The 288,358-nt window shown below is 42.2% G+C and overlaps 1 protein-coding gene, 1 long non-coding RNA gene, 1 other non-coding gene and 2 pseudogenes across 4 annotated transcripts; 2 read left to right on the top strand and 3 right to left on the bottom strand.

The window, feature by feature from the left end:
- The first annotated feature begins 52,633 nt into the window (after window positions 1-52,633).
- Window positions 52,634-191,140, top strand: ANKRD55 (ankyrin repeat domain 55). 2 transcript variants are annotated; one of them, XR_012413670.1, is made up of 12 exons: window positions 52,634-52,715; window positions 53,006-53,096; window positions 96,841-96,963; window positions 105,056-105,186; window positions 110,614-110,723; window positions 121,987-122,047; window positions 137,646-137,774; window positions 162,045-162,229; window positions 173,035-173,202; window positions 178,187-178,846; window positions 188,279-188,371; window positions 190,503-191,140. XR_012413670.1 is itself a non-coding variant. In XM_045393726.2 (12 exons), exons 2-12 carry the CDS (start codon window positions 53,039-53,041, stop codon window positions 190,622-190,624), a joined length of 1,845 nt encoding a protein of 614 aa, XP_045249661.2. In that variant the 5' UTR covers window positions 52,634-52,715; window positions 53,006-53,038; the 3' UTR covers window positions 190,625-191,140. The 2 variants fall into 2 exon arrangements, 1 of the variants encoding a protein (XP_045249661.2); XM_045393726.2 differs by having other exon boundaries at window positions 178,182-178,846.
- LOC107129988 (glycoprotein-N-acetylgalactosamine 3-beta-galactosyltransferase 1 pseudogene) lies at window positions 86,457-88,087 on the bottom strand (annotated as a pseudogene).
- On the bottom strand, window positions 163,377-163,481 carry LOC123574222 (U6 spliceosomal RNA). The gene has a single exon (XR_006699113.2). It is a non-coding gene; the product is annotated as a U6 spliceosomal RNA (small nuclear RNA).
- On the bottom strand, window positions 168,820-171,039 carry LOC123573958 (small ribosomal subunit protein uS5 pseudogene; annotated as a pseudogene).
- Window positions 191,141-214,860: 23,720 nt separating the features above from the next.
- Window positions 214,861-223,465, top strand: LOC141406997 (uncharacterized). Its single transcript, XR_012413669.1, has 2 exons — window positions 214,861-215,103; window positions 221,807-223,465. It is a non-coding gene; the product is annotated as an uncharacterized lncRNA (long non-coding RNA).
- Window positions 223,466-288,358: the final 64,893 nt, after the last annotated feature.

Here is a 288,358-nt window from a genome sequence, read left to right as displayed (position 1 = left end):
TAAGTAATTTTTTTTTTTTCTTTTTGAGACAGGGTCTTGCTCTGTCACTCAGGCTGGAGTGCAGTGGCGCAATCATGGCTCACTGCAACCTTAAGGGCTCAAGTGATCTTCTTGCCTCAGCCTCCCAAGCAGCCGGTGTGTGCCACCACACCCAGCCAATTTTTTTTTATTTTTTTGTAGAGACGGGGTCCCATTATGTTGCCCAGACTAGTCTCAAACTCCTGGGCTCAAGAGATCCTCCCGCCTCACCCTTCCAAACTGTTGGGATTACAGGCATGAGCTACCAGGCCTGATCAGCTATTTATACCTTCTCTGACTCTTAAACCTGCCCTGGGGCCACTGGTGTACTCACTGTATTTAACAACCAGCTTTCTGGAGTGCTGCGGGGAGAAGGGTAGTCCTGATTTGCAGTAAATGGCCATTTTTGTAGCATAAATACTCCCACAGTGGCCAGCGTCAAGCTTCCAACACGACATCACTTCACTGGGGGCGAGGAAGAGATTACACAACTGGCTCTCATGAGCTTGTGTGAGCCACCTCCAGCCGTGTGTACCTATAAACCAACCAGACCCACCCACCCACTTAAGCATTGTCTCCAAACTGCCAGTGACTTAAAAAAAAGTTCTGTACACTAGAGAGATAAGGGTTCAGGAAACAGGCCATAGTCCTTGATTTCAGGTGCTCACATGCTTAATTCAGAGAGATGGCTGTCCTGTATCCATGATCAACAGAGAGGTTCTTGCTGGGAACAAGAGAAACGGGAAGAGAATAAGTGAAAGAAAAAATAAAATCAGCAAACTGTCTTGAAGTCAAAACTGAGCTTGCGGTAAAGCATATGGGATCAACCACCTCCTATGTTTTCACAGTTCTGCTCTGCCTGGAGGGAAGTGCCAGCTCCAAAGGAGGTCCAGCTGGTCTCCTGTGAGCAGGATTTGCAGGCTGAGGGTTAAAGGCACCCTAAGCCATGGAGCACCTCTGACCCCCACTGGCTGCTGTGATGCATTGCATCTCAGGGATGGCCAAGGCCCCTCAGTACATTGCCCTTTCCTAACCACAGGTGACCAGTTTCTCCTTCGATGTATTGTCAGGACTTTCCACCAAATGCCATCCATTTATCATCCATCTCCTTTGAGATATTTTCACTCTTTATCTACTTCTCCTCTGGGCTGGTAGATATTTCTAAGTCACTGTATAGTGCATGGATTTTATTTTCATTTTTGTTTGATCAGAAAATGAGTCAAGAGAAGATATGACGTTGTTGCATATGTAGTTGATTTTCATTTCTCTTTTTCTTGTCCTTTTGGTGACAAACACCAGGAACTGCTTCTTTTTGTAGAAGAAGTCCTTCCCCACCTATTCTGTGTCATCATCTGAAGTGCATGCTGTCTTGTGGTCCCTTTGGTAGAGCAGGAGCACCACCCACAGCAACAAAACATGCCCTGAGTCTCTGGAGGGAGCCTGGGCAGTTAATGAAACCCAGGGCCAATGGACCACGAAGCCCAGTCCATAATTAGAGAGCTGCATCCGTTGCTCACACGCAAGTGTCTGATTCCATCGGTTCACTTTGGTATCTGTATGGCGTCTCTCTATTTGTATGATACCTTGGTAATCTGACTCATGAATTAGACCAGACCAAAGCAAGCTGAGGGAAAGGCAGAGTATGTGTGGGTAAGGAGCATGCCTTCCAATGGGTTTGCTCCAATCTCAGCAATCTCCACTGATTTCCAGCCTTGTTCTAAAAACAAAACATTAGTTGTACATTCCAGGTATTCCTCAAAGGAGTTATTTTTTTCCAGTACCCTGTATTAAATTAATTTTGATTTTGCGTCTAGTCTCACCACTTTAGATCATAACCTGAGTGTAACTTCCTTTTGCTGAGCAGGAATAGTCTTGCCTCTCTACGTATCACTTTCAAACATAAAATTCTGGGTTTCTTATTCTAAAGAATTGCTTTCTGCTCTTGTTTCTCATGGCCAGCAGAGGGACTCCAGAGTAACCCTCAGACAGAGTGTGAGGTTGGGCCACTTTGTGGTGGTGAAAGATCGCCCAGCTCTCTAGAGAAGAGACATTTAAACCTAGGGTTTCCCAGCACACATACAAAAGGCTTGAGAAATAAAGCCGGGTCTCTCAGGACCACAGGTAACAATAATCTTTCCCTGGGGCTAAGAAGAGCTTTGTAATCACATCCACCCCAGCAGAGAGAAAGAAAGCAGGTTAGTGCTTCTTTTAAGAATTGTGAAAACTGAAGGAGAAAACAACCAGAACCCTGGATGGGAGCCATTATTCCTCGTTGACATCACAGCCCTCCAGAGCCGCGGAGAGGGGATATTTGGGAGACTAGGGACCAACTCAAGCTTATTACGTTTTGTTGGCTGATAAACTTCACAAATGACCTAGTCATCACTGAAATTATTCAGTCACTTGTCACATTTTTCTCCTTTTTTTTCCCCCAGTCTTATAGACAATGAGCAAATTGTGTAGGAAATAAACTGTTTTGCAACAGATGCTGGAGAGCGTGAGGAGAAATAGGCACACTTTTACACAGTTGGTGGGAGTGTAAGTTGGTTCAACCATTGTGGAAGACAATATGGCGATTCCTCAAGGATCTAGAAACAGAAATACCATTTGACCCAGCAATCCCATTACTGGGTATACACCCAAAAGATTATAAATCATTCTACTATAAAGACACATGCACATGTATGTTTACTGCAGCACTGTTCACAATAGCAAAGACTTGGAACCAACCCAAATGCCCATCAATGATAGACTGGATAAAGAAAATGTGGCACATATATACCATGGAATACTATGCAGCCATTAAAAAGGATGCATTCATGTCCTTTGCAGGGACATGGATGAAGCAGGAAACCATCATTCTTAGCAAAGTAACACAAGAAGAGAAAACCAAACACCGCATGTTCTCACTCATAAGTGGGAGTTGAACAGTGAGAACACATGGACACAGGGAGGGGAACATCACATACCGGGGCCTGTCCGGGGGTAGGGGACTAGGGGAGGGATAGCATTAGGAGAAATACCTAATGTAGATGATGGGTTGATGGGTGCAGTAAACCACCATCACACGTGTATACCTATGTAACAAACCTGCACTTTCAGCATATGTATCCCAGAACTTAAAGTAAAAAAATGAAAATAGATTTTAAAAAGGAAATAAACTCTTTGTTTTAATAAAATGTATATTATAACCGGGCACAATGGCCAACATCCATAACCCTAGCCCTTTGGGGGGCTGAGGCAGGCAAATCACTTGAGCTCAGGAGTTTGAGACCAGCCTGGACAACATGGCAAAACCCCATCTCCAAAAAAAAAAAAAAAAAAATTACACAAATTAGCCGGGTGTGATGGGTGTGGTGGTGCATGCCTGTAGTCCCAGCTACGTGAGAGGCTGAGGTCCAAGAGTCATTTGAGCCCAGGAGGTCGAGGCTGCAGTTAGCCAAGATCACACCACTGCGCTCCAGCCTGGGCAACAGCAAGACCCTGTCACAAAAAATTAAATAAAATGTATATTACAGTCAGACGGGCTACTCTGTGAATTCTGAATGGGCCACTGTCTCTAATCAGAAAGCTTTGTAAGATCCTTGGCACATGGCAATGGCATCCTCAGTCAGTGTCTGTGTGGCTTTACTAAACATTAACTTGAAGATCGGTTTTATTTCTTAATACTAGACAAGACTGATCAAGCAATAAGAAGTTGTGGTGTACTTAAAATGTTCAGGGAGTGTATAAGGCAATGAATGCAAGGGTTGCAGCAAAGAAACATGGGACACGATCCCTAAATATAGAAGTTATCTACCTAGGAATATGAGGCACAATACAATACAAGCAATAAAGAAGTATCAAGTAATCTCTTTACTGATAATACTGATCAGGATAGTAATAGTGACAGTGTATTGAGTGTTTACTCTGTTCCAAACACTGTGCTAAATGCTTTATATAAACCATGTTGTTGAATCCTTAAAACAACTTTATTAAGTAGGTAATATTATTATTGCCACTTTAGGGATAAGGAAACCAACTCACATAAAGCTTAAATCATTTGCCAGGATTTGATTCCAGGCTGTCTGACACCAAAGACCATGCCTTTAAATATCCAGCGAGCTGTAATGCCTCATAAGGGCAAAGGGAGTTCAAAGTGGGGAGATCAGCATGGGCTGGATGAGATCTTCATGGAAGAGGGATCCTGGAGATGTGGATGTGGTTTGGGGTAAAGACAGGATGGAGAAGACATTCCAAGGAAGGAGGGAGAAGGAGAGGGAGAGCACACACAGGCGGAGAAGTGAAAATGCACAAAGCTCATTGGGGTTCCAAGAGTTACCCTGCTGCCACTGCACACCCTTTGTGCATGGATGTGAGTGGGTGGATAATGGTGGTCAGGTGACAAGAGCAGATGGAAGTTAGGTTTATGGAAGGGCCTCCTTGAAACAAGCCTTCAGAAATTAGAGGGAAATAAAAACAATTGAAACCAAAACAAAATTGACAAGTGGAATCTAATTAAACTAAAGAGCTTTTACACAGCAAAAGAAACTATCAACAGAGTAAACAGTAGAGAATGGGAGAAAATATTTGCAAACTATGCATCTGATAAAGGTCTAATATCCAGACTCTATAAGGAAATTAAACAAATCAACAAGCAAAAACCAAATAACCTCATAAAAAATGGGCAAAGGACCTAAACAGACACTTCTAAGAAGACATGCAAGTGGCCAACAAACATATGAAAAAATTGCTCATCTGGCTGGGTGTGATGGCTCATGCCTGTCATCCCAGCACTTTGAGAGGCCTGGGCAGGAGGATCACTTGAGGTCAGGAGTTAGAGACCAGCCTGGTCAACACGGTGGAACCCCATCTCTACAAAAAATATAAAAAAAAAAAAAAATTAGCAGGGTGTGGTGGCACACTTGTAATCCCAGCTACTTGGGCAGCTAAGGTGGGAGAATCGTTTGAACCCACCTACTTGGGAGGTGGAGGTTGCAGTGAGCTGAGATCACACCACTGCATTCCAGCCTAGGCAACAAAGCGAGACTCCATCTCAAAAACAAACAACAACAACAAAAATGTTCATCATCACTAATCATCAGAGAAATGGAAATCAAAACCACCATGAGACACCATCTCACACCATTCAGAATGACCATTATTAAAAAGTAAAAAAAAAAAAAATACGCTGGCAAGGCTGCAGAGAAAAGGGAATACCTACACACTGTTGGTGGGAATGTAAATTAGATCCCACTGTGGAAAGCAAGTTTGGCGACTTCTCAGAGAATTTAAAAGAGCTACCATTCAACGCAGCAATCCCATTATTAGGTATATGCCCAAAGGAAAATAAATTATTATACCAAAAAGACACATGCACTCATATGTTCATCACCATGCTACTCACAATAGCAAAACCATGAAATCGACTTAGGTGTCCATAAATGATGGACTGAATAAAGAAAATGTAGAACATATATACCATGAAATATTCCACAGACATAAACAAGAATGAATCATGTCCTTTGCAGCAACATGGATGGAGCTGGAGGCCATAATCCTAAGTGAATTAATGCAGGAACAGAAAATCAAATGCTGCATGTTCTCACTTAAAAGTGAGAATTAAACATTGAACATACATAGACATAAACATGGGAACAACAGACACTGCAGACTACTAGATGGGAGAGGGTGGGAGGGAACAAGCTGAGAAACTACCTATTGGGTACTACGTGCACGACCTGGGTACAGTCCATCCATGTCATAAGCCTGCAGATGTACCCCCTGTATCTAAAATAAAAGTTGAAAATTTAAAAAAATCTTTATAAATCTAGATAAGAAATTGTTAACTTTTTACCACTTAACAAATGTAAATGTCTTACAAGAAAAATGTTATAAAGGGGTTTATCTGTTGTCTAGAAGAAAGATGACAAAATTATGTTTAAAAAGAGAAAGAATGGGCCGGGTGTGGTGGCTCATGCCTGTAATCCCAGCACTTTGGGAGGTCGAGGCAGGAAGATCACTTAAGGCCAGGAGTTCGAGACAAGTCTGGCCAACATGGCATTTCTACTAAAAATACAAACACTCACCAGGTGTGGTGGTGGCACCTGTGGTCCCAGCTACTAGGGAGGCTGGGGCAGGAGAATCACTTGAACCCGGGAAGCAAAGGTTGCAGTGAGCTGAGATCATGCCACTGCACTCCAGCCTGGGCAACAGAAAGAGAATCTTTCTCAAAAAAAAAAAAAAAAAAAAAAAAAAAAAAAAAGAATGAAATTTGGAGTGAAGAAGGCAACATTGGAGCCAGGACAAGCAATAAGTAAATTACTTCAACAATTCTCCACGTGAAGTGACAAAGGTATGTTCTTTGAGCAGAGGGCAGGAAATTCCAACCAGAGATGAGATGTTACCAGTGGGGTCTGGCTAAATTCTAGCCCCAGACACTTTATATTATAATCCCAACCAGGAGGTTTCAAACACTAACATATTTTACAACTTTGGTCTGGTCACCTAAAAATAATAACCATCTCTGACAAGTACTATACCAAGTCCTTTTCATATGCCTTTCATTCCCACAACAAGTGAGCTTAGGAATTATCATCATGATTGATGTTACAGATGAGGAAACCGAGATTCAGAGAATATCTGACTTACTAAAAGCTTCCCAAACAGGAAATAACCAACTCAAAGCTCAAACCCAGATCATCATTGTTCACTAATGCATTCTACAAACATGAACTGAGAAGTCACACGCACCAAGCACTATGCTACATAAATAATTCATATGTACCACATTAGGAAGCTTATGGCGATTGTACAGACAAACATAATAGATGTGTTAACTGTAGGTGCCAATACATTCCCTATGTGCCTCAACATTTGTCATTGGGATAAGTGTGTATTAAATATTTGAGGGCACGTTTCATAAGTAAAATTCCAATTCAAATGCAATTTATTCCATCTCTCACTTCTTGCATGGGGGTAGCTGAAAAAAGCCAGCTGCCCATCCTTCAGAATGAGACCAGAAAGTGATGCATCTGATGTCTACAGTTTGCCAACAAAGTCATTCTCCCCACTTTAGTCTCTTGGCAAGGAGGAGGCAAGCACTGACTGAGTGTGAGCCAACATCCTGTCACTGTTCCCTCCCACCTCCATTCTTAACGGGTGCAGCCTGGTGAAATTGAACACAGAGGAAGCTCTCAGGAAAGGAAGGCATGAAGACTGCATGGAGTGAAGTCAGGCTGACCTAAGCACAGATCCCAGTGTGGCCACTTACCAGCTATATCACTGTGACCATGTGAGTCAACCTCTGTAAACCTCCATTTTATTGTCTGTAAAATGAGATTACTGGCAATCAAATATATGTTGAATGAATGAATGCGAAGAATGCACCAATACATTTTTGTTGGTAGGATTAGAAAAACATATATATGTAAAGCACCTACTGTAGTGCATGGCACAGTCAAAAAACATATGAGTATAAAGTCGTTTATTTAAATAATCCGAACTTTCCCTGCATTGAGCACCCTGCAGTCAGCTCAGCTCATATATGTGTAATGCAGAACGTTTTTGTGAGAAAAGCAAAACAAAACTTTGTCCCGAATCCCTTTCTCAGATTTATATAAGCCAGGACCAATCCAGCTTCAACTCATCCAAGACATGAGGTCAAAAAATAAAAGGTATTATCAATCTGTGATCTAAGGTATTATCAATAGAGGAGGAGATCTATAGAAGAGAGGCTATTCTGCCAATTTGACTATATAAACTTTGGTGGGATTTCCCATCCATTCCTACATATATGTATGTGGTACTCAAAGATTTCAAAAAGCAAGTTTTGGAGCAATTTTCCTTAATCAACTGCCTCTCGTGACACTATCCAGGAGCTTAATAGTAATGACAACTGTTAATAATAGCTAGCATCATGTACCGTATAGGCAGATACTATTCTTACTCCATGTTGCAGATAAGGAAAATGAGGTTCAGCAAACTTAAGTGTAGCAGACGTGAATGATTTTCTACCCAATACACTCCCTCCTCATTGACCAACCTCAAATTTTTTTCAAATGTCCACCCCTCCCCAAGTGGCACTGGCATGCATACAAATTAGGGAGGCCCATCACAGAAACCCACTTTCAATTGCTGGGGTTTGGCTTAGGTGGGAACAAGTGACCTAGTTAAGTTCAATAATTCATGAGATGAGGTCTGCTAGTGGAGGGGCGGGGGGCTTCTAGCAAAGGATTACTAGATAATAAAGAGACACATGGGAAGAAGAGTTCCTGTTTCTTCCAACAGATGTTGTGTCCAGATGTGACTCAGGGTACCAAGAAGAGTAGCTACAGATACTACTGGTATGTTGAAGATGGCAGAGTAATAAGATGGGTTCTTCCTTATTGGGCCATTGAATTAACCAACTCTAATGAAATTCTACCTCAGACTTCATGATATATGAGAAAATACATTGTTCTTCTTGTTTAAGGCTTTCAGGCTGGGTTTTTTTGTTTTGTTTGTTTGTTTGTTTGTTTTGGCTACTTCCAATAAAAAGCTTCTTTCTGGATTCACTAAGTAAATCAGTGAAGGTCACACACTCAGCAAATGGAAGATACTGCTCTTAACCTTCCCACCCTCTCACCCCATCCGCAGCCCCAGCCCAAGTCCCATGGTTCATGGCAGGCCTGAGATCACAGGAATGAAAAACCTCAGATAAAGAAAAAATCAGAAATATGAGTTTCTCTGTCACAAAGCAAAGAGCATCTAAGTAGAAGTGTACTTCCCAGCACGATTGAAAGCTGCAGGAAAAAATATGGAAGCAAATATATTTCCCCAGAAACGATTTTCACTAAACTACAAATTTTTTAACCATTAAGACTTTCTCTACTGGAAATAAGAATCAATAGTCATCTTTTCATGGATATTAAAAATCCCTTGTTTTTAAAAGAAAAGTAAATAAATAATTTTCACCAGAAAATTCTTGACTGGGTATTCTCAAAGTGTGGTTTGGAAACTCAAAGTCTCTTTCAGGTCAAAACTAGTTTTCATGATAACACTGAGGCATCCTTCGCCTTTTCCATCTCATTCTCTCAAGTGTGCATTAGTGCTCTCCAGAGGCTACATGATGTGTGATATCAAACAGACTAAGTGCAGAAACAGATATGAGAATCCAGCTGTCTTCTGATAGAAAGCATTTCTCAGAAAGAGATTTGCCAGGTATCAAAGAGATTCGCAAACGTTTTATAGAAACATACATCAGTGTCATTCTTTCCTAATTTTTTGTCTTGGCAAATAAGTCATTTTCATAAATGTGTGGTATTTATGTTAATTGGTATTGGGTTTATTATTGTAGTTTTTTTTTAATTAATATACTTTTTAAGTCCTCAGGTTTTATTTCAAGTATAGTAACTATAGGTTGATATAACTCACATATACCAAAGTTCCTTTTGGTCCTCGATCACTTGTAAGAGAATGAAGGAGTCTTGAGACCCAAACACTTGAGAATCTCTGTTCTAGACCAACATATGATGATGTTTCTTCTTCTCCCACTTAGACGCTACCTCTTGAGTGGCAGGGTTTACATGCTTGAAGCGTCTTTCTGCTTCCCTCTGATGAGGGATAGATTTAAGGTTTCACCCACAGACTTTGGGCCTGGAGCCTGTACTGTCTTCAAACTCTGCCACTTTAAACTTTGGTAGAAGTTGAGTTCCCCAAGGAGACGTTAAGACAGGCTCCAGCCTTGGGAAATTAGTTCGCCTCCCATCCATCCCTCCTCTCTTCCCACAGAACTCTAGAGCCCGTTTTCAATGCCAGTCTCTCAGAGACCCTCACCTCATTTTCTCTGCCCACACTTTTGTAGATAAGTCTAGCACTGGCTAGAACACAGATTGTAGAGGGTACAGCATAACGTTTTTATGTGGAAAGATAACAACAGAATATTCAGGACTTCCACATGAACACACAAGAACTCACCCTGGAATGCCACAGGCAGGAACATTCCAGAGCCCTTCACATCCATTTCCCAAAAGATCTCTATAAGCTGCAAAACAGGCACAAACCCTCCAGTTAGGGGAGGCCATCTGCTTTTATGCCTTGCCACCCTGAAACTTGCTCTAACCCACCCAACCCAATTCTCACCTCCATGGCAGCAGCTCTGTGACCTGAAGTTTCATCAATGCATGCCAGCAGGTGGTCAGTAATGGGCAATCCTCCTTCGGCTTTCATGGAGGGAGGAGAGTGGGAAGATACGGTTGCAGGTTCCTCTGAGGGAGTTGCCAGTGATAATCTCCAACCAGCAGAAAGATGGTGATGGGCCTCAATGGAGAGAGGCTGGGCACATTGTGTATTCATACAATAGAGCTCCTCACACCTTGCACCCAAACAAGGAATACTCTAGGAGGAGCAATTTTCTGAAAGGTTATCTCCTTCGGGAGCTCTGTCTGTGTTTACTGGGACATGGGACGGTGTTTGAGTGATAGGCTTCTTACCTAAAGGTAAGATAAAGGTAAGAAGATCTGCTTTGTAAGAATGGGAAGGAAGAAGGAGAGAAGAAAGAAAACGAGATTTTCTGAGGCTCTTCACAAAATCATTCAGAAAAGAATGGGAAGAGTAAGATCCCTTTCAGCTATATATAACATTCTATAATGTTATAATTTTACTCTTTATGTTACAGGAATCTATTGTTTAAATTTCACTGAGGCCAAACCCTCAACCCAAGAACACATCCCAAACCATCCCTACACTAAGTTCACTGATTTGAGGAATGCTGAAAGAACAGCCTTCCCCAAACTATTGCCACTGCTGGCTTCCCATGGGGCTGGAAGCTTCCCCCGTGACAGTCACACTGTTGGGACAAAGAAAGCATTACCTGGTGTAATCTGAAAGCCATTCATATGAATGATCCACATACTCCAGGTACTGTCCACAAGTCTGGGAAGATTAAAGTGAAAACATCTCCAGTCTCTATGTTGGACATAAACCTTGCCCTTTTTCAAGATTCTCTCCATTGCTGTCTTCTCTTAGTTGGTGCCTCATTCCCACTGTCACAGATGAAATGCTACACAGTGGGACATGGCACCTGTGCAGCTGAGAATGGGCTAGATGATGCCACCCAGAAATGTAAGGGGCCTTAGCTCTCCATGGAGTAAATCTTGACCACTGGGAAACAGGAAATGAAAGAGAATCAGAGTCTGGCTATACCAACCTGAACAAGCCCAATCTCACCTGCTCTCAGAGGCTAAGCAGGGTGGGGCCTGGTTAGTACTCAGGTGGGAGAAAGAGAATCAGGCAGACATATGTCCTTCCTTTCATCCATCCATACTGTGATTTCTCTTTAAAAGCTCTCCAAAAAAGGCAGGGCATGGTGGCTTATGTCTATAATCCAGCACTTTGGGAGGCTGAGGCTGGCGGATCACCTGAGGTCAGGCATTCCAGACCAGCCTGGCCAACATAGTGAAACCCTGTCTCTACTAAAAATACAAAAATTAGCCAGGTGTGGTGGCCCACACCTGTAATCCCAGCTACTTGGGAGGCTGAGGCACGAGAATTGCTTGAACCCAGGAGATGGAAGGTTGCAGTGAGCCGAGATCGCACCACTGCACTGGATGACAGAGTGAGACTCTGTCTCAAAAAGAAAAAATGAAATACACACAAATACACTCTCCAAAAAAGTCACATGTGCCAAATGAAGACAGATGCCCTATATCTCTTTACAGCTCATTGGGAAGTTGAAGCCAGCATCCTGCATCACACCCCATAGCTTCCTCTTTCCTTAATTAACTTCTATTTGTTTTCAACATTTTCACACCCCCGGCTTGCACCTCTTAAACCAACTGTCAGATCTTTCCCCTAGGTTTTGTTTTCCAGGAGATCAAGACTAAGACACCCTGTCCCAGTGTCAGATTCAAAGAGACTTTGCCACGTGGAAGGGGTCTACCCAAAATTGCCAGCCTTATTACTGACAATAAGTAAAAGGAAGGAGAATTCCTGTTTTCTGTGGGCAGTATGAGGACAGAGTTGAGCTAAACATACACCACTATTCTTCCCATATTTCTCAAACAAATGAGTCATTCCACCTCCCCAGAGACACAGTGAGTAAAGAAACAGAGAGAGACCCAGAGTTGTGATAAATGGGCTCCCTTTAAAGGAAGAAACATATGAGTAGGAAAGAAAAATTCTCACTAAATAGTTCTCATTCCATGTGCACTGGCAATGCACCAGCTCCCAGTAATCTGTGCATTTCTCCCAGGCGGTGCTTGCTTTGATTTTTTGCTTTTGTTGCATTTTTCTCCCCTCATATCTCATCTTCTATGACTGATCTCTTCTGTTCACCCTGTGCCAGCCTAAACATGAAACAGTCATTTTTCTTTTAATTCCCCACAGAAACTATGAAAAGGAAGCCATTAAGTTTAGAAGACTTACTGAAGATAACAGACAGCTCAACACAGAAAATACTTTAAGGCTAGATACTGAGAAGATTTAGGACTCCAGATATGATAAAATGCTTGCATCATCTAGCCCTTTCTTCAAAAATAACTATAAATGTTGCACAAAATACATAAAGCAATTGTCTGAAGGCATTGGAGACACCAAGTGCAAGCAAGATTTAAAGAAAACTCTATGGCATGAGGTCCACATACATTCCAGATATTCTCCTGAGGACATGTACACACTGCAGAATAGGGATATACAAATACAACGGTCTTAGTGGGCTGAGAAAGTAGAAGTAAGAATTTGCAGCTGCCAAAGCAACTAGAACTTGGGAAAGTCCTGAAGAAGAAAAAAAACAAAGGTGCCTACAATTCTGCAAACTTGTTTCCCTGATGTTGATGGATTGCTAAGCTGGCACACAAAATATGAAGCAAGAAATAAAGAAACAGAGAGAAAGAGAGAAAGAAAGAGAGGGGGGAGGAAGGGAGGGAGGAGGGAGAGAGGGAAAGAAGGAAGAAAGGAAGGGAGGGAGAGAGGGAGGGGAGAAGAGAGAGAAAAGAAAAAAAGAAGAAAGAAAGGAGAGAAAGAGAGAAGAAAGAAAGAAAGAGAAAGAGAGAGGGGGAAGGGAAGGAGGGAGAGAGAGAAGGAAGGGAAGGAGGGAGGGAAAGAAGGAGGGAAGGGAGGAGGGAGGATAGTTGAAGATCTGATCAGAGATTTCAACACTAGAGAGGCAGAGGTCATAATTAAAGCCTTTCCAAGATACGAAAATGTTGGCGAATGTTCCAGGCTTTGAACTGTCCAGGCTTTGAACCAAATTAATGAAATCCAAGTGGAAATTTATTTATAGTAAACAGAGTTATAGGTGATTCAGATGTTGACATTAACTGAGAGGGAGTTTTAAACAACTATGATTAATGTGTTCAAGAGAATGGAGAAAATGATAGACAAAATGGAAGAAAGTTTAGATAATTTTAATGGGGAAATGAATCTATTTTTAAAAAGAGACAAACAATTGGTAACATTTTTAAAGCACCAAAAACATCAATTATGTATAATAAATCTGATGGAAGATGTATAAGATCTCTATGATGAAAACTACAGATAGTTGCTGAGAGAAGTAAAAGATCTAAGTAAATGACTGTTAAAATCATGAATATGGAATTCAAAGATGCAACATTCTTAAGATATCAATTTTTTCCAAATGGATATATAAATTCAATGCAATCCCAATAAAAATCCTATCTTTTTTTGGTAGAAACTGATAAGCTATTTGTAAAATTTATATGGAAATAAAAAGAACTCTGAAAAACAAAGGCAATATTGAAGAAAAAAGACAAAACCTGGTATCAAAGCTAGAGGAATTAAAACAGTATGGTACTAGAACAAGAATAGATAACAGATAATGGAGAAAATTAGACTTCAGAAACAGACCCACATCCATAGGATTTATGATAAATCTGATTTATGATAAAGACATCGCAGAAACTCAGTGGAGAAAGAATTAACTTTTCAATAAATGGTGGTGGCTCAAGTGTATATTCATATGGGAAAAAAAGAATCTTGGTCCCTTACCTCACATTATACACAAAAATTAATTCAAGGTGGATCATATACCTAAAGGCAAAAAGTAAAACAATAAAAATTCTAGAAGAAAATGCAGTAAATTTCTTCAGGACCTCAGATTAGGCCACAGTTTCTTAAACAGAACACATGGATTTAATTAAAATAAAGAAATTCTGTTCAATGAATGACATGGTTAAGAGAATGGAAAAAGCAAACCTCAGACTGTCATGCAGACATTTGCATACATACACACATATGGCAAAGAATTTATATCTAGACTATATTATTGTATAAAAATTATATAAATTGATAAGAGAAAGATATACAACACAATTTTTAATGTTAAGCCAGAATCCTGAACAAGCACTCCACAAAAGAGGATATGAAAATGATCAATATGTGGACTATCCAAGACGGCTGAATAACAACAGCTCCAGTCTGCAGCTCCCGGTGTGATTGACACAGAAGATGGGTGATTTCTGCATTTCCAACTGAGGTACCTGGTTCTTCTCATTGGGACTGGTCGGAAAGTTGGTGCAGCCCACAGAGGGCAAGCCAAAGCAGGGCAGGGCATCACCTCACCTGGGAAGTGCAAAGGGTCAGGAGATTTCCCTTTCCTAGTCAAGGGAAGCCATGATAGACTGTACTGGGAAAATCAGGACACTGCCACCTAAACACTGTGCTTTTCCTACAGTCCTAGCAAATGGCATACCAGGAGATTATATCTGTGCCTGGCTCAGCGGGACCCATGCCCACAGAGCCTTGCTCACTGCTAGTCTGCGATTGAACTGCAAGGTGGCAAGCCTGGCTGGGGGAGGGGCATCCACCATTGCTGAGGCTTGAATAGGTAAACAAAGCTGCTGGAAGCTTGAACTGGGTGGAGGCCACCGCAGCTCAACTAGGCCTGCCTGCCTCTGTAGATTCCACCTATGGGGGCAGGGTATAGCTGAACCAAAGGCAGCACAAACTTCTGCAGACTTAAATGTCCCTGTCTGACAGCTCTGAAGAGAGAAGTGTTCTCCCAGCACAATGTCTGAGCTCTGAGAACGGGCAGACTGCCTCCTCAAGTGGGTCCCTGACCCCCGTGTAGCCTAATGTGGAGACATCTCCCAGTAGGGGCTGACTGACACCTCATACAGCTGGGTGCTCCTCTGAGACGAGGCTTCCAGAGGAAGGATCAGGCAGCAATATTTGCTGTTCTGCAATATTTGCTGTTCTGCAATATTTGCTGTTCTGCAGCCTCCACTGGTGATACCCAGGGAAACAAGGTCTGGAGTGGACCTCCAACAAACTCCAACCGACCTGCAGCTGAGGGACCTGACTGCTAGAAGGAAAACTAACAAACAGAAAGGAAAAGAATCAACATCAACAAAAAGGACATTCAAACCAAAACTCCATCTGTGGGTCACCATCATCAAAGACCAAAGGTAGATAAAAACCACAAACATGGGGAGAAACCAGAGCAGAAAAGCTGAAAATTCTAAAAAACAGAGCAACTCTTCTCCTCCAAAGGATTGCAGCTCCTTGCCAGCACTGGAACAATGCAGGATGGAGAATGACTTTGACGAGTTGACAAAAGTAGGCTTCAGAAAGCTGGTAATAACAAACTTCTCCAAGCTAAAGGAGGATGTTCAAAACCATCGCAAGGAAGCTAAAAACCTTGAAAAATGATTAGACAAGGGCTAACTAGAATAAACAGTATAGAGAAGACTTTAAATGACCTGATGGAGCTGTAAACCATGGCATGAGAACTACGTGACACATAAACAAGCTTCAGTAGCCAATTTTATCAAGTGGAAGAAAGGGTATCAGTGATTGAAGATCAAATTAATTAAATGAAGTGAGAAGAGAAGTTTAGAGAAAAGAGTAAAAAGAAATGAACAAAGCCTCCAAGAAATGTGGAACTATGTGAAAAGACCAAATCTATGTTTAATTGGTGTATCTGAAAGTGATGGGGAGAATGGAACCAAGCTGGAAAACACTCTTCAGGATATTATCCAGGAGAACTTCCCCAACCTAGCAAGGCAGGCCAACATTCAAATTCAAGAAATACAGAGAACACCACAAAGATACTCCTCGAGACAAGTAACCCCAAGACACATAATTGTCAGATTCACCAAGGTTGATATGAAGGGAAAAATGCTAAGGGCAGCCAGAGAGAAAGGTCGGGTTACCCACAAAGGGAAGCCCATCAGACTAACAGTGGATCTCTTGGCAGAAACTCTACAAGGCAGAAGAGATGGGGGCCAATATTTAATGTTCTTAAAGAAAACAATTTCAATCCAGAATTTCATATCTAACCAAACTAAGCTTCATAAGTGAAGGAGAAATAAAATCCTTTACAGACAAGCAAATGCTGAGAGATTTTATCACCACCAGGCCTGCCTTACAAGAGCTCCTGAAGGAAGCACTTTACAGACAAGCAAATGCTGAGAGATTTTATCACCACCAGGCCTGCCTTACAAGAGACCCTGAAGGAAGCACTAAACATGGAAAGGAACAACCAGTACCAGCCACTGCAAAAACATGCCAAGTTGTAAAGACCATTGATGCCAGGAAGAAATCGCATCAACTAATGAGCAAAATAACCAGCTAATATCATAATGACAGGATCAAATTCACACGTAACAATATTAACCTTAAATGTAAATGGGCTAAATGCCCCAATTAAAAGACGCAGACTGGCACATTGGATAAAGAGTCAAGACCCATCAGTGTGCTGTATTCAGGAGACCCATCTCAGGTGCAGAGACACACATAGGCTCAAAATAAAGGGATGGAGGAAGGTCTAACAAGCAAACGGAAAGCCAAAAAAAGCAGGGGTGGCAATCCTATTCTCTGATAAAACAGACTTTAAACCAACAAAGATCAAAAGAGACAAAGAAGGCCATTACATAATGGTAAAGGTATCAATTCAACAAGAGCTAACTATCCTAAATATATATGCACCCAATACAGGAGAATCCAGATTCATAAAGCAAGTCCTGAGGGACCTACAAAGAGACTTAGACTCCCATACAATAATAATGGGAGACTTTAACACCCCACTGTCACTATTAGATAGATCAACAAGACAGAAGGTTAACAAGGATATCCAGGACTTGAACTCAGCTCTGCACCAAGCAAACCTAATAGACATCTACAGAACTCTCAACCCCAAATCAACAGAATATATATTCTTCTCAGCACCACATTGCACTTATTCCAAAATTGACCACATAATTGGAAGTAAAGCACTCCTCAGCAAGTGTAAAAGAACAGAAATCACAACAAACTGTCTCTCAGACCATAGTGCAATCAAATTAGAACTCAGGATTAAGAAACTCACTCAAAACCGCACAACTACATGGAAACTGAAGAACTTGCTCCTGAATGACTACTGGGTAAATAACACAATAAAGGCAAAAATAAAGATGTTCTTTGAAACCAATGAGAACAAAGACACAATGTACAAGAATCTCTGGGGCACACATAAAGCAGTGTGTAGAGGGAAATTTATAGCACCAAATGCTCATAAGAGAAAGCAGGAAAGATCTAAAATCGACATCCTAACATCACAACTAAAAGAACTAGAGAAGCAAGAGCAAACAAATTCAAAAGCTAGCAGAAGGCAAGAAATAACTAAGATCAGAGCAGAACTGAAGGAGATAGAGACACAAAAAACACTTCAAAAAATCAATGAATCCAGGAGCTGTTTTTTTTTTTAAAGATCAACAAAATTGATAGACTGCTAGCAACACTAATAAAGAAGAAAAGAGAGGAGAATCAAATAGACACAATAAAAAATGATAAAGGGGATATCACCACTGATCCCACAGAAATACAAACTACCATCAGAGAATACTATAAACACCTCTATACATACAAACTAGAAAATCTAGAAGAAATGGATAAATTCCTGGACACATACATCCTCCCAAGACTAAACCAGAAAGAAGTTGAACCCCTGAATAGACCAATAACAGGCTCTGAAATTGAGGCAATAATTAATAGCCTACCAACCAAAACACGTCCAGGACCAGACGGATTCACAGCCGAATTCTACCAGAGGTACAAAGAGGAGCTGCTACCATTCCTTCTGAAAATATTCCAAACAATAGAAAAAGAGGGAATCCTCCCTACCTCATTTTATGAGGCCAGCATCATCCTGATACCAAAGCCTGGCAGAGACACAACAAAAAAAAGAGAATTTTAGACAAATATCCCTGATGAACATCAATGAGAAAATCCTCAATAAAATACTGGCAAACTGACTCCAGAAGCACATCAAAAAGCTTATCCACCAAGATTAAGTTGGCTTCATCCCTGGGATGCAAGGCTGGTTTAGCATACTCAAATCAATAAGTGTAATCCATCACATAAACAGAAGCAAAGACAAAAACCACATGATTATCTCAACAGATACAGAAAAGGCCTTCAAAAAATTCAACAGCCCTTCCTGCTAAAAATTCTCAATAAACTAGCTATTGACAGAACGTATCTCAAAATAATAATGGCTATTTATGACAAACCCACAGCCAGTATCATACTGAATGGGCAAAAACTGGAAGCATTCCCTTTGAAAACTGGCACAAGACAGGGATCCCCTCTCTCACCACTCCTATTCAACATAGTGTTGGAAGTTCTGGCCAGGGCAATCAGGCAAGAGAAAGAAATCAAGGGTATTCAATTAGGAAAAGAGGAAGTCAAATTGACCCTGTTTGCAGATGACATGATTGTATATTTAGAAAACCCCATCATTTCAGCCCAAAATCTCCTTAAGCTGATAAGCAACTTCAGTAAAGTCTCAGGATACAAAATCAATGTGCAAAAATCACAAGCATTCCTATACACCAATAACAGACAAACAGAGAGCCAAATCATGAGTGAATTCCCATTCACAATTGCTACAATGAGAATAAAATACCTAGGAATCCAACTTACAAGGATGTGAAAGACCTCTTCAAGGAGAACTACAACCACTGCTCAATGAAATAAAAGAGGACACAAACAAATGGAAGAGCATTCCATGCTCATGGATAGGAAGAATCAATGTCGTGAAAATGGCCATACTGCCCAAGGTAATTTATAGATTCAATGCCATCCCCATCGAGCTACCAATGACTTTCTTCACAGAATTGGAAAAAAACTACTTTAAAGTTCATATGGAACCAGAAAAGGGCCCGCATTGCCAAGACAATCCTAAGCCAAAAGAACAAAGCTGGAGGCATCACGCTACCTGACTTCAAACTGTACTACAAGGCTACAGTAACAAAAACAACATGCTACTGGCACCAAAACAGAGATATAGACCAATGGAACAGAACAGAGACCGCAAAAATAACACCACATATCTACAACCATCTGATCTTTGACAAACCTGACAAAAACAAGAAATGGGGAAAGGATTCCCTATTTAATAAATGGCACTGGGAAAACTGGCTAGCCATGTGTAGAAAGCTGAAACTGGATCCCTTCCTTATACCTTACGCAAAAATTAATTCAAAATGGATTAAAGACTTAAATGTTAGACCTAAAACCATAAAAACCCTGGAAGAAAACCTAGGCAACACCATTCAGAACATAGGCATGGGCAAGGACTTCATGACTAAAACACCAAAAGCAATGGCAACAAAAGCCAAAATAGACAAATGGGATCTAATTAAACTAAAGAGCTTCTGCACAGCAAAAGAAACTACCATCACAGTGAACAGGCAACCTACAGAATGGGAGAAAAATTTTCCAATCTACCCATCTGACAAAGGGCTCATATCCAGAATCCACAAAGAACTTAAACAAATTTACAAGAAAAAATCAAATGACCCCATTAAAAAGTGGGCAAAGTATATGAACAGACACTTTTCAAAAGAAGACATTTATGCAACCAACAGACACATGAAAAAATGCTCATCATCACTGGTCATCAGAGAAATGCAAATCAAAACCACAATGAGATACCATCTCACACCAGTTAGAATGGCGATTATTAAAAAGCCAGGAAACAACAGATGCTGGAGAGGATGTGGAGAAATCAGAAGGCTTTTACACTGTTGGTGGGAGTGCAAACTAGTTCAACCATTGTGGAAGACAGTGTGGCGATTCCTCAAGGATCTAGAACTAGAAATACCATTTGACCCAGCCATCCCATTACTGGGTATATACACAAAGGATTATAAATCATGCTACTACAATGATACATGCACATGTATGTTTATTGCAGCACTATTCACAAAAGCAAAGACTTGGAACCAACCCAAATGTCTATCAATGATAGACTGGATTAAGAAAATGTGGCACATATACACTGTGGAATACTATGCAGCCATCAAAAAGGATGAGTTCATGTCCTTTGAAGTGACATGGATGAAGTTGGAAACCATCATTCTGAGCAAACTATCACAAGGACAGAAAACCAAACACTGCATATTCTCACTTATAAATGGGAATTGAACAATGAGAACACTTGGACACAGGGCGGGGAACATCATACACTGGGGCCTGTCGTGGGGTTGGGGAATGGGGGAGGGATGGCATTAGGAGAAACACCTAATGTAAATAACAAGTTAATGGGTGCAGCAAACCAACACGACACATGTATACATATGTAACAACCCACACGTTGTGTACATGCACCCTAGAACTTAAACTATAATAAAAAAAAGAAAATGATCAATATGCAAATGAGAAAGGTGTTCGGCATCATTACTCATGACAGACACAAATTAAAGCCACATCTTGATACTGTATGCTGCTTTGTAGTCTAGAAATGTCAATATCTCTCCTTGAAAAACCAATTACAAAGCCACAGTTCTGAACACCAGAAAGTGAATTAGAATAGGTGTCAATTATTATAAACAGCCTCGTTTAATTTGGGGAATGGGGTTTCTGCTAAGGTTTTTCATCTTACAGTGAAATGGATTTTGATTCTCCGTTCCAGTTATTTAAGTCACTCTTGCCAGCCTAGTGCAAAAAGTGAAAAGTCGTAACAGAAACCTTACTCTTGGAATTAAACAGGGCTGCTCACAATTGTTGAAATCTGTCTGAATTCACATTCTTATATTCAAAGCTGTGGTTTTTCAATTGTTTTCTTCCAAAGAAACTGGAAAAATAAGGCTGCAGGGGTTGAGAATTGTGACCATTTTTGCAATCTAGCAAAATGGCTACAAGCACAGGTGCGGGAGCCAGACAACCTGGGTTTTAATTCCTGTTCCGCCTCAGTAGCTGTGTCTTGGTTTCCTCACCAGATATTGAGGACAGTGATTGCACTTACCTTGTAAGTTGTGGTAGGCAGTAGGCTTACATTCTGTCTCATTTTGGTTTTAGCCTAATTTTCTCATTACATTCTGTCTCCTTTTGTTCTAAGCATGTTTTTTAAAATATCATGTATTTGTATTTTGCCTTTTAAAAATCATTCAGGGATTTTTATACTTAATAAGGGAATTGAATCCATTTACATTATTTGAGAACCTTATTATATTTATTTTTATACAGATATTCTGTTTTTGTTTTTATTTGTTTGATTTATAGTTGTTTCTTTTTGCTGTTTCTTATTTTTCCTGGATTTTCATTGTTTCTTTCTTATAATAATTTGGAAAACTTGCTTACCATTTCTATTTAGTGATTAGGTTTAATTTTTTGATTAGCTGACTTTGGGGATGCAGATATTGAAAATAATGCATTCTTTCATTTTAAAAAACACAAAAAAATAAAAATAATATGGAAAGGCATGAAATACAATACAAAGTAAAAGTCTTTTTATTCTCACTTCCTCCATGTCATTATTGTGAATAATTTATCATTTTAGTCTTTTTGATGGTTTTCATTATTACTTAGAATAATATATTTATTTATCAGTATACTTTCTAAATTATTCTTTAAATTTTTCTTTAACAGTATCTGATTGTACCAATTATCAATTTATTGCCTCTCTGATCTAAATTTATTTTTCAATATATGTTCTGAGATAAGAGAATTCCTTTAAGCATTTCTCCTTTAAAGAAGGCACTGCAAGGACATTGCAGGAGACAAGAGTCTCTCCTGAGGTTTCCACCTCCAGCATGAGAGCCAGTAGTGTGGGTGTGAGGACGTCTGCACCAACCTTAGGCCCAGACAACCCAAGAATCCTTGCAGCCTCAGACTGCCAATAACATTTCTGTGGCCCTCTTGACATGGAAAGAACATCTTGAAGGCCTTCTGAACATGCCAACATCTGGATTCCCTATGCAGGCCCCTGTGCTGCCCCCCTGCAGCCTAAAGCACTCTCCTACCCCTGCACATTCATACCACTGGTTGCTGATAACATTATTCCACCTGCACTCTGAAAGGTGGCTTCACAGTGACTGCTGACTAGCAACAGCCTGGACACACCAGCAATGAACTTCTCTGCTATCCAGTGGGCTGAACTAAACTTTCTCCACTGAGGTCTGAACCTCTTTCCAAGTTTATACTTCCCTGGGTGCTCTCCTCTAGTTTTAGGGCATCATAGAGAGTTTCCTTATCTCTTACAGGCTAGTTTGAGAAGCAAAATACAATTATTGTTTCAAATTTTAATGTTTTATTGCTACCAATATTGAACCATTTTTCTTTACTAATGAAGTTCTTCATCTATTCAGTAAATGTGTATTGAATAGCTACCATGTACTAGACTAAAAGATCACAGATCTTTTCATTTCGTTATTGATGACTTATTTTTCTTTCTCTATAAACTACTCACTTGTACCTTTTTTCTGTTATATTGATGTTTTTCTTATTGAAATATATTATCTTTAAATATGAAACATATTAATCCTTTGGCATATTTGTGGCAAATATTTTGCCAAGAGTATAGTTTACTTTTTATTTTATCTTACTGTTGGTGTAGAGATTTTTTTAATTAGCCACATATATTGAGAATTGGATTCTGCAAAATGAGTATACTATAGTCAGCTATTCTTGTCAGAAAAAAAGAGAAATTCTACATGTTTATCTTTGTTCCAGCCAAAAACAATTTTGGCACAGGGTTGGGGAACTGAGAGTGCATCAGATCTGAGCTGGGCTGCTCATTTATGAAGCATGTTGGAATAACAAGTAATGACACTCAGCATCAGGCCATGCACTTACTGAGTGTTCAATACCTACTTCTTAATCAATGGTTGATGAATGAGCTGTCATAGTACCCCATTCTAACTCAGCTGTTGGGTTTTTTACTAAAACAAAAATAAGAATTCTGATTTGGAATCCTATTTGTGCATGGTAGCCATGAAATTTCATACACAGGAGCCCGTTGTATGTAGACAGAACTACATGAACATTTCTTCAAGCATTTAAACAGGCTGATTTCCTGGTGTAGAGTTTATCATTGACAAAAGGGAATTCAGAGATCGCCATAACAACTTTTATTCCCATCAAATATTATTAATACCCTGATGTTGAAAATCACTTCTGACATATCTTAGTTTATCAAGCAACTAGCCAAAACCTTTCCCAGTATGTTATTTTTATCTTGAATTATAACAAAGAAAATATTATAACCAAAGAACAATTATGTATGTAGGTATGCCCATAGAATTTGTTTGTTTGTTTAACTGGATGAAGGAAAGCATAAACCTGTTTGATTAGAGATGTAGAGATTAAGTTAGATTTAGCTCTTGAAACTTGTTTTTTTGTCTCCCTAAGCCTAGTCATGCCAAAAATTTTTTGCTGCAAATTGAGATCTCATTTTTTTTCTCCATTTTTCAATTTGGATTTTAATAGAATTTCTTTCCCTAAAGGAGAAAGAGGGAAATGTCAGAATATAAACTCCTGGAAGCTTAAGTCCTACACATAGCTGAAATATTTCATCTAAACTTGCCTAAAGGCTGCCACATTGCTACATGTATAACTCAGATCTCTCACAGGCAAATAGGACATATTAGGCCAAAGAAAGATTCAGTCACCACTTCACCAAGAAACATATAGGCTGGGTCTATAAGATACCAAAAAAGTTGTCACTTTTAGGGGTCCAAAGTGAATCAAACCAATTGTTTAATATAATGCAGACCAAATAATATATACCATGGGTTTGCAAAAAATTTAATTTTCTGCTTCATAAGCTTAATGTAAATCTGCTTGCTCTATTTCCAGGGGGAAGGAAATAGATTTTTTTTTTAATTCTGTCTTACAAAAAGATTGTGAAGTCAAATAGAAAATGTGCTGGTGTCAATCAGCATTTCAAAACTGTTATCTGAAACAACCACATGTGAAAACATCCTTTGGGAGAGCTTGTAAAGGAAACCTCCTGTCTCTTGATGTCATTAAATTGTTGACACTGCATTCATGCAATGGGAGTGTCGCCTTAACCAGCCAAATGATAATTCAAACCTCCTTAATTTTCTTCCTACAAATAAAAGAAAATTATTTTCTCTGATGATTATTGGGTTAATTAGCAGCTCTCTGGGTCTGTGTGTAAACTGAAGATGATTAAGTTAACTTCTGGCTCTAATATAGTTTATGATTCTCTGAATATTGGGACTTTTTCTAAAGACATATAACAAGAGGAATTCAGAGGTTAAAATTCTCTTGAAATAAAAAAAGAAACTGGAGGCAGAACTAGATAGAGAAAAGCTAGATAGATGATACTAGAGAAATACCAAGCTGGCTTTAAGCATGAGAGGATTTTGCTTGAGCTCCATTTCTCTGTCTAAAGGGTCAGATCTGCGTCCAGCGGCCAACATCATCAATCCTACATCTCCCTGTCTCAATCTTTCTTGAGAGAGAAACTCCTTTCCAAGCCCGTGGGCTTACTAACTCTTGCCTGTGGACACCTGGGTTATGGGCCCAGATGCCTAACCTCCATTTAGGCTCTCTCAGTGTTGGACCTAACCTGGATAGCAGATGCATTAGCATAAAACTAAGTAGGTAAGAGTCGTGGGTGGTTTGCTGGGCAAATAATTATTTCAGTTAAATAAGTACTGATTGAGCATCTAACATGTGCCAAGAAGAATGAGAATTTGAGCCCAGTTCTTGTGACACCAAGTTCACAATTCTTCCCACCTTTCTATACCACCTAGGCTAAAGTGCCAAGGCCCCATTGCCACCCCCAAAATAACAGTGAATGCTTAGATATTGGGAACCCTGAGATTTGCATGATATATTATTTAAGTCTGTGTGTTTTTCATAGCAGGTGCTATCAATCAATTCCTCCAACCATTAAAAACTAAGTGTGGCCCTAGGTGAACTGGATCCTAACAGTTCCATCAGAACACTTATCCATCAGAGCATCTGCACAGTAGTACTTGCTCTCAGCAGCCAGGGAGCTAAAGCCAGATTACAATGGATCAAGTGGAGATTGGGTGGTCTGGAAAGGAAAGAGCAAATGTAGACTTTTTATTCCCAAAATCATGTCAGGAAAAGAAGAATAAATCTGTTTGAAGAAACATCACTTCACAGTTTTGTTTTATTTTGATTTTTTTAAGGCCTGAAGGATATATGTGTAGGCTAAGGAAGAGTTTCTTGAGGAGGGAAAAAGATGAAGTTGCAAAAGAGATGGAATAACTTGGCCAGGTGCAGTGGCTCATGCCTATAATCCCAGCACGTTGGGAGGCCAAGGCAGGTGGATCACCTGAGGTAAGGAGTTCGAGACCAGTCTGACCAATGTGGCATGGCAAAACCCTGTCTCTACTAAAAATACAAAAATTAGCCAGCTGTGGTGGTGGGTGCCTGTAATCCCAGCTACTCGGGGGGCTGAGGCAAGAGAATTGCTTGAACCCAGGAGACAGAGGTTGCAGTGAGCCAAGATCATGCCACTGCACTCCAGCCTGGGCAACAGAGCAAGACTTCATCTCGATAAAAACAAACAACAACAACAACAACAACAAAGAGATGGAATAACTGATGGAAATCATAAAGGTAAATGTCTATCAGAATTACGATGTAAGGCATTGCCCTAAGAACTTGACATATTTAAGTCAATTTACTTCACTCAAAAACCTTATGAAGAAGGCACTAAAATATTCTCATCTTACAGATGACGGAAATAAGGTATAACTGAGATAGCATCACGTTATGAAATTGGGATTAGAATTTAGCCAGTCAAGCCCCAGCGTCCATGCTCTTAATGGACTCTAAGTTGTAAATCTACCTCTCTGGGGAAAGTTTTTGTGTTAAAGGAGGCACACTAATTGTGGCCTAGCATTCTCAAAAAGAAAAGACACTTCTTTCTTTCCACCAGAAGGCATTGAGGAGAAGTCAGGGCAGGCAACAGAGACATGTAAAGGAATAGAAAAGAACAATTAGAGAAGAATGAAAGATCTAATCGTATTGGAATGGCTAGGCTGATTGTTAATGTCCCTTATGTTCAGAATAATAAACCCATGTTTTCAGCACAAATGCACCACAGGGAAATTATCCTCCTACTTGCTATGGGAGCTGCAATCTTCCAATTAATCTACCAGCTATGATTATTTAGAAAAATGTATGAAAGCTGTAACTGGGCCACAGGCTCATTTTATATTACTTACATATGTACTTTCTGTTCCTCCCCATGCTAATTTTGGCATATTCATTGTAGTACAAACTTTGGAGAAACAAAAATATCTTGGGATCTATCCTGAAACTTTATAGCTTGGAGTCCTGCTTTTTGTGATAGAGATCAAATCGGATGGAGCAATGAACTCCAAAAACTCTGAAATTATGCTCAGTGGTTTCCTTGGCAAGGTGAAAGAGCCAAGCATTGACCAATCATGGGATAATGACAGAATATGGTCACACCTCATGCAGAATCCAGCTTGAGAGACCCCAATTTACCATTTCTTGAGAATAATCCAAATATAAAATTTTTTGATAAGGAAGTTCTCTAGACAGTTCTAGACAGTGCTAGCACACCACTGCCTTTTTACCCCATTCTATCCTCACAACAACCTCTCAGGATGGGCGCCATGATTATCTCCAGTATACACATTGGAGAAATATTTAGAGAGATTTAGTAATTTGCCTCTGTGCACAGAGCTAGAATGGGGCGGAACTCTGAGGAAGCTCTAACCTGTATGGCCCTGATAACATCTAGCCATTAGCTGACTTCATTTTCACCTGAAAATAGACACGGAAATTCAAGGTGGTCATAGTTGCCAGTCATTAACCAGTCTCCACCTCTGACCAACCTCTGTTACAGATTGATTTTCTGAGGCTCTTTGGGAGCTTAGTTTATATTTCTGAGTTTTTACTGTTCAGTAGTGAACCTCTGTGGAAAAGCCCATAGGTGTATTATTTTTTATTTAGTAATTGAAAAATATTCTAGCCCCTTGCTGCACAAAGGATGGATCAACTGCCGACATAATCTGGGAACTTGCCAGATACCCAGAATCTCTGCCCCTACCCACACTAAATCAGAAAGTTCATCTTAGGTTGATCCCCAGATCACGTTTGTGCCCATTAAAATTTAAGAAGCATTACTTTAGCCTGCCAATGATCAAAGTGGGGCTCACATATACCAAGAGTGTCACATTGTAAGTTGCCTTTCTTGCAATTGGCAGGGATTGGCATTGATGCAACAACACAATCTTCTCCTGGACCTTTGTGGCTGGTAGGGGTACAGTCTGTGCTCCCAAAACAGAACGACTCTACAGAGTGAGACTTTTGCCTCATTAGCAACCATTTTAAGCAAACATTCAAACAGCCACAGACTTCTCTTCCATTAACCTTCTCGGTAACCTGTCATTTTGTTTTCCTAACTCTACAAGAAACTTTGGAGAGCCAAGTTCAATTAGATTCCTTGCAAAGACTTCCTCTCAGAAAAATTAATGCAAAGAACAATATTATTCTAAACCCTCCAGAGTCTGCCAGGAAGTAATAGAGGGGAGGAGTGAGATTGCTGGAGCCAGATCGCTATGATGTGCTAACTTAATTCAAACCACAGGGCTGCATCTAAACTTAGTCAATCATTCACGAGTTAAAAATAGAAGGAAAGAATATGTGGTCCAACTTAGAAGTTTTCAAAAACAATTTTGAGATGTTCAGCAAATTCACCATTCACACAGACATTTAAAAGCATCGTGGGTTGGGTTTTTATCACATTTTGTTTCTGTAATTTCCCAAATCCATTGGATTGCCATGGGAGAGGCCACAATCCAGATATGATTGAATGCAATCCCCAAGGTTTCCAGTTGAGATGGAAATCTAGTAAAGCAACAAATGCAGTTCAGAGGGAGAAAGAAGTTCAAAACTATCTATTTGAGAGTTTTAAAAGAAAAGCTAATATTATTCAGATCTTTGGCATTGTAATGGCAATGCCCACTAGCCAATATGAGCCTACATACGTCCAAGTGGTATAACAGGATGAGGAACCTCTTTACATCTTTCATCTGGGCAAGGTAGGCTAAGAAACTTGCCTGTAAGACAGCAGCAAGAGCAGCATTTGTCAGTGGGCTGGAGGGATAGGAGGAAGAGCCTTCTGTCTGCCCAGTTATAGGGAGGGCTATTGTGTCTTATAAAGGTAATCATTCAGCATCCAAGGACTCTGAGATGCCAGAAGACCACAGCAAGAGCCCACCTAAGTTACCTCTAAACTAAAAGCTTCTTGTGAATAAGGACCGCACGCCTATTCTAGTCACCACAATGTCCCTAGCACCAAGACCATTGCCTAGTACATAGTTAATTCTCATTAAATATTTATCATATGATTGAATGAATGACATCATAGTTCTAGATCAACCTAAGCATGCTAGATATGCCTGATAAGTATGATAAATACTCAAATAACTTTCTGTCATTATACACATAAAGATAAAGTTTCATAGAAGCCTAGAAACTAAAAACAAAAGGAAAAAATATAACAAAGTCGTAAAGGGGAAGGTCTGCACTAACTAGGACGGGATCACACACACTGGGAAGGAGCAGGGAAGAGGAGCATGCACTGTGGAGCCAGCAGGCTTCCATCACCTTCTTCACCATTTTTGCAGAAAACAATATGTATGTATGATTTTTCCATTCAGGCATTTAACGTTTAGCATTTAACAAACCACTATCTATTACTGGCTACTGACTCTATTATTGCTACTGGCATAGCATTGTTTTGGCACTGTGAGAGACAGAAGACCTGTCATTCAGCTCCTGCCTTCTGAGAACTTAGAAGTTCAGAATTCTGTTGTGGATATTAAGACTAACAAGACTAGCTGGGCACGGTGGCTCACACCTGTAATCCCAGCACTTTGGGAGGCCAAGGCAGGCGGATTGCTTGAGCCCAAGAGTTTGAGACCAGCCTGGGCAACACGACGAAACCCCATCTCTACAAAAAATACAAAAATTAGCCGGTTGCCAGGCACAGCGGCTCACGCCTGTAATCCCAGCACTGTGGGAGGCCGAAGCAGGCGAATCACCTGAGGTCGGGAGTTTGAGACCTGCCTGAACAACATGGAGAAACCTCATCTCTACTGCAAATACCAACTGGCTGGGCATGGTGGCACATGCCTGTAATCCCAGCTTCTCGGGAGGCTGAGGCAAGAGATTCGCTTGAACCCGGGAGGCGGAGGTTGCGGTGAGGCCGAGATTGCGCCATTGCATTCCAGACTGGGCAACAAAAGCAAAACTCTGTCTCGAAAAAAATTAGCCGGGAGTGGTGGTGTGGCAGAATTGATTGGGCCCAGGAGGTTGATGCTGCAGTGAGCTGTGATCATGTCACCACACTCCAGCCTGGGTGACAGAGCGAGACCCTGTCTTAACAACAACAACAACAGAAAGACTGACAACATTACAAAACAATGAGCAATATCAGTAGGAAAGGTGTCTAAATAAAATTTTTGATTAAGAGCCAAATAGGGCAACAAATGTTGAAATAGTCAAAAAATCTCCATAAAGGGCATATATTTTGAGCTATAAGAATCTCTAAGGCAGAGTAGGTGCCAAATGTTTGTTTGTTGAGTAAATAAGTGAATGAATATTAAAAGGTAGGAATTGTAAGACCAAAGCAATATGAAAGTTGTCTTATGGGTATAACAAATATATACATCAAGTATATGGCATATTTTATAGGGAAAGAGTTCATAGTGTTGCTTCATGAAATGAGGTATGGGTATAGTAAAAATAAACAGTTGGAAATTTGAAGTGACAGATGGCATCAATATTCAGTAGTGTTCTTCCAGAATTTTATACAAGAATATGGCTCTTAGTAAAACAGTGGAACTCTTAAGTATATGGGCTATCCTTAGAAAAAGTCCAAATTAGCTCGTGAAGAGTAGTCACAGATTTTTAAAGGAATGACCTTAAAAGCAGTTTAGAAACCCCTTGACTTCAAGGATAAAAGCAAGGACTCCTTTGTCATATTGTTTACAGTTCTGTTTTAAAATTGATAATATTCTTGAGCAGCCACTGCTTTTTCATCCCCAACTGTGATGGTCTCATAAGAAACATCCAATCAAGGATCAGGTGGGGAAGGAGTATGAAGGTGAGAAGTGGTATGGGATTGGAGGGGTAAGAGGTGAGCAGGAGGGGCTGAGAGTGGTGAGTAGAAATGCATGTGACCAAGCAGTGACTCAAATTCCACAGGGACACAGACACATAAAGCAACTTATATATTGATACACAAGGAAGGTGGGTGCTTGAATGATGGGTGATTGGCTTGAGTTATATAGCAAGGATAACAATAATGAAAATGATGATGATAATGATGACCTTCTAGTTTCCCTGGGCCCTTCAGTGTTTCTTTCTACATCAACCACTGCTGAGCCACTTCATCATGGTTCACACTTGATTGAAAGTCTCTTCTTCCTCACAAGTACCAGGAGATGGATGAATGTAGAATAATCCAGAATCTTCTTTAAACTCTGTTCTTCTGTTCTGCACATCATGACCTCATCTAAGCCTGTATATAAGTATGACACATTTGATTTACTAAAGGCTTGAGGCAACTAGATAGAGAGATAGATAGATAGATAGATAGATAGATAGATAGATAGATAGATAGATAGATAGATAGATAGACAGACAGACAAGCAGAGAGGGAGAAAGAGAGAGATACAATTAGATTTATTATAAAGAATTGACTTATAAAGCTATGGAGGCTGAGAAATCCCTCAATCTGCTGTCTGCAAGCTAAAGACCCAGAAAAGACAGTGATAGAAATCCTAGCCCAAGTCCAAATACCTAAGAATAAAGAGTTGCTGGTATAAGTCCCAGTCCAAGAACAGGAGAACACTTATGTCTTAGCTCAAGCAATCAGACACAGAGAGAGGCTTCAGCTTTCCTCTACCTTTTTGTTGTATTCAAGCTTTCAAGATTTTGTGTGATTTCGCCCAGCACTGGCGGGGGGCAATTTTTTTCTCAGTCTACTGATTCAAATATTAATCTTATCTAGAAATGCCCTCATGGACACACCCAGAATAATGTTTGGTCAAATTTGTTGGCATCCCATGGCCCAGTCAAGTTGACAGATAAAATTAATCATCACAATTCCACCCCTCATCAACTTAGCATCTATATACCTCTCTATAAACCATACTTAATCTCCAAATAGGACAATTACCACATCATATATGCACCTAACATGATATGGCCGTCCCACATACAACTGAAACACACTAACTCCTTCCACAGAAGAACATGTAAAGTCCTTAAGTGATGCTTACTCTTCTCTTTGATATCCTATAACTTAAATACTATGTATAAGTTAACAATATGTAAGTACTATCCTATAAAGTTAATACATCTTATGTTGAATAATAAATAAAAGCAGAAAGAAAACAAAACAAATATAACAAAATACTTGTTTTCTTTCCACACACACACACTTTTCTTTCTTCTTTATTTTATATATATAATATATATCTATATATATATAGATATATATCTCACTATGCTTGTATATTAGTCCATTTTCATACTGCCACAAAGAACTGTCCAAGGCTGAGTAATTTATAAAGGAAAGGAGTTTAATTGACTTGCAATTCAGCATGGCTGGGGAGGCCTCAGGAAACTTACAATTATGGCGGAAGGCAAAGGGGAAGCAAGGCACCTTCTTCACAAGGCAGCAGGAAGGAAAAGTGCTGAGCAAAAGGGAAATGGCCTCTTATAAAACCATCGGGGCCAGGCATGGTGGCTCACACCTGTAATCCAAGCACTTTGGGAGGCCGAGGTGGGTGGATCACGAGGTCAGGAGTTTGATAACAGCCTGACCAAGATGCTGAAACCCCGTCTCTACTAGAAATACAAAAAAGAAGATTGGCTGGGCGTGATGGTATGCACCTGTAATCCCAGCTACTCAGGAGGTTGAGGCAGGAGAATTGCTTGAACCCGGGAGGTGGAGGTTGCAGTGAGCAGAGATCGAGCCACTGCACTCCAGCCTGGATGACAGAGGGACACTCCATCTCAAAAAATAAAAAAAAAAATCAGATCTCATGAGAACTCACTATCATGAGAACAGCATGGGGAAAACTGTGCCCATGATTCAATTACCTTCCTTGACATGTGGGGATTATGGGGATTACAATTCAAGATGAGATTTGGGCAGGGACACAAAAGCTAACCACATCATTCTATCCTTGGCCCCTCCCAAGTCTGATGTCCCTTTCATGTTTCAAAACCAATCATGCCTTTCCAACAGTCCCCCAAAATCTTAATTCATTCCAGTATTAACCCGAAAGTCCAAGTCCAAAGTCTTACCTGAGACAAGGCAAGTCCCTTCTGCCTTCAAGCCTGTAAAATCAAAAGCAAGTTAGATAAAATGGGGGTACAGGCATTGGGTAAAGACACCCATTCCAAATAGGAGAAATTGGCTAAAACAAAGAGGTTACAGGCCCCATGCAAGTCTGAAATCCAACATGGCAGTAATTAAACCTTAAATTTCCAAAATGATCTCCTTTGACTTCATGTCTCACATCCAGGTCTTGCTGATGCAAGAGGTAGGCTCCCGTGGCTGTGGACAGCTCTGCCCCTGTGGCTTTACAGGACACAGTCCCCCTCCTGCCTGCCTTCATGGACTGGCATTGAGTGTTTATGGCTTTTCCAGGAACATGGTGCAAGCTGGCAGTGAATCTATCATTCTGGGGTCTGGAGGATGGTGGCCCTCTTCTCACTGCTCCACTAGTGCCCCAGTGGGTACTCGTGTGGGGGCCCTGACCCCACATTTCCCTTCCGCATTGCTCTAGCAGAGGTTCTCCATGAGAGCTCTGTCTCTACAGCCAACTTCTGCCTAAGCATCCAGATATTTCCATACATTCTTTGAAATCTAGGTGGTGGTTCCCAAACCTCAATCCTTGACTTCTGTGCACCTGCAGGCCCAATGCCACATGGACGATGCCAAGGCTTGCACCCTCTGAAGCAATAGCCTGAGCTGTACATTGGCTCCTTTTAGCCGTGGCTGGGACACAGGGCACAAAGCCCTAAGACTGCACAAAGCAGTAAGGCTCTGTCCTGGCCCCCAAAACCATTTTTTTCTCCTAGGTCTCCAGGCCTATGATAGGAGGGGCTGCTGTGAAGACCACTGACATGCCCTGTCTTGGTAAATAACATTTGGTTCCTCGTTACTTATGTAAATTTGGATCTTTTTTTTTTTTTTTTTTTTTTTGAGACAGACTCTCACTCTGTCCCCCAGGTTGTAGTGCAGTGGTGTGATCTCGGCTCACTGCAACCTCTGCCTTTATGGTTCAAGTGATTCTCCTGCCTCGGCCTCCCAAATAGCTGGCATTACAGGCATGTACCGCCACACCTGGCTAATTTTTGTATTTTTAGTAGAGACTGGGTTTCACCATGTTGGTTAGGCTGGTCTCAAACTCCTGACTTCAAGTGATTCACCTGCCTTGGCCTTTCAAAACTCTGGGATTACAGCCATGAGTCACCACATCTGGCTGGAAAATGGGTTTTTCTTTTCTAGTGCATCATCAGGTTGCAAATTTTCCTGACTTGTATGCTCTGCTTCCCTTTTAAACATAAGTTCCAATTCCAAACCATCTCTTCATGAATGCATAAAACTGAATGCTTTTAAAAGCACCCACATCATCTCTTGAATGCTTTGTTGCTGAAAAATTTCTTCCACCAGATACCCTAAATCATGTCTCTCAAATTTAAAGTTCCACAGATCTATAGGGCAAGGGCAAAATGTCATTAGTCTCTTCGCTAAAGCATAGCGAGAGTCACCTTTATTCCAGTTCCCAGCAAGTTCCTCATCTCCATCTAAGACACCTCAGCCTGAACTTCACTGCCCATATCACTATCAGCATTTTGGTCAAAGCTATTCAACAAGTCTCTAGGAAGTTCCAAGCTTTCCCACATTTTCCTGTTTTCTTCTGAGCCCTTCAAACTGTTCCAACCTCCACCTATTACCCAGTTCCAAAGTCACTTCCACATTTTTTGGTATCCTTATAGCAGCACTCCACTCTCTGAAGTACCAGTTTATTGTATTATAATGTCCATTTTCACACTGCTATAAAAACTGCCTGAGACTGGGTAATTTATAAAGGAAAGGAGTTTAATTGACTTGCAGTTCAGCACGGCTGGGGAGGCCTCAGGAAACTTACAATCATGGCAGAAGGCAAAGGGGAAGCAAGGCACCTTCTTCACAAGGTGGCAGGAAGGAAAAGTGCTGAGCAAAGGAGGAAGAGCCCCTTATAAAACCATCAGATCTCATGAGAACTCACTCTCTATCACAAGAACAGCATGGGGGAAACCACCCCCATTGTCCAATTACCTCCACCTAGTCTCTCCCTTGACATGTAAGGATTATGAGGATTACAGTTCAAGATGAGATTTGGGTGGGGACACAAAGCCTAACCGTATCAGTATGTTATTTGTACATCTACATATGAGGGGTCTTCAAATAGTTCATAGAAAATAGGTATGATGAAAAAACTATGCATGAATTTCAACTTTTTTACACAAAAATAAACTCATACTAACTTGTTATAACATGTCTGAACAAGATCTAGTTGAAGACACTAAGAAGCTTAAGATTTCAGTTTGAAAAGAGCCTCTATCAGAGCAACATGAATTCTGCTAAAAACAAGAACAAATGTTAAATTTATGGTGAAGTTTGAGTGGAAGAATGGTGAAATCATTGATCCTTTATGAAAAGTTTATGAGCTCAATCCTGCTAAAATTGAAACAAGAACAAACAGTAAATTTATGGTGAAGTTTGAGTGGAAGAATGGCAAAATCATTGATCCTTTATGAAAAGTTTATGAGCTCAGTGCTCCCAAAGTAATCAGTCGTTTATCAATGAATAACTCATTTTAAGAAAGGATGAGACCATTTTGGAAATGAAGCCTGAAACAGCAGATCATCCATTTCAATTTGCAAGGAAAAAATTCAGCTTGTTTATATCTTAATTGAAGAAAAATTATGATTAACAGCAGAAACAATAACTAATAGCATAGACATCTCAATTGGTTCAGCTTACACAATTCTGACTGAAAAATTAAAATTAAGGAAACTTTACACTTGATGGATGCCGAAGCTATTGCACCCAAGTCACCTGCAGACAAGAGCAGATATTTCAGTGGAAATTTTATTTTTAAATTTTTAAGCTGTGTTTTTTTTCCTCTCTGAGTACTCCTCCCAGATCTTGCTGATGAAAAGAGAACCCATCCCAGACCCAGTCTCCCTACCCATGGAGTGGTTCAGCTGGAAACCTTGCAGGCAGTCACAACTCTCAGCCTCCTTCCTCACAACACCCAGCACTGTCTCCACCAGCTCTGCACCTTCTGTGTAGACCCCTTGACCCAGTTCTTCCCAATGCTACTCTGACTGAAGACAAACTTGTCCAGTCTGAAGATCTGCCTAAAGGGCTCCAAGAGCTCAGAGTCTATAATACCATCAGTGGAAATTTCAAACAAGTGGGATCAAGATCCTGAAGCGTTTCCTGAAAGAATTGTAACAGAAAATGGAACACGGCTTTATCAATACAACCCTGAAGACAAAGCACTATCAATGCAATGGCTACCAAGAGGTGGAAGTGGCCCAGTCAAAAAGCAAAAGTAGACCAGTCGAGAGCAAAGGTCATGGCAACAGTTTTTTGGAATGCTCTAGGCATTTTACTTGTTGACTTTCTGGAGGGCCAAAGAAAAATAACATCTGCTTATTAAGAGTGTTGAGCCAAGGTTTCAGAAAGAAGCCCAGGAATGCTTCACCAGAGTCCTTCGCCACAACAATGCTTCTACTCTTTCCTCTCATCAAACAAGGGCAATTTTGTGACAGTTTCAATGGGAAATCAGTAGGCATCTCTACCTTACAGTGTCTTCTGAATTCTTTTTGTTGTTTATTAATCTTACAAAAATCTGTAAAAGGCAGCCATGTTTCTTCCGTTAATAATGTAAAAAAGACTCCACTGACATGGTTAAATTCTCAGGACCCCCAGTTCCTTAGGGATGCACTAAATGTCCGTTACCATCACTTACCAAAGTCTCTTGAGCTTGATGAAGTTTATGTTGAGAAATAAAGTTATTTATGTATTTTTAATTTTAGTTTCAAGGGTACATGTGTAGGCTTGTTATATTGGCAAATTGCATGTCATCAGGGTTTGGTGGACAGATTATTTCATTACCCAGGAAACGAGCATAGTACCCAATATGGAGTTTTTTGATCCTCACCCTTCTCCCACCCTCCCACCTCTAGTACACATAGTACACATCATTCTTTTCTTTGTGTCCATGTGTACTTGATGTTTAACTCCCATTTATAAATGAGAACATGTGGTATTTGGTTTTCCCTTTCTGCATTAGCTCTCTTAGGATAATGGCCTCCAGCTCCATCCATGTTGCTGCAGAGGACATTATCTCATTCCTTCTCATAACTGCATAGTATTCCATGGTGTATATGTACCACAATTTCTTTATCCAGTCTACCATTGATTGGCATTTGGGTTCATTCTCTGTCTTTTCTATTGTGAATAATATTGTGATGAACATACACATGTATGTATCTTTATGGTAGAACAATTTATATTCGTTTAGGTAAATACCCAATAATGAGATTGCTGGATCAAATAGTAGTTATATTTTAAGTTATTTGAGAAATCTCCAAACTACTTTCCACAGCGGCTGAATTAATTTACATTCCCACCAATAGTATATAAGTGTTCTCTTTTCTCCACAACCTCTCCAGCATCTGCTACTTTTTGACTTTTTAATAATAGCCACTCTGACTGATGTGAGATGAGTCTCATTGTGGTTTTTGATTTGCATTTCTCTAATGATTAGTGATGTTGAGCATTTTTTCATATGCTTGCTGGTTACCTGTATGTCTTTTTAAAAAGTGTATATTCATGTCCAAGCACATTATCTCACACCTGTAATCCTAACACTTTAGGAGGCTGAGGTGGGCAGATTGCTCAAGCTCAGAAGTTCGAGACCAGCCTGGCCAATGTGATGAAACTCCATCTCTACAAAACAGTACAAAAAGGTTAGCCAGACGTGATGGCATGCACCTGTAGTCCCAGCTACTTTTGGGGCTGAGGCAGAAGGATTGGTTAAACCTGGAAGGTGGAGGCTACTGTAAGCTGAGATCACACTACTGTACTCTAACCTGGGTGACAAAGTGTCTTAAAAAAAAATGTGTCTGTTTATGTCCTTTGCCCGTTTTTTAATGGGATTGTTTCTTGCTTATAAATGTGTTTAAGTTGCTTATAGATTCTGGATATTAGACCTCTGTCAGATGCATAATTTGAAAATATTTTCTCCCATTCTGTAGGTTGTCTGTTTACTCTGTTGATAGTTTCTTTTGCTGTGCAGGAGCTCTTTCATTTAATTGGGTACCATTTTTCAATTTTTGCTTTTGTTGTAATTGCTTTGGTGTCTTTCTCATGAAAGACATCATAGGCATAGGCATTTTTGTCAGGGCCTATGTCCAGAATGGTGTTTCCTAGGTTATCTTCCAGGGTTTTTATAGTTCTAGGTTTTATATTTAAGTCTTTAATCCATCTTGAATTGATTTTGTACATGGTGTAAGGAAGGGGGTCCAGTTCCAATCTTCTGCATGTCGCTAGCCAGTTATCCCAGCACCATTTGTTGAACAGGGAGTCCTTTCTCCATTGCTTGTTTGTGTCAACTTTATTGAAGATCAGATGGTTGTAAGTGTACAGCATTATTAGTGGGCTCTCTATTCTGTTCCATTGGTCTATATGTCTGTTTTGGTACCAGTACCATGCTGTTTTGGTTACTGTAACCTTGTTGTATAGTTTGAAGTTGGGTAATGTGACACAGCTTTGTTCTTTTTGCTTAGGATTGCTTTGGCCATTCAGGCTCTTTTGGTTTCATATAAATTTTAGAATAGTTTTTTTCTAATTCTAAAAATTCTTAAAAATTCTAAAAATTTTTCTAATTTTTCTCTGATTCTGTGAAAAATGTCATTGATAAATTGATAAGAATAGTATCCAATCTATAAATTGCTTTGGGCAGTATGCCCATTTTAAAATATTGATTCTTCCTATCCATAAGCATGGAACGTTTTTTCATTTGTTTTTCATTTGTGTCATCCCTGATTTCTTTCAGAAAAGAATAATAAAAGAATTTATTTGATAATTCTCATTGTAGAGATCTTTCACCTCCCTGGTTAGCTGTATTCCTAGGCATTGTGTATGTGTGTGTGTGTGTGTGTGTGTATGTATGTATGTGTGTATGTGTGTGGCTGTTGTGAATGGGACTGCATTCTTGTTTTGGCACTCAGCTTGGATGTTGTTGGTATATAGAAATGCTACTAATTTTTGTATATTGATTTTGTATCCTGAAACCTTGCTGAAGTTGTTTACCAGATCTAGGAGCTTTGGGGCAGGGAAAATATGAGGTTTTCTAGGTATAAAATCATATCATCTGCAAACAGAGATAGTTTGACTTCCTCTTTTCTGTTTGGATGCCTTTTATTTCTTTCTCTCGCCTGATTGCTCTGTCTAGGACTTCCAATACTACGTTGAATAGGAGCAGTGAGAGTAGGAATCTTTGTCTTGTTCCAGTTCTCAGAGGGAATGCTTCCAGAATTCAGTATAGTCCTGCCTATACTGGGTTGCCCATTCAGTAAGTTTTCGGCTGTGAGTTTGTCTTAGATGGCTCTTATTATTTTGAGGTATATTCCTTCAATGCCTACTTTGTTTAGGGTTTTAAACATGTAGGGATGTTGAATATTATTGAAATTATTTTCTGATCTAGTAAGATGATCATGTGGTTTTTGTTTTAGGTCCGTGTATGTGATGAATAACATTTATTGATTGGCATATGTTGAATCAGCCTTGCATGCTAGGGATAAAACCCTCTTGATCATGGTGGATTAACTTTTTAATGTGCTACTAGATTCGGTTTGCTAGTATTTTGTTGAGAATTTTCACATTTACATTCCTCAAGAATGTTGTGTTGTCACCTGAAAATAAACTGTTTCTGGTGGTCTTTACTAATAGGTATTGAGAGAAAAAAGCATTTTCCAGAGCAGTAACTGCATACTATGTATCAGAGTGTTTTAATTTGCTCAAGGAATAAAACCATATCTGAACAACAGCCTCAATTAGAGTTGCCACCTGTTTAAGCTTATGATCATCCACTGTTGTCTCGAAGATCCACCTGTCTTCTGCGAAATTGGAAAGCATATTGGAGAGTTGAATGAAGATGTGGTGGGAATCACCACCCCTGCATCCTTCAAGTCCTTTATGACCTCTACAGTTCCCCTAGAAATGTCGTATTGCTTTTGGTTTAGTATTTTCCTAGGTAGACACAGTTCTAGTGGCTTCCACTTGGCCTTTCCCACCATAACAGCCCTTACTTCACAGTTCAGGGAACCAATGTAGAGATTTTGTGAGCTGCTAAGTGTGTCTACTCTAATTGTGCATCCAGAACTGGGGAAATGACCACAGGATGGCATTGGGGCCCATTAGACTCACTGTGAGATGGATCTGAGCTGAAACCCCATTGACCACATGACCTCCAAAAGTCCCTCCTCTGACTGGCAGATCACAGTGATATTTTGAGTCTCCTGAAATTAGTGTCAGCTCAGAACCAACGTCCAGTAAACCCTGAGAGGTCTGATTATTTCTCTTTTCTCAATGCACAGTTACCCTAGTACAAAGGCCATGCATCTCTTTTGGGGAAAACTGAGAGAAAGATTAACAGTATAAATACTTAGTAGTGTACCAGGGCCTTTCCTCAAGGGATCCAGCTTCCCCCTCATTTAAGGGGTTCTAGGTTTTTAAACAGGCTCAATTCTGGGAATTAATTGAGGGATCATGATTCTCTGTTTTTATGATTCATTTTAGACTTTGTTCACTTAACCTAGAGCTTTTCTGCTTATGCAGATTAAGAATTTCATAGCCTTCCTAACTATTTTAATTTGAGAAATGCCATGATCACTAGCCATTGCCATAGGTTTCTATGACTCAGACAACTCTGATTGCTGCTTGGACCTCTGCTGTCCATTACAGCATAAACCAAAGAGTGACTGGGGTAGATCTCAATTGACTGCAAGTTTATTTTGCCAAGGTTGAGGATGCAACCAGGAAAAAGAAACACAGGTCACAGTGGGATCTGTGACCTGGGCTTTTTCCAAAGAGGATTTTAGGAACTTGAGTATTTAAAGAGGAAAGAGCAAGCAGAAGAAGAGGGGAAAAAAGGAGAGAGGATAGGCAATGAAGCAAGTGGTCACCTTTTTGTGAGGCTCTGATTAGCACTAAGTGAGTCTACATATTACATGTTAAAAGAGGGAATAGGGAAAAAAGCAATTACACATTTCTCTCATGCCTAGTAACTGTACATTTTACGTATGATAAAGTCAGCATGTGAAAATACAGCTATCTGGGGAGAAAGAAGACAGCTTTTTGCAAGACTCAGTTCTCAAGCTTAAATTTCCCTGTGGCATAGTGAGTTTGGGGCCCATGATTCTATTTTTTTTCACAACAGTAACTATGCCCACCTTGTCCTTGGCAGTTGAGTACCACCACTTGGCCCTGCCATCCTGGGATCCAATTATTCCCACTGCATTTAGGTTTCCCAATTCAATGACTGTAGTTTTCACTGTAAGATGTGGTCTGCAGAGAAGAGCAATCACAGAGTTCTTCAAAGATGCTGGGGTTCTCCTCACAGATTTATTCCTATTCCTCACAGTACTGCTGAAAATATGTCTTCTAGACCCTCCCAGTGTGAGTAGTTCTTAAATAACAAATCCACTCTGACATTCCAATCTCCCTAAGCCTTTGAATCTCTTCCACATTAAACCAAGGCAAGTCCACTATTTCAAATTTGCTCACCCTGGGCCACTTTTTGGTCCATGTTTCAACCAGCTAACCAGACTGTCAGAACCCTTTATAACTGCCTAAGCTGCAACTGTAAATGCAGAATTTCTGCTTAATGAGTTAATATCAATAAATTCAACCCGATCTAACTTTATGTTCCTTTCACTGTTATCTCACACTCCATTAGTATCCATTCCCATGTTTCCTGCATTTTTAGGAAGCTCAAGTAATTATTTTGGAATATAATGTACCTCTTCATGGGTCACACTCTGCACCTCACCTTTAGGGGCTGCTAGTGCTTGAGTCTAGTTATAGGTCTAGAAGCAGAGGAATAATGGGGGTGGCTCCTGAGGAGAATCAGCATTGACGTGCATGGCGACTGCCTCAAGGGAGGCCAATCAGTTTCCTCAGGCAATTCAGGGTCAATCTTCTCAGACTGAGGTAGAGAGGCTGCTACCACTGGAGATGGCTTCTACTAGGGATTGGGAGTCCACTTCCACTGGCAAATAAGACTGTTCAGAGTTTAGATGCTCAATGTCCCCCAGCTCCCCAGCTTCATCAGGGTCTTCTTACATGTCTCTATCCAATTTACAGTATCCTCTACTTTCCTAATCAATGTCCTCACTTTAACAGCAAACATCCTGTGAAGCTGGGAGTTTAACTTGCATTGTAATTCAGGAGTTCAATTTGCATTGTAATTCAGGCAGCTAGAGTCTGCATTTGATTTTCAGCATCCTCAGCCACGTGGCTACAAGAGGTAAGACTCTCCTTCAGGGTACACATACACACCTCCAGGTCATCTATATGGCACCTGAGCTGGGAATTAGAATCTCTGAGCTAGTCCTTTTCTTTTATCACTTTGTCCAGTGATATTAGGAGCAACCAGCCATATTCATTAAGTTTCCAAAAATGTTTGAGGGTATCATCTACACAGTCACCCAACTCCTTGCCTGTTGTGTCTAGTGATTAATTAGGAATATTCAGTGCAGATGTTTTGCATATCTCTATTACCACTTCACACCATGGACTATCAATGCTGTCTTTACTCCTAGAAATAGAGCTATTAGAATCCTTAAATTTAATCGGATTTGAGAGCTAATTCCAGAAATCCTAGAACCAATCCTCAAATATATGGTTGTTTAGACTAGAAAATTTCAAGGACTACAGAAGTTCTTGTCAGAAAGTTCTTACCCCATGAAGGATGGTTCATTGGGTTCCCATGTTACATTGTAAGTGAGTGAGTTGTCAGCTTGGGCAAGGAAAGTTCTTCAGTGAAGTTTCCCTCATGCACTGAAATGTATTGAGCACCTCCTTTGTGCCCCTCTCTGTGCTAGGCTGTAGGGACATGCAGTGGACAAAGGAGACAAAGAAAGAGTAGACAAAGACCCTGCCCTTGTGAAATTTACCCTCTTGTGGAGAAAAGTTTTAATTTGGGTTTCCCTAGAAGCAGACCCTGAGACAACGATTCCAATGCAAGTAACTTATTGAGGAGTTCAGGAAATATCAGTAGGAAAGTGAGAAAGTAATATAGAGAGGGAACAGCAGCCCACACAAAGAACATTACTAGATGTGTTCTCACAGGTGGCAATGGAATTTAACCCTGAAAGGGAAATGGCAAATGGAGTAAAACACCATGCCTCAGAATCATCCTATCCAAGGGCAAGGAAGCTGGTGTTTATAGACCAGCTCCTGCGAGTCACTGGTTGAGGATTGTTGTGGGCTGGGGAGGGGGTTAATTCCCTGGCACTTCTTGCCCATCCTCAGAGCTGGCAAAGTGACCTTCTGCATTCTGAAAAAATACTCTCAGACCAAAATGTACATGCTGGCCTTTGAAAGCCAGCTGAAGCACATTAATGGGTTTGGGGACTGACAGTATCTGCTACAGAAAGACAGACAATGAAGACACAATGAATTACAAGTTAAGTACAGATGGTGATAATTATAAGAAGGCAAAAATGAGGAGTTTTTTTTAACTATAATTGGAATTGAGAAGGAAGGCAGCTGACCCGTTTAGATAGAATAGGAAAGTCAGGGAAGGCTGTCTGAGTAGAGACCTGAATGGTAAGAAGCAGCCCACCATGGGAAAAGTCAAGGAAAGAGAGATTTCGACCAGCAGTACTCAAAGTGTGGGCTGTGGCTGCTGCCAGTCCAGGAGATGCTGGTTTATCACTCGTTTATGACAAGTTAAGTATACAAATTGAAAGTAAATTTTAACCACTTAGAGATGGTTACAGCAATTTGACATTGCCACAACCTTCAAGCCTGTGATGGCAGACTTGTCTCACTGTGGTGTAGACCAGCTGGGCATTGTCAAATGTGCATGAAAAGTCATGCACAGTAGGACGGTGTTACATATGTGACATTTTAGGGTTAGTTTGTCAACCATACTCTAAAACCATATAAATATATGAGAAAAGTAAGCATTTATTCATTTTTTAAATCTCCTAGTTCCAATTATTTTCATTTTTAACAAACAATTATTTTTAAATCTAGGTTAAGAAGATTCATATTGCTGATTCTTTCAGGTTTATTGAGGTATGATTTACATTTAGTAAAATGCACCCTTTTCAGATGTTTAGTTCTATGAGTTTGACAAATGAATACAGGATATGTAATCATCACCACAATCAAGATGTAGAATATTTCTGTCACTCCAAAAGTTCCATCCTGTTCCTTTGTGGTCCATTCCCTGGAAAGCACTCATCTGATATCTGTCTCCACTTTTTGCCAGAATGCCTTATATGTGAAATCATACAGTATGTAGCCTTTCGTGTCTGGGTTCTTTAACTCAGCATAATACACTAAAGATTCATCCATTAATTGAACATATCAGTAGCTCGTTCCTTTTTATTGCTAAGTAGTATTCCATCATATAAATGTACCATAGTTTGTTTATCCATTCACCAGTTAATGCATATTGAGGTCGTTTTTAGTTTTGGGTGGGAATGAAGCCACTATAAACATTCATAAACAAGTGTTTGTGTAAACATGTGTCTTCATTTCTCTAAATTAAATACCTGGGGATTGCATTGCTGGGCCATATTTATGTTTAACTTTATAAGAAACTACAAAACTGTTTTCCAAAATGGTTGCACCATTTCGTCCTCTTTCAGCAGCAATGTATGAGAGTTCCAACATCCTCACTAGCACATAGTGCAATCTTAGTTGCTTGTTTCTCTTTAAAGCTATTCCAATTGGTGCATAGTGGTATTTCATCGCAATTTTATTTTTTTATTTTATTTTTATTTATTTATTTATTTATTTATTTATTTATTTATTTTTTTTTTTTTTTGAGACGGAGTCTTGCTCTGTCGCCCAAGCTGGAGTGCAGTGGCGCAATCTGGGCTCACTGCAAGCTTCGCCTCCCGGGTTCACGCCATTCTCCTGCCTCAGCCTCCCGAGTAGCTGGGACTACAGGCGCCCGCCACTGCGCCCGGCTAATTTTTTCTATTTTTAGTAGAGACGGGGTTTCACCATGGTCTCGATCTCCTGACCTTGTGATCCACCCGCCTCGGCCTTCCAAAGTGCTGGGATTACAGGCGTGAGCCACCGCGCCCGGCCTCATCGCAATTTTAATTTACATTTTTCTAATGACAAATGATGCTAAGCATTTTTTCATGTGCTTATTTACCTTTGGTATTTATTCTTTGATGAACTATTGATTCAAATCTTAGAACTTTTTTAAAATTTGGCATTTTTTTTTACTATTAAGTTTTGAGGATTTTGTATATTCTGGGTGCAAGTCCTTTGTTGGATTTGTTGTTTTACAAATATTTTCTCCCTGTCTATAGCTTGTCTTCTCATGACTTACCAGCATTTCTCAAAGTGCAAAACTTCACAGCCGTAGGCCGAGTGTGGTGGTTCACACCTGTAATCCCAATAGTTTGGGAGGCTGAGGCAGGCAGGTCGTTGCGCTTAGGAGTTTGAGACCAGCATGGACAACATGGCAAGACTCCATCTCTACAAAAAAAAAAGAAAAGAAAAAATAGCTGGACATGGTGGTGCACACCTGTAGTTCCAGCTACTTGGGGAGCTGGTGGAGGAGGATCACTTGAGCCGGGGAGGTCAAGGCTGCAGTGAGCCATGTCTGCGCCGCTGTACAGCTGGGCACCCTATTGAGACCCTACCTCAAAAACAAAAAACAAAACAAAAAAAACTACTAAAGATTTGCAGCCATAAAAAAAGAATAAAATCATGTCCTTTGCAGCAGTATGCAGCTGGGGCTGTTATCCTAAGCAAATTAGCACAGGAAGAGAAAACCAAATACCATATTTTTGCTTTTAAGTGGGAACTAAACATTGGGTACTGATGGACATAATGCTGGGAACGACAGACGCTGGGGACTAACGGGGGGGATTGAGGGAGGGAGCAAGGGTTGAAAAACTATTGGGTACTATGTTCACTACCCGGGTGACAAGATCAGGTGTACCCGAAACCTCATCATCATACAATATTCCCATATAATAAACCTGCACATGTACCCCCTGAATCTAAAATAAAAGAGGAAAATATTTTAATCATGATAAAGTAAAATCACAGTGGCAATTGTGATTAAGGAGCTGAATTTTTAATTTTATTTCATTTTAATTAACTTAAATTTAAATAGCCACATGTAGCTAGTGACTACTGTATTGAACAGCACAGACTAATACTACTAAATTGCACGTTCAGTGAAAAATGTGCAGTTTTTTGTTTGTTTTAGACAGTCTCACTCTGCCGGCCAGGCTGGAGCACAACGGCACGATCTCGGCTCACTGCAACCTCCACCTCCCATGTTCAACCGATTCTCCTGCTTCAGCCTCCAGAGTAGCTGGGATTACAGGCCTGCTCCACCAAGCTTGGCTAATATTTGTATTTTTAGTAGAGACAGGGTTTTACCACGCTGGTCAGGCTGTTCTCGAACTCCTGACCTCATGATCTGCGTGCCTTGGCCTCCCAAAGTGCTGGGATTACAGGCACGAGCCACCACACCCGGCCCCAAAGTTTTTATCATTCTTTTTGTAGTATGTTTGTTCTGATTTTCTTTTCTTTTCTGACGGAATTTTACTCTATCACCGAGGCTGGAGTGCATTGGCATGATCATGGCTCACTCCAGCCTCCACCTCCCAAGTTCACGCAATCTTCACACCTCAACTTCCCCAGTAGCAGGGACTACAGGCACATGCCGCCATGCCCAGCGGATTTTTAAATTTTATTTTGTAGAGACAAGGTGTCACGATGTTGCCCAGGCTGGTCTCAAACTCCTGGGTTCAAGCAGTCCTCCTGCCTTGGCCTCCCAAAGTGCTCAGATTACAGGCATGAGCTACTGCTGTGTCCAGAATTGGTGGGTTCTTGGTCTCACTGACTTCAAGAATGAAGCTGCAGACACTTGCAGTGAGTGTTACAGTTCTCAAAGATGGTGCGTCTGGAGTTTGTCCCTTCTGATGTTTGGACATGTTCGGAGTTTCTTCCTTCTGGTGGGTTCCTGGTCTCCCTGATTTCAGGAGTAAAGCTGCAGACTTTCCCCGGGAGTGTTACAGCTCTTAAGGCAGTGCCTCTGGAGTTGTTCATTCCTCTCGTCCGGAGCTGTCCATTCCTCCCAGAGGGTTCATGGTCTTACTGGCCTCAGTAGTGAAGCTGCAGAAGTGAAACTGCACACCTTCACAGTGAGTGCTACAGCTCATAAAGGCAGTGCACACCCAAAGAGCAAGCAGCAACAAAATTTATAGCAAACAGTGAAAAAACAAAGCTTCCAGAATGTGGAAACTGACTGGACAGCGTTGCCTGTGCTAGTTTCCGTATCCTGCTTTTATTCCCTTATCCGGCCCCACCCACATCCCGCGGCTTGGTCCATTTTACAGAGAGCTGATTGGTCCATCTTACAGAGAGCTGATTGGTCCATTTGACAGAGTGCTGATTGGTGCATTTACAATCCTTGAGCTAGACACAGTGCTGATTGGTGCATTTACAATCCTCCAGCTAGACATAGAAGTTCTCCAAGTCCCCAGCAGATTAGCTAGATACAGAGTGCTGATTGGTGCATCCACAAACTCCGAGCTAGACACAGAGTGCTGATTGGTGCATATACAATCCTCCAGCTAGACATAAAAGTTCTCCAAGTCCCCACCTGACTCAGGAGCCTAGCTGGCTTTGCCTAGTGGGTACAGCCTGGGGCCAGGGCAGAGCTGCCTGTCAGTCCCAGCGCCCCACCCCCGCACTTCTCAGCCTTTGTACAGTAGATTGAACCGGGCACGCAGAGCAGGGGGTGGTGGCTGTCGCGGAGGCTCCTGGGGCCTGGGGCATGGCGGGCTACATATCCTGAGACCTGCCCGGCAGGGAGTCGGCTGAGGCCCGGGGTGAATTTGAGCAAGGCACGGGTGGGCTGGCAGTGCTGGGGGACCTGGCATACTCTCCGCAGCTGCTGGCCCGGGTGCTAAGCCCCTCACTGCCCAGGGCCTGCGGTGCTGGGCTGCTGGCAGCTCCAAGTGTGAGAACCGCCTGCCCAGCCCGGGCCCATCCGCCCAGCCCACGCTCATCGCTCGCGCTGGCCTGCAAGCACCACACGCAGCCCCGGTTCCCACCCCGCCTTTCCCTCCACACCTTCCAGCAGAGGGAGCCGGCTCCAGCCTCGGCCAGCCCAGAGAGGGGCTCGCACATTGCAGTGGGGGGCTGAAGGGCTCCTCAAACGTGGCCAGAGTGGACACCAAGGCCAAGGAGGCGCCAAGAGCCAGCAAGGGCTGCTAGCACGTTGTCACCTCTCACTGTGTCTGGCCCTAATATTCTTTATATATTTTAGAAACATGATCTCATTCTGTTGCTCAAGTTGAAGTGCAATGGTGCAGTCATAGATCCCGGCAGCGTTGAACACCTGGTCTCAAGTGATCCTCCTGCTTCAGTCTCCCAAAATGCTGGGATTACACATGCAAGTTGCAATACCCAGCCTGATTGTATTTATTGACATGTAATAGTATGCCTGTTGACTCTAATAATAAAAATTAGGGCTTGTATTCTCTAACTCCTACTTTTATGTTTCTATTAATTTTTATCATATTTTCAGAATGCGTGATGCATGATGGTTTGGAAATTCAAAAACCAGATTTTTCACTACAGCTAGGCTCAGAAGCATTGGGCTAGACAGTTGTCACAGTATGGGCAAAAGCCTTGTTTCCCTAACAGGGCTATTTCTCTTTGTAAATTCACAAAGCAGCGTTCTGAAAAAGGAAGTGCCTGGTGGGACATGAGAGTGGAGGACTATTTTGGATAATGTTGTCGGGGAGAGCTCGGTGGTGGCACTGAGTAGGGGAAGCAGCATTCCAAGGAGAGACAGAATAGCAGTCTGTAGGGCATGGAAAAGGGAACTGTGTGTTTAAAGACAGACCAGTGTGGCTGGATGTTGGGAAGGGAGGGAGAGTGGTGAGGAAAGAACTATTAGGAAGGAAACAGTCAGATTTTACATGACCACAGACCTTGTCCTCTCCTCATCTCCTGCATTGTAGATCAAAGTTAATGCACCACAGGCACCGGATAGGCATGAATAAGTGCTTTAATCAAAATGAATGTGAAGGCTCCATACGGTGGCTCACGCCTGTAATCCTAGCACCTTAGGGGGCCAAGGTGGGTGGATCGCTTGAGCTCAGTAGTTCAAGACTAGCCTGGGTAACAAGATGAAACCCCGTCTCTACAAAAAATACAAAACTTAGCCCAGTGTGGCACATGCCTGTAGTCCCAGCTACCCAGGAGGCTGAGGTGGGAGGATTGCCTGAGGCTGGGAGGTGGACATTGCAGTGAGCCCATATCACACCACTATACTCCAGTCTGGGTGACAGAGCCTGACCTTGTCTCCTGTCTCAAAAACAAAAGAAGAAACAACCATATCTTATTGTACACTGGCCTTGAAGAAAGAACCATATCTTATTGTATACTGGCCTTGAAGAAACAACCATATCTTATTGTACACTGGCCTTGAAGAAACAACCATATCTTATTGTACACTGGCCTTGGTTGTATGGAAAGAACTATCTTGGCCGGGCGCAGTGGCTCACACCTGTAATCCCAGCACTTTGGGAGGCCAAGGCAGGTGGATCACCTGAGGTCAGGAGTTTGAGACCAGCCTGACCAACATGGAGAAACCCCGTCTCTACTAAAAATACAAAAAAAAATTTGCTGGGCGTGGTGGCACATGCCTGTAATCCCAGCTACTCGGGAGGCTGAGGGAAGAGAATCGCTTGAATAAAGGAGGCAGAGGTTGCAGTGAGCTGAGATCGCACCATTGTACTCCAGCCTGGGTGACAAGAGCGAAACTCCATCTCGAAAGAAAGAAAGAAAGAAAGAAAAGAAAGAAAGAAAGAAAGAAAGAAAGAAAGAAAGAAAGAAAGAAAGAAAGAAAGAAAGAAAGAAAGAAAGAAAGAAAGAAAGAAAGAAGGGGAGGGGAGGGGAGGGGAGGGGAGGGGAGGGGAGGGGAGGGGAGGGGAGGGGAGGGGAGGGGAGGGGAGGGGAGGGGAGGGGAAACTCTTGTTTGCAGCCCAGGAAGTGGACTGAATAATAGCTCTCACAAGAAGTTAGAGAGTGGGATTCCCATGCCACAGGTTAAGACACTGAGGCTCAAAAAATTATGTTACTGTGAGGTAGATCAGCAGGACTTGTTTTCCAAACACTGGTCAAGATGCCTGTTTGCATCCCTGCTGCTCAGAGCAGGATCTGGTTGAAACAGGGTGCAGTGAAGAAGCCAGCCAAAACGAGAAGATGGTAAGGAGAGCAATCTCTAGCTGCCCTCACTGCTTAGTAGCATAAAGACACTCCCACTAACACACCATGACAGTTTACAAATGCTTACCTTACCCGGTTACAGAAACTCCCTGCTCCTTTTTTCAGAAAGTTCTGAGTAGCCCACCTCTTAATTAGCGTGTAATTAAAATGGGTCTAAATACATCTGCCAACATCCCATACACTGCTCCTCCGGGCACAGCGCCCGTGGGATAGCCCTTATCCACAAGGAGCAGTACGTCTGCTGCTGCTGTAGTGTACACTGCTGCTTCAGTAAAAGTTACTGTCTCCACCACGAGCTCCCCTTTGAATTCTTTCATGGGCAAAGCCAAGAATCCTTCAGGCTAAGTCCCAATTTGGGGGCTCACCTGCACTGCATCAACTTCTCCTAATCACACACCTAACAAAAGACAAACCCAAGTTCATACCCTTTCCATTCTCTTTGACTGCCTTTCTTCAAAATGAGCCCAAAGCAACCCTTTTCCAAACGTGAAAATGCCTGTATATTTTAATTTGGTTTTGTAATCATTTTAGAGACTTTGCATTTATTTTGATAGTTCCTCTTTTGTATTAGTTTCCTGAAGCCATTGTAACAAATCATCACCAGTTTGGTGGCTCAAAACAACAGAAATTTCTTCTCCCACAGTTCTGGGGACTAGAATTTTGAACTCAAGGTGTCAACAGGGCCTCCTCCCTCTGAAGGCTCTAAGGGACAGCCTGTTCCATACTTCTTCCAGCTTCTGGTGGCTGCAAGTGTTGCTTAGCTTGTGGCTGCATCATTCCCCTCTCTGCCACTAGGCCCACGTGGCTTCCTCCACCTCTCTCTGCGTGTCTCTTATAAGGGCGTTTGTGGCTGGATACAGGGCCCACCAGTATAATGCAGGATGATTTCAACTTAAGACCCTTAACTAAATTACATCTGCAAAGACTCCTTTTCCAAATAAGGTCATATTCATAGGTTCTGAGGACTAGAATGAGGACATTCCTTTCTGTGGGCCCTTCCACAAACCATTCAGCCCTCTATCCCCTCCATGTGCTGCAGCCTGGAAACTCTCCCCAGATAGCAAGCTGGGGATTCACACTGACCTCATTTGTTTATCTTCTCTCAAAGATCCGTGTCCTGTGCTTTCTGCTGTCCGAAAACTGACCTATTTTGCCCAATTTTCCAGTTGTTTAAGGAAGAAGGGTGAATCCAGTTCCTATTACTCCAGCATGGCCAGGAGCAGAAGTTGCACCCATGAGTGTAAGCTCATTTAATATGGGAACATTTCCTGCCTTGCCTTTCTAGTGCCTATAGAAATGATTGGAGCACAGGAGTCCTTCCTTAACAACTGATGAATTAATGAACAAATGAATGAAAGGGAAGCTCATCTAAACCCTTTGTTTTTCTCTTGTTGGGGACTGAATGGCAAAAACCCCTTTTACCTCTGTCAGCCAGATGAGCTGGAGCCATCTCTCCTTAGCTGAGGATCTGCTGGTGTAATTCTCAGTTTCCTCCTCAATCCACTCGCAGCCCCTAAGTCTGGCTCTCATGGTTAATGCAAGAAACTGGTGTTGGGAAATTTAAGAGATTTATCCAAGGAGCACATTTTGGGTAATTATTTGTAAGACATATGTTCTGCCTGTGTTTTTAAATAAAAAGAACGCAGGGCATGTTGAGGGGAGGGCCTGATGTGGGAAAGGAGAATGAATAGTATTTTTGAGTGAGTAGTCGTATTGTCACACAGAAGAGAGGCCCCCCAATATGTTGATGGAAAATTAATGATAGGCACTGAGAAAATATGAGGCAGGAGAGAAGTAAGGAGCCTGCCTATCAAAGAACACAAGTTATACACTAGATCAGTCCACATCAAAACAAAGGTGGCCATGTACGGAGAAAAATGGTTTCTGCTTTTATTTCCACAATCACACACTAATTAAGTTAAAAAGAAAACAGTTATTACCACTATTAATAGCATTTATAAAAGCATCTATTATATGGCTATTTGACTTATCCAAAAATCTGGTTGTGCCTAGAATGTAGATTTTTGTTTGAATTTATTATACCATATTTTTATTACAAATATAAGATAATAGATACTGGTTATTAACAAACCAAAAATACATAGATTGGTACAGAACAAGTTAGAAATCTACTCTAATTACACTGGCCTGAGGGAACCAATATTAGCAGTACGTATCTTTTTACATCTTTTTCAGTGTTCCCCTGAATATGTAAACATAATAATATATACAGTAAGTGGCTTCTGGTTTTATTAAAATGTGAACAAATGAAATATATAACTTGTTTCTTTCATTTAACAGTAGATTAGTGACATGTCACCAGATAAATACACATAGATTTATTTTGTCAGATTTTTAAATCTAGAGTACGAATTTACCACCATTTACTTAACCGCTTCCTGAATGAAGTATGTTCAGGTGGCTTTCCAGGTTTTACCACATATAATGCTACAATAAACTCCCTTGTGACTGCAGACTGTTTTAATTTTATCACCACAGACACTCGAGCCTTGAAATGTCACCTTTCAAATGACACCTTTCCCCATCCTCCCTGTCAGTTGGAGAACGGAGCTGAAAGGGGAGTGAAGAAGACTGCCAACATGGATAATTACTCCACACAGCACATGGCCAGCAGCCTCCTGCTACAATATTTACATCCTATTCCATTGAGATGGCACTCTCTGCTCACATGACCCAAATGCAGTTCTCGCTCCGCCAAGAGCACAGCCGAATGCGAACTGCGTTGGCAGCTTTGCACATGCTCTGTCTGGCCCTGTGAATCCTCACTCACCCATTCAGATTTCTGTTGGTGTAAAGCGACATTCCAGCTGCTGAAGCTCCGTGATCTGCTGTGTTTCCCCAGCCCAGATCCAAGGCAGGTGGCCCATACAATTACTATCTTTTTAGAGTTTGAGTAATTGTGTTTATTTATTTGGGGGTGGAGGGTGTATTATGCCCAAGTACAGCTGATGAATGAGGCCATAGAGTAACTCTTTTCTAGCAGGTATTTACAGGAATAGCATTTACTGATTTTCATCACTTGCCTGGACAACAACCTGCAGCTCTGGTGCACATTTAATTCTGAAACAGAGGTCTTGGCAAACGATGCTGCCTCTGACTGTCATGTTGACTGGAATGTTTGAGATGGTGTTTTCTCCTCTCTAGAGACCTGGATGCTTTTTGCCATTCTGATGGTAAATGATGAGACAGGCTACCATGGATTTCAGCACCCCTTCTGTGTTTGATCAGCAAAGAGGTAAAATGTTGCTTTAACACATTCTTTGGTGTTAGCATCCTTAGTCCCATGGTACGGATTTGCAGTTGTAAGGAGAGAAAGAGAAGTGTGCGTGTGTGTGTGCGTGCGTGCGTGTGCATGAGGATTTGCTATGTAGGATGTGGAAAGAGGATTTCACCTAGAAAACAAACCTGTTCAAAATGTTCGCTTCTTTGATAAGCATCTGAAACAGAAAAATAAGCTTATGATTTGGTGTATAAGCTTATGATCTTGTTGAAGTATTCCTACCTTCAAATTTTAAAAATTGAATTTCAAGCACGCTATTTCAATAGTGTTGTCTTTATTCTGTTCCTTCCGAATCTTTTTTAAAAATTAGAGTAAGCAGTGTAAGAACACATCACTTTTTTTTAATCATTCTATTAGCCCAGTATCTCATTGCTATATCTTCATAAGCATTTTTTTATTCTTTCAGGAATAGATGTTGCCTGTATTTATGTCGGGTTGATATGTTATCTCATCCAAGGTTGTGTAATGACATATCCCTATGCTATTATTTGCAGCGACAGGGTATATCTTCCTTACTTATAATTTCTGGAGTGGAGGTAATTTTCCACATCAAAATGTTGCTGTGAAATCAACTCATCCTTATAATACCATGTATTTGGCCATATGGTCTAGGTGTATACATTTTGCATATGCAGTGTGTTTATACACATCTTCACATAATACTTATGTGTAATTGTAAATTTTTTTTAGTATGAACGTGAAATTTCCATTTTATAAACATAATAAATATTTTTTAGAATCTTTTCTTAAATATCTAATATTTAAACCACTTTCTACAGTCTCTGAATATTCTTCAAGATCCTAAGTTCCTTTGGTGATTTTATCTGTTTGGGCTACAACACAAAATGGTGGTTTGAAAAAGCCTCATTAAGAAAATGTATTGCTTCATTCTTTTTTCCCTTTTCCTGCTCTAGGCGATAGCATGTTTAATACCCCTCAAGCTACATTTGGCTTTGTGGGTGAATTATTTTAGCCCAGTGGGTTTCTCCAAAAATAAATTTTTATTTAGATTCCTGAGTTAGCTAATGTATGTATGTATATAGTGTGTTCTCCAGGTCTTAGCTCATTTGGAATAGTGTTCGTGTGTGTGTGTGTGTGTGTGTGTGTGTGTGTGTGTGTGTGCCTTCAGAAAGTGCTGGCTCATACCGCGTTTGGATCTTAACACCATAGAGAAAGGGGTTGTCACAGCTGTGCCCACCACCATCCTCTCCTCCTGGTACATTTTATATCACTGATGGCAGTCAGTAAAAGTGAAAATCTGCTAAGAACCAAAGAGCTCACACTGGCTAAAAAATGACGTTGCTGAGCCACGAAACACACAATGGGTTTATTTTTGAAGAATAATTGGAGGGAGCTGGAACTGACTGAAGAAGAACTAGCTCTTCATAATAAATTTACATGTTCCAGTGTTATACCTTCTAACAGGATTGAGCCCCAAACATAGTTAAGATATAGAATTACAAGACTGATTTTCTTATAACACCTTTCATGTGAGCAATTCACAGCAATTCCTCCACCTGGGCGCGATTCTCTCCCATGGAAGTTAACCCTCTCCCTGCCATGTTTATCTCTATTTCTCAATCCTTTCTCTCTTTCTAGAGGTTTTATCATATGGTGGAAAGAGCATGGGATTTTAAATCTTATAGACATAGACCAGAATGGCAGATCAGCTACTTCTTAGCTGTGTGAACTTGGCAAGTTACCTAACCTCTCTGGGCCTTAGTTTCCCCAGCAATATAATGAAGGAAATGATGCTTACCTAGCAGGTTGCTGTGAGGATCTAAAATAACATATAAAATGCACCTGTCAGCAATGCCTGATATTCAATAAGTATTTTCCCATTTTGGCTGCGGCTGTTATTATTATTGCTGCTGTTATTATCACCTTGGACTGGGAGTTTCTGAAGTGCAAAAGACTACTCATCTCTCTACCTTCAGCTTGAATGTAGCAGTCCTAAATGAGGGCTTAGTACTGGGTGATTAAATTACATTAATTATTTTTTTCAGAACCCTAGGATACTCTTTATAGCAAGCCCTAGAATAATAATTAAGCGATTCCTGAATAGTTTTATTACCCCATTAATCCTTCCTCTTTCTTAAAAGCATGAAAGACCATGAGAGGTTGAGACCATTATACAGATTTTAAATATTATATTGTTGGACAAACCAAAGGGAAGTGACTTTCTCGGGAAAAGTTGAGCATGGGGCTTTAGTTGAGGGTTTTTCATGAGTTGTTACTATCTGGATAATTGAACCCTAGCAGCACTGGCTTTACATACAGATAGGGACAGAAGACATTGCATCTGGAAGAACCTTAGCAATCAGGCAACCCACTGGTTCTCATATTGGCTGTACTTAAGAATCATCTGGGCCGGGCACGAGGGCTCACCCCTGTAATCCCAGCACTTTGGGAGGCCAGGGTAGGCAGATCACATGGTCAAGAGATTGAGACCACCCTGGCCAACATGGTGAAACCCCGTCACTACTAAAAATACAAAAATTAGCTGGGCATGGTGGCACACGCCTGTAGTCCCAGCTACTCGGGAGGCTGAGGCAGGAGAATCACTTGAACCTGGGAGGTGGAGGTTGCAGTGAGCTGAGATCGGGCCACTGCACTCCAGCCTGGCAATAGAGCAAGACTCTGTCTCAAAAAAAAGAAAAAAGAATCATCTGAAGAAATTCTGAAAATGCTGATGCTTGAATCCCACCCAGGGAGATTCCAGTTTAACTGCAGTGAGATATGGCCCAACCAACACTCCCTGGGAAGTTCTCATGCACAGCAAAGATTGAGAACCAGTCATCCAACCTACCCCTCTTCCACATTTCAGATGCGGGAACTAAAGCACAGAGAGGTTCAAAGCTGGGTCCTTCCTAATAATAATAACAACACCCCACTAAATAGCAACAGAGGGGTCTGAGGCCCAGGTGTTCTCCATCCATACAACAGGGCAAAAGGAAGCTTCCTGTGCATGGCCAATCCCTGGGCTAGCACTGACTCTGGCTCATGGTTGCCCAGAGAATGGTGGAAGAATATGATGCAGAAGGACCTTCAGGGCTCCAACGAGGTGGGTTTGGCAAACTGAATCCCTCCACATGCATTTCTCAATATTTCTCTTTAGCTAGAGGCAACAAGGCATGCCAGGGTCTTGGTGACAGATGGCCATTTGCTCATGTCCTGTCTCTGCCCTCTTCCTAGTTACATGAACTTGCACAGACTAGTTGATCTCCACTGGCTTCTGCCTCCTTGACTGTAAATGTGGATAATACTATATTACATATTCACAGAGCTGCTGGGAGGCCTAAAGATCAGATTATTTGACTGGCCAGGGGCATGAGGCTGTGTCTCTGGCTGGCTTTGTAAAACTGTGAGGGAGGAAGCCTGGGTCTTCAGAACTCTCAACTCTCTTTTGTGCTTTTAGCTTTCACCATAGCAACATCTCTTCTGGTCCCACGTGTTCTTTCTGGCTGTGTTCCCTCTCAAAGCCCACACACGCAGGAAGCAACCTGTAGTAAAGCCATTTACTACAGAACACAGAGGTTCCTGCTAAAGTCTATGTATTATGTAACTAAATATACTTGCATTGTAAGCTTTGTCATGACTTTTGGAAAGAAAAGTTTTGCTGCGCCTGAAAGAATCCCAAGCCTCAGATAGAAAATGAAAAAAAAAAAAAAAAAAGGCGAGGGGGCGGGGGGGCGGGTAGCCTCAGGGCCTCACCCACTCCTCTGTGTTGTTGGGGGTGAGGAGGGCCTGGCCCTGCCAGGGTCTTTGAGGAAATGTGCCTGAAGATGCTGAGCGGTGTGTTTGCACGCACCTGTGTGGGCTGTGGACCACCCTCTTGCACAGATTGTTTCTCTGGTCGAGTTGCGGAAAAGCAGAGGAAGGACTTTGTCTTCCAGCCCAGATTACTACAGTATGTGAGTGTCTCTGGGCTGCTGTAACCAATTATCACAAGCTGGGTAGCTTAAAACAACAGAAATATATCCTCTCACAGTTCTGGTGGCCAAAAGTCTGAAATGAAGATGTCAGCAGCGGGCCGGGCACAGTGGCTCACGCCTGTAATCCCAGCACTTTGGGAGGCCGAGGCGGGCAGATCACCTGAAATCAAGAGTTTGAGACCCATCTGGCCAAAATGGTGAAACCCCATCTCTAGTAAAAATAAAATATTAGCCAGATGTGGTGTCACGCACCTGTAGTCCCAACTACTTGGGAGGCTGAGGGACAAGAATTGCTTGAACCTAGGAGGCGGAGGTTGCAGTGAGTCAAGATCATGCCACTGCAGTCCAGCCTGGGCGACAGAGTGAGGCGCCATCTCAAAAAAAAAAAAAAAATGTCAGCGGAGGGCCTACTTCTAGAGCCTTTAGGAAAGAATCTTCCCTGGTCCTTCCAGCCGTGGCTGCTGTGGCCTCATCACTCTGGTCTCTGCCACCATCCTCAGTTGGCCTCGTCTGTGTGCATCACTCCTCTGTGTACCTGTCTCAAAGTTCTTCTGCCTCTCCTTTAAGGATGCATGTGATTGCATTTAGGGACCACCCAGATAATCCAGGATAAACTCCTCCTCTCAAAGTCCTTGACTTACTCACATCCCTTCAGATAAAAGGTCATAGTCACTCTCTTGCCATATAAGGGAATAGCCACAGGTTCCAGCAATAGAGATGAGAACGTATCTTTAGGGCCACCATTCAACCTACTGCAGGGAGTGAGAAGAGGTCAGATCCCAGAAAGAACGCAACACTGTGACTCAGTTTTTGGTAAAATCCATTCTCCTTTAAGCTAGAAGAAAAACTGACAAATAAGAGGTGGGGGCAGATGGGGAGCATCTGTTTGGTGCAGACTCTGTGCAGGGCTTTACATGGATACATAACTGACAAGAAGGAATGTTTATGGAGCATTTAGCAGACCCAGGTTCTGTCCTAAGGACTGCACACAGACTAGCTCATATAATCCTCATATCAGCTTCAGAGTATGACCCCCTTTTATCGATGAGGAAATTTTAAAAGGTTATGACCTACCCAATGTTACCACAAAGTAAAACAGCAAAGCTAGGATTCCAGGCTAACCCTGTTTCACTTCAAAGCCCATGTACTTTCTACTGCAGAATGTCTTTTCCTTGGCCAGTGATAAGGTTTAATTAAAAAAAAGACATCTATGAAAAATCGAATTAATGAATCATTTATTTTCACAGTCAAGGTCTTATTCCACTGTGTTGTGGATTTTTAAAGTTCCCACACACAGATGTGCAGGTTTTAAATCCAACTGCTCATCTAAAATGGGAATGCTAGACCAGAAGATCTGTGCTTTGCTGAAAAAGCAAAAGTGAAAAATCTGGCGTGACAACCAGATACCTCCAAAGGAAGAATAAGCAAATTTTGAATGGTGTTTTGGGCAAAGGAGTCCTCCCAAAGGAGTTTTGAAAGGCAAGCATAGCAGATAGGAAAGGAAAGGGAATGATTTGGGCTCAGTTGCTCAGTTCAGGCTCAGAGATCTTGAATGGGAGCCTGGAATAAATCCAGGAACATTGAGGGGGAATTCTGTGATTGATTTTCAGATGGACAGTCCAGATAAATAAAGACTAGCTGGCAAACCAGCCCTGGTTTAGAAGCAGATTATATGTTGCCTTTGAGAAAATGCGTAGCCTTCTCCTTCTCTTGGTCAAGAAAGAGGAGCAGAGGGAAAGAGAGATGGGAGAAGAATCTTCTTTTCCTGTTCTTGACCACTCCTGAACAAGTCTAAGCAAGCATGTTTGTTTCAGTGTTTGTTTTGTTTTGTTTTGTTTTGTTTTTTGAGATGGAGTCTCACTCTGTCGCCCAGGCTGTAGTGCAATGGCACAATCTCGGCTCACTGCAACCTCCGTCTCCTGGGTTCAAGCAATGCTACTGCCTGAGCCTCCTGAGTAGCTGGGATTACAGGCACCCACCATCATGACCGACTAATTTTCGTTTTTTTTTTTTTTTTTTTTTTTTGAGACAGAGTCTTGCTCTGTTGCCCAGGCTGGAGTGCAGTGGCCGGATCTCAGCTCACTGCAAGCTCCGCCTCCTGGGTTTACGCCATTCTCCTGCCTCAGCCTCCCGAGTAGCTGGGACTACAGGTGCCCGTCACCTCGCCCGGCGAGTTTTTTGTATTTTTTAGTAGAGGTGGGGTTTCACCGTGTTAGCCAGGATGGTCTCGATCTCCTGACCTCGTGATCCGCCCGTCTCGGCCTCCCAAAGTGCTGGGATTACAGGCTTGAGCCACCGCACCCGGCCTAATTTTCTTATTTTTATAGAGACAGGGTTTCACCTTTTGACCAGGCTGGTCTTAAACTCCTGACCTCAGGTCATCCGCCCTCCTCGGCCTCCCAAAGTGCTGGGATTACAGGCGTGAGCCACTGCACCCGGCCTCTTTCAGTTTTCTTGATCCCTCCTGAATAAGTCTGGGCAAGTGTGTTTGACCCCCACCTTTCTCTGCCCTCTTCTTTGTGATGCTGCCTTCTTCCAACCAACCACCTCCTGAGAAAGTGTATAACAGTCCAATCCATTCTGGAGTGTGCTGTGGCCTCCATCTGTTTCCCCCTAGGACAGGCTGTGCCCCCAATAACCTGAGCATCCCTTTCCTTCCACCCTTCATGGCTCCTCTTAAGGACTCTATAGAAGGAAGCTCCTGGCCGAGCTTATCCAAACAATTACCCTTCACAGCCATCAATATTCTTCACCACAGGACCACCCAACTGTCCTGGGGGAGGGAGCCTCTTGCCAGAGTATGCATCCCAAGAGGGAGGACCCTGGAGTGGTATCTGGAGAGAATAGAGACTCACTTGGGCAACCACATCTGAATCAACCCTGATGCTTCCCATAACTCATTGGATCAGCTTCAAGAGGCTCTCCCTCAGCTCAGCCTCCACTGCAGCAGGCAGTTGAGCCACTACACTGAGCTCTTCCTGTCATCTCTACTCACTAACTCCACAGTTCCACAACTAAGTAACTGTGCTGAGTACCTGATATTCATGGATTTTCCCTTTGATACCACTATTTTGATTCAAGGATATTTTAACCAAAAAGGATATGGAGTCTAAAAGAAAATACAATAAACTTGTAGCTGTTTTTTTTATTATGAAACAAGTATGAGACAAACATCTTACTCATCACCAAATGTGGGACAAGGTGAGAAGGTGAGGGTATGGATGCACAGGTTGATTTTCAGATTGACAGTCCTAATAAATAAAGACTAGCTGGTAAAGGTGGCATATGGGTGGGGCTAAGACTACTAACCAGGAGTCACATGATTAATGCACTTGTAAATCTCTGTTGGTCATTTGCAGAATCTGCTGAATTGTGTTTGAGAATTCCCTTATATCATGAATTATCTACATGTAGATTTTCTGATTTATCTTTTAAAGTCATGATGGTTTTACCCTAATATTTACCTTCAATCAATATGTAGGTTTGTGTGCTTAATAAGGGCTCTTTGTTTTCTCTTTGTGAAACCTAAGAATGGCACTTGCTCATTAATGAGGCTTTTCTTATTTTATCAGCTATATTGAGGGAGGAAGAGAAGGGAAGTCATTCCAGTATACATGGAAAGTATTTCCATTTCTAAACGTGCTCTCAGAACTTAAGATATGTGCATGTAATATTCAATAGTATTCAATTATTTTAAATTTTTCTTTTTTTTTCTATCCCCCAGGCTGGAGTACAGTGGCGCAATCTAGGCTCACTGTAACCTCCACTTCCGGGGTTTAAGTGATTCTCCTGCCCCAGCCTCTTGAGTAGCTGGGATTACAGGCACATGCCACCATGCCAGGCTAATTTTTTGTATTTTTAGTAGAGATGGGGTTTCGCCATGTTGGCCAGGCTGGTCTCAAACTCCTGACCTCAGGTGATCTGCCTGTCTCGGCCTCCCAAAGTGCTGGGATTACAGGTGTGAGTCACTGCGCCTGGCCTAAATTTTTCAAAAATAATGTCAAATTTATAGAAATGTTGTAAAATTAAGAATCATATAAAAAAACACTTGTGTGCCTTTTACTCAGATTCATCTAATGTTAACATTTTGCCCCATTTGCTTTATCATTTGCTCTTTCTGTCTCTGTCTCCCTCGCTCCTTCCCTCCCTCTCTCTCTTTCTGTGTGTGTCTCTCTCTCTTCTTCTACATGTATGTGTGCTTTTTGTTAATCTAGCATCTGCATTCTAATTTTGTGTATTGACCTAATACAGATATACCTTGGGGATACGGTGGGTTTGTTTCCAGACCACTGCAATAAAGTGAATATTGCAAAAAGCAAGTTATACAAACTTTTGGTTTGTCAATGCATGTAAAAGTTAGGTTTGCACTGTACTGTAGTCTATTAAGTATGCAATAGCATTCTGTCTAAAAATGTGCATACCTTATTTTAAAAATACTTTATTGCTAAGGAAAAGCTAATGGTCATCTGAGCCTTCAGCCATCTTTTTGCTGGTAGAGGGTCTTGCTTCGATGTTGATGGCTGCTGACTGATCTCAGTGGTGGCCACTGAAGGTTGGGGTAACTGTAGCAAGTTCTTCAAATAAGACAAAAATAAAGTTTGCTGCGTCAATTGACCCCTTCTTTCATGAAAGATGTGATCTGTAACATGTGATACGGTTTGATAGCATTTTACCCACAGTAGATATTCTTTCAAAACTGGAGTCAATTCTCTCCAAACCTACCGCTGCTTTATCAACTAAATTTATGTAATATTCTAAATCCTTTGTTGTTATTTCAACAATATTCACAGCATCTTCACCAGGAGTAGATACGATCTCAAGAAATCACTTTCTTTACTCATCCATAAGAAGCAACTCTTCATCCATTCAAGGTTTATCATGAGATTGCAGCAATTTAATCACATCTTCAGGCTTCACTTCTAACTCTAGTTCTCTTGCTATTTTCACTACATCTGCAGTTACTTCCTCTATTGAAGTTCTGAACGCCTCTAAGACTTCTTCTAAACTCCTGTTTGGAGAGTTGAAATTACCTTCTTCCAAACCCCCGTTAGTGTTGAGATTTTTACCTCCTTCAATGAATCATGAATGTTTTTAATGGTATCTTGAAGAGTGAATTCTTTCCAGAGTTTTTCTTAGTTTTTTTTTTTTGTTTTTTTTGTTTTTTTTTTTCCTCTGGCAGAAACTAATAGAGCAAAGGTTCTCAATTTACTTTGCCCAGATCCATCAGAGGAATCACTATCTATGAAGGCTATAGCCTTGCAAAATTTGTATCATAAATAGCAAGACTTGAAAGTCAAAATTACTCCTTGATCCATGGGCTGCAGAATGGATGCTGTGTTACAGGCATTAAAACAACATTAATCTCCTTGTACATCTCTATCAGAGTTCTTGCTTAGAAAAAATGATTCATTTCAAAATATTACTGCTCATTGACAATGTATTGTCAGTATTTTTTTGAAAGGAATTTTTATTTCTGACCAGTAGGTCTCAATACTAGGCTTAAAATAATCAGTAAACCATGTTGTAAATAGATTTGCTATCATCCAGGCTTTGTTACTCCATTTATAGAGCAGAGGCAGAGTAGATTTAACATAATTGTTAAGAGCCTTCAGATTTTGGAATGGTAAATGAGCACTGGCTTCAACTCCAAGTCACCAGCTGCATTAGCCCCTAACAGGAGTCCTTTGAAGCATTTAAGTTGGCAGTGACATCCCTTCTCCAGCTCTGAAAGTCCTAGATGGCATCTTCTCCCAATAGAAGGCTGTTTTATCTACATTGAAAATCTGTTGTTTAGTGTGGCCACCTTCATCAATGACCTTAGCTAGAGCTGCTGGATAACTTGCTGCAGCTTCTCCAACAGCATTTGCTGCTTCACCTCACATTTTTATGTTATACAGATGGCTTCTCTCCTTAAACCTCATGAAACAACCTTCGCTAGCTTCAAAGTTTTATTTTGTCTCTCCCTCATCTCTCTCAGACTTCATAGACTTGAAGAAAGTTAGGGGTTTCCTCTGGATTAGGCTTTGGCTTAAGGAAATATGGTGACTAGATTGGTCTTTTATCCAGGCCACTAAAACTTTCTCCATATCTGCAATAAAGCTGTTTCTCTTTCTTATCATTCATGTGTTCACTGGAGTAGCACTTTTAATTTCCTTCAAGAACATTTCTTTGCATTCACAACTTGACTAACTGACACAAGAGGCCTCGTTTCTGGCCTGTTTTAGCTTTCAACATGCCTTTCTCACTGAGCTTAATCATTTCTAGCTTTTGATTTAAAGTGAGAGGCCTGTGACTCTTCCTTTCACTTGAATACTCAAAGACCATTGTACGGTTATTAATTGGCCTAATTTCAATATTGTTGTGTCTCAAGGTATAAGGAGGCCTGAAGAGAGGGAGAGAGATGGGGGACTGGTTGGTCAGTGGAGCAGTCAGAGAACACATTTATCCACTTAAGTTCACCATCTTCTGTGGGTGTGATCCATGGGACCCAAAACAATTGCAATAGTAACATCAAAGATGACTGATGACAGGTCACCACAACAGATATGATAATAATGAAAACACTTGAAATATTGCGGGAATTACCAAAACATGACACAGAGGCACAAAGTGAACATGTGCTGCTGGAGAAGTTGTGCCAATAGACTTGTTCAATGCAAGTTTGCCACAAAAATTCAGTCTGTACAGTATCTGCAAAATGCGATAAAGTGGGGTGCAATAAAAGAGGGTATACCTGCAATGTTGTTTATAGCATTCTCCCTCTGGTACAGAATTCAGTCTATATTTAGTTATCATGTCTCCTTAGTCTCCTTTAATCTGGAAAGTTTCTGCAGGCTTTTTTTGTCTTTTATGACATCGACATTTTAAAACAATTACAGTGTCTCTCTTTCGTTAAATACTAATTTGCTCATTTTGAGTTCATCTGAGGCTTCCTTGTGATTCAATTTAGATTACGCACTCCCAGCCAGAACACTGCATAGGTGATGTTGTTTGTCTCAAGTTAACATAGTATTGTTTAAATCCCTTATAATGATCATTTGGGGGTAGAGATGTTACAGTACTAGATGCTAATTGGTTCTAACAAAGTTTAAAATATTTTTTTAGCAAGGCACAGTGGCATGTGCCTGTAGTCCCAACTACTCAGGAGGCTGAAGCAGGAAGATGCCTTGAGCCCAGGAGTTCAAGTACAGCCTGGATGACATAGCAAGCAAGACTCCCGTCTCTAAACATATATATATATATTTTTTAAAAATATTCATATCTAGTTCCTTATACTTATTTCCTAATTATGAAATTAATACTACCTTTTTCAAAAAATTCAAGCAATACATAAATGAATACAGCATAGAAAGTGTTATACTCCTTTAACTAGCAAAGAGCTATGTTCTTCAGCATCTCTTAGCCCTGGCCTATTCCCAGCTTCTCAGCCACCAAGATGTATCCATGACAATTCACCCTCCATGCCAGGGTTGGGGAATCGCCTCCAAAGAGAAACAGGAGATCTGGCCAAGAATACTAGCCAGAACTCCTAACTAGAAGAAGAGCTAACACTCTGGGTTATTAAGCAGCTCCCATGTACCAGGCACTGTGCTAAACTCTTTCTTCCTATTATCTCACTTAATCCATGCCACAGCTTTTGAGACAGATGCCATTTTTAGTCCATCTGAGGTTATACAACTTGCCCAAGGACACACAGGACAAAGGACAAGGCTGTCGTGTTAACTCAGGCTTCTGACCCCCAAGCCCTCCCACACTCCTCTTCATACCAAGATATACTCTCTGGATTCTGACATCAACCCCTTTCTGACACCCAGCATGAGAAGGAAAAGATGATGGTGGCTAGAGTCCTCAGCAGAGTGCCCGACTCCCTCTGTGATTTGCCCAAGGTGGGCTGGCAGGGACAACAGCCACCACTGTGGCTCCACTGGGCTGGGCTTCCCTTTGGGATGAGCTCTGCTAAGAGGCCTCAGCTCAGTGTGACAGCCCCACCTCTTCCAGAGAGGATTCAGTCTCCATGGCAGTCTGCCCTTGGAGCAGAGAATGGCCCCAGCATCCCAGGAGGAGGAGAAGGAGGTTAAAAGGGTGAGATTACACTGGAATATAACCTGAGGAACTGATGTGACGGGAACTAGAGATTGCCAAGGCCACGGCTTGGCTTTTATCACAGAAGTTTCTGAAGGTGGGTTGTTTTTGTTTACCTACTCAGCCCATTTGTTCTATGCAGCAACAAGTAGACATTTCTCCAAGAGAGTTCAGAAATCTCCAACCCTGTAAACATGGTCACACAAAAACAACAGTTGATTTAAAAAAAAAAAAAAAACATTCTTTCAGCTTTGGCATCTGGCTCTTTGATTGTGGGCCCATGAGCTTTACCCTTGAGACCACTCCTTTGATCTTTAATTCACCACAGTAAATCAGCACACCGTCTGCTATTTTTAAAAACTGTAAGAGGTGCACCTACAATTCACCCAAATTGGCACTTTTATCCTTCTGATCACTTAATATTATTTTTAAAATGGTGTTCTAAAATTCTGGCCACAACTGGGCTGGCCCAGCAGGGACCGCTGAATATATAGTAGAGTTGAGATAGGTTTGCTGGTTTCAGGTAGTCACAGCAGGAACCAATTTAAGGATGGATCCTGGAAGTGTTTCATTTTAGAATAGCAATCCCTTTAGAATTAGAAGGAATCTTAGTGAATATATAACCCAGCTCCTTCGCTATTTTTATGTGAAGACTGAAACATAAAGGGATTAGCAGTGGTACAGTGGAGTAAACCCTGTGACTGGACACTCAGATCCCAGTGCTGCCACTTATTGTGTGCTCTGGCTGGTGACATCTTTATCCCTTGCCTTCCTTACCTTGTAAGTTGAGATGGTTTTACTACAAACGATTGTTTGAAATTGTGTGGGTTATAGGATCGTCATAAAGATGGTTACAACCATCCTCAGAGGACTGTTATAAAGATTTAATGAAGTAATGCATACAAAGTACCTGGCACCACGCCAGGCCCACAGAATCACTTCGTAAGTGCTGGTGATTATTATAAATGACTCACCTAAGATCACATGGATGACTGGTCTCCCCAGGTCAAGAGAACATCCCACGCTCCGAGCCTTCACTTCCTCTGTAATGAATTCGTGGCAGACCATCCTGGTATGGTTTGGTTGTGTCCCCACCCAAATCTCACTTTGAATTGTAATAATCCCCATGTATCAAGAGCAGGGCCAGGTGGAGATAACTGAATTATGGGGGTGGTTTCCCCCATACTATTTTTGTGGTAGTGAATAAGTCTCACAAGATCTGATGGTCTTATAAATGGGCTGCACAAGCTCTCTTGCCTGCCACCATGTAAGATGTGCCTCTGCTTCTCCTTTGCTTTTCACCATGATTGTGAGGCCTCCCCAGCCATGTGGATGAGTCCATTAAACTTATTTCCTTTATAAATTACCCAGTCTCAGATATGTCTTTATTAGTAGAATGAGAACAGACTAATACACACCCTTTTTTCATTTGGAAGTTGTAAGGGACAGAATTGCCTAAGCAGATAAACCACATCGGAAGGAAATTAATCCTTCAGGGACACTCATAGGCTTTGCAGTGCTTCTGCTTTTCCTGACCTCTGGGTCCTGGTGTTCTATCTTTTGAGTCTATGATGCTTTCTGGATAAAACTCTTCCCTTGCTCGTAAGCCAGCCTATTTGTTTACTTCCATGCTAGTCTCAGGCAAGTTTCTGGACTCTATGCTGCTCTAGTAATCTGTCTAGTTTTGAAGCAGAATCTCACTATTTTAATTATTACAGTTTTATATGTTGTACTGTTCAATAGAGGAAATCTCCCTCAATATTGGTTTTTTTTCAATATTATTGGGTATTCTTACCTACTTTTTGTTTGATGTTTTGTTTGTTTTTACTTTTAGAATGGTAATATATTCACACACTTTTAAGGTATTAAAAATGTCCAATGAGTAATCCACCCCTACTCCTACCTTCAGTGGTCCAGTTCCCTTCCCTGGAAGCAAAATAATGTAAGCAATGTCTTATGCATCCTTCCAGAGAGATTCAGTGTACTAATAAGCAAATACTTATATATATTCTTTTGTTTCCTTTAAAACATAATTATCTATTTATCTTTACAAATGAAAGTTAAAGTTTTCGTGATACCTCCTCCCAAACAATTGTTGGAACTTTGACTGAAATGAGATTAAACATATATTAATCTGGTAATAATTAAAATTGTATATACTCTTTAGTCCTCCTGTCTAGGACTATGGTATGCATTTCCACAAATTCAACTTTTCTGATATATCCCACAATAAAGTTTTTATCCAGAAGGCATCTTAGACTCAGAAGATAGAACACCAGGACCACAATATAGTTTTTCTCATTTAAATTATAATATTTTGGTGAGGCTTATTCCTGGGTATTTTATATTTTCATGTAATGAATTATTTTCCCCCTTATATTATTTAATATAGGATTATCTAATTTTATATTTATTTTTAAACCTGACTAACTTAATTGAATCTTATAAATTCTACTTGTTCTCTGGATAATTCTCATGTGCTGTCTGACAGATAATTAAATTATTCAAACCCTGATGGTCAGTGCCATATAGTGGTTGGGAACCCTGGCTTCGGGCCATATGGACTGCTTTCAAATCCTGTCATTCAATAGCTGTGCAGCTCTGGGAAAGCTGTTGAACCTTTCTGTGCTTCAATTTTCTCATCTTTAAATGGAGTGGAGGGGTTAAATACTACCTACTTCATAAAGTTGTTGGAACAAATAAATGGCCTAATTCCAATGAAACCGTTAGGACAGTGCCTGGAAGAGAATTCATCTGTAAAAGTTAGCTATTAACAAATTACTATTCAAAACAGAGATATAGACCAATGGAACAGAACAGAGTCCTCAGAAATAATACCACACATCTACAGCCATCTGATCTTTGACAAACCTGACAAAAACAAGAAATGGGGAAAGGATTCCCTATTTAATAAATGGTGCTGGGAAAATTGGCTAGCCATAAGTAGAAAGCTGAAACTGGATCCTTTCCTTACTCTTTATACAAAAATTAATTCAAGATGGATTAGAGACTTAAATGTTAGACCTAATACCATAAAAACCCTAGAAGAAAACCTAGGTAAAACCATTCAGGACATAGGCATGGGCAAGGACTTCATGTCTAAAACACCAAAAGCAACGGCAACAAAAGCCAAAATTGACAAATGGGATCTAATTAAACTAAAGAGCTTCTGCACAGCAAAAGAAATTACCATCAGAGTGAACAGGCAACCTACAGAATGGGAGAAAATTTTTGCAATCTACTCATCTGACAAAGGGCTAATATCCAGAACCTACAAAGAACTCAAACAAATTTACAAGAAAAAAACAAACAACCCCATCAAAAAGTGGGCAAAGGATATGAACAGACATTTCTCAAAAGAAGACATTCATACAGCCAACAGACACATAAAAAATGCTCATCATCACTGGCCATCAGAGAAATGCAAATCAAAACCACAATGAGATACCATCTCACACCAGTTAGAATGGCGATCATTAAAAAGTCAGGAAACAACAGGTGCTGGAGAGGATGTGGAGAAATAGGAACACTTTCACACTGTTGGTGGGATTGTAAACTAGTTCAACCATTATGGAAAACAGTATGGCGATTCCTCAAGGATCTAGAACTAGAAGTACCATATGACCCAGCCATCCCATTATTGGGTATATACCCAAAGGATTATAAATCATGCTGCTATAAAGACACATGCACATGTATGTTTATTGTGGCACTATTCACAAGAGCAAAGACTTGGAATCAACCCAAATGTCCATCAGTGACAGACTGGATTAAGAAAATGTGGCACATACACACCATGGAATACTATGCAGCCATCAAAAAGGATGAGTTTGTGTCCTTTGTAGGACATGGATGCAGCTGGAAACCATCATTCTCAGCAAACTATCGCAAGAACAGAAAACCAAACACCGCATGTTCTCACTCATAGGTGGGAACTGAACAATGAGATCACTTGGACTCGGGAAGGGAAACATCACACACCGGGGCCTATCATGGGGAGGGGGGAGGGGGGAGGGATTGCATTGGGAGTTATATCTGATGTAAATGATGAGTTGATGGGTGCTGACGAGTTGATGGGTGCAGCACAGCAACATGGCACAAGTATACATATGTAACAAACCTGCACGTTATGCACATGTACCCTAGAATTTAAAGTATAATAATAATATAAATAAATAAATAAATAAATAAATAATTATTGTTTTGCTCTTCCTTTATGATTATTACATTTCATTTCTTTCTGCTTCATATCTTACTGCATTTGTTAGGATTTGTCTTATTTCTTCCCTTCTCTATTGTTTCACTATTAGGTATAATGTCTGCAATTGGTTTGAAATAGGTAAGCACTTTTTGTCTGTTTATCTTATAGGGGTCAAATTTAATCAAATGCCTTTCTGGTGTTTGCTCATATCATCACTTATTTTTCCTTTGTTCTATTGGTACGACATATTTTATTTATAGATATCCTCCAACCAAAGTATCTTTATATTCTAGAATAAACTGTATTTGGCCATGATGCATTATTTTATGTCAATACCCAACTGAAATTGATCCAGTAGAATTTAATTTAAAACTTACAATTTTGTGTTCACAAACCGAATTGTTCTGTAGGTACGTGTGTGTGTGTCTCTACCAGTTTATGCTAAGCTAATCTTAGAAAATAAATTTTAAAATTTTTACTTTTTCTGTTTCAGTATGAAAACTATTTGTCCCTTGGCCATTTGACATTTGTCTTAATGTTTTAAAAGAACTCATTCAACCTCACTTTAGGATATTTGTGCTATTACCACTAGCCTTAATTCCCTCCCTGTTGTACAGCCAGCCAATTCTTCACAGGTGTGCTTCCAATTTTGGGTTAATATTTAAAGCTTATTTTTGCTGCAGTGAGTATAAACTCTAGCACACGATATGTCAGGCAAAACACCACACCACACAGCTTGTGCAACAGGGTGGAGAGAAGGGTACAAGCTGCCGTGAGTCAGTGAGAATGGAATGTGAAAATGTGGAATGTCCATCCAGCACCAAAAAAAGGTCACAAGTTCACTGGAATATATGAGGGCTTTGCCTCTGAGTGAAAGAGTGCTTCCAGACCACAGTGCCCAGGGGTCAGAGGGTGGGATCCAAGGCCTGACAGGCTGCAGCCTTACCTGGGTTTTACCACTTGCCACCTGTGCAAGTTTGGATAAGTCACTTTGTATCTACTCTGTACCTCGGTTTCCTCATCCATAAAATGGGAATAATTGTAGTACCTACCTCTACCTCATACAGTGAGAATTAAACAAGTTGATTTCTAGGAAGTGTTTACACAGTGCTGGGCATACAGTGAGATACAGTGAGCTCTATGTTAAGTGCTGGCCATCATTAAGACTGTTACTCAGGCATTGAAACGGTCCTGAAAAGATCACATGAGCAATGCAGTACCAGCGGGTGATTTTATAGAGACTCGGAAGTATTGTTGTTCTGTAGAAGTAATTGTGTGGCAGTCTTCAGTAACTTTAGGGTTATTCTGAGTATTTTAATTCCTTCAGATGTGCCACCAACAATTCTGGAAGCTAAGAACTTTGATGGGGGACTGACCACGAGGCTTATGGAGTGTGCTTGGAATGGTCTTTGTACCCCCAAATTCATGCACACCACTGCAGAGAGGATATATCTGGGGTCCCTGCTCCCCAAGCCACAGTTCCAGCGAACAGGCTATAGGAAGAGCGTCCTCTAAAGTGTCAATAATGATTGAGTATATATAAGGTTGCCATTACAATTAAGCAAGGAAAGGGAGAATTAACTAATAATTGACTATTTTGAAAAAAATTGATTGCAGAATACAAACAGAAAGTTTACAAATTTATATCAAGTACAATTCAATATAAAATAAGCACAAGGTTTCATAAAGTTATTTCTAATCATAAAAGCAATGAAATCAATTTAAAAATGCAGTATCCATAGATTTTGACTATATAAATGCTAAAAGATATTTTTTTAAAACCAACAAAACCAAACTGAGAACTTAATTGGCAAACAGGGAAAGGTAACCGTAGCATTATAACAGATGAAGTGTTAGTGTCTTTATGTAAAGCACTTTCAAATCAATTGGGTAGAGACAAATACTTTGAAATAATAAGATAGAAAGGATGCCAATAGATAATTCATAAAATGGACATAAACATAAAAATACTTCTTTCTCAGGAATAAAAGAAAAAAAATGGCCATTTCGGGGGTGGTGGAGCACACCTGTAGCCCCAGATACTCAGGAGGCTGAGGTGGGAAAATAGTTTGAAACCGGGAGGCAGAGGCTGCAGTGAGCTGAGATTGCGCCACTGCACTCTAGCCTGGGCAACAGAACGAGACTCCGTCTCCAATTTAAAAAAAAGAAAAAGTGACCATTGAAAATAATACACTATTCTCCTTTCACATCAGCATTAATTTTTTTTTTAATTATAAAGCACACTATCACTGATAATGGGGTGGTGTGTGTGCTCTCAAGCACTGCCTGGAAGGGTGTATTGGTCCAACTTTTCTGGAGGGCAGTTTCACCAAGAGTCAAATCCATTGACTTCCAAGTTCCCTTCTAGGAGTGTGTCTAAAGGAAATAATCACAAATGCACAAAAAGATATACATGTAAAAATGTTTTGGTATTATTCAGAATAGCAACAGAATTTATAATCACAAAAAGTAAGCTATTAAAATGCCCAGTAATGAGAAAATAATTATATTAGTAATGCTGAGTCCAGTCCATGGGATTTTATGTCACATTTTATAGATAACATTTTCAAATTTTATCTTATGATATAGGTAAATGTTTATAATCTGATATTAAGTGGCCAGCAGCAATGGCTTATGCCTGTAATCCCAGCCCTTTGGAAGGCTGAGGCAGGTGGATCACTTGAGGCCAAGAGTTTGAAACCAGCCTGCCCAACATGGCATAACCCTGTCTCTACTAAAAATACAAAAACCAGCCAGGTGTGGTAACGCACGCCTGTCATCCCAGCTACTCAGGAGGCTAAGGCAGGAGAATCGCTTGACCCAGGAGGTGGAGGCTGCAGTAAGCCAAGATCACACCACTGCATTCCAGCCTGGGTGACAAGAGCAAGACTGACTCAAAAAAAAAAAAAATTAAGTGAAAAAGAGCAAAAACCAAGACTATACAGTCATGTACCTCATAGTGACATTTCGGACAATAATGTACTACAAATATGATGGTGGTTCCATAAGATTATGATGGAACTGAACATTTTCTGAACTGAACATTTTCTATCACCTATTGATATCGTAGCCATCATAATGTCATGGCACAACACATTATCCAGGTGTCTGTGGTGATGCTGATATAAACAAACCTACTGCATTGCCAGTTGTTTAAAAAAAGCACACACAGGGCCAGGCACGGTGGCTCATGCCTGTAATCCAGCACTTTGGGAGGCCTAGCCAAGCGGATCACCTGAGGTCAGGAGTTCAGACCAGCGTGGCCAACACAGCCAAACCCCATCTCTTCTAAAAATACAAAAATTAGCTGGGCATGTTGGCGGGCACCTATAATCCCAGCTACTCTGGAGGCTAAGCCAGGAGAATCTCTTGAACCCGGGAGGCGGAGTTTGCAGTCAGCCCAGATGGTGCCACTGCACTCCAGCGTGGGTGACAGAGCGACTCTGTTTTACAAAAAAAAAAAAAAGGCCAGGTGCAGTGGCTCACACCTGTAATCCCCAGCACTTTGGGAGGCCCAGGCGGGCGGATCACAAGGTCAGGAGATCAAGACCAACCAGGCTAACATAGTGAAAACCCGTCTCTACTAAAAATACGAAAAATTAGCCTGGTGTGGTGGCGGGCGCCTGTAGTCCCAGGTACTCAGGAGTCTGAGGCAGGAGATGGTGTGAACCAGGAGGCGGAGTTTGCAGTGAGCAGAGATCGCGCCACCGCACTCCAGCCTGGGCGACAGAGTGAGACTCCGTCTCAAAAAAAAAAAAAAAAAAAAACCAGATACAGTTATGTACCGTATGCAATACTTGATAGTGATCTATGCCACTGGTTTATGTATTTACTATACTACAGTTTTATCATTATTTGTACTCCTTTTACTTTTTTGTTTGTTTTTTTTTAAGCTAACTGTAAAACAGCCTCAGGAAGGTCACTCAGGAGGTATTCCAGAAGAGGGCATTGTTCTCATAGGAGATGACAGTTTCATGCATGTTACTGTCCCTGAAGAGCTTCCAGTGGGACAAGATGTGAAGGTGGAAAATGAGTTATTGAAGATTCTGAGCTTGTGTAGGCCTAGGCTAATGTGTGTGTGTGTGTTTGTGTCTTAGTTTTTAACGAAAATATTTAGAAAATGAAAATAAATAAACCATTTTAAAAATAGAAAAAAGCTTAAAGGATAAAGATATAAAGAAAGAAAATATTTTTGTTCAACTGTACAATGTGTTTGTGTTTTAAGTGTTATTACAATAGAGCCAAAAAGTTGAAACAAATTTTAAGAGTTAATGCAGTAAAAATGTTGGAGTAAGCTAAGATTAATTTATTGTAGAAGAAAGAAAACATTTGTTTATAAATGTAGTGTAAGCTAAGTGTGCAGTGTTTATAAAGTCTACAGTAGTGCACAGTAATGTCCTAGGCCTTCACATTCAATCACCGCTCACTCACTGACTCACCCAGAGCAACATCCCGTCCTGCAAGCTCTATTTATGCTATGAGCCCTACACCAGTGTACCACATTTTATAGTCTATACCATATTTTTGCTCTACCTTTTCTATGTTTAGATACATAAATACTTACTGTGGTACAATTGCCTACAGTATTCAGTACAGTAAAATGCTGTACAGGATGGCAGCCTAGGAGTAATAGGCTATACCATATAGTCTGGGTTTGCAGTGGGCTATACCATCTAGGTTTGTGTAGGTACACTCTATGATGTTCTCATAATGACAAAAATCACCTACTGACACATTTCTCAGAACTATCCCTGGCAAGTGACTCGTGAATATACACAGTGTGACTAAAGTTTTGTAAATAAAAAATGCATGTAACTCCAGCACTCTGCTCAGAACAGTTGGTGGTGGTTACAATGTTAAAATCTTTCTATGCCCTCAGATCAACAGGGATTTCTCCATTCTCACTGCTCTAATCATTCCCCAGGAACACACACAAGACCAGCAAGTACAAAGTCATCTATCCTGCCCAGATATTAGGTGTGTTTCCATCCTGTTCCGGGCCCCTGACAAGGCAGTTGTTACACGCTCTTAATATCATCCTTGACCCAGTCCCTTCTCATGGAAGGGAATGTCCAAGTAGGGAAGGGGAGGAGAGGATAGAAGGGCGATTCACTTAGTAACTGAGCCACAAAATGGCCTCAGTGGTAGTCAAACTCGCACAGCATCTCTGAGACTTTCAGTCATTTCTTCAGATTCTGTCATTGTATCCCAGCCCATAGGAAGATCACACTGTGGGAGATTTAAGATTTGCACTGCTAGCCTGGTCCACCAGCCCTGCCACCCCGGCAGACACTACCTGCCACTGTCCTAATCCCTGAGGGCTGTACCCACTCAGGCAGAAGCACCTTCCAGAACTTCCTCCTCTTCTTTGTCTCCTGGCCTTGCAGCTGTGAGGACCTTTTAACCACTTTGCCTTCTCCTCAGGCACCTGCCTTGTCCTTTTTGTGGCCTTTGGGTTAGGTCACCACCCATTTTCAGCCATGCTCATTTGGAGTGCAGGATAGGGAACAAGAGACAGTTCAGATTCTGCTGGCGGGGGTTGGTGGGGTGATGGAAAGAGCAGAGGTACACAACTATGCACTATGAAACAACCAGACCCTTCAGGCTTCTGAGCTCGCCTACTGCTCACACTTCTCCCCACTCCTCCATTGCATGATGCAGGGGCTCTGTAAAGAAGGTGGGGTAGGATGCAAACCCATCCTGCAGCATAAGTCAAGTGTATGCAATACACCAACATTTTGGTGATCACTTTTGAGTTTATATTTTCTTCTTATCTGTGTTTTCATAATTTTTGTAATCCAGTCATTCGGGAACTACTGCCAATCTATGACTGTACAGAAAGCATACTCATACACTTTAAAGGGTCAGTAAAATTTTTAAGACAATTTAAAGAAGGAATGTGGAAATGCGTCGTTGAGGCCAGAAGCGGTGGCTTATGCTTGTAATCCCAGCACTTCAGGAGGCTGAGGTAGGGGAATCACTTGAGCCCAGGAGTTTGAGACCAGCCTGGCCAACATGGTGAAACCCCATGTCTACTAAAATCACAAAAAAGTAACCGGTCATGGTGGTGCACGCCTGTAGTCCCAGCTACTCGGGAGGCTGAGGTAGGAGGGTCATCTGAGCCCAGGAAGTTGAGGCTGCAGTGAACTGTGATTGCACCACTGAACTCCAGCCTGGGTGATGGGAGTGAGACTCTGTCTCCAGAAAAAAAAAAAAAAAAAAAAAAAAAAAAAAAAACAAGAAAGAAAAAAAAATGCATCATTGATAAAGAAAAAACAGAGTTCAGAAAAGGAAGGCACCCCTGGAAGACCAGCTGACAGAATGCAGCCACTACAGGGTGTCAGGGACAACTCAAAGCTCAGGGACTGCAGGGCAATAGATTTGTTCAATCTCTGACATTTGAGCCAGCCACCCAAATTACATTTGTTTTCTTAAACTATTTTTAGGAGACCAAGGCACTAGGGGCAGTTTTATAAGTGGGCACAGTAGAGGACCACAAGGAGGGTGCCTTTTAAAAGATCCAAGGAAGACCCCCTTCTCCAAATCTCCCCCAGCCCAACAGTCATTGTTCATGAATAATGGGTGATTCACTGTTTGGTTCTCCACAGATGCTAGCTAGACATGCAGAACATCAATCATGAAAGGAAACTTAGAGATCAACCTTCTACTCAATACAGGTGTCTCCTCAAGAACACTGCCAAGATGGGTTTGGTCAGAACCTGCTTAAACACAGATAGTGATAAGGAGTGCACTAGCTTGTGAGGTAATTGCTTCTGTATCTGAACAGCTCTAGTCATTCAAAAGTCTTATTAATTCCAACTTCTACCCACCAGAACTAGTTCTTCCCTGTGGGTTTACAGAAAACAAGTCTAGGCCAGGTGCAATGGCTCACACCTGTAATCCTAGCACTTTGGGAGGCTGAGGAAGGTGGATCCCTTGAGGTCAGGAGTTCGAGACCAGCCTAGCCAATATGGTGAAACCCCATCTCTACTAAAAATACAAAAATTAGCTGGGCATGGTGGCAGGCGCCTGTAATCCCAGCTACTTGGGAGGCTGAGGCAGAAGAATCGCTTGGACCTAGGAAGCAGAGCTTGCAGTGAGCCAAGGTCGTGCCAGTGCACTCCAGCCTGGGCAACAGAGTGAGACTCTGTCTCAAAAGAAAAAAAAGAAAAGAAAACAAGTCTAAACTCTCTTCCAGCTTTTTCAAAATTGAAAACAGCTATCATGTTCAACTGAACATGAACATTCTGCTCTGTTCCAGACTAAACAAACCAATTCCTCCTTTTCCAGAGCTGGCAGTTAAAATGGCAAATGCCTGACTCCAACACCTGCCATTCCTGGAAAGAGAGGTAGGTGGAGTCATGTATTTGATTCAGAAGAAAGTAAGGAAGATTGGAGGAAGGATGGTTTCATAACAACACTTAACTTACTTTTCAATTTCCAAAAGCCAGCAAGGCTAGCATAATCCTTCATAAAATTAAAGATTTCTATCTGCCTGTATTAGTCCATTCTCATGCTGCTACAAAAAAACTGCCCAAGACTGGGTAATTATAAACGAAAAATAAGACTCACAGTTCTGCAGGGTTGGGGAGGCCTCAGGAAACTTACAATCACGGCAGAAGAAACAGCAAATGCATCCTTCTTCACATGGCAGCAGGAAGGAGAAGTGCCAAGCAAAGGGGGAAAATCCCCTTATAAAACCATCAGCTCTCGTGAGAACTCACTATCGTGAGAACAGCAGCATGGGGGAACCACCCCCATGATCTAATTACCCTCCACGAGGTCTCCACCAACATGTGGAGATTACAATTCGGATTACAATTCAAGATGAGATTTGGGTGGGGACACACAGCCAGACCATATCACTGCCTAATTACCAAAGTACTTCCTGACATAATATTTTAACATCAGAAAAGTTTCCACAAAACCCCAGTGGGTGAGAAAGCTCATCTGAGCAGAACATGTATATTAAATTGATCAATAAATGTGTATATTGCCCCCATCGTAAAGGTCCTATACATAAATATTGAGATTTTTTAAGATTTAATATTATTAAAATAGGCCGGGTGCAGTGGCTCAAGCCTGTAATCCCAGCACTTTGGGAGGCCGAGACGAGCGGATCACAAGGTCAGGAGATCGAGACCATCCTGGCTAACACGGTGAAACCCCGTTTCTACTAAAAAATACAAAAAACTAGCCGGGCGAGGTGGCGGGCGCCTGTAGTCCCAGCTACTCGGGAGGCTGAGGCAGGAGAATGGCGTGAACCCGGGAGGCGGAGCTTGCAGTGAGCTGAGATCCGGCCACTGCACTCCAGCATGGGCAACAGAGCGAGACTCCGTCTCAAGAAAAAAAAGAAAAAAAAGAAAAAAAATTATTAAAATAAAGATGCATTCTATAAAAGTGCATTCTGAGAGGCATCTTTACTGAATTTCAACACAGACACCCTCCTTAAAACAGAAAATTCCATTCCCCAGGTCCTCTTCGTGCAGGAGAGACGCTCAACGTGAAATGCCCTTCACAGCTCAGAAAACCTACCCCCACAAGAGCACAGAGATGCTAACATTCAAAGAAACACAACATGTGCTGCATCACAAATTTGGTTACGGAAGAAAGATCTGATTGCAGCCAGATATTTACCCTTGAGATAATATTGTTGCAAGACTTCCTCCCCACAGAATGAAATCTCTTCTTTTCCACTCCCAGGGTATGAAGGTCACTTTGCATGTTTGTTCCCTCAGCTGGTACATGTGGAAAGCCTGGAGCGATTTTTCCCTTTAAAATGTTAGAAAGAAACTTTCTTCTTCTCATGTGACTGACACTTTCTAAAACACTCTTATCATCTCAGGCAGTACACCCTGAGGGACTGGAGAAGACGTGAGACCTGGTAAAAATGTTTCTGCTCACAAAATTCCTACAGCCTGCTGCGCAAGGCAAAGGGTCTCGTTTAAGGGCAAGAAGGCACAAGTGCCTATCTATGTCAAAGTAGTAATTTGAATAATAATAACAACAGACAGACTTTGTTTTTTTTTCTTTAACTTTTATTTTAAGTCCAGGGGTACATGTGTAGGATGTGCAGGTTTGTTACATAGGTAAATGTGTGCCATGGTTGTTTGCTGCACAGATCATCCCATCACCTAAATATTAAACCCAGCATCCATGACCTCTTCTTCCTGATGCTCCCCCTCTCCCCACACCACCGCCTCTGACTGGCTCCAGTGTGTGTTGTTCCCCTCCATGTGTCCATGTGTTCCCATCATTCAGCTCCCACTTATCAGTGAGAACAGGTGGTGTTTGGTTTTCTGTTCCTGCATTAGTTTGCTGAGGATAATGGCTTCCAACTCCATCCATGTCCCTGCAAAGGACATGACCTTGTTCTTTTTTATGGCTGCATAGTATTCCGTGGTGCATATGTATCACATTTTCTCTATCCAGTTTATCATTGACGGGGCATTTAGGTTGATTCCAAGTTTTTGCTAATAGTGAATAGTGCTGCTATTGTGATATGCATGCAAGTATCTTTATAATAGAATGATTTATATTCCTTGGGGTATATACCTAGTAATGGGATTGCTGGATCAAATGGTATTTCTGCCTCTTGGTCTTTGAGGAATCACCCCACTAATTAACACACTTTGAATATTTGCTCTGGGCCAGGCACTGCTTTAAGCACATCATATGAATTAATTCATTTAGCTCTCAGAACAGCCCTAACAGGGAGGCAGTATTCTTACTCGTTTGGCAAGTGAAGAATGGACATAGAGATGTTAAGCAACTCGCCTAAGGTCAGATAGCTAGCAGGTAAGTGGCAGTGCCAGAATCAAACTCTAGAGGTGAGGCCCCAGAGCCTGTGCTCTTACCATTTTTCTATATGTACGCTTTGCATCACCTGATATATTCGAAAAGAGTCACATGAGACTAATTTTGTTTCAATGCCAGTTGGCTGTATCAATGACCTTTAACTTGTTCTTGCATGGTCAAAGAGTTCCAGATTGACTCGGGACCCAGGTGAAGGTCCACAGAGACTCTTCATTACCAGTGGGTGGCAATGTTGTCCCATGGAGCCATCATGGTGCAGTGTTAAGGCCTGGCATGCTCCTTAAAGGCGGAAAGACTGGCCACTTTGTGGATAGGTCATTCTGGGTACCCCCAAGAATGCAATTTCTTCGAAGCATTCAGGATAATCCTGCATAAGGAGAGAGGAAATTAGGGGAATGCCCAGGAAACTGTTCATTGAAGTGATTCTTCCCCTGTCCTGCCATAATATCTCCAGTATGTCTCAATCATAAATAAGACATTCGTCTTCCCACTAGGACATGTCTTTCTTAGGGACAGAAACTCTACAGCCTTTGTAACTACAATTTTACTAGCCTGTGGTAGATGAGTAAATGAATGAATGAGTTCTTCGAGGCAATCAATTCTATTTCAAGGAACAATCTAAGAAAGATCTGCAGAGTCCTCTGTGGTTGTCCAAAATGAATCCAGACATCACTGGTGACCCTAGGATGTGTTTAGTCACCCAAGAATCCTCTGAATAGAATAAACCAAAGAAAGCCTCCCCAAATTACTCTGGTCTGAACTCTTGAAGTTGCAATGCAATTTTTGGTCCTTTTGCAAAAGGGTCACAGCTCAGGCAGAACAAGTGTCAAGCTAACTTCTGGTTAATTTCAACAAAATGGGCCCAGTAACCGATGCAGTCAAGGGCTTTCCCAAAGAACTCCATAATAACCCAAGGACAGATCCACCATGTGAAGCTCTAAAAAAGGAACCTTTTTGTAAAATCTGAGATACTCTAACGAAGGCCCTCTAATCTAAAACATTTTTAATAGCCTATTACATGTCTGACAGTATTAATGCTAAGCCCCTGACATTGGATAATTTATGATACATCCAGAAATCAGTTAGGTTTTGTGACCATGAAAAATGAAGGAAAGAAATGATCTTAAGACTGTCTATCCTTCCAATTTTTAGGTAAAAATTAATAAAAATTTAAATATATACCTTTGTTTTAAAAAAAAACCCTACTAGAGTATTTATAAAGGTCAGAATTCGCAAAATACATACTTTTTTCTTTTTTAGGATGTTATCAAACAGCAAGGACTTGTTTTCTTAGTTTTATAGACATGCTAGGCTCTGTGTACCCCCTTAGTATTAGTATTATTAAAGCTAGTACGCCTGACTTCTCTCTCACCATGTAAGGAAAAAAAACTTGGTTTATTTTGACAGGTATAAAAGAACATACATTCATTATAGAGAATTTGATAAATATAGAAAGTTCTGAAGAATATCCAAAAGATTATCTCTATTGACTTTTTGATGCACATTCTTCCAGGCTTTTACAGACTTTTACACATTTCATGTATATATATACTACAATTAAAACACAATTGTAGAGATGAGGTCTTGCTATGTTGTTCAGGCTGGTCTGCAACTACTGGTCTCAAGTAATCCTCTCACCTCGGCCTCTTTTTTTTTTTTTTTTTTTTTTTTTTGAGACGCTGTCGCACTCTGTCGCCCAGGTTGGAATGCAGTGGCGCGATCTCGGCTCACCGCAAGCTCCGCCTCCCCAGTTCACGCCATTCTCCTGCCTCCGCCTCCCGAGTAGCTGGGACTACAGGCGCCCCCCACCACGCCTGGCTAATTTTTTTGTATTTTTAGTAGAGGCGGGGTTTCACTGTGTTAGCCAGGATGGTCTTGTTCTCAACTGACCTTGTGATCCGCCTGCCTCGGCCTCCCAAAGTGCTGGGATTACAGGCGTGAGCTACCGCGCCCCGCCCACCTCCGCCTCCTGCTATGAGTCACCATACCAGGCCACACCTAAGGTTTTTCTGTTTTTTTTTTTTAACGTTGAACATGGCAATTTATTTTATGCATTATTTAAATCCACTGTTGAAAAATGTTCAAAAGCCACTTTAAGAAACATTTAAAAATATATTTTTCTGACTTAATGGTGATCACTTAAAATAAGCAAGTCACCAGACATTTTTAAACCATTCATAGCACCATTACCTTAAATAATTTTTAAATTCCAAAATACAAACATTCACTATGTAGTACAACACACTGCTTAGCAGTAAGATTAGTTTCCCTCTAATAAAATACTTCGTGTAGATTATTAATTTGCTGGGCCCTGCAAAGTTATTAAAACTTAACTAACATAAACTGAAAACTAGAGAGGTAAGGGAATTGAAATAGAGAACAATTCAACTCTAAAACTTTAGAGTTGGTTTCTCTAGAGAGAATTTGTAAAATTCTTTATTCCACCCTTTGTTAAAATTGTTATTTCAACTCTTACATATAAACACATGTTTAGGTTTTTGGGGGTTTTTTGTTTGTTTATTTTTGAGACGGAGTCTCACTCTGTCGCCCAGGCTGGAGTGCAGTGGCGTGATCTCGGCTCACGGCAAGCTCCGCCTTACCAGTTCAGGCCTTTCTCTTGCCTTAGCCTCCCAAGTAGCTGGGACTACAGGCACCCACCACCACGCCCGGCTAAATTTTTTGTATTTTTAGTAGAGGCGGGGTTTCACTGTGTTAGCCAGGATGGTCCCAATCTCTTGACCTCGTGATCCGCCAGCCTCAGCCTCCCAAAGTGCTGGGATTACAGGCGTGAGTCACCGCACCCGGCCCCTAGACACTGTTTTTAAATCAACAGAGGTAACATTAACATTTAGCATAGGATCTACCACAAGTTGTCTCCCAGATTGCTTCAGTATGTTTCTGTTAGGCCTACTATAAAGTAGAAAAATAAAGCAAATGGGTTTTGGGGTTTTTTGTTTTTGAAAAAAGGGTGAGTGGAAAAATCCAAATAACTTTACTTCCTTTAATAATTGTAGATGTGGCCGGGCCCGGTGGCTCACGCCTATAATCCCAGCACTTTGGGAGGCTGAGGCAGGCGGATCACCTGAGGTTGGGAGTTCAAGACCAGTCTGACCAAAATGGTGAAACCCCATCTCTACTAAAAATACAAAATAAGCTGGGCGTGGTGGTGCATGCCTGTAATCCCAGCTACTCGGGAGACTGAGGCAGGAGCATTGCTTGAACCAGGGAGGCGGAGGTTGCGGTGAGCCAGGATCATGCCATTGCACTCCAGCCTGGGTAACAAGAGTGAAACTCCGTCTCAAAAAAACAAAAAAAGTAATAATAATTGTAGATGTTGAATTAATTTAAAATTCTAGATTTTTAAGTAGGGCAACTATCTTGAGAGCCAGCAGGCATTATTCTTAGACTTTCACTTTCAATCTCATAGGGAAACCCAGTTCATAGATTTAAAATTATCAATTAAGTAATAAAAATTTTAATCACTATTAACAGCCAAATTAACCCTGTGAAAGCAGCATTTAAGAGTAACTAGAAAATGGGAATTAGTAATAAAGCAAATAAAGAAGGGCAATAAATACAAAGCAGAAACTGTCAAAGATAATAGTCTTATGAACTGAAAACAAATGGAGAATAAAATGCTAGATATACTTTAATCAATCAAGTGATTCTTTCAAGTACAATAGTGCATCAATCTGGTAATAACTATGGTTTGACAGTCTCAAAGAAGTGAAAAATTAATACTCAAGAAAACAATTGTGAAAATAACCAGTTAGCAAATTAATGCTCAAGTCCAATTCCATATTCAAATAATAATAAAAGTCAATCAGTGGTTTATTTTAATATATCATTACAGTAAGAAAAACTCCTCTGAAATGTATGATATTTGAAAACAAACTGGGACAAAAATCTGCTTTATCTATGAACTTTCCACTAGAAAATACAAGCATACCATCGTTAGAGAACATAAGACATCAAAAGCCTTATGTGTTAAAACCATACTAAAACAATTTATCTAAGTAACGAAGATCTTAATCTAAAAGATAGTGAATACATCATCATCATGAAATCTGGTTTTATGTGCTCTACAGAATACTTGGAGAACTGTTTTTGTTTTTGTTTTTGCTTTATTAGGTCACACAAACCAGAAAGAATTGGCAGAAAAATGCTCTCTATATTATAAAATAGCATTTACTACTTCAATTTAAATTCTTTTTACCAACAATTGTAGACCTTTTTGATGACACTTATTTTATGTATGTTTTAAATAAATTATGTACTTATTAGTACTTGATTAACCCTTCCTGCCTCAATATAAAATTACGAAACTTAGAGAATTACAGATTTTATCGTGGTCCCTGATATTAGCCACTTTGGAGAAGCTAAAAATTTGGCCATATGAATGATCCAATGACCCTTTAAATTATCTTTATATTTAATATTACGTGATCCTGCACTATACTGATTTAAAACATGCTCTTTGAAAAAATGTCTTAATAATGGAGCAGTAATCTTCAGTGTGTTTCAAACACTATTTGTACCAAAATCATGTAGGTGTTGGCAGTGGTTCTCAAACTAGGATGATAAAGACACCTGCAGTTTGCTTAAACACAACTGCTAGCCCCTGCCCCTGCTCCTAGAGTATCTGATTTAGTAGATCTGAGATGGGACCCTAAGAGAGGTTGCATTTCCAACATGTTCCCAGGTGATGTTGATGCTTTTTGTTGGGACCACACTTTTGACAATCACTGCCCTAGGGCATCTGGTAAGAATGCATACCTTTGGGCCCCATGCTTAAATTAGAATTTCTGAGATTGGGGTCTTCAGATCGGCATTTTGTCCTAGGCAAGTGTGCAAACCACAGTTTAAGAATCACTATGACAATTTGACTGGGTTAATTTGCCTATTACTGGCCAATGTATCAGTTGTCATATATCATATAAATAAAAATGGAAATAATGTTCGACTAACCCCAAGCCTGATACAGTTCAAATGAACACACAGGGTTTGAATATAAATCCTGCCTCTGTTACTTACTAGCTTTGTGACAGTGACAAAGTAACTTTAATTCTCCAAGCCTCAGTTTCCTTATCTATAACATGGGAATAACACCCAAATTTTGAGGATTAACACTATTATACACAGAGTAAGCACAATAGTTAGCACACAGTAGGCACTCGATAAATACTAGCTATTACTTATTAAGAAATGTATGAAATATTTCCTTCAGTATCTGGTCAAAGCAAATTTTTTATTCACTTAAATGCAATAGTTACACTCCAAGGTAATAGAATAATAATACAATCTTGTATTCATTGCTCCCTATTCTGGGACAGATAGTGTTCTAAGAACCTTACATTTATTTAATCCTCATAAAAATCCTGTGAGGTAGGTAGTACTATCATCCCTAATTGACAGATGAGAAAATTGAGACACAGAGAGATTAAATAAAATTGCTCAAGGTTACAAAAACAGTAAGTGTTGGAGCAAGAATTTAAACCTGAGTAAGTCTGACTCTAGAACCCAGGATTCATCACAACATTCATTTCTTGTGAGTAAATCTTAAGGTTTTTGGATATTTATAGTAAACCATTTATACTTCTAGTCAAGTAACACATATGAAAATTCATGTCCACACTATTGTGAAGAGTTGTTCAAAGAATAAAATGAATGCCTCAAAATTTTGGCAGATAATACTACCATGATAATAGGTAAAAATTGGTGCATGTTTTCACTATGTGGACAGAGTAATCAATGGTTAGCCAACGAGAACAATATCCTCTCAAATATACCATTCGAGGAGTCATGATTGTGACATGTTTTGGCACAATAAATAGAAATTATTTAGCTAGCCAGGTGCTGTGGCTCACACCTGTAATCCCAGCACTTTGGGAGGTGGAGGCAGGTAGATCACCTGAGGTCAGGAGTTCAAGACCAGCCTGGCTAACATGGCAAAACCCCATCTCTACTAAAAATACAAAAATTGGCCGGGCGTGGTGGCACACACCTGTAATCCCAGCTATTCGGGAGGCTGAGGCAGGAGAATCGCTTGAACCCGGGAGGCAGAGGTTGCAGTGAGCAGAGATCATGCCACTGCACTCCAGCCTCGGGGACAGTGAGACTGTCTCCAAAAAAAGAAATTATTTAGCTAGACAGCAGAGTCAGTGGCACGACAGTCATGTAAAATTGGCATAATGATAAACATAAGGAAAATGTAAATCTTTTGTGCCATTAAAAATAATCTCATAGAAAGTCTGTAAAATATTCTGTTATGACACACTCAGTCTTGCTAAAGATAATAAAAATACAAATTTTCTTTCAGAAACTCTTTAAACAGAGAGTCACTAAAAATAGAATGAAACATTTGTGAATGTTTTTGATGACAGCCTTGAATAGGTCGTTGTTAGAATTATCCACTGGCAAGACAATTATCCCAAAATAGTAAGTCAGCATCAACTTTCAGACTGTTATTTGTAAGTTAAGTATCTACTCTTTCAATATATAACGTTTTTGTTTAAGTACTCTGCGTTTTCTATTGTTTTTAATTAATTCTTTTCAAAACCTTGCATTCAAAATAATCTTGCCAGTGTAACTAATAGCCACCTTGGATCCTAAAAATGAATGTTATAACTCTGCTTTAAGCAAGTTATGAAAAGCACAAACACGTTCTCATCTCTCAACAGGATGAGAATGAAAGAAATCAAAACTATGTAGTTAGAAAGAGTTTAAAATAATCAATTTAAAATGTCACTTAGTAATCCCTGAGAGTGGCACTGATATAAGAAAAGCATCCTCAAATAGCATTAAATTTATTATTAGTTACCCATAATTAACAATGGGTAAATTTGGGAACAAATATTATAAAATACATGTTTACAGAATGCTATGAATGCTATGAGTAAATTAATATTAATAGTGGAGAATTGTATTCAAGGGTGGGTAAACATATTTAGAAGAGAACCAACAGAGATTCCATAAAGGATTACTAATTCGAATCAAATATATAATATAGTCAAGGCCCATATAATTTTAAAGTACGGTTTTATTAAGGCACTTCAGGATAAATGCCAGTCTTATTTTAGCTTCTTTTGGAAGAAAAACTGCCAATTATAAATAATCACAGCAAAATTTTCATTAGACAAAAACTGTATGTGTTGGGAGGGGTTGGATCATGTATATCATACTGCAAATATAAACTCAACTCTTGAGCTGTATTAATAACACTGAGCAACAATATTTCTTTCTAAAATTTTCTTTAAGGCAGATCTGTTTATTACTAACATAGCACAGTGTAGTTTTAGCAAATTCAACTGTTTTAGTTTCTTAGTGACAATAATACAGATGGTCAAAAATAGACAACAAAATCTCTTTTCTAGTTCCTCTACCTGGCCACCATTTTAAAAACACAATTTCTTCTTATATATATAGATATATTTTTATATTACTGTGTCAAAACACATTTTAACAGACTTCGCAGGTCATTTAAAGCTTCAGTTTATAGTCATTCATGTGAAAGGTTTCTATATGGAATGTTCACTTAGAATTCCTCCCTGGGATTCCAGTGTTCTATGTCAGAAATGCAGAAGTCCTTCAGTGCAATGCTAGACATTTTACCTTTGTTCATTCGTGATTTTCTTTCAAGGGTCTCCTAACTTCACTTTTGTGCCTTCATTTTTGTTTGCTTGACTAATTTCCTTTAGTATATTTTCAGGTAAGGTAGCTTGATATCTGTATAAATAAATATACGGACGAAGATGATAAATGAGGTATTCTAACACATACCCAGTTGTAAAAATCAACATAGTGAAAAGAATCTGCAAGATCAGAACAGCAACCAGGACCCTCTACAGGAGGATAATAGTTGTAATTCCTGTACCAAAAGGTTCTAAGTAGATAACCTTTATTAAGTGGTGTTCTGGCACAAAGGGATGAAAAGGTTTTTTTCCAATGGCATCTCTGGAATCTCCTGCTTCTACATTTATAATTTCCATGCATCTTCCCAGTGCTAAGTCTTCAATGGAGAAATTATGTGTACACTTGTCTGTTTTAAATGCATCAACAAATCTCTTCAAGCCTTCTTTGCTTAGTAAATATGCTGCTCCTCCACTCATATAGCCCTGTTTTACAAAGGGTTTAAATCTTCTTCCACAGTAAATGGGTTCTTTAGAATCATATTTTGAAAGAAGCCATCTCAAATTGTCTAGTACGAAATATGTATCATCATCTGCTTTCAAAAACCAATCAACGTCTTCTAAATGATGTTCATGAACATACTGAAAAGGTTTAATTGTTTTCCAGTAAAGCTGATCTCTGCCTTCTTTGGTTTTCAATCCCACAGCAGGGAAGTCTTTATTTTCTTCTGAACTCATAAAAAACACTTTGTGACTATGCTGGACCCAGGTAACTTTGACACGTTTGGCCTTTTTCTCTAGGTTTTGAGGGCCTGTCATAACCCAGCAAAGAATTTTAACTTGCTGATAGAGGTTTTCAGTGATGTCTATGTTCTCATCTTTACGTTGGCTAGAATCTGCATTGAAGTTCATTTGTCCTTCTAGATGATTCTGTCCATTATCATCTGAATGCCTCGCATGAGGATCATTATGAAGAACATCAGACTGGGTGTCACCCTCTTCTCCCAACAAAATACTAAATAGCTGAGAACATAAAAGAAATCCTATTGCTGATCCATAGAGGAAGGTAAAAAAATTCAGCCAGGATTTAGAGGCCATCTCCAAAAGTGTATTTCTGACATCAGCCCCGGCTCCCTCTTGCCCCTCCTGGGGGGCAGAGAGGGCGACGACACAGGACTGGCGACCTTTGCTTCTCTGGGCACCCTCAGAAGTGGCTCCTGGCCCCTTGCCGAGGCTGCTAGCTGCCACCCAGATCATTCTCCGGCAGCGGCAGCAGAGTTTTAAATAAAATACAATCTGCATGTCTTCACATGCTTCTTTCTTCCTATTTGTTCATGTTTCTTCCATTTTCTGTCCTCAGAATCTCTCACCCTGTGTGTATTCTGAAATCTCTCTTTATGCACCCATATAGAAGTCTATCTGTTTAAAGCAGTTAGAGAGGCAAGATCATTCAAAACATGCTCCTCATGTAAGCCATGTGGAAAGAAAGATAGATGATGAATAGATGAGAAAGAGAGAGAGAGAGAGAGAGGAGTGATAGGAAGGAGACATGGAAGGACTGAGGTATTGTTTATGTAGATCTTTTAGATATCTTAATAAGTGGGCTTCTGACTGTCAGTAGAAAAAAACTTTCCTGCCCTCATTTTAGATTCTATTAGGACCGTCAGTCATCCTCATCTTTGTACTTGTTATTTCTACATCATGCTTCCTCATTTCTCCAGAAATTTTCTGAACAGTTTCTAAGTTTGTGACCAATTATTTGCCTTGACCGCAACTTAGATTGGCTCTTTCTAAACAACCCCTAGGGAAGCTCCTTCTTTTCCTATTTCCTCGTTGTGCTGTGGTTTAGTGTACATTGCAGAGCCAGAAGGAATTGTGAAGTACATGCTATTCTGCTCCACACGTCTTCCTTTTCCCCCTACCCTGTGCTTCACTCTGTGTCCAAATTCCTTCTAAACAGGTTTGGTGGCCATCTAGCCAAGAGAGGTCATCTTCAGTGACAGGAAGTTCACTATTTCTTGAGATGACCCAGTCCATTTTTATAAACTCTAATAATAATTAAAATACCTGTCTCTCTCACTCTCACCCACTGCTATTTCTAACTATGGGAGTCTCATAGAGCAATTTAACCATAAAATTGTTTGCATAAAAGCCCTTTGAAAAACAATTCTATTTACAATGGTATGAGAAAGAATCAAATACTTAGGAATAACCAAGGAGATAAAAGACAGGTACACTGAAAACTACAAAGCATTGCTGAAAGAAATTAAAGAGAACACCAGTAAATGGAAAGACATTTTATGTTTCATGAATTAGAAAACTTAATATTATTAAGATGCCAATACTACACAAAGCAATCTACAGATTCAATATAATCTCTGTCAAAATCCCAATGATGTTTTCTACAGAAATAGAAAAATCATCCTAATATGCATATTGAATTTCAAGAGACCCCAAAATAGCTAAAACAATCTTCAAAAAGAACAGTTGGAGGTTTCACACTTCCTGATTTCAAAACTTACTACAAAGCTACAGTAGTGAAAACAGTGTGGTACTGGCATACAGACAGACATATAGATCAGTAGAATAGAACTGAAAGTCCAGAAATAATCCCATACATTTATGGTCAACTGATTTTCGACAAGAGTGCCAAGACCATTCAATAGGGAAAGAATAGTTGCTATGACTTGAATGTTCCCACTGAAAGTTGTATTGAAATTTAACTGTCATTGTAACAGTATTAAGAGGTGGTGCTTTTAGAGGTGATTGGGGCATGAAGGCTCTGCTCTCATGAATTGATTAATACTGTTATATTAGGAGTGCGTTAGAGATCTCTGGCATGGGTGTCTGATAAAAACAATGAGTTTGGCCTGATTTCCTCTTCTGTCTCACATGCTCACTTCTGCCTTTCACCCTTCTGCCATGAGATCATCCTCACCACATGTTGGCACCATGCCCTTGGACTTCCTAGCCTCAAGAACCATGAACCAAATAAGTTTATTTATAAATTACCCAGTCTATAGTATTGTGTTATAGCAGCAGGAAACAGACTACGACAATAGTATTTTCAATGAATGATGTTGGAAAAACAGGACAGCCACATGGAAAAAAATGTATTTGAACCCTTACTTTACACCATATATAAAAGTTAACTAAAAATGGATCAAAGACCCAAACATAAGACCTAAAACTGTAAAACTCATAGAAAAAAGCATATGGAAAATCTTCATGACACTGGATTTGGCAATGATTTCTTGACTATGATATCAAATGCACAGGCAACAAAAGAAAAAATAGACAAATTAGACTACATCAAAATTAAAAGCTTTGTCATCAACTATCAACAGAATGAAAAGGTAACCCACAGAATGAGAGAAAATATTTGCAAATCATATACCTGATAAAGGTTTAATATTCAGAATATATAAAGAACTCCTACAACCCAGCAACAAAAAGCCAAACAACTTAATTCAAAAATGGGCAAAGGATTTGAATAGACATTTCTTGAAAGATATGCCTATAGCCAATAAGCACATGTAAAAATGCTCACTGTCACTAATATTAGAGAAATGCAAATCAAAGCCACAATGAAATACCACTTCACCCTCATTAGGATGGCTATTATTTTTTTAAAAACCAAACAATAAATAATAAGTGTTAGCAAGGAAATGGGGAAATTGAGACTCTTGTGCACTTTGGTGGAAATACAAAATGGTGCAGCCGTTTGGAAGACAGTATGGTGGTTCTTTCAAAAATTAAAAATGGAATTATCACATGATCCAACAATTTTACTTCTGAGTATATACCCAAAAGAATTGAAAGCAGGAATGCAAAAAGATTTGTAGACCCATGTTCACAGCAGCATTATTCACAATAGCCAAAAGATGGGAATGACCCAAGTGTCCATTGACAGGTAATGAATAAACAAAATGTGATGCATACATACAATTAAATATTATTAAATCTTAACAAGGAAGACAGTTCTGACACATTCTACAACATGGATGAACCCTGAGGACATTATGTTACGTGAAATAAGCCAGTCACGAAAGGACAACGGTTATTGATTCCACATACGTGAGGTGCCTTTAGTAGTCAAATTAATAGACAGAAAGTAGAATTGTGGTTTCCAGGGACTGGGGACAGGAAAGAATGGGAAGTTACAGTCTAATGAGTACAGAGATTTGAAAGATGAAAAGATGAGTTTCAGTGATGGTCACACAACAGTGTGAATGGACATAATGCCATTGAACTGTAAGTACACTTAAATGGTTAACATTTCAAATTTTATGTATCTTTTACCACAATTTTTTTTCTTTTTTTTTTTTTTTTTTTTGAGATGGAGTCTCGCTCTGTCACCCAGGCTGGAGTGCAGTGGCGTGATTTTGGCTCACTGCAAGCTCCACCTCCCGGGTTTTCGCCATTCTCCTGCCTCACCCTCCTGCACAATTTTTTTAATTAAAAAAAAACTCTAACTATCTGAAGGCTACTATCATGACCCCATGGAATAATCTTCAGAGTAGACACATTTATTTCCTTCAACCATTCTTCACGTGACTTGATTAAAGTCCATTCATACCTCTAGTCACTCACCTCTGAGTGTTCTCCAGCCACTATACCCCTGTTTAATTGAGACCATAGACCTCAATATGACACTGACCAGTTTAGAATGGAAAAGGCCTATCACTGCCCTCAATATGGCTACTAGATTTGGTAATTCAGCCAGACTTCCTCCTAATTTATTACAACGCTGTTTATTTCTATAGAGCTAATTTTCCAACTAAAACTCCAAGTTCTTTTTTAAAATGTTTTATCGGTCAGTACTTTTTCAGTGATTAAAAAGAAAATCCAAATGAATAAAGAAAATCCAAATGAATACACAAAATCTATGTAAATTGACTTAAGCTGAAGGCATCACATTACTCGACTTCAAATTATACTACAAAGCTATAGTAACCAAAATAGCACGATACTGACATAAAAACAGACACGTAGACCGATGGAACAGAATCGAGGTTCCAGAAACAAGTTCACACATTTACAGTCAACTCATTTTTAACAAAGCCACCAAGACATACATTGGGGAAAGAACAGTCTCTTCAATAAATGGTGCTGGGAAGACTGGATATCTATATGCAGAAGAATAAAACTAGACCCCTATCCCTCACCATATCAAATCAAAATGGATTAAAGATTTAAATATAAGACATGAAACTACCAGAAGAAAACACTGGGGAAATGCTTTGGGACATTGATCTAGGCTAATATTTCTTTTTTCTTTTTTCTTTTTTTTTTTTTATTGGTGGGGGGAGGTGTAGGGGGGCAGAGAAAAGCTCTCCACCTTTCTCTGGTAAGAGAAATATGTCACCAGGTGGCTTCCAGGTTCATGGATGGTAGAATAAAGTGACAGTATTGTTCTCGACAACCCCAGTCAATATATCAAACGTATCATTGCTTGTCATGGGCTCTAATTGGGTCACATCCCTGAGTCAGTCTCCAAGGCCAGGATAATGCTAGTGCTGAGTGGCTTAGTTCTAAGCCACGTGTTCTGCCCCTGACCAGGGATATAGTCAATTCCACTGAATCAGCCTGAGGGCTAGAAGAGGAGAGGAAGTAGTCCCTAGAGAATAAACAGGTTAATCTTATCAACAGGGAGAGGGGAAGTTGAGTGCAAAAACTACATACTTAACCACCCTTCAATTAGTTCAACTGGATATTTTGTGGACTAAGATATTGTTACCAGGGGTCCTTGTTCTTAGAGCTCCGCAGATGGTGGCGGGCCACTTCCAAAATGGTGAGCCACTTCCAAGATGGTAACAAGCCTCGTGTTCTCTGACCTGGGGTTCTTGGCCTCACGGATTCCAAGGAACGGAATCTTGGGCCATGTGGTGAGTGGTACAGCTCTATTAGAAGCTGTGGGTCACGGAAGAGAACCTAGAACCCAGTGACTGGTGTTCAACTTGATTAGGATGAACCTGAGCACTTAGCCGTGAGGGATCAATGGCAAGCCTTTAGCCCGATTGGGAGCGGCAATGGGCGCCTTGCTGGATCAGGAGCACAGTGGACACCCTGCCAGATCCAGAGGGATATAAGTCAGCGGCGGGTCTGTGACAGGGGCAAACAGCAGTGGTGGACATGAGCGAAAGCTCAGCTCGAGCGGTAACAAACACGGACCAGAAGAGAGTGCAGTTGCAAGATGTAATAGAGTGAAGACAGAGCTCCCATACAAAGGGAGGGGACCCAAAGAGGGTAGCCGTTGCTGGCTCCAATGCCTGGGTTTATATCGCGATCATTGTCCCTCCCACTGTGCTCTCAGGCAATAGATGATTGGCTATTTCTTTACCTTCTGTTTTTTCCTAATTAGCATTTTAGTGAGCTCTCTTTACTACCTGATTGGTCAGGTGTGAGCTAAGTTGCAAGCCCTGTGTTTAAAGGTGGATGCAGTCACCTTCCCAGCTAGGCTTAGGGATTCTTAGTTGGCCTAGGAAATCAGCTGGTCCTGTCTTTCAATATGTTACTCTACGTTTAGCCCTATTAAACACCATCTAATTAGATTTCTGGCAAGATATTTGGGGATCATAATTCTATCAGGCAATGCATTCATTGTTTCTCTCAGCTGTATGTGGTCGACAGTGTGATGAATGTGCCTTGCATATTTTAATGCACTCAGTGATGAATGGATTGTAAACACATTTATGTCTGTTATATAGGCACATTATATAACATATGAACAGGCTATTAAACACAGAGCTCCTCAGCCTACCACCAGGATCTTCTTCCTGAAGTGATACCACCAGCATCTTTGGCTGTGGTCACACAACCAGATACCAGCTCCATTTTTGTCCTATTTCTGGGCCCTATTTCTTGTGCCCAAATATATTGTGAGAAATCTTAAAATGTCTAGAGTCCTGGGAAGTTTCCTAATGGAGATTAACGTTCTGTGCAATTTATGAAGTCTTTGTCTAATCATCATCAACAAGAGACTATTTTCTCTACATGTCCCAGATTTCTAATGCTTTCTAAACACACCAAAAAAAACTTTTTTAAGTAGCAATAGTCATAGCAAATATATACACTATTATATGCCAGGCCTTGTTCTAAAAGCACACAGAATTAAATATTAACTTATTTCTTTCCTCACAACAAACTTATAAGAGAAGTAGGTAGTTGTCATAATTATCATCATTATTACCTTCATTTTAAAGACAAAGAAACTGGCCAGGAACAGTGGCTCATGCCTATAAATCCCAGCACTTTGGGAGGCCAAGGTGGGAGGATCGTTAGGAGACCAGCCTGGGCAACATGGCAAAACCCCATCTCTACAAAAAATACAAAAATTAGCTGGGCGTGGTGGCGCGTGTCTGTAGTCCCAGCTACTCAGGAGGCTGAGATGGGAGGATCACTTGGGCCTGGGAGATCAAGGCTGCAGTGAGCCAACATCACGCCACTGCACTCCAGCCTGGGTTAACCAACGAGACCCTTTCTCAAATAAACAAACAAACAAACAAAATGAAGAAACGAAGGCCTGGAAAGGGGATGGCCCAAATCCACACAGCTGGTCAGTGCAAACTGGGACTGATACTGAAGTTGTCTGGCTCCATAGTCCTTGTGCTCATCACAGGAGTAGCATTTGACCCGGACACTCCTCCTCTGTCACTTCTGGCCCCCAGGCAAATGTGCAAGTGAGTCCGCCTAAAACAAACACATGAAAACAACAAAATAAGTTAGGGAACAACCACTCACTTTACAAAACAGTTTGTTGTCATAAATGAAATATTTCCAATAACAAGTTCCTTTGGGGACAGACAGGTCAACCGGCTAAAAGTCGCTTATGACTTCCCAAAAATACTGGGACAGAGAAACCGAGGCAAAGGGTTAGGTCCACTGCCAACTAAACATCAATTAGAACTGAAAACTAAAAAGTATCTTTGACATAATGTCCACATTAGCAGAAAAACACAACTTAAAAAAACCTTTTTCTCTCTTTTTTTTTTTTTCTGGAGATGGAGTTTCGCTCTTGTTGCCCAGGCTGGAGTGCAGTGGCACTATCTCGGCTCACTGCAACCTCTGCCTCCTAGGTTCAAGCAATTCTCCTGCCTCAGCCTCCCAAATAGCTAGAATTACAGGCATGCACCACCATGCCCAGCTTATTTTTTGTATTTTTAGTAGAGATGGAGTTTCTCCATGTTGGGAAGGCTGGTCTCAAACTCCCAGCCTCAGGTGATCCACCTACCTCAGCCTCCCAAAGTGCTGGGATTAAAGGCGTGAGCCACTGCGCTTGGCCAAAAAACGTTTTCTTACACACATATTTTTTCCCTGGACAATGCTATGCTTTCGGGGCAGAGGAGGCGTGCATGGGAGGAACTGTGTATGAGTCGATCAGCACAGCCTCTCCCTGGAGGCCTCCTTTTGAGCAGAACTCACCTCCCAGTCCTCCCTGTGCTCCACTTAACCACAGGTCTTTGTTTGTTTGTTTGTTTGTTTGTTTTTGAGACAGAGTCTCGCTCTGTCACCCAGGCGGGAGTGCAGTGGTGCGATCTTGGTTCACTGCACCCTCTGCCTCCCGGGTTCAAGCGATTCTCCTGCCTCAGCCTCCCAAGTAGCTGGGATTACAGGCGCATGCCACCACACCTGGCTTGTTTTTCTGTATTTTCAGTAGAGACAGGGTTTCACTAAGTTGACCAGGCTGGTCTTGAACTCCTGACCTCAAGTGATCCGCTCGCCTCGACCTCCCACAGTGCCTGGATTACAGGCATGAGCCACTGTGCCTGGCCCCACTTGATCTATAGTTCTCTTGTTGCCTTTTTGTTTGTTTGTTTTTTAAGACAAGGTCTCACTCTGTTATCCAGGCTGGAGTATAGCGGCACAATCATAGCTCGCTGCTTAAACTCTGGGGCTCAAGCGATCCTCCTGCCTCACCTTCCTGAGTACCTGGGACTACAGGTACCCACCACCATGCCCAGCTACTTTTTAAAATTTTTGTAGAGAGAGAGTCTCACTGTGTTGCCCAGGCTGATTTCGAAGTCCTGGGCTCAAGCCATCCTCCCACCTCAGCCTCCCAAAGTGCTGAGATTACAGACGTAAGCCATTCGTTGACCGTGTATTAGTTGGTTCAGTTGTGCCCAAGGCACAATGCAGGTGGCTACAAAATTCAAAGGAGTTGCCTATAGTTCTGTTTCCTCCGGGAATTCCATCTCATGAAATCCCAGGTGGTTGAAATGAAGAGACTTTCATGAAGGGACAGCTTGCAGAGATGAAGCAGGGCTGAAAGGATGAACTGGGGATGCTGAAGCTCCACAGACTAACATCAGTGGGAAGCGAAAGAAGCATGGGAGGGGACCGTTTTATCAGGGAACCCAGTGAAACTGACTCTGTAGAGAAAGAGACTGGCTCTGCCAAGAAAGAGCCTCCTGGTGGGAGAGAAGTGGCTCCTGCCGAACACTGCACTAGGGGAAGGCAGGAAGAAATGTCCCTTCTCTCTCTTCTCCCCACGAGGCTCCTGCCCGTGCCTTTCATGGGCAAGCAAGAGGGTGAGGGAGCCTGGGTGGAGCACTCAGCAAGGGTCAGTCCTCAGGGTACAGAATAGGGCGGGAAAGGCCGGCTCACTCTCTACATCTGGAGATCAGAGAACAGAGAGCACAATGTCTCTTTCAAAGGTGGTAAACTGAGTCATTGAGAGTACAAGGAACATGCTCCAGATCAAAAAGGGCAATGCAGAACCGAGATGAGGGCCCCACTTTCCTCTCTGGGCTCACCGACTTCGAGAAGCCTGAATGCCTGGAAAGAATCAGAAAATCTCAAATGACATCCAATCCCTCAGGTTCCTTTCCAGTACACAGCGGTGTTACAAATGGCATGAGTGATCCTCCTTTCTTCAGAAGTGGTGAGGGAGTGTGTGGCCAGGATGACTCAGTCTTCTGCCTGGATTCACTTGAGAAGTTTTAATGAATCACTTGTGTGGGTGAGGACTTGGGTATTGTTATTCTTTCAGTGAACTGGCTCTACACACTAACATTGTGTCTGTTTGATGCATGAAGGTGACTCATCCGAGGAAGTTGACCTGACCATGGTTTATCAGGCAGCCTCTAATGGAGATGTCAATGCTCTGACTGCAGTGATTCGGGAAGACCCTTCTATCCTAGAATGCTGTGATGGTGAAGGTGAGCTATGTATGCATTTTGAATCCAGAATGTTCTGCTCTCTTTTTTTAGAGGTGGCCTTCAGACATGAGCAACGTTAATAAATGTATATCTGACCAGCCATTTTGATACTGTGGCTATGTGCAGATACCTTGGTATTTCTTTAAATAAGGGGGTTAGACACAAAGTTTCAGATTCTTTTACATCGCCTCTTATGAGGAAGTCATCATTTTGAGTTTGTTTTCAGTATCTTTGTATGAATGACCAAACTAGATAGGTCAAGTAGTTAGAAAAGGGTACGAAAAGAGTAGGCTATTTTTGGTAGCAATGGATCTTAAGAAAATGTGACTGTAAAAGGCAAAAAGCAAGGATTTCTGCTTCTGAGAAGATGGAGTAGATGCATTTCTTTCGTATTATTTCTGCTAAATACAACTAAAAACCCTGGACATTATATATAAACATAACAAGACTCTGGAAGATGGAGATAAAATGACAGATGAGCTGAGATCTCCTGACTCAAGGAATGACATTGTGTAAGTGCCCAGGGTTTTCTTTTTGCCTCGTTAATCCCAGAGCTGATGCTGAAGAAGCTGGCAACCCAGAAATGTCAACAGGCACAGACCAAACAGCAACAAAAACAACAAAAGCCTTCTCTCTCTGGCAAAAGGACCAGGAAAGGAACAGCCTAGAAAGACAGAACACTTTTTAGACAATAAGTCCCTACTCCAGCCAAATACCACAAAAAGCCATGGGGCTCCAGCCCCACTCATTCCAGCAAAGACTAAGTAGGAAACCTGGATTTCTAATGCCACCTTGCAATAATGAGGTGGCACCCCTTTACTTCCCCCTTTACAGCAGTGCCCATGGAAGTCAGCTAAAATAAAAGGTTTAATATCAGGAATGTCATAATATAATACCCCAAATGTCCAAGTTTCAATTACTTGTCATACCGAGAAACAGGAAGGTCCCAAACTGAATGAAAAAAAATCAACAGACGCCGATGAAAGACATGTTAGAATTATCTCACAAAGATTTTCAAATAACTGTGACAAAAATGCTTCAATGAGCAATTGAACACATGCTTAAAACTAAAGAGAAAAATAGAAAGTCTCAGCAAAGAAATAAAAGACATAAGGAAAAACCAAATGGGAATTTTAAAAAATCAAAAATACAATCATCACAATGTTAAAACTCAGTGAATAAGCTCAGCAGCAGAATGAGGATGCAAAGGAAAGAATTAACGAACTTGAAAACAGAACAGTAAGAAATAGACAATAAGAAATAGATAATCTGAAGAGCCCTATAATTAGGAAATTGACTTCATAATTTTAAAATCCCCCCAAAAAAAGATATATTCAGGACTAGATTATTTCACCAGAGATTTGTGATCCTCCCACCTTGGCCTCCCAAAGTGCTAAGATTATAGATATGAGCCACCTCACCTGGCAGATTTCTACAAACTTTTAAAGAATAACCAGCATCGATTCCACATAATCTCTTCCAAAAAAAGAGATGAGAAAACACGTTTCAGTTATGTTTATGAGCTAGTATTACTTCACTATCAAAACCAAAGACAATGTAAAAAAAATAAGCCTGTACACCAGTAGTCTTCATGAATGTAGATATAAAAATCCTTAACCAAATATTAGCAAATAGCATTCAGTAATATACAGAAATAGGCTGGACATGGTGGCTCACGCCTATAGTCCCAACACTTTAGGAGGCCGAGGCAAGCAGATCACTTGAGGTCAGGACTTCAAGACCAGCCTGGCCAACATGGTGAAACCCTGTCTCTACTAAAAATACAAAAATTAGCCGGGTACGGTGGCATGTGCCTGTAATCCTAGCTACTGGGAAGGCTGAGGCACGAGAATTGCTTGAACCCGGGAGGCGGAGGTTGCAGGGAGCCGAGATCTCACCACTGCACTCCAGCTAGGTGACAGAGCGAGACTCCATCTCAAAACAAAAACAAAAAGAATCATACACCATAATCAAGTAGGGTTTGTTTTAGGGATGTTAGGGATGTAAGACTGGTTCAATATTTGAAAGTCAATGTAATCTACCAAATTAACCAACTAAGGCAGAAAATCACATGTTCATATCAATTAATACAAAAAAAGCATTAGACAAAATTTAACACATATTAATAATAAAAATCTCAGAAAAATAGGAATAGAGGAGAGCTTCTTCAACATAAGGAAGAGTACCTGCTACAACAACAACTACAACAACAACAAAACTCTAGAGCTAAGGTTTTACTTAATGGTGAAAGTTTGAGTGCTTTGCCCCTAAGACCTGGAACAAGGTGTGAATGTCCACTCTCACCACTCCAATTCAGCATAGTGTAATATGAGTGCAAAGGGGCAAGAAAAGGAAATAAGAAGCATACATCTTTTATTTTTTTGACAGAGTCTCACTCTGTTACCCAGACTGAAGTGCAGTGGCGCAATCTCCGCTCACTGCAACCTCCACCTCCTGGGTTCAAGCAATTCTGCCTCAGACTCCCGAGTAACTAGGATTACAGGTGCCCGCCACTGCGCCCAGTTAATTTTTGTGTTTTTAGTACAGACAGGTTTCACCATGTTACCCGGGCTCGTCTCAAACTCCTGACCTCTCAGGTGATCCGCCCACCTTGGCCTCCCAAAGTGCTGGGATTACAGGCATGAGCTACTGGCCCAGCCAAAAGTATACATCTTGAAAAAGGAAAAAAGAAACTGTTACTTTTTGCACAATTTGTTTGTCTTCATAGTAAATCCTAAGGAATCTACCAACATACTCCTACAACTAAGTGAGTTCAGCAAGGTCACAGTATACAAGATCAATATACAAACATAAATTTTATTTTTGTATACTAACAATGAACATGCAGACATCAAAAATTTATAATACCATTTAAAATCACTCGATAAAAAGAAACACTTAGGTGTAAATACAACAAAATATGTACAGAACTTGTATGTTGAAAACTATAAAGTGCTAATTAAATAAATCAAAGATCTTAATAATTGGAAAGGCATAACATGTTTGTGGCTCAACATATTAAACATGCAGTTCTCTTCAAATTTGTATACAGGTTTAGTGCAAATTCTGAGGAAACATCTTGGCATAAGACGGAGATCACAATTTCTACCAATCCCCAGCAAGATTTTTTGTGTATATAGACAAGATTAGCTAAAATGTGTATAGAAATACAAAAGAACTAGGATAGTTAAAACAATTTTGAAAAGGAATAAAGTGGAAGGAATCAGTATACCCAATTTCAACTACATTCAAGCTACATGCTATAGTGTTCCCCCAAATTTCATGTGTTGGGAACCTGGTCCACAATGCAGTAGTGTTGAGAGGTGGAACCTTTGGGAGATTATTGGGATTAATCCACTCATAGGTCATTGTGGGAGTGGGTTAGTAATCATGGGAGTGGGTCTGTTATAAAAGCTAGTTTGGTGATCTCTCATGAGCCCCCTTGCCGTGTGATACCCTGTACCGCCTCGGGACTCTGCAGAGAGTTCCGACCCCTAAGAAGACCCTCACCGAATGTAGTCCCTCAACCTTGGACATCCCAGCCTCCAGAATTGAAAGAAATAAAATTCTTCTCTTTATAAATTACCCAGTCTTGGGTATTCAGTTATAGCAACAGAAAACAGACTAAGACAGTACAAAAATCAAAACTAGCTGGGTTAATACATCTAGAGTATTCAGAGTTATGCCTGATACATAATAAACACTCAATAAATACAAGCTATTATTATTGCTTTTGGAATTTCATAACCATAGTGTAATTACTTTGCACCACCCAGGACAAGACAATGAGTCTCAAAGTGGCTAAGTTTCTCAACCAAAGTTTCATAGCTAGTAAAATAGCTAGGAACTGGAACCCAAATATTCTGTGTCCTTGGTTAGTGCTCTTTCTGCTCCTTATCTTATAGTGCAGATGTCTTAAAGTTCTTGGACACTTTACCACAAAAGCAAAGTGGATCATTTAAGGACACAAGATGCTGAGGCTACCTTCCTGCACACCTTACCTAACCAAGTTGCTCCACCCTTTATTTTGTGTATTTTATTTCAAATATAAAATATTTCAAACATAAGACAAAGTACAGAGAATAACATGTCAAACTGCTATGTAACCACCACCCAGAATTTAACAATTTTGACAATTTGCAATTTTTTTCTTGGATTTTTTTTAAAGGAAAAAAGTTACAGAGCAGTTAAAGGCCCTTTTTATCCTTTTCTGATTCCACCCCTTTTCCCTTCATTCCTTTAAAATAACTAACCACTATTCTGAAGCTGGTGTGTATCTTTCCTGTTTCTGTTTTTCTGCTTTGACTACTTTTCCTGGGTTTATAGCAATCTGTTGTTATTTTGATTTATAAAATTTACATAAATTGTAGTGTATATCTTTGCAATTGGCTTTCTTCACTCAAAATTATGTCTTCAAGATTTATTCAAGTGGATCTGGATTAACTTAACTTGGACATTTTTATTGCTCTATGACACTTCTTTGCATAAATCTAACATAATTTATGTATTTCTCTATTAACATTCATTTATGCCATTTCTTGTTTAATTCTTCATTATCATCTTTGATTATATCTCTTTGTTCATCACTGTGAAAGTTTCTTTATGAAATAAACTTGGAAGTGGAATTACAGGGTTATAAGGTATGAGCACCTATAATTTTATGAAATGTTGCCACATTTATCCCCCAAACTGGTTGTCCCAACTTATACTTTAACCAACAGTATATAAGAGTTCCCCAAATCCTTGACAACACCTGGCATTTCAGATGTTTTATAATTGGTAATCCAATACATATGAATGTCATTGAGAAATGACATTGAGAAATGTAGAAATATGTATTCTCTAATTATTTGAGAGATTTATAATCTTTCATATGTTTATTGGCTTGTGTCTGCTGTCTCTCAAATTGCTCCTACATTGTTTATCTCTTTCTGATTCAATTATTGATGTTATTTATTAGTTAAGCTCATAATTTTTTCTTGGTTTTATGAATTAAAATAACCTCCCAATCTGTAGCTGGCCTTTTCATTTCATTTATGGGATCTTATGTAATACAGAAAATTTTAATTTGAATATAATTTAATTTAATAAAATGTTTTCTTTATAGTTTGCAGTTTTTATGTCTTCTTCAGTAAGGCCTTACTAGTCTTAATGTTATAAAATATATTCATCTATATATTTTATAAGTTGTTAAATTTTGCTTTTCATATTTGGAAAGTATTTATGTATGATGTAAATTTTAGATCTAATTTTAATGTATCCCTTTTGTATAGCCAGTTTCTCAGCACCATTTATTGAATATCTTTTTTTTCCTACTGATTTGTGATGACACTTTGGTCATATATTGAGTTCCTCGATAGGTCTAAGTATTTCCTGAACTTTTTCCTCTGTTCTGTTGACATATTTATTGTTTTAATTACCATAGCTTTATAATCTTGTTGGTTCAAAAAGCAATAATCCTCTTTAGTTCTACTGTAAAATTGTCTTGAAATTTTTTTGGCACTTTAAACTTCCAGATAAATTTTAGGATTTTTTTCAAGTTTCACAACAGCTTTGCTGAGTTTTTATTAGACTTGCAATGAATGTATAGATTCATTTTCAGGAAATTGATGGCTCTATTATATTGAGTCTTCTCCGTCATAAACATAGTATGTCTTCCCATGTTTAGTTCTTCTGTTATGTCACCCGATAAGTTTTATACTTTTTATCCACATAAGTCTTGCTCTTCTTCAGTTAGATTTATTCCTAAGTACCTTATTTTTGTTGTTGTTGCTATTGTTTTTTGTTACTTTTCCCATTGCTTTTGTTTAAGGAAGACCTTTTCTTTTATATATGAATTTTATATACAGGAACAATGCTGTACTCTCTTATTTGTTTTATTTTGAGGGTTTTTTTCCTTCTATTTTCTACAAGGACAAATGTACCAACTTAAAATAAATTTTGGAACCCAATTTGGAGATAAATCTGTCATTCCTCCCTAAACCTCAGTTAGAGACACGTCAGGAAAATTATTTTAAACTTAAGAAATACTTGGGCCAGATGCAGTGGCTCATGCCCATAATCCCTGCACTTTGGGACATTGATGTGGAAGGACTGCTTGAGCCTGGAAGGTCAAGGCTGCAGGGAGCCATGATCACACCACTGCACTCCAGCCTGGGCAACAGAGCAAGATGGTGTCTCAAAAAAAAAAAAAAAATTAGTTCAGTAATCATTTGGTTATGCATTTCAGAATTGCTGTTTAATATCTTCCCGGTACCAGATACAGTGGTTGGTACTGAGGATTCAATGATGAGCATGAGAGATGTGGTTCCTTCCACTTCGAATTTATAGCTTAGAAGAGACAAATTTTAAACACATGATTATGCTCAATCAATACATGATTATAAAATATTAAAAGCGTTACTAGAGAAAAATCAAGGATGATGAAAAATTATAACATGGACATCCAGTTCACAATGGAGGGTCAAGAAGGTGTTCCCTGAAGAAATTTATATGTAAGCTAGGCTCTCAAGATAGATGTAAATTAGCTAGGCATAGCATGTAATTTTATGAAAACAGTATCTAGGGATTCTTTTCTTGTTTTTGTTTTTGTTTTTGTGAGATGGAGTCTCTCTCTGTCACCCACGCTGGGGTGCAATGGCACAATCTCGGCTCACTGCAACCTCCACCTCCCGGGTTCAAGCGATTCTCCTGCCTCAGCCTCCTGAGTAGCTAAGATCACAGGTGCGTGCCACCATGCCCAGCTAATTTTTTTTTTTTTTTGTATTTTTAGTGGAGACGGGGTTTCACCATCTTGGCCAAGCTGTTCTCGAACTCCTGGCCTCAAGAGATCTGCCCACCTCGGCCTACCCAAAGTGCTGGGATTACAGGCATGACCACACCTGGCCTATCTAGGGATTCTTTAGCTTTACTTACTGAGTATTTCAGATTCACAGATTGCTTCAATAATTGCCTTTTGCCGCATGTCCTTTTTTTCTCTCAATAGTTATAATTACCACTTGTTGACAGGAGGAAAGGAAGGGAGGAAGGGAAAGGAAGGAAATTTTGCAACTATTTTAAGACATAGCACTTCATTGCTGCTTTTTCCCAGTACAGATGACTGAAAGAGTTTTAGAAGGAAAAAAATTGGAGAGAAATTGAGTTGCCGACCACAGCTCAATTTCTGGTGTCCTAGGGACTGCACTGCAAAGCTCATCACTCCCTCCTGGCAATGTTCAAATTCAAATATTAAAGAAAACTTTGGCAAAAGGGACACTTAGAAGTTAAGACTCAGCCACAACTCTGAACTCGGTGCTCTTTCAGTGAAAACAGAAATCTTGGGATTTACCCTTTCTCGGGGATGTCTCAGAGTCATAGCTTGCAGTTCATCTGGAGAAGAATCACAATCTCCAATCCAAAGACATCTACACAAGTCTCAGCTGGGCAAGCGGTGAATCTGAGGTTTGATTTCTTCACCTGAAGGAATGAGAAGCACCTGCATCCTGCCTCATGAGGCTGGCTTGTTCCAACAGCCCTGCAAAGTTCATCAGAATGTGTAATTTCATCTCTATTTTTATTCAGGAAGAAAACACATAAAAAACTAAATGCCTTGGCCTATATTGATTCTGAAAACAGAGAAGCATTTCAGTACAGGTGGCCACTTTTTCAACAAGAATTTGTGCAATCCAAGGCTGGGCACTGTTGCTGTCCCTTAGCACCCGCCACCTCCAATGAAAGTGTGCTGAACCCATCTCAGATAGAGCGGCTTTCCAAAAGCACTCCCAGATGCTACATTGTTCAAGCTAAGTCAGGATAAATCTGTTATGTCTTAAACTATGCTGATCCCTGACACAGTCATAAGCAATTTTTATCATCTACCCAAAATGTTTTTCTCAGCCAATTATTGCAAAATTGCAAAAGATTGTAAAGAGCCAGTAAAAAAAATACATAGTTTATAGAGATGTAGCAACAATCAGCTTTATCTCCCTTCAGTCTCATACAAACAGCTGGGTTTGTATTGCAAACAGCAAAATAAATGAACAGGCCAATAAAGCCTGATCATCAGTTTCATGGGTCAAATATGTTTAAAGGCTGTTGAAATGTCTCATTCCAGGATGCACGCCCTTGATGCATGCGGTTTCTGGACGTCAAGTGGACACAGTGAAGCTGCTGTTGAAGATGGGAGCGAATATTAACATGCAGGATGCTTATGGCCGCACAAGTTTATGCCTGGCCACCTACCTGGTACTGATTTGTGTCTGTCACAGGGTCTAAGGAGCAGGGTAGGCTAAGGGTGTCATTATGGGGTCCCAGTTGCAGAGGAGCATTCTTGGATCTATGCAGCTGGCTAAAGGAGCTAGAACTTGAAGCTTTACTCCAATCATCTTCAACATTTATATCCCCACTTAGAGTTGGTTTCATGAATTTGGGCCATTTTGGATCTTCCTAACAATCCTCTAAGATAGAGGTGATATGGCCATTAGGGAAACATTCTTTTCTATCTTAACAGCATCAGAATTTCTCTCAAGATATTTCTGGACACACTTGGTGCTTCTAAGAACAATCTCCCTAAATAACCCCAACAGGGTGGGAACACTGTGAAGATCCGGTTAACATCTGTGGGGTAGGATTGGTCGAGTAGAAGCTTGAGGCTGAGGAATGTGGAGAACAATGAGAACTGGGGAAGGTGGTGGGAGGGACTGGACGATAGAGAACAGGGGAGACATAGCAGGCTCTTAAAGGGACAACGTCAAGCAGAGGACTCAGCCCACAATCAGGGTTCAATTTAACAACTGTGTCATACTACTAGTCCTCACCAGTAGAGAATTCGGCTCAGCATTTCCCAACATTAGAGCAAGCTTGGTTAAGCCTTACTGAAAATTCTCAAGACCCCCTCCTCTCAAACTCTTCCTGTAATCCTTTTGGGAGGTCCTAGGGGTGCCTTGAGCTCATGTCAAACAACTCCTGACCACCACATGGAGGTCATCCTTTTTCTTCCTCTCCAGAGAGGCACCCAGAAATCTTCACTGTGACCACCATTGCTGCCAATGCAGCTTCTTGCATTTGCTATAGCTTGCATTTGCTATTGCTGCCCACTGATGGTGGTGAATTCACTCTGGACCAGCCCCACTGAAGGTGTCCTGCTGAATTAAATCACTTCCCTTTCCCAAACACCACCCTCTTCTGCCATGAGCTGGCATAGATTGCAATGAAGCATTGCCCAAGTCTTATAGAGATTTCCTTTAAAGCCTACTTTTTCATTTTCTATTTGTGCCCTCTCTCTAGAACTCACATGCAAATCTGGGAAGAAATGTTCAAACTGTGGTCCACAGATCTTTTGTGTAAATATCCCTCGGGGTGCTTGTTTCAAATGCAAGTGCCAGGCTGGTCCGATGGTAGAGGGTTATCAGAACTTATTCACGTTAGTATCGAATGCAGGTACCAGGGGGGTACCCTAGACCTCCTGAGTCAGATACTCTGGGAGCAGGACTAGGGTAATTGGTGTTGGGGGAGTCTGCATGCTAAACAAATCTCCTTGGGAATTTTTTTTCTTTTTTCTTTTTTCTTTTTTTGAGGCAGAGTCTTACTCTGTCACCAGGCTGGAGTGCAGTGGTGCAATCTCAGCTCACTGCAGCCTTCACCTCCCGGGTTCAAGCGATTCTCCTGACTTAGCCTCCCGAGTAGCTGAGACTACAGGCGTGCACCATCACACTCAGCTAATTTTTGTATTTTTAGTAGAAACAGGGTTTCACCATGTTGGCTAGGATGGTCTCGATCTCTTGACCTCATGATCTGCCCATCTCAGCCTCCCAGGCAATTTTTAAAAACTTGCCCATCAAGTTTAAAAGCCACTGGTCTGTGCATATTAGCCGAAGTCCCATACCTCAGACAGACATATGGCTGTCCTCCTAGCCCCCTCCCTTCTAGCACATGCCTTAAGAACTGCTCTTGCTATGGACTTTTCCAGTATCTGAGCTGAAGAAAAGAGAAAACTGGGTGGAGGAAGGGAATAGAAGGGGTTTCTAAAGTTGACGGCCACTAGCACATAGAATGTAGTGAAAGTAAACTGTCCCCCTTTCAAAGTTCAAAAATTCAAAATTTTACATTTCTTTGACTAGAGAGCTATGCAGGGGACTGGGAAGAAGTGATCCTCTAAATCATGGTGAATAACGATGGATACCCTCGGAGCCTAGAGAGTTGACACCTTTGCAGACAACTCTTTCTAGGAATATATTCTAAGGGGCTGCATGAGGAGAGTCTGCCAGCAGGACACCATGTGGTGCCACCTTTTAAATTCTGCCCCCATCTCCGTGTGGCTCCCCAAGGCAGGACCCTCCATCATTCTGCTGAGGCTCACGGGAAGCGGTTGTCCTGGGGACTGCACTGTGAAGCTCATCCCTCCCTCCTGGCAATGTTCAAATTCAAGAATTAAAGAAAAACTCCCCAAATGGGACACTTAGAAGTTAAGTCTCTGCCACAACTCTGAACTTAGTGTACAGAAAAACTTACTACAGATGTGTCAAACTCAAATAAAATATGTAGAGTTGAGGCTGGGCACGGTGGCTCACACCTGTAATCCCACCACTTTGGGAGGCCAGGAGGCTGGAGGATCACCTGAGGTCAGGAGTTCGAGACCAGCCTGACGAACATGGAGAAACCCCATCTCTACTAAAAATACAAAATTAGCCGGGCATGGTGGTGCATGCCTGTAATTCCAGGTACTCGAGAGGCTGAGGCAGGAGAATCGCCTGAACCCAGGAGGCGGAGGTTGGCGCCATTGCACTCTAGCTTGGGCAACAAGAGTGAAACTCCGTCTCAAAAAAAAAGAAAAAAGAAAATAAATAAATATATATATATTTATTTTATAATATAAAAATATTATATATAATATATAAATATATATAAATAAATATATATTTATATATATAAAAATAGAGAGAGAGATGAATCTCTACATTTAACGTATTATTTGATATATAAGAATTGCGGCCGGGCATGGTGGCTCATGCCGTTAATCCCAGCACTTTGGGAGGCTGAGGCAGACGGATCACCTGAGGTCAGGAGTTCGAGACCAGCCTGGGCAACATGGTGAAACTCTGTCTCTACTAAAAATACAAAACATAGCCAGGTGTGGTGGCGCATGCCTGTAGTCCCAGCTACTTGGGAAGCTGAGGCAGGAGAATCACTTGAACCCAGGAGGCGGAGGCTGCAGTGAATTGAGATCGTGCCACTGTACTCCAGCCTGGGTGACAGAGTGAGACACTGTCTCAAAAAACAAGGAAAAAAGAATTGCAATACACACACCAGGTGGTCCTCGGTATGTCCAAAGAATGAAGAGGAAGTTGTAGGTTTTATTAGAAGGAGAAATGTTACATATTGTTTTTCTAGAAAGTTCATTGGCACTAGTCGAGTTTTGGGGAGCTGGCAAGCTCTGATTGGTGAGTGACCATGGTGGGTAAAATTCTTTTTGTTGCAACAGGTTTTTCAGAAGCCATTAGATAAAACTAGTTACTAGGCAGTTTCAGCAGCCAGGCTTGCAGATAACTGAATTTTGGAGCAATGTTACATGCCCGGCCTGCTTTTTCCCCTGACTTCTCAACTCTGGTTTAGTAGTTGGATACAACAAGAAGGACCCAATTCAAATGATCAAATTTCACAGGTGTGCGACATTGGTTAGGCAAATCACTGTATCTCTTTGTGCTTTCTCCTTCATTTGTAACACTTAATTAAAAAAAAAAAAAATGCCCATCACAGCTGAAGAATAAACACTGGGGGAATCAGCCAGCACATAGTAGGTATAAAACTCATTTGTTGGTTCTTAATAGTGACTGACCAAGTGTTTCAGATAGTATATTCAATTGTTTTTCTTCTTTTCATCTTCAAGAAAAAAATAATCAGAAAACCATTGACACACACAGAGTTCCAGGAAATGTTGCAATATGATTTTTAGAAGTGTTTCAAACTTTCCCCCACCAAAAGATCTGCTTTTCAAAAACTGTAAATCTTTGGCAACTCTAAAATTTGCCCAGCACGCCTGTCTTTTGGGTCTCTGGGTCTAATTTCTCCTTTTAATCTGAGAACTTGATGATTTAGACATTAACAACTAAAAACAGATTTAATGCATCAGTAAGCCATGACTCAAGACTGGAAATGCCAGAAAAATACTTGCTTCTACTTAAGACTTAGATATTAATGGTCAATTCTACAAAATCATATTCAATATTCATACTCTGAGTTTTGATGCATTTTTGTTAATTTTCCTTCCAGACTTCAAAACCAAAAGGTTATTTTCTGATCATGATCTTCCTTCTTCTCCACGCATTTATTAACATGTTGATTTTTTTTTTTTTTTTTTTTGAGACAGAGTCTCGCTCTGTCACCCAGGCTGGAGTGCAGTGGCACGACATCAGCTTACTGCAACCTCCACCTCCCAGGTTCACGCCATTCTCCTGCCCCAGCCTCCCGAGTAGCTGGGACTATAGGCGCCCGCCACCATGCCCGGCTAATTTTTTATATTTTTAGTAAAGATGGAGTTTCACCATGTTAGCCAGGATGGTCTCGATCTCCTGATCTTGTGATCCACCTGCCTCGGCCTCCCAAAGTGCTGGGATTACAGACGCGAGCCACCGCGCCCGGCCAACATTTTGATTTTTATTGCTTTCAATGTAAGGAGGAAAAATCTTCAGTCATCTTTCTCATTTTACTGGATAATTTTGAGGTTTGCCTAGACACGAATGTAGGATGATGGGAAGCCTGCTTCTGAACAAAATAGAGGGTTATCCTATTATTCTTCATAAAAATAATTTCATCTCTTTTTAAGTCTGCTTATAATTGGGCAAGTAACCCAAGCCATTCTGGATGAATGTAGAAGACATCCTCTTTAACACGCGAGCCAAACTTGGTTATCAATAGGTATGGGTCAGTTAAAGTAGCATGGGAGGGAGGGCTAGCCTGAAATTATACCGGCCCTTTGAAATGGGAGAGACAATGAGAAGATGACCCAGCAGTAAGTGTCGACCGAGGATGTAACAAGCATGAGATGTGGCCATATCAGGTCTCAATCTAGACAATTGTAGACAGCAGGTTTCAGCAGTTCACATAAAGTTCTTGGGGAATTTATAGGTGGATAAAACATAGCAATGGGAAACCTTTGGAAGGTGCTGGTGATGCCTTATGTTTAGGGATTCAAGCTTTCAGCATCAGAAAGATCAGTCAATAAGGTGGCAGGGTCCCAGCCATTGCAGTAGAGCTCAGGTTAGACTTCTAGGCACTGGGAGGGGGACTGACTTGAATAGGCAAGGTGCTGTCCTTGTGGTTACTAGAAAAGGAGCTTGCAATAGAGGACCAAGGCCCATTTATCATGCAGTCTGAGCTTATACGTGTAATACCAGTGAGTGGCCCTAGAAATGGGGAGGGGGAGATGGAGAGATTCTAAGGTCAGTCTGCATCTAAAGGGGAAAGGTCCTTCCATAAACCTGGGAATCTGTACTTCAAGACCTTCGGTCCTCTGTTGAGGCATCTAAGATGGAGTTGTGGTTCTTAACCACTTCAAGTCAAATAAAATATGTGTTTAGCCAAACCAGAGAAGGGGAAAAAAATCTAGAGAAAGTTTGTTGGACCATGTTACGTGAGCTTCTGTTATATAATGATGTGGTTGCTCTTGTATTTCAGGGCTGGCTTGAAGGCTGTGTGAGTCTACTCAGAAATGGTGCCAAGCACAATATCCCAGATAAAAATGGCCGCCTGCCACTGCATGCTGCCACTGCTGAGCCCGATGTGAGGTAAGTGGCCAGGTTTACATGATGCTCAAGTTGGGAGCGACTCAACTTCTATGAGAAGGTCATCTAATCCATCCCTCTGTGGCTGATAAAAAGCAAAAGAAAACCATCTTTTTTTTTTTTTAAGTTGCAGCAGATAGGACCACAACAAAATATTCTAGAATAATCTCAAACTGTTTCCTCCTACTTCAATAAAAGTTTTGTCTCCTAATCTTTAAGAAGATATGCTGTTTGTCATCATCAGAATTCATATATTCATTCATTCCATTAATCAGTAAGTCAATTATGCATTCAACAACTATTTTTTGAGCACATTTTATGGACCAAAGACTGTTCTAGTCCTTTGAAGTTCCACAGTAAATAAACTAGAGTCTCTGATGTCACAGAGCTTATATTCTAGTGAAGCTCTTAAGCATACCAGTTAACAAATAAATAAGATCATTAATAGTGACGAGGGCTATGAAGAAAATTAAATAGGGCAAAAGAGCAGTGACTGGGCAGAAAGGTTAATGTCTAAACCCAGGGCAATGCCAGCCTTTAGGAGCTGGGAGGAGGCAAAGGAGCCAGCAGCAGGGAGACCAGGGGGTTAGAAGGAAACCGGAAGTGTGTGCACCTAGAAGCCCTGTGAAAAAATACACTCAAGTAAATTGGATGATCAAGAAGGCCACCTTTTTGTAAGATAACTAAGCAACGAAGGAAAAGGTTTTGTCCATAGCAAGGGTAGCTTCTCCATTCCTCTGTGTCTACATGGCCTCAGTTCCCATTCTTTAGAAAGCCCCTCAGAGCAGCTGCTAACAGAATTTCTACTATGGAATCAGTAGCATGGTGGACATTTTCTCCTCTGCAGAACATGCCTCTAACAGGAATTGAGCATTTCCAAGTCTAGGTCATAGGCCAGCAGCACAAGGAGTGTATTCTATATGCTTCACCCTCTCAACTCTGTGTCCAGAACTAAAACCTGAAGCTCTGTCTGGGTTGAGAAGCCCAAGGCCATAATCTTCCAGGCTGAGGAATAACAAGATTTCTTTACTTCAATCTCTTTTACAGTAAAATAAAAGGTCTTGGGAAATTCCAGGACTATTCCCAAGACTTGACTCTTATTATATTGGACTATGTCCAGAAATAACAGAAAACTAGGATTTACCCAAAGCCCAACAAAACAAGGATGTTTAGAGAAGAAACAGCAAACGCAGACAGTTAACAATCAATAGGCATCATGAGGGTATGACTCCCTCTTGATGAAGTAGGAAAAACAAAAAAAAAGAATGACCCCACGAAAATACTTAGTCACAAAATCATACTGTTTTCCCAAGAGTGGTATTTAGAAAATAAGTTTAAAATGTACCTTTTCTGTTTCTTCTGTCTTAATTTACTACACATAATTGCTTTTACTTGCCTCACTCAGAGTGGTCATTTCAAAACCTATTAGCTGATCCTGGAAGATTTAAAAAGCCCATTTAAGTTACGGTAATTATAGCTGTTGTAACACATAAAATCCAAAGCTTCATTGTTTTAACACAGTAAAAATTATTTCTGGCTGGGTGCCATGGCTTACGCCTGTAATCCCAGCACTTTGGGAGGCCAAGGCAGGTGGATCACCTGAGGTGAGGAGTTCGAGACCAGCCTAGCCAGCATGGCAAAACCCCATCTGTACTAAAAATACAAAAATTAGCCAGATGTGGTGGTGAGTGCCTGTAATCCCAGCTACTCGGGAGGCTGAAGCAGGATAATCGCTTGAACCCAGAAGGCAGATGTTGCAGTGAGCTGGGTTCGCACCACTGCACTCCAGGCTGGGTGACAAAGCGAGTCTTCATCTCAAAGAAAAAAAAAAGAAAAATTTTATCAGACATGTAACCATCCAGTGTAGGGGGGTGGTGGGTGGCTCGCTGCCACATGGCGATTCAGGGACCCAAGCTTCTTCCATTCTATAGCACCTTCATCCCCTAAGAGCACAGAATGTCCTTCATTCAGCCTGCAGACAGGGAAAGAGGAGCACAGTAGTCCCCCCTCACCCTGGAGGGGATACGTTCCAAGACCCACATGGATGTCTGAAACCTCAGATAGTACCAAAGTCTATATATGCTATGTTTTTTCCTATACATACATACCTATAAAATTTAACGTATAAATTAGGCACAGTAAGAGATTAACAACAATAACAATAAAATAGAACAATTATAACAATATGCCAGTATCACTACTCTTGCACTTTGGGGCCACTGCTGAGTAAAATAAGAGTAACGTGAACACAGTGCTGCGATACAGCGACAGGCGATCCACTAACTGAGGTGGCTCCTAAGTGACTAATGAGAGCAGAGTGTAGTTAGCGGCAGATTTCATCATTCTATTCAGAGTGCCACACAATTTAAAAAATGAATTGTTTATTTCTGGAATTTTTCATTGAATGTTTTTTAACCACAGTGAACTATGGGTAACTGAAATAATGGAAAGCGAAACCGCAGATTAAGCAGGGACTACCCTATAAAGAAGCTACACTCAGTTCTTTAAAACCTCAGCCTGCAAATGACACAATTCACTTCTGCTCATATTCCAAGAATAAGGACTAGTCATTCGACCACATCTGGTTGTAAGGTGCTCTGGGGAATATAGTTTCTAGCCAGGAATCCACCTCCCAACAATGCCTCCAATCCAGGAAAGAGGGACAAGGATTTTGGTGAAAAGCTCGCTGTCTCTGCTCTTAACACATTGCACCTGAGGGATAAACTAAGCCTTGTCAGTCAAAATTACATTCAATGTCACTTGGATCAGTTGATTAGGTTCATCCTCTGAAATCACTGCAATAATAAATTGAAAATCAACCCAAGTGTACTTCCTCTTTGTGGACTTGTATTTCTATTTCTTATTATGCTTTCCAGTACTCCTCTACTCTTGAGGATCTACATTAAGTTGCTATAACTTAATGTATAGAGAGCAGACAGTCGTGGCTTCCCGTCTCTTGAAACTGTACTTAATGGCCCAGCCACCACCCTTGGATGAGTTGAAATAAGAAAAATAAACATCCTTCTGTGTGCAGATGAGTAGTTACTTATATTGTCCTAAAAAGCCCTTCACTGATTCTGAAAGATAAAATTCTGCTTTAGTTATGGCAATGCTAGCTGCTTTAACTAATAATCCCCCAAAGTTAAGACTGACTATTCCAAAACCAAAATTGTTATTTCTAGTAAATGCTCTCCAAAGATGAATTGGGTTAAGTCCTAACAACCCATACAGCAAATCAAATACAGTTAGTTACACGCTGCATAATGACATTTCAGTTAGTGGGAGAACGCATGTGTGATGACAGTCCCATAAGATAATTATATCATATTTTTACTGTACCTCTTCTATGTTTACATATGTAAATACTTACACTGTGTTGCAATTGCCTACAGTGTTTAGTACAGTCACATGCTGTGCATATTTGTGGCCTAGAAGCAATAGGCTCTACCATATAGCATAGGTGTGTAGTACGCTCTACCATCTAGGTTTGTGTGATACACTCTAAGATGTTCACACAATGATAAAATCACCTAACGACACGTTTCTCAGAAAGTATTCCCATCATTAAATGATGCGTGACTGTGGTTTGGTTACCTACAGAATATTTGGAAACTAGTTTGCCCTAAAGGATTCCCTATGGAATTACATTGTGAAAATTACATTTTTTGTAGTTGTTTGAGAAATTTTAGGTCCACGGCAGAGTTTGATACAACTGCATTAAATGTTTAAAGTAGAAACCGACCAACCCATGCCGTGTTGTAGAGAAGCTGGGCTTCAGTCACTCATCTGTTTGTGTCAGCATGAACTCAGAACTGTTTTTTTGAGGAAAAAAAAAACAAAAACAAAAACAAAACGTGATCTGGCTCATGGGTACTTCCTAATCTCACAACCAGACTGAGGAAGGCAGCAATCTTCTACTGGGTCACACAAGGCTCTTTGCTCAATTTTCTTAAGTAGACATAACCTTGGCCGACCACTAAAACATATAGGTTTGCATTTAACGTACAACAATGATGATGATGATGATAATGTTGGTTATTTACCATGTTCAGAGCAAAATTCTAAGTGCTTTTGGGGTATTAACTAATCTAATCCTTACCACACCTCTATAGGTAATATTTCTATCCCTATTTTACAGAATTGAGGCACAGAAAAAATAATGAATTACCCACTGCATATGTGAAGGTAACCTGCCCAGTGGGTCTGCTGTGTTTCTGAGACCTACTATTTTGGACCTTGTAGAATTTATTTTAATGGCCATATTTTGACATTAAGCCCTTGGTCTCCATTGAGAAACGTTATAAGAAACAGTCTTACAAAACTTACTGGCCCATCATTCATTAGCGCCCCGAAAACTTCCATATGAGAAACCACAAGAAATATTTCTACTATAGAAGGAATTGCTGTGCTGCTTCTGATAAATCATTTTTTATTTTTACCATACAGACACTGTGACTTCAGAGCATGTTTCTTTCTTTATATATTTAGAAAATTCAAAACTCAGTTTGTGTCTCACCTCTGGCATACATGTAGGACTATAGATCACGTCTTTTTTTTTTTTTTTCCTGCCCTTGTTTTCTCTTTGTCTTGTTTCTTCACTCATTATCTTATTTTACTATATCTGAAAACAATCTAAAATCCTTGAAGGGGCCAGGCATGGTGGCTCACACCTGTAATCCCAGTGCTTTGGGAGACAAAGGCAGGAGGATAACTAGAGGCTAGGAGTTCAAGATCAGCTTAGGCAACATAGTGAGTCCTCATTTCTAAAAATGATTTTTTTTTTTAAATTAGCCAGGCATAGTGGTGTGCTCCTGTAGTTCTAACTATTCAGGAGGCTGAGACTGGAATATTGCTTGAGCCCAGGAGTTCAAGGCTGCGGTGCACTTTGATCGTGCCATTTTAATCCAACCTGGGCAATAGCACAAGACAGGAAGGAAGCAAGGAAGGAAGCAAGCAAGGAAGGAAGCAAGCAAGGAAGGAAGGAAGGAGAGGAAGGAAGGAGAGGAAGGAAGGAGAGGAAGGAAGGAAGGAAGGAAGGAAGGAAGGAAGGAAGGAAGGAAGGAAGGAAGGAAGGAAGGAAGGAAGGGAAAAGAAAAGAAATCCCTGAAGGGTGGCCAGAAGTGCCAGTTCATGAGTATGAGTCAGACTGACTGAGTTTAAATCTGGCTCCAGCTCTTATTCTCTTGGGCAAGTTAACATGTCAAGGCTCAGCTTCCCCTTGATGTAAGTACTATTTTTTTTCTTTCTTTCTTTCTTTCTTTTTTTTTTTTTTTCTTTTTTTTTTTTTTTTGAGACAGAGTTTCACTCTTGTTGCCCAGGTTGGAGTGTAAAGGCATGATCTTGGCTCACCACAACCTCTGGCTCCTGGGTTCAAGCAATTCTCCTGCCTCAGCCTCCCGAGTGGCTGGGATTACAGACATGCACCACCATGCCAGGCTAATTTTGTATTTTTAGTAGAGATGGGGTTTCTCCATGTTGGTCAGACTCGTCTCGAATTCTCAAACTGAGGTGATCCACCTGCCTCAGCCTCCCAAAGTGCTGGGATTACAAGCGTGAGCCACCACACCTGGCGAAGTAAGTACGATTTAGTATATTATTCCTGCTTACTTCACAGGGAAGTAGGCAGAAGTAAACGAGAAAATGTGTGGAAACACTGATCTCAGTACCTAGTACATTGTCCATGTTCAGAAAGTGTTGGTGATGATGATGGGGTGATGATATTAATGATAATGTTGATGGTCATCCATGATGATGATGGTGGAAGACAGAAAGAAACACCACAAACATCGTAAGAAGCTAAGGAATGAAACACTACTACTGCCACCCCACTGGTGCTCATCCTGGCCTTCTTCACCTCAGCACACTCAGGTCCACAAAAATGTGTGCACAGACACAGGTCCATGTGAATGCAATCCTGCATCCTACTGCCGGGCACACACATTTACTGCAAAGGTTGTTGGGGTATGTTGTACGTGTGGATCTATGCACACCTTTGTAAGTCGGCATATGTCTGCATTTTCCCCTAATCATAAACAGTATGTACAGGCCACATGGTGCCCTTGTGCCCAGGTTTTTATACTGATTTTAAATCTGCTAACACTTAGATTTCCAAACAGCAAGCTCCTTCTACTGGGTGCTCACTGGAGGTTATTCAGAGAGAAGCCTCAAACCAAAGCTGCTTATAAACAAGCCAAGGGATGCTTCAATTAGTCCTTTGCCTCCAGAGGGATTTTAGTGCTCAGATGGAAACAACTCCTGAACAAACCCATCAGTTTGAATCTGTATCCTTAGCTAAACACCCGCTCAGTGGGGATGGAGGCTGATGCAGGGGTAAGTGGTTTATAATTATGAACATGAAGGCACATTGGGTTTACAAAAGCAAAGACGCACAGGTTTCCTCTCATGATTCCCCTTCCTACTTTGAACCTCTGCTTCTCAGCAGGTCCAAGTTTTCTCCCTTTCAGCTCCCCACGGCTTTTCTTGCTTCCTTGGCTGGGACATTCAGAGGGCGCTGGTATGAAAGAGGGGGCATGATCATTAAAACAAAGCTCCAAAGAGAACAGAGTTGTGTTTGTACAACGCTGCACATGCTAGTGTTGGAAGGCAAGCAGCAATTTTCTCTGAAAGCAGCCACGGGGCTCTCTGAAGGTCTTTTTATGGTCTCCATGGCTACTGGCAGACTTTTTTTTCCTCCCTGTCAGAGTGCCAGCCACTCTGCCTCTTTTCATCACTCTTGACTACAGCCCAAGGGAGGAAGAAAATCATTTCCTTGGGGTCCTGTTCTCTAGTTACCAGGTGTTGTGTTCTGACCTGCAGTGGATGTCTTACTGCAGCACGCTCTCATACAGGCAGCTCCAGGGACAGGAAGGGGAGACGGCTGGTTGTGGGACCATTTTTTCCCACCTGTCACTGGGCTGGTCAGCTCCAGGGCTGGGAGTCTCCAGAGGGGCCAGCAAAACTGGAAAGCTCACAGGGATGAGTTGTCCCCAGGATGCTTCTAGCTGATCCTTCTCTGAGACCCACCATTCACCTAATGGTAATCAGTGGAGACACAGAAAATAGAAGGTAGGAGCTATTAAAAAATTAATCATTATATAGATTTTTTTTTTTTTTTTGAGACAGAGTCTCAAGCGCTGTTGCCCAGGCTAGTGTGCAGTGGCATGATCTCAGCTCCCTGCAACCTCTGCCTCCCAGAATGTAGCAATTCTCCGACCGCAGCCTCTCTAGTAGCTGGAATTACAGGTGCCCACCATCATGTCTGGCTAATTTTTTATTTCTATTACAGACGGGGTTTCACCATGTTAGCCAGGCTGGTCTCAAACTCCTGACCTCAATTGATCCGCCCACCTTGGCCTCCCAAAGTGCTGGGATTACAGGCAGGCATGAGCCACCACACCTGGCCATATAAAATTTTATTACGGCATGTAAGGGCTATTCCAAGTGCTTCGTGTGCATGGACTCGAAGTCACAACAGATCTTGAAGTAGGTATTATTCTCTGCATTTTATGGATAAGAAAAGGTAGGCTCTGGGAGCTAGCCCAAGGTCACTGGCTGGTTGGCATGGAGCAGGGATTCTAACAGCGGCAGTCTGGCCCCAGCCTCGGTGCTCTTATGACTCACACACCGCCCGTCTGGGACTGCTCTTGCCGGGGTCCAAGCCTGCTGTCCTGGCACTTGAGATGAGATGGGTCTTACATCACTGCCTCAGAGATCCGAGGACAGGAGGGAGTCTGAACTGGGCTGATGGGATGTGGAAGGACTCCTGGGCCATGGTAACACAAAACAAGAGCTCAGGGGAAGCACAACAGAGGGCTGAAATCATCTGGGAATTGAGATAGATGCTGGACAGGTATCTCGCAGGTGACCTCCATACCACAGAACAGCAAGGAAGCCCCAGGTTGGCAATGGGACACCTGGTTTCTGGTTCAGGCTGGATCACCGAGCCACTGTATGGTGGTCTTGGCAAGCTAGGAAGGGCCTCAGGTTCTTTGTTCTCACAACATGTGAGAGAGAGCCAGAGCCAGAGAGAGGGCAAGAATGCAAGAGAGGGCCCTGATCTGTCTATTTGTGTCCAGCTTTGATGATCAATGGGTCTCAGAGACTTCACAGTCAAATGGAGTTGGGCCACACAGATCATCACGTATCAGTCAGAGCCATGACAGAGAAGACATGGGAATTAAAGGGTGGCAACTGGAGAAAGTCTAGGGAAAGACTAAACTTGGCCAACAAGGCTGGATAGGGTGATTCGCACCTGTAATCCCAGCACTTCAGGAAGCTGAGGATCATTTGAGTGCAGGAGTTCAAGACCAGCCTGGGCAACATGGTGAAACCCCCTCTCTACTAAAAACACAAAAAAATTAGTTGGGCATGATGGTGCACACCTGTAATGCAAACTACTCTGAAGGCTGAGGCAGGAGGATGGATCACTTCGGCCCAGGAAGTCCAGGTTGCAGTGAACTGTGATTGTGCCACTGCACTCCAGCCTAGGTGACAGAGTGAGACCCTGTCTCAAAAAAAAAAAAAAAAATTGACCAAAAATTGACCAACAAGAGATGATGGATGATGCTCTAATCCCCTACCCCACCCCCACTTTCCCCAAAAGAGTAAGAAAATGTTACCACTCTCTAGACCTAAAGGGGCAAGGAAGGGGCAAGGAAGGGGCAGTTACTGGAACCCTCTGAGAGCTGCTTAGCTGTAGGCGAGGGGCCACCTGGCAAGAACTGAGGCCTTTGGTAGAGAAATACAATTATTCTCAGAAAGGGAGCTGGCTTCTCTCCCTCCTGCTGCCAGTTCCCCCACTAGCAAAACCCAATAGGAAGCCAAGGGCAAGGGAGCCTGGTTGATGCCGTCCCAGAGGACAGCCTCAGAGCAGGGCAGTGTAGAGAAGAGAATGGCTTTGAGAGCCAAATAGAGAACTATCTAGGCTCAGGGTTCATCCCACAACCTTTGGAGTCCACCCAGGATGTGACAAGAGGTCTTGCTCTCCCTACCCTCATTCTAACCTGGTCAGAGCCCCCGGAAGATCCTGTCTGGCCACAGATAATCTCTGTCTGCTCAGGGCTAACCGAGGATAACCACACCGGACCACAGCTGACCTCCTACCTTGTCCTCCCCTCTTCCCCCAGTCCCTCAGACCAAATGAGCCCCAGAGAGTAAACAATGGCCAATAATGAGACAGAGAGGACAGAAGGAAAGAGAGAAAGGAGAAGCACAGTCACCAGTTAAGCCCTGCCCCCACTTACAAAGAAGCCACAGGGAAATATATCCATTGGTGAAATAATTGCAAAGATAAAAATTGTGTGACCCAAAATGCAATTATTTTTATATGTCTTCCTACCAAAGGCTACATCTAGAATTCAGAGAGCATTAAAGAGATGTGCTGTATGCAGTCATAGCCATTGTCCCTTTAGAGTATGTGACCCAGGGTCTTTCTGCCCATTGGATCACTCGATCCTTTACACCACCGAATTGCTACCCCTCTGATATACATGAGGATACAGAAACTCAGATTGTGCAGTAGTGAGGTGAGAATTAAATCTCAGCATTGTCCTGGCTCCCCAAAAGACTATGATAAAACCAGATTGAAACCACAGGTTTCCTGGTTATTTCACCTCCACCGCAAATAACCAGAAGTCCATCTCTATTTAAGCTCTCTGTGTATTACATTTCCTACTAAGGCAATATGATTAGTGGATCTTTCTTTTTTTTCTATTGTAACTAACAATTTAATACTTAGGGCTTTAGAAGTCTTCCAAGCCGAGACGACAAAGATTTGATTGGAGAAGAGACTAAACAATTTCATTTTACAAATAATTCTCCCAAAAGCAATTTCTGAATTTCCTCCATTGACTGCCCATACACTGTTCTTTATCATCTTGATGAGTATCCATTCATTAATTCATTCAGCACCTTTCTCAATTGTTTCCAAACCTGGCTGTTTACCAGAATTTCCTGAATAGCTTTTTTTAAACAGTAGAAGCTGGGCTTCTCTCCAGACCTTTTGAGTTAGAAACCCTGAGTACAGAGTCCAGGTATTTGTGGTTTAAAAAAAAAAAAAAATCTCTCCAGGCAATTCTGAGATGGAGCCAGGGTTCAAACTTCTGGGGTTAAGTGCTCTAGAAATAACAGCATGTTCCAGACAGGCTCTATATGTTGTATGCATATTAACTCATTTAATCCTCACACTCAGCTGTGTGATAGGTAGTTTTTATCACTCCTATGTCACAGATGAGGAAGTTTAGGCAGGGAGAAGATAAGTAACTTGCCTAAGGTCACAGAGCTCATCAGTGGCAGGACTGGGATGTGAACCCAAGCCATCTGGCTGCAGAGCCCGGGCCCCTCTCCACTGCCCCCTCTCCCAGACGGAGTGTTGACTTCAGTCAACTGAGCAAGAGATCCAAGTCAGGGAAGAGCTTGAATCTGAGAATCGTTGATAGCTGTTTTACACTGATTACTGTCATCTTGTGCTTAGCCATGTGTGTATTTTACAAAGAATGAGCAAACTTGCAAATACTGACAACCTCCTGGTATAATCTATGCATTAAAAAGGCATGACATATGCAGCTAGGAGTGAAGCAGGTTGAAAGCACTCTGTAAGTTCCTATAAAGTGAATAAAGAATAAGTGGCCGGGCGTGGTGGCTCATGCCTGTAATCCCAGCAATTTGGGAGGCCAAGACGGGCAGATCACGAGGTCAGGAGATTCAGACCATCCTGGCTAACACGGTGAAACCCCATCTCTACTAAAAATACAAAAACAAAATTAGCCAGGTGTGGTGGTGGGCACCTGTAGTCCCAGCTACTTGGGAGGCTGAGGCAGGAGAATGGCGTGAACCGGGGAGGCGGAGCTTCCAGTGAGCCAAGTTCATGCCACTGCACACTCGAGCCTGGGCGACAGCGAGACTCCGTGTCAAAAAAAAAAAAAGAGTAAGTGCTACATGATTTTGGTTCTTAAAGGGCGTGGCTAGGTGACAGAGGCCTGGTGAACACAATGAGCCTAAAGTTTCTCCATCCCCCTGTGCCCCTCGGGAGTGCTGAGATGGAGAGAGGGTGGGAAAGGCAGACAGCAGCCCTCCTCACAGGTGTCTTCTAACCTATCACACTCTTACTTCTTTTCTGTGGATCTTTTTCCCAGAGAAACGGAAAGGCCCTCATCTTCATTTGGAGCCTTTCAACTGACGCTTTTTCTAAGGTCATGTTTTTATACTAATTCCAAGAGCACCGTGACTGCCTGTTCTTTTGAGCCATTTCTCCTATTTTTCTTTACAGGCTCCTCACAGTCCTGTTGCAACAGTCGAACCTCAGCGAGATTAATCACCAGGACAATGAGGTGAGCCACACTCTCCAGCAACAAGTGGTCATTTTGCATGTGAGGGTGAAAGGAAGGGCATTTCTGAACCATTGTGCTTCCTCTTAAAAGCTACGGGGAGACATGAAGCACAGTCTTGTGTTCCTACCCTGAAAGGGAGACCTGTTTTCACTATTAATCCTCAGCAGAAACTTATCCCCACCATGGGTGTGCGTAGCTTCTGATAGGGAAGGACTTTATTGCATTAAGTACTTCAGCATTTACCATATGACTGAAATTTTGTAATTTCCCTCTGGACATTGAGAAATAAATATTGCTCTCTCCTGTCTTCTCAAGTCCCAGAAACTTAGTAGCATGCTGTGGCTCAAGACATGCTCGCTCTCTCTTTTTTCTTTTAAGACAGAGTTTCGCTCTTGTCGCCCAGGCTGGAGTGCAATGGTGCTGTCTCGGCTCACCACAACCACTGCCTCCCAGATTCAAGTGATTCTCCTGCCTCAGCCTCCCCAGTAGCTGGGATTACAGGCATGTGCCACCACATCCGGCTAATTTTGTGTTTTTAGTGGAGACAGGGTTTATCCGTGTTAGTCAAGCTGATCTCAAACTCCCGACCTCAGGTGATCCGCCTGCCTCGGCCTCCCAAAGTGCTGGGATTGCAGGCATGAGCCACCGCACCCGGCCTAAGACATGCTCTCTAGTGAAAGATGGCAGAGAGCTGGGTGTGGTGGCGCGTGCCAGTGGTCACAGCTACTCAGGAGGCTGAGGTGGGAGGATCGCTTGAGCCCAGCCTGGGCAACATAGCGAGACCCCCATCTCCAAAGAAAAAAGAGAAAGAAAAAGGAAAACAACGACAAGACGAGATACTGGCTCATGCCTGTAATCCCAGCGCTCTGGGAGGCCAAGATGGGAGGCTCACTTGAACCCAGGAGTTTGAGACCAGCCTGGGCAGCAGAGCAAGACTCCATTTCTACAAAAAGTTTAAAAAGTAGCTGGGTGTGGTGGCACATGCCTATAGTCCCAGCTACTCTGAGGGCTGAGGCAGGAGGATCACTTGAGCCCAGAAGTTCAAGGTTGCAGTGAGATATGATCACATGACTGCACTCTAGCCTGGGTGACAGAGCGACATCCTGTGCCCCCACTCCCCCGTCATCCCAAAAAAGAAAAGAAAAAGATGACACAGAGATAATATTAATAATTCCAGGTTACCTGTTCCAGACACCACATTATTAATCCCAGTGATCATAACTGCTCTTTAATTCGTGTTGCAAATAGAAGGCTTCCAAAAAGGTTGTTCAACACTCTTCAACAAAGTTCTTGAGGGAAGGTGGCTCAGACACTAAGCAGAGCTGCCCAAGAGTAGCTTAGAGTCTTGTTAGATCTGCTTAACTCTTTTTAAATGCAGTACTAATTTTCCTTAGGCAGGCTGATTTCCTTAACAAGGTTCTTAAAATCAATTTAAATACCTGGTTTTTAATGGAATTGTAAAATAAATATGTGCTTGGTTTGGTTGCATTTCACTCAGAAAGTCTGATAACATTAAAAATGTACATACACAAAGATGCCAATTACATTATTTTCAAGGAAGCTAGGTGACCACAGGCAAGGGGGCAGGGGGTAAGCCCCTCCAAATCGCTTTCTCCTGGGATAGACGCCCCCGCATCTGTCTTTTTTTTTTTTTTTTAATAAACAGATTCTCACTCTGTCGCCCAGGCTGGAGTACAGTGGTGTGATCTCAGCTCACTACAGCCTCCACCTTCCAGGTTCAAGAAATTCTCCTACTTCAACCTCCCAAGTAGCTGGGACTACAGGTGCACACCACTGTGCTCAGCTAATTTTTGTATTTTTAATAGAGACACCGGGTTTCACCATGTTGAGCAGGCTGTTCTCAAACTTGTGAGCTCAGGTGATCTGCCCACCCTGGCCTCCCAAAGTGCTGAGATTACAGGTGTGAGCCACTGCGCCCAGTCCCCCCATCTGTCTTGAGGCTTCTGATTAAAGGCTTCCCTCTGACTGGCATTAATAACCACATCAGAAAGCCCCTGCTGCTTTCACTCCCCGTATCTTCAGTGGTTTAAAGCAAAACCTCAGAGGAAAGAGGGTTGCACTATTAGAAACTTCTGCTTTAAAAATGAGAACCAGAGATGAGGTAGCACAGTCTGGTCACTCTGCCCATGGTGTGGAAGCAGGGAGCTGCAGTGGCGGAGTCCACGTCAGCAGATTGCGAACCTCTAGATTTCCGGGCAAGTTGCCAACTACATCCTCCACCTCCAACCTCTGCGGTAATCCCTAAACTCGGTCTTATTTAGAAAGATGACAAATTTGCTCATTTATACCCTAAAGCTAAATTCCACTTATAGACCTCTAACTCAAGTACCCCTCAGCAGAACTAGCAACCCCCCAGCAAGGACATAGTTCCCTATTTTTCTCCACCCCAGGAGGCACCTGGCAGTGGAGACAATGAAAGTAGACACGGATCTTTCTAAGAGTGGTAATTATAACACCTTACATAAAATATGTGGTAAATAAAGCCCCTGGTTCCTCCTCATGCAAAGGGACTTCTGCAAAAAGATTCCTCCTGCTATTACACCAGCATATGGACCCATTGGGTTTTAAGCTCAGAAAGCAGACCCAGCAGAGCAAGGGCCTCAACAAGGCACTTCCTACACATGGTCACAGCTTCCTCTTTGGTCCATTCACAGCCTGCTGTCTGGAATCCATCTGAAACCAACTGCTAATGCTTGCCTGTGCTTTTCATAATATATATACATATATATATAATATATATATAGTATGTTGTATATATGTACACATGGACTCCGCCACTCCAGCTCCCTGCTTCCACACCATGGGCAGAGTGACCAGACTGTGCTACTCATCTCTGGTTCTCATTTTCAAAGCAGAAGTTTCTAACAGTACGATCCTCTTTCCTCTGAGGTTTTGCTTTAAATCACTGAAGATATATATATATATATGTGTGTGTATGGATATATATGTGTATGTATATATTATGTATCCATATATGTATCCATATATGTATATGTGTGCGTGTATATATATGTAGCTATGTGTATATACATATATGATTTTGGTTTTGGTTTTTTTTTGAGGCAGGGTCTCATTCTGTGGCCCAGGCTAGAGTGCAGTGGTATGATGCGATGTCAGCTCACTGCAACCTCCACATCCTGGGCTCAGGTGATCCTCCCACTCAGCTTTCTGAGTAGCTAGGACTACAGGCACACACCACCATGCCAGGGTAATTTTTCTATTTTTAGTAGAGATGGCATTCATATAACTTTGAGGCACTTATGTAATTTTGTTCTTGACTGAGCCCCTGTACTAGGTCAATAGACCAGGCCAAATATCATTGGAGTCCCTCATACTTAAATTCCAAGTCACCAAACTGAAACCGAGCTGTTACCTGACCTTCTGAGAAATCAGGAGAGAGATAATAGCCAAATTTCCCAAACAGGCCAGTTTTACTTAGCATGATAATGAAATTTCCTCTGCCTTTAATCCTTACAACAAAAAGTAACCTAAAGTAACCTGATGTTAAGCAATCAGTTTTTTCTCTGTTGTTCTGTTTCCCTGTTCTCATCTTTCATCTTTCAAGGAAAGTAAGTTTGAAATAACCAATCTGAATTTTGTTCTTTGCTTCTGCTTTTTTCAGCCCTTCTCTATCTGCAAAACCAACCTCCTCTGCTGGGCTCATTGGAAAGCTTTTTTTTTTTTTTTTTAGACAGTCTCACTCTGTCACTCAGGCTGGAGTGCAGTGACATGATCACAGCCCACTGCAGCCTCTGCCTCCTGGGCTCAAGTCAATCCTCCTGCCTCAGCCTCCAGAGTAGATGGGACCACAGAAACCCTGCATCACAGGCATGCACAGCCATACTCAGCTCATTTTTCATTTTTGGTAGAGACGGGGGTCTTCCTATGTTGCCCAGGCTGGTCTAGAACTCCTGAGTTCAAGTGATCCTCCCACCTCAGCCTCCCAAAGTGCTGTGATTATATGCGTGAACCACCATGTCCGGCCAGAACATTTTGGAATGAAGCCCAGTTCTAAAATTGCAAATGAAGCCAATTAAGATTTTTAAGGCCCGGTTCCATGGCTCATGCCTGTAATCCCAGCACTTTGGGAGGCTGAGGCGGGTGAATCACTTGAGGCCAGGAGTTCAAAACCAGCCTGGCTAACATGGCCAAACCCCTACTAATGTCTCTACTAAAATATGAAAATTAGCTGGGTGTAGTGGCTCATGCCTGTAGCCCCAGATACTCCAAAGACTGAGGCAGGCGGTGGAATTGCTTGAACTTGGGAGATGGAGGTTGCAGTGATCTGAGATGGCGTGACTGCACTCCAGCCTAGGCAACAGAGCAAGACTCTGTCTCAAAAAAAAAAAAAAAAAAAAAAAAAAAAAAAAAAAAACTTTAATACTAAATCTAGTGCTATAATTCTGTTTTTGCCAATTATTTATCTTATTTAGTTATTGGTCATTGCTAGTGAGAGCCAATCATGATAAATTTATAACAGCAAAAGCTCTTGCCATTGATTGCCATTGAGAAATAAATACAATTCTGAAATGGAAAGAACACAGCCCAGGCTTTCTTTTTCATTCATTACCTTGATGGAGTTCCTGTATTTGGCTGCTCAGTGTTTTGAACAAGTAATCTTCTCTCTCCTGTCTTTTTTCAGTGAGCTCCAAGCATGATGTAGCCTCCATTGTATGAAGGGTAGGGGAGAGTAACAGTTAAATTCATTTTTTTAAAAAAGGTATCACTCTATGTGTTCTGCAACTTTTTTTTTTTTTTTTTTTTTTTTTTTGAGACGGAGTCTCGCTCTGTCACCCAGGCTGGAGTGCAGTGACGCGATCTCGGCTCACTGCAAGCTCCACCTCCCGGGTTCTCGCCATTCTCCTGCCTCAGCCTCCCGAGTAGCTGGGACTGCAGGGCACCCACCACCATGCCCGGCTAATTTTGTTTGTATTTTTAGTAGGGACGGGGTTTCACCAAGTTAGTCAGGATGGTCTCTGTCTCCTGACCTCGTGATCCTCCCGCCTGGGCCTCTCAAAGTGCTGGGATTACAGGCATGAGCCACCGCACCTGGCCTAACTTAGTTTTTTCAACTCAAGCATTTGTCTTAGAATTTTTGATACATATAGATCTGGCTCATTCCTTTTTTTTTTTTTTTTTTTTTTTTTTTTGAGACCGAGTCTGGCCCTGTCCAGGCCAGAATGGCGCGATCTTGGCTCACTGCAACCTCTACCTCCCAGGTTCACATGATTCTCCTGCCTCAGCCTCCCGAGTAGCTGGGCACCCGCCACCACACCCAGCTAATTTTTGTATTTTAGTAGAGATGGGGTTTCACCATATTGGCCAGGCAGGTCTCGAACTCCTGATCTCGTGATCCACCTGCCTTGGCCTCCCAAAGTGCTGGGATTACAGGTGTGAGCCACGGCACTCGGCCTGTGGCTCATTCCTTTTAATGGCTTCATAGTGTTACATAATATCAAAATACCTCCATTTATTTTGCCATTCCCCTGTGAATGGATATTCAAGTTGTCTCAATTTTTCACCATCATAAACACCAGTCTAGAGAGTGTTTCTTGTACAAGCTTCTTTGCATACTCTATACAAGCATTTCTCTTAAAAGAAGAATTGCTGGGTAGTAAAGAGTGTAGTTTTTATTTTTAATACACACTGCCTAATTATTCACCCAAAATAGCTGGGTGGTGTTGTAGTTGTTGTTGTTGCTGTTGTTGTTTTTAGTGGAAGTCCTGTTTTTTCCCCAGTTGTTGCTGGATTTTCTTGTTATTTGCATTTTCCCTGATTAAAGAGATGAAATCATTTCATAGATATGATGGTCTTTATTATATCTTCTTTTGTGACCTGCCTGTTTACATTCTTTGTCCCTTGATCGGGATTGTCATTTTCTTATTGATTTATAGGAGTTTATTTTATATTCTGAATATTAATACTTTGCTGTTGGGTTGTAAATACTTTTTCATAGGCTGTTGGTTATTTTAAAACAGTTCATAGTACTTTTTCTTATTCAGAATATAAAAATCTGATATAATTAAAATGATCATTCTTGTCTGTTTCTGCTTTTTCTTTTGATGTCTTTTTAAAGAAGGCCTTCTCTACCCCAAGAACTGGATTATGTTATGTTAAATTATGTTTTTGTTTGTTACAAGATTTTTTTTAATATATGGTTTCATTTTCGAACTCTTTGTTCTGTTCCAATGATCTGTTTGTTTTTCCTGTTTCATTGACCCCACTACTTAATTATAAAGTGACTTATTTAGAAGCTATCCACACTGCAGTTAACATTGAAAAAAGTGAGATAGGTCAGATTGTCCTTTGTGCTTTTGTTCTTCAAAACAAGACCTCAGGAGAATCATTGATATAGAGTGAGGCTTTTCTATTGCAGCTACCGGGAGTTAAATGGAGACTAACCTCTCCTGCTCTCATTTTAGCCTTGACAGGAAGAGTGTTCTATCAAGAGGGGCTCTGAGCTATTGGCATCTGGGTTAGAACTTTGAATGCATTTATCCAGGGAAGCACTGTTATGCACAGCATTTAGGATATATATATTGTTTAGGATATATTAAATGCACATTCTTATGTAAGTAGATTTTTGTGAGCAGTCTGACAATCCAAACTTCAATTGTAGAACCACTCTGAGAAAATAAATTTAAGTTGCAAAAACAAATGTGAGCTTTTGGACATAATACTTAGCATCACTTCTACTTACCACATTCCTGAGGTAGAACCAAAAGCAGAAGAAACAGTCCCTGACTCTTGAAATTTTTTACTTTACAGTTAGCAAAAGGTAGAATAACAAAGCACAATTTGTTAAAGAATCAGAAGTTTTAGCCTAAGACTGAACATCTAAAAAAAAAAAAAAAAAATGGAGTAGGGTCACCGCTACTTAGGAGCCCCCACCTCCCTCTCCCACTCTCCCCCAACCCTATAAACTTCTAGAGGCAGACCATGCCTTTTTTATCTTTGTATCCCTAGATTCTAGCTCAGTAGCTTGCACATAGTGAGGCACAAAACATATATATATATGTGTGTACACACACATATATATAGATTTCTTTTTTCCCGAGATGTGGTCTCACTCTGTCACCCAGGCTGGAGTACAGTGGCACGATTTCACCTCACTGCAACCTCTGCCTCTTGGGTTCAAGTGATTCTCATGCCTCAGCCTCTTAAGTAGCTGGGATTACAGGTGCCTGCCACCATGCCCGGTTAATTTTTGTATTTTTTGTGGAGACAGGGTTTCACCAGGTTGGCCAGGCTAGTCTCCAACTCCTGTCCTCAAGTGATCCACGGGCCTTGGCCTCCCAAAGTGCTGGGATTACAGGCGTGGGGCACCACCCCCAGCCCAGATATATAGTATATCTAGATATGTTATATCTAGGGAGAAAGAAAGAATTAAATTCAAGAAAAAGTCATGTTATTTTATTTTATGTCCCTTTCTTCATTTGTTTTGTTGACTCAGCTATCCAATTTATTTCCCAGACTTGACTCCAGGTGACTGTTATTTCCAAAACCTACTCTCAAAAAAACAAGATTTTCATGGTATTAGAGGTGTCTATGAGATAAACATAAGTAAATAATTTTTTTTTTTTTTTTTTGAGACGGAGTTTCACTCTGTCGCCCAGGCTGGGGTGCAGTGGCCGGATCTTGGCTCACTGCAAGCTCCGCCTCCCGGGTTTACGCCATTCTCCTGCCTCAGCCTCCCGAGTAGCTGGGACTACAGGCGCCCCCCACCTCGCCCCGCTAGTTTTTTTGTATTTTTTAGTAGAGACGGGGTTTCACCGTGTTAGCCAGGATGGTCTCAATCTCCTGACCTCGTGATCTGCCCGTCTCGGTCTCCCAAAGTGCTGGGATTACAGGCTTGAGCCACCGCGCCCGACCAAGTAAATAAAATTTTATGCCAATTAGAATTTTTTTTAAATGTCCAGTAGACTTTAGAGCAGGAATCCTTACCCATATTTTGACATGGACACATTTTCATGTGTTTGTGAAACCTATGGATAACTTCTCAGAAACATACCTTAAAAATTAGGCTGGGTGCAGTGGCTCACACCTGTAATCCCAGCCCTTTGGGAGGCCAAGGCAGGACGATTGCTTGAGCTCAGGAGTTCAAGATCAGCCTGGGCAACATGGCTAAACCTCATCTCTATTTAAACTTCTTTTTAAAAGGAAAAAATATCAAAAAAGAAAAATATCTGAAATTACAGAAAATAAAATATATAGGATTGCAAAAGAAATCAATATATTAAAATACAGTTAACAAAACATTATCTTATTTATTTATTTATTTAAGACAGAGTCTTGCTTTGTTGCCAAGGCTGGAGTGCAGTGGTGCGATCTCAGCTCACTGCAACCTCCACCTCCAGGGTTCAAGTGATTCTCCTGCCTCAGCCTACCAAGTAGCTGGGATTACAGGCAACCACCGCCACGCCTGGCTAATTTTTGTATTTTTAGTAGAGGCAGGATTTCATCATGTTGGCCAGGCTGGTCTCAAACTGCTGACCTCAAATGATTCACCCACCTTGGCCTCCTAAAGGGCTGGGATTACAAGTGTGAGCCACCATGCCCAGCCTATTTATTTATTTATTGAGACGGGGTCTCACTCTGTGAGGCTGGAGTACAGTGGTGCAAGTTCAGTTCACTGCAACCTCTGCCTCCCAGGCTCAAGTGATTCTTCCACCTCAGCCTCCCAAGTAGCTGGGACTACAGGCAGGTACCACCATACCAAACTAATTTTTTTTTTTGTAGAGGCAGAGTTTCACCATGTTGCCCGGGCTAGAAAATATTTTAAAGAACAAATTTATGACAATAACATAAAAGATTGTTTATTAATGCATTAAATAAGATTTGATGGCAGGACCACGAACTACTACAATTGTTGAAGTAGTGAGACATGTAAATATTTTGAGATATCTGCAATCACTAATGTAATAGCACTGTATCTATAATTTATAGTGATGGCAAAGTCACAGGTACTGTTTATACTACTGTGGGTTGTTGCCTATATTCATAATTGAAAAAGATGTTAAATTTCAATTAGAAGTTAGTGAAAATAGGCCGGGTGCAGTGGCTTACACCTGTAATCCCAGCACTTTGGGAGGCCAAGGCGGGCGGATCACAAGGTCTAGGAGTTCGAGACCAGCTTGGCCAATATGGTGACACCCGTCTCTACTAAAAATACAAAAATTAGCCAGGCATGGTGGCGGGCACTGTAGTCCCAGCTACTTGGGAGGCTGAGGCAAAAGAATCACTTGAACCCAGGAGGCGAAGGTTGCAGTGAGCCGAGATGGTGCCACTGCACTCCAGCCTGGGTGACGGAGTAAGACTCTGTCTCAAAAAAAAAAAAAAAGTTATTGAAAATAAAGATGTAATTATTTCTCTGATGAAACTCACATATTCTTATTTCTATCTATGGATAGAGCTCTTGCTCTAGTGGCAATTTCAGAAAAAAAAAAAATCCCAAAAGTATTTTGAGCAATGAGTAGAATAATTGTATAGCCTCCCAAGGTGATCTCCTTGGAACAAGAAAATTGTTTTATTTTATTTATTCAATAAATATTTGTTCAGTACCTGCCATGTCTCATGTAGGCTTCATCCCTGCTATGATGGAGTTCACAGTTTAGTGCAGAAGAATGTAGATGTTCTTTTTTGGTTGAAAAATAAATATATCAACTTAGGCTTCTATTCTGAAGGCTTTGTTTTGTAAGTTTGTTCTTGTTAGAACTGGCTCCTAGACTTCCATGGCCTAAGTTCGTTTTATTGTTTTTCTTGTCTGATTTAAATTATGAAAACCCCATTCTAAAGTATTTTTTTTAATGTCAGACATATTATTCTATAATTATTATAGTGAGAAAAAGAGTTTTTAGAGAGTGCCATTATTAGCAGCCCTTCCTAGTGCCCTAAAATCTAACCTCAGAGTATTCTTGGGCTGGGCGCGGTGGCTCAAGCCTGTAATCCCAGCACTTTGGGAGGCCGAGACGGGCGGATCACGAGGTCAGGAGATCGAGACCATCCTGGCTAACACAATGAAACCCCGTCTCTACTAAAAAATACAAAAAGCTAGCCGGGCGAAGTGGCGGGCGCCTGTAGTCCCAGCTACTTGGGAGGCTGAGGCAGGAGAATGGCGTGAACCCGGGAGGCGGAGCTTGCAGTCAGCTGAGATCAGGCCACTGCACTCCAGCCTGGGCAAGAGAGCCAGACTCCGCCTCAAAAAAAAAAAAAAAAAACCAGAGTATTCTTGGCCTTCAGTTATAGTCTTTGGCTATCGTGATGCTCACCGTCTATCTATCCAGTTTAGGAAATTCCAAAACAAAGACAATGAACTAATTTACTAAGCTTTCTGATCTGTAAGATTGTTTTTCAAATAAAAATGAAAGAAAATGGCTTTCATTACGGTACTTGTGACATCATCTAGTTTTTAAAACTAGATATACTTTTAAAGGACATATTCATTCCAATTTTTTATCTAATTTTTTATCTCCTGATCCTCCGTAACTTTTGTGGGAGGTGGTCATATGTGATCGGAGGATTAAGTATGTGAATTTTTAAATGTCAACCAGAGCCAAGCTGCTAGAAATTCTAGATCCTTCAAAGCATCTGGAATTGTTTACTGACCTCTCAGCCACCAGACACCTGCTATAATTCTTAACCCTCCCCCTCCACCACCCCGCCCCGAACTGCCAACCAAGACGGGGAACAAACCAAGCACCCAGCCACATCAACATTTCTCTCTGTGTGCCTTTCAGTGTTGGCTAGAGACACTCTAAAAGTGCAGTTCTGAAACATGAAACCTGCTAAGCATTAAAGCAGATTTCTGGCTCAGAAAACACAAAAGTGGTTTGGAAAAAAAAAAAAATGTTCTGAGAAGCTGATAGGACTTGTAAGCCTTTAACTGAAATTGTGGTGGCACAGGTTCAAGGCACAGAATTACTCATCAACACAAGACACTGTTCCAAAGCAACCCTACTATGCATCCAACAGTTAGAACATACATTTTGTCCTATCAGCAATCTAAAATCGGATCCCAAGTCAACCAAAACTTAACATTTCCCCTCAAAACATTCTGGAGAGCTTATATTCTTAACTGAATATGAGTTCCTCCTCATTCTTTGAGCCAATCAATACTTTTTGATTTTCAGAAGAGTAAAATTCTCCTCTCACCAGGGCCATCTGGGTGTTTGTTGCAACATGCCTGATAGTGACTGCTAGATTGTCAGCTTCTAGATGCTTCGAAGGCTCAGTTAAGCCCTCAATGAAACTCCAGGAAGTAACTGGTTGGAAAGGTCTCCATAACTTGGACGCGGATGGCTGTCTCATCCAGCAGACTCTGATTTTATATTCCCCATGAGTCCAAGTGACCTTTGATAAGCTGCAACTCACTAATTAATTCTTCCAGTAAACATTTCTTGAACACTTACTGTGTGCTTAGTGCAGGGGGCATACCATGGTGAATATGCCACAGCATCTGCCTTTATGTGCGTCACAGTGTAATTGTGATTTCTGTCACTGCTTAGTACAGATACCAGTTGCTAAGCCTGATGTTTGCCCCTTAACTGGCCACCAGAATTTTAACATAAGACAACTACAATTTCTGCAGGCTCAACAGAAGTTGAAGAAAGAAGAAGAAGAAAGGAGAAGGAAGCAGTTGTAGGAAAATGTTCCTAAATAAAGTATGCAATACCAACCGCTGCCTTTGAGCTGCTTTTAAAAGTTTTGGTTTTCATGGGATTAACTCTAAGAGGATTTATTCTTATTCTCATTAGCCCAAATGAAAAAAAGAAAAAAGAAAGCAGCAGGAAATTTCCCTTGACTTGACTGAGTGTTCATAACCCATTTATATTGTACAAGTATTTAGAGAAGTAATCAAGTAATTCGGGTCTTGATTTGGAGTCATTCAGAGGATCACCAGTTATTTTCAAGGTGTTCACAAGTTTTGTGGTGAGGGTGAATGGTCGGGGAGAATACGTATTATGTATGTGTATATATCTCACAAAAATAAATGTTTGCCAACTGCACTTTCAGGAGGAGCCTTGAGGCAATGGCAGTTGAAACAAATAATATAGGGTACCAACCCTTATACTAGTAAGAACCATCATTTTAGAAAGTAAGACAACCTTGAATCCAGGTACAATCACAGAGAAAGAAATTTTTTAGCATCTGAGCTCATTCCCAAAATGAAATTCTACCACCATGATGTGTGGAAAGAGCATTTTTTTCTCCAAAGTCAGAGAAACAAGCATTGAACCCTAGCTCTACCATGGACTCAGTCAATGACCTTAGGCAAATTACTTAATTTGTGTTTCAATTTCCTCGCCTGTAAAATAGGCCTAAAAATACCAATCCCTTAGGATCATTGTAAAGATTCTATGCGATAGCAGATGCAAAGCTCTTGGCATCAAGTAGGTGTATGAAAAATTATAGCACTCCTCCCACCCCACTCCTTGATCAAAGTATGCAAGAGTTGGGTTTTGAGGGGAGTTTTCTTGTGGTTATTTAAAGAGAATAGCTCTTAAAGCCTAAAACTGTATTCAGGAGACAATAATTAACATTGCATTACCACAGTTTAACTCACAACCACATTTTCGCACTGAATTCCCACATCACTAAATCATACTTCTACATATAGTCATTGCCATCTACCTGACCTTTGGCAGTGCAGTGGTCTATGGCTATAACCACTCTGAATGCACCTGACCTCAGAAGCTAAGCAGGATTAGGCCTGGTTAGTAACTGGATGTGAGATAGTACAGTAGTACAAAAGACAAGATTATTTAAAGCACTCATCAAAAATCCTGACAAGTTTCAGCTGATGAGTTGGTAACAATGATCATATCAGACAAGTTCATTGCCTATAAAGGAGAAGTCATGTTCTGCCTTTCTTCTGAGTATGATTTTAAAAAGCAAAGCCAAATTTTTACAAAGAAATTCGGCTGGGTGCAGTGGCTCACTCCTGTAATCCTAGCACTTTGGGAGGCTGAGGTGGGCTGATCACCTAAGGTCAGGAGCTCAAGACGAGCCTGGCCAACATAGTGAAACTTGTCTCTACTAAAAACTACAAAAATTAGCCAAGCATGGTGGCGGGCACCTATAATCCCAGCTGCTTGGGAGGCTGAGGCAGGAGAATCGCTTGAACTCTGGAGGTGGAGGTTGCAGTGAGCCGAGATTGTGCCATTGCACTCCAGCCTGGGTGACAGAGCGAAACTCCATCTCAAAAAAATAAAAATAAAAAATCCGTGGAGCACGGTAAGTCATTTGTTCATTTAATAAGTATTTACTCAACATCTATAATGTGCCTGGCACCGTTCTAGGATCTAGGAATTCAGACGGGCCGACAAAGGCCCTGCTGTCATGCAACTTACACTCCGGTAACTTGAAAACTTTTGGCACTTCGTGATGAAGCCAATGGCTTCATTTCATCACTTCATTTGCAATGAAGCAAGTGGGACTAAGAACTGGGAAAGGGGCTATCCATGCATTATTTTTAAAATATAATTTAATTTTAAAATGTAATTCCCTTGTGTTAGATTTCTAACCCCAGTGTGCCCAGTTAAAGATGAAGAGGACCAATTAGAATGTACTGAGGTATTCTGATTTCCAAGTAAATATTCAGCCATTGGAATAAGAATAAGAAGTTCCATTGCTTTTATACCAGCATTCTTTTTCATATGGAACTAATTCCTTGAAATATCCTCAAGAGTATCTCTGGAGGCTCACTGTCATATGACACTTGAAACTTGAAAGCAAACCATAATATAGGAATTTAAAATATGGAACTGGTTGAGGGGATTTAACATTCTAATTCTAGTTTCCCACAAACCTTAAACCCTAGATTCAGTTCCCTGCCTGCTCACAAACTCAGGAATTTCTCTAGAGCTCAGCTTCCTCTTCCATTAAATGAGAAGGACAATCGCACCTATCAGAGCTGGCTAACTGCTCTAGCAAACTGCTTGAAATCTCAGTAGCCTGACACAATAAAAGCCTATTTCTTGCTCGTATCATAGTCCAGTGCTGTTTGGCAGGGTGGTCCTATTCTCCCTCATTGCTCAGAAACCCAGGCTTTTCAATCACATGGTTCCAGTATCTTCTAGAGCCTTGTCCTCCTCTGCATTCTGTTGATATATGAGGAAAAAGAGATGTGGAGGACCACATGGGCTTTTTGTCTAGCCCAGGCCTGGGGAAGGTTTCCATCTCCTTTGTCCACATTCCAGTGGCAAGGACTCAGTCATGTGGCTGCACCTATCTGCAAGGAGGCTGGGGAATATAGTCTGACTGTGTGCCCCAGAGGAAGAGGAAACAGCCTGGTGGACATGTAGGAGACATCACCACAGTACTTACTCCAGAAGGTTGTTTGGAGGATTATGTGAGACAATAGATAAAAGAACTCATAAAGGTCTCTAGATCAATAAATATTAGCTCTGGGCTATTATTAATGTGCTTCTGTCAAGGCTGAGGCCCATCTTCTCCATGCAGCTCACCCTGGAAGGAACAGAGAAAGCCAAGGTGTTGTCTCCTAGCTTTATGCTATCGGCAGAGATAATTATAGAAAGAGAGTCTTCAAAGCTGCCTGTGCCCTTTGCCCCCTTTATCAGGCATCTTCATTTCAATTCATTCTAGATACGTTTCATGGAATTGAGATGAGTGAGCAAGGAGAAGAGCCCGTCTTTTCATCATATATACTCTCAAATAACGCTGGCTCTTTTTGGCCACCATTTCTCAGCATAAGCTCACTTACTGTTAAATTACACCTAACCCATGTGACCTTGCACTCTGAAAGAAGCTGGGATTCACCATTCATTCATCTAGCTTTGTTCTCCAAGCTGCCACAGTGATTTCTTCTAAACAGTGTACATCTGATCATGCCAATACTTGCTTAAAATCCTTCATTGTCTCTCCACTGAATTAGAATAAAATTCAAATGCCTTATGCAGAGACAGTTATCCCCCATCCCACCCTCCCAGGATCAGCCCCTGCCTCCCTCTTCAACCTCATTTCACATTGCTCTCTTCCCCTCCAACCTCATTCATTCATTCAACAGCTATTTCTCCAGCCTCTAGTCTAGGCATTAGAGATAGAGGAAAACAGACAGCACCCCTGCCCTGGTGGTGGGGTATTGCACTCCAGTCACAGGGGCCTTCCTTTAACTTACTCTCTGCCTCTGTGCTTGGTGTTGGCTGTCCTCTTCCTCCAGTTCTTCTCACAGAGGTCTGTTTAGAACAGTCCCTCCACCCTTGATTACTCTCTCACCAGCATCCCATGTGCATTCTTCCTAATATTTATCAATCTGGAAGATTGTTTGACATGTTTTTGTGCATTTAGTATCTATCTTCCTTTACCACAGAGCAATTTCCATGAGGGTAAGGATCTCATTTATCTTATTAACTTCTGTATCCTGAACACCTGCTTGCCTGGCACAAAACAGAAGCGTAATAAACGTCTATTGAATGAACGGATTAATGAATGAATGAACTAGCAGGAAACAACCAATGCATCTGGTGATGGCCCCTAAGCCTGAGGAGAAAGTGTGAGTTCCAGTTTTCTTCCTGGGAGCCTGTGCTCATCTCTGTCCTCTCTGACTGTTGTTTTGCAGGGAATGACACCACTCCACTGGGCGGCTTTCCACAACCAGCCTCAACACACCCAAATGCTGCTGAAGAAGGGGGCAGACCCCACCCTTGTGGATAAAGACTTTAAAACGGCTCTCCACTGGGCAGTCCAGGTGAGAAATTGACCAGTGGACTGGTCTCAGGTTTAAATGGTGGAAAGCACTGTTAACAATTTTCTGAGTAGGTCAAACTTTAAAGATGGAGGTTTCAGCCTTTCATTCAGCCCCACCACTTGTTGAAGAGAAACCCTGCCAAGATGCAAAGCGGGGTAGTTACAGAATATCAAGCAGAGCCTGCCTTGGGTGTCACACGCAGACACACACACACAGCCCTCTCACTGTCTCTCTTTCTCTCTCCATCGCAATGTTTGCTACCGGCTTACTGTGTCCCAGAGTAAACCTGCAAAGAATTGCTGGGAAAATGCCTTCAAAGTCTTTGAACCGTGACCCTCTGATTCTCTTCTTGCTTCCAAATCCTCCCCAGCAGAGTTATTTCAGGTGATCCTGAATTCTCCACCCAACAGTGAAAGTAGTGGCTCCTGACCCTGCAACACTATCACGTCAGGGAGTCCACGTCAGTACACACACCCAGACAAATCACAATAGGCTCAAGAAATCTATTGTCCAGAGAGGACAAAACCGAGAATAAGGTGAAAGAATAATAATCGCTAATGTGTAACAGAGTGCTTTTCTATTTTCAAGTGGAATGATTAACTAAAAGTTATCTATTCCTTTTTTCAAGGAGAGCAGTACCGTGCATCCTTTCCATAAACTTGCCAGCCCATCTCTGTCTTCAGCACAGACACCCCCACAGTTGATTTCTGTTGGCCCAGAAAGGGCACCTGTCTGAACTGCTGCCAGGACCCTGTGAGAATAGTTTCTGCTGCCCTGACTCTGGTTTCAGTCAGCATTTCCATGTGCCAAGTACAGCAGAAGTGGGCACCTGGGACTCTCGGGACTGACATGTGTGCTTGATGTAAGGGGAAAACAGAAGTGATCTGGAAACTGCTCTGTTTTCGTCCCTCCAACCTTGGCTTCAGTTTCTCTGCACCAGTTTCTCTGCAAAGCTATGCAGTAAGCAAGGCTTGTTTTGTCATCTCCACCTGCCCATAGCACCCTCCTACATACTTTCAATATCTAATCACCTGCCCTGCTACCATCGCTGCCAGTCTCTGCCCAGGACTCCTTGCCCTGGGGCTGGCCTCTGGCTGCTCAGGGGTCACCCAGTGGCCACAGAGGAACTTGGCTGGGCTGCCAGGAAGCTCCCCATGTGTTGGTTCTCAGCTGAGATGAAAGTGGCACCAGAAGCAGGCATTTTCTATATAGTCACATCAACACCACTGCGTTCTGATTCCCTAGATCCGGGATGCATGTGCATTTTGAAAAACCTCCCCAGGTAATTCTGACTGACATGCATCCCCCTTCCACCATCCCAGCCCCACTGTAGAGCTGCTGTCTGAGACCTGGCCTCACAATGGAATCACCAGCAGTGCTTGTAAAACAACAGATTCCCAGACCCCCGCTGAGCCCTCACAGGGTGGGAATCGCTGTGTTTTGTTTTGTTTTGTTTTGTTTTCTGAAATGGAGTCTCGCTCTGTAGCCCAGGCTGGAGTGCAGTGGTGCGATCTCCGCTCACTGCAACCTCTGCCTCCCGGGGCCTGGTTCAAGCAATTCTCCTGCCTCAGTCTCCCAAGTAGCTGGGATTATAGGCACACACCACCATGCCCAGCTAATTTTTGTATTTTCAGTAGAGACGGGTTTTCACCATGTTGGCCAGGCAGGTCTTGAACTCCTGGCCTTGTGATCCTCCCGCCTCAGCCTCCCAAAATGCTGAGATTATAGGCATGAGCCACTGCGCCCAGCCGGGAATCCCTGTTCTTATCCTTTAAGAGGCACTTTGGCAAAATCATAAGAACAGCCTACTCAACTCTGAAGATCTAGTTTGCATTAACAGACTTGGGCTTGATCTGAGGCAGGTCAACACTTGCTTGGCTTAACTGATAAGGGTATCTTTGGTGTCAGAATGAGACCATGCATATGATAGTGATATGTAATGTACTATGTAATTGGACAAGATGATCACTTTTATTAGGGTTCCTGATTGTCTCCATGGAAACTTAGTTATTATACCCATGCCTTCATATTCTTTCTCTTTTTTTATGTTTACCAGTTTGTTAAATGATATAGCAAAGGATGCAGATGAAGACAGGTAGGGCAAGGGTATGGGGGAACAGGCATGGAGCTTCCATGCCCTCTCTGGGCGTGCCACCCTCCAGAAACCTCCGTGTGTTCAGCTACCTGGAAGCTCCCATATTCTTTGTCTCTACTAAATGTCACAGCTTTTAGCCTATACTACATTGATTTCAGCCCTGTCTGCACAATGGAATAATCTGAAGAGCTTTTAAACAATACTCATGTCCTCCAGGCCTCACCTCTTAGATTTTCATTCAGTTGTTCTGGGGTGGGGCCCAGCCATCAATATTTTTCAAAACTGGAACTGGGCATAGTGGCCTGTGCATATAATCACAGCTACTTGGGAGACTGAGGCAGGAGGATCACCTGAGCCCAGGATTTGAGACCAAGCTGTGTAATGCAGTGAGACCGTGGGCTCATAAAAAAATACACCTGTATTGGCTGGGGCTGGGGCTATAATCTCACCACTTTGGGAATCTGAGGCAGGAGAATCACTTGAGACCAGGAGTTCGAGACCAGCCTGGGCAATAGAGCAAGACTCCATCTCTATTTAAAAAAAAACTGTGTGTGCATGTGTGCACACGCGTGCGCACACACACACACACACATATATATATATATATTTTTTTTTTGGAGATGGAGTCTTGCTCTATTGCCCAGGTTGGAGTGCAATAGTGCGATCTTGGCTCACTGCAACCTCTGCCTCCCGGGTTCAAGCAATTCTCCTGCCTCAGGCTCCTAAGTAGCTGGAATTACAGGCATGCACCACCACGACCGCCTAATTTTTGTATTTTTAGTAGAGATGGGGTTTCACCACGTTGGTCAGACTGGTCTCGAACTCCTGACCTCAGCTGATTCGCCTGCCTCAGCCTCCCAAAGTTCTAGGATTACTGGCGTGAGCCACCACGCCCAGCCACACATACATTATTTAAAGCTCCTTCATTTCCATAGAAGGCTGTGATATGCAGCTAGGATTTAGAAGCACTATGACAAATGAATTCATATTAATGGATGCTAATACTTTACCTACTATTGGAGATGTTTTTATTTTGACCGTGATTGTATAAGCATAATGCCTTGTTCATTTATTTACTCAATCACTAAATAAATACTTCTTGAGCATCCACTACGTGTCTTGCATTGGAGGTAAAAAGATTAAAAAGACAGGTCCCTCTAGAACCCCTACAGTTGTATGTAATACTGTGTATATGGTGTGTGAGAACGTTTGCATTCATTTTTCTAAGGAAGGAGTCCACAACTTTCTTGACCTCCTCAATGAGGAACAGTGACTACCCACAAAAGGCTAAGAACCCCGGCTCTGGAGGAATTGTGCATTCTCCTCCCCTGTGGTTAGTAGTAGAATTCAGAAGTGGTGTACTCTGCCATTTACACTGCAAAGACTGAGGGTAATTCCAAATGTCAGCTGAAATTATTATTACACTTGCCTTCTTTAGACTTCTTGTTCATTTATAACACAGGGCTAGCATTGTGCTCCTTTTAGAGTTTTTCCATATGAATGAGTCTATTTCCCGTTGTCGTTTATTCCTTTTTCTGAATTTCCTGCTTTTCTCTTGGACCATATAATGAGATCACATTTAAAGCTATAATTCATTGAAATAATAAGGCCTTTGTATTTCACCAAAATAAACAAAGCAGTAAAGATTTGAAATAGTAGGCCTACTGGGTAAACTAAGTTTAATCCTGGGCTCAAGAAATCCTACCACCTCGGCCTCCCTAGTAGCTGGGACTACAGGCACACGCCACCATGCCTGGCTAATTTTTTTTTTTTTTTTTTTTTAAGTAGAGACAGAGTCTCGCCATGTTGCCTATGCTGGTCTTGAACTCCTGGACTCAAGAGATCTTCCCACCCAGGCCTCACAAGTGTTGGGATTACAGGCATGAACCACCACACTTGGCCTTCCAATCTATTCTTACAGGGCTTTTCCAACAAATCACAAAGACATGTACCAACATAGCTTTTTTTATACCAAAACAATTATGGTCACTGTTGGTCCTTGCCTCCCCACCCCTGACCTTTTCTCTCTAGCTCACGTAATCTCGGCTCTAATCACACTGGAATATTAGTAACCCTCACAATCCATCATAAAGATTCCTTCTGTCTCCCCCGCTGTCATGCTCTTCCATTTGGGGGAAATATTTCTTTCTTCTTGCACTCGCTGCATTGTTCCTTCTGCCTGCAGAATATCTGCTTATTCTGTCTTATTTCTCCAAGCCCAATTAAGTGTCACCTTCTTTGTTGAGCTCCCTTTCCAAATTCTTCCCTCCATGTTACTTCTAGGACTTTGTTAAAATTGGTGAGGTGCCTGTGTCTTCCCTTCTAGACTGTGGACCTGAGGGCAACGTGCCTTATTCATTCAAATGTCTCTTAACACCCAGAACAGAGCTTTGTAAACCGTAGGTCCCTAAAGAGGAGTTCATTGAATTCAGTCCAATAAATTTATTCATCTCAAGCCAATGGGGTTAATGGCTTATTGGGTTCTTTCTCTCTATAGAAAAAAACATTTCAAGTAAAGACTTTAGTTTTCTAGGGAGGGGGGAGGGATGGCATTGGGAGTTATACCTGATGTAAATGATGAGTTGATGGGTGCTGACGAGTTGATGGGTGCAGCACACCAACATGGCACATGTATACATATGTAACAAACCTGCACGTTGTGCACATGTACCCTAGAACTTAAAGTACAATTAAAAAAAAAAAAAAAGAAAAGAAAAGACTTTAGTTTTCTAGAGCAGTTTTAAGTTCCCAATAAAATTGAGAGGAAAATTGCAGAAATATGTCACCTATTAATATCTTCTGTCCACCCCACCCCCACCCCACTGACAATAAATTGCCTCCCCCATTACCAACATCTCCCACTACAGTGGTACACTTGTTACAATTGATAGCCTCACTGACAGGTCATCAATGCCAAAGTCCATAGTTTACCATAAGGTTCTCTCTAGATATTGTACATTCTGTGGAACTGGACAAAGGTATAATGACAGGTATCCATCATTAAAGTATCATGCAGAATACCTTCATTGCCCTAAAAATCCTCTGAGCTCCCCTTATTCTTTCCACCCTTACCCTAATCCACTTATCTAAACCACTGATCTTTTTACTGTCTCCATAGTTTTGCCTTTTCCAGGATGTCATATAGTTGGAATTATACTGTATGTAGCTTTTTCAAATTGTCTAGTAATATGCATTTACATTTCCTCCATGTCTTTTCATGGTTTAATAGCTCATTTCTTTTTAGCACTGATTAATATTCCATTGTATGAATGTATCAAAGTTTATTTATCCATTCACCTGTGGAAGGACATCTTGGTTGCTTCCCAGCTTTGCCAATTATGAATAAAACCACTATAAACATCTGTGTGCCGCTTTTCGTGTAAACATAAGTTTTCAGTTCCTTTGGGTAAATATCAAGGAGCACAATTGCTGGATCTATGGTAAGGGTATGTTTAGTTTTGTAAGAAACTACCAAACTGACAGGGCGCATTGGCTCACACCTGTAATCCCAGCACTTTGGGAGGCCGAGGCAGGCGGATCACGAGATCAGGAGTTCGAGACCAGCCTGACCAACATGGTGAATCCCTGTCTCTACTAAAAATACAAAAATTAGCTGGGCATGGTGGCGGGTGCCTGTAATCCCAGCTACTCGGGAGGCTGAGGCAGGAGAATCGTTTGAACCTGGGAGGCGGAGGTTGCAGTGAGCCAAGATTGCACCATTGCACTCCAGCCTGGGCGACAGGGTGAGACTCCGTCTCCAAACTGTCTTCAAAAGTGGCTGTACCATTTTGCATTTCCACCAGCAGTGAATGGGAGTTCCTGTTGTTCATTATTCTTTCTAGTGTTTGGTATTGTCAGTGTTCTGGATTTTAGCCTTCCTAATCAATGCACTGTGGTATCTCAGGGTTGCTTTAGTTTGTGTTTTCTGATGGCATATGATGTGGCACATCTTTTCATGGGCTATATTAGTCATCTGCAAATTTTCTTTGTGAGCTATCTATAAAGAGCTTCAGCCCATTTAAAAATCATTGTTCGTTTTCCTACTGTTGAGTTTTAGGAGTTATTTGCATATTTTGGCAATAGTCTTTTATTAGTCATGTCTTTTGCAAGTATTTTCTTCCAGATTGGGGCTTATCTTGTTATTCTTTTGGCAGTGTCCTTCACAGAGAAGTTTTTGGTTTTAATGAAATCTAGGTTATCCATTTTTTCTTCCATGGATTATTATTTCAGTATCTAAAAGTCATCACCAGACCCGAGGTCATCTAAATTTTGCTCCTGTTATCTCCTAGAATTCTTTCTTTTTTTCTTTTACTTTTAATTGTATTTATTTTAATGTTGAATTTACTCCTGTGACATAAATTTTTGTTTCTTCAGTTTCTTCTGGGATATCTTTTTCTTCTGGGCAACCTCCTCTTCTGGTTTAGGAACATTTTGTTCCTTTTCAGTGAGGATCATCTCAGTGTGGCAGGGAGAGCTCATGTATGAGTTAATCTGACCATGAGCTCTGTAGGTCCAGCAGCGCATCTTAGGTGCTTTATTCATGTGGATACGCTCAATGACCAGAGAATCTACATCGAAACCCATAAGTTCAGCATTACTCTCTGCATTTTTAAGCATGTGCAGCAAAAATTCAGCACTCTTTTTGGGCCACCGACCTTATGTCCAGCCCCACTGCTTGGCCTAGGCACACCTGCCAACTCCACCATTGTAACATCAGAATGGTACGCACTGTTTCTGTAAAGTGGCATCTTTCAGATACTTCGTGGCTTTTCATATATGCATACCTTGATGGCCTGGGCAGTTTCACAAGTGTTCTTAAAGTGAACACTAAGACTTGAACCTCTTGATTTGCATGATTTTGTGGGACTCTCTCAGTCAAGTGAATAGCGAACCATTTTCACAGATTAGCTCAGGCCACTTAGGGAAAGAGCATCTCCTGGAATTCTTATGTAATTTTAGAATTCACTCTGTCTCATCCAGGCTGGATTGCAGTGACATAATCACGGCTCGCTGCAGCCTGGACCTCCTAGGCTCGAGTGATCCTTCCACTTCAGCCTCCTGAGTAGCTGGGACTACAGGCACATGCCACAATGCCTAGGTAATTTTTTGTATTTTTTTTAGAGATGAGGTTTCACCATGTTGCCTGGGCTGGTCTTGAACCCCCAGACTCAAGCGATTCTCCCACCCCAGCCTCCCAAAGTGCTGGGATTATAGATATGAGCCGCCTCGCCTGGCCTAATTTTAGGTTTTACATTTAGGTCTGTGATCAGTTTTGAGTCAATTTTGTAAAAGGTATAAGGTCTGTGTCTAGGTTTATTTTTTTGCATGTAGATGTCCAGCTGTTTCAGCACCATTTGGTGAAACAACTACCTTTCTTTATTGTATTGCTTTTACTCTTTTGTCAAATATCAGTTGATTATATTTATGTGAGTCTATTTCTTGGCTGTCCATTCTGCTGCATTGACTTATTTGTCTGTTATTCTGCCAATATCACACTATCTTGATTACTGTAGCTTTATAGTAAGTCTTAAAGTTGAGTAGTGTCAGTTGCCCAACTTAGTTCTTCTCCACTGTCTTGTTGACTATTCTGTGTCTTTTGCCTCTCCATATAAACTGTAGAATCAGTTTGTTGATATCTACAAGATAAGTTTCTGGTATTTTGATAGGGACTATATTGAATCTATAGATCAAGTTTTGAAGAACTGATATCTTAACAATTTTAAGTCTTCTTAACCATGAACATGGAATACCTCTCCATTTATTTATTTATTTTTATAATTTTTATTTTGCTCTTACCCTCACCATATGAAGATCTCCATTTATTTAGTTCTTTGATGTTTTTCATCACAATTTTGTAGATTTTTTCATATCGCTCTTGTATCATATTTTGTTAGATTTGTACCTAAGTATTTAATTTTGAGGGGTGCTAATGTAAATGGTATTGTATTTTTAATTTCAAATTCTATTGTTCATTGCTAGTTTATAGAAAAATGATCAACTTTTGTATATTAGCTTATATCCTGAAATCTTGCTATAATTGCTTCTTAGTTTCAAAGCTATTTTTGTCTATTCTTTCAGATTTTATACATAGATAGTCATGTCATCTGAAAACAGACTGTTTTATTTCCTCCTTCTCAATCAGCATTCTTTTTATTTCCTGTTCTTGTCTTATTGCATTAACTAGAACTTTGGTATAATATTGAAAAGAGGTTGTGGCTCCGGGTAAAGTGGCTCATGCCTGTAATCTCAGCACTTTGGGAGGCCGATGCAGGTGGATTGCTTGAGGCCAGGAGTTCAAGACCAGCCTGGCCAAATGGCAAAGACCTGCCTCTACTGAAAATACAAAAACTAGCTGGGTGTGGTGGCACATGCCTGTAGTCCCAGCTACTCGGGAGGCTGAGGCAGGAGAATCACTTGAACCTGGAGGCAGAGGTCACAGTGAGCCAAGATCACACCACTGCACTCCAGCCTGAGCAACAGAGTGACACCCTGAAAAAAAAAAGAAGAAGAAGAAGAAGAAGAAAGAAAGAAAGAAAGAAAGAAACAAAGAAACAAAGAAAGAAAGAAAGAAGAAAGAGAAAGAAAGAAAAGAAGAGAAGACAAAAGAAAAGAAAAGTTGTGATAGGAGACATCTTTACCTTGTTCCTGATCTTAGTTGGAAAGCTTCTCATTTTTCACCATGAAGTGTGATGTTAGCTATAGGTTTTCTACAGATGCTCTTTATCAAGTTTAGGGAGTTCTTCTCTATTCCTAGCTTACTGAGAGTTTTTATTATGAATAAGTGATGGATTTTCTCAAATGCTTTTTCTGTATCTATTGATGCAACTGTGTGATTCTTCTTCTTTAGCCTGCTGATGTGGTTGATTACATTAATTGATTTGAAAATGTTGAGCTATACTTGCATACTTTGGATAAATCCTACTTGACCACGATGTATAATTCTTTTTCTATGTTGCTAGATTCTATTCACTAATATGTCGTTGGGGACATTTACATCTATCTTTATGAAAGTTATTGGTCTATAGTTTTCTTTTCTTGTAATGTCTTTGTCTTGTATTAGGGTGATACTGGCTGACAGAATGAGTTAGGAAGTTCCCTACACTTCTTTTTTTTTTTTTTTAATTTATTTATTATTATTATACTTTAAGTTGTAGGGTACATGTGCATAATGTGCAGGTTTGTTACATATGTATACTTGTGCCATGTTGGTGTGCTGCACCCATCAACTCGTCATTTACATCAGGTATAATTCCCAATGCAATCCCTTCCCCCACCCCATGATAGGCCCCGGTGTGTGATGTTCCCCTTCCCGAGTCCAAGTGATCTCATTGTTCAGTTCCCACCTATGAGTGAGAACATGCGGTGTTTGGTTTTCTGTTCTTGCGATAGTTTGCTGAGAATGATGGTTTCCAGCTGCATCCATGTACCTACAAAGGACACAAACTCATCCTTTTTGATGGCTGCATAGTATTCCATGGTGTATATGTGCCACATTTTCTTAATCCAATCTGTCACTGATGGACATTTGGGTTGATTCCAAGTCTTTGCTATTGTGAATAGTGCTGCAATAAACATACGTGTGCATGTGTCTTTATAGCAGCATACTTTATAATCCTTTGGGTATATACCCAGTAATGGGATGGCTGGGTCATATGGTACATCTAGTTCTAGATCCTTGAGGAATCACCATACTGTTTTCCATAATGGTTGAACTAGTTTACAATCCCACCAACAGTGTAAAAGTGTTCCTATTTCTCCACATCCTCTCCAGCACCTGTTGTTTCCTGACTTTTTAATGATCGCCATTCTAATTGGTGGGATATGGTATCTCATTGTGGTTTTGATTTGCATTTCTCTGATGGCCAGTGATGATGAGCATTTTTTCATGTGTCTGTTGGCTGTATGAATGTCTTCTTTTGAGAAATGTCTGTTCATATCCTTTGCCCACTTTTTGATGGGGTTGTTTGTTTTTTTCTTGTAAATTTGTTTGAGTTATTTGTAGGTTCTGGATATTAGCCCTTTGTCAGATGAGTAGATTGCAAAAATTTTCTCCCATTCTGTAGGTTGCCTGTTCACTCTGATGGTAGTTTCTTTTGCTGTGCAGAAGCTCTTTAGTTTAATGAGATCCCATTTGTCAATTTTGGCTTTTGCTGCCATTGCTTTTGGTGTTTTACACATGAAGTCTTTGCCCATGCCTATGTCCTGAATGGTACTACCTAGGTTTTCCTCTAGGATTTTTATGGTATTAGGTCTAACATTTAAGTATCTAATCCATCTTGAATTAATTTTTGTATAAGGAGTAAGGAAAGGATCCAGTTTCAGCTTTCTACTTATGGCTAGCCAATTTTCCCAGCACCATTTATTAAATAGGGAATCCTTTCCCCATTTCTTGTTTTTCTCAGGTTTGTCAAAGATCAGATGGTTGTATATGTGTGGTATTATTTCTGAGGACTCTGTTCTGTTCCATTGGTCTCTATCTCTGTTTTGGTACCAGTACCATGCTGTTTTGGTTACTGTAGCCTTGTAGTATAGTTTGAAGTCAGGTAGCGTGATGCCTCCAGCTTTGTTCTTTTGACTTAGGATTGTCTTGGAGATGTGGGCTCTTTTTTGGTTCCATATGAACTTTAAAGCAGTTTTTTCCAATTCTGTGAAGAAACTCATTGGTAGCTTGATGGGGATGGCATTGAATCTATAAATTACCTTGGGCAGTATGGCCATTTTCACGATATTGATTCTTCCTATCCATGAGCATGGTATGTTTTTCCATTTGTTTGTGTCCTCTTTTATTTCACTGAGCAGTGATTTGTAGTTCTCCTTGAAGAGGTCCTTTACATCCCTTGTAAGTTGGATTCCTAGGTATTTTATTCTCTTTGAAGCAATTGTGAATGGAAGTTCATTCCTGATTTGGCTCTCTGTTTGTCTGTTACTGGTGTATAAGAATGCTTGTGATTTTTGCACATTAATTTTGTATCCTGAGACTTTGCTGAAGTTGCTTATCAGCTTAAGGAGATTTTGGGCTGAGACAATGGGGTTTTCTAAATATACAATCATGTCATCTGCAAACAGGGACAATTTGACGACTTCTTTTCCTAACTGAATACCCTTGATTTCTTTCTCTTGCCTGATTGCCCTAGCCAGAACTTCCAACACTATGTTGAATAGGAGTGGTGAGAGAGGGCATCCCTGTCTTGTGCCAGTTTTCAAAGGGAATTTTTCCAGTTTTTGCCCATTCAGTATGATATTGGCTGTGGGTTTGTCATAAATAGCTCTTATTATTTTGAGGTATGTTCCATCAATACCGAATTTATTGAGCGTTTTTAGCATGAAGGGCTGTTGAATTTTGTCAAAAGCCTTTTCTGCATCTATTGAGATAATCATGTGGTTCTTGTCTTTGGTTCTGTTTATATGCTGGATTATGTTTATTGATTTGCGAATGTTGAACCAGCCTTGCATCCCAGGGATAAAGCCCACTTGATCATGGTGGATAAGCTTTTTGATGTGTTGCTGAATCCGGTTTGCCAGTATTTTATTGAGGATTTTTGCATCGATGTTCATCAGGGATATTGGTCTAAAATTCTCTTTTTTTGTTGTGTCTCTGCCAGGCTTTGGTATCAGGATGATGTTGGCCTCATAAAATGAGTTAGGGAGGATTCCCTTTTTTTCTATTGATTGGAATAGTTTCAGAAGGAATGGTACCAACTCTTCCTTGTACCTCTGGTAGAATTCAGCTGTGAATCCATCTGGTCCTGGACTTTTTTTGGTTGGTAGGCTATTAATTATTGCCTCAATTTCAGAGCCTGCTATTGGTCTATTCAGGGATTCAACTTCTTCCTGGTTTAGTCTTGGAAGAGTGTAAGTGTCCAGGAAATTATCCATTTCTTCTAGATTTTCCAGTTTATTTGCGTAGAGGTGTTTATAGTATTCTCTAATGGTAGTTTGTATTTCTGTGGGGTCGGTGGTGATATCCCCTTTATCATTTTTAATTGCATCGATTTGATTCCTCTCTCTTTTCTTCTTTATTAGTCTTGCTAGTGGTCTGTCAATTTTGTTGATCTTTTCAAAAAACCAACTCCTGGATTCATTGATTTTTTGGAGAGTTTTTTGTGTCTCTGTCTCCTTCAGTTCTGCTCTGATCTTAGTTATTTCTTGCCTTCTGCTAGCTTTCGAATGTGTTTGCTCTTGCTTCTCTAGTTCTTTTAATTGCGATGTTAGAGTGTCAATTTTAGATCTTTCCTGCTTTCTCTTATGGGCATTTAGTGCTATAAATTTCCCGCTACACACTGCTTTAAATGTGTCCCAGAGATTCTGGTATGTTGTATCTTTGTTCTCATTGGTTTCAAAGAACATCTTTATTTCTGCCTTCATTTCGTTATGTACCCAGTAGTCATTCAGGAGCAGGTTGTTCAGTTTCCATGTAGTTGAGCGGTTTTGATTGAGTTTCTTAGTCCTGAGTTCTAGTTTGATTGCACTGTGGTCTGAGAGACAGTTTGTTATAATTTCTGTTCTTGTACATTTGCTGAGGAGTGCTTTACTTCCAATTACGTGGTCGATTTTGGAGTAAGTACGATGTGGTGCTGAGAAGAATGTATATTCTGTTGATTTGGGGTGGAGAGTTCTATAGATGTCTATTAGGTCTGCTTGCTGCAGAGATGAGTTCAATTCCTGGATATCCTTGTTAACTTTCTGTCTCGTTGATCTGTCTAATGTTGACAGTGGAGTGTTGAAGTCTCCCATTATTATTGTATGGGAGTCTAAGTCTCTTTGTAAGTCTCTAAGGACTTGCTTGATGAATCTGGGTGCTCCTGTATTGGGTGCATATATATTTAGGATAGTTAGCTCTTCCTGTTGAATTGATCCCTTTACCATTATGTAATGGCCTTCTTTGTCTCTTTTGATCTTTGATGGTTTAAAGTCTGTTTTACCAGAGACTAGTATTGCAACCCCCGCTTTTTTTTGTTCTCCATTTGCTTGGTAAATCTTCCTCCATCCCTTTATTTTGAGCCTATGTATGTCTCTGCGTGTGAGATGGGTCCCCTGAATACAGCAGACTGATGGGTCTTGACTCTATCCAGTTTGCCAGTCTGTGTCTTTTAATTGGAGCATTTAGTCCATTTACATTTAAGGTTAATATTGTTATGTGTGAACTTGATCCTGCCATTATGATATTAACTGGTTATTTTGCTCGTTAGTTGATGCAGTTTCTTCCTAGCCTCGATGGTCTTTACATTTTGGCATGTTTTTGCAATGGCTGGTACCGGTTGTTCCTTTCCATGTTTAGTGCTTCCTTCAGGGTCTCTTGTAAGGCAGGCCTAGTGGTGACAAAATCTCTAAGCATTTGCTTATCTGTAAAGGATTTTATTTCTCCTTCACTTATGAAACTTAGTTTGGCTGGATATGAAATTCTGGGTTTAAAATTCTTTTCTTTAAGAATGTTGAATATTGGCCCCCACTCTCTTCTGGCTTGTAGAGTTTCTGCTGAGAGATCTGCTGTTAGTCTGATGGGCTTCCCTTTGTGGGTAACCCGACCTTTCTCTCTGGCTGCCCTTAAGATTTTTTCCTTCATTTCAACTTTGGTGAGTCTGGCAATTATGTGTCTTGGAGTTGCTCTTCTTGAGGAGTATCTTTGTGGCGTTCTCTGTATTTCCTGGATTTGAATGTTGGCCTGCCCTACTAGGTTGGGGAAGTTCTCCTGGATGATATCCTGAAGAGTGTTTTCCAACTTGGTTCCATTTTCCCCCTCACTTTCAGGCACCCCAATCAGACGTAGATTTGGTCTTTTTACATAATCCCATACTTCTTGCAGGCTTTGTTCATTTCTTTTTCTTCTTTTTTCTTTTGGTTTCTCTTCTCGCTTCATTTCATTCATTTGATCCTCAATCGCAGATACTCTTTCTTCCAGTTGATCGAGTCGGTTACTGAAGCTTGTGCATTTGTCACGTATTTCTCATGTCATGGTTTTCATCTCTTTCATTTTGTTTATGACCTTCTCTGCATTAATTACTCTAGCCATCAATTCTTCCACTTTTTTTTCAAGATTTTTAGTTTCTTTGTGCTGGGTACGTAATTCCTCCTTTAGCTCTGAGAAATTTGATGGACTGAAGCCTTCTTCTCTCATCTCGTCAAAGTCATTCTCCGTCCAGCTTTGATCCGTTGCTGGCGATGAGCTGCGCTCCTTTGCTGGGGGAGATGCGCTCTTATTTTTTGAATTTCCAGCTTTTCTGCCCTGCTTTTTCCCAATCTTTGTGGTTTTATCTGCCTCTGGTCTTTGATGATGATGATGTACTGATGGGGTTTTGGTGTAGGTGTCCTTCCTGTTTGATAGTTTTCCTTCTAACAGTCAGGACCCTCAGCTGTAGGTCTGTTGGAGATTGCTTGAGGTCCACTCCAGACCCTGTTTGCCTGGGTATCAGCAGCAGAGGCTGCAGAAGATAGAATATTTCTGAACAGCGAGTGTACCTGTCTGATTCTTGCTTTGGAAGCTTCCTCTCAGGGGTGTACTCCACCCTGTGAGGTGTGGGGTGTCAGACTGCCCCTAGTGGGGGATGATTCCCAGTTAGGCTACTCAGGGGTCAGGGACCCACTTGAGCAGGGAGTCTGTCCCTTCTCAGATCTCAACCTCCTTGTTGGGAGATCCACTGCTCTCTTCAAAGCTGTCAGACAGAGTCGTTTGCGTCTGCAGAGGTTTCGGCTGCGTTTGTTATTGCCCTGTCCCCAGAGGTGGAGTCTACAGAGACAGGCAGGTTTCCTTGAGCTGCTGTGAGCTCCACCCAGTTCGAGTTCCCAGCAGCTTTGTTTACCTACTTAAGCCTCAGCAATGGCGGGCGCCCCTCCCCCAGCCTCGCTGCTGCCTTGCTGGTAGATCACAGACTGCTGTGCTAGCAATGAGGGAGGCTCCGTGGGTGTGGGACCCTCCCGGCCAGGTGTGGGATATGATCTCCTGGTGTGCCTGTTTGCTTAAAGCGCAGTATTGGGGTGGGAGTTACCCGATTTTCCAGGTGTTGTGTGTCTTAGTTCCCCTGGCTAGGAAAAGGGATTCCCTTCCCCCTTGCGCTTCCCAGGTGAGGCCATGCCTCGCCCTGCTTCAGCTCTCACTGGTCGGGCTGCAGCAGCTGACCAGCACCGATCGTCCGGCACTCCCCAGTGAGATGAACCCAGTACCTCAGTTGAAAATGCAGAAATCACCGGTCTTCTGTGTCGCTCGCGCTGGGAGTTGGAGACTGGAGCTGTTCCTATTCGGCCATCTTGCTCCGCTGAAGTTCCCTACACTTCTATCTTCTGAAAGAGATTATTTAAGAACTGTCATTTTTTTCTTGAATTTTTGTAAAATTTACCAGTGAATACATCTGGGCCTCATATTTCCATTTTAGAAGGTTATTAATTATTTATTCAATTTCTTTTTCTTTTTCTTTTTCTTTTTCTTTTTTTTTTTTTTTTTTTTTTGCGGCAGCAGGGGGACAGAGTCTCTCTCTCTGTCGCCCAGGCTGGAGTGCAATGACGCAATGACGTGATCTCGGCTCACTGCAACCTCCACCTCCCAGGCTCAAGCAATTCTCTTGCCCCAGCTTCCCCAGTAGCTGGGATTACAGGTGCCTGCTACCACGCCAGGCTAATTTTTTGTATTTTTAGTAGAGACGGGGTTTCGCCATGTTGGCCAGGCTGGTCTCGAACTCCTGACCTCAGGTGATCCACCTGCCTCAGCCTGTCGAAGTGCTGGGATAACAGGTGTGAGCCACACACCCAGCCTTTTCAATTTCTTTAATAGACATAAATGTATTCAGATTATCTATTTCTCCTTGTGTGTGTTTTGGTAGATTGTGTCTTTTAAGGAATTGGTCCATTTCAAATATGTTTATCAAGTTGTGAAAATAGAGTTGTGTAAAGTATTTCTTCATTATTCTTCTCATGTTCATGGGATCTGTAGTGAAGTACCTTTTTTCATTTCTGATATTAAGTAATTTGTGCCCCTCTGTTTTTTTCTAGCCTGGCTAGAGGCTTATCACTTTTATTAATCTTTTCAAAGAACCAGCTTTTGGTTTCATTGATTTTCTCTATTGATTTTTTGTTTTCTACTTCATTGATTTCTACTCTAATTTTTATTTTTTCTTTTCTTCTGCTTACTTTGGATTTAATTTGCTCTTCTTTTTCTAGCTTCCTAAGGTGTAAGCTTATATAACTGATTCTAGATCTTTCTTCTTTTTTAATATATACATTCAATGCTATAAATTTTCTTCTGAGAAATTGTTTTTGCTACATTCCACAAATTTTGATGTTATCTTCCTTTTGTTCAAAGTATTTTTTTAGTTTTCTTGAGATTTCTTCTTTTGAACTATGTGTTATTTATGTTGTTTAATCTCCACATGTTCAGAAATTTTCCAGTTGTCTTTCTGTTATTGATTTATAGTTTAATGCTACCGTGGTCTGAAAGCATGCGTTGTATGATTTCTATTCTTTCACTTTTGTTAAGGTTTGTTTTATGGCCTAGACTGTGGTCTATCTTGGTGAAGTTCCCATGTGAGCTTGTTAAAAATGTGTATTTTGCTGTTAGATGAAGTAGTCAGTAGAAGTCAATTATATCCAATTAATTAATTGTATTTCTAAGTTCAACTACATTCCTACCGATTTTCTGCTTTCTGGATATGTCCATTGCTGATAGAGGGATGTCGAAGTCTTCAACTATAAAGTAGATTCATCTGTTTCTTCTTGCAGCTTTGCCAGGTTTTGCCTCGCATGTTTTAAGGCTGTGTTGTTGGGTACATAAGGATCATTATGTCTTCTTGGAGAACTCACCTCTTTATCATTATGTAATATCCTTCTTTATCCCTAACAACTTTCTTTGCTTTTTAGTCTGCTCTGTCTAGAATTATAATATATAGCTACTCCTGCTTTCTTTTGGTTAGTGTCTTCATGGTAAATCTTTCACCATTCATTTACTTTTAATCTATGTGTGTCATTATATTTAAGGTGGGTTTCTTATAGACAACATATAGTTGGGTCTTATTTTTCTATCCACACTGATAATCTCTGTCTTTTGATTGGTACATTTAGACCATTAATGTTCAAAGTGATTATTCATATAGTTAGAGTAACATCGATCATATTTGTTACTGTTTTCTATTTGCTGCCCTTATTCTTTGTTCCTATTTTTGTCTTCTACTCTTTTCCCACCTTTTGTGGTTTTAATTAGCATTTAATATTATTTCATTTTCTCTTTTTTCTTAGCGTATTAGTTATACTCCCTTTTTTACTTTTTTAGTGGTTGCCCTAAAGTATACAAAATATGTTTACAACTAATCCAAATCCACTTCAAAATAACACTATATCATTTCACGGGTAGTGTGAATACTTTATAATAGCAAAATGATCCTAATTCCTTCCACCTGTCCCTAGTATGATTGCTGTCATTCATTTTACTTATATATAAACCTACATAAGCTCATGCATATGTATATAGATATAAAGATAGATGCATAAGCATACATTGTAGCTATTAGTATTTTGAACAAACTATTATCTCCTAGGTCAATTAACAATAAAAAATAAAAGTTTTTATTTTACCTTCATTTATTCCTTCTTCAGCGCTCTTCTTTCCTTTACGTAAATCAGAGTTTCTGGCCTATATCATTTTTCTTCTCTCTAAGAAACTACTTTTAACATCTAGTGCAATGCAGGTCTACCAATTTTTGTTTATCTAAGAAAGTATTTATTTCTCCTTCACTTTTGAAGGGCAATTTCATAAGGTACAGAATTCTTGTTGATGGGAGGCTTTTCTCAACTCTGTAAGTATTTCACTCCAGTCTCTTCTTGCTTGTACGGTTTCTGAGATATCAGATGTAATCCTTCTCTTTGCTCCTCTATAGGTAAGGTGTTCCTTTCCCCTGTCTTCTTTCAGGACTTTTTCTTTATCTTTGGTTTTCGTAATTGGAAAATAATATGGCTAGGCATAGGGTTTTTTGTTTGTTTGTTTGTTTTGTTGTTTTTGTTGTTGTTTTTGGCATTTAGCCTGCTTGGTGCTCTCTGAGCTTTTGTGTCTAACAATTTTTTTGGTAAAATTCTCAGTCATTATTATTGTTTCAAATATTTATCCTGTTCCTTTTCTCTTTCTTCTCCTTCTGGTATTCCTATTGCCTGTATGTTATACGTTTTGTAGTTCTCTCACAGTCTGTGAATATTCTGTTCTGTTTTTTCCAGTCTTTGTTATTTTTGTTTTCCAGTTTTGGAGGTTTACATTGAGATCTTCTCAAGCTTTCAGACTGTTCCCTCAGCTGTGTCCAATCTACTAATAAGCTCATCAAAGGCATTCTTCATTTCCATTACAGTGTTTTTGATCTCCGGCATTTATTTTTGATTATTTCTTAGGATCTCCATCTTCCTGCTTACACTGCCCATCTGTTCTGACATGTTGTCCACTTTATCCATTTAGAGCCCTTAGCACATTATTCACAGTTGTTTTAAATTCTTTATCTGATAATTCCCATATCCTTGCCATGTCTGGAACTGATGCTTGCTCTGTAGATACTGTGTTGTTCCCCTTTTGGCATGCTTTATAATTTTTTCTCAATAGCCAGACATGATGTAGTGGATAAGAGAACTCCTGTAAATAGCCCTTATTTATGTAATGGTAAAGTATGGGGGGAAGAGAAATGTACTGTATCTTCCTACAATTTGGTCCCTGTCTTTTAGTGAACCTATGCCTCTGGAATGTGAATATTCCAAGTGTTTCTCAGGATGTTTTTTCCCCTTCTTAGGTGAGACAGGATAGCTAGAGTGGGCTGGAATTGGGTATTGTTCTGCTCCCATGTAGAAAGCTAGAGCTAGATGGAGTTGAGCACTTTCCTTCCTTACGGTCAGTTAGGCTCTGATAAAACCTCAGTAGTTTAGGTTCTGGTTAGCTAGTTTCTCCTGAGGACAGATTTTATTAAGAAGAACAGAGTGCTCTGGTATATTTCAAAAAGGTTCCTTTTCCCTATCCTCCTGCCAGAAGCCCATGGGAATTTTTCTCTGCTATATACTGTGAGAAGCCAGTTGAGCTACTAGAAGTAAAATTCACAAAAGCATGGCACCCCATAACCAATGTAACTAGATCACTGAGTTTATACTCTCAGATTTGTCCACACTGAGCCTTTGACAATTCATTAACTATAGTTTGGATTTTTCTACTCTGCAGAGGTAGCAATGATTTCCTCAAAGGTTTCTGCTCTAGTATGTTGTGAGTCCCTATATCTGCCTGTCTGACTGTCTCTCCAATTTGGGGGCAGCAGCTTGCTTGCCCTGTGACCTAACTTCTCTCATGGATCTAAGAAGAGTTCTGGAATAACACTGGCCACTTAACCAAGCCTTATAGGAGTACAATGCCTTAATACTAGGAGTGTTTCTAGCAATATGAATTCTAGGCATCACTGCTGGTCAGTAAGAGGGGCAAGCATCTACCATCCCTCAAATTTCACCACTAGCTCCCTCCCCAACTTACTAGAAAATGTGTTTACTTGGGATCTTCTTCAGCAGCATACTTTTCAAGGAAGGTTAGAAAGAAAACAATTGCACTAATATAAAATGATTATTTCATGTTTTGTCAATATGTGGTTATGTGGGCAAGAAATTACACACACACTCACATACACTCACAGTTGATCTGTGGTCAACTGTTTGAACTATGTCAAAGTCCCATGAATATATTTCAACTCTCAATATATTCAAAATGCCAATGTATAATTTTAAATACTGTATACCAGTGGATCCAGCTCATGAGGTGAAAGAAGCTTAGAGTTGGAAGGGACCACAGGTCATTTAGTCCAATCCTGCAGTTCCTAGGTAGGGAAACTAGTACAAAAGTTTAGCATTTGCCCAAGTGCATCCAGCACCCGGGCAGGAACCCAGGCCACATGGCTTCCAATACTTGATAAGAGGACAACCACCAAACTGCCTAAGTCCAGAGTAAACAATGAGAAAGTCAGATTTAGGAAATTAACCCCCATTACCCTAGGAGCAAAGACTCTGACCTGTTTGGGAAGCTGGAGCTTCGAAGGGTAACCTAAGTTAAAGTGGCTTTCACATGTCAGGTCGTCAGTGCCCAGTTGTAGAGAGAAAGGGAGAGGGTAGAACGAGGGAAAACAGGGACTCATCTAGGAGTAAAAACAAGTAGAGAAAGAAGAGAAAAGGTAGAGAATGGAGGAAGATAATGAGGAAAAGAGAGAGAAGAAGCCAAAAAGGATGGGTAAAATCCAACGTATTTGGCTTTGCCGTAGTTTGTAAGGTCTATTTCATTTATTTATTTATTTATTTATTGCTCAGCAAATATTTGTTGAGACTTACTCTTTGCTGGGCTTCATTTCAGCAGAAAGATTCCTAGGCATAGGTTTAGTAAGGACAACACATGGATATCCTGGAGACTTCATCTTGCCAGACAGCTGGAAGCCCAAGACAGACCCTTTCTATACACCAAAGCATGAAAAACTTTTTCTCCCACTAAGCATTAGCACCTCTATGAAATGAAGTAGTTTGGGCGGGGTGTGGTGGCTCATGCCTGTAATCCCAGCACTTCGGGAGTCTGAGGTGAGTGGATCACTTGAGATCAGGAGGTTGAGACTGGCCTTGCCAACATGGTGAAACCCCATCTCTACTAAAAATACAAAAAATTAGCCAGGCATGGTGGTGCATGCCTGTAATCCCAGCTACTCGGGAGGCCGAAACAGGAGAATCACTTGAACCCGGGAAGTGGAGGTTGCAGTGAGCCAAGGTGGTTCCATTGCACTCCAACCTGGGCAACAGAGTGAGACTTTGTCCCAAAAAAAAAGAAGTAGTTCAACAGCAGAGGGTCACCATACCTCATCCCCTCCCACTACTTCTACCTTCTGCTTTGTCTCCAGGAGAGGCAGCCCCAGGCTTTTGGGCTTGGCAACCTCTGGAGTCCAGGGCAACCAAAGGCTTGGTCCAAAGGGGCTAACCATGAAGGCAGTCCAGATTCTAAGCCAGGGATATTGGGCACGTTTCTTTCTCTAGTTAGCCCCAGACCCTCAAACATTCAATGGCATAGACTCTAGATCTTCCTTTTGTCTCCATTCTAGTCTAACATGTCTGGCTCCAACTGATGAGCCAGGATCATCTTCTCACATCACAAAACCTCCCAGCCTTTTAGGAGGGATAAGTGGCTGCAACACAGAGGCTAAAGCACTGGCCTCTGCTTTATATGGTCACCATCACAAGACAAGCAACGCAAACACATCCCAGTGTTCAAGAGAAGGAAGGAGATTGGAGTTTCTGCCAAGAAGAAGCCACCATAGAACATATTCCCTAGATATATGTTAACAAATAGCCAACTAGTCCTAAATCTCCCACTGGACTCCTTTGAAGGTCACCTAGAATGTATACAGTTAGGATGTTGAGATCTTGTTGTTGTTGTTGTTTTTGTTGTTGTTTTATCAATCTGCCTGTAGCAAAATTATTACACATTAACTCAACTTTCTTCTTGGCAAGGCTTCTTATGAGTCAGGCTTCCCCAACTCTCCCCACTCATGATGGGTAAACAGAAAACGACTAGGACTCAGTTCCCAATCATTTTCAGGATACATGAAGGCAATGTTATGGATTACCCATGAACAAAAGCAAATAAATAAATACAACAAAACCAAACTCACAATCATCATCTGGCAGTTCTGTGTAGATTTCTAGAGCTCCTTAAGAATAGGATATGTACAATATTGTTCCTTGCTCTGTTTAATAACATTTCTAGCCAATGTAAACCTACTCTCCATTCTTCCTAAGGACCTACCTGGACCACAGTCCCACTTCTTCTTGTCTAGTGTCTCCTGGTCTCTGTGACTTTTCCTACCTCCCAGGTCTAAGCATATTTTTGTCTGACATACAGTCTAGATTATTAAGAAGGGAATTCCGTCACCAGGAGACAAGTGATCCAGGGCCTTGACTTACAAACTAGTGTTCTGTAGGGCTCCCTCAAATTCTTCTGAGGGTACACCCTGGCAACCTTACTAGGAGGAACTCTTTTTTTTTTTTTTTTTTTTTTTTTTGAGACGAAGTCTAGCTCTGTTGCCCAGGCTGGAGTGCAGTGGCGCGACCTCAGCTCACTGCAAGCTCCGTCTCCCAGGTTCACGCCACTCTCCTGCCTCAGCCTCCCAAGCAACTGGGACTACAGGCGCCCGCCACCACGCCTGGCTAATTTTTTGTATTTTTAGTAGAGACAGGGTTTCACTGTGTCAGCCAGGATGGTCTCGATCACTTGACCTTGTGATCTGCCCACCTTGGCCTCCCTAAGTGCTGGGATTACAGGCTTGAGCCACTGCAGAAACTCTTAAAGTACCCAAAGATTAACTGTAAAGGAGGTCTCAGTTGGCGAGGCACACATCACTGGTACTGATGTCGTCTAAACAGTTTTCACTTTAGTTCCTCCAGTATGAATATGCAGGATCAAATTAATAGACCACTCTTTTTATCACAGACAAAATAGTATAGTGGTGAAGTCCAACGCCTCCACAGTCAATCCTGGATCTGCTCATTCTCAGCTGTGACAGAGGGCAAATTTCTTAATCCCTTACACCTTCATTTTCTCCTCTACGGTATGAGGACAATAATAGTACCAACCTTGTGGGATTGTTGTTCATGAGTTAGTACATGAAATGGCTTAGAAAGGTGCCAGGCACAGATGTTCACACAGTAAACACAGCTGTCACCATTATTCCTGGGAGGATATTCTTATAAAGAAAAGTAAAATACAAACAATCGTGCTACAAGTGAGATTCAGGTATAGAGGCAAGGAATTGTTTGGAGAATTTAGGACAAAAGGGATTTTGGAGGAAAAGAGGAAAGGTGTGGAGTCTGTCTTTACCTATCCAGAGAGGCTGCCAAGAGACCTGCTGCCTGGGACTGGCTGGCAGGATCCCAGAAGCAGCAGCCACTATTGCAGTTTACCACTTCCAAAATTACTCCACCCCAGGGGCGAGCGAGGTGAAAGGAAGAGAGGGGTTTTGTTTTCTCCATCTGCACTTAATGCTTCTTCTTCCACCAAGAGGGGAAACTATGAACAGGGTGTTTTGGCCTTTGAACCACCTTGACAGCTTGAATTCCTTTACTCTTCCAGGAAATGGTAAACAAAAAAGAATTGCTGTGCTGACACTCTTTTTGCTTCTGTTTTCCTTATTGAATGGCTACTGCTTTTGAAGAAAAGTGTCTCTTGACTATCTAAAATGTATTTCAGACTCCTTCGATATATGTCTAACTAGCATGAGGTGCAACAAACAGAAAAGTTGATAAAGGCGTGAAAGCTCACCTAAGCTTTAGGTGACTCCTAAGTCACCTAAGTAAGCTTTTGCTGACTTCTAAGGACAGGCATGCCATAGAATATAAACAATTGGTCAAAGTTATTTAAAATCATTGTTAGACAAAGGAAAGATGGAGGGAGGAAGAAGACACAAAAGGGAAGACCATAGGAAGAGAAAGAAAAAGTCTGTAGCCAGAGATTACTTTATGGGTATGTAACCAGTGCAGCCACAGAGGGCCCGGTACTCAGATGGGACCTGGTGCTTAAGGCATAATATTCTGTGGTCCCCATCTGGAAATTCTCACTTTATCTTTTAATTGTTTTTGTAAAGGAAGTCGGATACAAGAGTATAGCCTCTGCTCAGACAGTTCTGCTTCCCAGGCTCCCTGGGACAAATTCTCAGGCCCCTGCTCGCCCTACCCAGGAACAAGCTTTTTTCCTGCATCATTGCACCACCAGTCAGTACTCATCATGGTCACTTCTTTAACATTAAGATGAACTCTGTCAGTTTCCTGGTGGTCAGCCTCTACAGCAAATGGGGGCACAAATGATCAGACCTAATGAGCAAGTTGCTGTCTAGGTGGCCCATCCATCACTCTAGCTCTGATGTCAGTCCATTGCACATGTATTTAATTTCAGTCCATTCTTCGTTCGCTAATTATAGAAGACAACTTAGCTCCTATGGGAGACAAAAATCTCTGCAGTGACTTGAAACAAGTGGAAATTTGTTGGAGAGCTTAGATAGAATGTATTTTTATTCTTTTTTTCCATTTTCTTTTCTCTTTTCATCTTTTTTCTTTCTTTCTTTCTTTTTCCTTTTTCTCCTTTGTATTTTTATCTTAACATGTCTAGACAGAGAAGAACACTGGATTGTACATAATGAGCTTTCTTTGACTCTCTTTTTCAGAGTGGAAATAGGATTCTGTGCTCCATCATCCTGAGCCATCACCAGGGACCGTCCATAATCAACTATGATGATGAGAGTGGGAAGACATGTGTACATATCGCAGCAGCAGCAGGCTTCAGCGATATTATTCATGAGCTGGCAAGAGTCGCTGAGTGTAACCTGCAGGCTCTGGATGTGGATGACAGGTATCCGTGGCAACCAGAAAGTGCTGGGAACGCCTAGTCATTTCCCCCTAACTGAATCTTAAAATAAAGAAGATGTTTAAGGAGGTGTCCTATACAGCTATATCCTTATTGCCAGTAATACACATGTGCTTGTGACAATAAAAATTGCTCTATTTTAGTGAGAGGAGGAAAAATTATTGTTATGGAGAGGAAGACTGTGACTGTACAGTATTGTCAGATTTTCCACTTTTTGCTAAATGTTCTCCGTGCTCTCAGAAGGCGGTCTATATTTCAGCTTCCTGCTATGTGCCCTTTTTGTTCCTAAAGGTAGGTTTTGAGATTTTTGTTTTCTTCATTCTTGGATTATGTTCTAAAGTCCACCAGTTCTTTTATCCAGAGAAGAACATAATAAAGACTGTATTCTGGACTATTGGGCTCTTAGAACTACAAGGAACTTTTTCAGGCTGTTGTTGTTTTCGATCATCAAAGATGTATTGTCTGAAAAAGGAAGCTGGGTACAAAAAGGTAAAAAGACTTCTGTCAGAGCTAGTTAGATACTAAATGAAGATTTGTACACCTGTCTTTCAAACTTACAGCTTTTCACGTAGAACGCCCTGCTTATCTAAACTGTTTTGGTTAGGCACTGAATCAATGGAAATGTAAGAAAAATATAATAACAAACAAGCCTATCAAAAATAAGTAGACTTGAGCACTCTGGTTTCTTTATCCTCTTGTATTGAAGTGCAAAATTAGCCCCCTACTTATAATTATTTATTTTATTTTTTTTTTTTTGAGATAGAGTCTCACTTTCATGCCCAGGCTGGAGTATAGTGGTACAACCTCAGCCCATTGCAACCTCCACCTCCCGGGTCCAAGTGATTTCCTTGCCTCAACCTCCTGAGTAGCTGGAACTACAGGCTTCTGCCACCACACCCAGCTTACTTTTGTATTTTTAGTAGAGACAGGGTTTCACCATGTTGGCCAGGCTGGTCTTGAACTCCTGGCCTCAGGTGATCTGCCCGCCTCAGCCTCTCAAAGTGCTGGGATTACTGGCATGAACCACCATGCCCGGCCTACTTATCATAATTTTAGATACCCCAAGAAAGCTCCAGATACGTGATGCTCCCAGATACTTGAAATTCTTCTTTTTCTTTTTAAAATTACTTTATAAAATATGGAATACTTCAAAAATGTGTGTGTCATCCTTGTGCAGGGGCCATGCTAATCTCCTCTATTAATACCTGAAATTCTTTTAACCCAGGGAAAAAATGGGGGGCTCTACATAGGTCTCAGAAGTTGGAGATAGTTAAATGACTTTAAGTAAAATTAAAGTATAAATCATTGAAAGTAGACATTTTTCGGCCAGGTGCAGTGGCTTATGCCTATAATCCCAGCACTCTGAGAGGCCGAGGTGGGTGAATCACTTGAGGTCAGGAGTTTGACACCAGCCTGGCCAACATGGCGAAATCTGTCTTTACTGAAAATACAAAAATTAGCCAGGTTTGGTGGGGGACACCTATAATCCCAGCTAGTCAGGAGGCTGAGGCAGGAGAATCCCTTGAAGCCAAGAGGTGGAGGTTGCGGTGAGCCAAGATAGCGCCATTGCACTCCAGCCTGGGTTACTAAGCAAGCAAGACTCTGTCTAAAAAAAAAAAAAGAAAGAAAGAAAGAAAAGAAAAAGAAAAGAAAAAAAGTAGGTGTTTTCCTAAGAGCAGGTGTTGATCATAAGCAAGTAAGAAAGTAGAAGGACATAAGCTACATGAGGAAAAAAGTGAATTAACCTTTTTTTTTAAAAGGAAAAAAAGAACAAATTTCAGAAAGGCAGGCTGAGGGAAAGTTTATCTACTTCAAAACACTCCTAGAACCAGCTTTGAATAGAATAGTTCCCATTTTGTAATACCACCCACTTAGCAAAGAAAATCCAGTTCTCTAGGCCTCAGGGTGGAAAGTAAAACTAACGGGAGAAAAGAAAGTACAAAAGATAAGGAGAGTTCAAACGGAAGTAAAATATCCAGAAGAGTCCTTTCCGCTCCAGTGCTCAACTCATAAGGCCTCATGTACTGATCAAATCCTAGCTTCCATTTTTTTTCTATGTTTTCTGCAGCTAAACATGCAATTCTGCCTTCATGCTGAAGCTATAAGCTACTGTTAATAGTTGAATTTTTCAGGGCCAGGCACGGTGGCTCATGTCTGTAATTCCAGCACTTTGGGAGGCTGAGGTGGGCGGATCACGAGGTCAGGAGCTCAAGACCAACCTGGCCAACATGGTGAAACCCTGTCTCTACTAAAAATACAAAAATTAGCTGGGCTTGGTGGTGCACGCCTGTAATCCCAGCTACTCCGGAGGCTGAGGCAGGAGAATTGCTTGAACCTAAGAGGCAGAGGTTGCAGTGAGCCAAGATTGTGCCACTGCACTCCAGCCTGGATGACAGCGTGAGACTCCTTCTCAAAAAAAAGTTAAAAAAAAAAAAAAGTTGAATTTTTCAAAGTTTGCATAGGTTTATATGCTTTAAGCATTCACAATAATTGTGATTTCCCTTTCCTTCTTCTCTTTTTTAGTGTTTTTCCTACTGAAAGTTTTTGTGGAAAAGGAAAGAAAAATAAGGTAGTAATAAAAAGAAGTAGAAGGAAAATATGAAGAACTAGGCCTCCCAGATAGTAAAACACATCATAAGTCTATGGTATTTAAAACATTGTAGTACTTACCTAAGATATGACACAGAACTCATAGCCCAGAAGCAGCATATGCAGCTTAAGTGTCTCAAATTTCATCAGTCTGTGAGGTCACAGTTCCCTTTAATATGCAATTTACTTATCTTCAGAGAGGAAAGTCTGTTACCAAGTTCTGCTCTCTGTGTATTTCTGGGAATTCTCTGGGGAATGTTTACATGTTTCATTAATCATTCCTCAGTCACTGATAGCTCAACCAATGCTGCATCCTTGGACCCATCATCTCCTGCCATTCAGCGGCCACCACATCCGCCCACTGCTTGTCTCTGCTGAATTCCTTCTGAATCACAGGCCCTGCCCTTTAGCCCCCTGCTGTGATAACTGAGGCAGATTGACTGTGTTTGCAGGACATCCTGAAGCTTAGAGATAAGAAAGGAGCTAAAGTTTAGACAACTTGAAATTAGGTACCACAGACTGGCCCCAAGGACATGGGTATTTTAGAGATTATCTATATGCTCCCCTCATTACTCAGCAAAATCCTGTTCTTCTGGATGGCTTCCATATTGATGGTCAGAGGAATTTAAACAGTCGGTCTTAGTAATTGTCACGAAGGAGTATTTCACACAGCTTCTGAGTGAATCATCACATGTTGGTAAGCCTGACTGGATCAACATCCAGTCTTCCATCTACTGAATTTATTGGCAATAGTCTCTCTAAATGGAAGGACATAATCTGCTGGGGACCCATCTTGTTTCAGAATAAATGTCACCTGGAGACCTCTCTCACATAGAATGGAACTAATCATATCTGCCAGGTTCAAATATGCAGTGTGATTGATCACTGTGTTGAAAAATATATGGCCCTATTAGGTGTTATAAAATTGCTGCTACTAGCATAACAGAAAAAGGTGTTTAATTGACAGAAGATGCAATCTGTACCTGGGAATTCTGGGGTCACACAATATACATACATATATGCTCTCCAAATATTCATGTCCAACCCCCTTCACAGATACACCCAACCCAGCCCTTCTCTGTCCAGCTCCCAGGCTGGCTCCAGGCCTGAGAGACCACCTGGCCCTCTCAGGAGTGCCCTTCTGCCCAGGGTTCAGGCCTGAGGAGAGGTCTTCCATGACCTCCTTTCCCCCAGGACTGCCCATTTCCCGAGTGACTTACTGGAGGGATAATCATTCTTTGTACAGAAGACCCCATTCATAGGAATGTGGGCCAGGCGCAGTTGCTCACACCTGTACAATCCCAGCACTTTGGGAGGCTGAGGTGGATGAATTACTTGAACCCAGGAGTTCGAGACCAGCCTTGGCAACATGGCAAAACCCCATCTCTACAAAAAATATGAACATTAGCCAGACTTAGTGGTACATGCCTGTAGTCCCAGCTACTCAGGAGGCTGACATGGGAGGATCGCTTGAGCCTGGGAGGTGAAGGTTGCAGTGAACTTTGATCGTACCACTGCTCTCTAGCCTGGGTGGCAGAGTGAGACCCTATCTCAAAAAAGGAATGTCAACTTTCCCTTTGCCCTTTGCCTCTCCCTACATCCCCAGAAAAAAATCAGAACATAGTTTTGTGACATCAGTACTTAATCCAAAATATAGTGTATTCAATATTTTATTTTTGGAGACAGAGTCTCACTCTGTCATCCAGGCTGGAGTGCAGTGGCATGATCTCAGCTCACTGCAATCCCTACCTCCCTGGTTCAAGTGATTCTCCTGCCTCAGCCTCCCAAGTAGCTGGGACTACAGGTGTGCACCACCATGCCTGGCTAATTTTGGGTTTTGGTTTTTTTTTTTTTTAGTAGATTAGGGGTTTCACCATGTTGGCAGACTGGTCTTGAACTCCTGACCTCAAGTGATCCACCCACCTCCGCCTCGCAAAGTGCTGGGATTATAGGTGTTAGCCACCGTGCCTGGCCTAGTTTATTCAATCTTGAATGCAACTATGGGTAGAATCAAACGTCCAGTGCCTTTTCACAGTATTTTCCTGGATGACCTGACGGCCAGGGCTAATTGTCTTTAGGCCACCTCCAAGCTCTCAACTCTGATCTCCTGCTGGCAACTGCCTAAAGCAACTACAAGTCCACAGCTTCCAAAAATAATAATGCATAGGCACAGAGCAGCTATAAATCTACACTTAAGAAAGAAACATTTTTTTTTAGAGTCATGATAATCTTCAGAGATGCAACTCTATCTCCCAGCAAGTTGACTTTTTATATGCTTCAGCTAAGCTTCAGCTTCTCAAACTTCTGTTTTAGATCAAAGTATTTGCGGTACATTAGGCACACTTAAAAACCCACTGGGATAGGTTACCAAAACACAGGCAGAGTTCTTCATCCAAGACAAATCCAAGCCTTAACCTCCTAGAAAACAGTAGGCGCTCTTTAAATGAATAGTTGAAATTCTTATTTCTACTCACAGAGTTTTAAAAAAAAAATCAGGGTCTAATACTACCCAGAATTATTTTGTCTTTGGTACAATAATGAAAGCAGTAACACAAAAGTATCGATTTATTAAACTTTCTTATTGAGAGCCTCTATATGTGCCAGGCACCACGCTGGGTGCTAGAATCACACAGTGAGTGAAAGGCTCCCATTCCCCTCCCACATGGAGCATACAATCTAACACTGGCCGGATGCGGTGGCTCACGTCTGTAATCCCAGCACTTTGGGAGGCTGAGGCAGGTGGATCATGAGGTCAGTAGATTGAGACCAACCTGGCCAACATGGTGAAACCTCATCTCTACTAAAAATACAAAAATTAACTGGCCACGGTGGCATGTGCCTGTAGTCCCAGCTACTCGGGAGGCTGAGGCAGAAGAATCGCTTGAACCCGGGGGGCGGAGGTTGCAGTGAGCCGAGATGGGGTCACCGCGCTCCGACCTAGCAACAGAGCGAGACTCCATCTCAAAAAAAAAAAAAAAAAAAAGTGGCGGAACACTTACTATGTCAAGTATTTATGTTATTTTACAACTCACAGTTTTAAAAGTTATAATGATTTTTATCTATAATTTAACCTAACTTCTATTTTTGAGTTATCTCGCTAAATTAGTAGGAAACCTAACCTCATCTTTTAAAGCCCCCCACCCGGCTTCCCTTATTGTGTGTGCCTTGGTTCTGGAATTTTATACAACGGGTGTATAGGAATAGAGATGGAGGGTGGCCCCTCGTCTTCTGTCCTTATCCCTTCAGGTCGGATGATGTTCAGCTGTGTCCATGTCGTGCTTGGGCATGGGCACCATCTTGGCCTGCCTGTGGTCCCACTGCCTAGACACACCACAGACATTCCCCATCCCTCGCTCCTAGTATCTCTTCCAGTGAAGCAAGGTTCTTGACCGCTTTGCTCCTGAGTCCAGTGGTCCTTTATGCTCTTGTCATACCACTTTTTTTTTTTTTTTTTTTTTTTTGAGACGGAGTCTCCCTCTGTCGCCCAGGCTGGAGTAGCACTCGCCTCGCTACAGCCTTCGCCTCCCGGGTTCTCCTGCTTCAGCCTCCCGAGTAGCTGAGATTACAGGCATGCACCACCAAGTCTGCAAATTTTTTGTATTTTTAGTAGAGACAGGATGTCACCGTGTTAGCCAGGATGGTCTCAATCTCCTGACCTCGTGATCCGCCCGCCTCCGCCTCCCAAAGTGGTGGGATTACAAGTGTGAGTCAGGGTGCCCAGCTGTCACACCACCTTGACCACTGAAGGGGGACCCCCTTTCCAGTGCTGGGAAAGCCATTTCCATTCAGATATTTAGTTAAATATTTTGCCTTTGCTCTGAAGTTGCTCTGAGTCCCAAACTTGGCTTTTGAAAGCAAAAACACATTTCCCTCCCTGACTTCGCAATATCCCTCCGCTGAGGTTAAGCACAATGTCAATCATCCCCTTAAATAGGGGAAAGAGGCGAGGTAAAAAATATGTATAGACATCAGGATCTTAAAATATAATCCCACTACATGAAGAAATGGTGTTTTTTGTTTTGTTTTGTTTTTGTTTTTGTCTTTGTTTTTGTTTTTTGTTTTCAGGCTTAATTCACTTTATTCTTCTTGTATAAAAACCCTATGTTGTAGGCACAGCTGGAGCCTGGGTCCACTGCATGGAGACTCTGGTGTGGGTCTTGACAAGGTGGTCAGTGAATTCCTGATAGGGAGACTTGGTAAATACAGTCTCCTTCCAGAGGTCAGGGGTCAGGTAGCTGTAGGTCTTAGAGATGTCATCAAAGGTGGCCTTGGCAAAGTTGCCCAGGATGGCAGTGCAGCCCTGGGCTGAGGTGTAGCAGTCATCGATACCAGCTATCATAAACAGCTTCTTGGGCACAGGCGCTGAGACGATGCCAGTGCCCCTAGGTGCAGGGATGAGGCGCACCAGCACAGAGCCACAGCGGCCTGTCACCCTTCAAGGGACGGTGTGGGGCTTGCTGATCTTGTTCCCACGGTAACCTCTGCGCATGGGGACATTGGAGAGTTTGGCCAGGATGATGGCCCCACAGATGGCGGTGGCCACCTCCTTGGAGCACTTAACACCCAGGCCAACATGGCCATTGTCGTCCCCATAGCAACAAACGCCCTGAACCTGGTGCGCTGGCCAGCACGGGTCTGCTTCTGCACCGGCATAATCTTCAAAACCTCGTCTTTGAGAGAGGCCCGCAAGAAAAAGTCAACGATCTTAGATTCCTTAATGGGCAGGGAGAAGAGGTAGATCTCCTAGAGGGACTTGATCTTCATGTCCTTGACCAAGCGGCCCAGCTTGGCGACCGGCATCCACTTCTTACCCTCCGCCTTGCCTCGGCGAACTCCGCGGCCTCGACCCCGGCCCCGCAGGGTCGCCGCCCGGCTCCGGATGCCACTACCGAAACCTCCGCGGAAGCCACCGCGGTTCCCCATCCCAGGGCCCCCAGGGCCTCCAGGGCCTCCGGGCGGGGCCGCTGCACCGGTGTCATCCGCCGTTTGGTGTTTTCTGGGAGAAGAAGCAGAAGTGGTGTTGAGGGCTGGGCGCGGTGGCTCACGCCTGTAATTCCAGCACTTTGGGAGGCTGAGGAGGGCGGATCATGAGGTCAGGAAATCGAAACCATCCTGGCCAACATGGTGAAATCCTGTCTCTACTAAAAATACAAAAATTAGCTGGGTGTGGTGGCCCGTGCCTATAATCCCAGCTACTCGGGAGGCTGAGGCAGGAGACTCGCTTGAACCAGGGAGTCGGAGGTTTCAGTGAGCTGAGATTGCACCAGTGCACTCCAGCCTGGCTGGCAACAGAGCAAGACGCTGTCTCAAAAAAAAAAAAAAAAAAAAAAAAGAAAGAAAGAAAGAAAGAAAGAAAAGAAAAAGAAATGGTGTTGAGAAGAGTTGGCTGTGTAATTACGAAAACAGATTGGCTTTGACCTCACTGCACATACCAAAATACGCATATAGTCACACACGCAGATTTTGTTTGTTTGTTCAGTTTTTGGTTTTTGAGGCAGGGTCTCACTCCATTGCCCAGGCTGGAGTGTGGTGGCAGGATCTCGGCTCACTGAAGCCTCAACCTCTCTAGACTCAATCAATCCTCCCACCTCACCCTCCCGAGAAGCGAGGACTACAGGCACGTACTCATCACATCCAACTAATTTTTATATTTTTTTTTGTAGAGACTGGGTTTTGCCATGTTGCCCAGGCTGGTGTCGAACTCCTGGGCTCAAGCAATCTGCCCACCTCTGGCTCCCAAAGTGCTGGGATTTCAGGCGCGAACCACAGTGCCCAGCCATGGTTTTTTATTTTTAAACCAAATAAATCTAGAATACTGGTGTTCTTTTTATTTATGTTCAGTAAAATTTACTTTTATGGTGTACATAAAGTGCATGAATTCATGTTACCACCACAAACAGAATTCAGAACAATCCCATCAATTCCAACATCAACTCATGTCCTTCTGTATAGTCAAGCCCTTTCCCATCGCTAAGCCCTGGCAACCACTCATTAGTTAACTGTCTGTATAGTTTTGCCTTTTCCAGAAGGTCATGTAAATGGAAATATATAGTAGGTCATCCTTTGAGACTGATTTATTTGATTTATTTCACTTAGCAGAATGCGTTTGACACTCATCTATGTTGTTGCATATATCAGCAGTCTGTTCTTTTTCATTACTGAGTAGTATTCCAATACTACTGGAATATTATTGAGTACCTCTTCATGTGCTTATTTACCATCCATATATCTTCTCTGACAAAATGTCTATTCCGATCTTTTGCTAATATTTAAAATTGTTTTATTTTCTTATTGTTCAGTTCTGAAAGATTTTATATACTAATTACTAGTATTAGTAATACTTTGTTGACTATGTGATTTGCAAATATTTTCTCCCAGTCTATGGCTTTTCTTTTTATTCTCTTAAGAAAACACTGGTTATACAATTTAATAAAGGTTTAAATACTGGTGAATATTTATCCACCTTTTGGCTAATGAAGGACTTTTTATTTTTATTTTTATTTTTTTGAGACAGAGTCTTGCTCTGTTGCCAAGGATGGAGTGCAGTGGCGTAATCTCGGCTCACTGCAACCTCTGCCTCTGGGGTTTAAGCAATTCTCATGCCTCGGCCTCCTGAGTAGCTGGGACTACAGGAATGTGCCATGATGTCTGGCTAATTTTTGTATTTTTAATGGAGATGGTGTTTCTCCTTGTTGGCCAGGCTGCTCTTGAACTCTTGACCTCAGATGATCCATCTGCCTCAACCTCCCAAAGTGCCAGAATTATAGGCATGAGCCACTGTGCCCAGCCACGAAGGATTTTTTTTAACATAACACCATGAAAGAAAGAAAAAATGAAAAAGGAATTAAATGTGATTATTTTTTAAAGTTTTATAGAAAAATCATTTAAAAATGAAAGTTGGCCGGGCATGGTGGCTCACACCTGTAATCCCACCACTTTGGGAGGCCGAGGCAGGTAGATCACGAGGTCAGGAGTTCAAAACCAGCCTGCCCAACATAGTGAAACCCCGTCTCTACTAAAAATACAAAAATTAGCCAGGTGTGGTAGCACGTGCTTGTAGTCCCAGCTACTCAGGAGGCTAAGGTGTGAGAATCGCTTGAACCCAGGAGGCAGAGGTTGCAGTGAGCTAAGACCACACCATTGCACTCCAGCCTGGGTGACAGAGTGAGACTCCATCTCAAAAAATAAAATAAAAATAAAAGTCAAGTAACAAATTACAGAAAATGTTTTCATAAACATAACCTATAGAAGATCAATGTATTTAATACAAACAGCACATACAAATTAGTAAGAAAAACACATACTTTAACAGAAAAATGACAAAAGGCATTAGTCATTTCAATGAAGAAACTCAAATGGAAAATAAACTTATGGCCGGGCGCGGTGGCTCAAGCCTTTAATCCCAGCACTTTGGGAGGCCGAGATGGGCGGATCACGAGGTCAGGAGATCGAGACCATCCTGGCTAACACGGTGAAACCCCGTCTCTACTAAGAAATACAAAAAAATAGCCGGGCGAGGTGGCGGGCGCCTGTAGTCCCAGCTACTCGGGAGGCTGAGGCCGGAGAATGGCGTGAACCCGGGAGGCGGAGCTTGCAGTGAGCTGAGATCCGGCCACTGCACTCCAGCCTGGGCTACAGAGCGAGACTTCGTCTCAAAAAAATAAATAAATAAATAAATAAATAAATAAATAAATAAATAATAAAAATAAGAAAATAAACTTATATTTCAAAAGTTCAAACCTTACTATAAATTAAATAGAAAGGAAAACGACAGTGAAGCATATTTTGCCTACCAAATGGACAAAGATTTTTAAAGTGAGTAACAATACTCAGTATTAGAGAAGGAGGAGAAACATAGCTGGTAGAACAAACTGACTCAATCTTCCTGGAAGGCAGTTTGGTACTACGTATAAAGAACCTCAAAACTGTTCATACCCTTTGACCCACTACTTCCTCTTCTAGGAAATTGTCAGAAAGCCCGAGAGAGCAGAAGGCAGGGATACTTAGAGCTAGAGGAGAGGCCCCTACACATGTCTACCATCATCCTTTGGGCTCATTTAACACTTACTATTTCTATACTGTAAATGGCAACAAGATTTTCCCTACCTCAACCTGACTTTGAGCATGAGCTGTTGCTGGCTAAGAAGCCTGAACAATCAACGTGCTCAGACACTTGTGCTTTTTCCACATGGCCCCTCCAGGACACCTCTGCACTGGGCTGCAGCTGCAGGGAAGGTGGAATGTGTCCAGTCACTGCTGGAGTTGGGAATGGATAGCAACCTGCGGGACATCAATGAAAGCACGCCCTTGGCCTACGCTCTGTACTGCGGTCACACGGCGTGTGTCAAACTCCTCTCCCAAGAGAGCAGGTGGGTACACCACGAGCCACTTATTTTTCTATTCTCCTCAAATATTTATAAATTCGGATGAAATGTTTTAAATTGCCAAGGTGCAAACCAATAATAATATTATTATACTTTTATAATATAATAAATGTTACATAGTATTAAAGACATTAAATGATTATATAATTTATGTTTGCCATTATCTAACACAGAATAAAGTGTTCTTGGAGCAAAATGATAGTAGTGAGCCCAAATCCCTCAGCCTAATATTCCCTGAACTTGAATCTCTTCTTTCCTTTTCTCTCTTTCCTCTTCCCTTTTTGGCACATCCTCTAAATCCCCCTTTTGCCTAATTTGGTGAGTCTCAAACTTTTGTTCTCAGGACTTTTACACTCTCAAAAATTATTAAGGGCCCCCAAATAACTTTTATTTATGAGAGTCAAACCTATCAATATTTATGGCATTAGAAATTAAAACTGAGAGGCCAGGCGCGGTGGCTCATGCCTGTAATCCCAGCACTTTGGGAGGCTGAAGCAGGCAGATCACCTGAGGTTAGGAGTTCAAGACCAGCCTGGCCAACATGGTGAAATCCCATCAACTAAAAATACAAAAACTAGCCAGGCATGGTGGTGGGCACCTGTAATCCCAGCCTCTTGGGAGGCAGAGGCAGGAGAATAGTTTGAACTTGGGAGGTGGAGGTTGCAGTGAGCCGAGATCACTCCATTGTACTCCAGCCTGGGTGACAGAGCGAGACTCCATCTCAAAAAAAAATTAATTAATTAATTAAAACTGAAAAATTTTTAATAAAATATGCATTTTTATCCACTTAAATTAATAATAAACATTACATTTACATGTGAACATAAATATTATATTTTTAATTAAAAATAAATTGTTGTATTTAATATTTCTATTTCCCAAAACAAAGATATTGTCATGAGAAGAGTAGCATTGTTTTACATTTTTGGCAAATCTCTTTGGTAGCTTAATACAAGCTTAATAGAATACAGCTGGAGGCTGGGCATGGTGGCTCACACCTGTAATCCTAGCACTTTGGGAGGTCAAGGCGGGTGGATCACCTGAGGTCAGAAGTTCAGCTAGGCCAGCCTGGCCAACGTGGTGAAACCCCATCTCTACCAAAAACAGAAAAACTAGCCAGGCGTGGTGGTGCGTGCCTGTAACCCCAGCTACTGGGAAAGCTGAGGCAGGAGAATCACTTGAGCCTGGGAGGTGGAGGTTGCGGTAAGCTGAGATAGCACCACTGCACTCCAGCCTGGGTGACAGAGCAAGACCCTGTCTCAAAAAAATAAATAAATAAATAAAGTGGGTTCCACATCTGCTTTTTGCATTCACTCTGTTGCAATATAATGTGTTTTGTTTCTTGGGTTTGGGGTTTGCTTATTTATTTATTTATTTTTAAATTTTAGAGCCAGAGTCTCACTTGTCACCCAGGCTGGTGTGCAGAGGCATAATCATGGCTCACTGCAACCTTGAACTCTTGGGCTCAAACGATCCCCTCACCTCAACCTCTTGAGTAGCTGGGACTTTTGGCATGTGCCACCATGCCCAGCTGGGTTTTCTTGTTTTTTGTTTTTTGGTTTTTTTTTTGGAGAGATGGCCTCACTATGCTACCCAGGCTGATCCCAAACTCCTGGCCTCCAGCAGTCTTCCCACCTTAGCCTCCCGAAGTGCTGGGATTAGAAGTGTGAGTCACCATGCCCAGCCACAGTATCATGTTTTGATTGATGTATGTGAAAACAATCTGGCCTTATATAAATACACAGTTGGAAAAGGCAGGTGTATCTCAATAGGCTTTTCAGACAATTGTGTGTATTTTTCTTTTCTTTTTTTTTTTTTTTGAGACGGAGTCTCGCTCTGTCACCCACCTGCCACCATGCCCAGCTAATTTTTTTGCATTTTTAGTAGAGATGGGGTTTCACTGTGTTAGCCAGGATGATCTCAATCTCCTGACCTCATGATCCGCCCACTCAACCTCCCAAAGTGCTGGGATTACAGGCGTGAGCCACCGCGCCCGGCCAATTGTGTGTATTTTTCTTTGATACGATATCACAACTTAACAAGTAGTAGTTTCTTAAAGGTTAATTGCAATGTGGATTCTCACCATATCAATGAATTTTTTGTACTCTGTCACATTAGAATACATTACTATACCTTATAGTTTAAATGGGCCCTCTACACATGCGTGATTTTATTAACACCTTGTATTGGTCATTTGGAAAATATTGGTTCACTTAATTATAAAGATCTTCCAAATGACACATTTCATTATACAATATCAAAAAGTCACATTTGTTAGTGTTACCACCAATCTCATTGGAAAAGCTTTATAGATTGAGATGCTATCAAGCTTACAATGTGAATATAAGTTTTCCAAAATTCTAGTTTTTACTTGAAAGCTAGACTTTCGTCATTGGCTACAATAACTGTCAATTATTTATCTTGAAATGAAATATTCACTGTATTCATTTTATTTTATTTTATTTATTTATTTTGAGATGGAGTTTCACTCTTATTGCCCAGGCTGGAGTACAATGGCACAATCTCGGCTCACTGAAACCTCTGCCTCCCGGGTTCAAGCAATTCTCCTGTCTCAGCCTCCAGAGTAGCTGGGATTACAGGCATATGCCACTACGCCTGGCTAATTTTGTATTTTTAGTAGAGACAGGTTTTCTCCATGTTGGTCAGGCTAGCAACCATGCCTGGCCCACTTTATTCGTTTTAATATATTTTTATTTTATTTATATATATATAAATATATATATATGGTATACATGTTTTGATATAAATATACCTAGTGAGATGGGCCGGGCACAGTGACTCATGCCTGTAACCTCCATACTTTGGGAAGCCAAGGCGGGTAGATCACTTGAGCCCAGGAGTTCAAGACTAGCCTAGCCAAGATGGCAAAACCCCATCTCTATTAAAAATACCAAAATTAGCTGGGCTTGGTGGCATGCACCTGTAATCCCAGACACTCAAGAGGCTGAGGCATGAGAAACACTTAAACTTAACTGCAACTTTGTACCCTTTGACCTACACCTCCCATTCCCCCACCTCACCCTCACTTCTGGTAACCGCTGTTTTACTCTCTGTTTCTGCGTATTTCACTTTATTTATTTTGCAGAAATTTCTGCAAATACTTAGCTCTACATAACCCTAGTTTGTCTGTAAGGCATAAAAATGGTGTTCCGTGAAAAAAGTGTCCAGTTCAGCCCATGACGCAAACAATTGCACAGCTGCTTTACCCCAAGACAATCATCACACCTCTGTATATAGTAGAATTGCTTACGATCACTTCTTATTTTGTCAGACAAGTGTACTCAAGTCAATATTTAATCAAATTAATAACTTGTACTACCTAAACAAGGACATTATTAAGTTAAAGGACTTTTTTTTTCTGCAAGTACATTGATGCCCCTATTGTCCTGATTTGAACTGAGGCAGCCACCATTTTACCCACCACCTCTACTGCACCATCGATGCAAGGCAGCACAGTGAAAAAGACTAATAACGTTGTGGTGTTATTATGAATAGAGTTTAACCTCATGAAACCCCTGAAAAAGTCAGGGATCCCTCTTTAAGGGTTCAGTGGACCCCATTTTGAGACCCAGAGGCCTAAAGCACGAGCCGTAACAGGGGAGGAGATGGCTTACACAAGATGCTGCAATAGCATCAATTCACAGAGGGACATATTCTTTGTAGGGGAACTTGAATGTCAGAGGTGCCCTGGGGATCTCTCTGGTAGTATTAGAAGTCTAGAATTCAATATTTCAAAAAGCCCATTGGAAGGTGAAAGAATAAAGATAAGACTACATCATGGGAATAAAGATTCAAAGGATGCACTGTGTGACCTTTAGAGAAAACATTCGTTACATGCATCCAAAATAAGTGGTGATGTTTTTCAAATTGCAGATTGCGATATCTCACTCCAGAAAGTAATGTTGCAATCTGACCCTTAGGGGCACACACACGGGTCAGGTTTCATCGTTAATTCATACCGCAGAAAGCATTAAGTCAATTGGAGCCTCAAAAGAGAATCACACAGAATTTTCCAAGGAACACAAACAGAATAGCACCTCAGGGAACCTCTCGACAACTGCTGGCCTTTTTCCTTTATAATTTGCCTGTGCATTGGGCATTGCTCACTTTTTTCTGCAGCCACACCCGACCTTGGACATGCACTCCTCCTCTTCTCTCACTGGAGCCCACACTAAAACTTCTTTCCTTGGTTTTCTTTTCTTTTTTTTTTTTTTTTTTTTAATAGAGACGAGATCCTGCCATGTTGCCCAGGCTGGTCTCAAACTCCTGACCTCAAGTGATCCTCCAACCTCGGCCTCCTGAAGTTCTGGAATTATAGGCATGAGCCACCACGCCTGTTCTTTAGCATACTTTTTAAAAAAGTACTTTTCAACAGGAAAGTTTTAGTTTAAAATGGGGAGGGGGTGCCTGAGGGGGATAATGTCAGTTGGTCAGCACTAGGTCCAGGTTTTCTAGGATCTCTTTCACAGAAAGCCTAAAACCACACTCCCCCCACCTCAGCAACCTCCTCCATCCTTCCGCTCGTTGAAGCCTGAACTCAAACCCTTAGGCTTCATCTCTGACTTCAACTCGCGCTCCTACTGACTGTCCTTGAGATGTGAGAACAACACTTTCAGCAAGTTTTCAGTTTAGTTAACCCCTTGTTGAAAACAGATGATCCAGGTGTAAATTTTGGAAGGATATCCCCTGAAGGAGCAAGAAAAATATAAGAAACGTCCTCCTTGGGCAAAGACTGCCCATGGCAAAGAGCGTCTTCTGGGCAGCATTGCCAGGGGTGCTGTGAGTTCCTCACACCACCTTTAACTTGAGAAGGCTTTGGGGGTGTCTAGGAAGGATCTCAGAAAACCTGATGAAGCATGTGGAATAGGGGGTCGGTATTTCAGTTAGTGATGTCTCTACTTCCTATTCTCACATATCATCCCTGCTCTTTTATATTTGCATAGAACAGAGCCTACTCGACCCCCTCCCTCCCAGAGCAGTCGGCCCCAGAAGAAGGAGGGACGGTTCAACATGCTCAACCAAATATTCTGCAAAAACAAGAAAGAAGAGCAGAGAGCCCATCAGAAGGATCCCAGCAGGGACCGATACAGAGAGGAGGACACCTCGGAAGTCAATGACATCATCACCACCTTTGATAGCATCGTGGGTACCAACTGCCAAGAACAGCCTGGTGATCAGGTGGCTATGGTTGAATTTAAGAAGAAAATCTCAGACAATTCAAAATATCCCTTATCAGAAAAGAAACCACTGGCCCGTAAGGGGCTTCCACCAATCAGAACGCAGAGTCTCCCACCCATCACCCTGGGCAGTAACTTCCTAACAGCCTCCCATGGGGCCACTTCCCATGCAGGCCTGAGCTCTGGTCCTCATCATATGGCCCAGCGATCTCAGAAAAGTCGAAGTGAGCAGGATTTATTAAATAACAGAACTGGCTGCCAGATGTTACTAGATAACCCCTGGAGGAGTGATTCTAATCAGGTATTTTCCTACAAAGTTTGGACTGTGTCTTCTTCTGATAAGCTGCTGGACAGATTGCTCAGTGTCCGGCCTGGTCACCAGGAGGTCTCTGTGCCACCACATCTTCGTCATCTACATAATCCATCATCAGGTAATGTTCTTCATTTCGTCTTCATTCTCAGCAGGCTCTATACTGGAAATGTCCCCTACAGTTCTAGGCTAGGAACTGGATGACAATAGTCTAGAAGGCAGGGTGAGAATAAAATGAGTGATTAGAGCCACCTTTTCTCCCAAAGTGCACTGGATTTGAGATTTCTGGGCTGTGAAAACATTCTGCTTCTCTGGCCGGGCACGGTGCTCAATCCCAGCACTCTGGGAGGCCAAGGTGGGAGGATCACGATCCTGGCTAACACGGTGAAACCCCATCTCTACTGAAAGTACAAAAACTTAGCCAGGCATGGTGGCAGGCGCGTGTAGTCCCAGCTACTTGGGAGGCTGAGGCAGGAGAATGGCGTGAACCCGGGAGGCAGAGCTTGCAGTGAGCCAAGATCATGCCACTGCACTCCAGCCTGGGCAACAGTGCAAGACTCTGTCTCAGAAAAAAAAAAAAAAAGAAAGAAAAGAAAATGTTCTGCTTCTCCCCTCTTCAAGTAATCATCAAGTACAAATATGTGCCTTCTTATCTTTCCAGAAAATATGTGTGGTACGTACCAGATTGGAGCAAGAATATTACTATTTCCACTAGCAAGGATTCTTAACTAGTGTGTGGCAAATCACCTATGAGGAGTTTGTTTGTGTGACTGTTTATAAATTAGGCATTCAATCTCCACCCCAGACCTACTGAACCAAAATTTTGGTGAGGGAACAGGGAAAATGGCCATGCCTCGTGTGGACACATGTAGAAAGGTAACACATTTGCACATTTATGGGTTAGGTCTCAACACATACCAAAGGGTTGCAAAGCAATTCTCCCTCTTGTGTCTTCCCCAGCTATCCAGTGTCCCTCATCCAAAGCTAAATGTCAAAAAAAATGAATTTTTTTTATCCTTCTAGAGATATTTTACACACATATATCTCCATTTTTAGATATGAAATATGCACACATCCCACTTTTTTTTTTTTTTTTTTTTTTTTTTTTTTTTTTTTTGAGACGGAGTGTTGCTCTATCACCCAGGCTGGAGTGCAGTGGCCGGATCTCAGCTCACTGCAAGCTCCGCCTCCCGGGTTCACGCCATTCTCCTGCCTCAGCCTCCCGAGTAGCTGGGACTATAGGCGCCCGCCACCTCGCCCGGGTAGTTTTTTGTATTTTTTAGTAGAGACGGGGTTTCACCGTGTTAGCCAGGATGGTCTTGATCTCCTGACCTCGTGATCCACCCGTCTCGGCCTCCCAAAGTGCTGGGATTACAGGCTTCAGCCACCGCGCCCGGCCACATCCCACTTTTTAAACAAAAGTATCACACTAAAGAATTTATTACTTAAATATTTATTTATTTATTTGAGACAAGGTCACATTCTGTCACCCAGGCTAGAGTACAGTGGCACAATCACGGCTCCCTGCAGCCTCTGTCTCCTGGGTTCAAGCGATCCCCCTGCCTCAGCTTCCTGAGTAGCTAGGACTATAGGTACGCACCCTTACATCTGCCTATTTTTTTTTTTTTTTTGTAGAGATGGAGTTTCACTATGTTTCCCAGGCTGGTGGTGAACTCATGGCCTCAGGCAATCCTCCCTTCTTGGTCTCCCAAAGTGCTGAGATTACAGGCATGAGCCACCACTCCAAGCCTAAGAATTTATGTGTGTGTGTGTATATGTGTGTGTGTGTGTGTATATATATGTGTGTATATATATGTGTGTGTGTGTGTGTGTGTGTGTGTATATATATATATATATATATATATATTGTTTTTTGAGACTCACTCTCACCCAGGCTGGAGTGCAGTGGCGGGATCTCAGCTCACTGCAACCTCCACAGTGGTGTGCTCTCAGCTCACTACAACCTCCGCTTCCCAGGTTCAAGCAATTCTCCTGCTCAGCCTCCCAAGTATCTGGGACTACAGGCACATGCCACCACATCCAGCTAATTTTTTGTATTTTTAGTAGAGATGGGGTTTCACTGTGTTAGCCAGGATGGTCTCGATCTCCTGAACTTGTGATCTGCCCGCCTCAGTCTCCCAAAGTGCTGGGATTACAGGCGTGAGCCACCAAGCGTGGCATAGAATTTGCATTTTTATACAAATGTGTATGTATCTATTCCCCACCTTATAAATACATTTATCACACTAAAGAATTTATTTTTATTTTTTAAATGATCCATAGGCTGGGTACAGTGACTCACACTTATAATCTCCGAACTTTGAAGGGTTGAGGCAGGGGGTCAATGTAGCAAGATCCCCACCTCTACAGAAAAAAAAAAAGAAAGAAAGATCCACTGGTGATTCTTTGAACCATTGTTCAAAAGCAGCAGAGGCTGCAAAACAGCTTCCAAAGCCTGTTTGGTGCCACAGTACCTTGGCTTGTTTTTAAGTGAATTAATTGTCAAAATTTTTAAATTATGAAATTTTATATAAAAATCTGGAATTCTAGCTTCTCTCGAAAAACTAGAAAATCTGGCAACACTACACACAAATTCCCACATGGCAATAATTGGCTGGATCTGAGTAACCACTGTCCACTTAGACACCACTGTCCCCAGTTCAGTTCAGTCCACACCACTCCACCGTCTCTCCATGGAGTGTCAGACAGGCCTTATGATATGAAATATGTACATATCCCACTTTTTAAACAAATGTATCACACCAAAGAATTTATTATTTATTTATTTATTTATTTATTTGAGACAAGGTCACACTCTGTCACCCAGGCTAGAGTACAGTGGCACAATCACGGCTCCCTGCAGCGTCTGTCTCTTTCAGTTGTTGTTTTTCTTACAGTAGGATTAAGAGAAAAAATAATTTATTTATTGAAGCCATTTTTCTCTAAGAGTAGAAAAATGAAAGACAAAAGACAACAATGTGGGGTTTTTTGGGGGGGTGGTTTTGTGTGTGTGTGTGTGTGTGTGTGTGTGTGTTTTGTTTTGTTTTGTTTTTGTTTGTTTTGGTGTTTTGTTTTGTTTTGTTTTTTGAGACAGAGTCTCACTCTGTCACCCAGGCTGGCGTGTAGTGGCGTGATCTTGGCTCACTGCAACATCCGCCTCCTGGGTTCAAGCAATTCTTCTGCCTCAGCCTCTTGGGTAGCTGGGATTACAGGCATGTGCCACCACGCCTGGTTAATTTTTGTATTTTTAGTGGAGACGGGGTTTCACTATGTCGGCCAGACTGGTCTCGAACTCCTGACCTCGTGATCTGCCCGCCTCGGCCTCCCAGAATGCTGAGATTACAGGCGTGAGCCACAGTGCCCGGCCGCAATGTGTTTTTTAAAAAGTAGAAAAGGGCCATATATTTTTTTAGAATGAGCAAAATTCCTTTGCGTTTAATATGCAATTGAATTTGACTCTCTTCACCCTTTGACGTGTGCCCAGTGCCTGAAACCTTTGAGATAGAATATGGCTCCCTCACTCATATTTTTATACATATTTAGGCATAGGATAAATATGGATAAGCACATAAAGGCTGTTTCCTGGTGTCTGAGAAAAACTCCATTCAAGATTTTGCTTCCTCCACAAAGCACTGAAGCACTTGGCTGGTGGCACGGGTAGTGTTTGCATTTTTTTCTGCAGAAGGATCAGGAAGGGAACACAGTGGTCTGCCACCTTTTGACACTTCAGGGCCTCAACCCATCCTGTTTTCCAGAGTTAGGCCTGTCCCAGCCAAACGAATACCTTCTGTTATGAAAATCATGTGAAAATCTGAAAGTCTTGTTCTTTTTCCGTTCCAAAGACAGCCTTGGCCTGTCTCTTTTATATCAGTCAGGATGGGGTTCAGCTTCCTGTAAAAGAAATCCAAAGTCACAGGGGCTTGAACAATATAGAATTTTATTGCTATCACAGCCAGGGGCAGTGGCTCACACTTGCAATCCCAGCACTTTGAGAGGCCAAGGCACGTGGATTGCTTGAGCTCAGGAGTTCAAGACCAGCCTGGGCAACATGGTGAAGCTTTGTTTCTACAATAAAATTAGCCAGGAGTAGGGGTGCATGCCTGTGGTCCCAGCTACTTGGGGGGCTGAGACAGGAGGATCACTTGAGCCTGGGAGGCAGAGGTTGCAGTGAGCCAAGATCACACCACTGCACCCCAGACTGGGTGACAGAATGAGGCCCTATCTCAAAAAAAATAAAAAATAAAAAATAGTTTATTGCTATCACATGAAAGAAGTCTGGTCTGAAGTAGGCAGTTCCCAGACATTTGGTGGCTCCACAATCACAAGCAACATAGGCTCTTTCCATCTATGTGCCTCGTCACCCAACATATGGCTTCTGTCCTCCAGGGGCTGATGGAGCAGGAGGAAGGAAGTAGAAGGGGGAGAAATGCATGTCCCCATGTGAATCAGCTCCCATTAAGAACTCATCTGGCTTAAGTCCCACACTTCCGCTTGCGTCTCATTGGCCTAAACTTTGGTCATATGTTCACAACTATCAACAAGGAGTCTTTTAGCTGGCCATGTTGCTATCCCTCCAAAATTGGATTTCTGTTTCTAAGTGAGGGAGTAGATATTGGGTAGAGAATTAGTACGTTCTGACACATGTGCCACCCCAAAATTTCCATCTTATTTGAAATAAAAGGAAATTCAATAAACGTGGTTTGGGGATTTGCTCACTTATACAATGAAATAACTAGAAAAATCCTGGGGCAGCAGAATAACAGAAAAGGAAAGGTGAAATTCTCCAGTGGAATCGGCCTATATCAAATACTTTTTTTCAACCAATTTTTCTGAGTGCTGATTATAACTAGGAGCCATTCTAGGCAACTGAGTCATGGTAAGATAAATTTCCCAAGTGTCTTCAGCCTATAAATCAGTTTTAAGGGGTGTAAATTTACTAAAATGCTTTTGCAACTGATTTTAATGAACTTTCTTCTCATGTTTAGATACAGTCATACGGTTTTAAAAATGGAAAGGAGCTTAGTCATTTGATCATACATTAAATAATTGCTGAGTGTTTATCATAGTAATTTATCAAAAGAGAGGGAGAGGTTTTTTTTGTTTTTTTTTTTTTTTTAGAGAGAGAGATAGGATCTGTCACCCAGGCTGGAGTACAGTAGCTTGATCATAGCTCACTTCAGCCTCAAACTCATGGGCTTAAGCAATCCTCCCATGTAGCTGGAACTACAGTCACACCTCCTCCTCTGGCTAATTTTTTTGTCATCATTTTTTTGTGGAGACAAGGGTCTCACTTTGTTACCCAGACTAGTCTAGAGCCAGCCCCTGGCCTCAAGCAATTCACCCATCTTGGCCTCCCAAAATGCTGGGATTATAAATATGAGCCATTGCGGCTGGGCATGGTAGCTCATACCTGTAATCCCAGCACTTTGGGAGGCCAGGGTGGGGAGATCACCTGAGGTCAGGAGTTTGAGACCAGCCTGGCCAACATAGTGAAACCCCATCTCTACTAAAAATACAAAAATACAAAAATTAGCCGGGCGTGGTGGCGAGCGCCTGTAGTCCCAGTTACTCTGGAGGCTGAGGCGGGAGAATCGCTTGAATTCAGGAGGCAGAGGTTGCGGTGAGCCGAGATCGCACCACTGCACTGCAGCCTGGATGACAAAGCGAGACTCTGTCTCAAAAAAAAAAAAAGAAAAAGAAAAAGAAAAAAAAAAAACCTTTCCTAGCCTTACAGATTTTATTTTTGTGAACATTTTTAACAATAATTGTTTTGAGATCACTGAGGCTTCTGCACTACACTAAAGTGGGTGTTGTCGTTGTTGTTAGTCTAGGAGGGTCGAAACTTAGATTTCTACGTTGAGCTCTCAATATTTTATGTGAAAGTTTAATGCGGTAAAGCAGCTGGATAAATCATCCCACTGTAGCACTGACTTGAACTTGGATAGTCCCTTTATCTTTGGATTTCCTCCTTTCCTGCCCTGGGTTTGGTAGAAATAATATGGGTTAGCAGTGCTGCTGTTAAAATTCCGGGCAGCCACTATCCAATGCTTACATCAGCAGCCCTGAACATTTAGCTCTAATGATTATTGCTTAACATTTATTGAGACCTGTCAGGGGTTGGATGCAGCAAGATGGGTAATGAAGCACTTATCCTAGAGAGTTGGAATTTGGAGCACATCAGCTTAATTCATTGCAGGCAGCTTTCAGAGAAAATGGAACAGAAAGGTCTGTGGTGTTGTCTGCCAGCCTGGTTATTTATAAGCCATCACAAGAAAAGTAAGAGTGTGCACTTCCTTTCTCCTGCAAAAGAGAGCTTCTTTCTCTAGAATTTTCTAGACTATCTCAGCAACAATGCACTCTTCTGGCTGGTTAGGTCTGATCCTGTGACCCCTCTGTCTAAACCCATCAAAGGTTTTGCATCTTTTCAGGACAAAGGCCAGGGTTCTAAACGGGGCAAACAAAGCCCTCACGGCATGGTCATTCTCAGCTTCGGCACCGCCCATCTCAAATCCCCACCCCTACCTCTTCAGCATTTCCTTGAATATGTCTCAGTTTCTTGACAATTTCATACCTTTTCATTCTATGACATCTTGGCCTTTGTTATTATTTTGGGTTCTCTCCGCTGTGTGCTTGACTGATTCCTATAATCTTTTAAGAACCAGCCCAAAACTCACCTTCTATAATATGTGAAGGTCACCCTGATCTCTGTAGGAAATATGGTTCTTTCATAGGACTCCTAATAAGAATAGCTCCACCTTGCCGGGCACAGTGCTCTTGCCTGTAATCCCAACACTTTGGGAGGCTGAGACGGGTGGATCACCTAAGGTCAGGAGTTCAAGATCAGCCTGGCCAACATGGTGAAATCCCGTCTCTACTAAAAATACAAAAATTAGCCTGGTGTGGTGGTGCACGCCTGTAGTCCCAGCTACTCAGGAAGCTGAGGCAGGAGAATTGCTGGAACCTGGGAGGCAGAGGTTGCCGTGAGCCAGGATGGCACCGCTGCACTCCATCCTGAGCAACACAGCAAGACACTGTCTCCAAAAACAAAAGAATAGCTCCACCTTGCTGACCTACACACCTACACACTTCACTTTCCACAACATTGCAGGAGAGAATTTATCCTCTTTATAATTGAAGCAATTGAGACAGAGAGGTTAGCTCATCTGCCTAAGGTCACAGAGCTAGCTAGGAAGTGGCAGAGAGATATTGGAACAAGGTCTGTGGGATCCAAGAAAACCTCAACTTCTCTGGACCATTCCTTTCTCTGCAATGCCCTCACAAACTCTGTCACAGCACTACTCATGGAGCTTCAAAACCACATGTTTACCTGTGTCTCCTCCCACATCAATTGCAATCCCTTCCTGAACACTTTGCCTTCTCCTCTTTGTACTCTAGGGTCTGGAATATAATGAGTGCTCAATGGATGATTGCTGAATTACCTATTTGTCATTATTATCATTATTATTATTATTAATGCTGCATTCACCTCTGGTTCCATCATGTAACCGTGAAAACATTTCCTATCCTTTTTTTCTAGGACAGTGGTCCTTGACCCTGTCCCCAAAGCTGAACGCTCCCTTCAGTTGTCTGCAGCACCAAACAGCTTTGGGCTAAGCAAATCCCTATCCCTGAAAACTGAGCAAAATGCCAACATGGAATAAAATTTAACTCCCCTTCATGTCCAAGTCACTGCTGCAACCCTTCTCTGCCCACTTCTCCCATCTGCTTAGAGGAGGCAGAATAACAGAAGTTACAGGGTCAGCCCTATAGGGTTGAAGTCTAGGCTCTGTCCCTTCCTAGCATATGACTTGAGCACTTTTAGAACTCCTCGAAGTCACAAGGTCCTCATTTGTAAAATGAGGATGATAATAGAATCTATCTCACAAGAAAAAGTGATTGTCAGAATTATATAAGATTATGCCTACAGCATTTATCCCTATTCCTGACAAAAGTAAGTGCTCCATAAGCATAACTCTTAATTGTCATTATCTCATTGTTGGTTTTACAAATATCTGCTCAAGTGTTCATGGATAAATAAGCTGTTTGCTAATATAAATTTTAATGATAATTCTACACATGGATTATTTTCTCTGTAAATAATGGCTCCTGAAGTTATTTGACGTTCAGTGTTCAATAGGATAAAATATAATGGCAAAATATCCACCAGGGAGACTGGAGATTTAATCTCCATCAACTAACATTGCTGAGGTGGCCATTTCTGCACAGACCATCCACCATGAGATTCACCTAAACAGATGGACGGTGGATCTTGGCTAATCCTCTTGTTTTTTCTTTTTTTCTTATGCTATTTTGCTCCAACAGAAGACCCTTAAACTCTAGGAGCATTGTTGTAGCAACTCTGGTTCTTTCTTACTAGACTTATAGGCAAAAGATCAAATAATCTTTTTTTGTTAAGGTCTATTGAGTACTTTACCCTATAAGCTAAATGCTTTACTCTTGTTCTCCAATGTAATCCTCATGACAAGTGGAAAAGACATACAATTATTTTCATCATTTTGTATATGAAAAAATTGAGGTGCTGAGACGTTATATCATTTGCCCAAGGTCATACAACTAAAAAGTGGGGAAGCAGGGAATCAAGCCTAATTCTGTTTGACCCAAGAGTCCAACCAAGCTCCTATTCATGACACCATCCAGTCAATTTTAAAATGGATTTAAATCACATTTGTGTGTCCGCTTCTGTTTTCAGGTATCGAACATCCATATCTTAAAGTCAGTAGTACATTGACGAATGTTTACCAGCTGGCTTTCTAGGAGAAAAATCTGTGCTTGTTGATTTTTCACAGTGTAACTACACCCACCATGGCTGATTTCAAGACACTAGTGTGATGTCAAACAGTTCACAAAATTTCTGAAAGCGTAACCATCAGCTCTTGAGAGCTGGCTCACATGGTCCACGCATACACCATTGCTTTCTGTCCAAGTTAGAGAATAGGTTTCCCAAGTGCATCCACCCCATTCTATCTTCCAGGTCAATGATTCTCCATCCTGGCTGCACTTGAATCAGCTGGGAGCTGATAAACATCTGACACCATGCCCCACCTCCAGAAATTCCGATGTAATAACCTGGGATGTGGCCAGGATGGCAGTATGTTTTCTAACTTCTTAGATAATTCCTATGTGCAGCCAGGATTGAGAAACTCTGCTCTAGAAGAAAATACTCTATTCATCACCCACTCATTTCATCAAAGATTTGATGAATATATGATAAGATATGCCATATCTATATTATTTTCATTTTTTTTCAACTTTAACTTTTATGGGGTGAGTAACCCACTGTGCTTCTTTATAAAATTTTGTTTAAACTAGTACACTCAAGAAATGATTTCTAGTACCTTTTTCTATCATTTAAACAGTGACTGGTATATAACAGAAATGCAATAAAGTATAGCTATCATTGTTTTCATTGTTACTTTTACCACCTTAAATTTAGTGATCCGTAACAACTTTGATGATTCTCTTATCCATTGCATTCTGTAATTTGCACTTGGTTGAGTCTCAAGTGATTGACGCAAATATGTTTTATCTTCAGGACAAAATTTTCAGCATCTTTCCCCGAACAGACACAAAATCAGGGATCTTCCTTTCACTCGGAACAACCTAGCTCCCCTACCAGATCAAAAATGTAAGTATTATGAATCTTCCACAGCTTCCTTTGCAAGTGTTAACACATCTAGACACAACTAAATGTTATTTCAGTTTACTTTCATTTTTCTTTTCTTTTTTTTTTTTTTTTTGAGATGGAGTCTTGCTCTGTCACCCAGGCTAGAGTGCAATGGCAGGATCTCAGCTCACTGCAACCTCTGCCTCCCAGGTTCAAGCTATTCCCCTGCCTCAGCCTCCCAAGTAACTGGGATTACAGGTGCCTGCCACCACGCCTGGCTAATTTTTGTTTTTTTTTTTAAGTAGAGATGGGGTTTCGCCATGTTGGCCAGGCTGGTTTCCAGCTCCCAATATCAGGTGCCAACACTTATAAATTATAGGAAAACAGAGACCATCTTTAAAGCTTTTTTTAGATGCTTATTTTTTAAAAAAAAGAATACTCCCTCCCTTTAGGAATTTTTTGTGTTTGAACTATTGAAGCAATAAACAGTTTATTTTTACATGTATTATTTAATGTCTTTAGGAAGGTGCTTTAAAAATTCCCTTTTAAGACTGGCCTCCTGATATAGGTTTCTTTACTATACTGGACAGATAAAAATATACATCACCTCTGTACTTACAGTCCATGCATTCCTAAGCAGAAAAAAAAATTCAGTTCATCAGGATTACTCTTGGTATTATTGATTTATTTTATAATATTTTATATAAAAAACTCTCCTAATATAAAATATTAATATACTCCATTGGGCCAGTGATCTTCAAACTTGAGTATGCCTAAGTATTACCTGGGGTGTTTGTTGTGAAGTAGATTCCTGGGTCCCCCACCCAGAGATTCTGAGTTTGAATATTTTCATATCTATACTCTGAAGCATAATAATAATAAAGCAAGTTTTACTATTATTCCCGTTGTAGAGCCAGAAACAAAACTACAGGACACTGAGTCTACTGCCTCATGAAATAAGCAATACTTACTACATTCTAATTTATTTTCTTTTTTTCTTCCAATTGCACCCCACTGCATTTAACACACACACACACACACACACACACACACACACACAGCCCCTCCACATCCTTCTAAGTGCAGGTTAGATGATTTAGGAGCTGTCCTATTTCAGATAAGTTTCTCAACCTTTCTGTACTTTAGTTTCCTCACTGTCCATAATGATAGTGCCATCCTAATAAGATTTGTGGGAGTACTAAATGAGATAACACATGTAAAACACTTGGCACACTGTTTGCACAGAGTATATATCCAGTATGTCTTTCTCCCCTAGGCAAGGATTTGAAGGAGACAAACCAAGAGCTCTAGAACTCTTTAGGTTAAAATGATGAACTATAGGGTCTTAGTACAACTCTGTCTTTTAGCAGATAAGGAAACTAAGAGGTAGAGGGATATGTCCAAGGTCACACAGAGAGTTAGTAGCAGAAACCAAGACCTCTTCCTTGACAGATCAGTTCCTCTGCCCCTTACAGATGTGTGTAAAGTGAACATTTTGGATAGTGTCAATTCTATCATTGAATGAAATTCAAGCCCGAATCTGTCTTTAAGCAGAACTGTAGCCACAAAAACATCTAGTTAAGGAAAGAGCCACTCAGTCTTGAATGCTGATGGAGCTTGGAGAAGCCAAAGAGAAGTTTTCTTTGGCAGGGCCCAAGAGCTTTGCTTTTCACAGTTAAGTTTCAGGAGAGAAGGAAAGATAAAGATCTTTGATCAACTTGGCTCTACAAAAAAGAAATGAAAGGCCCCACAGTGCTTTTCCTAAAAGAAGCCTGAGAGCCTTTTGAGGTTTGCATAAAAGCACAGTACAAATGTCTTGGGCCTTCTTTAGAGCCTTGTGAGCAGTTGTTGAACATCAACAGCTACTCTACCCCAAGGAAAAGCTCTGCCAGACATGCACAGCCCAATTATGTTTGATCAAACTTGGTACAGTCTTCTGTGTGGACGTATTTGAAATCCCAGACTTCATGTGGCAAGTCTGAACAGATACATATACAAGAAATGCATACACAGCTTCTCTTTGCAGTCTAGCTCTCGCCAAGACACCCTTCTTAGAAATGTCTCCACTCCTAAAACACAACACAATTCTCCTGCTGCCTTCCTGTGAGAGAAGCAAATCTTGAAAGTCTCTCATTCTATTCTTTCTCCCCAGTTCTATCTGGAGAACCTCTGCGGACAAACCGAGTGCTTCCTGCTATTCCAAGTCAACGAAGACACAGCACAGCAGCAGAAGAGAGTGAACATTCTGCCCACCCCACCAGTGATGAAAATTAACTGTGGGCCACTCGATGCAGAAATGTAGATGAATATATATTCTCAACTCTCAAAGAACAAGATTACTCTAGTTTGTAAGAACGAAGACCAATTTAGTAAACTGCATTCTATAAGCCATCAGTTTTATAACTCGAAATTCTTTATTCCAAATAAAGATACTTCCTAAATAAGCACTTAGAATCTTTGGGTGTGCATATTAAGTCTGTGAGTTTCTGTGACTTCAACATGCCAAAATTAAAAGACAAAATATGTTATCAGTAGGCAAACTGAGCTATGTTTGGTTTGCTTTGTGGCATGTGCGCTGTTTTTTTGTTATTGTTCTTTGGTTGGTTTTTTGCTGAATGATTTTAGGTTTTGGAAAAAAAAATGTATGCTTTGCTGAATAAAAGCAAAAACAAAAAAACAACAACAACAACAACAAAAAACCCACATCCCAGACATGTTCTTCACATTTATTGTCATTCTAACTTGAACTAATGAAACCTATTTAAAAATAAATTCCTATGATCAGTCACAGTTTACGGCTTTTAAATGTACAATCTTCTGCAAAATATTTTTTAACAGTCTCAGTTCCTGGCTACTGCCCAAGTCACTTGACATTGTTTATCTCTCTTCTTTGTTATTTAATTATTTCCATATATCGTCATTTTCAGATATGATTGACTGTGCCAACAGGGAGAAGCTCATGTGATTTGGAAAGGTCTACATCCTGGCCCAACAGAGTTGAATAGGCAGTTCTCACACTCCTCAAATACTCTACGTATGTAACTATTTTTCTGTTTTAAAACAATGGTCTCTTGCCTATTAAGACTTTTGCAAACTTAAGACTTAGCAAAGTTTTGAATGAATGCTACTAACTGCAGATCTTACTAAGATAATTATAAGTTGTTTGGATTGATTCGTGCTAGAGGTCTGTATAAAGTTCAAGGCTTAGCCACATAAGATGACGGCCACTGCATGTTATTTGGGAGCCTAGATGTTATTTTGTAAATATCTCAAGTACCTGTACAACATTCACCACTTTATATTAGTAGTATGTGTTTAAAGAGGTTAGACTATACCATTAGCTAGATAAAAGCTCCTCTGGGGCCAAATCACAATCCTTTGGCTTTGTACTTCTAGAAATTTATACAACGCCTGGCACAAAGTAGGCACTTGGTCATTTCATTTTTTGTCAGAAAGGAAGGAAGTAGAGAGGAAAAGAGGGAGTTGGCAAGGAAAGGCGATGTAGAAAGCCATCATAAAAGATGTCATTAGGCCGGGCGTGGTGGCTCACACCTGTAATCCCAGCACTTTGGGAGGCTGAAGTGGGCAAATCACGAGGTCAGGCGATTGTGACCATCCTGGCTAACTTGGTGAAACCCCGTCTCTACTAAAAACACAAAAAAATTAGCCAGGCGTGGTGGCAGGCGCCTGTAGTCCCAGCTGCTGAGGAGGCTGAAGCAGGAGAATGGCGTGAACCTGGGAGGTGGAGCTTGCAGTAAGCCGAGATCCTACCACTGCACTCCAGCCTGGGTGACAGAGGGAAACTCCATCTCAAAAAAAAAAAAAAAAAAAAAAAGATGTAATTAGTCCACAATCTCTTTTTTTTCTTTTTTGAGATGGAGTCTCCCTCTGTCACCCAGGCTGGAGTGCAGTGGCGCAATCTCAGCTCACTGCAACCTCTGCCTGCTGTGTTCAAGATTCTCCTGTCTCAGCCTCCCGAGTAGCTGGGATTACAGGCACACACCACCACGTCCAGCTAATTTTTTTGTATTTTTAATAGAGACAGGTTTTGCCATGTTGGCCAGGCTGGTCTCAAACTCTTGACCTCAGATGATCCACCCACCTCAGCCTCCCAAAGTCCTGGGATTACAGCCATGAGCCACTGCGCCCAGCCTAGTCCACAATCTCTTTTTGACAATGATAGTTGCATGAATCAGAGATTGTAAAGGAGAAAGTGTATGGATCAGCCTTCCATGCTGGGCAGTAGCTAAAGGGAAAGAAAATCCTGTTACAAACAGAAGGACTTCCCGACATAGCCTCTGAAGAATTTTCCCTTTGTGTTGTTTCATTTTGTTTGGGGGCTGCTCTCATCTTTGAAGAGTCATTCTTTAAGCATCAACCTGTTAAGTTGTTTGGCATCAGACTGTTAAGTTGTTCAGCTGTGTCACAGGCTACTTCTGAATCCATGTCCATCCACAAGTAGATTACCTAGCCCTACACTGCCTGTATCAGTCAGGGAAGGTTAGCTTCCACTTTAACAACAAACAACCCCCAGATGTCACTGGCTGACACGATTTGTTTCTTATTCACAATACATGTCTCATACCAACCAGCAGAGTTGGCTGCTGATGTAGATTCCATTTCAATATGTTCTTCTTTGGTGACCAAACCAGAGGAAATGAGAGGTGAATCTCATTATTTACTCTCACATTTCATTTGCCAAGTCAAATTGTGTGGACATGCCTAACTTCAACAGAAGTAAAGAAGCGTATGCTGGCCGTGCACGGTGGCTCACACCTGTAATCCCAGCACTTTGGGAGGCCAAGGTGGGCGAATCACTAGGTCAAGAGATCGGTACCATCCTGGCCAACATGGTGAAGCCCCATCTCTACTAAAAATACAAAAATTAGCTGGGCGTGGTGGCGCACGCCTGTAGTCCCAGGTACTTGGGAGGCTGAGGCAGGAGAATCTCTTGAGCCCAGGAGATGGCACCACTGCACTCCAGCCTGGCGACAGAGCAAGACCCTGTCTCAAAAAGAAACAAAAAACAGTGAGGTCTCTCTAGTCCCATAGTTCACATATATAATCCCCAAACCATCATTTTTCTGTTCCAAAAAATTCATTCAAATTTCATAGTGTGATATACCCTGGGCAAAGCTTTCTTTCTGAATTTGTTTATTGGGTTTGTACATCTATACAGGCAATTTGTGCAAAGTGCCCACCAACTCAGTACTTTGTGCTAAACCAGTTAGAATTGTTGGAAGTTAGGGTTGTTAATTTTTTTTCATTTTCCTTAGTTCTCTTTGGTAATCACCTGCTTTAACATAGGTGCTATTTCTTCTAGTAAACACTGAATTCCAGTGGTCTCATCCTGCCGAAATTAAGCCAATATAAATAGATTGCTGTGGCTCCAGCTTATTATCCTTTACAGCTCTACCAGAGCACAACTTGGCACTCGATCTCATTTTAGAAAACCCCACCATGATGAGAAATATGCACATGCTCCTCAACTTATGATGGAGTTATGTCCCAATAAACCCATTATAAGTTGAAAATAGCATTGTTGAATGTCTTTTCTTTTTTTTTTTTTTTTTTTTTTTTTGAGCCAGGTCTCACTCTGTCACCCAGGCTGGAGTGCAGTGGTGTGATCATGGCTGATTACAGCCTCAACTTCCTAGGCTCAGGTGATTCCCCAACCTCAGCCTCCCAAGTAGCTGGGACTACATATGTGCACCACCACACCTAGCTACTTTTTTATATTTTTAGTAGAGATGAGGTTTTGCCATGTTGCCCAGGCTGGTCTCAAAACTCCTGGGTTCAAGCAATCCTCCTGCATCGGCCTCCCAAAGTGCTGGGATTACAGGCATGAACCACCACGCCCAGCCCAAAAAGTACATTTAACACGCTCAACCTACCAAACATCATAGCTTATCCTAGCTTACCTTTAATGTGCTCAGAACACTCGTAATAGCCTACAGCAGAACAAAATTATCTAACACAAAGCCTACATTATAACAGTGTTGACTATCTCATGTAATTTATTAAATACTATACTGAAAGGGAAAAACAGAAAGATTGTATGGGTACTCGAAGTAAAGTCAAAAAATCATAAGTTGAATGATCATAAGGCAAGGACCATCTGTAATGCCTTCCAGAAAGACAATCATAAGAATTAATTTTACTTTTGCCTCTACTTTTTTTTTTTTTTTTTTTTGAAATTTACAAATGCATGTCTCTAAGCATGCGCATCCTGGCATTTTAAAGGTAATCTTTTGAAAACAGCCTTTTGGAATCCACCATAGGTTTAAATGGGGTAACTAAGAAGGAACATATTTTACGTTAGCATAAAATATAATGCCCAAGTCAAAAACTAAATTAATAAGGAGACATGATATCCCCTCTCACATGTAGTAGTGAGACTCTCTGATGATCTTTGAGGGAAAAAATGATATTTTGAAATCAGAGAATTCTGTTAGAATCACGTATTTCCTAGACATTGACAAAGAAATGTAAATACTAGTGGATGAAGACTGTCAATAAACTGTATGTTCCAACAGAAACTATAGTCTTTCAAAGTAAATGCCTTTGTATTCGTACCCCTGTTCCAGTCTAACCCTGGTCTTTTTGGACAGCTGAATGAGTTATTGAAAGCTGAACAGTTTCCATTCAGATGTCACACCAGCACAATTGTCACTAGAGAGACAAAGGCAGTTTTCACATTGATGTGTGAAAAACAGGAAATAACATGTTGATTATTAAACCCCTAGTAAAATGTTTATTAACGGTGAATGGTAAACCACCTTGCCATTGCTAGTGGTCTACAAACTGGGGAAAATGAGAGCAAAAGAAAGATTCCCAGTTCCCCTCAAAGGATGAGGTACAATCTAACTGGCTGACATGAAAGATAGGGAACTGAAATTTTTGTAGACTAGGGCCAGCTGTAAGATTGGAAGGTGGGAGGAGGATGGAGGAGACTGCAAATGACCCCGCATGAGCAGTGAATCCAAAAACTGAACCCAGATACAGATGACCATGAGCAACGTCTCCAGTGTGCTAAAAGTGAACCTGGGCCAAAGACATAATAGTGAATGAAGGTGAAGGAAGGAAATTATCTCCATTGCTTCTATTCATGTGACATAAAAGTTCTTCCAAAAGGCTTTTAAGAGAAGCCGATGACACTTACTAACTACTTAGACACTGATAATAAAAAAAGACAGGTTATGAGGAAGCAAAGCCACATCTTAGGGCCCAGAAAATTGTGCTCTGCAATAGGCAAGCCAAGGCCTGGCCTCAGCCTCAGAAGGATGAGCTCCGTTTCTCTTGACTAACACTTCAGACATTGCTCACAGATCTCCTAGGACAGGGGTCCCCAACCCACAGGCCACAGACGAGTACCAGTCCATGGCCTGTTAGGAAGCGGGCCACACAGCAGGAGGTGAGTGGTAGGTGAGTGAGCGAAGCTTCATCTGTATTTACAGCTGCTCCCCATCACTCGCATTACTGCCTGAGCTCCTCTTCCTGTCAGATCAGTGGCGGCATTAGATTCTCACGGGAGCACGAACCCTATTGTGAGCTGCACATGCGAAGGATCTAGGTTGTGCACTCCTTATGAGACTCTAATGCCCGATGATCTGCCACTGTTTCCCGTCACCCTGAGGTGGGACTGTCTAGTTGTAGGAAAGCAGCTCAGGGCTCCCACTGATTCTACATTATGAGGAGTATGTAATAACAATAGAAATAAAGTACACAATAAATGTAATGCACTTGAATCATCCTGAAACCATCGCCCCCCACCCCGCACCCCATCCGTGGAAAAATTGTCTTCCACGAAACCGGTCCCTGGTGCCAGGAAGGTTGGGGACTGCTGTAATATATGTATGCATGATTCAGCTGCACCCAGAAATGGGATTTCCCCTCAGAGCTCATCATGAGCTTGGACGATCACTGCCTCTCCCTGTTACCTTGCGAGCCTATTAACAGCTCACAACTCAGTTTAGCCAGTTTTTCTATTCAAGGTAGGTAGCCTGGTCTTAATGCAGGCACCACTGACTTGGCTTCATGCCTGCTCTTGTTATCGCTCCCTGCACCCTATAAAAACTCAGGAAATAGGCCGGGCGCGGTGGCTCAAGCCTGCAATCCCAGCACTTTGGGAGGCCAAGACGGGCGGATGACGAGGTCAAGAGATCAAGACCATCCTGGCTAACCCTGTCTCTACTAAAAAATACAAAAAACTAGCGGGTGCCTGTAGTCCCAGCTACTTGGGAGGCTGAGGCAGGAGAATGGCATAAACCCAGGAGGCGGAGCTTGCAGTGAGCTGAGATCCGGCCACCACACTCCAGCTATGTTGTCCAAGCTTGTCTTGAATTCCTGATCCCAAGCAATCCTCCCGCCTTGGCCTCCCAAAGAGCTGGAATAACAGGCGTGAATCACTGCACCCAACCTTGACTGGTTCTTACAAATCAGTAACCTTATTGGTTAGGCAAAAAAGAAACCTTAATATATCTGGCAAAGCCGCCCCAGTCTCATAAGTGTTGGTATCACTGTCTATTTCTTTGTCATAATGATACTTCATGTTAATTTGGCCTCACTTCTTCATCAGTAGATCTATTCAGGAAAGATCTGACTTGTGAAACTGTAGGAAGTGGGGAAGACAATGGGGGATTTTGAAAGCCAATTCTTTCACCAGCTAGTCCCCCACCCAGTCAGGGCCATTCTCAGTCCAACCCAGGAGCACAAACGACCTTCTCCGGGTGGAAGGGTGGGAGGATCAGGACCCAGCAATCTTTGTTTAAGGTAATTACCCCAGCAGAAAGTACAGAGGCATAGAGTTTTAATGGATTATCCACTACTCCTTTTTCTCTTGTTTCTTTCCTTTTTTTTTTTTTTTTTTTTTTTTTTGTGAGACAGAGTCTCTCTCTGTCACCCAGGCTGCAGTGCAGTGTCATGATCTCAGCTCACTGCAACCTCCGCCTCCCGAGTTCAAGTGATTCTCCTGTCTCAGCCACCTGAGTAGCTAGGACTATAGATGTGTGCCACCATGCCCAGCTAATTTTTTTTTCTTTTTCTTTTTCTTTTTTTGTATTTTTACTAGAGACGGAGTTTCACCATGTTAGCCAGGATGGTCTCAATCTCCTGACCTTCTGATTCTCCCACCTCAGCCTCCCAAAGTGCTGGGATTACAGGCGTGGGCCACTGCGCCCAACCTATCCACTACTCTTTCTCCCTTCACTCAAATCTTTTAACACGACTGTTTACAAAAAGCAAAACAAACTGATTTTTATGTTCCCATTTTTTTTTTAATGACTTACCCAGCCTGTGGGTGTGCTCATGAACGCTGGAACAGGGAGAAGGAAAGAAAGAGGCCAGGAAAACCCGCCAACTTTCTTTTTGTTTTTTTGTTGCTTCTTTTTTTTTTTTTTTTTTTTTTTTTGAGTCTAACTGTCGCCCAGGCTGGAGTGCAGTGGTATGATCATGGCTCACCGCAACCTCAGCCTCCCAGGTTCAAGCGATTCTCCTGCCTCAGCCTCCCAAGTAGCTGCGACTACAGGCACACGCCACTACTCCCAGCAAATTGCTGTATTTTTAGTAGAGACAGGGCTTCACCATGTTGGCCAGGCTGGTCTCGAACTCCTGACCTCAGGTGATCCATCCGCCTTTTCTTCCCAAAGTGCTGGGATTACAGGCGTGAGCCACCACACCCAGCCAACCAGCCAACTTTCAAAGTAGTTTCCTGATGATTATGAATTGCCCACATGTAGCATAAATTCAAATATGTGCACATACAAAGACATTGAGCATGAGGTAAAGATAGTTGCTCTCATACTGTATTTGCAGTGTAATGCTGATTCTCAAAAAAGCACAGAACAGCAAGTAGTTTCTTAATTGTGTTTCATCTTCAACATTTAATTTGCTCTTTTTCATTTTTTTCTTTTCTTTTTTCTTTTCTTTCCTTTTTTTTTTTTTTTTTTTTTTTTGAGACAAGGTCTCGCTCCATTGTCCTGGTTGGAGTGCAGTAGCACAGTCTTGACTCCCTGCAGCCTCTGCTTCCCAGGCTCAGGTGATCCTCCCACTTCAGTCTCTGGGACTACAGGTGTGCGCCACTACACCCAGCTAGCTTTTGTATTTTTTCTAGAGACAGGGTTTTGTCATATTGTCCAGGCTGATCTCGAACTGAGCTCAAGTGATCCACCTGCCTTGGACTCCCAAAGTACTGAGATTACAGGTGTGAGCCACCACGCCCAGCCATTTTCAACATTTAAAAGACAACTTTACAAACTATTTTAAAATCAGAATGAATACAATATAATACTTTGTTCTGATTTTTTTTTTGTTACTTCAGAATTTAACTAACATGAACACATGAGTAATTGCCTTTTTTCAATTAAACTTGATCTGGAGAACTTGTGTTCTCAACAATTTTTTTTTTTTTGAGACCGAGTCTCTCGCTCTGTTGCCCAGGCTGGGGTATGATGGTGTGATCTCTGCCTCCCAAGTTCAAGTGATTCTTCTGCCTCAGCGTCCCAAGTAACTGGGATTACAGGTATGTGCCACCATGCCCAGCTAATTTTGTATTTTTAGTAACATGAGGTTTCACCATGTTGGCCAGGCTGGTCTCGAACTTCTGACTTCAGGTAATCTGCCTGCCTCAGCCTCCTAAACTGCTGGGATTACAAGCGTGAGCCACTGTGCCTGGCCCCAACAGTTTTCAAGAGAAAAATGAATAATCTGGTGAATCAGAATGACCACTGAGATCCTGAAGGCATACGTTGTCATGAAATACGCTAGCTCTTCCAATATTGCTAGTGTCCTTTCTTTTCTTTTTTGTCACAGCAAGATTTCATCTTGAACTAACGTACTTTCTTTTGTTTTTCTTTGTTTTATTTTTAATTTTTGTAGAGACAAGTTGTCTCTCTGTCACCCAGGCTGGAGTGCAGGGGCACAATAATAGCTCACCGCAGCCTCGACATCCTCAGCTCAACTGATCCTCCCACCTCGGCCCCCAGGACTACAGGCGCACACCACCAAGCTCCACTAATTCTTTTTTTTTTTTTTAATAGAGAGAGTCTCGCTATACTGTCTTTTCTAATACAAAGAAAAATATTTGTTAATGATGACTTTAATCCTTTAATTAAAAATACCATAAAAGGTAGTGGTGGAGAATATCAGAAGAAACTAGTTGAGTAGGCTTTAATAAATCTGTTCTCTTGTCCTCATTTCGCTTCTGTTGCTAGCTCTCCTTTCTTCAAGTAAACACTGATTTTTTTTTTTTTTTAAAGCAAGCCAGTTGTGAACACCTATTATGTGTACTGTTCCAGGGAGCTACAGTTATGAATAACAAAATGCCTGCTCTCATAAAGCTCTCTATCTATGAGGATGTATCAACCAAAATTCTCCAGATTGCACAGATAAAACAGTTACAGAAACTGTTAATTATCTCAGCTTCTATTTTCTGACTTTATCCCATCAGTGTCCCAGAGACTCCATAAAACCTGGTTCCCAACTACTGGGATTGCTGCTGCTAATAGCTCTGGTTTTCCTGGGTTTTATTCCCTGTGAAAATTGATACAATGTAAGGGAAAAAGTAGAAAATCAGAGGGGAATGCTCCACTTCATTTAGAGAGATTCTTTAAATGTACAATAAAAACAAGGTTTTAATAACAAGAAATTGTCAGGAGGTATTTGATAGAGGAGCGAGAACTGGAGGCCACAGGGTGGGGCATAAGCCAAGAAGATTTTCACAGCCTGAGGTTGTATGATGGCGGAGAGAGAAACAAAATCAGGAATAGAACCAGACATTTAACCGTGCAGCAAAGAAGAGAACAGGAAAGAAAAGGAGAAGCAGATGGGGGACCTCGAACATCAGAAAACAAGGTTTTTAGGCCAGGCACAGTGGTTCACGCCTGTAATCCCAGCACTTTGAGAGGCTGGGACGGGCAGATCAATTGAGCCCAGGACTTTGAGACCTACCTGGACAACATGGTGAATCCTTGTCTCTACAAAAATACAAAAACCCTCTGGGTGTGGTGGTGCGCACCTGTGGTCCCAGCTACTTAGGAGGCTGAGGTGGGAGGATCACTTGAGACCAGGAGGTAGGGGCTGCAGTGAGCCTTGATGGCACCACTGCACTCCAACCTAAGCAACAGAGTGAGACCCTGTCTCAAAAAAAAAAAAAAAAAAAAAAAAAGGATGGTTTTAGTTGAAATCATAAATAAGGGAAAGGAGGAACAATAATAGCTGAGGTTCTGTGCTGCCAGGCTTGGTCTAAAGGCTTCACATTCATTGCAAATAGCTAGTGTTTCTCAAGTGTTTACTATGTGCAGCCACTGCTCTAAGTTCAGGACTTACAGGAGTCATCTTGTTTAACCCTCACAGCAACGCTTCGGGTAAGTAACATTATTGTGACCAGTTTACAAAGGAGAAGGCCACATGACGAGGAAGTGTCTGGGCCAGGATTCCAGACCAAGCAGTCCAACTCTAGACCCTGGCCTCCTCATCCCTGTATATACTGCTTTCCCCAGAGAGGTGGGCTGTCACCAAGACAGTGCTCACCAAAACCATGGGCTCCTCTTCTTCCTCAGCAACACATAGCAGAACTACATTTCCTAGCCCCTTGCAGTGAGGTGAGGCAAGGGCTGATTCTTTTTTTGCTTGTTTTTCATTTTTGTTTTGTTTTATTTTGTTTTGTTTTGTTCTATTTTGTTGTGTTTGAGACAAAGTCTCACTCTGTCGCCCAGGCTGTTGCAGTGGCATGATTTGGGCTCACTGCAATCTCCATTTCCCGGGCTTAAGCGATTCTCCCATTTCAGTTTCCCAAGTAGCTGGGACTACAGGCATGAGCCACCAATGCCTGCCTAATTTTTGTAGTTTTTGTAGAAATGAGGTTTTGCCATGTTGCCCAGGCTGGTCTCCAACTCCTGAGCTCAAAGCAATCTAGCATGGGCTGAATCTGAATGTGAGTTGCTACGATGCGCCTGGCTTCCCTAAAACCTCTGACAGCATAGTTCACAAGCTCTTTGTTGGGGGACCAGATACAGAGGACCCAGTAGAGGACTCTGAGGCCCCCAAAGATGGTGGAAGCACTAGGCGTAAGCCATCTGAGTCCAGTTGCCAAGCACCCAATTGGACTTTAACTTTTTCAAGAAATAACCTGTCTAGTATTAAACCAGTAAGATTTAAAAGCTATTACAGGCCAGGTGCAGTGGCTCACACCGGAAATCCCAGCACTTTGAGAGGTAGAGATGGGCGGATCACCTGAGGTTAGGAGTTCGAGACCAGCCTGGCCAACACGGTGAAACCCTGTCTCTACCAAAAAAAATTACAAAGATTAGCCGGGCGTAGCGGTGAACACCTGTAATCCCAGCTACTCAGGAGGCTGAGGCAGGAAAATCGCTTGAACCCAGGAGGCGGAGGTTGCAGTGAGCCAAGATCACACCACTGCACTTCAGCCTGGGAGACAAGAGCAAGACTCCATCTCAAAAAATAAAATAAAATAAAATAAAAGCTATTACAGTAGTTATTACTTCTGATTAACACAATGGCTGAGGCCAGTAATGATTCTATTAAAAGGTGATTTTTATCAGTCTGCTTTAGAGCAAGAAGTTAGGACTGGAATTACGATGGGAGATAATTAGAACGCCATGAGAATAAATGGATGGGCATTGTTCAGTTGATGCAGTCATTGCATCCCCTCACATTCTAAGGGAAGAAAGTTTTTATCACAACCTCTTTTTTTCTAGAAAAGCTCGTTGTCATCTGTAAGTGTAAAGGAGAATCTCAGCAAAACAACAGAGTGGTTATTGGCTTTGTTGTAGAGCTGACACACCTCTTTGGAATTCTTAGAGACAAGCAACCTGGGCTAGTGAGGGAGGAATCTACACTCTTGGAGGCCGAGGAGGCATGTTAGCCCAGAGCTGGTCGACAGTGTGTCTCCTAGTGGAGTCAACCTGAAACTGTCAGGGGGGATCCCCAAGACTGAAGCAGAGATCTCTTGTGTTGCAGCCATCTTCTCCTTCAGTCTCTCAGTTGCAGAGAGGTCAGTGAGAGGCTGAACTTCGGGTTCTATCCGTGCGTATCACCCAGGGGATTTCTCCAGGCCAAGTTCCACACACTCCTCACTGCTCTCAGTGTTTGCCTAAATATCCACTTTGAGCTCCAGACAATTGCCTCTTTACTTTGATGTTTGAACCACTGAGTCACTGCTGTTCCTGGGAGCTGTGACCACTGGGAACATAGGAGGAGAAAGGGTGTGGAAAGGGGACCTATGAGGATCTTTGGTGCTCTATCAACCTCAGAATGCTTGCCAGACTGTACTGGGAGATGTCTCACTCTCCCACATCCTGCCGATCATTGTAATAATACACATGGAAATGGTTTATGAGCAGTAGGGGAGAGGCAATTTGATGCTATTAAATGGAGAACTCAGAAGAAAAGGAGAAGATGAATGGGGTGTGGCTATTGCCTTCTCTGTTTTCCTCCCTAAAGGTGCTTGAAAGATCCTTCTGGATTCTCCTCTGCCACAGGGGTGGGAGAAAAACCAAGGTATGCAGAGCCACGGCTCCATGAAAAGACTGGCATCTGAGAAGCCTGCAAGCCTAAATCCCTGGACAGGGTAGGACCTAAATGTTCTCTGAAGGCGAATAGAAATCATCTTGTCTAAAACAAGGGCAATCTTTGAACTCTGTCTTTGGCCTCCTAGGCTTGGCTCTTGGTCAAGCACTGCAGTTATTTAGGCTGGCAGGTACCCCAGTCTAATTTTTTTTAAAAAAAGCAATCATTCTTGTATGTGCTGCAGAAGCAATGAGCCAACTAGTATCCTGAGTGCCTTCCCTGAGCCAGAGGGTTCTTGATTCTTGACTGCTTTTTTGTTTTGTTTTTTTAAGAGACAGTGTCTCTCTCTGTCCCCCAGGCTGGGGTGCCTCACTGCAGCCTGGAACTCCTGGGCTCAAGTGGTCCTCCTGCCTCAGTTTCCAGAGCAGCTGGAATTACAGGTGCATGCCACCACACCTGGCTCCTGACTCTGTTTTAAGATACTCTAATGTCTATTCCTAAGAGAAAAGTATGATTTCTTTCAACTTCTTCTATGAGTAGTTGTCAATACCATAAAATCCTCAAACTTTGGAACTGAAAGAGATCTTATGAGAGTTCATTTTCCTTGTTTATATATGTTGGACTAGAACACCTCTAAATATCCTTCCAGCTGTGAAAGTCTATGATTATGTATATATGATATGTATGTAGATGACACATACATGTAAAAGGAGGCCATAAAGTATCGTCACACTTTTTTTAAACAAAACATTCCAAAACATATATGGAACCCATTTTTTGAAGAAGTTAGTCTCAGCAGAATATGAACATGAAAACAATTTTAATCTTGCCCATCACACCATAGTAAACTTACTCCATAGATCAATTTTCCAGGCTGTAGATACAATCTCAGGCAGGTCCCGTAGCTTTTCCAGGCCCGAGAACAGTCTGTATTTTTTAAAGTTGAGAAGAGTGTAATATAAAACTCCAACCTTATTCTATTATCTTATTCTTTTATCTTAACTTCTAGCTCAGGTTTGCTTCAGGCTTGGAGCCCTGCAGTGGAGGACTGGGTACCATTGACTTCTTCTCTCCCCTATCCACCTCCTCTCCAACTCACTAGCAAATGTTTTAGACCCTCAGGGTCAGACCCAAGGAGCAAGGGGAAGAGGGAGAAGGGTGTAGTCTAGCAAGACAGGTAGAGTTGCGCTCTGGTCTCAGTGCCCTGCAGGTGCCGGGCGCAGCAATGCTGCCTCTTTCTCCAATGGGACTTTTTTTCTTTTTTTTTTTGAGATTGAGTCTCACTCTGTCGCCCAGGCTGTAGTGCAGTGGTGCAATCTTGGTTCACCGCAAACTCTGCCTCCCAGGTTCCAGCAATTCTTCTGCCTCAGGCTCCCTAGTAGCTGGGATTTCAGTGTGGCCGCCACACCCGGCTAATTTTTTTTATATTTTTAGTAGAGATAGGGTTTCACCATGTTGGCCAGGCTGGTCTCGAACTCTTGACCTCAAATGATCCACCCGCCTCGGTCTCTCAAAGTGCTGGGATTACAGGCGTGAGCCACCGCGCCTGGCCTCCAATGGGGCTTCTTAAAGAGCATCTGGGGTGGGGGTGGTGGTCACCCTGTAATCCCAGCAACTTGGGAGTCCAAGGCAGGCGGATCACCTGAGGTCAGGAGTTTGAGACCAGCCTGGCCGACATGGTGAAACCCCGTGTCTACTAAAAATACAAAAATTAGCCTGGCGTGGTGGCACATGCCTGTAATCCCAGCTACTGGGGAGGCTGAGGCAGGAGAATTGCTTAGACCTGAGAGGCAGAGGTTGCAGTGAGCCAGGATCACGCCATTGCACTCCAGCCTGGGTGAAGAAGTGAGACTTCGTCTCAAAAAAAAAAAAAGATCATCTCACTTGGCCGGGTGCAGTGGCTCATGCCTATAATCCCAACACTTTGGGAGGCTGAGGCGAGTGGATCACCTGAGGTCAGGAGTTCGAGACCAGCCTGGCCAACATGGCAAAGCCCTATTTCTACTAAAATTACAAAAATTAGCCGGGCGTGGTGGTGTGCACATGGAATCCCAGCTACTTGGGAGGTTGAGGCAGACGAATCATTTGAACTCAGGAGGCAGAGGCTGCAGTGAACTGAGATGGCACCATTCCACTCCAGCCTGAGTGACAGAGTAAGAGATTCATCTCAAAAAAAAAAAAAAATCATCTCACTCAATCACCCATGCTGGGAACAATTCCTCTCTGACTGGCAGCTTGCATGTTCCACTAGTCCCTAGATTCTGACTATTCGTGCTTCTTTTGGGGCCCCTTCTCTGTTCTGGAAGTTTTCCTGAGCAAGACTCATTTTAAGATGATATTGGTTCCTATTTGGTGTTCAGGAAATACGCACTATTGCAGCTTGCTCCTGAGACACCTTCTTTACTCCCAGGTGAGTGTCTCCTGATGGCCATCTCTTAGAAACCTTTCTCGGGCTGAGGTTGGTGGTGGGCGGGAAGTGGGGGCGGGGGAGGACTTGAAACTTCCCTGGAGAATGAGGGGGAAAGGTCCCAGCAGTCCAGCTTTCCCCAGGTCATTCTCTCCATCAACTTTTCTTTTCTTTTTTTTTTCTTTTTTTTTTTTTTTTTTTTTTTTTTTTTTTTTTTTTGAGACGGAGTCTCGCTCTGCAGCCCAGGCTGGAGTGCAGTGGCCGGATCTCAGCTCACTGCAAGCTCCGCCTCCCGGGTTCACGCCATTCTCCGGCCTCAGCCTCCCGAGTAGCTGGGACAACAGGCGCCCGCTACCTCGCCCGGCTAGTTTTTTGTATTTTTTAGTAGAGCTGGGGTTTCACCGGGTTAGCCAGGATGGTCTCAATCTCCTGACCTCGTGATCTGGCCGTCTCGGCCTCCCAAAGTGGTGGGATTACAGGCTTGAGCCACCGTGCCCGGCCTCCATCAACTTTTCAACTTCCCAACCTCACAACCAGTTCATTTGAAGCCTAGAGGGGATAATGGGCTAATTGGTTCATACTTCCTAGCATGTCCTGCCTGGCTGGGAACTCCAGCATCTCAGTTTAGAAGGAAGGGACTTTTGACACCTACTCTCAGGGTCTCGCTCTGTCGCCCAGGCTGGAGTGCAGTGGTACCATCTCGGCTCACTGCAAGCTCCACCTTCTGGGTTCACGCCATTCTCCTGCCTCAGCCTCCCGAGTAGCTGCGACTACAGGCGCCCGCCACCACGCCCTACTAATTTTGGTTTTTTTGTATTTTTAGTAGAGACAAGGTTTCACCATGTTAGCCAGGATGGTCTCCATCTCCTGACCTCGTGATCCGCCCGCCTCAGCCTCTCAAAGCGCTGGGATTACAGTCGTGAGCCACCGAGCCCGGCCCGACTCTTTCATTCTTGATGATACTCACAAACAGGAAAGCAGCTGAACGCCCGAGAAATTTAAATTTCCAAAGGGTCATTTGTCTTCAGTTATAACCAAGATTTCACATAAAACAACTCTTCAAGCTCTATTTAAGAAACATTTGAATATTTCAATTTTATTCCAATTCAAACATTTCTAGGGGAAAAAAAAGTTTGATGACCCAATTTTGAATTTACATTATTCCACTGAATGCTTTTTTTTTTTTAGTTTAAGAATAAAAAGTAACTAAGATCTAGTAAAATAAAACAAAATAAAAATAATATTTTGATTTGGCTCAGGATATTTTGTTTATTCAGCTTTCAGTTCAGATCCTGACTATAGCACTGACCTTATTGACACCTTTCTCCTTGGTCTGAATGGTGGTTTAAGTAAGAAGCTTTGCATGGTACAATTGCCTCTCTATGAAGATGGATGTGGAGTAGCTTAATCCAGGGAGCCTGGTCGTTCCTGTTAGGTCTCTGCATACTGTTCTATGGTAAGCGTGGAAAAGGGCCCCCTAGATGTCAACCACAAAAGTCAGATGTGTAAGATACAATATTATTTACAGCCTCTGCCAGATATGCTCAAAATATCAGACATATAAACATCTACTTGCTCCAGGAAACCACTGAAAATTCCACTAACTCATAAATAATGACTTCACTGTGCCCCACAATGACCTCCTTTTACCCAGTACACACTAGCAATTGCATTCCCACAAGCAAACCAAAAGACAGCTTATTTGTTTATTATTCATTTAATTACTAGAGATAGGAAACAAGTGGACCAGCTCAAAAACTTTAAAAACAATTCCTAAACAACTACCGTTGTTAAGTGATGCTAATTTTGCATTAACATTTCCAGGCATCTAGTGAATGGCTAGATGCATATTGTCAACATATATCAAGGATAAGCAGGAAACCTGTCACCCTGAGGTCAGTGTTGCTTAATATCAGTGATTAGTCATTGGGGCTTTTATGTACCAATCCCTGGAAAAGTGATTTCAGTTTTAATCACCACTGGAATAAAAGGAGGAAACAAATGAAAGTGACTTTATTTCAATATCATTTCAATTGAAGAAACAAGGAAGTGGTTTGTTTGGCTTCTGTCCCTATCCCTGGAAAATAGCATAGCCCCCAGTAAAGTGCTCTATGAATATTATTCTTTATGATGAAAAGAACATGAGGGGGCCCGGAGCACAGGCTCACACCTAAAATCCCAGCACTTTTGGAGGCCAAGGCGGGCGGATCACTTGAGGTCAGGAGTTCGAGACCAACTTGGCCAACATGGTGAAACCCGGTCTCTCCTAAAAACACAAAAATTAGCCAGGCATAGTGGCCCATGCCTGCAGTAGTCCCAGCTACTCAGGAGGCTGAGACAAGAGAATCGCTTGAACCCGGTAGGCAGAGGTTGCAGTGAGCCAAGACTGCCCTACTACACTCCAGCCTGAGCAACAGAGCAAGACTCGGTCTCAAAAAAAAAAAAAAGATGAACGTGAGGATAAAAAATTTAATGTTCCAGGACAGACCATGTCATTGAACTGCTTTTTCCCCACAAGCAGTGGTTGGAATCACAATCATATATTCAGTAACTATTTTTTTATTTGTGCTGCACACTGTGCAAGGTGTGGGAAATGATCCCATTAACCAGACATATTCCTTTCCTTGGGGGCTTACAATCATTAGCAGACAGACATTGACAATAAAGCTAAACACTTTTGATGGGGGCCCTGGGAGCACCTAAAACTCAGGAAAGGCTTTAAGAGAGGTTCATATCGGCCGGGCGCGGTGGCTCAAGCCTGTAATCCCAGCACTTTGGGAGGCCGAGACGGGCAGATCACGAGGTCAGGAGATCGAGACCATCCTGGCTAACATGGTGAAACCCCGTCTCTACTAAAAAATACAAAAAACTAGCCGGGCGAGGTGGCGGCGCCTGTAGTCCCAGCTACTTGGGAGGCTGAGGCAGGAGAATGGCGTGAACCCGGGAGGCGGAGCTTGCAGTGAGCTGAGATCCGGCCACTGCACTCCAGCCTGGGCGACAGAGCATGACTCCGTCTCAAAAAAAAAAAAAAAAAAAAAGAGAGGTTCATATCTCTAACCTGAAATACAACAAATGAGCTTCAGTTAGCCAGGAAGGAGAAAAGAAAAATTTCTTTTTTTTTTTTTTTTTTTTTTTTTTTTGAGACGGAGTCTCGCTCTGTCGCCCAGGCTGGAGTGCAGTGGTGCAATCTCGGCGCACTGCAAGCTCCGCCTCCCGGGTTCACGCCATTCTCCTGCCTCAGCCTCCCGAGTAGCTGGGACTACAGGCGCCCACAACCGCGCCCGGCTAATTTTTTGTATTTTTTAGTAGAGACGGGGTTTCACCGTGGTCTCGATCTCCTGACCTTGTGATCCGCCCGCCTCGGCCTCCCAAAGTGCTGGGATTACAGGCGTGAGCCACCGCGCCCGGCGAAAAGAAAAATTTCAACAAATACACATAAAAAACTGGGAGATGAGTCTGGACGCAGTGGCTCACGCCTGTAAGTCCAGCACTTCGGAAGGTCGAGGCGGGCGGATCACGAGGTCAGGAGATCAAGACCACCCAGGCTAACACGGTGAAACCCTGTCTCTACTAAAAATACAAAAACAAAATTAGCTGGGCGTGGTGGCGGGCACCTGTGGTCCCAGCTATGGTGGCGGGGGGTTGCGGGGAGCTGAGGCAGGAGAATGGCCTGAACCTGGCAGGCGGAGCTTGCAGTGAGCCGGGATCACGCCACTGCACTCCAGCCTGGGCAACAGAGCGAGACTCGGTCTCAACAACAATAACAAAAAATCTGGGAGATGAGAAGGGGCTAGTAAAATTAGTTCAGTATGGCTGAAAGGGGTGGGGATGGTTGTGATGGAAAAAAGACCAAAGAGGCAGGCAAAGAACACAAAATGTAGATCCTTGAAGGTCACATTGAGAAATGTAGAGTTTGTCCTGAGGATTACCCTCTATCAAAGAGTTTCTGTAATAGAGGGGTGGCGGGGTGATGCGCTCAGATATGACTGTTTCAGAGGAGGCTGGCTGTAGTAAGAAGAATGGAAAGGAATGGGGCAAAAAATGGAGTCAGGAACACTAGTTAGAAGGTTGTTAAATTGACTCGGCGAGAAAGAGAGGAACCCAAACTAACACGGAAGCAGTAAGAACAGACGCGGTGGAGGCGCGCGCGGTGGCTCACGCCTGTAATGCTAGCCCTTTGGGAGGCCGAGGCGGGCGGATTGCCTGAGCTCAGGAGTTGGAAACCAGCCTGGGCAACACAGGGAAACCCCGTCTCTACTAAAAATACAAAAAAATTAGCCGGGCATGGCGGCGTGCGCCTGTAGTCTCAGCTACTCGAGAGGCTGAGGGAGGTGAATGGCTTGAACTCGGGAGGCGGAGGTTGCAATGAGCCGAGATCGCCCCTGCACTCCACACTCCAGCCTGGGCAACAGATTTAGACTCCCTCTCCAAAAAAAGAGAAAGAATAGACTTGGTGGCTCACGCTTGTAATCCCAACACTTTGGGAGGCCAAGGGGGGGCGGATTACCAGAGGTCAGGAGTTCGAGACCAGCCTGGCCAACATGGTGAAACCCCATCACTACTAAAAATACAAAAATTAGCTGGGCATGGTGGCACGCGCCAATAGTCCCAGCTACTCGGGAGGCTGAGACAGGACAATTGCTTGAACCTGGGAGGCGGAGATTGCAGTGAGCCGAGATAGTGCCACTGCACTCCAGCCTGGGCAACAGATCATCAAAAAAAAAAAAAAAAAAAGAAAAGAAAAGAAAGAAAGAAAGTACAGTTGTCCTCCCATACCTTCCATATACACAGGGAATTGGTTCCAGAACTCCCCAATTCCACACCAAAATCTATGAATACTCAAGTCCTGCAGAACCTGCATATATGCCCTCTATGTGAGTGGGTTTCACATCCTGCAAATAATGTATTTTCATTCTGCGTTTGGTTGAAAAAAAATACATCTAAAAGTGATTCCCTGCAGTTCACACCTGTGTTGTTCAAGGGTCAACTATAAATGGATTTGGAGAGATTCAAGAGATAAAATTGATGGGTCTTGATGATTGACTGGGCATGAGAAATATGGGAGAGGGAAGAGTCCAGGATAACATCAGGACTCTGGCTTGAGCAACCAATGGGAGAAAGGATGGAGCCATTCACTGAGAAAGAGACTATAGTTGGGGAGAAGGCCCAGGAATGGAAATGATGAGCTCTATTTAGGATGTCCGCATTCTAAAATGCTGCTAAGACCTCTATGTGGGGGCCGGCATGGTAGCTCATGCCTGTAATCCCAGCATGTTGGGAGGCCAAGGTAGGCAGATCGCTTCAGGTTAGAAGTTCAAGACCAACCTGGGCAACATGGGGAAACACTGTCTCCACAAAAAAAGAAAGAAAAAGAAAAATTAGCCTGGCATGGTGGCACATGTCTGCAGTCCCAGCTACTCAGGAAGTTGAGGTGGGAGGATCACCTGGACCTGGGAGGTTGAGGCTGCAGTGAGCCATGATCATGCCACTGCGTTCCAGTCTGGGTGACAGGGTGAGACCTTGTCTCAAACAAAATAAAAAAGACTTCCAATGTGGAGATAACAAGTAGACTATTGTTTTTTAATTTCCCAAAGATTCTACAATGAACATATTAACCGAAAAATAGCCCACAAAGGATTCTAAGAAGTTGTGGTGAAAGATAGATGTCACCTCACCAAGGAAGACAGTTTCTTTTCTTTTCTTTTCCTTTTTTTTTTTTTTGAGACGGGGCCTCACTCTGTCACCCAGGCTGGAGTGCAGTGGCACAATCACAGCTCACTGCAGCCTCGGCCTCCCAGCTCAGGTGATCCTCCCACCTTAGCCTTTGAGTAGCTGGGACTACAGGCACATGCCACAGTGTCCGGCTAATTTTTTTCAATTTGTTTTTTAGTAGAGACGGGGTTTCACCACGTTGCCCAAGCTGGTCTTGAACTCCTGAGCTCAAGCAATCCACCCACCTCAACCTCCCAAAGTGTTGGGATTGCAGGCATGAGCCACTTACCCAGCTAGAAGACACTTTCAAGAAGGCCATGGTCACCAGTATCACCTACTTAGAGCTCAAGTCACATAATGCTGGGAAAACAGCCTTAAAATTGAACAACAAGGTTGTTAGTAATCTTGGCTGGACCAGACCAAGTTCCTCTCACTTGGTCAGAGGAACGTTGGGGCAGCAGCCAGATTTCAAGGAGAGTTTCAGGGTGGAGGGTAAGGAAGTTGTGGTGAGTATGGACACCTGTTTCAATAAACTCAACTGTAACCGAAACAAGTCAGATAAAGAAGTGAATTAAAGGGGTGGGGAAGCTAGGGAGGGTACGATTTTAAGGATAGAAGACACTTGTTTAAATGCTGATGGCAATGAATCAGCAGCAAGTGAAACATCAGGAGAGAAAAGGAACTTGCAATGCAGCGAAGTCAATGAGACTGCAAGAGAGATTTAGAGCCTCAGAATTGGCTTTGTCAATGAAATGTCTCTTTCACTATGATGGAGGGGAAGAAGGAAATGATGGATTCCTCTGCAGATAAGTTTGTGGCAAGAATTTGAGTGAGTTCCTGTCTGGTGGCTTTTAATTTTCTCTTATAAAGTAAAAGAAAAATTCCCCTGATTAAAAAAAAAGTATATGTGCCAACTTTACGATCACAAATTATCCCTGATTGTGGTTTCACTTAGGAGTAAAAACAAAACTTGCCATTAAATTGTTCTCTTTTCTTCCTTCAATAGGTAGGTCTTAACACCCAGCCATCAACTGTGGTCCCAGGTGATGTCTTAGCCAAGGTCCAGTGAGCAGTGTGGGAACCACCACTGCTACTGCTGAATTCTGAGTGCCACCTGGATCACAGATTTGATTGCCGTATGCTCAGTGAGGCTTCATTCATTGAAACGTTGGGGAAGGACAGTGAGAGGAGGGTTTTCTGAAGCTCAAGGACATCTGGTGGCCCTGGGACAGGATTACTGAAGTGGGTGCTGACCTCAGAGAAGCAGAGGCAAAGGAAAAGGGGAAAAGAACCTAAAGGTCGAAGTCTAGAGAGGGCCAGTGCATCTACTCTCAGATTCCCACAGTCAATTTCCTGAAGCCCACACTGCAGGTTATCCAGAACTCAGAGATGCTGACAGGTTGCCTTGCTCTTCTCACTTAAAAAACAAAGTGTAGGCCGGGCGCGGTGGCTCAAGCCTGTAATCCCAGCACTTTGGGAGGCCGAGGCGGGCGGATCACAAGGTCAGGAGATCGAGACCACAGTGAAACCCCGTCTCTACTAAAAATACAAAAAATTAGCCGGGCGCGGTGGCGGGCGCCTGTAGTCCTAGCTACTCAGGAGGCTGAGGCAGGAGAATGGCGTGAACCCAGGAGGCGGAGCTTGCAGTGAGCCGAGATCGCGCCACTGCACTCCAGCCTGGGCAACAGCGTGAGACTCCGTCTCAAAAAAAAAAAAAAAAAAAAAAAAACAAAGTGTAAGTTCTGTCTTTCATTGCCATTCTCAGTGATCTGCTTTCCAAACTAACCATATAATAAAGTGGTGGCCAAGCTATTTGCCAAAATGCCCCAATCACTAGATCTTTTTTTTTTTTTTTTTTTTTTTTTTTTTTTTGAGGTGGAGTTTCGCTCTTGTTGCCCAGGCTGGAGTGCAATGGCCAAGTCTCAGCTCGCTGCAACCTCCACCTCCCCGGTTCAAGTGATTCTCCTGCCTCAGCCTCCTGAGAAGCTGGGATTATAGGCGCCTGCTACCATGCCCAGCTAATTTTGTAATTTTAGTAGAGACAGGGTGTCACCATGTTAGGCTGGTCTCAAACTCCTGACCTCAGGTGATCCACCCGCCTCCGCCTCCCAAAGTGCTGGGATTACAGGCACAAGCCACCGCACCCAGCCCCTAACCACCAGATCTTAAGGCGTAAACAGAGAAACTTCTCCCACTCCTGGCCTTCTGCCCCCACTCTGGGGATCGGGATTTTGTGTCTCGCAAAGAGAGGGTGCCTTGGGTTCCCTCATCCCCTCCTACACTCACACACATATGGACACATACCCTCCCTAAGTTGCTGCAAAAAGAACAGGCTCAGACCCACCTTACTCAACATTCTAGAGAAAAAGATTGCCTAAGCTTCCGCAGTGACTCTTTCAAAATCAAATAACGCTCTGCTTTTGCCAGCCACTGAAATAAAAGTAGGAAAATAAAGTGGAGTGTGGGGGACAAAAAGGGGAGCCTTGCAGTGAGAGAAAGGAAAAACGAGAAACAGAATTAAGAGGAAGAGCCAAATATGAAAAGGTTTAACTGATCCATAAATTGAGGATTTAGTTGGAAGTATAAAGTTCTCTCTTCTCCACCCTTAATTGCCTATGAAGCATTTTACCACGTTCAGGAAGAATAAAATGTGATCTACTCCCCCCACAGAAACGTAGCTGTTGGAGAGGTTTTCCTTGTAAAAATAAATAAATAGACACAAATAGGCCAGGCACGGTGGCTCATGCCTGTAATCCTAGCACTTTGGGAGGCCAAGGCGGGCGGATCATGAGGTCTGGAGATCGAGATCATCCTGGCTAACACGGTGAAACCCTGTCTCTACTAAAAATACAAAAAATTAGCCGGGCGTGGTGGCGGGCGCCTGTAGTCCCAGCTACTCGGGAGGCTGAGACAGGAGAACAGCATGAACCCGGTAGGCGGAGCTTGCAGTGAGCTGAGATTATGCCACTGCACTCCAGCCTGGCCGGCAGAGCAAGACTCCATCTCAAAAAATAAATAAATAAATAAACACAATTAGAAATCCAGGCCAAGTGCAGTGGTTCATGCCTGTAATCCCAGCACTTGGGAGGGTGAGATGGGAGGATCACTTGAGGCCAGGAATTCAAGACCAGCTTGGCCAACATGTTGAAATCCCATCTCTACTAAAATTACAAAAATTAGCTGCGCATGGTGGTGCACACCTGTAATCCCAGCTACTAGAGAGGCTGAGGCAAGATAATCGCTTGAACCAGGGAGGCAGAGGTTGCAGTGAGCCGAGATGGAGCCGCTACACTCTAGTCTGGGAGACAGAGTGAGACTCTGTCTCAAAAAAAGAGAAATCCAGTGAGCCAAAGTAAACAGCTAGACATTCGTGTCAAGCTGGAGGAAACTGTGCTTTTAGGGTTTCCAGCCCACACCCCTGATGGCGTAACTCCACTCCTCTTTGTGCTTGGAATGTTCATGTTTTCTTGCTGACCTTAGCCCAAGTCCTCTGATCTAAACACACAGTTATCTGAACCTTCCCCTCCTCCATTCTCTCCCTGCCCCAGCCTCCCACCCCCTCCCTTACCTATGAAATGAAAAGTAGATCCCTGCTTTTCCTGGCTGATTTCCTGGGGCACCTCAGGCAAGACAATTCTCTATTGACCTTGTGGCAGGAACTACGGCCCCAGACTCTTATATTTTTCAAGTAAATCAATGGAAACCTCTTTTTTTTTTTTTTTTTTTTTTACTGGCAGGAGCAGCCACTAGTGAGAAGCATCTGCCTGGAGATCATCAGTCCCAGGGGCAATAGGGTAGGGGTGGTGCTGCTGAATCTTACGTCACTTGGAAAACAGGTTATTTTTCTGGGATGAATTTAAGAGATGTATTGAGTTAGAAGGAGAGGATTTTAACTTCATTTTGAAAAATGGTGGCTGCCGTTTGCTGCTACCCATAATGAAGCCCCAGAGCCCCAAGTTCAAAGGCTTTGTCAGCAACTTAAGTGAAGGACCCTGGGGCTTCCTGAGGTTGTTGCTGGCAGCTGTAGGGAGAGCTGTCCAGGCCCTGCTTTACTGGAAGGCTCACACCAGCAGACCGCAAGGCCAGGAAATGGACCTCCGAGCAAAAGGTGAGAGAGCACCGGATAGGTGAGCCTTTAGCCTTGGATTTCAGTGCCCTCGGGATTTGCTCCTGGATGATGGGAGCAAAGAGGAGGATAGAAATGGAGGGCTCCTAAGCACTCAGGAGACTGAGGCAGGAGAATAGCTTGAACCCAGGAGGCGAAGGTTGTGGTGAACCCAGATCGCACCATTGCACTCCAGCCTGGGCAACAAGAGCGAAACTCTGTCAAAAAAAAGAAGAAAGAAAGGGAGGGAGGGATGGAGGAAAGAAGGAAGGAAAGAAGGAAGGAAGGAAGGAAGGAAGGAAGGAAGGAAGGAAGGAAGGAAGGAAGGAAGGAAGGAAGGAAATGGAGGGTTCCTAGAGTGGAGAAGACTCCCACAGTGGTGGCTACAATGTTCCTTAAGTCAACTCTGCCTTGGGAGTCTGGTGAAGTTTAAATAGCACCATGAAAATGGGACTTTCAAAAGTACTGGCCTGATTTCTTCAACAAGTCAATAACATAGCATGGAGGAAAAGGGGAAGAGAAACTAGAGTCAAAACAATTAAATGCAGTGTGTGGCCCATGAGAAGATTCTGGTTTGAATAAACCAGTTACAAAAGACCTTCTGAGGGTAGTCGATATTTAGGATTTTTTTTTTTTTTTTTTTAAACAGAGTCTCGCTCTGTCACTCAAGTTGGAGTGCAGTGGCACGATCATGGCTCACTACAACCTCTGCCTCCTAGGTTCAAGCGATTCTCCTGCCTCAGCCACCAGAGTAGCTGGGACTACAGGCATGCGCCGCAATGCCAGGCTAATTTTTGTATTTTTAGAGACAGGGTTTCACTGTTTCCCAGGATGGTCTCGAACTCCTGAACTCAAGTGATCCACCTGCCTTGGTCTCCCAAAGTGCTGGGATTACAGGCATGAGCCACTGCACCCAGCCAGGAACTGTTACATTAATTAATTTTAGAGATGCATACATGAGTATGTAGGGGTAAAATATCATTATATCTGAAATTTACTTTTAAATATTTGGGCAAAAAGAACAGATGAAGTAAATATGGCAAGTGTTGCAATCAAGGGAAATCTGGATAAAAGCTGGATTGCAGTCGCATGATCATGGCTCAATGCAGCCTCAACCTCCTGGGCTCAAGCAATCCTCCCACCCCAGCCTCCCGAGTAGCTGGAACTAAAGGTGCACACCAGCATGCCCCACTGATTTTTTAACTTTGTTTGTAGAGATAAGGTCTCATTTTATTGCCCAGCCTGGTTTTGAATTCCTCGCCTCAAGCAATAGTCCCTCAGCATCCCAAATGCTGGTATTACAAGCATGAGCCGCCTCCCCTGGCAAAATCCGGTTTTTTTTCTTCAGGAGATAACGGTTTAGTGTGAAAGGCAGGCAGAACACACGTGGAAAAGGGGATACGGGAAAGAGAGTCATCAGAGGAGGTGGCAACCTAGCTTAATACACCCCTGGAGTTTCGTAAAATCTGAGAAGTGGAGAACAAGTTTTCTGAGGGTCTCTGTGTAGGGGTCACTGGCCAACAAAATCTTTTCTTTTTTTTTTGTTTTTGTTTTTTTGTTTTTTGTTTTTTGAGATGGAGTCTCCCTCTGTTGCCCAGGCTGGAGTGGCAGTGGCGCGATCTCGGCTCACTGCAAGTTCTGCCTCCTGGCTTCACGCCATTCTCCTGCCTCAGCCTCCCGAGTAGCTGGGACTATAGGCGCCCACCACCTCGTCCAACTAATTTTTTGTATTTTTAATAGAGATGGGGTTTCACAGTGTTAGCCAGGATGGTCTCGATCTCCTGACCTTGTGATCCGCCCGCCTCAGCCTCCCAAAGTGCTGGGATTACAGGTGTGAGCCACCGTGCCCAGCTTCAACAAAGCCTTTTCTCAGAAAAGCCAAAACTGGGTCACCACAAGGTGAAGATGGCCTTAACAGTGACACAGAGACGGCTGGGCAGGCCCAAAATTTAAGGCAGTGGCTGGTAGCCCTCCCCAGCCAATCTTATCACCCATCCTGGTGCCCCACTTTCCTAAACCAAAGGCTCTGGCCTTGAGTTCCAGATCCCTGTTCTGCTTTCAGGAAAGAGCTCCACAGTAAATCTCTACCCCCGCTTGGGGCCCCAGGGTCCAGATATTTTTTCAAACAACACTTAATTCTCCTTAAATGCAACTAATCCACTCCCTATGAGTGCCTTGACCTAGCAAGAGGCAGGCAAGATCAGTGAGGAACTGGAGACATTCAAGATCAGCAGGTTAAATATGTCCTCACAGTTCCCAGGCAGCGGTCCCCACAGCACAGCTAATGATCCAGGACCCTACTGCTTCCAAAAGGAATGGCAGAGACATCTGGAGATCATCTAATGTGCTTGGTTAAAGGAAAAAAGAGGCCATAAATCACTTAGAAGACCTTTTACAATGGCCTCAGGACAGCTGGAATACGACCACAGAGAGGTCTGAAAGGAAACTTGGAGAACTTCTAGTCCAACCTTCCACCCAGCATGGAATCCCTTTTACTTCACAGTTTATGCCAAATTGATCCATCAGAGAGTGTGTTGCTGTTTCTCCTAAGGAGAGGCCACACATGTAATTACAGCTAGTCTGCAACGGAGACATTGGCACTGGAGACTGATGATCAAAAAAAAAACGAAACAAAACAAAACAAAATGGACTTCATTTCACACCCAGATCTTTCTTTGCTAAGGAAAATACTTTTCAAGTTTATTTTCCCATGTTGGAATGTGAACTAAAGGGATCTGAAGTTTTTCTGGCTAGGGACAATCCTTCAACTTCGGGTACAATGCAGCCACCTTAGATTGGGTTAGGTCCCAAAGGTAGAAAATGTGTATGCTCAATTTTAAGATCCCTTTAATTTCCCAAAAAGTAAAATACAGAGTCAGAGTTTCTTCCAGCATATGAACCTAGTTCCATGTCCTGCTTGCCCTGTGTCATTGTTGTTGTTGTTGTTGTTGTTTTAGAGACAGAGTCTCACTGTGTCTCCCAGGCTGGAATGCAGTGGCATGATCATAACTCACTACAGCCTCAAACTCCTGGACTCAAGCCATCCTCGTCCCTCAGCCTCCTAAGGAAGTTGGGACAACCAGCATGCACTACCATGCCCAGCTAATTTTTAAAATTTTTTTTGTAGAAACAGGGTCTCACTATATTGCCCAGGCTGGTCTAGCACTCCTAGGCTCAAGTGATCCTCCCACCTCGGCTTCCCAAAGTTTTGGCATTACAGGCATGAGCCACCTTGGCCAGCCAATGTTGTATTTTTTACAAAGAAGCAGGGCGTGGTGGCTCATACCTGTAATCTTGGCACTTTGGAAGGCCGAGTCAGGAAGATCGCATGAAACCAGGAATTCCAGACCAGCCTGAGCAACATAGCAAGATCTCCATCTCTACAAAACATAAAAAAATTAGCCAGGCATGGTGGCATGCCTCTGTGGTCCCAGCAGCTCAGGAGGCTGAGGTGGAAGGATCCGTTGAGCCCAGGAGGTCGAGGCTGCAGTAAGCCATGATTGTACCCTGCACTCCAGACTGGGCAACAAAGTGAGACAAGAAAGAAAGAGAGACAGAGAGAGGGAGAGAGAGAGAAATTCATCTTGAAGCAATAGAGTCACACTCAGCGACAGGTACTTAGGCATTCTGAACCCATGGAATGGAGAGCCCATCCAGCAACGGCAGGTGCCAGTCTCCTGGTGCATACCTTGGGGCATGAGCCAGGGAGAGCAATGGCAGACAGTACCACTTCACCAAGTTGCTTTTTCCTCTCTCATTTATTCTAGTGCACATATATTTGATTTTTCAAAAGCTAAATATGCCAGTGGTGTAATTCCAGACTGAAGTTTAAAGAGTTCCATTTTAGGGCCAGGCGCGGTGGCTCACGCTTGTAATTCCAGCACTTTGGGAGGCCGAGGCAGGCGGATCACAAGGTCAGGAGATCGAGACCATCCTGGCTAACACGGTGAAACCCCATCTCTACTAAAAAATAAATACAAAAAATTAGCCGGGCATGGTGGCGGGCACCTATAGTCCCAGCTACTCAGGAGGCTGAGGCAGAAGAATGGTGTGAACCCGGGAGGCAGAGCTTGCAGTAAGCCGAGATCACACCACTGCACTCCAGGCTGGGTGACAGAGGGAGACTCCATCTCAAAAAAAAAAGTTCCATTTTCATTAGTCCATTTTCTTGTTCTAGTTTGTAAGGTCTCAGTAGGATTTGTACAACTGCATTATGATTGAGCATTACAAATAGAATCTTTGCTTTCTAGAAGTGGACAGCAAGGTTGAAAGAGAAGAATCTAGGAAGTTAAACTGCCAAAGAACAATACAGAACAATTTGCAAGCAAATACCATCGTGGTTTGTGATAAGAAGTGCTAAGGCTATTCCTAGAAGTGAAATCACTGCAAGTTGGGGAGAACTTTGTGAGTGAATGGGCCGGAGGTGGGAGGCTAGGGCCTCAGATCAGACCAGCATGGCAGTGTTACGCTGCCACTTACTAGCTATGTGGCTTTCTAAGTCTCAGCTTCACTCCTCTTAAATGGGGATAATAACAGTTACTTACCTCCTAAGGCTATTATGAAGATTAAATAAGATAGTGTATATAAGTGCCTGGCACATACTCAGCACTCAGTAAATGCTGTCATTCTTCTAAACAAGGCCTTAAAGCATGAGTACATTTTAAACAAGCAGAGGGGTGGGGACAAGAAAGTAGAGACCAGGCTTTGTGGCCATCTGGAGTGAAGATAATGTGGAGGATGTAAAGCAGAGATGCACTGGCGCGGGCTTTGATCCTGGTTCTCTTTTTTCCTTGTGATCTGGGGCAAGTATGCTCTGTGCTTCAGTTTCCTCATCTATTAAATGAAGATGATAATATGTAGTAAATTACTGCATGAGATTAAATGAGCTATTGTATCTTAAATGTTCAGCACAATATCTTAGAAGGCACACATAAGTAACTGGTGAGCTGTAGGGGACTCTGGGGAAAAAGGTTAGGGAACAAGAATGGAAAGGAGACTTACTTTATGTACATCTCACTTCATGCCCTTTAATTTCTTTTAATGTTTTACTGGATTTCTTCCATTTCTTTTAAATGTTTTACCAATTCAAAAAAAAAATTTAATCTCAAAAAACATGCAAAAAAATAAACACAAAGAGAAATCCAGGCCGGGCGCGGTGGCTCATGCCTATAATCCCAAACACTTTGGGAAGCTGAAGCAGGTGGATCGCTTGAGGTCAGGAGTTCGAGACCAGCCTGGCCAACACGGTGAAACCCCGTCTCTACTAAAAATACAAAAAAATTAGCCAGGTATGGTGGCAGGAGCACTGTAATCCCAGCTACTCGAGAGGCTGAGGCAGGAGAATTGCTTGAACCTAGGAGGCAGAGGTTGCAGTGAGCCGAGATCGCACCACTGCACTCCCGCCTGGGTGACAGAGGGAGACTCCACCTCAAAAAAAAAAAAAAAAAAAAAAAAAAAAAAAAAAAAAAAAAACGCCAAAAAAAAAAAAAAAAAAAAGAGACCAGTACAGAGCCTAGTACACACATGGCTACAGTATGCTAATCTATCCCACATGGAATAAGACCACATTCTTTCTCACCCTGCTAAAAGAGTACAGAATAATTTATAACTTCAGTAGAAAGCCAAAATCTGCCAAAGCAATATTTTTAAAAGTAAGATTTGCAAAGCAATGCTGAAATCATGTTTAGCTTCTTAAGGAAACAAAGTTTTCACACTTAAAGTAATTTTAGCAGCATCTATTTAGATAAGAACAATTAATTGACCTCATTACAATTTTTTTCCTTTAGGCATTCGAGCAATCCCAGGAGGATTTCTACGTTTTCTCAGCTATTTAACTATTAAGGAATACTCCTTAAACTAATAAATTTATATTTACCTTAAAACTTATTGTCTAGTTTACATTTTAATTCAGATCAGATCTCTTTGAGACTAAAGTTACTGAGAGTTCATTGTAGTTGTATGCCTCAAAACAATTAGCAAGTGTTTCTTCTCCCTAGTTGGACCTGAACTTAGGTTTGCTTTCCCTTCCTTCTTTTCTTTTCTTCTTGTATATTCCTCCCCATTCCTTTCCCACACAAAATTTCCTATAAAAACACACTTGTGGATAAGCTTGCTATGTTCTTATCGGCAGCTCTGTAGTCTCCCAAGCAAAGATGTCAATTCTAAAATGTTTCCCCAGAGACCCATGGATCAGAAGGTTAAATCAGCCCTGAGGATTCCAGGCCCTGCCTTCCAGCCCTGGATCAGAGCCCTGTCCCTACTGGGTATTCACACTTACCTGGTTCCCCGGCACATACAACCTTTTGGGGGCCTGGAGGGAATCACTGCCAGGGAACAGCTGCAAGGACTCAGTTACTACAAGGCACCATAGCATATCTGGGAATCTTCCTGTGTTCAACTGATATTTTACTTTTTAAAAATCTGATCACTTCACATTCTGTGTTAAACAATCATCAGTGAGCCTTGCCTTTTTTCATATAAACTCAACCTATGACTCTTTCCTCCTACTACAGGAAACCTATTGTGTGGCAAATATGCCAACACTGCTTCAATCTCAGAGTAAAATTACAAGAAAAAAAGAGGAAACACCCTAAGCCTAAACCACATGCTTGAGGTTTCATTTTAAAATAGGCAGATCCTATTCTAATTTTTCTCCAAGTCACATGCAATATTTTTCTAGAAGTACATTTTGCTTTTTACTTTTCAGGTTGGAGATTGTTTTTTCATCTGGCTTTTCCGCTTTCAACTCCGTTACAAAACTGAAGTCAACATTTTCACAGCTTGTCAATGGAAATCTGATTATGGCTCCTCATCCAAGAAGAAAAAGTAAAATTGATTTGAATAGAGGACAAGATGGTACAGAAAATCCATTCAGATTTATCAGACTTTCCCAGCTTCCTGCTGTTTGCCTTACAAAACAGAGCAAATCTCACATTCCTCCCGTTTAGTCCCAAAACACTTCTAGGGAAATTCTGTCACATGACAGCCAAGGATACCCAAATTTAGAGCCGTGCGTGCTGAATGGGGACACACGATCACTTTAAAAAGAATGAGACTGTGAACTATTATTTCTTCCAGATGGATATGAAGTCATTTTCAAAGAAATAAAGGCATTGATTTATTTGGGGTCTTGTCAACAACAGTTCAAAGTGTGCAGTATCAAGGAGAAGGAAGAAGCTTAGTCTTCTAGGAAATGATGATGGACTCAGTGATGGGAATTAAGACGATTTTCTATATAGCCATGAGTTAATGAAACTTAAGCTTGGCTGGGGGGGCCTCACTTGCACAGGCCCCCCACCCCACCCGCTAGTGCTGGGGATTCATTACTGGTGGGAAGGGACAGCAGGTTACAATCAGGAAGTGTTTCTCTCTAAGCATTTATGGTAAAGTACTTAATCTCAGAAGAAAAGGACGTAGATCTCTGTGGCTCCAGTCATTTGTTGTGATTTATTTCCTTTTTCCATATATTTATTTTCATACCACCTTTTATGTTCATAGCTGTATATTCTTTTCCTTAAAGAGAGTGCCTAAAATTGTATAAGCTTCAGGCCTCACATAAAATCTGGCTCCACCATTATTTAAGAATGAATAATTTTTAATTTCAATGTATTGCCTAGTCTCAGGTCCTCATTTCCTTAATTGGTGGCTCCCATATTACATTAAAACATTTCCTTCATTCAGTCAAGCTATGGATTGAACATTTAGAGAGGGGTGTGTGTGTGTCTGTGTGTGTGTGTGTGTGTGTGTGTGTGTTGGCGGGGGAATCAGTGATATTAGGGCTTGGAAGGCAGGGCTTTCTCCTTCTACTAGAAAATAGACTGTTACATTTTTTCCGTGCTAAAACATTGACATGTCCTAAACTGGCAGCATGTTTGTTGTTCTTCAGAGTTATGGACACAGATTGATACTTCAAATAAACCGCCACCTCTACCCACCCTGTCCCAGGAATTTGCCAGACCAAGAGATGCTGTTAGAAAGAGCTTGTCACTGAATCTCCTCTAAGGATACAGTTGAGCATGTTATTCAGCATTTCACCCTGTCTTTTCCGGGCGGGGGCTCTCCAAAGAATTTTTCTAGTCTTCATTCCAGGAATAATTGTACTTCTTTTGGGCCACTGGCCTTTTAATCTTATCAATTGTGTGAATTGTATAACCAGCCACAGTTCTCACTTTGAATTGTTTGCTAGTAAGCCCAGAGTTAAGTCTGCAGCCAGGTCATGCCTAGTAATTATGGTGTGTTTTTGTAGTCACGTTCATGACTCCATTTTATTCCTTTATTTCTAATTATGATTCATGATATGTTGTTATATTTTATATATCCTTTCCCGAGAGAGTAGGGATATGATTTAATAAACCATTCATAAAAACTTTCTGGTTATAGTTTCATCATGGGTATCTGGATTTGTACCAAAAAATCTTTGCATAACACCAAAAAATAATCATAATAAGATTTTGAAAGAAGGTGACTGCCTGAGGTGAGGAGTTCGAGACCAGCCTGGCCAACATGGTGAAATCCCGTCTCTACCAAAAATACAAAAATTAGCCAGGCGTGGTGGCATGTGTAGCTGAGACCCAGCTACTCAGGAGTCTGAAGCAGGAGAATCACTTGAACCCAGGAGGCGGAGGTTGCAGTGAGCTAAGATTGTGCCACTGCACTCCAGCCTGGGTGACAAAGTGAGACTTCATCTCAAAAAAAAAAAAAAAAAGAAAGAAAGAAGGTGACTGGGACCTGATGTTATCCTCCTGTTCCTTCCCACTTCCCTTGTTCACACTCATACTTCTGCCTGCTCACTGCGAGTGTCAAGTGTGCCAGCATTTTGTCACTAACCTCAGAGAATATTAATGATGACAACTGCTTCTAACCTATCTTTGCCACACTCAGAATCTACTCCCCACAAATCTCTCCCCGCCTCATTTCTAATAACGCCCTGATGCTCTAAGGGCACCTACAGGATCCCAGTTGCACTCAGGATATCAATCCCGTGTGTCCAGGTTCAGGTGGATACAAATGAACTTTCAGGGAAGGTTCTCAAGTCTGGAAGAGTGTGAAGGCACTCTGGCCCTAGCAACAGCATCTCAAGTAATTCAGACGGGAAAGAGATCTGACCGTGGGAGGGGGAAGCGCAAACCCCCTGGATGTGCTTCAGGACTTGAGCTATGTTTGTGGGCACAGAAGACCTCCTGGAGGAGCAGGCAAGGACAGACGTGAGGGTGGGGAAAGCAGCGGCCTAGCAGAGGAAGGAGTCTCTGGGTTAACCCAGGTCAAGCCAGTCTTCCTTTGGAGGGTCCGACCTCACTAGGCCCCCGTCTCAAACTTCTCATTAGTCAAGATTTCAGATTCAAGTCAGAGTGAGAACAGTCTCACCATGACCCCTGAATTTCTCGTTCTGATGTCCTTTTGCCCTGTGCCCCTATCACGTAAGTGTTCAGCCCCCAAACGCCTTTCAGAGCATCCTGCACCCCCACCAGCTGCACTCTCCTAGAAACCTTCTCATTGATACCGCTGATCCTCTTTCTTTATTTCAATCGGAGATCCCTTTCTCGGATTTTTTTCCTACTGTTTTCAAAAAGAGGGGGCAGGTTGGCTGTGGGTAAATTTGAGATTCCGCACAAACCAGAATGATCTAAGCATTGTATTTCCACCCACAAATTGAGATGACTACTACTGAGTTACATCACCTAAGAAAGAAAAGTCAACATTCAAAAAAATACTTTAGGGCCAGGCACGGTGGCTCACGCCTATAATCCCAGCACTTTGAGAGGCTGAGGTGAGCAGATCACTGGAGGTCAGGAGTTTGAAACCAGCCTGACCAACATGGTGAAACCCCGTCTCTGCTACAAATACAAAAATTAGCCGGGCATGGTGGTGGGTGCTTGTAATCCCAGCTACTTGGGAGGCTGAGGCATGAGAATTGCTTGAACCTGGGAGGCGGAGGTTGCAGTGAGCCGAGATCGCACCACTGCACTCTAGCCTGAGCAATAGAGCAAGACTCAGTCTCAAAAAAAACCAAAAAACAAAAACCTTTAAGACCCAGTTGGAAGGAGATAGTGAACTGACACATTAGAGAGTAATATACTGAATCTGCCCAGTAGAATGTAAGCTCCATAGGGGCTGGGGGGGTTTCTATTTTATAACTGCTATGTCCCCAAAAGCTGGCCCATCATAGGTGTTCAGTAAAGATTTGTTGCTGTGTTAATTTTTGGTACAAATGGGTCTGTATTCATGATCTAAACTGAATGTCTTTGTCCTTTCAAGCTGCTATAACAAAATGCTATAGATGGAGACATTTACAAAAAAACAGAAATTTATTTATCACAGTTCTGAAGGCTGTGGAGTCCAAACTCACGGCACCAGCAGATTCAGTGTTTGGATGAGGGCACCTTCTCATTCCATCCTCACATGGGGAAAGGGTAAGGCAGTTAGCTCTCTGGGGCCCCTTTTATGAGGGCACTAATCCCGTGAGGGCAGAGCCTTCATGATCTAATCACCTTCCAATCATCTCCTAGTACCATCTTCTTGGGAGTTAGGATTTCAGCATAGGAATTTGGCAGAAACACATTCAGATCATAGCACCAAACAAAGTCTCATGGAAGCTGAGGCTTTCTTTCCCCATCTCTCATGCCCCTAGAAGACACATCATGTTGGCTTCCAGTTTTTAGAGGAAGAGAAGGAGGAGGAAAAAACAAAGGAAGTCTAGTCATTTAGATTTCCTCATTTATATATGCACATCACAGGCCAGGAGAGGCGGCTCACGCCTGTAATTCCAGCACTTTGGGAGGCTGAGGTGGGTAGATCACGAGGTCAGGAGACTGAGACCATCCTGGCTAAAACGGTGAAACCCCATCTCTACTAAAAATACAAAAAATTAGCCAGGTGTGGTGGCATGTGCCTGTAATTGTAGCTACTCGGGAGGCTGAGGCAGGAGAATTGCTTGAACCCAGGAGGCGGAGCTTGCAGTGAGCCGACATGGCACTACTGCACTCCAGCCTGGGCAACAGAGTGAGACTCCATCTCAAAAATAAAATAAAATAATATATGCACATTATTTTTACACACCTGTGCTTAGTGAAAATGGTGAACGCCGCAACTGAGGTTGCAGACATCAAGTTACGGCTATGGCAGACACCATTTGTTACATTCATTCTCTCACTTTTTTTTTTTTTTTTTCTGGAGACGGAGTCTTGCTCTGTCACCCAGGCTGGAGTGCAGCCCAGGATCTCAGCTCACTCCAACCTCCACGTCCTGGGTTCAAGCGATTCTCCTGCCTCAGCCTCCTGAGTAGCTGGGACTACAGGCACGAGCCACCATGTCCAAAAAATTTGTGTATTTTTCATAGAGACGGGGTTTCACCATATTGGCCAGGCTGGTCTCAAACTCCTGACCTCAGGTGATCCACCCGCCTCAGCCTCCCAAAGTGCATTACAAGTGTGAGCCACCACACCCATCCCCCCACATTTTTCTTTGCTAGCAAAATCCCAGTTTTTTTTCGAGAAGTAGATAACTTTGTGTGTTTCAGACATATTGGGCCCTTTACCTTTTTTTTTTTGAAATGGAATCACACTCTGTCGCCCAGACTGGAGTGCAGTGGCACAATCTCGGCTCACTGCAACCCCCACCTCCCAAGCTCAAGCAATTTTCCTGCCTCAGCCTACCAAATAGCTGGGATTACAGGCACGTGCCAGCATGCCCGGCTAATTTTTGTATTTTCAATAGAGACGGGGTTTCACCACGTTGGCCAGGCTGGTCTTGAACTCCTGATCTCAGGTGATCTACCTGCCTCAGCCTCCCAAAGTGCTGGGATTTCAGGCATGAGCCACTGGGCCCGGCCCCCTTTTCTATCTAGGGATGAATTCTGATTAGTCTAGGCCTTATCATGGTATTCTATTCCCCTTACCAAGGCTAGAAGAGATATGGGAAGTAACTCAGAAAGGAGGTCTGTAGGGAACTTCTGGAATAATTTTCATCACATCATGTTACAATGGAACACGAAGAAAAGGACAGGCCTCTTCCCCTCTTCCAGTCTTAGGTCATGATGAACTACCACAGCCGCATTGAGGACATGGGGTGTGAACCTAGGAACAAGCTGCAAATGGCAGAGTGGACAAGTGGAGAGAACCTGTGTCCCTGATCTCATCTTTGAGCCGTTGAATTAATCAGCTCCAGAATCCCTTTCTTCTAAAATTATAATGAGGGGTATTACAAATTTCTAAATTTAAACTACGTTTAGTCATGTTTTCTATTACTTGCATCAAAGCATATCTATTGGTACAAAGGCATGGGAACCAAAAAGCACAATACTCAATACTCGCCCTGGTGAGAAGAGCTAAGCATACGCATCTTGGGAACAAAGTTCCCAACAAGGCCAAGTAGCACCAACCTAAGTTTCATAAATACCACTCTTGACAATTTACCATTTTTATTATGATTCATTTGCCTAAATGTATATACGTTATCCAGTCATTTCCCTTAAGTAATTTTATACTCACAACCTTTTTTTTCTTTTTGGCAGCTGATTATACTCTAGAACAGAGGTCAACAAACTGTTTCTATAAAGGACAGAAAATAAATATTTCAAGTTTTATAGGTTTCTGTCCCAACTACCTAACTCTGTCGCTACACCACAAAAGTAACCATAGAAAATGCATAAATGGGCTGGGCGCGGTGGCTCATGCCTGCAGTCCCAGCACTTTGGGAGGCCGAGGCGGGTGAATCACCTGAGGTTAGGAGTTCAAGACCAGCCAGTCAACATGACGAAACTCCGTCTCTACTAAAAATATGAAAATTAGCCGGGTGTGGTGGCATGTGCCTATAATCCCAGCTATTCAAGAGGCTGAGGCAGGAGAATCACTTGGATCCAGGAGGCAGAGGTTACAAGGACCTGAGATTGTGCCACTGCACTCCAGCCTGGGTGACAGAGTGAGATTCCGTCTCAAAAAAAAAAAAAAGAAAATATTTATATGAAGGAATGTGGTTATGCTCCAATCAAATTTTATTTATAAATACTGAAATTTGAATTTCATATCAATTTTATGTGTCACAAAATATTACTTTTTATCATTTTCAATAATTTTAAAATAAAAAACCACAAATGAATATATGTCAAACTGAGGCAGTCTGAATAAGATTTGGGTTTATTTAACTGTCAATTTCCTGGATTACAGGCGAGTGCCATGACGCCTGGCTAATTTTTGTATTTTCAGTAGAGATGGGGTTTCTCCATGTTAGGCAGGCTGGTCTCAAACTCCTGACCTCAGGTGATCCGCCCGCCTCGGCCTCCCAAAGTGCTGGGATTACAGGTGTGAGCCACCATGCCTGGCAGGTTGTGTATTATATTGTATAATTTTATAAGATGTTACCATTGGGGAAAACTGAGTAAACAGCACATGGGATCTCTCTATATTACTTCTTTTTTATTGTGGTAAAATATACATAACATAAAATTTATCATTTTAACATTTTTAAAAATTTATAATCTACTGGCAGTAAATATATTCTCATTATTATGCAACCATCACCACCATTCATCTTCAGAACTTTAACATCACCTCAAAATGAAACTCTGTATCCATTAAATAATATCTCCTCATTATTCCCTGCCACAGCCCCTTTTCAGTCTCTGTGAATTTGACTGCTCTAGGCACTTTATATAAGTAGAATCACATAATATTTGTCCTTTTGTGTCAGGTTTATTTCACTTAGCATAATGTATTCAAGATTCATCCATGCTGTAATATGTATCAGAATTTCATTGTCTTTAAGGCTGAATAACATTCCATTGTAGGTATATACCACATTTTGTTTTTTCATTCATTCATTGATGGACATTTGAGTTGTTTCCACTTTTTGGCTATTGTGAATAATGCTGTCATAAACATCGCTGTAAAAATATCTGCTCAAGTCCCTGCTTTCCTGGTTTTTTTGTTTGTTTGTTTTTTGTTTTTTTGTTTTTTGTTTTTTTTTGAGATGGAGTCTCGCTTTGTCACCCAGACTGGAGTGCAGTGGCGCGATCTTGGCTCACTGCAACCTCCTCCTCCCACATTCAAGGGATTCTCCTGCTCCTGAGCAGCTGGGATTACAGGTGGCTGCCACCATGCCCGGCTAATTTTTGTATTTTTAGTAGAAATGGGGGTTTCATCATGTTGGCCAGGCTGGTCTCGAACTGCTGACCTCAGGTGATCTGCCCGCCTTGGCCTCCCAAAGTGCTGGGATCACAGGTGTGAGCCACCACACCGGGCTCAAGTCCCTTCTTTCAATTCTTTTGAAGTGGAATTGCTGGATCATATGGTAATTCTATGTTTAATTTTTGAAGGAAATGTGATACTGTTTTCCAGAGCAGCCACACCATTTTACATACCCTCCAGCAGGGCACAGGGGTTCCCATTTCTTCACACCCTCATCAACATTTTTGGTGACAGCCAGCCTAATGGATGTGAAGTGGTTTTGATTTGCATTTCTCTAATGATTATTTGTCTTTATCATCTCTTCATTTGTTTATTGGCCATTAGTGTACCTTCTTTGGAGAATTGTCTATTCAAGTCCTTTATCCATATTTTAATACGGTTGTTTGGCTTTTGTTGTTGATTTATAAGTGTTCTTTATATATTCTGGATATTAACTTCTTATCAGATTATTATTTGCAAATATTTTCTCCCATTTTGTGAATTGCCTTTTCACTCTGTTGATAGTGTCTTTTGATGCACAAAAATTTTTAATTTTGATGAAGTATATTTTATCGGTTTTTTTTCTGAACTGCGTCTTCTAGAAGTTCAAGTGAATTTAGAATTACCTCAAATTTAAAAGTTTAATCAAACAAAATGTAAACATCATTGTTAGTTCATGGGTCATACAAAACAAGTGCCATTTGGCCCACAAGTCGTTGTCTGCAAGCTCCTTCTGTGGAATAGTAAAAGGAATTGTTGTAACTGTCTCCTTAGTATTCAAAAACTCTATCCAATCTCTCACCCTGCTCTTAACCTACTACCTCTGGGGCTCAAGAAATTAAAATACCTCCACCACATTTATTGCTATGTAAGTGAATATACGTATGCACATGGTTCCATCTTATATGTTCCAAAAATCAAAGGACTAACCAAAAAAAGGAGCTACAATTCCACATTTGATTTTAAGAAACCAACACCCCAGGTTTTCAAATGCCCCTTAAGAGCTTTGCTTGTAACAAATATTTATGCTCTTTGTTACATTGTGGTGGAGGATTTTAGGATTGGTACCTTCGCAGTCAACTACCCAACCTCTCTCCTCTCCTGGGAATCCTTCTTCAACACCCTTACACAAATTGTCAACAGCTTGGCCTCCCGTCACCTCCCAAGTCAGCCTCTTCCAATGCTTACAAGCTCTAACTATTAGAAAGTCCTGATAACGGGACGGGCGTGGTGGCTCACACCTATAATCTCAGCACTTTGGGAAGCCAAGCCCAGTGGATCACTTGAGGTCAGGAGTTCAAGACCAGCCTGACCAGCGTGGTGAAACCCCGTCTCTACTAAAAATATAATCAGCCAGGTGTGGTGGCATGCTTCTTGTCTGTAATCCCAGCTACTCGGGAGGCTGAGGCAGGAGGATCACTTGAACCTGGGAGGCGGAGGTTGCAGTGAGGCAACATTGTGCAACTGTACTTTAGCCTGGGTGACAGAGCAAGACCCCAAGGGAAGGGAAGCAGAGGGGAGGGGAGAAAGGAAGAAAGGGAAGAAAGTCCTGATTTTCTTTATGTTATTTAATTTCCCCTTAATGTCACATAAATTCTTTTTTATACATGGAGTATTTTATAATCCGTATTTGAAAAGAAATGATTCATTATTCTTGTTTCTACTAGAAATATTATTAAGACATCGGTGCAAACCTTCGTAGGGGTATATGGGGCATTAAAAGAGAACATCTCTATGGTTACAGCCCTATTCCAAGCCCCATCAGGAATTCTCCCAGACAACTCAATGACCTCCCTGGGCATATTTGCTTCCCTCCAATCCACTCTCCACACTGCAGCCAGGTTGATCTTTTAAAAAGGTACATCTGATTATGTCACCCTCTTGCCTAAATCATTTTAATGGTTTCTCATCATTCTCAGACTAGAAACCAAAATCCCTACCACAGCCCACAAAACCCAGCCTGCGGCCTCATCTCGTTGCCTCCCCATAAGCTTCCATCTATGACAATGCCTTGTCTCCTCAGCTCCTCAGAGCTGTCATGCTCCTGCAGGTGGTCCTCTCTGCCTGAATGCTCTGTATCTACCTCATACCGCTCCCTGCTCACTTCTCTTGAGTAAATACCTAGGAGTGAGATTGTTATGTTATATGCTTTGTGTATGCTTAACTTCATAAGAAACTGTCAATCAAGAAAAATGATGAAACAAGTCTCAATCATTTTAGGAGATTTATTTGCCAAAGTTAAGGCTGCACACCTGGGAGACAGATCTATGCCTTTCTCTGAAGATGATTTTTGAGGCCTCCAAATTTAAAGGGGAAAGGGCAGGATATTGAGATGTACACAATTTTCATGTAAGAGCGGGGTAGGAAAAATAGCCATTCATGCCTTTGTCTGGCTCAGTGAATCTGCAGTTTTTACATAAGATGACATAGACAAGTGGGACAGAGGAAAAATGCAGGGAATCTTTTTTTTTTTTTTTTTTTTTTTTTTTTTTTTTTTTTTTGAGATGATGTCTCACACTGTCTCCCAGGCCGGAGTGCAATGGCACGATCTCGACTCACTGCAACATCCACCTCCCAGGTTCAAGCGATTCTCCTGCCTCAGCCTCCCAAGTAGCTGGGATTACAGGTGCCTGCCACCACACCTGGCTAACTTTTTGTATTTTTAGTGGAGACAGGATTTCACTATGTTGGCCAGGTTGGTCTCAAACTCCTGACCTCGTGATCTGCCAGCCTCTGCCTCCCAAAGTGCTGGGATTACAGGTGTCAGCCACCACGGCCGGCCAGGAATCTGCATTTTACATAAGATAACATAGACAAAAATGGGGCAGGGGAACAATCAGATATGCATTTGTGTCTGGTGGGCCAGGGGAGACTGCATCCATAAAGATAAGCTATCAATTTACATTGCCATGGTGAAATTTTAACAGAAACACCTTAGAAGATCTTGCAGCTCACAAGGAATTTCCTTGTAGGCAAAATGTAGGGAAGGCTTGTAGCTTTTCATCTTGTAGCCATCTTATTTAGGAACCAAAAATGGGGAAGCAGGTTTGTGTGACCCAGTTCCCAGCTTGACTTTTCCCTTTGGCTTAATGAGTTTGGGGTCCCAAGATTTAATTTCCTTTCACACTACCAAATTGTTTTCCAGAGTGGCTGTACCATTTTGCACTCCCATCAGAAATGTAAGAAAGTTCTTACAAATATCAATTGCTCCAAATCCTTGCTAGCACTTGATATTGGTAGCTTCATCGCATGCTACATTTTGTTTTTTTAGACGGAGTTTTGCTCTTGTTGCCCAGGCTGGAGTGCAGTGGCGTGATCTTGGCTCACAGCAACCTCCACCTCCCAGGTTTAAACGATTCTCCTGCCTCAGCCTCCAGAGTAGCTGAGATTACAGGCATGTGCCACCACACCCGGCTAATTTTGCATTTTTAGTAGAGACAGGGTTTCTCCATGTTGGTCAGGCTTGTCTCGAACTCCTGGCCTCAGTTGATCTGCCCACCTAGACCTCCCAAAGTGCTGGGATTACAGATGTGAGCCACTGCGCCCAGCCTGTATGCTATATTTTTACCAAAGCACAGAGTAAGTGCTATCTGATTATGAGGCTCCGCAAAAGGGAATAGAAGAGTAACTCCTTTGAACCTATTTCAGCGAGAGCTCTCTGGTAGAAGTTATCTCCCACTCTCCCTCCAGCCTTCATAGTAATAACCTTTAGCCAAGCTGCTATGAAAGCACAGGGGATTTAACGTGCTTAACCACAGAGATTGTTTTTCAGACTGAATTGATAAAAGTACAGCAGCTTCAAAGTCTTACCTTACTATCTCTACCCAGCTCAATCTTACCCCTGACCACGACTTCGCTGTTGGAATCAAAGTGGTGAGTGTGAAGGTCACATGTGTGAAAATGTCACAAAGGGCATAGTCACAGAGGGCTCAAAGACTTCCGGGAGCGGAAATACTTTTGAAGGTTGGTTAACACATTTTCCAGATCAACTGCGAGTTTAACTCTTCAGAAGACTACAAGTGGATTCTTTTTTCTTTCCCTTAACACAAAACCTACATGTTAGTAAGCACTTGTAGACACGGGTACCTTTGACAATTGTAGCTTGCAATACTGCATGCAAGGATGCTAATATGACACCAATTAAAAGGCTGACATGCAAATTGCTAGAAGTGTTTTACAGTTTGGTTTTCATTTTATCAGAATACCCCAGTGATAATGTTTTTGACTAATACAGTAATAAAAGGCTGGCTCTGGAGCTATCCTTTGCTAAGGTAACATATTAATGAGTCACCAGAAGCTATAAATAGAACTCAACATGAACTTCTGTCCACAATTACACCACTATTCCCACTAATGATGGAACATGGCCTGCTAGCCACTATTACAATCAAAGCGGGTAAGGACACGAGGAACCACAGCCTTGTGGGAAATGTGCACTGTGCTATGATTTGCCAAGATGTCATTACATTGTGTGCTTTCCCTCACAGCCTGTGAGGCAGTTTTATTGTTTTCCTTAAGGATCATCAGTGTGTATACCAGCCAAGTTTATCAAATTCTCCCTTTCTCTCTCTCTCTCATTAAATTCCAGATAATAATTGCCTTGAGTCAGTAATTTATAGGAGAGCTCCATAACCGTTTACTGGATGGATGGATGAATGGACCGGCAATGTTAAAACTATGTTTCCATATAACACTCTGGAATTTTTTTTTTTTTTTTTTTTTTTTTGAGACAGAGTCTCGCTCTCTCACCCAGGCTGGAGTGCAGTGGCACAATCTCTGCTTACTGCAAGCTCCGCCTCCCGGGTTCATGACATTCCCCTGCCTCAGCCTCCCAAGTAGCTGGGATTACAGGTGCCCTCCACCACGCCCAGCTAGTTTTTTTGTATTTTTAGTAGAGACGGGGTTTCACCATGTTAGCCAGGATAGTCTCGATCTCCTGACCTCATGATCCGTCTGCCTTGGCCTCCAAAAGTGCTGGGATTATAGGCGTGAGCCACTGTGCCTGGCAAATTTTTTTAAGACTCAGGGTCTCACACTGTGGCCCAGCCTGGAGTAGAGTGGTGCAATCATGGCTTACCACAGCCTCAAACACCTGGGCTCAAATGATCCTACCACTTCAGCCTCCTAAGTAGCTGGGACTACAGGTGCACAACCACACACAACATTTATTTATTTATTTATTTATTTATTTATTTGAGACAGAGTCTCACTCTGTCACCAGACTGGAGTGCAATGGCACGATCTCAGCTCACTGCAACCTCTGCCTCCCGGGTTCAAGTGATTCTCCTGCCTCAGCCAGCCGAGTAGCTGGGACTACAGGCACCTGCCACCACACCCGGCTAATTTTTTGTATTTTAGTAGAGATGGGTTTCACTGTGTTGACCAGGATGGTATCGATCTCCTGACCTTGTGATCTGCCCACCTTGGCCTCCGAAAGAGCTGGGATTACAAGCATGAGCCACTGCGCCCAGTGTATTTTTTATTTTTTTTAGAGACAAGGTCTCACTATGTTTCCCAGACTGGTCTCAAACTCCTAGCCGCAAGCCATCCTCCTTCTTTGGCCTCTCAAAGTACTAGGATTATAGGCACAGGCTACCACACCTGGTAATACTCTAGAATTTTGATCAGTTATATAGACAGGTCAACATATTCAAGTCAATGTCCTTCAAAATGTGCATTTAAATGTTCCCCTATCAAAAGAGATCTCTGCCAACAGCCCTACTATGTTTCCTCACACCTTGCCTAGCTCATTTCTTCTAGCAATAATGAGGAAAGAATAAACTATCACCTGGAAACTGAGAAAGGGTAAACATGTCAAGACCCTGCCATTCACTACACCTTAGGTCCAGTTTCACACCAGCTCTAGAGGGAAGATAGGAGACAGAAAAGCTAATGTTGAGAAAAGAGAAGTGGTCAGAAATGGTCCAGTACATAAAGTCCTACTAGAGTAGATAGCCAGAGCTCTCTACTCTGGAAATCTTTAGACTCCAGGTTCTCGGGGGAGAGGTTCAGAAAGAGAAGTAAAGAGACAGTAAACAAATCATCTTCCCTGCGAGTTTACCTGGTGGTCTCTCATTTCCCATAGCCAAGTCCTCAGTAAATGCTTCCAGTACCTGAGTCAGTCTGAGAAATCGAGGGAGGGTAGAAAAGGCGAGTTATATGTGGTGGGCTGTAACTTTATCTTCTTACTCATGTTCGAATGCAATCTAGGCAGATGGCAGAACGTTTGAATCAATGATCTCTTCTTCACAAGTTCAGGTCAGAACTATAAGCTCTCTGTGGTCCCAACCCCGGTTCCTCATCTCTTCTTTCCTCCCCCCAGCATCATAGACAATGATGCTTCTTCTTCTCCAGGACCCTCCCTCCATTTCTGTTTTATTTTAAGTAGAGTACTGTCTGCTTTTCTGCCCTTTCATGATTCAAGTCATGAAACCTAATGGGAAAAAGCAAGATAACCAAGCAAATGGAAAAGACAAACATCTAAAATTCTGCAACAATGAGATGAATCCATCTGAAGAGGCTTCCATTCCAGAGGGCAAGAAAAGGGGAGAGAAAAGACTCCCTTTAGATACTAGGTCCTCTGGAGCCAGTAATAAGGAGCTCAAACTATGTCTCCCTCATAGTCTAAGACTCAGTCCTACCTGAGATGCACAGGGCTTGGGATGACGCCTGTCTTTCAGAAGCACTCCCCACACCCCACTGTGGTGCCAGCTTAGGAAATTCCGCAGGGACAGGGCTCAACTCTGAACTCCAACTCCCAACCACCTTCTCCCTTTGGCTTATTCCCTCATCCTCAAAGTGGCTAGACACACACAAATCCCAGAAGAAGAAAGTGTATGGGTATAAAGATCCTCTGGTTTGACAGATGACTCAAAGTTCAAATGGTACAGAAAAGACAAAAACAGGAAGTATAAGGACATAGGGGTGTCTATAGCAACAGAGGCTTAAGAAAGGCTGGAATGGAGAATGGATGTCCATAGAGAACAGGGAGTACTCTCTGACTGTGTGCCTCTGCTTTAGTCTTTAAAGACAAAGAAAATTCCAGAACCAAGATCTTGACTATCATCATCCTATGCTCTTTCTGTATCACAACTCTGTCTCATAAGGATGTCTGGCTAGTTTTTCTCATATCTGTAAGCCTGGCCATACTCTAACACAGTTAAGATTATGAATATAAGGTCTTCTATGGTATAACTTGTGCCAATGAGTGAGATGTGATCTATTTTGATGCTGCAATAACCAGTTGTATATCTATTGGTAAATAGTAAAAACCCAGAGAAATGCAAATTGATAGCCAACCCATCCCAAGCACTCAAAATTATTCTGTAGACTGTCTCAACAGACTCTAGGACTAGTCTATCCTTGCTAATCCTCTAGTAAGAAGGATCTCACCCATGCTACTCCACTCAGAGAGAAATTGGATCCAGACCCATGCTGAGCCCTCAGAGGTCTGGTTAGACCAGAGCAGAGATGATGACCTCAGAACTCTGGGTCCATGTGAGCCAGGAGCAATCTCCAAGACAGCACAAAAGCTACAGGCTTACCTGCTAACCACCAACAATTTTTTAAGGTTCCTCAAACTTTCTAAAGAGAATTCAGTTTGTTACAGATTCACAAGGAGAAGACTGGACCAAGACCCAGAGGCTGAGATCAGTATAGATATCTTTTAAAATTAGCTGGGTGCAGTGGCGGGCGCCTGTAATCCCAGCTACTTGGGAGGCTGAGACAGGAGAATCTCTTGAACCCAGGAGGCAGAGGTTGCAGTGAGCCGAGATTACACCATTGCACTCCAGCCTGGGCAACAAGAATGAAACTCCATCTCGAAAGAAAGAAAGAAAGAAAGGAAGGAAGGAAGGAAGGAAGGAAGGAAGGAAGGAAGGAAGGAAGGAAGGAAGAAAGGAAGGAAGGGGAAGGGAAGGGGGGGAAGGGGAGGGAAGGGGGGGAGGGGGGGAAGGGGGGGAAGGGAGGGAAGGGGGGAAGGGGGGAAGGGGGGAAGGGAGGGAAGGGGGGAAGGGGGGGAAGGGGGGGAAGGGGGGAAGGGGGGGAAGGGGAGAAGGGAGGAAGGGAGGAAAGGAAGTAAGAAAGAAAGAAAGAAAGAAAGAAAGAAAGAAAGAAAGAAAGAAAGAAAGAAAGAAAGAAAGAAAGAAAGAAAGAAAGAAAGAAAAGAAAGAAAGAATGAACGATCTTTTAACATAAAGCCCAGTCAGGTACAACCTTCCAAGGCCAGATCTTCCAAATATCAGAATGATCCAGGAGTACATTTTTTTAGGTTTTTTAAAAATTGAGATAAAATGTACATGACATAAAATTAACCATTAACCTTTTTAAAGCGTACAATTCAGTGGCATTTAGTACATATACAATGTTGTGCAATCATTACCTCTACCTATTTCCAAGAAGTTTCACCACTCACAAGGACATTCCTTACCCATTAAAAAATCACACTTGGGCTGTGGCTCATGCCTATAATCCCAGCACTTGGGAGGCTAAGGCAGGCAAATCCCTTGAGGCCAGGAGTTCAAGACCAGTCTGCCAACATGGCGAAACCCCGTCTCTACTAAAAATACAAAAATTAGCTGGCCGCAGTGGTACGCACCTGTAATCCCAACTACTCAGGAGGCTGAGGCATAAGAATCGCTTGAACCAGTGGGGCAGAGGTTGCAGTTAGCCAAGATTGCACCACTACACTCCAGCCTGGGCAACAGAGCAAGACTCTTGTCTCCAAAAAACAAAAAACTTACACGAGAGGAGCATTTTAAAAGTATATATTCCAAAGCCCCATACTGAAGAAATTGCAAATCCATGGGAAGGGGAATATTTTTCAAAACTTCTCAGGCATCTCACTTTTAGGTAGTTACCTAAGATAAGTGAAAACATGTTCCTACAATGAACTATATACATGAATAATTATAATATTTTTATTCACAATCACCCAAACCTGGTAAAAACCCAAATGTCTCTCAGTTGAGTAACAAACACATCGACAAATGGTGATATATCCTTACAATGGAATAGTACTCAACAATGAAAAAAAGCAAACATGCTACAACAAGGATGACTCTCCAGTGTATTATACAAAGGGATACAATCCATTTTCCATACTGTATTCCATTTATATGACACACTGGAAAATGCAAAACCATAGTGAAGGAGAACAGAGTAGTGGTTTCCAGGACTCTTTCCAGTCATTCCCTTAACTCTTTCACAGGACTTGGGAAGGGGTGGCTCATTTACTCAGCCTGCAGCACTCAAACTCCTTGCTGGAGGCAAAGCACACAGGTGGGTGGGTGCAGGAGCCACAGTGAGTGTCTTTGGGCACTGGCAGGAACGAAAACCCTACCGGCCTGCAGCAGCATCTAGGGATTGCCCGTGACCCCTGGAGCCCCAGAGGGTGTGTGTTACAGTGTGTTCCTTTAGCTTTGCCGTCTGTGAACGGCTTAAGCATTAACCAGCTTAATGGAGAGTCAAAGTGACAGCCTTTTACACCCTGCCCTCTTAGTACCTAAGTTCTTGTCTGGCATCCAGGAAGAATCAGGTCACATAAATGGATTGAAGGGTAGTGGACAAGGAGGATTTTACTGAGCAGTGGAAGTGGCTCTCAGCAAGAAGGGGAGTTGGAAGGGGAATGGAGTGGGAAGATAATCTTCCCCTGGAGTTTGGCCATCCTCAGCCGACCTCTTCCCCAAAGTCCCACCCATCAAGCCATCCCTCTGAAGTAAACTGCTTTTCTCCAATGTCCAGCTGTTTCTTCTCTTCTCTCCTTCTCTGCCACTCCACTCTGCTCCTCTACCAGTGACCCTTGGGGTTTTTATGGGTACAGGACTGGGGGTGTGGCGGGCCAGGGTGGTTTTGAAAAGGTAACATTTGGGTGAGAAAACAGGAATGCATGCTCTCATTTAGGGCTGTGGGTCCAGGCTGGAGAGTAGAGCCCTTGCCAGGGACCCCATCCTTTTCTACCTAGTATTTCCCTGCCTCCTGTCCATATCAGGGTGATGTTAGGCAACCTAGTTATTCTTTAATCCATTCAAGTTACACTTTGGACACTTGGGACTCATTGACTTATCATTACTATTTCTCTGGTCATTGTCATAGTATTTGAATATTTTCCACAGACTAGAGGTACAAAAGTAATCTGGCATGCTGATACAACATATATGGTATGTATTTGAGTATATGACAGGCCACAAAGCATTGGCTACGTAATGGTTCTGTTCTAGTGTTTGCCAAGCTGAAACCACCACACCATATGTAGTGACTTTAGAATTTTCTTTAAAATGAGTTATACTTTATCTCTTCATCAAATTAATCTTGATCCATTGATATGAAAGTCATTTCCACTGATGGGATCAAAATACAATCTATGAATTTAGCACAAAACGTGTTGAACAACTGAAACATGTTTAACAAAACATAATGTTTAGCAACTGATTTTTAAGATCAATCCTGCTATAGTTTGAATATTTATCCCCTCCAAAGCTCGTATTGTAATTTTTTTTTTTTTTTGAGACAGAGTTTTGCTCTTGTTGCCCAGGCTGGAGTGGAATGGTGCAATCTCGGCTCACCACCACCTCTGCCTCTCGGGTTCAAGCGATTTTCATGCCTCAGCCTCCCAAGTAGCTGGGACTACAGATGTGTGCCACCACTCCCGGCTAATTTTTTGTATTTTTAGTAGAGATGGGGTTTCACCGGGTTAGCCAGGATGGTCTCAATCTCCTGACCTCATGATCCTCCCGACTTGGCCTCCCAAAGTGCTGGGATTACAGGCGTGAGCCACCTCGCCTGGCCTCGTGTTGTAATTTAATCCCCAATGTGTCAGTATTGAGAGGTGGGGCCTTTAAGAGGTGATTGGGTCAAGAGGGATTAATGGATTAATGGGCTAATGGATCAACAAGTTTTCATGAGAGGGGACTGGTGGCTTTACAAGAAGAGGAAGAAGACGAGCTAGCACACTCAGCCCCTGTACCACCTCAAGACTCTGCAGAGAGTCCCCACCAGCAAGAAGGCCCTCACCAGATTCAGCCTCTTGACCTTGGACTTGTCAGCCTCAGGCTTGACCTTCTTGCCAGTCTTGTAAGAAATAACTTCATTTCTTATAATTGTAAAAAATAAATTCCTTTTTTTAAATCAATTACCCAGCTTCGTGTATTCTGGTATGAGCAACAGAAAACAGACTAAGACAAACCCCAAATAAAAAACAAATAAACAAAAAAATCCAGAAGCTTTTATGTGATAAAGCTAATGATCCTAACCAACTCCAGTGAAGATCATTTTGATTCTTTTCATAAAGTTCAATACCTATTTTACAGAAAAGAAAAGAGGTTTACTTAGACAAGATTCAAAGTGAGTAGATAGCATATTTTATAATAGACTCCTCATAGAATCATGGATCTCTTTGTGAAAATTTACAACTATGGAAAACATTAAAATAATGTGCAGATATTTATGTATATAACCAGCCTCACTGATTACCGTCTAACTTTGTGTTCAATCTCACTTAAAAAAAAAAAAAAAAAAAAAAAAGGCATATCCTGCTGTGGCTGATCCTCCACTCAAAACAACATGACTAAAATTCAAATAGAAACTCCCACATAAAATAAGAAGAAAAGAAACAAAAAGTAGGCAATGTTTAGATTGGAAGATAAAGATAATTTCAACTGTGGAACAAACAAAACAAACAAAGATCTCTCCATGCCTTGAGGTAGATCCTATCTGATGTTTCTACCCTGTTATGTATACTTTCTAATTTGCAATTCTCCCTGCTTGCTCTATTTTCAAACTATTTCTGTTAATACTATTGCTTTGCTTCCTCCTTACTTTGCAAACAATAGCTGCAACTCTGTCTGAAACGTTCTGTTCACATTGCTTCTTTTTTTAGAGCTGCTTGTGCCTGGGAGGAAATGGGGCTACAAGTGTTTCCTTTCCATTCAAAACTTGCAATTTTTTTTGTAGTGGGGGAGGTAGCTGAGGCTTATAATTTGCTCCAGACAGTTTGAGATAGCATTGAGTTTTCCAATATGCCTCTCTTGAAGTCCTTGTGTTATAAATTATTTATAAATTTTATCACAACTTCCAGGAAGCAAACTAAGCAAATTCTTCTGAAGCCAGATGGCTCAGCAGACTTTTCAGATGTTGCTGCTCTCTTGCAGGCTCCTGCTTCTGTTGCCCCACATCTCAAAAATGCATCCAACTAGAAAGTGCATAAAAACCTCATCATTTCACAGGTTCCCAGCAAAAGTTCCTCCCCTCAAGGAATACACAAGAAGGAAAAAAGTAATTTGACCCTGTCTTAAGCTTAAAACAGTGACAGCAGTCCTCCAACTTTCTCACCTAAGCGCCTGTAGGTAGGAATGCACAGCCCTGGAGACCTAGAGCATAGTCCGACATTCTGTTTAATAACATACAATTGGCACTCCATATCCATGGGTTCTGCATCCATGAATTCAACCAACTGCCAATGGAAAATGTTCAGGAGGAAAAAAATGGATGGCTGCCAGGCGTGGTGGCTCACGCCTGTAATCTCAACACTTTGGGAGGCGGAGGCGGGTGGATCACGAGGTCAGGAGTTTGAGACCAGCCTGGCCAATATGGTAAAACCCTGTCTCTACTAAAAATACAAAAATTAGCCAGGCATGGTGGCGGGTGCCTGTAATCCCAGCCACTTGGGAGGCTGAGGCAGAGAATTGCTTCAACTTGGGATGCGGAGGTTGCAGTGAGCCAAGATGGCACCACTGCACTCCAGCCTGGGCAACAGAACGAGACTCTGCCTCAAAAAAAAAAAAAAAAAAAAAGGATGGCTGCATCTGTACTGAACATGTACATACCTTTTTTTCTTATTATTATTTCTAAACAATATAGCATAAAAATTGTTTGCATAGCATTTGCATTGTATGAATACAAGAGGATCTGCATAGATTGCATGCAGATACAACACCACTTTATATTAGGGACTTAAGCATCATGGATTTTAGTATACATGGGGTACTGGAACCAATCTCCATCATGGATATTGAATAAAAACTGTATATCTATGGTTTAAAATAAAAATGACATTGGAAGATTTGCAAAAATTTTGATAGAAAAAATGACTCTTCAGGAAAGTTGCTATGTTTATGATATGAATCAGAATTATTTTGGTTGTGACAGACCATATTTTGAACTGAAATATGACCTTAAATAGCTTAGAAACAAAAGGGCACCTATTGTTTCATATAAGCAGGAAGGACAAGGGAAAGGGTGATTGAAAAGCTTATGACCGGCCAGGCGCGGTGGCTCACACCTGTAATCCCAGCACTTTGGGAGGCCAAGGCGGGCGAATCAGGACGTCAGGAGATCGAGACCATCCTGGCTAACACAGTGAAACCCTGTCTCTACTAAAAACACAAAAAATTAGCCAGGCATGGTGGCAGGCGCCTGCAGTCCCAGCTACTCCGGAGGATGAGGCAGGAGGATAATGTGAACCTGGCATGTGGAGCTTGCAGTAAGCTAAGATCGCACCACTGCACTCCAGCCTGGGCGACAGAGCGAGACTATCTCAAAAAAAAAAAAATCTTTGTAGGCCAGGTGCGGTGGCTCATGCCTGTAATCCCAGCACTTTGGGAGGCTGAGGCAGGCAGATCACGAGGTCAGGAGTTCAAGACCAGCCTAGTCAACATGGTGAAACCCCATCTGTACTAAAAATACAAAAAATTAGCCAGGTGTGGTGTAGGGCGCCTGTAGTCCCAGTTACTCAGGAGGCTGAGGCAATTGCTTGAACCCAGGAGGCGGAGGTTGCAGTGAGCCAAGCTTGAGCCACTGCACTCCAACCTGGGTGACAGAGCTAGACTTCGTCTCAAAAAGAAAAAAAGAAAAGCTTACAACCACAAGAAAACCTTTCCTCTCCACGTCTTGTTTTTGTTTCTTTATATAGGCAGTGGATTTGTGGGCCCATATTTCAGTTTTAGTTAATTAAAAGAATTAATGTAATATACATATGCAAACGCAACCATCATATTTAGAAGATTCAGGTTGTGTATTAGAACAGTAGGGTGAAAAGGAACAATTCCCCCAAAAGGAGGCGAAGAGCACAGACACGGCCCTGGGGGGAACTGTTCTGAGCTAAAAAACAGGTTGTTTTTAGCCTGTGGCTTCAGGAATTTCCAGGCATAAAGCCCCACAGTCCGAAGAATATACTTTACGTCAGTTTGAGAAATACAGACATATGCCATATGTCATATAGGCCTCAGAGGGTTTCAAATGTGATGTCCTATAAATGAATTCTCTAGTGAAGAACTGCCTTTGTTCTCTGATGATGAGATGGGAGAGTTCCCTTGACCCCTTCTCAGGCCTTTCTACAGGGGCGTGGCTTGTTTACCTCCGTGCTCAACTCCCTTGTGAGAGAGGGAGCCACAGGTGAGCAGGTGCAGGAGCTGGGGTGAGTGTCTTTGGGTACTGGCAGGAACAAGCCCCATACCAGACAACAGCAGCATCTAGGTGTTGCCCAGGACCTCTGGAGACCCAGAAAGCATGTATTATAAACAATGCTCTTTTAGCTTTTGCCATCCACAGAGGGCTTAAGGGTTAAACATCTCAGTGAAGAGTCAGTGTGACAGCCGTTTTGGATGCTTGCACTCAGTGCGTCCCAAATTCTTGTCCAGTATCCAGGAAGAATCAGGACTGAAAGGTGGTGTATGTGGAGAATTTTACTGAGTGATGGAAGTGGCTCTCAGTGGGATAGGATGCTGGAAAGGTGATGAAGTGGGAAGATAATCTTCCCTTGGAGTTTGGCCGTCCCCAGAGGAACTCCTCTCTGACCATCCCCAGTCAAACTCCCCTCCAAGTCAGTCTCTGGTGTCCAGCTCCCTCTTTTCCTCTCAACATTCAGACACTTCTCTCTTTCTCTGCTGCACCATTCTGCTCCTCTAACAGTGGAACCTGGAGTTTTTATGGGTACAGGGTTGGGGGCATGGCAGGCCAGGGTGGTTTTGGAAAAGGCAACATTCAGATGAGAAAACAGGAATGCGTGTGCTCACTTAGGGCCACAGGTCCATGCTTGAGGGTGAAACCCTCACCATGCACCCTGCCCTCTTCTACCCAGTATTTCCCACCTCCTACCTGTATAAATAAGACATTTAGATGGATGGTGAGAGTCTCAGTGTAACTCAGTGCAGGTTTGGTCACTCGTCATTTGCAGAGTACAGTTAACACGAGTGAGGTATGTTAGAAAGAGAGTGACTTCATTAACCAAATCTAGTAATGGGGAAGTAGCCTGATGCCCTCCAAAGTAATCACTTTGATTTTGGGGGGAAAGACAAGGGCTTAAAAAGGGAAAACTTTGCTGGGTACAGTGGCTCACGCCTGTAATCCCAGCACTTTGGGAGGCTTAGGCGGGTGGATCACCTGGGGTCACAAATTTGAGACCAGCCTGACCAACATGGTGAAACCCCATCTCTACTAAAAATACAAAAAATTAGTTGGGCATAGTGGTGGGTGCCTGTAATCCCAGCTACTCGGGAGGCTGAAGCAGGAGAATCACTTGAACCCAGGAAGCAGAGGTTGCAGTGAGCCAAGATCACACTATTGCACTCCAGACTGGACAACAGAGCGAGACTCCATGTCAAAAAAAAAAAAAAAGGGAAAACTTGATATGGAAGGCAGGCAAGAATTGTGCTGAGTACAATGTCAGCATGTCTTGTTCTGGTGGCTATCTTGGGTCCCAGTCTACCTGAAGAGCAGGCTGGCATCATCTCAAAAATGGTTGGGTTGTTGACTAGTTGCCTAGAAGTAATCTCTCAAATTTTGCAGCTGGGTCTTCAGGTTTGGTCTGCCAGTCTCAAGATTAGCCCCTGGAACTTCTAAGGAGGCACATAATTAGATACTAGCATACACTTAGGTAAATGTGAAGGGAGTATATATGGTGAGAAGGGGAGGGACATGGATATCTTAAGGCTAAGGGAAAGGGCTTCTGCAGTTTATGTCAAGGTTATATCTTGAAACCCAAGAGAAAGGAAAAAAAGGTTTTAAGGTGCATGTTGAAGTTAAGCTGCCCAGTTACTTCAGTAGCCTGTTGGGGACAAGGCAATGAGGGGTCATTGAATACACTCTGCCAGAAAAAAAATAACAAAAATATTAGTGTATGAGAAGAGAGAAAGGGAAGGAAGGAAGGAATAAAGTGCAGAGGGGAAGAGGAGTTGGCATGCGTCTGAAAATTACATTAAAAATCCGTAAAAGTAGACCAGGCGTGGTGATTCACGCCTGTAATCCCAGCACTTTGGGAGGCAACGTGGGTGGATCACAAAGAAAAGAGATCGAGACCATCCTGGCCAACTTGATGAAACCCTGTCGCTACTAAAAATACAAACATTAGCTGGGCATGGTGGCATGCACCTGTACTCTCAGCTACTCAGGAGGTTGAGGCAGGAGAATCACTTGAACCCAGGAGGTGGAGGTTGCAGTGAGCTGAGATCATACCACTGCACTCCAGCCTGGTGACAGAATGAGACTCTGTCTTAAAAAAAAAAAAAAAAAAAATTCCATAGAAGTGAGAAAGTCAAGGACTTCCTAAAAACTAGGAGATTAAATGTTAAATTTGAAGTTGTTTGTGCTGCTATAGAACAAATCCTGTGGCAAAGACAGATTACAAAAACTGTTTTCATCCTGGCCTCAAAACTAAACTAAATTTCTCAGCCTCCACTGTAGTTAGGTATAGCCATGTGACTACGAGTCAATGGAAAGTGGGCAGAATTGGTGTGTGCCACCTCAAGACGTGGCCAATATAACTCCCAAAGTATCTTGTTACAGCCTTCCTTGTCTCTTGAAACACTTCCCTTCAAATCTGGCAGTTCTTCCACATGCCTGTCCCTCTCCTGCAGGCTGATTGCAGAGGATCAAGTGGGGGACTCTAATATCCTACAAGATTCTGAAGCCACTAGAGAAGAGCTCCAGTCTGTGAAGGACTATATGGATCAGGCCCTCTTCAACCCCCACTGAACAGTGATATCAGGAAGAAAGAATCCTATTGTTGTTATTGCTAAGTTACTGCAATAGGGCTTGTTTGTTACAGCAGTTGACTTATCCTGATTAATACAAACCTCTTCTTCACTTAATCCCCTCTGAAATCTTTTTCAAAAAAAACTATGCCAGGCACGGTGGCTCACGCCTCTAATCCCAGCACTTTGGGAGGCCGAGGCGGGTGGATCACGAGCTCAGAAGATTGAGACCATCCTGGCTAACATGGTGAAACCCCGTCTCTACTAAAAATACAAAAAATTAGCTGGGCGTGGTGGCGGGCGCCTGTAGTTCCAGCTACTCAGGAGGCTGAGGCAGGAGGATAGGGTGAACCTGGGAAGCAGAGCTTACAGTGAGCCGAGATCGTGCCACTGCACTCCAGCCTGGGCGAGAGAGCGAGCGAGACTCCCTCTCAAAAAAAAAAAACAAACAAAAAAAAACTACTATACATACAAATGTCTTATAAGAGCTCTGGCCGGGTGTGGTAGCTCATGCCTGTAATCCCAGCATTTTGGGAAGCTGAGACGGGTGGATCACAAAATCAAGACACGGAGACCATCCTGGCCAATATGGTGAAACCCCGTCTCTATTAAAATACAAAAAAATTAGGTAGGCGTGGTGGCGCATGCCTGTAGTCCCAGCTAATCGGGAGGCTGAGGCAGGAGAATCGCTTGAACCTGGGAGGCAGAGGTTGCAGTGAGCTGAGATCGCGCCACTGCATTCCAGCCTGGCGACAGAGCAAGATTCTGCCTCAAGAAAAAAAAAAAAAAAGAGCTCTGTGGCAATCAAAAGGAGACTGTGTTTCACATCTAGGTTAACGTGGCATGAAACACAAACCACATTTATAGTAAAGCAACATGTTCCATGATCTAAACCCATTTACAAAAGCAAAGAGTTCAGAGTCAGAGCCACTCCTATGGAATTTGCAGAAGTATTGGAATGGGCCTTGACTTCTACTGAGCATGGGAAGAGGGAGGTTTCAGGAAACCTTATCTAAATCTGAGGCAACCAGCAACCCCCAAATGATGTATGGTTTACATTGTTATTTTTATGTGGTTCAGGGTGCTATGAATGAGAATAGTTTTTGACTCATATGTCAAGGATGGAGATTTTAAAACTCTTGTGACCACAGAACCCTGAAATGATACTTAAATCCCTTAGATGCTTAAAGAATTGTTTTATGGCCAGGTGAAGTGGCTCACTCCTGTAATCCCAGCACTTTGGGAGGCCAAGGTGGGAGGGTCACTTGAGGCCAGGAGTTCAAGACCAGCAAGACCCTGTCTCTACAAAAAAATCTTAAAAACTAGCCGGGTGTGGTGGCATGTGCCTGGAGTCCTAGCTTCTTGGGAGGCTGAGGTGGGACGATCACTTGAGCCCAGGAGTTTGAGGTTACAGTGAGCTATGATCATGCCACTGCACTCCAGCCTGGGAGACCGAGTGATACTCTGTCTCTTGAAAAATGAATTGTTTTACTCTTACGCTGAAAGTTACACTGAGAAATTCCTGGCGGACAGCTGAATGAGTCTGTTTAACTGGCAGTGAAGAGAGTAGCCAGGGTCTCTGCTTTCCTGGCTGCCCTGCCCTGAATTAGTTTTCCCGCACCCCCGACCTTTGTTGTTTTCGTTTAAGGCATGAATGAAATACCTATTATGGTGTTTATTTTGTAGGTATGTTGTCCCCACCAGACTCTAAGCTCCGTGAGGACAAGGGCTGTGTCTGTTTCATCCTCCAGTGTATATCTGGCACCTAGTACAGTGCCTCTCCCACACTCCATGGATATTTGTTGAAATAACATAAAATCTGTAAATGTGGGAGCCTCAGATAGTCACCACTTGGCCTCAGAGAATTCACCTTCTAATACAGTTTTGACCAACCAAAATTATTTTACATTATTTGAAAATGCATTATTACCTTTCTTTATACAAAGAACGTATGGCGTTTATCGTGTATGAATATGACATGAATTCTCATACTCGAATTTTGCAATAGCAATATAGATTTTTTGGGGTTTTTGTTTTGTTTTTTATGGGTAACATCTGTTTCTTCCTAGAAAACACACGAAATCCCTTTCCATGTGTTAGAGACTAGATGGAGTTTGAAACTAAAAGTGATTATCTCCCTTCAGTCCAGGCAATGGCAATGTTAAGTAAATAAACAGCCTTCCTGCTGAACCTCCGCTGACCTGCCTACTGGAACCTTTCTTATCAGAGTTCCAGGAATGATCACTTTTGTTTTTTAAGAACAAGATATTGAAAGAGTATGGTAGTATCCTTTTTCTGATTGCTTTGTACAAATCTGGCAGTCCTTCCTCAAAACGAGCCTCTTAGATTCATATTTATACTTTTCCTTACCATGTCCCACCCTCCCCCAGCCATTAGAATTCAGAAGTTCAAACTAACACCTTAATATCTTCTTAGCAGTTTTTAATTGTTTTGTGCAAATTGACAACGAATATATACTTACCTCCTTTCCTTTGTTTGTCAACTTACTAGGGGCAGATTCAGTAAATACCTGCTGATTTTCTTCTTTTCTTCATTCTGAGAATAAGCCCTTGGTATTATTGTTGCTTCTTAGAATAGTGGAGAGGATAAATAATACATCAACCTCTTCGTTTTATAAATAAGGCAACTAAAACCTAAAGTAACCAAGCTTACTTGCCTGAAGTCAGATAGCTAGTTAGCAGCAGATCACTTTCCCTCTGATTTTACTTCAATAATATGTTGATATTTCCTTGACAGCTTAACTTATATACGCTTTGAGTTCATCATGCAATGGCAAAGTAATTTACAATGTACCATTATAAGTAGATACACATCACTCCAAGAGCAGAATTTCTAGTATTGGTAAATTACACTAAAACACTTGCCATTTCTGAAATATTCCACACAGTTTTGTTGTGTTTATGCTATTACACATAATTTTATCTCAGTCTAGAATCTCCTTTCTTACCTGGTGAATTTTTTTTATTCTTCAACACTCAGTTCAAAGGCCACCTTCTCTTTGCAGACGTCCTTATCTCCTCAAACTCTCTCTTCCCTGTATCGCCATGGCTCATTATACTGTGTTTATAGTCCACAAAGCTGAATGTCTTGAGGCCAGGACCTTGATGTCTGTGTGGCTTCCCAGAACCTAGCGTGGCTTTTTGCACTTACTGGACACTTAATTAATATCATTGACTTAGTAAATGAATTAATAAGTTAACTAAATTAAACTTCCTTTGACAAAATTAATTACTTACTTCTTGTGAGGCACAGCAGAAAAGACAAACTAAAGATGCTTTATATATCCTGTCCGTGTTGTTCCTATAGCTGCTAAATGACAAAAATGCCTAAACCATCCTACACAGTGCTGACATTGATACGTAGTAAATGTTCTTTTACTTTGCTTTCCCCATGTCCAGCCTCCATTATGAACATACAATTATTGTAGTGGAATGAAGATGGAAAGATCAGTGTTTTAAGTTTTGTCAAATATTGTGAGGGGAGAAATAAACTCCTTTGTCCTTTGAATGATTGACTGGTCTGTCCTATGGAGATGGCTGAGCAGGTTGACATCCATCCCAGTTGGAAGAGTATCTTGGTCCAATACAAAGAAGACAATGCAGATCTGTGTGGTTGGAGGGACTGGGATTTACTTCTAAAGTAACTTAAAGTACTTGGCACGCAGTTAGCCCTCAATAAATATGAGTTTATTGTTACTCCCTCTCAATGAGCAGTGGCTTTCCAGAGCCTCACTGTGAGAAAGATGACAAAGCTACTTCTAAACTCAGAGAAAATAAAAATGCCATGGTCAATCAGCTATGTCTGTCTTGGACACAAAATAGGGAAATAGAACTTCTTTTCCTGGATCTAGAATCTATTGCCTTAAAATAAAGCAGGCTTGAGATAAATGTTTGAGTTAGTGGAGCTCACAGAGAGACTGAACGGAAGTAAAGACTGGAATTTTACCATTGGTGGAATGTACAAGTGTCATTTACTATCAATAGCTGCATTCTGCAATACAGTAGCCACTAGCCACATGGTGCTTTAAATTTAAATGAATTAATTTTTTTTTTTTGAGACACAGTCTTGCTCTGTCACCCAGGCTGGAGTGCGGTGGCACGATCTCAGCTCACTGCAATCTCTGCCTCCCAGGTTCAAGGGATTCTCCTGCCTCAGCCTCCCAAGTAGCTGGGATTACAGGTGCCGGCCACCACGCCCAGCTAATTTTGGTATTTTTAGTAGAGACGGAGTTTCACCATGTTGGCCAGGCTGATCTAGAACTTCTGACCTCATCATTCACCCACCTTGGCCTCCTAAAGTGCTGGGATTACAGGTGTGAGCCACCGTGCCCCGCCTAAATGAATTAAAATTAAATAAAATTTAACCAACAGTTCCTCACAGGTCAAGTGCTCAATAGCCATATGTGCCTATTGGCTACCATATTAAACCGTGTAGACAAGAGCTTTTTCATCACCACAGAACATGCTATTGGACAGAGTTTCTCTCTAGGATGCCTTAGAAAATTGTGAACTGGGCACAATAGCTCACTCCTATAATCCCAGCAATTTGGGAGGCCAGGGCGGGCTGATCGCTTGAGCTAGGGAGCTCAAGACCAGCCTGGGCAACATGGTGAGGCCCTGTCTCCACCAAAAATACAAAAAAAAAAATTAGCCGGGAGTAGTGGTGTGCACCTGTGGTCCCAGCTACTTGGAAGGCTGAGGTGGGAGGATTGCTTAAGCCCAGGAGGTGCAGGCTGCAGTAAGTCAAGATTATGCCACTGCACTCCAGCCTGGGTGACAGAGTGAGATCCTGTCTCAATTAAAAATAATAATAATAATAATAAGGAATAGGGCTTCTCACATAGGAAATATAGTCATTTAAATCAATATCATGATCATACTCAATGGGAAAGCACAAGAGTTCCATCCATTAGCATCATCAAAACTACAAGAATGATTACTCTCAAAATTACCATTTAAGTCTTTTGGAATTTTAGGCAAATGACAGTGAGCCATAGCAACTCTAAACTCATTTATTGTTTTGGATATCTTGATACCTCAAGTGACACGGCCTGACATCCTCTCACTCCATCTTTTGCTCCAACCACTGCTGTTCAACCTGCTTCCTACAGGTGTAATGTGACAGCACCTGACTTCAGCCATGCCTCATCACACCAGTTCTCATGCTCTGGTGCTTCTCTGACACTCTGACATCAGTGGGATGCTGCAGGAACCTGCCTGACTCAGGGCATGAGGGCAAGGGCATGAGGCCTGTGTGGTGGCACAGGACCCTGTGCTCAGAGTGGCCTCATTCTTGGTTTAGGGCCCTACTATCTCTATCTTGAAATTATGAATACTTTTTGAACAATCACCTGTAATTTTATTTTGCACTGGGCCTTGCAAATCATGTCGCTGGTCCTACATGCATCCATGGAAACATAAGCCCTTGACCCAAAGCTGAAACAGAATCTGGTGGGTAGATACGCCTTCTACTGTCCCTGGAATGCACAGTTCTTAGAAACATGGCTTCACAGAAGATGCCCATCATCACAGTCCAGTCTTGGGTGATCCACTGCAGTGACCACTTACAACAGACATCAGTATTGGCCTCCCCTCCTTCACTGTTTTACTTCCCTAACCTCATTCCTCTTGCATGATTCACTTCCCAAAATGCATGCAACCCCTGATAACAGACTATTTTATAGAGGGAACCCATGCAAAAATGGTATTTTTCTAGTGTTTTCTATGTGCCACAGTTCTCGATTTCAGGAAACCAGAAGTAAACAAGACAAAATTATCTGCTGTCATAGAGTTTACATTCCAGGTGGCAAAGACACAAATAAGTGAACAGATAAACAAGATCATTACAGATTATGGTAAATGCCATGAAGAACACAAACAGGGTGCTCTGAGAGCAGAAAGGGTGGGAATATGGATATTGCATATGAGGCCTGAGTAATGAGGGGGCAAACACACACCAAGGGCTAGGAGAAGATGTTCCAGGCAGGGTGAGTAGCAAGTCCAAAGGCTCTAGGTGTGTTCCAGGGACAGAAAAGAAAACAGAGTGGTGTTTCAGAGAACAAGAGGAGAGGTGGTACAAGATGCTATGAGAGATTGGAAGAGACCAATCACACAGGGCCACATTAAGGAGTTTATGTCTATTCTAAGTGCTATGGGAAGTCACTGAAAGGTTTTCAATAAGGGAGTGCATTCTGATTTATGTTTTTAAAATATTTCCCTGTGAAAAGAATGAATCGGAGGAGAGCCATTTAGAAAACTATTGCAGGAGTCAAGGTGAGAGTTGATGATGGTTCAAAGGAAGTTGGGACCAGGGAAGACAGAGAGAGGGAGGAATTACATCAAGGTAGGTGCACTAAGCAGCCCATGCCACCGAGCCAAGGTCTGATCTTGGCCACAGATGAATGAGCTCCTCCTGGAGCAAAAAGCATGTTGGCAAGTTCTCTCCTCAGTGCAGAGGCTGTGGCCACTACCATATCCCTACTGAAGAAGGAGACAGAGAGGAGCAGAGCTGAGGAGGGAGGATGGGGAGAAAGGAGCAAGGCTGAGGCAGAAGGCGAGAAAACAAGGGGAAGGAAGGTGGCAGATCACTGATACAGCAAATCAGGAGCTCAGACCACAGCTGCCTTGGGAAGCCCCTGGTCAGCACTTAGATCTGCAGAAACTTCTGCCTACAGCCCGAAGGCATCTTCTGCCCTTTCCAGAGAAGCACCAGCCCTGCTCCTCTCCTTCCCCTCCCCCAACCTCCCCTCAGTTCACTGTATTTGTTGTAGGAGTGAACAGAGCAGGAAAGAGTATTGCTTTCGACAGTGCACTTTTCACACATTTTCAGCAACTGAAAATATTCATGAAACAGAAATAAGAGACATAATGATTTGGAAAAGATTAATGTTATTTCCAGATGATTGGATTATGCACTTAGAAAATCCAGCATGGCTCAACTACAAGCCTTTCAGAATTCCTAAGAAAGTTCTTCAGTGTCACCAAATACAAAATATCCAGATATCTATAAATCTTCCATATACCATCAGTAAGGTAAACAACCTAATAGGAGTAATAAGCCCAAATACAATACAAAAATATTTCAAACTATAGAAATAATCCTAGCAAGAAATGAGTATGCTTGTGTGAAAACAACCACAAAAACAACAACAAACTTGCAAAACTTTACAAAATAAAATTGCAGTAAATGAAGAAATACTCCATGTTCCTAAAACAAAATTAATATGTAGGTTTAAGTCAAATCTAATTTAAGGTCAGGCGCGGTGGCTCACGCCTGTAATCCCAGCACTTTGGGAGGCCAAGCTGGGTGGATCACCTAAGGTTGGGAGTTCAAGACCAGCCTGACCAGCATAGAGAAACCCCATCTCTACTGAAAAAAATACTACAAAATTAGCCGGCCATGGTGGCTCATGCCTGTTATCCCAGCTACTCGGGAGGCTGAGGCAGGAGAATCGCTGGAACCTGGGAGGTGGAGGTTGCAGTGAGCTGAGATCGGGCCATTGCCCTCCAGCCTGGGCAACAAGAGCAAAACTCTGTCTCCAAAAAAAAAAAAAAAAAAAATCTAATTTGAAAGATTTGTCAGCCAGGTGTGGTGGCTCATTCCTGTAATCCCAGCATTGCAGGAGGCTGAGGCAGGAGGATTACATGAGGCCAGTTCGTGACCAGCCTAGGCAACATAGCAAGACCTCATCTCTACAAAAATTTTAAAATTAACCAAGTGTGGTGGCTTACAGCTGTGGTCCCAGCTACTCAGAAGGCTAGGGTGGGAGGATCCCTTGTGTCAGGGAGGCAGAGGCTGCAGTGAGCCGAGATCGTGCCACTGCACTATAGCCTGGGTGACAGAGCAAGACCCTGTCTCAAAAAAAAAAAAAAAAAATCACGTGTGGGAACTTAACATGATGTTAAAATTTAACATCTTGTCAAGATGTTAACATCTGTCAATGCTTAGTAAACTGAAAGAGGCCAGACGCGGTGGCTCACGCCTGTAAACCCAGCACTTTGGGAAGCCAAGGCAGGAAGATCACAAGGTCAGGAGATTGAGACTATCCTGGTTAACAAGGTGAACTCCGTCTCTACTAAAAATACAAAAAATTAGCCAGATGTGGTGGTGCGCGCCTAGAGTCTCAGCTACTTGGGAGCCTGAGGCAGGAGAATTGCTTCAACCCGGGAGGCAGAGGTTCCGGTGAGCCGAGATGGCGCCACTGCACTCACCCTCCAGCCTGGGCGACAGAGTGAGACTCCGTCTCAAAAAAAAAATACAAAAATAAACTGAAAGAACAAGCATTCAAGAATTTTTAAGAAATATTTGAAAAAAAGGCTATCAGGTATTAACTATAGTGTAATGAACTATTTATAATTTAATTTATAAGTATAATTATTAATAAATTATATATTAAGAAAATATAAATATATAATCTATAATTTAATTAACAGTTAATATTTAACTATAGTTTTATTTAATTATTTATTATTTAATTAATTATTCTAAACCTAGAATAATTAAAGTAGTATTGATTAAAAAACAGAATCTTTTAGGGAACCTCAAAACAAACTTTAGACTATATAAAAATTCAATTTATGAATAATAAATTATGTATTATAAACTAACATGGGGCTGGGCATGGCGGCTTTTGCATGTCATCCCAGCACTTTGCTAGGCTGAAGTAGGAGGATTGAGGCCAGAGGTTCAAGACCAGCCTGGGCATCATAGCGAGACTTAGTCTCTCCACACACACACACACACACACAAAACAAAACAAAAACAAAAAAACTAACCTGGGAAGAGAGCTGGATTTCTAAATAAAAAAGCAATAAAAAAAGTCAAAGAGCTGGGCACTGCGGCTCACGCCTGTAATCCCAGCACTTTGGGAGGTCGAGGCAGGCAGATCACAAGGACAGGAGATCAAAACCATCCTGGCTAATACAGTGAAACCCTGTCTCTACTAAAAACACAAACAAAAATTAGCAGGGCATGGTGGCGGGCGCCTGTAGTCCCAGCTACTCGGGAGGCTGAGGCAGGAGAATGGCGTGAACTAGGGAGGTGGAGCTTGCAGTGAGCTGAGATCGCGCCGCAGCACTCCAGCCTGGGCGACAGAGCGAGACTCTGCCTCAAAAAAAAAAAAAAAAAAATCAAAGAAAACATTATCATATTTGATTTCACTTTTTACCACATAGAAATTTAAGCATTTACATAACCCCCAAAATCATAAAGATTAGAAGCAAATTAAATACTATGAAAACTATTTGTGTATATGACATGCATGAGATTAATGTCAATATATAAAGAGCTCCAACAAATCTATAACAAGAAAACACCAACCACTATTAGGAGGAGTCAATGGAAATGAATAGTCAATTCACACACAGGCACACACACAAATTAGCCAACAAACATTTTTAAAGTTTATAATCAGTTGTAATCAGAGAATGCAATTTACGGCAATAATGAAGTACAGTTTTTTCACATGTCAAATTGGAAGAGAATTTTATTAATGTAATAGACTAGCCTTTATTGGGTACCTGTAATACATTATTTTAAACTTCATAATAACTCTCTGAAGTAGGCAGTATTACCATGCTTATTTAAACAAAGATAAACCAAGGTATAGAGCAGCTAAGCAACTTTTCCCAATCCACACAGCTAGCAAGTGGTCGAGTTGGGATTCAATTCCAGACAGGCTGATTCAGAAGCCAGATCCCAGTGCTACACTAACAGGCAAGAGTCTATCCAGGAGGATATAGTGAAACAAGCAATACCCTACACTGCTGCTGCTGCTGGAATTAATGATAATGACTCTTCAAAAAGCAATTTGACTTGAAGTATTAAGGCTCTTTCACAATAACTCCACTTCTAAGAATCAATCCTAAGGATATTAGAGATAAAAATAGAGAATCTTGTTAAGAATATTTATTGGACAGCATGGTGCCTCATGCCTGTAATCCCAACACTTTGGGAGGCCAAGGTGGGAGGATCACTTTAGCTCAGTAGCTCAAGATCAGCCCAGACAACATAGCAAAACCCCCTCTCTACTAAAAATTTTAAAATTAGCCAGGTGTGGTGGTGCATGCCTGTAGTCCCAGCTACTTGGGAGGCTGAAGCAGGAGGATCACTTTACCCTGGGAAGTCAAGGCTGGAGTGAGCTATGATAGTGCCACTGTACTCCAGCTTGGCCGACAGAGCAAGACCCTGTCTCAAAAACAAAACAAGGGTGCGCACAGTGGCTCACGCCTGTAATCCCAGTACTTTGGGAGGCCAAGGTTGGGCGGATCACTTGAGATCAGGAGTTCGAGACTGGTCTGGCCAACATGGTGAACCCCTGTCTCTACTAAAAATACAAAAATTAACTGGGTGTGGTGGTGCCCACCTGTAGTCTCAGCTACTCAGGAGGCTGAGGCAGGAGAATTGCTTGAACCTGGGAGGTAAAGGTTGCAGTGAGCTGAGATGGCACCACTGCACTCCAGCCTGGCCACAGAGTGAGACTCCATCTCAAAAAACAAAAACAAAACAAAACAAAAAATTTTTTTATAATGAGAAAAAGCCAATGAACCTTATATTGTTTTGAGATAATTATCTGGAACATTATTTTGAGCCACTTTTATTCCTTTGGGGAGATAAACGGACCACCAGTTAGAGATGCCCCCCAAATCTTATCTACTCAAACCTAAGAGCAGTGGCAGTGGCCCTTGATCATTTCTGTCCAAGGCAGAGCTACTGTGAAGGAAAAAGGCCACAGCTCTGTTCTGGAAATAGAAGAGAGAGGTTTGGAAACTACCTGGACTGTCCAAGCTGTAAGCAGAAAACATCCACAAACTTGGAGCTCTACTGGGAAAAGAACAAATATATCTGCTTTCTGTCTTTTTTTTTAAGACAGAGTCTCACTCTGTCACCCAGGCTGGAGTGCAATGGCGTGATCTTGGCTCACTGCAACCTCCACCTCCTGGGTTCAAACAATTCTCTTGCCTCAGCCTCCCAAGTAGCTGGGATTACAGGCACCCACCACCATGCCCAGCTAATTTTTTTGTATTTTTAGTAGAGATGGGGTTTCACCATCTTGACCAGGCTGATCTTGAACTCCTGACCTCAAGTGATCCACCCTCCTCGGCCTCCCAAAGTGTTGGGATTACAGGCGTGAGCCACCATGCCTAGCCTGCTTTCTGTCTTAAAAATAATTTCATTGGATAAGCATAGGTAAAGTCTGAGTAAGGTATGTTTATACTCTGATCATTTTTTGATACATAATTATGGGGTACATGTGATATTTTGTTACATGTATAGAATGTGTAACGATCAGGTCAGGATATTTAGGGTATTCATTACTTTGAGTCTGAAGGGGTGGCCTGCCCCTCCACACCTGTGGGTGTTTCTCGTTAGGTGGAACGAGAGACTTGAGAAAAGAAATAAGACACAGAGACAAAGTATAGAGAAAGAAAAGCGGGGGCCCAGGGGACCGGCGCTCAGCTTACAGAGGACCCACGCCGGCACCGGCCTCTGAGTTCCCTTAGTATTTATAGATAATTATCTTTACCATCTTAAAGATAAGGGAGTGGCAGGACAATAGGATCGTTTTTAGGGAGGAAATTAGCAGTAAGACATAAGAACAAGGATCTGTGACATGAATAAGTTTAAAGGAAAATCCTGTGCCTTGAGATAAACCTTTTAGCAACATTGTTTCATCCTATCACATGGGGATAAACCTTGGACAATACCTAGCTTTTCTAGGAACAAAGTCACACCCTGCACGCCCAAAATCCATTAAACCACAGCACATGTCTCTTGCAAGGACAAGGTTGGGGGTAGGGTCACAGATTAACAGCATCTCAAATACAGAACAAAATGGAGTCTCTTATGTCTACTTCTTTCTATATAGACACAGTAACAGGCTGATCTCTCTTTCTTTTCCCCACAGAGTCTTTATCATTTCTATGTGTTGGGAACATTTCAAGTCCTCTCTTCTAGCTATTTTGAAATATGCAATACACGGTTGCTAACTATAGCTACACTACTCGGCTCTTGGACATTAGAACTTATCCCTTCTATCTAACTGTATGTTTTCACCATTAACCAACCTCTCTTAATCCTCACCACCCACACACACACTCTTCCCAGCCTCTGGTACCTATCATTCTACTCTACCTCCACGAGATCAACTTTTTTAGCTCCCATATATGAGTGAGAAAATGCAGTATTTATCCTTCTGTGCCAGGTTTATTTCACTTCACGAAATGACTTCCAGTTCCACCCATGTTGCTGCAAATGACATTATTTCATTCTTTTTATGGCCGAATAGTATTCCATTGTATATATATACTACATTTTCTTTATCCATTCATTTACTGATGGACACTTAGGTTGATGCCATATCTTTGCTATTACGAATACTGCTTTGATAAAGAAGTACAGGTATCTTTTTAACATACTAATTTCTTTTCCTTCGAATAAATACCCGGTAGTGGCATTGCTGGATGCTATGGTTGTTCTACTTTTAGTTCTTTGAGAAATCTTTGCATTGTTTTCCATAGTGGTTGTACTAATTTACATTCTCACCAGCAGTGGGGATGAGTTTTCTTTTCTCCCCATCCTTGCCAACATGTGTTTTGTTTTTGTTTTTTTGTCTTTTTAATAATGCCCATTCTAACTGGGGGAAGACAATATCTCAGTGTGGTTTTGATTTGCATTTTCCTGATAATTAGTAAGTGGTTTTTTCTTTTTTTTTTCTTTTTTTTTTTTTTTGGAGATGGAGTCTCGCTCTGTCGCCCAGGCTGGAGTGCAGTGGCGCGATCTCGGCTCACTGCAAGCTCCGCCTCCCGGGTTCACGCCATTCTCCTGCCTCAGCCTCAAAAGTAGCAGGGACTACAGGCGCCCGCCACAGCGCCGGCTAATTTTTTGTATTTTTAGTAGAGACGGGGTTTCACTGTGTTAGCCAGGATGGTCTCGATCTATTGACCTCGTGATCCGCCTGCCTCGGCCTCCCAAAGTGCTGGGATTACAGGTGTGAGTCACCGCGCCAGGCTGGTGTTGACCATTTTTCATGTGTTTCAACTGTTGTCTTCTTTTGAGAAATGTCTATTCATGTCCTTTGTCCACTTTTTAATGGAATTATTTGGTGTGTGTGTGTGTGCGTGCGTGCTGCTGAGTTGTTTGAGCTCTTTGTATACTCTGGATTTTTTTTTTTTTTTTTTTTTTTTGAGGCGGAGTTTTGCTCTTGTTGTGCAGGCTGGAGTGCAATGGTTCCATCTTGGCTCCCTGCAACCTCCACCTCCCAGGTTCAAGCGATTCTGCTGCCTCAGTCTCCCGAGTAGCTGGGATTACAGGCATGCACCACTACACCTGGCTAATTTTGTATTTTTAGTAGAGACAGGGTTTCTCCATGTTGGTCAGGCTGGTCTCGAACTCCCAACCTCAGGTGGTGATCCACCCGCCTCAGTCTCCCAAAATGCTGAGATTACAGGCGTGAGCCACTGCGCCGGCCTCTGGATATTATTTTTATGGCACACTAAAGTCAGAAGACATGGATTCAACTCTTAGTTTATGACTTGCACCAATCATTTAATTTCTCTAAATCTTAATATTGTCACTTCTCAAGGAGGAAAAGTAAAAGTGCATGGCCAATCAACTCAAATGCATTCAAATGTGTAGGAGTTATTTGAAAATGAAAATATCCTAGATAAATGAAAATATGTTATAATTAGACATTTCTCCCTGCTAAGGACTTTCGTTGTCATGAAACATTTTTTTAAAAGAACTATATGTGTGCTGGATGCTAATTCTGTTTCTTTAGACTGTAGTCCTTTGAAGTCCTGACCGCCCAGCTCCTGACCCTCTGGCCCTCAGGAATGTAAAGGGATCTGAACTACAGCTTGGCCACCTCTTTGCAGTTTCAAAATCTGCTTCCTTCATGTAACTTGAATAGATTTTTAACATAAACAAATATTGCATTTGAACCTCATAAGGTCATATTTGTTCTGTGAGTCATATGTTGTCTGATTGGGTTGAATAACCGCCTGTGGATATCCAAAGCGTCACTCCCCAAAATATTATTATGCACTTTTTCTTTAGTTAATAAGTGTTAAAAGAAATACAAATAATTATACCAGTGGCTATGTATAATTTTTTTTTTCAAGATGGAGTCTCGCTCTGTTGCCCAGGCTGGAGTGCAATGGCACAGTCTTGGCTCACTGCAACCTCCATCTCCTGTGTTCAAGCAATTCTCCTGCCTCAGTCTCCCAAGTAGCTAGGATTACAGGTGCCTGCCACCTGTAAAACGCCAGGCTAATGTTTTGTATTTTTAGTAGAGATGGGGTTTCACCATGTTGGCCAGGCTGGTCTCGAACTCCTGACCTCATGATTCACCTGCCTCGGCCTCCCGAGGTAGCGTGAGCCACTGCACCTGGCCTTATGTATAATTTTTTAACCAGATGCTTTGTTTCATCAGCTCCAGGTTAGGCAAATACAAGTTGCTCTGGCCTGCAGTGAGGCAAAAATTCTTAATGCATTCTTCAAAGTTCTCCTCCTAGCAAATTCAGCAGGCCTCTGAAAGTTAATCCACAAATTGGGAAACTTTTATAACCTAACATATACAAAGGTATGTGCCTGAGATTTTACAGAGCCATGATCTCAACAAGTTTCTGTTCAACCTTTGGAAAGTCCCTGGAGCTCAGTTCTCTAACTGTATGAGGGCTAGATGACCTCTAAGATAATTTCTAGCCAAACAGCCTGTGACCATAACTGTCAGGTCCACTTAGTTCTTGGCCTGCATTTCCACATTGAGTCTCTCTGCCTCAGCCAAGTATACATGAAATTCAACATTTCTCCACTTCTCCCTTAGCACCTTTGAAGAGCAGTTCTGTCCTTACAGCTGAAGGGGGTCCCTATACCAAGGCCTGCTCTTTGGAGGAGACTCTAGCTTTTCTCTTGTTGCCTTTCTTCCTCATGGACCAAGAGGTCTGCAGGGGTGTATCCCCCAGGAGCCGCCGCACACTCACTGTCAGCTCAGGCTGCCATAACAAAGTACCACAGCCTGGGTGGCTGAAACAATGGAAGTGTATTCCTCACAGTTCTGGAGGCTGGGAAGTCCAAGAGCAGGATGCCAGCATAGTCTGTTTCTGGTGATGACCCTCCTCCTGGCTTGCAGGTGACCCCTTCTCACTGTCTTCACATGCCTTTCTTCAGTGCCTGTGCACAGAGACTGCTCTCTGAGTCTCTTCTTACGAGGACACTAAACCTATCAGATCAGAACCTCACCCTTATAATCTCATTTAATCTTAATTACTTTCTTAGAGGCCCCATCTCCAAATACAGCCACACTGGGGATTAGGGCTTCAACACAGGAATTTGGGGGGACACAAACATTTAGTCCATAATGCTCCTCTTCAGAATGCATTCCTGGACTCTGGAATTGTTTTTTTTTTTAGACGGAGTCTTGTTCTGTCACCAGGCTGGAATGCAGAGTGCAGTGGCATAATCTCAGCTCACTGCAACCTCTGCCTCCCGGATTCAAGTAATTCTCCTGCCTCAGCCTCCCGAGTAGCTGGGACTACAGGCACGTGCCACCACACCCAGCTAATTTTTATATTTTTAGTAGAGATGGGGTTTTACCATGTTGTCCAGGATGGTCTCGAACTCTTGACCTTGTGATCCGCCCACCTTGGCCTCCCAAAGTGCTGGGATTACTGGTGTAAGCCACCGTGCCCAGCTGACTCTGGAATTTTTTTTGCCCAAAGAGCCCACACCAACTTCCAGGCACTAGGCACCCAGCCCTAGTATCCAGGGCTCCCCAGCCCCAGTCCCATACACATACCTGTGGTAACAGTATGCTATCTGGAAATCTCCAGGGAAGTGCAGGAAGAAGCTGGGCAAGAGAAGTAGCTGGAGGCCAGGACCCAGTGTCCAGGGGCTGGCTCCCTCTGTTCTGCCAACTTCTGGTGTGGAACTCTAAAAATTCTACATTTGAACCTGAACCTAGTTTGCTATGAAGGTATATTTGTCAAGATAGGAGAAGAGAAAACTTTTTTTTTTTTTTTTTTTTGAGATGGAGTCTCACTCTGTCGCCCAGGCTGGAGTGCAGTGGCGCAATCTCGGCTCACTGCAAGCTCCGCCTCCCGTGTTCCCACCATTCTCCTGCCTCAGCCTCCCGAGTAGCTGGAACTACAGGCGCCCACCACCTCGCCCGGCTAGTTTTTTCTATTTTTTAGTAGAGACGGGGTTTCACCGTGTTAGCCAGGATGGTCTCGATCTCCTGACCTTGTGATCCGCCTGTCTCGGCCTCCCAAAGTGCTGGGATTACAGGCTTGAGCCACCGCGCCCAGCCGGAAAACACTTTATTTAACAGTTATTTAGCTTGATGTACAACTTCTAAGTATTTAAAATACCATAGGTGGGCCTCATTTGTACTCTTTCCTAGTGTCCTTTGAGAAAGAAAAAAGAAATTTGCATCTGAGGCACGCAAGCCCCTTTAAATTATCACGCCCAGAGAGGCATTTGAAATGTGACAGGAGTATCACTCTTTCCTTAGGCTAAAGAATCACTTCTTGAAGCCACTTGCTATATGAGCTCTAGACTGACACAAAGGAGTCAAAAAATGCCACACACTGGACACCATAACTCATAGCCTACAGTTCAGCAATGTCTAGCCAATCACTAATCAGTGTTATTCCTGTAAACTAATGAGAATTCATGATGAACAACTTTTGCTTTCAATCCCTTTTCCTGAGTTGTCCTTTTTTCTTTAAAAACTGGAGCCTCTGCTAGGCACGGTGGCTCACGCCTGTAATCCCAGCACTTTGGGAGTGGGCGGATCACCTGAGGTCAGGAGTTCGAGACCAGCCTGGCCAATGGTGAAACCCCATCTCTACTAAAAATACAAAAATTAGCTGGGCGTGGTGGCAGGCATCTGTCATCCCAGCTACTCGGGAGGCTGAGGCAGGAGAATCACTTGAACCTGGGAGGCGGAGGTTGCAGTAAGCTGAGATCGCACCATTGCACACCAGCCTGGGCAAAAGAGTAAAACTCTGTCTCAATAAATAAATAAATAAATAAAAATAAAAATTGGAGCCTCTCATTTATTCTCTGGAGCACTTCCCAGTGTTTCCCAAGCACCTGTCCCCAACCTTGGCCCCAACTGATTAGGTAACTTTTACAAAGTAAGTGGCAGAATTGGGATTCAAACTAGACAATTTGGCCTTGAAACCCTCCTCTTAACCATTATACTATTGCCTCCTTAAATAAGAGCTAATATTTATTGATCACTTTTTTTTTTTTTTTTTTTTGAGACGGAGTCTCACGCTGTTGCCCAGGCTGGAGTGCAGTGGCGAGATCTCCGCTCACTGCAAGCTCCGCCTCCCGGGTTCCCGCCATTCTCCTGCCTCAGCCTCCTGAGTAGCTGGGACTACAGGCGCCCGCCACCGCGCCCGGCTAATTTTTTGTATTTTTAGTAGAGACGGGGTTTCACTGTGGTCTCGATCTCCTGACCTTGTGATCCGCCCGCCTAGGCCTCCCAAAGTGCTGGGATTACAGGCTTGAGCCACCGCGCCCGGCCTATTGATCACTTTTATACCTGACCACCTTTATACCAGATGCTGTGCAACTGCTAATACTATGAGGTCAGTATTGTTTCTCCATTTTCCAGTTGAAGGAATTGTAGTTTAGGAAGGTTAAGAGATACATCCAAAAATATGCTCCTGCCAAGCCATATTGGTAGATTCCAACACAGGTAATCTGATTCCAAAGCACATGCTCTTAACTAGACCAATTGGGCTTGCTCAATGGCCTTTCCTTGAAGGAGAGCTCACAGGTGGTGAGGAGGGCCTAGACATATCACTGGGTCACACGGTGACATTTGCCACAGAGGAAATTCATCTGTGCTCCATGAAGAAATCAGCTGTTTTGAGTAATACAGCAATTTGAGGAAGTTAAATGGATTAAGATTACAGGTTGTGTTTCGCCTTGGGAACTGTACTTGCATTTTTAGTTCCTGTGGCTTGAAATGAAATCCCAGAGTGAATCATTACTATCACATTCTGACTTGAAGCATGTCTTCAGGCCTAGTAAGAGTGATTTACTCCTAGAGAATGTATGAGCTATTTGTCAGGTGAGCTCTGAAGCAATCTAACTCTTTGGATTTGTTTCAGGCAAATTAACATGATCCCAGTTTCTTTTTTTCTTTTTTTATTTTTATTTATTATTTTTTTTGAGACGGAGTCCCTCTCTGTCGCCCAGGCTGGAGTGCAGTGGCACGATCTCGGCTCACTGCAAGCTCTGCCTCCCAGGTTCACACCATTCTCCTGCCTCAGCCTCCCGAGTAGCTGGGACAACAGGTGCCCACCACCACTACAGGCGCCCCCCCACCACGCCAGGCTAATTTTTTGTATTTTTAGTAGAGACGGGGTTTCACCGTGTTAGCCAGGATGGTCTCGATCTCCTGACCTCGTGATCTGCCTGCCTCGACCTCCCAAAGTGCTGGGATTACAGGTGTGAGCCACCGCGCCCGGCCCCCTAGTTTCTTATAATAAAATAATCATTGCCATTAGAATGAAGTTTGACTCTATATGAAAAGTTTGTCAACTAGGAAGCTTCTTTCATAATAGAACGGTACTCCTGCTTTAAGACATTGTTCAAATCCTCATTAATATGCTTGAAAGCTGGAAATATGATGATTCACAGGATGTCCAGAAGCACGTATCATCCCACCTACAAAGATTCTTCTCTAAAGATTCTCTGAATTGATTGGCCACGGTGGCTCACGCCTGTAATCCCAACACTTTGGGAGGCCAAGGCGGGCAGATCACGAGGTCAAGAGATGGAGATCATCCTCACTAACACGGTGAAACCCTGTCTCTACTAAAAATAAAAAAAATAAAAAATAAAAATAGCTGGGCATGGTGGCGGGCACCTATAGTCCCAGCTACTTGTGAGGCTGAGGCGGGAGAATGGCGTGAACCCGGGAGGCGGAGCTTGCAGTGGGACCAGATCGCGCCACTGCATTCCAGCCTGGGTGACAGAGTGAGACTCCGTCTAAAAAAAAAAAAAAATTCTATGAGCCGGCACAGTGGCTCATACCTTAATCTTAACACATTGGGAGTTCAAAACCGGCAGATCACTTGAGCCTAGGAGTTCAAAACCAGCCTGAGGAATATGGCAAAGCCCCATCTCTACCAAAAAAAAAAACCCAAAAATTATCTGATCATAGTGGCACATGCTTGTTGTCCCAGCTACTCAGGAAGCTCACTTGAGCCCAGGAGGAAGAGGTTGCAGTGAGCCGAGATTGCACCTCTGCATTCCAGTCTGGGTGACAGAGCCAGACCCTCTCTCAGAAAAAAAAAAAAAAAAAAGATTCTATCAGAGCCAAAGGAGTCACTGAAGGACCAAATGAATCAGTGGATCAGAAAAACTCACTCTTCGGCCCCTACTCTGGTGACCCAGAGTCATCAGACATCATGCCATGATGTCATTGGAGTTATTTTGTTATCCTTGCGGTGGACCTGCTGGATTACTAGGGAGATTATTTTGGCTCAAGTTTGCTTTTAGTGTTTCCCAGCCCTTCTGTCTAATGCAAGGCTTTGTTTGCTAATCTTCACTGTCTTTGAAAACTTTATTTGATTATGGGGAAGAGTTTGCCTGGAGTAGGTTAAAATATAAACTCATAGTCAACACAAAAAGAGCTTTAGCTCAAGGAGAGAAGATGTCTGACCACATGGTGTGATTTTTCTGGGAAGGATCCTGTACCTCAGAAAGAAAATCATATACAACCTCTGCCCCTATTCCCAGATTCCTTTCTAGTTAATGTCTGACATTCCTATTGTAGCACTTTAATTTCTTTAGCTAAACAAAGCTCCCTGCACCTGCTTATAGATATAATGTTCTTTTTTATCAGAAAAGAAGATATCTAACTCAATTATATTCAGATTATCAGTTCAGAATACTATAGGTTAGATTAGGACAGTGCTTCTCAAATTCAACATGCATCAGAATCACCTGAGGACTCCTGAAACCCTAGATTGCTAGGTCACACCCTGAGAGTGACTCAGAGAGAGCTTCTGAGTTAGTAGTTCTGGAATTAGGCCCAATAATTTGCATTTCTAGTAAGTTCCCAGGCGATGCTGATGCTGCTGTTCTGCAGACCACCCTTTGAGGAACACTGGATGAATGGTTCTCGAGTTTTTTTCTCCACACTCCAACACACCTGGGGGCAGCACACCGGGATTAGGACACACTCCTGTCAATAATTCAGGATCGCCAGAGCAGTGATCCTGGCTGCACCTTAAAAGTACCTGGAGCTTTAATACAATATCAGCAGGATTATATCCCAGAACAATGAACTCAGGATATCTCTTAGAGGTGGGCTCTATACCTGGGCATTTTGTGAATATTCTCCAGGTGATTTTAATGTGTAGCCAAGGCTGAGAACTTTTGCTAGAATAAGATCCTGGGAGAGAGGGGAGATTAATATTTTGACAACCTCCCTTCAGTTATTTTTATTTTGTTTTAATTTTTTAAATTTTTTTGAGATGGACTTTTGTGTCACTTTGTCACCCAGACTGGAGTGCAGTGGCATGATCTCAACTCACTACAACCTCCACCTCTGGGTTCAAGCGATTATCCTGCCTCAGGCTCCCAAGTAGCTGGGATTACAGGCATGTGCCACCACGCCCGGTTAAGTTTTGCATTTTTAGTAGAGATGGGGTTTCGCCATGTTGGCCAGACTGGTCTTGAACTCCTGACCTAAAGTGACTTGCCCGTCTTGGCCTCCCAAAGTGCTGGGATTATAGGCGTGAGCCACCATGTCTGGCCCCCTTCAGATATTTTTAATACATCTCCTTCACATTGCTTGAACCCAGGAGGGAGATGTTGCAGTGAGCCAAGATCGCGCCACTGCACTCCAGCGTGGGTGACAGAGTGAGACTTCGACTCAAAAAAAAAAAAAAAAAAAATCTCCTTTATAGGGTAATATTCCTTCTGCTCATTTTGTAACCAGGTTGAAAATCGCCAGCTAAAAATGTCCAAAAGTTAAGGCTGGACATGTCACTCCCAAAAGCTAAATGGTCAGGGTCACATTTCTAGAATCCCTTTATGATGATCCTTTCTCTTTTTTCTGTAATTGGACAGGAGAAGAATATGTAGTAAGCTGCGAGCTGCAGGAAGATGAAAGAGCTGAAATGAACATGGTAGATTCCCTCATTTGGCCTTTTGCTCTGCCCCCTTTCTTACCCCTCCACCTTCCTTCTGTACTTGCTGACACCTAGACCAGAGGGAGGCCCGAACCCCATTGGTTGAGACAGAAGACCTGAAGCACCAGAGAATTTTCAAAATCTGAGGCCTTTTGACATCAAAGATGTAGAACCCAGAAAGAGGTGGGTGCTGTGGAAGGGGAGCTCTGGGTCGGCACATTAAAGGACCCTCATCTCCCAGAGAGATCAGGAACCAAAGGTATGTATCCTCTTATCCCAACTGGCTCCAGATCAGATGTTGCTAAACAACGACCCCTGAAACCCTAGGTCTTCATTGCAATATTGACACTACCCTCCCTAAGTGACTAAGGATAAGGCATCTAACTTCCTGGACTCTCAAGTCTCCCTACATATACAATAAGGAAAATATGCTACCCTATCTACCGGAGAAGTATTGTGAGATCAACTAACATGTTCTTAGATAATCGTAAAGCAAAGTAACAAACAAATACAGCTATATTCTCTGGGTTAAAAATACTGCCGTTTTTAACTTGGTAATACTTCACAGCAACTAATTCCACCTTTATAAACACTCAGGAATTCTGGAGTTAATAATTCTAGAGTTATAACTTTAATACATGCACATATAATTCAGCCTTCTGCATAACAAGCAGTCCATAAATATTTATTGACTAAATGATAAATGATTAATCAATAGATTGAATTAAGGCATTTTCAAAATCAGATATACCCCTAATAAATAAAATCACAAGCTGTTATTCTAAATAAATAACTCAGTGACAATTTCCCAAGCTGAATTAATTACTATGATCTACAACAACCCTGCATGAGAGATATTAAATACGTGAAATAAGTAATAAATTTCTAAATTAATCAATTTACTCATGGCTAGGTTTGAGGCAATAAGTAGCAGCCAATGACTATCATGTTAATGAGATCCAGTGCTCTTTGCTGTGCTGTGACCAGAAAAATGTCCCCAAACTCCCTGCCTAACCTTCCTGCTCTGCTTTCTCTCGTTTTCCGTAGCAGTCAGCGTCTTCCAAAGTAGTACACTGTATATAACTGCCTTTTATCGTTGGTCGTTTTTTTTTTTTTTTGAGACTGAGTCTTGCTCTGTCACCAGGCTGGAGTGCAGTGGTGCATGTAATCCAAGAGCCTACTGGATTACAAAGCCCAGAAAAAAAGCTCATCTTAAAAATACGCATATTGTATGTGACAATAAGTTTAACCTGCATATAATGTGTTTCCTGAAAAAGCAAAACCAACACTATATTATATGTGGCCCACAAGAAGATATGGAATTCAGCTCATAGAAAGTAATGTTTTAATATATTCTGCATTGATCAGAGTTCACTTCAAATATTATGTTCAGTTCTAGACACCATCATTTTGATGAGGTAGACACAAACTTATGTGATCTCAAAGTGGGCAGCAAGTTGAAACAACAATCTGGAAATCGTATCAAATAAAGAAAAATTGAACTCACTGTGAAGTTTAATTTTTTTTTTTTTTTTTGAGATAGAGTTTCACTTGTGTTGCCCAGACTGGAGTGCAATGGCGTGGTCTCGGCTCACTGCAACCTCTGCCTCCCAGGTTCAAGTGATTCTTCTGCCTCAGCCTCCCAAATAGCTGGGATTACAGGCGCCCGCCACCATGCCCAGCTAATTTTTGTATTTTTAGTAGCAACAGGGTTTCACCATGTTGGCCAGGCTGGTCTTGAACTCCCAACCTCAGGTGATCCAACCACCTTGGCCTCCCAAAGTGGTGGGATTACAGGCGTCAGTCACTGCACCTGGCCTGTGAAGTTTAATTTTAAAGAATAAATGTGTTAGGATGGGCTTGATAGCTGAGAAACGCGGTATAGAAAAGGCAGTACAGGCTGGGTGTGATGGCTCACACCTGTAATCCCAGCACTTTGGGAGGCCAAGGCGGGCAGATCACAAGGTCAGGAGATAGAGACCATCCTGGCTAACACAGTGAAACCCTGTCTGTACTAAAAATCCAAAAAAATTAGCCAGGCATGGTGGAGGGCACTTGTAGTCTCAGCTACTTGGGAAGCTGAGGCAGGAGAATGGTGTGAACCTGGGAGGCGGAGCTTGCAGTGAGCCGAGATCGTTCCACCGCACTCCAGCCTGGGTGACACAGTGAGACTCCATCTCAAAAAATAAATAAATAAATAAGAAAAGGCAGTACATATAGCCTATATCAGTCTACTCATATTGCCATAACAAAATACCACAGTGGTAGCTTAAACAGTTGAGGTTTATTTCTCACAGTTCTAGAGGCTGGGAAGTCCAACTATCAAGGTTCCAGCCACTTTGGTTTCTGATGAGAGCTCTCTCTTCATGGTTTGCAGATAGCCACACTTTCTCACTGTGTCCTCCCATGGCCTTTCCATGGAGAGATCCCCTTCTTTTTTTTTTTTCTTTTTTTTTTGAGACGGGGTCTCACTTTGTCACCCAGGCTGGAGTGCAGTGGTACAATCTCGGCTCACTGCAACCTCCACTTCCTGGGTTCAAGCAATTCTTCTGCCTCAGCCTCCTGAGTAGCTGGGATTACAGGTGTGTGACACCACAACTGGCTAATTTTTGTATTTTTAGTAGAGACAGGATTTCACCATATTGGTCAGGCTGATCTCGAACTCCTGACCTCATGATCCACCCACCTTGGCCTCCCAAAGTGCTGGGATTACAGGCGTGGGTCACCATGCCTGGCCAAGATCCCATTCTTATGAACTCATTTAACCTTAATTACCTCCTAAAAGGCCTATCTCCAAATACAGTCACATTGGGAGTTAGGGCTTCAACAAATCAATTTGAGGAGGGTACAGTACAGTCTATAGCTTAGTCTACAGTCCTCTAACACAAACTGTACTGGGAGACACTGTGTAACTCACTGTAAGAAAACTAGCTAAAGCAGTTTTACAATAAAACTGATACCATCCCTCCCTGTCAGGCTGCAGCCTTTCTATTACTGGAATTAATAATTCAGTTTAAAGAACCATCTCTCTCAGGGATGTTGAGGAGGTTCCTACAATGAATGTAAGTTTAGAACAGAAGACTGCTAGATCTCTCTAACTCATAAATTTATCTCTACCATATAAACAAAACAAAACAATTCTACCATATTTGAACTTTTGAAATGTTGCTATTCTATTAGAATCACCCCAAACTGTCCTTATCCTGAAAGACTGGAACCATATGTGGTTATTTTGGCATAAGAAGAAAATCTAGTAAAAGGTTTAAAACAACAACATTTAAAAATTCTTGGATTAACTAAAATTTCACAATTCATGCTGTTGCAAAGAGCAATGAGATGTTTATGATTCTCATCTGGATTGTGCTTGGGTTTGTGATTTTTTTGTGGGGTTGGGAGGAAGTGGTTTAAGCAAATTCTTAAGTGGCATCCCAAACGGCTTGCAATCAGTTTCTGAAGAAAGACCTTAAAGAGATTAAATCTAATTCCATGACAAGATTGGCGGTATCTAATATGCAAGATAATTTCAAACTTAGTCTTTGGTAACCTTTAGGTAGAAAAAGCCAAAAAAAAGAAACCAATATGGTTTTACAAGCCCTCCAGGTGATTCCAATGGAGGCTAAAGTTTTAGTCCACCAGTCTAAGCCAATTAAAATATTTAATTTCCTTTATCAATGATTGGTTTAGGAATAAGCAGATCCCAAACCAGCCCGAGCCCAATGACATACAGAGAGGGGCTAGTTTGTGATTTCTGGGAAAGATACATCAATCTCTCTTTTGTTGGAAGTGAACCAAGGGAGCATATTGCCTGGCTGTTGAAGATGACTCTGCGAACTGCAGAGCAGCAACCTGAAAAGGACTTGGTTCTTTCATGGCACATTTTGACTGCTGAATCAAGCAATTCAGAAGCCCATTTTACCTCTGGACTATGTAAAAAAATTAATTGGTTTAAGCCATTTCTATTTCAAATAGCTGAAAGCATTCTAACACACTAGTGCTCATTCTCACTTGTTTTGAACCTATCTTTGCACTAGACCTTCACCCACAATGTCATCTCTTCTGACATTTCTCCTTTCAATCCCATCCCTTCTCATTTAGTCAAGTCCCACCCATCCTTCAAAGTCTTATTCACTCCCTCCTTCATAAAAGTTACCCTTGATTACTCCACCCCAAATTGTCACCACCTCCTGTGTTAGTCTGTTCTTATGCTGCTAATAAAAACATACCTGAGACTGGGTAATTTGTAAAGGAAAGAGGTTTAATTCACTCACAGTTCTACATGGCTGGGGAGGCCTTACAATCATGGTGGAAGGCAAAGGAGGAGCAAAGTGACATCTTACATGGCAGCAGGCAAGAGAGGTTGTGTAGGAGAATTCCCCTTTATAACACCATTAGATGATGTGAGACTTATTCACTATCATGAGAACAGCGTGGGAAAGACCTGCCCCTGTGATTCAATTACCTCCTACCAGATCCTTCCTATAGCACATGGGAATTATGGGAGCTACAAATCAAGATAAGATTTGGGTGGGGACACAGCCAAACCATATCACCTCCTCTTCAGAATTCAATTTCACGTACTTTCTGAAGCACCAATCTGCTATTATTATATACTTCCTTCTACTGCTTTTTCTCATGTCGAAGTGCCTTATTATGTGTATGTTCCTGGCACCTGATATTGAGCATGGCACTCCACAGATGCTAAGTTAATGTTTGCTATAGATGGCGATTCTGTTGATCTACGGAGATGAAGGATTGGGTGAAGTACGAGTTGCTGCCGCTGCTAGCAACAACCGCATTCCCAGGTCACAGTGGGACTTTTGGCTGTGATCACCTTACCACGTCCTGCCTTAATTATAACTCTAATTCTGCTGTGGCCCAACTAGACTTAAACAACTTTACGACAACTATTAGCCAGACACTCCAGGCGCAAACATTTTCTGCTCTCCTTTTCTTTCCTCATTGAGAAGATACAGGTTATCAGGTAAATGCCTGGTCACTCCCCAAGTTAGGACATTATTGTACCAAGGGAGGTCTGTGTGGTGAGTAGGAAATGGAGTTGCCAGGCCAACATCACACCCAAACTCCTTTTCTGTATTTGCTGTCTTTGGAAACTGGATACCACCAATGGAGTTGTGTTTGGTGGCAGGAAGCTGAGTATGTGAGGTTACAACCAGAGGTTGCAGTATAGCTTAGTGTTTGAGGATGTGGGTTTTACAATCAGACCTCCTGGATTTGACTCTTGGTAGAGACTCCTGTCTAATTATAATCCTAGGCAAGTCATTTGACTTCTCTGACACTCACTTTCCTCATCTGTAAAATGGGGATAATAATCAGATCAGCCATATTTCTGATATGAGAAACAAGTAAGATCATATAGGTAAAATGCTTACAATCATGCCTGGCACATAGTAAGCATTTGATAATTTGTAGTTTTTATTAGTGACTCAGCCTCTCTGTGGCTCAGTGCTGGCTTCTTCCCTCCTGCTTGTGATTGTGGGAGAGGGGAAGGGCCTTACACTTCCCTGCTCATAGGCAGGGCAATTAGTGAATAGTGTAAAGGAAACTGGGGTTTCAGGTGCAGCTAGAGAGAGCAGGCTTTGCCCTGGCTTTCTGCCTGCCCAACAGCTGTGATTTAGCATCTGAATATAAAAACTGCCAGTATCCTCCTTAGCACAACACCTACCACCTCCGCAGCCTGACACCTTCTCACGCATAGTAATACACAAAGCTAGGATGTTCTCCAAGAGTTGACATTAACTCTCAACATCTGCCCAGCACTTTAGAGTTTAGAAAGCCCTTTGCCATCTCTTCTCCCATTTGGCCCTCATACTATCCTTCTGCAGTAGCCAGGGATAGCTGTTGTTAGTCACATTTTACTGATTAGGAAAGTGAAATTCAGAGCGATTATGTGATTTGCCAAAGGCTGCATAGTCAGGAAGTTACAGAGCTCAAATAGAGATGTTCTGACTCCAACTTACTTATCTGCCCACCCCATCACAGCCCAAATGCCCTCCATGTGGAATGAGGTTTTCCAAAGAAAAGCATGATGTATATGTTCTACATGTAAGATTATTTCAGCAAAATTGTAGAAATGTGAAAAACTTCTTACCTCCCTCTCCAGGACCCATTGCTTAATCTTCAAGTATGTATATGCTTCTCAGGAAAATGAGAGGACAGACCTGTCTTTCAGTTAGTTGTCTAAAAAGTATTTATTGTCATGCTTTAACTCTAAGCAGTAGCCATATCCTATTTAACCTGAGTGTTTGCCCTAATCTCTACCTCTCATGTTTAATCAAACCAAAGGTATCCATACTTGACTCTATATAATGAATTTTTTTTTTCTTTTTTTTTTTGAGATGGAGTTTCACTCTCGTTGCTTAGGCTGGAGTGCAACAGCGTGATCACGGCTCACTGCAACCTACGCCTCTCAGGCTCAAGTGATTCTCCTGCCTCAGCCTCCCAAGTAGCTGAGATTATAGGTGCCTGCCACTAGGCCCAGCTAATTTTTTTGTATTTTTAGTAGAGACTGGATTTCACCATGTTGTCCAGGCTGGTCTTGAACTCCTGACCTCAGGTGATCCGACCACCTCGGCCTCCCAAAGTGTTGGGATTACAGGCATGAGCCACCGCGCCTGGCCTATATAATGATTCTTTTCCTCCCTTTCACATTCAAGAAAGGAATCTGACATGCTTATGAAAACTGAAAAAAGAAAACGAGATCAAATAGAAAGCTTTGGAGAGCTGGGGTCAAACTGAGTGTGAATTCACTGTAAAAGGGAAGGATCGAAAGCCCTGTTTGCAGTAGAGAATCTTAACAGTGTGGACTGTGTTGGGCAAGCAGCTCCAGTTAAGGACACTAATCCTTGTGCCGAAGTTTTGTTTTCAGATTGGCAGAAATTAAAGATGTGACCATGAAGGAAACAATCTTAGTCTCTGGGTCATCCATACTCATTAACTGTAAGTGATAGAAAGGGCCTGGGCTTCAGTGTCATACAAACATGCATTAGAATCCTGGCTCTGACATTTACCAGCTGTGTGACCTTGAGTAAGTTCCCTAGTGTCTCTGAGTTTTGATTTCATCTGTAAAATGGGACAGTAGTGCCACTTTCCAGATGGCCAAAGGGATTAAGTGACATGACTTAATTAGAATGCCTGGCATGTAATAGGTGATTAATAATAAATGGCAGGTATTATTTATTATCCTAAGCAATTAACAAGAATTATATGATGGCAATGTTTTCTAAACAATTCTTTTACAGATTAATAATACCATTGAAATGACAAAAATCCATCGGTGATTCTTAGCCTGAACAATCTCTCTGTGTCCTCCAACAAGCTTAGTTATCAAGAACTTCAGTTATTTGCCTGCAAGCCTCTGTGTCTCCATGTGATAGGTCACCATAGGATTTAATGTCAGACCCAGGCTGCTTCAACACTCAGTCCTATTTCACATTTACTTGAAATAGTGGTTTATCATCTTTTTTGCTGTTTTTTTTCTTTTTGAGACAGTCTCATTCTGTCACTCAGGCTGGAGTACAGTGGCATGATCTTGGCTCACTGCAACTTCCGCCTTCCGGGCTCAAGTGATTCTCCTGCCTCAGCCTCCCAAGTAGCTGGGATTATAGGCGCCTGCCACCACATCTCGCTAATTTTTGTGTTTTTAGTAAAGATGGTGTTTCACCATGCTGGCCAGGCTGACCTTAAGTAATCCACCCACTTCGGCCTCCCAAAGTGCTGGGATTACAGGCATGAGCCACTGTGCCTGGCCAAAACAGTGGTTTATCATCTTGATCCTGCCCTTAACTAATTGTTTGAACCAGAAACTAATTGAAACCAAGTCTCCATGTCTTCAACGAAACAAACTGCAGTGTGTGTGTATGTGTGTGTATATGTGTGTGTGTGTGTAAAACAAAGGTCTGGGCCAGGCTCAGTGGCGGGTGCCTGTAATCCCAGCTACTCAGGAGGCTGAGGCAGGAGAATCGCTTGAACCCGGGAGGCGGAGGTTGCGGTGAGCTGAGATTGTGCCACTGCACTCCAGCCTGGGCAACAAGAGCGAAACTCTCTCTCTCGGGGAAAAAAAAAAAAGGTCTGACATTTAGGTTTTCATTGTTATTTTGAGACCCTAAACCACAGATCCCCACTAAGTTATCCTAGTTTACCAGTCAGTCTATAAGTCTTCCATGATTAAACTTACTAGTAATAATAATCATAACAACAATAATAATATACCTTAAAAATTGTAAAAGATTTTTCCATGTTTAGCACTTTTACATATATTATCTTATTTAGATTTCATAGCAACTTATTGAAGAGAAGAGATTTTATTTCCATTTTACAGATAAGGAAATGGAAGTTCAGGTGAGACAAGTAATCTGTCTATAGTTATAGAACTAATAAATGGTAGAGACACCTAAGGTTTTCTATCTCCATGTCCAGAGATTCCTCTCAAACCCATCATCATAAACAACAAAGAATTACCAATTGTCTAATACATTAAGGATAGTGTGTCTGGCTCTATTTGCCTAACTGGTTGCTTCCACCAAGGCCCAGCAGAACAAAAATCAGAGCCAGCAGCCAAACACCCCCTTGATCTGAGCCCGGCCCCCTTGCACATATGTGATCCTGTGAAATTCACTAACACATAAAGCATCATGGCATCTGAAGGCACAAAATAGCTATTAATAATCCCCTGCATTGGTAAAGTCCCCTCCCTTCTGGAATGTTAGTTTTACAAAGGCTATCATATAATTTCCTCCAAGGCAATTTTAATGATGTGTGCTGTTTCCTTATGTGAAAAAGACTCAAGATGAATTATTGAAACTCATTAGTTGCTTCCAAAAAGAGAAATATTTTGGTTGGCATAATGTCGACTGTTGATCCACAGGTTCAGCCTGACTATTCTACTTAGAAAAAGTACAAATGAGTTTGGGCCCATTCAAGATCTGAAACCTTCTGGCCAAAGCTTAAAGGTACTGGCGTTCTTACCAGTGAAAATTCCAACCAGCACGAAAAACACCTCGCACAGAGGCCATCCTGTATTTCCTCAGAGATCCATGCCAGAGTATGCTGAGGGCTTTCAGGGTCATGCCATGGTAGCTCCTTTCACCCATGATCTCCATATTTCTAATTATTTTTTTTTTCCCCACTTTTTGGTATTTTTACCTAAACTAGAAAGTTTCTTCACGAGGGAGCATGTGTCGGTGTACAAAGTGTTTCTGCCGGAGAATGGCAGTGATAGGGCAAAGTGGGCACAATGCTGCCATGAAGTTTGAGTTGACTTTATGTTCATCTTCTTCCCTCACAAACCAAACCCTGGAAGCCATGCAAAAAAGCCTCTCCTGAGGCTTGGCTACAGGAAAGGCAAAAGTAGAGGGAGCAGCCAGGCAGCTGCCTCCTTCCAAGACTACACCCAGGCTAATCTGAGGCTACCATACCCTCTGCTATGTCTACTCCCAATATATCTGTGAAATGTATTGGAAAATTTCAATGAGCTATTAAAAACGTCATGAGTGTAGTCAGTAAAATTAGCTTTTAAAAACACAGGAAATTGTGTAGGCCATGGTGGTAACTGACAAAACAAAGCAAAAATTATATGCATCTAAAAGATATTAGAAATATACCAAAATAGCTGTGTGTAGCGGCTCATGCTTGTAGTTCCAGCAACTTAGAAGGCCAAGGTAAGAGGATTGCTTGAGGCCGGGAGTTCATAGGGGGACTTCGTCTCTAGCAAAATTTTTTTTTTTTTTTTTTTTTTGAGACGGAGTCTCGCTCTGTCACCCAGGCTGGAGTGCAGTGGCCGGATCTCAGCTCACTGCAAGCTCCGCCTCCCGGGTTCCCGCCATTCTCCTGCCTCAGCCTCCCGAGTAGCTGGGACTACAGGCGCCCGCCACCTCGCCCGGCTAGCTTTTTGTATTTTTTTAGTAGAGACGGTGTTTCACCGTGTTAGCCAGGATGGTCTCGATCTCCTGACCTCGTGATCCGCCCGTCTCGGCCTCCCAAAGTGCTGGGATTACAGGCTTGAGCCACCGCGCCCAGCCAAAAATTTTTTTTAATTAGCTGAGCGTAATGGCACACACCTGTAGTCCCAGCTACTTAGGTGGCTGAGGCAGGAGGATCACTTGAGCCTAAAAGTTTGAGGCTACAGTGAGTTATGATAGAGCCACTGCATGACAGAAAGAACGTGTTTCTTTATATATATAATTTAATATTTATATATAAATATATAATAAAATATACGAGGAATATATAATTATACAAATCATAATTATATAATTAAATTATATATTTATAATATATAAGGAAGATATATAATTCACATATATATACACATTAACACTTCTAGGTCATTAGAGTGTGAGTACAGTGAACAACTGCTATTTCCTGCCCTGTTTGTTGCAAAAATAAATTGGGATATAAAGTGTATGGTATAGTGAGTTCCTGTCACATAGCTGGCATACAAAAAAGGGTAGCACTTAGGATAATAGTTGTTATCCAGGCATTGAAAATTTGTCAGGCCGGGCGCGGTGGCTCAAGCCTGTAATCCCAGCACTTTGGGAGGCCGAGACGGGTGGATCACGAGGTCAGGAGATCGAGACCATCCTGGCTAACCTGGTGAAACCCCGTCTCTACTAAAAAATACAAAAAACTAGCCGGGCAAGGTGGCGGGCGCCTGTAGTCCCAGCTACTCGGGAGGCTGAGGCAGGAGAATGGCGTAAACCCGGGAGGCGGAGCTTGCAGTGAGCTGAGATCCGGCCACTGCACTCCAGCCGGGGTGACAAAGCGAGAGACTCCGTCTCAAAAAAAAAAAAAAAAAAGAAAAGAAAATTTGTCTCTGATTAGAGAAAACAGCTTAACATATTCCTACTTGAAAAAAAAAATCACTTTTTACTGAAATCAGAATCACAGTCTAAGTGGTTTACACTGGTTTTCTGCATTTGGGTTGGACCATTTAGTCCATCTGTAGCTAGATGCTCCAGGGGTTAAAGACATATTCAGTTTCCTTTCTATCTCCTGCCATGACATCTAACACACAAGACAGATGATTCATTCTTCATTTCTTTTTCTGTCTTTATAAACTTAGAAAAAGGTAGGGAGTATATGAAAAAAAATTCATGAGAATGATGTTAAGAGGTAAGAAGGTGGGCAAAAGAAGGGAAGGTGTAGTGGCATGTCTGGGCATTGGTGATCCTCTCCTACAGCTCCACAAGGCAGAACCAGAACTGGACACAAGGAGAAGTTCGGCACCTGGCAGTTTTTTTAGTTTTTCTCTTTTCTTACACAATAGAGTATGGGCTTCCACGACTGTCACTGGGAAATTTTCTATGTGACCCCTGAGGCTGAGTTCCCACATCAGTCAATCCTGGGAAAATATCTAGTTTTATGCTCTGGCTGCTGGTACCTGAAAGCAAGTTTACAGAATCTGGTTCATCCTTCGTCTCTTCTCATTATCTGCACACACAAATCAGATTAAGGAAGCAGATACTCTTTATTCTAATTTGAGGTTTCTTACCTATGACTGTCTTGGCAGATGTGAGAAGACGGTGCATATATTTGGAAGAGACAAAAACTTTATTTCAGTATATCAAGATATTTAAGTAAAGTATTTGTTCCAGATTTTTTTTCTCTCTACACTCTTAACAACTCTCCCTGATTGCATTAGAAAAACAAACAACAAAAACCCACTGACTAGCAGAGAATGAAGATGCCAAACCCTTGGACTCTCAAACTTAAAAGCCTTAGTAGTAAGGCAGAAAGATTTGCGGAGATACTTGCTGACCCATCTTAATTGCCCCTCCCACTAATATCAACCCCGCTACCCTAGGCTAAATAAAGACTTTCCAAATTGGGGAGGGCAAAAGTAGAGAAACGAGTGTTAAGCAAAATAACTTTAGGTAGTAAAGATCTAAGAAAAGGGTCCTCCACCATGCCCCTTACTTGGGGTTAGCTCCAAGTTGGGGAGACATGGTGGAGGCTCATGACAATGTTGGGAATCTATTAACATCTGGAATCCTGGGAGGCAGCAGTCTAGCAGATGTTTACTAGACCACAGTGCTGTCACAGAAGTAAGGTAAAGATGGCCACATACAGTGCCCTAGGTAGGGAAAGTCTGAGGCAGTCCCTCTGAATCTTTTGCAGCCCCCAGAGTGGCACAGAAAAGCTAAAGGGCCCTCAAGAAAGACACATAATTTAGCTGACAAAGGGTCCAAGGAGACTTATAGTCATGACCATGAGACACAAAAGTGGAAAGTAGCATGGAATGTACATCCAGAGCCCAGATGCAGACAAGAACATCCCTGCAGGTGCCTAATGTGGGGGTGATGACATCCAAGAACCACAAAGGACACAACTAGAGTGACAGCCCAGGAGTTTGAGACCAGTCTGGGCAATAAAGTGAGACCCTGTATCTACAAAAAATCAAAAAAATTAGCCACACGTGGTGGTGCGTGCCTATAGTCCCAGCTCCTCAGGAGGCTGAGGTGGAAAAGTCGCTTGAGCCCAGAAATTTGAGGCTGTAGTGAGCTATGATCACATCACTGCACTCCAGCCTGGGCATTAAAGCCAGACCCTGTCTCAAAGAAAAAAAAAAAAAAAAAAGGAGAGGAGAGGACAGGGGAGAGGAGGACAAAAGAGGGGAGGAGAAGAGAGGGAAGGGGGAAGAAATTACTTAAGAATATACAGCTCATCAGCAATGATTAACCCAGGCTTTGATCACAGATCTGTCCATACATTTCTTACCATATCCCACTGTCAAGTCTTGCCATTCTATCTCCCTAGCATTATTCAGAACACCCTCTTCCTTCTCTTCCAAGATAAGGAGCTACTCTAGTTCAAGCTCTCTTCCAGTTTCTCGTTCCCCCAATTAATCCTCCACAGTATTAAGAGAATTTGCTTTATGAATCACAAATCTGTTCACAACAGTATCCTGCTTTAAAAACTCTAATATCTCCCTACAAAATAAAGTGCAAATCCCCTGTGTAGCATGGCTTTCAAGGAAGGTCTCCACTTTCTTGTCTCATTTTCTCAACCTGCACTCCCTGCTCTCCTCTCACCAGACCTCTTGGTAATACCTTGCCCTTTCACATTCCCACTGCTTCCTCTTGCTGTTCCCTCTGCCAAGAACTGCTTCCCTCCATTATCTCCCTTAGTGAGTTCCTACTCATCTTTCATGAACCTGCTTCAATATCACACTTCCTCTAGAAAGCATCTCCAGTCTCTCCAGGGAAAAGTAATTGTCCCTTTTCTGAATTAACATAGCACTTTGTTCAAATGACTAATACAGCATCCATGACATTGTATATGTTGGGAGAGACTAACCTAAAGAGCAAAGAATTTTTTCAGTCTGCCATTTTATCTGGTTTCCCCCATTCCCTTTTTGCTCTGTGGTCTAGAAATCTCTTCCTCAATTCCTTTTCTTTCTTTTTTCTTTTCTTTTTTTTTTTTTTTTTTTTTTTTGAGATAGTCTCATTCTGTCGCCAGGCTGGAGTGCAATGGCGCAATCTCAGCTCACTGAAACCTCTGCCTCCCAGGTTCAAGCGATTCTCCTGCCTCAGCCTCCTGAGTAGCTGGGACTACAGGCATGTGCCACCACCACGACTAGCAAATTTTCTGTATTTTCAGTAGAGACTAGCCTTCACCATGTTGGCCAGGATGGTCTCGATCTCCTGACCTTGTGATCCTAATGCCTCAGCCTCCCAAAGTGCTGAGATTACAGGCATGAGCCACCACGCTCAGCCCCTCAATTCCTTTTCTACAGTGAATGATCATCTGTAATCATTTGCATTTTTGGCTGTGAGTTTCTCATGGCCTAGAGCAGACTTCTGGGAGGAAATAACTACTTAGATGAATATTTTTACACGGTGAGCAAGTTACGCAAAGCAAATGAAGAAGGCAATGACCGGCCAAGGAAGCTGAATAAGCTGTCTCTTCTTGGCATGGAAGCAGGGAACAGTATGTTGGATGTTGGCCCAGGAACCATTAGCGAATAGGTAATATGAGAGCCCGGAGTTGGAGGCCATGTTAGGAGGTAAGACTGGAGAAGTAGGTAGAGGTCATGTAATGAGGGACTTCTATGACATACAAGAAGGATTTGGGTAATGGGAAGGCACTGACGGAGTTTTAAGGAGAGTGAGATGGTCAGATTTTCAGCATGGTACATGATAAAGATTAGAATTTTATTCTGGTTGCTTATTACTCTTAACAAAACAGTGACTTAAACATTTTATTATATATCATACAAATTTTTGAGTCAGCAGTTTGGAAATAATTCAGTTAGGCAGTTCTTCTGCTCTATGTGGCAGTGACTGGGATCAGTTAGTATTAATCATCTGGTGGCTGGTCTGGTATGGAAGTTCCAAGATGGCTTTACTCACACGCCAAGTTCCTGGGCAGGGTCACTAGGAAGACTGGGATCAGCCGGGTCACTCCCCATCTCCCTGTAGTCTCAGCTCTCTCTAGATGGTCTAATAAGGTAGATGGATTTTGTACACAGTGACTCAGGACTTCCACAGACCAAGGTGAAAGCTCCTCTTAAAAGCTGGACCCTGAAAAAGACTGCCTAAATTCAAGATGAAGGGAAATAGCCCTCAAATCTTTCCACAGAAGAGTATTGAAGAATTTGTGGCCATTTTAAATCCACTACAAGGTACAAGGATGTAGAACTGAAAGTAGATAGAGGCAACTGAGTTCTTACAATGCCCAGTTTCTGAAGTATTCATGTATGAGTACTTCCAGAATATTCTCTTAACATCTTCCTCATAGCACTGTAACATGGCTATGATTTTTGTATGATTGTTAGTTTATGTATTAGACTTTTGAGGTCCTCAATGAGGATGACACATATGTCTTCCTTAGATTAATATCTCAGTGCCTGGAACATAGTTGATGCTCAATTCTTAAATTGAATACATTCGAATGGTTGGATCCCATCTTCACAACACCAGAGCAGCCTTCTGCTTGATATAATTTCCTTCTCCAGATTCATATCTTCTTATGAACTTAAGAAAAGCTTGATTTAAATGTGTAGAAATAATATCCATTATAAATATTTATGTGAATAGCTTTTAACTTTTCCCTGTTGTATTAGTTCTCCACTACATAACAAATTATCACATATTTGGCAGCTTAAAACAACACACATTTATTATCTCAGTTTCCGTGGTCAGGAGTCTAGGCACAATTTAGCTGGGTTCTCTGCTTCAGTTCTCACAAGGCTGCAAACAAGTTGTTGGCTGAGGACGCTGTCATGCGCATCCGTGTGAAGAGACCACCAAACAGGCTTTGTGTGAGCAACATGGCTGTTTATTTCACCTGGCTGCAGGTGGACTGAGTCCGAAAAGAGAGTCAGCAAAGGGAGATAAGGGTGGGGCTGTTTTATAGGATTTGGGTAGGTAAAGGAAAATTACAGTCAAAGGTGGGTAGGAGTGGGGGTCATAAGGTGCTCAGTGGGGGAGTTTTCTGAGCCAGGATGAGCCAGGAAAAGGACTTTCACAAGGTAATGTCATCACTTAAGGCAAGGACCGGCCATTTTCACTTCTTTTGTGGTGGAATGTCATCAGTTAAGGCAGGGCAGGGCATTTTCACTTCTTTTGTGATTCTTCAGTTACTTCAGGCCATCTGGGCATATACGTGCAAGTCACAGGGGATGCGATGGCTAGGCTTGGGCTCAGAGGCCTGAGGTTCCTGACTTCTTATATTAATAAGAAAAATAAAACAAAATAGTGTTGAAGTGTTGGGGTGGCAAAAATTTTTGGGGGGTGGTATGGAGAGAGAATGGGCAATGTTTCTCAGGGCTGCTTCAAGCGGGATTAGGGGCAGCGTGGGAACCTAGAGTGGGAGAGTTTAAGCTGAAGGGAGATCTTGTGATAAGAGGTGATATTGTGGGGTTGCTAGAAGGAGCATTTGTTGCATAGAATGATTGGTGATGGGCTGGATGTGGTTTTGTATGGATTGAAAAACTAAATGGAAGACACAAAGTCTGTATAAGAGAAGGAGAAAAAACAGGTATTAAAGGACTAAGAATTGGGAGGACTTAGGACATCTAATTAGAGAGTGCCTAAGGAGGCTCAGCATAGCCTTGCCAGCAAAGATTATTTATTTACTTTAAGAAGGAATTTAGAGTGGCGGTTTGGGAGAGCACTAGGAGATATCAGCTGTGATGGCTTGGAGAAACAGTATAAACCAGCAGTGTAAACATAAGCAGGGCATTTATGAGTAGTTTAGAACGGTGAACAGGAGTATGACTAGACAGAAGATAGTGGGGATGACAAGTTTTTTGGGGTGCAGTCCAAGTTGGTCTGGTGTCTGGAATGAGACTGGGACCTAATAAAAAGGAGTGTCCACCCAGGAGCTCAAATGGGCTGGAACCTGTAGCATTCTGAGGACAGGCCTGAATTCCATTCTACCTTTCCTGAAGATTGAGGACGGTAAAGGATATAAAGGTTTCACTGAATACCAAGAGCCTGAGAAACTGCTTGGGGGATTTGACTAGTAAAGGCTGGTGATTTGACTAGTAAAGGCTGGTCCGTTATCAGACTATATAGAGGTGTGAAGGCCAAACTGAGGAATTACATCTGACAGAAGAGAAGAAATGACAACGGTGGACTTCTCAGATCCTGTAGGAAAGGCCTCTACCCATCCAGTGAAAGTATCTAGCAGACTAAGAGATATTTTAGTTTTCTGATTCGGGGCATGTGCATAAAGTCAATTTGCCAGTCCTGGGCAGAGCAAATCCCCGAGCTTTATGTGTAAGAAAGGGAGAGGGCCTGCACAATCCCTGAGGGGTAGTAGAACAGCAGATGGAACACTGAGAAGTGATCTCCTTGAGGATAGATTTCCATGATGGAAAGGAAATGAGAGGTTCTAAGAGGTGGGCTAGCAGCTTGTAACCTACATGGAAGAGGTTATGAAATGACGACAGAATAGAATGGGCCCATGAGGCTGGAAGGAGATAATTTCCTTGGTCTAAGAACTATTTGCCTTGTGTGGGAAGAGACTGATAGGTGGAAGTTTCAGCCAGGGAGTAGGTGGGAGTGGCCGATGTGAAGGAGGAAAACTGCCTTTAGGGATAAAAATTGTAATGCTAGCTGCTTTTTTAGCTAACTTATCAGCGTAAGCATTGTCTTGAGCGATGGTTGGGGGAAGAAAATAGATTTTGGAAGTTATGAGAACTGTAGAAAGTTGAGCATAGTTTGTGATTTTTAGGGCCTCTAACAGTATTAAAGCAGTGGCAGTCGCTGCACACAGACATGAGGGCTAGCCTAAAACAGTAAGGTCATTTGGACAGAAAGGCTACAGGACACAGTCCCAGCTCTTGTGTAAGAATTCTGACCGCACTAACCATGCCTAGGAAGGAAAGGAGTTGTTTTGTAGAAGGGATTGGGGTTTGGGAGATTAGCCAGCCGAACACGATCAGCAGGGAGAGTAAGTATGTATTTATGAGAATTATGCCAAGATAGGTAACAAATGAGGAAGAAATTTGGGCTTGACTGAAGTAATGGGGGCTGTCCATGAGGCCTTGCAGCAGTACAGTCTAGGTAATTTGCTAAGCCTGGTGGGTGTCAGGGTCAGTCCAAATGAAAGCGAAGAGAGGCTGGGATGAAGGGTGTAAAGGAATAGTAAAGAAAGTATGTTTGAGATCCAGAGGCAAGACAATTTGGTTGATAAGGTGCAGAGATCTTGAACTAACCTGTAAGCCTTGTCTGGTTTTAGGACAGGTAAAATGGAGGAATTGTAAGAGAAGTTTACAGGCCTTAAAAGGCCATGCTGTAGCAGGCAAGTGATAACAGGCTTTAATCCTTTTAAAGCGTGCTGTGGGATGGGATATTGGCGTTGAGTGGGGTAAGGGTGATTGGGTTTAATGAGATGGTAAGGGGTGACTGATCAGTCACCAAGGAGGGAGTAGAGGTATCTTATACTTGGGGGTTAAGGTGGGGGCATACGAGGGGAGGATGTGAAGGAGGCTTTGAACTGGGGGAAAAGGCAGCAATGAGGTGTGGCTGTAGCCTAGGAATAGACAGGGAAGCAGATAATTTAGTTAAAATGTCTTGGCCTAATAAGGGAACTGGGCAGGTGGGGATAACTAAAAAGGAGTGCATAAAAGAATGTTGTCCAAGTTGGCACCAGATTTGGGGAATTTTAAGAGGTTTAGAAGCCTGGCCGTCAATACCCACAACAGTTATGGAGGCAAGGGAAACAGGCCCTTGAAAAGAAGGTAATGTGGAGTGGGTAGCCTCTGTATTGATTAAGAAGGGGACAGACTTACCCTCCACTGTAAGAGTTACCCAAAGCATCTGTGATGGTCCAGGAGGCTTCCGAAGCTATGGGGCAGCATCAATCTTCAGCCGCTAAGCCGAGAAGGTGTGGGAAGGAGTCAGTCAGAGTCTTGGGCCAGAGCTCCAGGGTCTCTGGCAGTGGCTGCCAGGCAAGTTGGACAGTCCGATTTCCAGGGGGTTCTCGCACAGATAGGACACGGCTTAGGAGGATTCCCTGGCTGCGGGCATTCCTTGGCCCAGTGGCCAGATTTCCAGCATTTGTAGCAAGCTCCTGCGGGAGGAGGTTCTGGGGGAACCTCTGGCAGCTGCGGTTCAGGCGTTTGGAGTTGTGTGCTGGAGATGCGGCTGGGTTTTGTCTCACAGTGGAGGCAAGGTATTGCAACTCAGAAATAAGTTGCTACTTGGCTGCCTCTACTCTATTATTGTACACCTTGAAGGCAAGGTTCATTAAGTCCTGTTGTGGGGTTTGAGGGCCGGAATTTAATTTTTTTATATTTGATGAAAAAGAGCCTAAACGCTAACTGATTTAGGAGGGGTTGGATAAAGAAAAAGGAATATTAATCTTGACTATGCCTTTAGCTCTAACCACTTTTTTAAGAGGAAATTGCTGAACAGGTAGGGGAGGGCTAGTCACGGAATGAAATTGTAAGCCAGACCGGGTGTGAGGAGGTGAGGTGATAAAAGGATTATAGGGTGGGGGAGCAGAGACTGAGGAAAAATTGGAACCTAGCTCAGCCTGTTGAGGAGGGGAGAGGTCAGATGGGTCTGTAGAAAGGAAGATTAGAAAGACTCAGTGACGCCTGGGGTTGGCACTGAGGGGACAGGCGGGAGGGAAAGAAGGAAGATTTGGGACGAGTTGCATTGGGAACGGAGACTAGGGAGGGACCGATGTGTAAAAGAATGCCTGGACGTCAGGCACCTCAGACCGTTTGCCCATTTAATGACAAGAATTATTTAGATCTTGTAGGATGGAAAAATCTAAAGTGCTATTTTCTGGCTATTTGGAACTACTGTCAAGTTTGTATTGGAGTTAAGCAGCATTGTAGAAGAAAATAAGGCGTTTAGGTTTTAGGTTAGGTGTGAATTGAAGAGGTTTTAAGTTCTTGAGAACACAGGCTAAGGGAGAAGGAGGAGGATTGGAGGGTGGAAGGTTGCCCATAGGGAAGGAGGCAAGCCCAGATAAAAGAGAGAGTAGAGACACAGAGAGAAGTTGTTCAGGGGTGCTTGCCCTCCAGAAAAGCGGGAAAGGGGTCGGGGCGTGGAAGGGATTGATGCGCAAAAATGAGAGGTTGGGGGTGCAAAAATAAGGTCGGGGCACAAAAATAAGAGGTTGGGGCGCAAAAATGAGGTCGGGGTTCTTGCCCTTCCCCCAGAAAAGCAGAGAAGGGGTAGAAACAGGGAGAGAAGGGGTCGGGGTGCTTGCCCCTCCCCTAGAAAAGCGGGGCTTGCCGCTAAGGGTGAAGGACCAAGGCAGGCGTCCCTGCAGTGTGGTCAGACACCTCTGAAACGTGGGTGAGTAATCAGAGAGGCATCCCTGCAATGATTAAACACCAAGGGAAGGCTGCCTTCCCCAGTCCGTGACTGGCGCCGGCGTTTTGGGTCCACGGATAAAACGTGTCTCCTTTGTCTCTACCATAAAATGAAAGGAATTGAAATTAAGGGAAGGGAGAGATTGAAGGGTGGCGCCAAGATTGAAAGGAGAGAGGTTGAGGGATAGCGAAAGAGGTTGGAGAAGAGAGTAAAAAAGGGGCCACTTACCCGATTTAAAATTGGTTGGTCTGAGGACCAGAGGTCGTAGGTGGATCTTTCTCATGGAGCAAAAAGAGCAGGAGGACAGGGGATTGATCTCCCAAGGGAGGTCCCCCGATCCGAGTTACAGCACCAAAATGTCATGCGCGTCTGTGTGAAGAGACCACCAAACAGGCTTTGTGTGAGCAACATGGCTGTTTATTTCACCTGGCTGCAGGTGGACTGAGTCCGAAAAGAGAGTCAGCGAAGGGAGATAAGGGTGGGGCCGTTTTATAGGATTTGGGTAGGTAAAGGAAAATTACAGTCAAAGGGGGGTTGTTCTCTGGCAGGCAGGAGGGGGGGTCATAAGGTGCTCAGTGGGGGACCTTTTTGAGCCAGGATGAGCCAGGAAAAGGACTTTCACAAGGTAATGTCATCACTTAAGGCAAGGACCGGCCATTTTCACTTCTTTTGTGGTGGAATGTCATCAGTTAAGGCAGGGCAGGGCATTTTCATTTCTTTTGTGATTCTTCAGTTACTTCAGGCCATCTGGGCATATACGTGCAAGTCACAGGGGATGCGATGGCTTGGCTTGGGCTCAGAGGCCTGACAGATGCTGTCTCATCTGAGGCTTGACTGGGGAAGGATCTGCTTTTGTTGGCAAAGTTCAGTTCCTTGAGGCTGTAGGACTGAGAGATTTGGTTTCTTTTTTTTTTTTTTTTTTTTTTTTTTTTGAGATGGAGTCTCACTCTGCCGCCCAGGCTGGGGTGCAGGCACAATCTCAGCTCACTGCAACCTCTGCCTCCTGGGTTCAAGAAATTCTCTGCCTCAGCCTCCCAAGTAGCTGGGATTACAGGTGCCCGCCACCACACCCAGCTAATTTTTGTATTTTTAGTAGAGATGGGGTTTCACCATCTTGGCCAGGCTGGTCTTGAACTCCTGACCTTGTGATCCAT

The sequence above is a fragment of the Macaca fascicularis genome, chromosome 6 (assembly GCF_037993035.2).
Source record: "Macaca fascicularis isolate 582-1 chromosome 6, T2T-MFA8v1.1".
Classification (NCBI taxonomy): domain Eukaryota; kingdom Metazoa; phylum Chordata; class Mammalia; order Primates; family Cercopithecidae; genus Macaca; species Macaca fascicularis.
This window is presented reverse-complemented; position numbering and strand designations above follow the sequence as displayed.

Bases quoted from the DNA above. Each gene is read 5' to 3' on its own strand.
- ANKRD55 (XM_045393726.2), top strand. From the start codon at position 53,039: ATGATGAGACAGGCTACCATGGATTTCAGCACCCCTTCTGTGTTTGAT. The intron at 173,203-178,181 runs GTGGGTACACCA...ATATTTGCATAG, and splicing joins CTCCTCTCCCAAGAGAGCAG to AACAGAGCCTACTCGACCCC. The intron at 178,847-188,278 runs GTAATGTTCTTC...TTTTATCTTCAG, and splicing joins TCTACATAATCCATCATCAG to GACAAAATTTTCAGCATCTT.